Source organism: Sciurus carolinensis, chromosome 18 (assembly GCF_902686445.1).
Source record: "Sciurus carolinensis chromosome 18, mSciCar1.2, whole genome shotgun sequence".
In the NCBI taxonomy this organism is placed as follows: domain Eukaryota; kingdom Metazoa; phylum Chordata; class Mammalia; order Rodentia; family Sciuridae; genus Sciurus; species Sciurus carolinensis.
Window position 1 is genome coordinate 158 of NC_062230.1, and position 258,721 is coordinate 258,878.

A 258,721-nucleotide genomic window follows, 5' to 3' on the forward strand; every position below is an offset into this window, starting at 1 on the left:
AACACATAAACTGATGAAAAACATTTTAAATCAGGAAATACAGCACATAAGGCCAGAAGGAAGTTTTCGAAAAAGAAAAAAAAAATCTTACTTTCCAATTTTGGTAACTTAGACTCAACTTACTGAAACCTGCAAGGCATAACAGTATCACCCAATGGTACTCACAGTGCCCACAGTACAGTTTGTCTCTAGATTTTGAATCTCTTGTTCTAATATCATTTTTACAGAGTCTGACATCAAAGCACAGGGATTCCAACCAAAAGTCAATTCTGTATTATAATGAAAATTACCAAGGAATTGTTATGGGTAGAATTGATAAGGAAACAGGTTTCGCTGGGACCTCTCTCTGATATCTCCTGCCTACCATTCCACAACAGAGCCCACAGTGTCTACCGAGATGTGAGTTGTAAGTCACTCCTGCAGCCACAGCCGTGGCTGCAGTAAAGGGATCTCCTCTACCAAACCCACTCCATTTATACCGTGCACACGCTTCTTTTCTCACTCGTGAACTAGGTACTGAGTGACACGGCTCACCTAAGATGCAGCACCTACCGAGGGTTTCACATTTCAGGGGAGGAAGTGCAGAGTGAGCCAACCAGCCCTCGAGGCCAGAGCGGTACCCAGAGCTCACTGCAGGATGCTCAGCAGAGGGAACAGAGAGCAACAGAGCCCTGCACAGCCGGAATGTAAAAAAGACTACTTCTTACGCTCTTTGTCCTTCCTCATGTTGGTGCACATCGGGGTCTGCAGGTTTTCGGAGGCAGCCTTGGTTTTACAAAAGTCGATGATTTCTTCTTCCAGCTTTCTTCTCTCTCCTTCAAGCTTTATTATCTCCTCTTGTTGAAATCTTTTAAGGTGCTCAAACTTGTCCTGTAGCTGTAAAAAAATGTGCAGTTGTAAACCAAGTGTGGCAGAAAGAACAGCTGAACGAACACATTGTCTTCCTGAACATCAAACTGTATTTAAAAATTCATGATTTTTTCTTAAGTTTTCATATATATAATTCTTTTATTGATTTTAAAACTGAATGTATGTATAATCCAAAAAATGAGATTATACTCTGTGTATGATCTATCAAAATGTATAAAAGCCTTCTACTGTCATGTACAACTAATTAGAACAAATAAAATTTAAAAATAAAGAAATTACGGTGTTTTCACTGAACCAAGTGTAATAAAATCCATACTGTAGACAAAATTTCTTTAACATTTTCCTTTTTGCTAAGGAAGTACATGTTCTCACTCTTTTATTCCACATGATCTCTTTGAGTGAAGATGATAAATCCAGACTCACTGTCTGCACTGACAAAACCCTTGTCAAAATCCTAGAGCCAGCAAAACTCACTGCAGGAGAGGAAAGAGCTGGTATCAATCCAGGTTCACCTGCTGGCACACAAAAACCTCCACGTCGTACGTGAGGTGCCTCATCCACGCTGGAGAGAGCACGGGCTGCTGTGCAGACCAGAGCCAGGCCCCTGGAAAGCCAGGGACACACGCACCAGGCCAGTCAGAGAATGTCCAGGGCCACACGCACCAGGCCAGTCAGAGAAGGTCCAGGGACACAGGCGCCCAGGCCAGTCAGAGAAGGTCCAGGGACACACGTGCCCAGGCCGGTCAGAGAAGGTCCAGGGACACACGCGCCCAGGCCAGTCAGAGAATGTCCAGGGCCACACGCACCAGGCCAGACAAGAAGGTCCAGGGACACACGTGCCCAGGCCAGTCAGAGAATGTCCAGGGACACACGTGCCCAGGCCAGTCAGAGAATGTCCAGGGACACACGCGCCCAGGTCGGACAGAGAAGGTCCAGGGACACACGCGCCCAGGCCAGTCAGAGAATGTCCAGGGCCACACGCACCAGGCCAGACAGAGAATGTCCAGGGACACAGGCGCCCAGGCCAGTCAGAGAAGGTCCAGGGACACACGCGCCCAGACCAGTCAGAGAAGGTCCAGGGACACACGCGCCCAGGCCAGTCAGAGAATGTCCAGGGACACACGCGCCCAGGCCAGTCAGAGAATGTCCAGGGACACACGTGCCCAGGCCGGTCAGAGAATGTCCAGGGACACATGTGCCCAGGCCGGTCAGAGAATGTCCAGGGACACACGCGCCCAGACCAGTCAGAGAATGTCCAGGGACACACGTGCCCAGGTCAGACAGAGAATGTCCAGGGACACACGCGCCCAGTCAGACAGAGAAGGTCCAGGGACACACGTGCCTAGGTCGGACAGAGAATGTCCAGGGACACACGCGCCCAGGCCAGTCAGAGAATGTCCAGGGACACACGTGCCCAGGCCAGTCAGAGAATGTCCAGGGACACACGTGCCCAGGCCGGTCAGAGAATGTCCAGGGACACACGCGCCCAGACCAGTGAGAGAAGGTCCAGGGACACACGTGCCCAGGCCAGTCAGAGAATGTCCAGGGACACACGTGCCCAGGCCAGTCAGAGAATGTCCAGGGACACACGTGCCCAGGCCGGTCAGAGAATGTCCAGGGACACACGCGCCCAGACCAGTGAGAGAAGGTCCAGGGACACACGCGCCCAGGCCAGTCAGAGAATGTCCAGGGCCACACGCACCAGGCCAGACAGAGAATGTCCAGGGACACAGGCGCCCAGGCCAGTCAGAGAAGGTCCAGGGACACACGCGCCCAGACCAGTCAGAGAAGGTCCAGGGACACACGCGCCCAGGCCAGTCAGAGAATGTCCAGGGACACACGCGCCCAGGCCGGTCAGAGAATGTCCAGGGACACACGTGCCCAGGCCGGTCAGAGAATGTCCAGGGACACACGTGCCCAGGCCGGTCAGAGAATGTCCAGGGACACACGCGCCCAGACCAGTCAGAGAATGTCCAGGGACACACGCGCCCAGTCAGACAGAGAAGGTCCAGGGACACACGCGCCCAGTCAGACAGAGAAGGTCCAGGGACACACGTGCCCAGGTCGGACAGAGAATGTCCAGGGACACACGCGCCCAGGCCAGTCAGAGAATGTCCAGGGACACACGTGCCCAGGTCAGACAGAGAATGTCCAGGGACACACGCGCCCAGGCCAGTCAGAGAAGGTTCAGGGACACACGTGCCCAGGCCAGTCAGAGAATGTCCAGGGACACACGCACTCAGACCAGTGAGAGAAGGTCCAGGGACACACGTGCCCAGGCCGGTCAGAGAAGGTCCAGGGACACACGTGCCCAGGCCGGTCAGAGAAGGTCCAGGGACACACGTACCCAGGCCGGTCAGAGAAGGTCCAGGGACACACGTGCCCAGACCAGTGAGAGAAGGTCCAGGGACACACGTGCCCAGGCCAGTCAGAGAATGTCCAGGGACACACGTGCCCAGGCCGGTCAGAGAAGGTCCAGGGACACACGTGCCCAGGCCGGTCAGAGAATGTCCAGGGACACACGCGCCCAGACCAGTGAGAGAAGGTCCAGGGACACACGTGCCCAGGCCAGTCAGAGAATGTCCAGGGACACACGCGCCCAGACCAGACAGAGAAGGTCCAGGGACACACGTGCCCAGGCCGGTCAGAGAATGTCCAGGGACACACGCGCCCAGGCCGGTCAGAGAATGTCCAGGGACACACGCGCCCAGACCAGTGAGAGAAGGTCCAGGGACACACGTGCCCAGGCCAGTCAGAGAAGGTCCAGGGACACACGCGCCCAGACCAGACAGAGAAGGTCCAGGGCCACACGTGCCCAGGCCGGTCAGGGAATGTCCAGGGACACACGCGCCCAGACCAGACAGAGAAGGTCCAGGGACACACGTGCCCAGGTCGGACAGAGAAGGTCCAGGGCCACACGTGCCCAGGCCGGTCAGGGAATGTCCAGGGACACACGCGCCCAGACCAGACAGAGAAGGTCCAGGGACACACGTGCCCAGGCCGGTCAGAGAATGTCCAGGGACACACGCGCCCAGACCAGTGAGAGAAGGTCCAGGGACACACGCGCCCAGGCCGGTCAGAGAATGTCCAGGGACACACGCGCCCAGACCAGACAGAGAAGGTCCAGGGCCACACGTGCCCAGGCCGGTCAGGGAATGTCCAGGGACACACGCGCCCAGACCAGACAGAGAAGGTCCAGGGACACACGCGCCCAGACCAGACAGAGAAGGTCCAGGGACACACGCGCCCAGGCCAGACAGAGAAGGTCCAGGGACACACGCGCCCAGGTCAGACAGAGAAGGTCCAGGGACACACGCGCCCAGACCAGTGAGAGAATGTCCAGGGCCACACGCGCCCAGGTCAGACAGAGAAGGTCCAGGGACACACGCGCCCAGGCCAGACAGAGAAGGTCCAGGGACACACGCGCCCAGACCAGTGAGAGAATGTCCAGGGCCACACGTGCCCAGGTCGGACAGAGAAGGTCCAGGGACACACGCGCCCAGACCAGTGAGAGAATGTCCAGGGCCACACGTGCCCAGGTCGGACAGAGAAGGTCCAGGGACACACGCGCCCAGACCAGTGAGAGAATGTCCAGGGCCACACGTGCCCAGGTCAGACAGAGAAGGTCCAGGGACACACGCGCCCAGACCAGTGAGAGAATGTCCAGGGCCACACGTGCCCAGGTCGGACAGAGAAGGTCCAGGGACACACGCGCCCAGACCAGTGAGAGAATGTCCAGGGACACACGCGCCCAGGTCAGACAGAGAAGGTCCAGGGACACACGTGCCCAGGTCGGACAGAGAAGGTCCAGGGACACACGCGCCCAGGCCGGTCAGGGAATGTCCAGGGACACACGCGCCCAGGCCGGTCAGGGAATGTCCAGGGACACACGCGCCCAGGCCGGTCAGAGAATGTCCAGGGACACACGCGCCCAGGCCAGACAGAGAAGGTCCAGGGACACACGCGCCCAGGCCGGTCAGAGAAGGTCCAGGGACACACGTGCCCAGGCCGGTCAGAGAAGGTCCAGGGACACACGTGCCCAGACCAGTGAGAGAAGGTCCAGGGACACACGTGCCCAGGCCGGTCAGAGAAGGTCCAGGGACACACGCGCCCAGACCAGTGAGAGAAGGTCCAGGGACACACGTGCCCAGGCCGGTCAGAGAAGGTCCAGGGACACACGTGCCCAGGCCGGTCAGAGAAGGTCCAGGGACACACGCGCCCAGGCCGGTCAGAGAAGGTCCAGGGACACACGTGCCCAGACCAGTGAGAGAAGGTCCAGGGACACACGTGCCCAGGCCGGTCAGAGAAGGTCCAGGGACACACGCGCCCAGACCAGTGAGAGAAGGTCCAGGGACACACGTGCCCAGGCCGGTCAGAGAATGTCCAGGGACACACGTGCCCAGGCCGGTCAGAGAAGGTCCAGGGACACACGCGCCCAGGCCGGTCAGAGAAGGTCCAGGGACACACGCGCCCAGGCCGGTCAGAGAAGGTCCAGGGACACACGCGCCCAGACCAGTGAGAGAAGGTCCAGGGACACACGCGCCCAGGCCGGTCAGAGAAGGTCCAGGGACACACGTGCCCAGGCCGGTCAGAGAAGGTCCAGGGACACACGCGCCCAGGCCAGTCAGAGAAGGTCCAGGGACACACGTGCCCAGGCCGGTCAGGGAATGTCCAGGGACACACGCGCCCAGGCCAGACAGAGAAGGTTCAGGGCCACACGTGCCCAGGCCGGTCAGAGAATGTCCAGGGACACACGTGCCCAGGTCAGACAGAGAATGTCCAGGGACACACGCACTCAGACCAGTGAGAGAAGGTCCAGGGACACACGTGCCCAGGCCAGACAGAGAAGGTCCAGGGACACACGTGCCCAGGCCGGTCAGAGAATGTCCAGGGACACACGTGCCCAGGCCGGTCAGGGAATGTCCAGGGACACACGTGCCCAGGCCGGTCAGAGAATGTCCAGGGCCACCTCAGCAGCAGGAGGAGGGTGGACGGAGCCTTGCAGTGGCCCTGACCTGCCATGTGTCCACACACACCAGGAAAACCCAGAGCGCACGAGCCTGTGCCTGAACCTGAGGGACACATTGATAGGACTGAGGACAGCACTGTGCCCAGGTGGTCCACGGTCCCTCAGACCCACAGAGCGAGGCCCAGAGCCACCTGTGCGTGAGCTGGGTGAGGAGGGGCCAGGGCAGTGCCCAGATGGACAGCAGTGGCTGAGCTGATCCAGATGTGGGGACAAGCAGGCCTCTCAGGGTGGCAGTGGGGGCCTGGACTCTGGCCACCGCCTCTCAGTTGGAAGTGCCTGAGGAAGCCTCGCCGCCACTCAGGCGAGGTGTGGTCAGCCTTTCCACAGGCTCTGGCCCCATGTTCTGCGCAGGCTGTGTGGCCTCCTGTCCCACCGGCTATTTCCCAACTCCGTATCATCTTGAGTATTTTTAAATTCCATCTTTGGGATTTCTACCTTTTCCTTCCCTCTGTTTCCTTCCCTTTCTCTTCTTCCTCTCCTTCTTTTCTCGATTTTTTTCTGTCCCCTCTTCCCTGCACACACTTTCCCCTTCTCCCACTTCTCCCCCTTCCTCCTCTATTTTCTACAGGGCTTAATGTTAATTTTATTTTCTCTATTATCTGATTTTTGGCACATTCTATATAATCATTCCACTTTTCTTCTCTTTGGCTAATGGAGTGGTAGAGAAAAAAATCAAATACACCTTTCTGATATTTTTAAATAAGCATTGACATATGTCTGCTTTGAAGCTATGGCTGTTGCTGATGGTCATTCTCTCCAAGCAGAGCTGGGAACTGAACACAGACCCTGAACAAGCTGAGTGGATGTGCTGAGGTCAAGATGAACCTCTAGTGCAGGGAACATTTATGAGGAGAAAGGAGCTCACTAAAGAGACCATCGGAACAGTACTAAGATATCATCCCAAAATAAGAGCAAATATCAACATACAAACACAGACACCGTGAAAATATGGCGATAGAAAACCCCAAAAGTTCAAACTCCAAAACAACTAAATCCGATATATTAAAGTTGAGAAAAGTTTAGACAAAAAAAATTTTTTAAGTTGATTGTTTAGCTTCCATATATCAGAGAAAACGTTCGGCCTTTGGTTTTCTTGGGATTGGCTTATTTCACCTAACATGATGGCCTCCAGTTCCATCCATTTACCAGCAAATGTCATAAAGTCGTTCTTCTTTAAGGCTGGGTAATATTCCATTGTGTATATATACCATATTTTCTTTATCCATTCCTCTGTTGAAGGGCACCTAGTTTGGTTCCATAGTTTAGTTATTGTGAATTGAGCTGCTATAAACATTGATGTGGCTAATGGCAGAAGGATCAGAAGAGGAAAGGAGCAGGGGATGGGGAGCGGGGAGGAGAGGTACTAGGGACTGAATTAGAACAAGATATATTTCATGCTGTAACAATTATGTCACAAGGGATCCTACTGTCATGTATGACTAAAAAGAATCAATAAAAAATATAAATAAAGGAAAAAGTCTTAAAGGTGATTGTTTAAATCATCTATGAATTTTATAAAAGTTCAAGAATTAAACAAAGGGAGAAAAATACAGGCTATGAAAGAAATCTGAATAAAGAGATATTGTGAAGAAGAATCACAAAAAAGCTAAATAGATGGACCCATGTCAAGGACGTCTAAATACACTCTGGGCAATGTGGAGTGTGTTATTGTGATTTGAGTCTGTACATGACTTTGCATTTTCTGCCAAATTTACGAAATGGGGGGGGGGGGAGAGAAGGAAGAGGGGGAGGGGAGGAAGAGGACAGGGAAGGGGGAGGTGGGGAGGAGGACGGCCACAATGGTGAGGAGCAGGAGGGTCACCGCAGAAGAGAACACAAGTCCCTTGAGTTTCTGAAACCCACAGACCCATCCTACCACAGCCTCTTCCTGGAAGTGGCATTAGTTATCTTCAAAACTGCAGCCAACCAGGCACAGTGGCCACACCTGTGATCCCAGCCGCTCAGGAGGCTGAGGCAGGAGGATCTGGAGTTCAAAGCCAGCCTCAGCAACTTAACCAGACCCTGGGGCTGGGGATGTGGCTCAGTGGTTAAGTGCCCCTGGGTTCAATCTCTGGTGGAAGAGGGGGGGACTGTAGCCCTTGACAGTAACTCACTGGTCACCATAAACCTCAAAGTATCATTTGCTCTCTCACAGTACATGGGCTTAAAAATACATGGGCTCATTTATACAAATAGGTCAAAATAGACTCTACTGTCATGATAACTAAAAAGAACAAAAATTGTAAAAAAGAAAAAGAAGGCATGGGCTCAATGCAAAGACTAGAATATGACCCAAGAAAAACATTTAAAATCCTTGGGGCTCAATCAGGAGGACAGGGACCTCAAAAGGGATCCAGGGCACCTCTCCTGCACTCCCAGGGGACTCTGAAGTCCCCTTTGAATCCCTTTATGATCAGAAATTGTCAAAAGATAAGATTTCAGGTGTGAGTTCAATGACATAACAGGCTCGTGTTTCTGACCCAGAGTCCACAGACTCTGTGCTGGGAGCAGAGCACAGCACGTCTCCATCGGCAGAAAAGGTAAAGGACTCAGGCTGGTGGATCCAACTTGCTTTTCCCCTAGCCTTCATATAGCTTCCCACAGCTTATGCTGACTTGGATTCTCCTCAGCTTTTGGGAAACTGGCCCAGTTCAAAGTTCTGTGTCATTATCTGTCCTTCAGTGGAGTGACCCTGTCTGGTGGGGCCTGCTCTGTTCCAGCCGAGTGCTGGTGTGGCCCACCCCATGCCTGGGAAAGCCACATCTGCCTCATGCAGATTCTGCAGCACTCCCAGGACAGGGCTGTGGAGCCAGGGACCCGTCTGTAACTCAGAAGGCATGGTGGGTGGCCCAGGGCCCAGGGAGATCCTTGTCACCAAGCATGCAACTGCAGAGAGCCCCACAAGGACAATGCCTCGCAGTCTCACAGGGGAGGCCACAAAGAGAGCCCCACAGAGCAACGCTCAGGGCATCCATGCAGTGGGGTGACCCCCAGGACACAGCGGGCTACCAGCGCACAGCTCTACCATGGGAAAACTTCAGGCATGAGGAACCAACTCATGAGAGCTCCTGGGTGGATCTAGCGCAGCACAGCCAGCGGGTGGTGCTGCCTGAGACCTTAGAGTGCAAGAAATTTAAGAGAAAAATTCTCAAACTACTCCAGAAAACATAAAATTACAGGCTATAATCTCGTAAAGGCTGTATTCAGACGCTATAGTAGATAGCTGCTTGTTGAAGAACAGCAAGTTTCCCAGGTTAAACATCAGTTAATCTCCTGAGATTATCCCCAGATTAACAGCACACCTGACAATGAAGTGGATTGCTATTGGGTGGGCAGTACTTGCCTCTTTTTCAGCATCTTTCAGTGTCGTCTCTTTCTCCTTCACTCGCTGCATGAACCTGTGCTTCAACTGTTTTTCTTCCCTCTGACATTGGTCATAAAACTCTTGTCTCTTGGCTTCATATATCTCTTGAAAACTAAAAAGGAATGCTTAAGACTCATGTTAAAGTTCTCTTATAAATGAACATGTGAGCAATATATTTGCAAACTAGGTCCTATGAAATGTGATTCTTCCATGTGTAGTAACACAAAATGAAATGTTCGCATGCTGGGATGATAAGATGGAGACATAACTGTTGGTATGTGCCTGTGCTAGGCAGAGCCAGCCCGTGATCCCAGCTGCCATGGAGTCAGAAGACTGCAGCTGGAGGCCACGCTGGGCAACTCAGCGAGACCCCGCCTCAAAACAGCATGTACAGGAACATGTGGGGACGTAGCTCAGTGGTCAAGGACGTGCACAGCACATCCCAGGCACTGTTCTCGATCCTCACTGCAGAGTCTATGTAGAGTGTAAATAAAGGACAGCAGGATGCTGGAACACATCACTGATTTCTTATTTCCACCACTTTCCATTATATCATATCCTTCACATCTTTTGATAAGAAAACTTAAGAAAACCTCTAAAATATGAGGTTGTGTTCAAAACAGTTCAACTAAAGCAAGAAAGAAATCGTTTAAAATATCATCTGCTAAGGATGGTTGGGTTTTGGTTATCTCTGGGAGCCCGCCTGACACGTGATAAAGTGACTGGGTGTTCGCATAGTTCAGCTGTGCAAGGCCACTCCTCTTCAGCACCACTAAGCTCTGCCTCGGACCTCAGCTCGCAACTCACCGGTCGGTGCGCTGCTTCTCAACTCTTCTCCCCCAACTCCTCTCAATATCCTTTGCCAATTTTCAACAACATTGGAGAGTTTCCTCCCTGAATCTGTTTTACATAAGTACAAACATTCAAATACAAATTCAAAATGCAAAATAGTGGCTTTCCCTGAAGACGCACCTCAACATGCACACCGTTGGACGTGGGTTTCAACAAGCAGAGGGTCCCTTCCAGAGGCCCTCTGCCACTCCCTGCGTCTCCTGGCCTCACCTCCGGATGGCCCAGGGGGAGACGCACCACGCTTCTCCTTCCCGTTGACCCTGCTGTGTGTCGAGGGGTTTCCTAGGTCATACCTCTGCTCGGGCCGCGCCTGTGCTCACCTAACTGGCTGGTTGTCGGGACCCACGTCTGTAAAGCCCATTTCTGCAGCTTGCGGCACCGATAGCACTCGTAGTGGTGGAAGTGGGTTTGCTCCTTCAGGTCCTCCATGTTGGTGCAGAGAAGCATGTCCCGGAGCTTCACGAAGTCACAGTGGTTCTCGTTTTCCACTAGTCAGAAAGGCAGCAAATCACACCACTGTCACTCTTCGGCACTGGTAAAGCTTGTTAAATAAAGTCATGGGTGAAAGACATTTAAAGCCACAGATAAGTCACCGATCTTATTAACAAGTTACAGTGATTCGAACCATGTAACTGGTTATTCTAAATTACTAATTTGGGCATGGTTGATTTAAAGAGCGACAAATTTGCTTTAAATTTATTAGATAAGAACAAAGGGCTGGGGAGATAGCTCGGTTGGTAGACTGCTTGCCTGTCAAGCACAAGGCGCTGGGTTCAATCCCCAGCACCACAAAAAAAAAAAAAAAAAAAAAAGAATAAATAGGAAACAGTAAAATAACAAGTTGTGTTGGTATATGATATAGGTTTTCATTAATAATGGCATTCAGGGGCTGGGGAGATAGCTCAGTCAGTAGAGTGCTTGCCTTGCAAGTACAAAGCCCTGGGTTCAATCCCCAGCACCGCAAAAAAATAAATAAATAAATAAAAATAATGGCATTCGTATTCTACAAACTACCCTCAAGGTTTTTCACAGCTAATTGCTTAGGTAATAAAATTTCACTAATGTAAATAGTTTTAGAGTGAATTACTTTAAAAAAAATCATAAATTGTGCAGGCTTTTGGTATCAAACTCCAAGTATACAACATATTTATAAGACTACATGAATCAATGTTCAAAATCACTGAATAACTCCAAATCGCTCCTTTATGGTTTACTTCTCACTGATATACAGAACTGTAGAAGTGATATACATAATGGGGTGCTATGTCGCAGCAGCACGTGAACATTGTGCGGCGTTTAAATCAGGCTGAACATATCCATAGCCTCAAATATGATCATTGCTTGAAGTGGAAACTTTCACGACAGTTCCTTCTAGCGTTTTGAACTGTGTGGCACACTACAGATGTCTAAAATCACCACATTTGCAACTTCACAGTCACCTTCTTGATCCCAGATGAGAGTCAGTGCCCACTGATGAAACTGCCCTCACCCACTGCCCTGGCTCTGGTGACCACCACACCATTTGAGATTCGCATTCCAGGTGGAGTGAGGTCACATGGTATTTCTGGGCCAGACCTTTTCTCTTGGCATGAAGCTCTGCAGTTCCATCCATGTTGCTGCAGGGGGCAAGATCCCTCTTGTGTGGTCAAACACTCTTCCATCATGCATGCGTGACACTCTCTCTCCATTTGTCTGATGACAGGCACTTAGACTAGTTCCACTTCTAGGCTGTTGTTAACAGTGGGACTACAGTCAGGGAGTGCAGACATCTCTACTAGATGCTGATTTCTCTTCCATTGTGTGAAGGTACAGTAGTGGAATTGCTCTGGTCATAGTAGTTTTAATTTTTTGAGGATGTTCCATACTGCTTTACACAATGGCTTATATTTCCTTGTGGTTCTGAATTGCATTTACCTGATAGTTAGAGATCCTGAGCATTTTTGTTAACCTACTGGTCTTTGTAGCCATACCTATTCAGATCTGCTGCCCCTTTTCACTCAGGGTGCTTGTTTTTCTGCTGGTGAGTGTTTGTGGGGTCACATATTGTCGGGGTACCACGGACCCCACCCTAGTTTGGCACTGAGCCGGGGTGGCCCAGTTTGCAACATCGAGGACCTCAGTCTGGGGCCCCTGGTTTGCAACAAACAGCTAACACTGCTGACTCATGCTCGCTGTGTGCCTTCTTGTTGCCCTTATTGTATTACATTGTTATCATGCTCTCCCCACATGCTCAGTAACTCTGATTGGCTGCTGTATATGAGGTGATTCTTGTAACTGCCTAGAGACTGATCTCAGGCTGATTCTGATTGGCTTATGCTTGCTATATAACCCAGACACTTCCTCGAATAAAGAGCATTTTGTTTGTTGGGCATTGTTCGTCGTTCATTGTTCGTCGTTCTTTGGTCTTTGTCTTTTGGGCTTTTTTGTTCGTGTGAAAAGGAAGCGTACGCGTTATCATTGCCTCCGCCAGCGGAGGGCAGTGATAAGTGGTGCCGAAACCCGGGAGACTGAAAACTTTATAAAGAAAACAAGGTAAGATATTTTAAAATTTTTTAACAAGTTAAACCGGTTATAAAAAGGTCAAAAAATAAACAGGTGAAAGGCAGCCTTGAAAGGCAGCCTTGACGTTCGCGGTACGCGACTATCCAGAAGCAAAAGTAAACAGGTGAAAGGCAGCCTTGACGTTCGCAGTACGCGACTATCCGGACTAAGCGAAAGGCGGTCCATATTAAAGTGAAAGTAGCATGCGAAAGGCGGCTACCTGGACTAAGCGAAAGGCGGTCCACATTAAAGGTATTAAAGTGAAGGTAGCACGCGAAAGGCGGCTACACCCTGGGCTAGAACATTCTTAGATACAATAGAAAAGGTAGCTCCTTGGTTTTTAGATGAAGGATTATTAAATATTCCACAGTGGGAACATCTTGGAGAGGATCTTCATAGGGCAGATCGACAAGATCCACTGCCTGTTGGAACTATGGCTATATGGTCTTTAGTGAGAGGGTGTCTAGACACAAATAAGGAAAAATTTGTTGAGCCCCTTACAGAGGGAAGTCAAGTTTTGGAGGAAATAAAAGCATTAGAAAGGGCGTCAATAAGATCAGAGACAGACAAGGAAAATGAAACTGGATGTGAGGATAGTTCAGATGAAGAGGAGGATTTACTGTGTAGACTAAAGAAGAGATGGGGCAAACACACACCACACATGGTGACCCTGCACTCTCAGCTCTTAGAACCAGCCCAACCATCAGTGGCATGTCCTAGTAAGGAGTATAATATAGTAGCCCCAGTCCCCACAAATATTGGGAGATAGTTGTTTCACAATTTTCTGCGTCCAAACCTGAATTGATTACTAACCAGGAACGGCTGTATCATTTTTCCAGGACTTTTGTTCTTTTTTAATTATGTTTTTTTGAGCTCATGATTTTTTTGATTCAACTAGAGTTTTTGAACATCTGTTACATTGCAATGGAGATTCACCTATAAAGTTTCAAGGCCTTTGATTTTGTGTTATGTGTATGTTGTGCTGTCTGATGTCATGTATTGTCTGTATCAAAACTGAGTGCTCCTAAAATTAAAATTTAAAAATGGATCCAGATACTTTTAATTCACGTGATTTAAAGGTTCAATTCAAATTGGGTAAACTAAGAAAAGTAAAATGTCTTTGAAAATAACTTGCAAGTCTTTAGGTGGTCAAGCTAATAAAATATTGATGTTAATAAAATGTCTAATATCAATTGTTTCTAGGACTTTTCTTCAACAGGAAAGAGACAACAAATACTGTTCAGGACACTTGTCTGATATCTTGGTTTTTGCAGAATAAGTGAATTAGAGTTAACATGTATGGTATTACTCAAATGTTTTTGTAGAGACATCTGATTAATTTACAAAGTTAAAATGCTAATTGTTAAATAACATCGAGTACTTTTAACTCTTTAAATTACATGGGGTAACATACTTAAACATTATTGGTGTTTTCATAGGTTGGTAAATAAAAAGGCTTACAATTACTTTGTATCCTCACTACTATAAAAACAAGGTTACTAAGAGTTATGTCCTAACAAGTGCAATTCTATATACAAAGGGTCCCAAAAGTTTCAACTGTGTTTCAATTAGAGTACTATAAACAACAAAAGATTTAGTCTTATTAAAATAGAGTAATTTATCTGAATTCAGAAATTTCATAATAGTTGTTTCAGAATGTGAACAAAAAGGGGTCAATAAATAGGAAAGAGAAAATAAAAGGTTCCGGGTATGGAAATATATTTAATAAAAGGGAAAAAGAAATGTTTCTGGGTAAGAAAGTGCTTGTGTAATGCTAAGAAAGTCTATGTAAGTAAAGGGCAAGTTTCAACAAGTTTGCATGTAACTAAGATGGTTATATGTATGTGAAACATTTAAAGCTATTTAAGGTTTTTCCTAAGGTGAATTACTAATGTTCTAATATAAACCAAAGTTTAATCTATATGGTAAAATGACATGGTAAAATAACAAGGATTTCTTGGAAACACTAATTTACTCTTAACTTTGTGTCTGTTAAGTTTTATTCTTTAGAACAATTAGTCTTAAAAAATAGGGGTTTATACAATGATGGTTAAGCAACTGTTAGAGTATTGTACTACGTTATAGAGTCTAAATTTTTCTTTACTGGAGCCAAGGCTCGGTTTGTGTGTTTCCACAGGATAAAACATCGCCTATCTGGGTTCCTGAGCGATAAGCCTTGTTGGGTACCACAGTGGCCCCTCACTAAGGAAAAACTAGAGGCTGCTCATGAATTAGTACAGGAGCAACTTAATGCAGGTCATCTGCAACCCTCTACCTCTCCCTGGAATACTCCAATATTTGTCATTAAGAAAAAATCAGGAAAATGGAGGTTATTACATGATCTTCGGGCCATTAATAATCAAATGTATCCTATGGGACCTATCCAATGTGGGTTACCATTAGTCTCAGCTTTACCTAAACACTGGCCCACCATTATATTAGACTTAAAGGACTGTTTTTTCTCCGTTCCCCTCCATAAAAAGGATTGTTGGAGATTTGCTTTCACTCTGCCTGCTATAAATCATTCCCAACCTGATCAAAGATATGAATGGATAGTGTTGCCTCAGGGCATGACCAATAGCCCTACAATGTGTCAAATATATGTAGATAAAGCTTTAAAAACCACTCAAAATAACTTTCGGGAATTGCTTATCTATCATTATATGGATGACATATTAATATGTCATAAAGATAGAGACATTCTAACACAGGCATTACGGTTCATGACTGAAAAATTAAGTTTTTGGGGATTAACCATAGCACCAGAAAAATTACAAACAGGAGAACTACAACATTATCTAGGAACAAAACTGTCTGCTACTACAGTCCAACCTTTAAAGCTTACTATCAGAACAGACCAATTAAAAACCCTAAATGATTATCAAAAATTATTAGGAGATGTCAATTGGATCAGACCTTACTTAAAATTATCTACAGGAGAGTTAAAACCTTTACGTTGGGTCCGAGTGTTGAGAGCAGGGTGGTATCTGTGCTGCTAACTGTCTCAAGGACAAACAGGACTGCTGGGCCCCTGTGCTTACCAAGGTTGTTAAGAGATATTTGTCCGAGGAATGTGCAGTTGCCTAGAGACCTTATCTGTCAAGGACGAGAGCAGGGCCTAGCCCCGACTCAGCTCCTGAATAGTTCACCCCTTCCCTCCTCCCTTCTTCCTCTAGGACCGTCCAGTTCTGGCCGGACCCAATGAAAATCAAATAGATTGACCGGACCCAACCAGGGGAGGTTTAGCTGTTCGAATGTTAGCCAATTAGAAGAACACTGTAAAACTGCTTGCTTTTCCTTATAAAAACCCTGCTGACGAGGGCTCGGGGCCTCTCTCCTAGCGTCGTTGATTAAGGATGCAGAGGACCGAGTTCGAACTCGCTAATAAATGACTCTTTGCTGCTTGCATTGATCGTGGTCTCTGGTGGTCCTTGTGGGATCTCAAGCCTTTGGGCACAACATATGGGGGCTCGTCCGGGATCCCCAAGCCCACCCAGACACCTGATCATAGAGTCATAAGTGACATCTTCCACCGGTGAGTAAGGCATTGCCGTGTGTTTTCTGGTCTGAATTGCCTGCAGGCTCTGGTTCTGGGCTGGCACAGTCCTGGCGGACGCGCTATAGGACCCCAGCAGGGTCTCGGGAGACGTCCCCTCGACCCATCTGGTGACATTTGTCACATCTGAGCAGCGGGTGCTGCATTCTGGCGAGTCATCGCATCTGGTGACATTATTGTCACATCTGAGCAGCGGGTGCTGCATTCTGGCGAGTCATCGCATCTGGTGACATTATTGTCACATCTGAGCAGTGGGTGCTGCATTCTGGCGAGTCATCGCATCTGGTGACATTATTGTCACATCTGAGCAGCGGGTGCTGCATTCTGGCGAGTCATCGCATCTGGTGACATTATTGTCACATCTGAGCAGCGGGTGCTGCATTCTGGTGAGTCATCGCATCTGGTGACATTATTGTCACATCTGAGCAGCGGGTGCTGCATTCTGGCGAGTCATCGCATCTGGTGACATTATTGTCACATCTGAGCAGTGGGTACTGCATTCTGGCGAGTCATCGCATCTGGTGACATTATTGTCACATCTGAGCAGTGGGTACTGCATTCTGGCGAGTCATCGCATCTGGTGACATTATTGTCACATCTGAGCAGTGGGTACTGCATTCTGGCGAGTCATCGCATCTGGTGACATTATTGTCACATCTGAGCAGTGGGTACTGCATTCTGGCGAGTCATCGCATCTGGTGACATTATTGTCACATCTGAGCAGTTTGTGCTGCATTCTGGGTAAATTTGTCACTTCTGAGCAGCTTGTGCTGCACTCTGAGCAGTTTGTGCTGCATTCTGGGTGAATTTGTCACTTCTGAACAGCGTCTGTGCTGCTTCTGAGCAGCTTCAGTATTGCATTCGGACGACTGGCCGCATCTGGTTAACTCTTTGTCCCATTTGGGCTTTGTGTGGCACCTGGGAAACTACAAAATACCAGCTAGCCAATTTTTGATTTAGCATGCTACGTGTCTGTCTGTTTGTGTATTGTACTATATGGTCTTTACTCTTGCCTTCTATTAAATTCTTCATTGTGTTAATCCGATCTTAGGCTTAGGGATACTCATTGCAGGGTACTTTACAGTCCTTCTTGTTCCTGAGAGATTTGTTTACTCCAATCCCCCTAGGCAGAGAGCTCAGCAGCTCCATTCCTCAAAAGTAGTGAGAAATGATGTTTTGTGATCTTCTGCATTCAAACCTAACCTGATTTCTCAACCAGGAAGAAAAAGGGTTAAAAAGTCCTGGGTGATCCCCCCTCCCCTCTGCCTGGCCTTGTCAAAGCCTGCTCAGTGGGAAGGGGCGGGTAACCTGAAGAAAAGAAAAAAAAAGGTGTCCGTTTAAACTTCTGGGCTGGTACACAGAACTAACTTATTTTCTAGGATTCTTCGTTTGTTTTGTTTTTCTTTAATGCTGTATTTTTGAGCTCATAATTTTGATCTTGCATACCTAGGTTAATGATTTTTTTTGATCAGTTCTATTTTTTATTCAACTAGAGTTTTTGAACATCTGTTACATTGCAATGGAGATAAAGTTACAAGGTCTTATCAAAACTGAGCGCTCCTAAAATTAAATTTTTTAAAATGGATCCAAATACTTTTAATTCACGTGATTTAAAGGTTCAATTCAAATTGGGTAAACTAATGAAAGTAAAATGTCTTTGAAAATAACTCACAAGTCTCTAGGTGGTCAAGCAAATAAAATATTAATGTTAATAAAATGTCTAGTATCAATTGTTCCTAGGACTTTTCTTCAACAGGAAAGAGACAGCAAATACTGTTCAGGACACTTGCCTGCTTTCTTGGTTTTTACAGAATAAGTGAATTAGAGTTAACATGTATGGGATTACTCAAATGTGTTTGTTGGTGACATCTGATTAATTTGCAAAATTAAAATGCTCATTGTTAAATAACATCAAGTACTCTTAACCCCCCAAATCCCATGGAGTATCATACTTAAACATTATTGGTGTTTTCATAGGTTGGTAAATTAAGAAGAGTTTAAAATTGCTTTGTGTCATTACTAAAAACAAGGTTATTAAGAGTTATGTTCTAACAGATAAAACCTCAACTCGGAGAGTGGGTGTTCCATCTGCTCCCTTACCACTTCCCCCTGCTCCCCCTCCAGTTCTGCAAAGCTCCAAGGAGCTCTTAGACTTGGATTTAGAGCTACCATCTCCCCTTTCACTGTGTTTCAGTTACAGTTGTTTCAGAATGTGAACAAAAAGGGGTCAACAAATAGGAAAGAGAAAATAAAAGGTTCTGGGTTTAAAAATATATTTAATAAAAAAAAAAGAAAATGTTTCTGGGTAAGAAAGTGCCTGTGTGATGGAATACATGAGGGTCTAAGTAAGTGCTAAGAAAGTCTGTGTGTAACTAAGTTGGTTGTATGTATATGAAACAGCTAAAGCTATTTAAGGTTTTTCCTAAGGTGAAAATACTAATGTTCTGATATAAACCAAAGTTTAATCTACATGGTAAAATGACATGGTAAAATGGCAAGGATTTCTTAGAAACACTAATTTACTCTTAACTTTGTGTCTATTAAGTTTTATTCTTTAGAACAATTAGTCTTAAAAATTGGGGTGTATACAATTATGGTTAAACAACTGTTAAAGTATTGTACTGTGTTACAGAGTCTACATTTTTCTTAAAAAAACTAAATTTGGTAAGAAAAAAAGTGTCAAGGTAATTGTGAAATGGTTTCTAGTTGTATATTAAATGTGTTCATATTTTTCAGGTATACAAGTTTTAAAGCAGGGAATTTATCAAGCTGCTATTCTCCAGATAAACTTGTCTGTAATGGTAATCTTAAACTTATAAAGAGTAAATTTTAATTGGGGATTTATTTCTATCATTTAATGTTCTATTATAGGACCTGCTATCAATGGGGTACGTGTAAAATTTGTTACTTTTTACACTGAGATAAAGAACTTCAAATATAAATGTATTTATAAAAGTTAGAGCCTGATTTGTTTAAAGGTTCATATTGTAGAAGGTAAAAGCATTTTGCTACACAAAAAAAAAAGTTAAAAACTCTCTCAGCCTTTCTTTGATTGATTCCTGTTTTGGATATAATGTTAGACTGTGTTAACTAATGTTCATATGGACTCAGAAATCAATATATGTAAACTTCTTAAATTGACATTTAAGAAAGAGTATAATACATTATAGCAAAAATGGGACAACAATGACTGAGTTTGGGGTCCCTGACTTCATGACTGTAAAAGTTATGTAGATGGTCTAGTCTCTGTAACTCTCCTGAAAACAAAGAATAATGCTTACATAGTCTTTAACTTAATAATAAGACATGTATAAAGATTGCTAACATAACTCTTTAGGTCTACATTTCCATCAGAGAATAGAGCTCCATCTGATCTCAGCTTAATCTTCAAAATCTGTGTTTATAAACCTTTATTTTCTAAAACTCCTTTGACCCTCACTGAACTTGAAAATTTGGTCATGCTGGTCATGGCAAAAGGGGCAAAAATTAGTTGTAGGATTAGAACACTTAAGATCTATAAAGAGTCACGCCTTACCTGAGATAAGGCTCTGCCTCCCACCTTACTGCATGTTAGAGTGACTCCAAAATAAGTCAGACTTCAGCTTATTTAAAGTTATAATCAAAAGATTGGTTTTTTGTTGTAAAATTACTATGATCTCAAATAGGAAATATAATGTGGTTCTCAGTCAAAATTCAAGATAGCTATTATACAAGCAGAATATATTTTTACTCTTGATAATTTCATTTTGTAAAACTGTTACCTGTTAATGTTTTGCAGAAGTATCTGCTTCAAGAACACGCAACCTAGGTAACTTGTGATAATAAGCCATCACCTAACAGATAGTAGTAACAGATATCAGAACAGATAGTGGTAACTTCCAGAACTAATGCAGACTCCAGTTAGATAAAAGGGTAAATAACTGTAAAGTTATGGACATTAAAGTTAAAGCCCAGTACTCTTACTTTATGACTGGTGAAACTGGCTTGCTGGATGATTAAGATCAAACTTAGAGATTGAAATTAAATACAGAAGGCAAGATAGGCCAGTATTTGGATCTTTTGTCCTCAGTCAGCCTGAACCCACGAACAAGAGAACTTCTCTAAGGAGCTTTGCAACTCTGTGTCACACAACCTCCTGATCAAGGAGATTGTTGAGACTAGAGGATGAGAATCACTCAGTGCATCTGCTGCAGAGGAGGGTCATGGAAAAAAGGGAGACACCCCTAATGCTTTCAAGGAAAGCCACCTCATCAAGGAGACCCTGCCTAACCAATGGCACTGGTGGAGCTAAGAAGCTGCTCTTAAGTTCTCTACAAGTGGCCCCTGTGGGAACTCAGCTGACTCTTTAATAAGACAGGAACCAGGTCAATTTGACCAGCTTGGTCTTGGACACCCAGCAAAACAGTTAAAACCAAAATATAGCCATTCTTGGGCACTTAAAAGAAATAACAGTTAAAAGTAACTTAAGATGTACACTTGTGTTAGTCCACTAGAATAAAAACTGGAAGCTACAAATGAAAGAAAGATTCTTCAGCAAATGTGCCTGATAACTATCAAGAGAAACTGCCAGAGTCAGAAGTTTTTAGTCAGTTTAAGGCCTACAGACCTTCCTAAGCTATACAGGTAGACTTGATCTATGTTTGCTCGTATGATTACCTAGCCCTAAGTAACAGAAGTATAGAGCTCTCTACTAAACACAGGTTATACCAATAAAGGAATATTTTACAAAAATCAGATGACATTAAGTAGCTTAACTATATTTTTGGGGATATCTATGACATTAAAAGTTACATGTTGTGTTTACATTCCTGATAACCTGGACAATGTTAAAGTTCTCAAATAAAGGTCTTGTCCTTTCCAGCCTTTGCTAGGTCTAGTTATGGGAACAATTTCTCAGTTCTTCCACCTCCTGGTGAGAGATTAACTTCTATCATTTTCATGATACTCAGTGGCATGCTCCAGATGCTGCAACATTTACTTTGTACTAATTTCATTTCAGTACTCATGTCTTTTTGTTCTTCTATCATAGAAGCACCTACCCCCAGGTGAGTTTACAGCCTGCTCTTCCCCAACCAGACTTCTACCTTGGACCCCTCAGTTGACCTGATTTTAAAAAGGGGAACTCCAAACTGCTTGCCCCACGCTGCCCACTTCCAGCTCGAAGAAGTCAGATTGGTCATCGCCCATTTTCCCTACAGCAGTGAAGGAGTTCCTAGTATTAGAGGGGTAAATGAAGTCAGAATAAAAACAGGTAGTTAGTGTAGAAATAGGGAATCGGGTCAATTTGAGGAAATGAAGCCATGAAGCCATCTGCCTTTGGAAGTTGGAGACTGCCCCTGGAAGAATAAAATGTCAAGAATCTCTGGAGCTCATTAATTACCAAATTTACCTGACTTTAAAGACTGTAAGCAAGGAGGTCTATGTGCAGCTCTGGGAGAAAAATGTTGGTTTTATGCTAATCATTCTGGAGTAGTGAGGGAATCCATGGCAAAAGTCAGAGAAGGACTAACAAACAGAAAGAAAGAATGGAAAGCTAGTCAGAACTGGTTTGAATCCTGGTTCAATTTTTCCCCTTGGTTAACTACTCTGGTGTCCACTACAGTGGGACCCCTGATATTGTTGTTACTAGCTTTAACTATAGGACCTTGTATAATCAATAAGTTAATTGCTTTTGTTAAAGATAAAATAAATACAGTACAGCTAATGGTGCTAAAGGCCCAATATCAGCCCATTAAGCAGCAAGAATTAGAACAGTAGAGACCCAAGATTGGCTCTCTAAATGTTCTTGGAAAGGGGGGATGTTGAGAGCAGGGTGGTATCTGTGCTGCTAACTGTCTCAAGGACAAACAGGACTGCTGGGCCCCTGTGCTTACCAAGGTTGTTAAGAGATATTTGTCCGAGGAATGTGCAGTTGCCTAGAGACCTTATCTGTCAAGGACGAGAGCAGGGCCTAGCCCCGACTCAGCTCCTGAATAGTTCACCCCTTCCCTCCTCCCTTCTTCCTCTAGGACCGTCCAGTTCTGGCCGGACCCAATGAAAATCAAATAGATTGACCGGACCCAACCAGGGGAGGTTTAGCTGTTCGAATGTTAGCCAATTAGAAGAACACTGTAAAACTGCTTGCTTTTCCTTATAAAAACCCTGCTGACGAGGGCTCGGGGCCTCTCTCCTAGCGTCGTTGATTAAGGATGCAGAGGACCGAGTTCGAACTCGCTAATAAATGACTCTTTGCTGCTTGCATTGATCGTGGTCTCTGGTGGTCCTTGTGGGATCTCAAGCCTTTGGGCACAACACGAGGATCTGTTTGTGTCTTTCCACAGGATCAACAAACTCCGGTCTGGATTCCCGAGAGACTGACCAGAACAATACAACATGAGAGTGACAACAATAAGGATACAACTGGACAGCCAGACTCGGAACTTATGGGCTATAGTTAGAGCTTGGCCATATCCTCTGCCTTTAACTAATACCTCCTCTTTATATACTAACTTACAACCTTTCTTTGCTCTCTTAGGAGGACCAGAAATATTATGTTTCCACCTACGCCAGTTTGTGTTTTCTCCCCTTTTATGTTTCAGCTAACAAACAAAAAAGATGTTTCTCTCAATCTCTCTCAATGTTGGAATGCTTCTAGGTTCTCACAGGCAGTCTTAATGTGTGTTCCTACCTTCCTACCAGTCCCAGTCTTTGTTACAGGTACAGAGTACTATTATCAAGAAACAGGAGAGATTTTGGCATCATAACGGCCGTGATCGCCACGGTAGCAGTCACCGCACCAGCAGCATTGACGCAACCATACAGACCATACAGACAGCAACAACAATCACTTGGCCAAAAATACAGCTGCAGCCTTATAGACTAAAGAGACCCTAAACCAACATCTAACAGCAGGCATACTCCTTGTAGATCAGAGAGTGGACCTATTACAAGAACAAGTGGACATATTACAAGAACTTTTGGGACTGGGATGTGTTTACTCTTTAAGAACTGTCTGTGTTACTTCCATTGTATATGATAATTCCAGCACCATAGCTGGGTTATCTAGAAAATTGCCAGCCTACTTGATCGTCTCAATTTGATAATCTTACCTCACAGCTTAGGGCTGAAATTGTCAAAGTTAATTCTACTAGGGTACAAATTGCTTCTATGTCTGAGCCAGCTAAGTGGTTTTCTTCTGCTTTCAATTTTGTACAACAGTGGGCAAGCCTTGATACTTTGGGGTTTTTACTCCTCCTTGGTAGTTGTACAACTACGAGCCACCCAACAAAAAGACCGGATTATTTTTCATCTGGCCATGACTGCCCTAGAGGCTGGCAGTTCCCCTCAAGTTTGGCTTTCTATGCTGGACCGGTAGTCAATGACGGGTAATGAAGGAGGTGGCCATGTACCAACCTAAGACAGAAGCTGTAGCATGCTCTACAGTCTTTGATGATGGGTAAGGACATGAGCTGACCCCTCAACCTAAGACAGGCACGGTCTCAAGCCTTTTCTTTTAATAAAGGAAAGGGGGAGCTGTCGGGGTACCGCGGACCCCACCCTAGTCTGGCACTGAGCCGGGGTGGCCCAGTTTGCAACATCGAGGACCTCAGTCTGGGGCCCCTGGTTTGCAACAAACAGCTAACACTGCTGACTCATGCTCGCTGCGTGCCTTCTTGTTGCCCTTATTGTATTACATTGTTATCATGCTCTCCCCACATGCTCAGTAACTCTGATTGGCTGCTGTATATGAGGTGATTCTTGTAACTGCCTAGAGACTGATCTCAGGCTGATTCTGATTGGCTTATGCTTGCTATATAACCCAGACACTTCCTCGAATAAAGAGCATTTTGTTTGTTGGGCATTGTTCGTCGTTCATTGTTCGTCGTTCTTTGGTCTTTGTCTTTTGGGCTTTTTTGTTCGTGTGAAAAGGAAGCGTACGCGTTATCATTGCCTCTGCCGGCGGAGGGCAGTGATAACATATATTGTGACTTTCATCTCCTGGTCTGAGGTGCACATTGTGAATACTCTCTCCTACTCGGGCTTGTCTGTGCGCTCTGACAGACATCTTTTTCTGTGAAGAATTTGAGTTTTCTGTTTGTGCTTTCTGTGCTCTTGATGTCTTGTCCCTTCCAATATCCTGAAGCATCTTCCCTAATTTTCATTTAGCAGTTTCACATGTTCAGGGCATAGTCCATTTTTAGTTCCTTTTTGTAACTATTGAGAAATGGTGGTCCAGCTTCATCCTTCTGCATGTGGATATTCAATTTTCCAGCACCATTTATTGAAGACTGCCCTTTCTCCAACAGGCGTTCTTAGCAACTTTGCCAAAAGTCAGTTGGAAGTAGATGCACAGACTCAGCTCCAGACTCTCCATTCTGCCCTGTGGTCATGAGTCTGTTTCCATGCCAGCAATGCTCTGACTCCATTGCTGCATGCATGCAGCCGTGTGGGGCATTTTGAAGTCACATAGGGTAACGCCTCCTGCTTTGTTCTTTGGTTCAAGATTGCTTTGGCTATTTGGGCTTTTTCTTTTTGTGGTTTCATGTGGTTTAGAATTTTTTCTAGTTTCACGAAGAAGGCCATTGGTATTTTGATAGGGATTGAATTAAATCTGCAAATCACTTTGGGTATTGCAGACATTTCAATAGTACTGATTCTTCCAGTCCATGAACATGGAATGTCATTCCACTTCCTGTGTCTTCTTCGATTTCTTTCATTCACCTTTTATAATTTTTGCTGTAGACACCATTCAGCTCTTTGATTAAATTTAGTCCTAGGTATTTTTATCTGTTTTAAATGGGACTGCTTTCTTGATTTCTTTTTCAGAAGATTCTTTTTTTTTTTTTTTTTTTTTTTTTTTTTTGCAGTCCTGGGGATTGAACCCAGGGCCTTGTGCTTGCGAAGCAAGCACTCTACCAGCTGAGCTATCTCCCCAGCCCTCAGACGACTCACTCTTGACATACATCAATGATACTGTTTTTTATGTTGATTCTGTATCCTGAAACTGTGCTGAATTTATTTATTAGTTCTCTGTTCTGATGTTTTTGAGGTTTTCTATACATAGGAAAATGTCCTCTGCAAAAAGCAACAATTAACTTCTTTTCCAATTTTCATGCCCTTTATTTCTTTCTCTGAGCAGGATTTCCAGCATCCTGGTGACTAAAAGTGGTGAAAGGGGGCATTCATGTCTTGCTCCAGGCATCATGGAGAAAGCCTTCTGCTCTTCCCATTCAGTAACTGTCAGTTGTTGACTTTTATAAATGCCTCTGTTATGTCGAGGTGTGTTCCTCTGTGGCTACTTGGCTCGGTGTTTTCACCATTAACAAGCGTTGGATTTATCCACAGGCTTTCTGCACCTAGGAAGACAACCCTTCAGTTCTGCCCTCCCCCTTGTTGCCCCAGTACAGCATGTTTAGTGATTTGAACGTACAGAAACATCCTTGCAACCCTGGTATAAATCCAAGCTAATAATCTTTTTAATGTGCTGTTGGATTTTATTTGCTAGTATTTGGATGAGGATTTTTACATATATGTTCATTAAAGATATGGATTCTTTGTTTAGTCGGTTCTTATCTGGTTTTGGTATGAGGGTAATGATCACTTTTAAATGCTTTATAAATTAGGCGGTATTTGAGTTAACATAATTAAATACTAGGATTTATGCTTCTGAGTGATTTCCAGCATTCTGAAAGGGGTGATTTATGCAGAGCGAGAGAAGATAGTATGCGTGGGGTAAACATCAGGGTGAACGAGAAGATTGTGTCCATCTCTATAGCGTCTGGCCTAAAGCATCATCTAGCAAATTTCTATGAGAATGAGTCACAGTCACAATGAGCATCAGCTTAAATGAAGTAGAACATGTTTTCCTGGTAGTGGCCATTCATCCACGGTCAGCGAGTTGCCAAGGCTAGTCCACGTGCAAAGGCCGGCTGGGACGCAGCGCACTGTGCCTGTGACAGCCTCCAGACCCGTCCTCCCTCCTGGGGCTCACCTTGCAGAACTCCCCAGGGGTAATGACGGCCCCTCACCATCCTCTTTCCGACCTTCACCTCGTCTATGCTCCCCACCACGGCAAACGGCAGCACCCCCTGGAAAAGGAAGACAGACTGAATTCCCTTGTCACAGCCCTACTCATGGTACCACGGCTGGGCTGTGAGGGAAACAGCAAAGACCAACCACCAAAGAAATCAACCCAGCGAGGGGTATGCCCTGCATCCAGTACGAGCACTTGGCAGAAAATGTTTGCTGACTGATTTCTGCAAGACTCCATTTCAGGACGTGCAGATGACTGGAGACCATCTACTTGTCCTTGCCTAAAGCAAGAGAGCCTGCCACGGGCAATAGACACTAGGTATGAGCCCCAAATGCAAAGCACAGCTTAGAGCACAGGAGCTCCTTGTGGTCCTGGGACTCAGAGGGAGCTTGAAAATAAAGTGCAACGCAAGGAACTTCTGAGATGGTGGTAGGCAGAGTCAGGAGGACGTATACAGGCCGCAATCCGGGCCGTGTGCAGGGTGGTCCCTGAGATGTTAGGTGGACAGACGTCTGCATGAGAACTCTGATATAAGGGAAATGCCTATGGTTAAAATCATTGAACACTGCATTAAAGATTTAATATTTAGCAGTAGTCTGCTAATTGGTCATGATAAAAACCATTCCACATAGGATTTCCTGTAGTTGGGCTCTCAGAGGTAGAACACAGGAGAGACCGAAATTTTTGAGATGCAACATAAATAAAAAGTAACATAAAAATAAGGGGAAATTTTTACATTACTCAGCTTTTCAATTGAGAAATATGGTTAGCTTAAGTGTTTTTAAATTAATAGGGTATGAAACATAAGAAAGGAGAAATGGAAGAAAAAGAATTAACATCTATCCATCCCCTTATAGTCGAGACCCTGTCAGTCAGGTTCTTCACAATTCTGACCCTGTAAAGGACAAGTTCACAGTTTTGGGAAGACAGATGAATTGTGTGGGAAGCTAAGTCTGTTTGTCTTCAAAGTTTGCCTTTCAAATATTAAATGGCATTTCAGATATTCACTCACATTAGTAAATTGACACAAAGAATCAGTACCCTCAGTGCTGTCCTGATACTAGCAACAGTACCTCCTTCTCTACCCAGACCTGCTCCTTCCCAGTCTCCTCCTGCCACGAAGTCCCTGCGTTGAGGAGTGGAAGCTCTCGATCCCTATTGGTGGACGAGGTGGTCTTGTTTGTATGCAGCAGACAGAAAGGACTGGGGCTGATCACCCTGGCCCAGCTCACAGGCAGTGGGCAGACCAAAGGTGCTCAGTCTGCCGACCCTACCCTCTGAGTTCCTGTGGCGACACTCAGATAAAAGCTTAATATCCAACCCAAAACTCCAGAGCCTGCCTCAGCCACATTGCCAGGGTGGAGAACCGAGCCATGAAGCAGACAGCATCTAATGTTTCCCCAAAACTGACCTCAACAGCAGTAGGAGGTGTAGAAAAAGAATTCAAAGGCACTCTCAAGAGCAGTGAAGATAAACTTTCATTTTCTCTTCCAGCATCTCAAGATCATGAAAGTAATCAGTCCTGTCCACACACCCCAGGAAAGAGCTAAACAAACTAGAATCAACCAAAAATCAACAACAGGGGAAACTGAAAAATACACAAATATGTGGTGCCAAATGCACTCATGAACAATTAATGGGTCAAAGAAGAAATCTTGAAAGAAACTAGAGAGCAACTTGAGACAAGTGGAGATTTAAATGGCAACCAGAACTTATGGGATGAGACAGCAGAGCTGAGAGCTAAGGTCAGGGGAGGTGAGAGGAGAGGAGGGTGTGTTTCCTGGTAGCCCCAGGACCTAAGGTCCAACAGCAGAGCTGAGAGGTAAGGTCAGGGGAGGTTAGAGGAGAGGAAGTGTGTTTCCTGGTAGCCCCAGGACCTAAGGTCCAACAGCAGAGTTGAAAGGTAAGGTCAGGGGAGGTGAGAGGAGAGGAGGGTGTGTTTCCTGGTAGCCCCAGGACCTGAGGTCCAACAGCAGAGCTGAGAGGTAAGGTCAGGGGAGGTGAGAGGAGAGGAGGGTGTGTTTCCTGGTAGCCTCAGGGCCCCAGATTCAGCAGCAAGAGTGCTACTTCCAGCAAGATAGTGTGGAGGGCATCCACTCAAGTTCAGCAATGAGCCCAGAAAGAGTCCTAGAGACACCAAGGTTCTGGAGCTCCGAAAGATTCCCTGCAGAGGGAGAGGGAGGAGCCAGAGAGAGAACAGCTCTACACCTACATTTGGCACAAGAGAACCTGTGGCCCAAGAGGCAGTCAGCCTAACAGATGCAGAGGCATGCAGTCAGGGGTGACTGAAGCATCCGTCTCCTGGCTTGCAGGGGGGCTAAGACAGTGGCCATCCTGAAGTGACTGTGCCACAGCCCTCTGTGCTGGATCCTGGGGGTCCACGGAAAGCAGAAATATTTGAGAATAAATCTAACCAAGGAGGTGAGACCTCTACAGTAAAAATTATACAATACTGAAGAAAGAAATTGAAGAAGACCTTAGAAGAGGGGAGGACATCCCATATTCTTGAATAGACAGAATCGATATTGTTTAAATGGCCACACTACCAAAAGTAATGTACAGATTCAATGTGATCTCATGAAAATACCAACAATATTCCTTACAGAAGTGGGGAAAGCAGTCCTAAAATTCATGTGGAAGACCTTTCCAGAATGGTTAAAGTAACACTGAAAATAAGAGCAATTCTACAGACATCACAATACATAATCTCTAATTACAGTACAGAACTCTAGTAACAAAAACAACCTGGCGTTGGCATGAACACAGACATAAAGACCAACAAGCCAGAATAGAAGACACAGAGACAAACCCACATAGATGTAGGCACGTCATCCTTGACAAAGGTGCCAAAAACATGATGAAGAACAGACAGCCTTTGTAACAAATGGTGCTGGAGAAGCTGAACATTCAAATATAGAAGAATGAAGTCAGATCCCTATTTCTCACCCTGCACGAAAGTCCCATCAAAGTGGACAGAAGCTGAGGGATTACACCAGAAAGCCTGCAACTGCTGGAAGAAAAGAGGGTCAACGCTGCATCATATTGGCACAGGCACCAACTTCCTGAACAAAACCCATAAAGCCCAAGAAATAAAACTAAGAGTCAATAAGTGGAGCCACCAAAGTAAAAAGCTTCTGCACAGCCAGGGAAGAATTAAAAATGTGAAGAGAGAGCCAACCAAATGGGAGAAAATCTTTGCCAGTTACTCTTCTAATGGATTAAAAACTAGAACACAGAAAGAACCCAAAATTCTTAAAACCAAAAAGAAAAAAACCTGTTCAAAAAAATGGGCAATGATTTTAACATACATTCCTCTAAAGAAGAAATGCAAATGGTCAACAAATACATTTAAAATGTACAACATCCTTAGCAATGAGGGAAATGCAAATCTAAACTACACTGAGATTTCATCTTACTCCAATCAGAATGGCAATCATCAAGAACACAAATAACAGATGCTGGCAAGACTGTGGGGTAAAGGTCCACAGGTACACTGGTGGTGGGACTGCAAATCAGTACAACCTCTCTGGAAAGCAGGTTGGAGATTCCTTAAAACACTAGGAATGGAACCACCATAAGACCCAGCTGTCCCACTCCTTGGTATTATCAAAAAGAACTAACAGCGTGCCCTCGCACGCCAATGTTCACAGCAGCACAATGCACAGTGGCTGAGCTAGGAATCATCCCAGGCCTGTCGACACATGAATGGATGAGGCATTTGCTGGTAAATGAATGGAACTGGAGAATATTATGCTGACCTAAATAAACCAGACTCCGAGGTCAAAGATCAAATGTTTTCTCTCATATGCAGAAGCTGGGGGGAGGGAGTAAAAAAGGATGGTCTCACAAAAATTGAAAAGAAACCCATAAAGTAAAGGAGTGGGACTGAGAGGGATGAGGATGGAGGGCGTGGGGAGGTACTAAGGATCACAATCTACCAGACTTCATATGTTCACTCTTAATATGCCCCAATGAACCCCACTTATATACAAAATTCTAATGCACTAAGTTTGATAACAACCACAACAATGATAATAATAAACAGCAAGGTGGAGGAAACAGATCAGGGAAGGAGGGAGGGAGGGAGACCGACCGTATTGGCGTGCACATGCATGATGCGGCATGCGGGATCCCACTCTTAGGTAGACCTCCAATGCACCGATAACACACAGTCACAGAAAATATATCAAACCCACCTGGCTGTGCACTGATAGATGGAAGCATAAAGAAAGAATGGTATATATCCTTAATAAAATACTGTTCAGTCATAATAAAAACTAAGATTCTGCCATTTGCAGCAAAATGGGTGGGACTGGAAAAGACTACCTAAAGTGAAATCATGAAGCCACAGAACAACAAGTACTATGTGTTCTCTCTCAAACTGGAGGCAAATGGTGATTCCCAGAACCCAAGAGGGGTGGAACAGATTTAAAGGTGTTCAATAATGGCTACCAAAATCCAGTTAGACAGGAGGAATAATTTATGATGTTACATATCACAATGGAAAAAAGAATGATGTAAAAAGATAAAGTATTATTACAATTTACCATAAAAAGAAAAATTCAATCCAAAAATGAGCAAAGGATCTGAATAGACTTTTCTCCCAGAAAGATTCACAAATATCCATGAGCCTATGAAAAGATGTCTGCATCTCTATCTTTAGGAAAATGCAAATTAAAGCCACAAATGATATCCACTTCATTCCTAATGGCATAGCTATACTAAAATCAGACAGTGTCAATCAGGCAAGGGAAGGAAGGGACCAGAACTCCTGGTGGGATTATAAGTGGTACAGATACTTTTTAAATCAATCTAGCAATTCTTCAAATGACTGAACAGTTCCAACAATTCTGTTACTAGCAAAACATAGACCCAAGATAAATAAAAACATTCCCACACAAATACCTGTACACTGATGTCTATAGCGACATCTTTTTAATAGCCAAAATGTAGAATAAAGTCAAATATCCATTCAACTTGTGAATGGGTAAAAAAATGTGCTGTATTCATACAACGATGTTTGGCCACTAAAAAGGAATGAATTAGTGATATGTGCTACAACATTGGTAAACCTTCAAAACATCATCCTAAGTGAAAGAAGGCAGATACAAAATGACATGTGATTCCACCCATAAAATGTCCAAGCAGAGGAATCTGCCAATGGAAATACAATGTCAGTCAGTAGTTGCTCAGAAGTGGGCAGGAAAGGTCAGCATCGGGGAGCAGGTAGAAGAGGTGACAGATGGGATTTCTTCTTACAACCATGAAAATGCCCTAATCTGTCAAGATGGCTGCAGATATCTGCGAGCAAACTAAATGTCTCTGAATTGTAGACTTTAAATGGGTGAACTGTGTGGTATTGAACTAAAATTAAATAAAGATGTGAAAAATTGATTGATTCTTGGCAAACTTTTTCAAATTCAAGAAAATAAAACACATCCCCACAATGGATTTTAGAAAAAAAATATATGATTTTTCATGTATATATGACACATGATTCATTGTCTGTATCGGCTACAGGTAAAAATGTATTTCTATTAGCATAACAGAAATCATACTTCATTTAACACAGAATTAATATTCAACAACTAGGAACTTACAGTCAAGTTTGCTTGGACGGTAGGTTCTTCGTCTATTGGGAACTGATAGATCTGGATGTCATTGCTAATCAATTCATTCATTATCTTACTCTTAAACTTCTGTAAGTCATTTTTAGAAATTGTATCTGCTTTAGCAATCAATGGTACGATGTTCACCTATAAAGAAGGAAGACAGAATTCAACCTTGAATATCTGTTGTTCGTCCTGTATTTTTTCACAGTCCAAATCTCACAGGCTCTGGAAACAAATCTGTGTAACTAGGTAATCACTGGCTGTCAATTCTTCCTTACATAATTGTTTCCCAAAGTCTCAATTTTACTTCTCTTCTAAACTCTTTTACACTCCCAACATATTTGAAGTTAGTGAAATTTAAGCAATAGAATGAGATGGAATGCTTATTTCATTATCAATTTTATTTCTTATTAAACAGAGTTAAAAAAGAGCAAGAGACTTTTCATCAAATTTGAGGAAAAGATGGAATTTTCCTTTAGCTGTCAATCATGCAATCACCTACCCCCTACATATAAATTGATCAATCTCCCATTTTTTACACACCCTTGTCCTACCTAGATGCCCCTGAAGATAGATTTGCTTATATTTTCTAAAGACCACCTAAAAATAAAATAGATTCTTTTAAAATATATTTTGGTTATTGATGGACCTTTATTTTTATTTATTCATATGTGGTGCTGAGAATTGAAACCAAAGACTCACATATGCTAGGCGAGTGCTCTACCACGAGCCACAACCCCAGCCCATGAATATTTTTTGGTTACCAAACTTCAATGGCTAACTTGTGTGTGTGTGTGTGTGTGTGTGTGTGTGAGAGAGAGAGAGAGAGAGAGAGAGAGAGAGAGAGAGAAAAGACCTAACAAACATGTATATTTGCAATTTGCATAAAGAAATTATTTCCACATTTGAAGTTAAATATTTGCATATTTGAGTTTGAATTTTTACTAAAAGCATTTTTCCTAGTTCTACAAAATGATCACAACTTACTTCCTGCATTTACATTTAAATAAATTTTGCAGAAAATAGCAATATGAAAAATTCAAAAATATATTTTATTACTATTAAAGTGTCTTGTTAAATTACATCTGCATATGGTACAATCTATATAGTATAAATGAACGAATATCAGTTTTAGGTAGATTGTTTGTTTTGGATTTCTCAAAGCACTTCATTTTTAATTCCGGGGAAAATCCAAGCTTTTAATATTATAACATAGATGTTCAAATTTTTGTATGATTTCAATATCCACAAAGAAGATCCTCCAGAGTAAATAGTAGATAATTGGTAAGGTAGATTCAGGTGTAAAGTTCTGGAATTATATTGATAAGGAAACTTGGAAAAGACATTTTGTTGTGACAGTAAAAGATCCACATATAAAAATGGAACTTTCTGTGTCAGCAATTCCCAGGTGTTTATATTTGGTGAAGAAAACACATGATGGCACAGAGAATTTTTGTTAAACATTTTTAGTTGTAGATGGACACAATACCTTTATTTTGTTTATTTTTATATGGTGCTGAGAATTTAATCCAGTGCCTCACACATGCTAGGCAAGTACTCCACCACTGAGCTACAACCACAGAAACTGGCACAGAGAATTTAAAAACTGGAAGGAAACACCAGAGATACACAGACATCTTTTCCCGTCTGTTTATGCAACCATCCCTGGAACAGCTAGGGATTTGCCGTACCTGTAAAACAGCCTGACATAACAGATTACACTACAAGGTTAAAAAGAAAATGGTGTCCTAGACTACGAATGTACTATTCATCAATACAAGGAGGAAGATCTTAATTTAAGCAAAAATTTAATTTCTTTGAACTTGATGTGGTATTACATACAAATCCAGACTGAACAATACTTAATAAAAGTTAAGAATTTTTTGATAAAAAGGAACCCAAATTTAGGGACTTTTCTCTGATCAGGTGGATAAAATGGAAGACGCCACGTTTTACCAGAGCTGAGTGAAGAAGAAAACCTGATAATGTGGCAGCTTCGTTCAGATGTATACTGGCTCTCCATTAAAGAAAAAAAAAAAAAGTACAGACATACCTTTAAACTTAATACTGTCACACGAGAATTATATAAATAGTGCAGAGGAAGACTTGAAGCCACACCTGCTACCAAGACAGGGTCAGGTATTGAAATGGAATGGCTTTTAATTACCACCCATGATTTAACCCCAGCCACTCAAGACAAGGTCACAGGAAGTTAACAGAGTAAAACCTGTGTTTAAACCCGCACTGAGGGCAAACCCTGTGGGATCTATCACTTATTCATCCATTTGCCATACTTGGGGTTGAGCCCAGGGGTGCTTTTCCACTAAGCTTTGTCAACAGCCCATTTGTATTTACTTTAACTTTGTCTGAGACAGGGTCTTGCTAGGTTGCCCATGCTGGCCTCAAATATGCCTTCCCGTCTCCACCTCCAGAATCACTGGGATTCCTGGTGCACTGTAATGTATAAAGCTGCTCCCCCGCCCATCAGGTGCAGTCATTTTCCCCACCTCTCAACCACTTGTCAATCTGTGAACATCCTAGCTAGCTATTGGTTTATCAGTCAGCTTGCACGTATCCTTCTCCGATACTGGTCCCCTGTTAGCCCGGTGAAATTCAGCTGTTTTACTGTAGCTTCCCCGTCATCTTTTCCATTCTTCTTCTGTCTCTCCTACTCACTTTTCTGTATCCTCCTGGCTTTCCACTCTCTCTAGCGCACACCCTTTCTTTTCCTTTCTCTTTTCCTCTCATTTTCTCTCTTACCCTGCAGGGAGACACTCTGTTTGCTTAATAAACTCCCTTATGTGATTTCCCGTGTCCAGCGTGGTTCCGTGGAAATTTCCTTACACGCACCACCAAACCCTGCAGTGTTCTTGGCATGTACGTTACATGTCTTCCGTAAGACTACAAAGTTGTATGCTGTGGGTTTTATATTCATTTGATAAAATGATTTTCCATGCTTTTAAACTAAACTATGAAAAACTAATAAATTGTCAGAAAATGTAATCAAATAAAAAGAGTTTATAAATGTCCTCAACACTTTTCAGACTGTCAGCATGAAGTTCACACGTGCCCCAAGCTCTTGCTAGAAAGAATCATGCCTTTTGGTTCTTTACCTCCTTTCTGAGGTCCACGTTCCTGCATTCTGAATCCTCTCTGTAAGTGCTTGAGTCCAGAATCACAAAGCTGCATGCTTCACACAAGCAGTGGTACCAATCAAAGACTGCAGGACTGTTTTATACCACCACACTGTGAACTCAATTTCAAAAATGTGGCAAGCAGACAGGATCCAAACTAGCATTTAATCACAGGAAAATATGAACTAAAGCTTCGTTTTGTGTTTTTATATGCATCTCCCCTTCGGTTTACGATTTTGGTGGGTTTTTTTTGTTTTGTTTTTGTTTTTTGTTTTTTGTTTGTTTTTTTTGTTTGTTTGTTTGTTTTTTTGCGGTACTGGGGGTTGAACCCAGGGCCTTAGGGCTTGTGAGGCACCGTTTACGATTTTTAATTAAATGTACCTTGAATGTAAGCTAAGGTGGCGATCTATCAAATGTGGAATTTTCTCTCCCCACTACATGCACATTCTGCAGCCCCGACACTGATTCTCAGAATGTGACAGTAAATCATAGATAAAGCTTTAAAGAGGTGATGAAATTAAAGAGGCTGTTATGACCCAGTGTGACTGATGTCCTTCTAAGAAGAAACTTGGACATATAGACACCAGCAGAAAGAGCGTGTGATAATCAAGAGGCGGCCACTTGCCAGCCAAGAAGAGGAGTTTCAGAGGAAGCAGGGTTGGCTGACATCCTGGTGGGTGGTGGGTGACCTCCAGGATGGTGAGAAAATGACCCTTCATGGCTTAAACCAGCCTGCAGTGTTTTGATACAGAAGCCCAACGAAACCGACACACATGCTTTAAAAGAAACAAGATGCTTGCCTCCATGTGTCAAGCTCTGGGTAGGATTCTCACCACCACTTACAAATCAACGAATAAAATAAAGGTCCATCAACAACAAGAAAATATTTTTAAAAGTAATAAAACGTTATTAAAATACTTTCACATGTTACAAAACAGCATGCATTTACATGTCAATGCTTCAAAAGGTTCTTATCTCAAAATAAACGTTAACCCTGGAAAGCCCGACGGAGCTGCAACACACCTTGCTGTCGATGCTCTTCATGGTCAGCAAGTCCAGAGACTTGAGCGAGTGTCCCGTGGGGGATATGAAGTACAGGCACACGTGCACGCGAGTGTCGTGGTACTCGAAGAAGGAGCGCTTGATCCTCAGCTCCTCCTGGAGAAAGGCCTCAAACTGGGCGTCGATGTAGTCCACCACCGGCTGGTAGCTGAAACACAGTAATGCAGGCACAGGATTGTCGGGGTTTCCGGAGCCTCGGGCATAGTCAAGATGGCGCCTGGCGCTGGGCAAAAGCGGCTAGCTATACAGTAAACAACCAGCAAATTCTGATGAGTGGCTAATTGATTAGAGCATGCCTCCCTCGCTTAACTGTTCTATGCCTGCAGCTGTCCGCGCGTTTACCTCGTGTACTCTCCCCTGATTGGTTGAAGTGTATATAAGCTTGGCGTCTTCCTGGGGGAGGGGGTTATGCAGAAGAGAGTGCAAGAGAGAGGTGGAAGGCGGTCGCAGAAGCGGATGAAAGCAGGAGAGTGCAGAAGCAGCCGAAGCAGGCGAGAGCAGAGTGAGAGAAGGAGAGGAACGGCTAAGTAAGAGGGAGAGAGGAGAGCGCAGGAGGGGGAAAGTGAGAGAGAGAGAGTAAAAGAGAGAGGGACAGAAAGGAAGGAAAGGAAGGAAGACCGTGCACAATAAACTTCTGAAGCTTCAGACGTATGTCGTGTCTTTCTGCGGCCAGAAAGGGACGCGGTGGGACGCGATACAGGATGACGGAGAGGCAGGGGCCAGGTCCACCTTCCACCACGGACCAACAGCTACGGTGATTCTAAATCTACCCCACGGTGATGAGAACAGGGGTGTGCATCCACAAGAAGGGAGTCCACTGCGGGTGGACCCAGGGGCGTGGCTCCATGGCCGAGGGCAGGGCAGGGTGGGCTCTGAGTTCCATCCCCAGCTTCAGAAGGTGAAGCAAAAAGATCACAACTCCACACCAGACAGGGGCCCCGTGCTTTCCCCTGTTTAAACTGAAAAACGATCTGTCCATTCAGTGCAATCCCAAACAAACCAAATGTTTACGTCTTTACGTATCTAGAAATACCAAGAATGCCAAGACACGCTGAAGAAAACCAAGACAGTCTTCAGAAAGCAGGTCTTCCTTGGAAGCCAAAATGTTGGCTCAGTGTGGTACCAGAGGAGCATGAGCTGGGGGCCAAAGCAAAGGGCAGCTTGGGCGGACAGAATGGCGCACCCCAACCGAAAGGCGGTTCACGCTGAGGGAAATACCTGGAGGAGTCGCACTTGCTTGGTGTGGAACTTAAAAGGGCAAGCACAGTAAATAAACCAGGGTGACCCAGTCAGAAGGGAGTGAGGGAAGGCTTCCCCACAGACCAGGAGTTCGGAGACACTTAGGAAATGAAGCAGGTGCCAGTTTGGAAATGGACCGGACCCACATCCACAGTTCTTCCCTGAGGAAGATGAGAAGGCCTGACCACCCTGACCGGGAAGATGCAGGGGAATTATCTTCAACCCTCCTGCTGAAATGGGAGAAAATGCCAGGCTACTTTTTATAGTTTTGTGTTTGGGCATCTACCTCTGATGAAATATGCTATTACGAAATAAATAAAATCCCAGAAATGTTATAACTGGGGTGAAAATAAAAATAAAATGAAATTTACATTCTCTTTTAATATATCAACCAGATTGTGGGAGAAATAGAAAATGGGCTACAAAATACAAAAATAAACCTATTTTATCAAATACATGATAAAAATGCAGAGGAAGGTATTGGGACGGAAAACATAGCAAAGATGTAAGACAGCTTCGTCTGAACACAGTGTAAAAATAAAAAGAAGTGTAAATGAATACCATATTCAGGATCTTCACATCTCACAGGAAAGGACTAATGATTTTAACACTAATTTATATGCATGTTAGAGTTCAATGAATAAGTAAATACATCAGTTTTAATTTTGCCATATAAACGAGTCTGGCTATCTACCTACCACATAGCATGAGGACCCTGGGAGACAGTATTTCATGATGCACTTGGAGTTGGCTGACAGCAGCTCCTAGGGTTTCCTCACGCACACACTAACTATGTGAGATGACTGATTGCATTGACTCTTTCAAATGTGTGCATATATCAATCACCAATGTGTTTGATTTAGCTATAAATTAGTTAAACTCTGTTGAAGGATCTGCTGGAGGCTGCAAAACCCAGCAGCCTTCTTCCTACAAAAGGAGCCAAGACTACCCCAGCCCAGTAGTGGGAACTATGCTACTGCAAAACCCCTCACACCAGAGCCACCACTGCTGTGGCCCCACTAACCCATCCATCCCTTTGCCTTGCTTACCACAGAACCCCTCTCAACCAGTGTACCCCACACCAAGGAAAGTCACCACCATGCCATCCACCCTGGCTCAGAGCTGCGAAGAGCCTCTCCACACCCCAGGATCCCAATCAGTGCTAATCCTTGTCCCTCAGAGCCTGTGTTGGTGTGATAACCCAACTCCCTAGAAACAGGTCTTTGAGATACACAGTGTCCCTCCTGAGACCAGATGTGACCCCTCATCCTCAAGAATCAGAATTGGGACCTTTCAAAGCAGCACATGTGAACCTCAGATTCTGAGCTACTAATATACATTACCTCCCCCAAAACTGAGGTCCTCTCAGTGTCTCACCTTACATTCCAAGGACTAACAGAGGCACCCTGTGTTCTCAAGGACGATGTTATCACCACACTTGCTTCTTATCCTCAAGACATGAGGCCCAGATATTATCACAGATGCTGGATATTGACAATCATCCCTGTGATCTGCCTGGAGACTACAAAACTGAGACGACAGTAGCTGCATACAGACCACACCTGCACTCAGCCCGGAGACTAGAACACTGAGACCACAGTAGCTGGATCCAGGCCACACCTGCACTCTGCCTGAGACTAGAACACTGAGACCACAGTAGCTGGATCCAGGCCACACCTGCACTCTGCCCAGAGACTAGAGCACTCAGACCACAGTAGCTGGATCCAGGCCACACCTGCACTCTGCCCGGAGACTAGAGCACTCAGACCACAGTAGCTGGATCCAGGCCACACCTGCACTCTGCCCGGAGACTAGAGCACTCAGACCACAGTAGCTGGATCCAGGCCACACCTGCACTCTGCCCGGAGACTAGAGCACTCAGACCACAGTAGCTGGATCCAGGCCACACCTGCACTCTGCCTGGACAGTAGAAATCGAAGCCCACCATAGCTGATTCCAGCAATGCCATATGCAGATGGAGCAGGGATGGGAAGGACCCAGCAGAAGCGGAGAGGGTGGACACCTGAGCTGGACAATGCAGAGAAAAACTTGCCCTGCCCACAGGTGAAACCTGCCCTGATTGGGGCCTCTGGACTCCAGAACTGTGGGAAATGGGTTTTTGTCTTGAGCCTCTTATGTGCGAAACTGGATGCAGTGCTCAGGCGACTCCCCCAGGATGTAGTGAGTCTTACTGCAGCAGACCCACAATGGTAAATCAAAATGCTCTCAGAAAACCTAACCACTGCACTGACACTCCTTCTCCAGATACCAACGGCTAGTAAGGCAGCAGCCACCTGCTTTAACCTGCCTCTCATGTTCACCTGCTCTGAAGCCTCACCCAAGCCATTGTCCCAGGTAAGTTACAATTTGAGTATCTGTTCAAAAACAGCCTTCGACCCATGGAGTGCTGGTGAACATGCGACCCTGGAGAGAAAGATGCAGATTGGCAGAACTCGCCGACTCTGCTGCGTGATGATTTCAAGCCCCTGACTTGTGCCACGGAGGGCAGAGGAGGGAGGGCCCACTGCACTCACCAAGAGCACACCTTGGCCTGGCACAGCCGGGCTACGGCCAGCACACAAGCCAGTGGGAAGCAAGGCTTTGTCTAAAACTAACTGGTACTAACTCACATATAAGCATTAATGAAAAGACATATCAGAGGGAGTAGGAATCTACAATTCTATGCTATGCCGCAAGGTATTTCCTCCTATAGGATCTCCTATAACAGACATTAAAATCTGGAACAACACTCATACATTGATGGTGGGACTGCAAATTGGTGCAACCACTCTGGAAAACAGTACAGAGATTCCTCAAAAACCTAGGCATTGAGCCACCATTTGACCCAGCTATCCCACTCCTTGGCATATACCCAAAGGGCTTAAAATGAGCATACTACAGTGATGCAGCCACATCAATGTTTATATCAGCTCAATTCACAATAGCTAAGCTATGGAACCAACCTAGGTGCCCTTCAATAGATAAATGGATAAAGAAAATGTGGTAAAATAAAAAATAAAAAATTTTTTTAAATCTTTAAATAAAAAAAGAAAATGTGGTATATATACACAATGGAGTATCACTCAGCCATTAAGAATGACTTTATGACATTTTCCAGTAAATGGATGGAGACTATTATGCTAAGTGAAATAAGTCAGTCCCAAAAAGCCAAAAGTCCAATGTTTTCTCTGATATGTGGAAGTTAACCCACAATAAGGTTGGAGGGGTGGAGAATAGAAGCCCAGAAGGTTCGACAAAGGGGAATGAAGGGAAGGGAGGGGGACGGGAAAGGAAAGACGGTGAATGGATCTGACACAGCTCTCCTATGAACATACATGAATACAGCACAGTGAATCTCACCATCTCATCCCCAAGAAGGGGTCCTAATTAGAATAAGATGCTTTCCAAGCTGTGTATCAACTGGATTCTGTTGTCATCTATGACTAAAAGCAAGTTGTAAAAAATAAAGTAAAATCTGGTACAAGTATAAGAAGTCTCTATAATGCCAAAGGAGAAAAAGGAAAGACGTAAAACTTGTAGAAACTACACAAACAAATTTTTGCTATCATCAATTCAAAAACCTTATAAAAATCAGACAACCAGACATATAAACATATCCATTCCATAATTTTCCTAATTGGGAAAGAGTCAGTGCCCTGAAGGACACTGCAATGCAGTCCAGACGAAGAGAAGCCCCCGTACCCCAGGTCCACCCACCTGGCCTCCTTGTTGATCTGGTCCCCGTAGCCCACTGTCTTCACCACCGTCAGTTTCAGCTGCACCTTGCTCTCCTGAAGCTCATACGTCTGAATTTTGAGTCCAACGTTCGAGTAAAAATGTGAGGATTTTTTGTCTTTCAAATTCGTATTAAACAACGTGTTAATCAGTGTTGATTTTCCAATTCCAGTTTCTCCTATAACCAACAGAGAGAGGTCATCACAGTGGCACAGGATGGGTCAGTAGAGACCCTGAACCCCCAGCAGCTGGAAGGGTCCCCAAGCCCCAAGAAGTCAGCCTCAGAGCCAAGCAGGGACGGTGGCCAAGCTGGGAAGGTGGCCAGGTGGGAGAGGGTGGGAGGGGGTCAGGAGATGGGTGGGAGGGGGAGGGAAGGGGGTCAGGAGATGGGGTGGGAGGGGGAGGGAAGGGGGTCAGGAGATGGGGTGGGAGGGGGAGGGAAAGGGGTCAGGAGATGGGGTGGGAGGGGGAGGGAAAGGGGTCAGGAGATGGGGTGGGAGGGGGAGGGAAGGGGGTCAGGAGATGGGTGGGAGGGGGAAGGAAGGGGGTCAGGAGATGGGGTGGGAGGGGGAGGGAAAGGGGTCAGGAGATGGGGTGGGAGGGGGAGGGAAGGGGGTCAGGAGATGGGTGGGAGGGGGAAGGAAGGGGGTCATGAGATGGGGTGGGAGGGGGAGGGAAAGGGGTCAGGAGATGGGGTGGGAGGGGGAGGGAAGGGGGTCAGGAGATGGGTGGGAGGGGGAGGGAAGGGGGTCAGGAGATGGGTGGGAGGGGGAGGGAAGGGGGTCAGGAGATGGGGTGGGAGGGGGAGGGAAAGGGGTCAGGAGATGGGGTGGGAGGGGAAGGGAAAGGGTGGGAAGGGCTGAAACAGGGGGAAGGGGTGGGAGAGGGTTGGGAGTATTCTACATTGTATTCACATATCAAATCACAACATTATATCTATAAATGTATATAATTTGTTAATCAAAAATAATACTAATCTTAAATAAATAAAGGGTCCCAAATACTCGAACGACGAATGCCCCTGGAAGCAGACATGCTAGTCGTGACTCCTTCATCATTGACACAGTAGAGGAAGAAAATAGACCAGGCCTATTGCAAGATTTTGAAAAATTCTGAAACATTTAAATAAAAAAGTCTAACATAGGCCAAGAAGCAGGAAACTGATTCAAAAATATCGGAATGTTCCTAAGATGATGTCTGAGTTGAAATGAGATGAGAAAAGCAGAGCTGGGTCAGACGTGGGACCAGCACTCACCCACACACAGGATGTTGAAGGAGAAGCCCTGCTGGATGGACCTGTTCACCAGCTGGTAGGGCAGACACTCAAATCCAAAGTGCCCGATGGTGGTCAGGCAACGGATGTTCTCTTTTTGCTTTAAGAAAGGAAAGATTTTAAAGTTGCAAATTAGAAGAGGAAACAAAGCCATCTGGAAGAACAATAATAACAATAAGTAAAGGACACTAGAATTATCACTTGATTGTCATGCCTCAGACAAGATGCAAATGTATTCAGCAAGTTTGTGCAAAAGGAAGTCTGTGCAGAAACACCGATATCCCACGATTGTTACAAATAAACTAAATCTATCTCCAATTACAAGGAGGGCATCTTTCTAAATTTAAAAAGAAATAGGGAAAGAAGCAAATGCCACAAGAAACCCCAATCTGTTATTCTAAAATAATTTCATTCTATTTAAAAGGAAAACTTTAAAATTCTTTTTTTTACTTTCAGTGTGTTGATATGTTAGGAAAACTTAACATGCTAATACATGCTAAGTAACCAAAATCAATTTGAAATTTAAATAAAACAAATCAAATAACTTTTGCTTCAAATGGCCAGCAAGGCAACTCAGTGCCTTAGCCACCCAGGAGTGCGCCTGTCTCTGACCACCAGGCTTCCTTTCCTGCAGATATGCTCAGGAGTGGACAGCGGGGTCCTGTGGCAGCTCCGGCTCCAGCTTTTGGGGCATCCATTGGGGACTGTTCCAGTTCCCACCCTCCCCAGTCTTGGAGGCTTTGTGGGCTTTTGATAGCCACTATTCTGGCTGGGTGAGATGGCGTCTCCTGGAGGTATTGCTTTGCATCTCCGCGACACCTACCAATACTGGGTATTTTTCAGATATTTATTGGCCATTTGTACTTCTTTGCTAAACTATTAAGATCATTTGCCTTTTTAAAATTGGATTATTTTGGGGAGATCCAAGATGGCGGACTAGAGGGAGGCTGCGTTCCTTGTCGCTCCGTAACACCAGTTTCAAGCAGAGGATATCTGTTTCTCGGTGAGGCAGTTTTTGCTGCTTATCGATCCCCGGGTGTTTACCCATTTGTCTGCTGTGATCACCTGCAGTCTGCCAGCAAATCTACGCCTTTTTTGAGAGCAGATTGCTCACTGTCAGGCATCTATCATCTGCCATTTGCCTGCCTCTCACCTGTCCATTGCCTGCCTTACTCCTATCCATCACCCAATGCACGAGGTTCACCTCCCGATCGTCTGACAACAGTCAGCAAACTGATCTCCGACCGCCAGGGGAGCACCAGCTGCCTGCTACTGCCTGGAAGTTCACAGTTACAGTACCTGCAGGTTGGATTACACGTGGCTGCCGCCATTTTGAGACAACAGCCAGGCCCCGTAGGACCCCTGGCCAGACTGACTGAGCCCCGTCTCCAGGATCCCTCAGCTTGACCGATCACTCCCTGCCTCTGGGGCCCTCACATCGACTGACTGCTCCCTGCCGCCAGGACCTCCAGACCAACTGACTGCGCCCTATCACCGGGATCCCAGACCAACTGATTGCACCCGACCAGGATCCCACAACCACACCAAACACACCGGACCTCCAGGACCCCTGCCTGACCAACCGCATCCCACCTCCAGGACCTCCAGCTGACCACGTCCACCCCTGAGCTGCAGCTCCCGATTTGCCAACACATTTTGAAGCCAGAGCGGCCATCTTGAATAATCCTGGAAGCAGTAGCTCCAATCTTTGGGTGGGGCAAATCCCATCCTGAGACGCCTGCTGGAGGCTTGAAGCTCATTGTCAGGTACCTCTCATGCATGAGGCTACTGAACACTGGGAGGTTTCATTACTATATGACTGTTATACTGTAGATTTTCTTTTTTCTCCTTATTGAAAATTGGATTATTTGTTTTTTGTTAAGTTTTTGAGCTATTTTTGTGTTATTGACATTAACTCTCTTTTTTACCTTTTTTAATTTGTAGTGGACGCAATACTTTTATTTATTTTTATGTGGTGCTAAGGCTTGAACCCAGTGCCTCACGCATGCTAGGCAAGTACTCTGCCACTGAGCCACAACCCCAGCCCAGACAGTAACTCTCTTGGATGATTATCTGGAACTACCTTCTCCCATTGGTTGTGCAGAAATTTTAATTTTTTTTTTTTTTTTTTTTTTTTTTTGGAGTGGGGATGGAATAATTCAAGGCGCTTAACCACTAAGCCACATCCCAGCCTGAATGAACATCTTGAAGTGTTTCCCCCGTGTTTACCTCCAGTAACTACCTCCAGTAGTTTCAAAGTTTCAGGTCTTAAATTAAGGCCTTTGATCCATTTTGAGTTAATTTTTCTTCAGGGTGACAGGGGCCAAGCTTCAAATCCACCTTTCCCAGAAACGTGTCCTTCCCAGTCTTGTGGCCTCTCTGAGACTGAGTTGTTCTGGGTGCACAGGTTGATTTTGGGATTCCCTAATCTGGGAATTCATTGGGCTCTGGGCCTGTTTTTATGCCAATACTGCACTGTTCTCATCCTGTGCTGCCTGGGCTGGGTACCACCACTGTGATGGACAGTGGCCACCACAGAGGGGCATCAAGCTTTGACAACCACAACCGGCCCTGTAAGGGCCCATGTCACTTCCAGGCCTGAGGCAAGGGTGTCAAGTTGGATGAATTTCCTGTCTCACAACCATTTGGAAGTACAAAAGATCCTGGATAACTAAAGTAATCTTCCACAAAAAGAACAATACATTATTTCAATATACACAGCAGAGGCCCAGTAACCAAAAGAGCAGGATGGTGGCATAAAAACAGACACACAGCGCAAAGAATACAGAAATGAACCGTGCATCTGCCCTGACCCTTTACAAAAGTGCCAAAAGCATACACTGAAGAAAGCACAAACTGTTCACCAAATGGATATCCACATACAGAGGATGGAAACTTGACCCCCATCTCTCCTTGTGCAGAACTCAAAACGAGTCAGACATAATGAGATGCAAAATGCTCGAAGTCCTGTAGGAAGACAGAATGAAGATTTTCGAAACATGGTACAAGCACTGCTTTTCTGCATAGGACAGTCAAATCACAGAAGCAAAAACTGACAGAGTTATGTTAAACAAAAAGCTTCTGCAGAGCAAAGAAAACAAGGAGGGCAGAAACAATCTACAAAATGGGAGGAAATATTTGCCAACTCTTTATCTGACACAGAGTTAATATCTAAAGTATACAAAGAACACAAAAAATTAACAAAAAAATCAACAATCTAACCAGAAACAAGCAAATGATATTGGCCAAATTATACGTCACACTGAGTATTGCATGCATGTGCAAATATGCAATAACGAATCCCATCGTATGTACAACCATAATGCACCAATAAAAATGCAAGGGAAAAAGAAATAAAGTGATTAGAAAAAATAAATAAAAATGGGCAAATGTTCTGAGCAGACACTTCTCAAAGGAAGAAATACAAATGACCAATAAATATATGGACAAGTACTCAACATCATTAGCCATTGGGACAATGCAAATCAACTCTACAATGAGATTATCATCACATCCTAGCAAAAAGGGCTATTATCAAAATACAGCAAATGCTGGTGAGGATGTGGAGGAAAAGCAGCATTCACACTCCACTGGTGGGGATGTAAGTTGGGTCAGACACCATGGAGAACGGCTCCTCAAAAAGCCCTTCCACCTGATTCAGCTGTCCCATTCCTGGCTTATACTTAAGGAACTGAAGTCAGCAGACCAAAGAGATTTCATTACATTACTATTCACAACAGCTGAAATATGGAATCAGCCAGGGTGCTCACCTACAAATATGTATGGATGCAGGAAATACAGCATACATACACAATGGAAGATTATTTGGTCATAAAGAAAGAAATCGTACCATATGTAGCAAAATGGATTGAACTGGTGGACATCATGTTAAATGAAATAAGCCAGACACCGAAAGATAAGTATCACATGTTCTCACTTATATGTGCAAACTAAAAAAAAAAAAAAAAAATCAACGTGAAAGTACAATAGTCATTACTAGGGCCTGGGAAGCATGTCAGAGGGGGCAGCTGAGGATGAAAGAGGGCAGATGGATATGATCAGTTCAAGTGTGCATTCATAGAAATATCACAGTGAATGCCACTAATAGGTACATTCATGACATTGGTATGGGCAATGACTCTCTGGCAAGGGCCCCAAAAGTATAAGAAGAAAAAGCATAAATGGGACTATATAAATTAAAAACCTGCACAGCAAAAAAAAAAAAAAAAAGAGAGAGAGAGAGAGAGAGAGAGAGAGAGAGAGAGAGAGACAACCTGCAGCAGGATGGGATAAAATATTTAGAAACTACCCACCTGACAAAGGATTAATATGCACAATATATAAAGAACTCAAAACAATAATCAAGTAACTCAATTAAAATGTGCAAAGGTATAAGTAGATATTTCCCTCCCCCAAAAAAAAAAAAAAAAGAAATACAATGACCAACAAATACATGAGAAAATGCTCAATTTCATTAACCATCAGGGAAATGCAAATCAAAACTGAGATATCCCACCCTAGTTAGAAGGACTATCACAAAAACAAAATGCTGGTGGGCAACCTGCTGTCAGGTCTTGTCTTGCTCCCACAAGAGCTCTGCTTCTATTCTTCACCCTTGAATAAATCCTACTCCTTTCACTCTTAAAAAAGTGCTGGAGAGGAAGTGGAGACAAAGGAAGTCTCACACGCTGACGGTGGGAACGTGGATCTGCGCAGCCATGATGGAGAACAACATGGATGTTTCTCAAAAAAAATAAGAACAAATCTGCATGTGATTCATCTCTCCCGCCACCAGGTCACTACCCACAGGAGCTGTGGTTACACCCCAGAGAGCTGCACATCCATGTCTGCCAGGGCACCATCCACACAAGCTAAGCTGCCGAATCATATCAACAAACAAGTGATAAAGGAAATGTATATCTGCACAGTGGAATCTTCCACCCCAGAAAATGGAATGTTGTCATTCAGAGAAGAATGGATGGAACTAGAGGACCTTATGTTAGAGAAATAATCTAGACACTGAAATACAAGTAGCACATTCTTTCACATGTGATAGCTAAAAAAGAAAAAAAGAAAAAAAGAAAAAAAAAAGTCAAACCTGAACATGTAACAGTGGTCCCTACAGGTTGCAAATGACAAAGGAGAGGTCAACAGAGAAAGGCTCAATCAGATGAAATATCACAGAGAACACAGACCATAAGCAGGGGGGCCGCCATGGGCTGAACCTCTGAAACTGAGCCAAATAACCCTTTCATCTTGTAAGCTGCTGTTTTTAGGTGTTTTTTCACAGTCACATAAAGCTGACTGGCACACCTGTTGGTAGGTTCTGGAATTTTAATTTGTTTTTCTTTGATTTTAATTAGGAATGGTTGTTTGTACTAATAAGGTCAACATATATGAATATACCATTGTGTACACTCACAAGAAATTAATTTTTAAAAAATCACTAAGGGTAAATGGCAGAGAGATCAGTACAGAGAAGGGAGGGGCAGTGGGAGAGGGAAGGGGGAGGAGAGGTGCTGGAGACTGAATTAGAACAAGAGATAGTCCATGCTTTTATAATTATATCAAGATGGATTCTACTGTCACGTATAACTAAACAGAACCAATAAAAAATGAAAAACAGTGTGATAAATATTTAAACCATCATTGAAGGTCTAGTCAATATAAAAGCCAATTCATCACCACACATAAAGCCTTTCTTGTCTAGAAGAGAACCAGACTACTCGGTCAGCACTTTACACCATCTTGTTGAAGGACAAGGGCAGAGTTGCACTGGAAAGATATACTTAACTATATCTTCATCGTTCGGTATTCGCGAGGGTACGCGCCTGGGTTTTTCTGCCATGCCGGGCGGAAAGAACTGAAATGAAAAGACAAGACATTTCCAAGTTTGCTCACCAAGGTGGCACGCCTAGTACCCGAGAACAAGGGCGCCAAGACGGCAGAGCAACTGACGACTTGGCTCCAGTGAGGCTGTCTTGCTGGACAGGCTTGCACTTAACAAACACCAGAGCAGCCAGCGCGTGCCTGGAGGAGAACGTTCAGGCACGACCAGAAGCACGCCAGGAACGCCTGGCGCACTTTTGAACTCAAGAGGACAAGGACCGTGCTTTTCAACGGACTCTGGTGATGAGAAAGGAAGATGGAGAACCTTGCTTTACCATGTCTGGAGTGCTGGGACCTCTTAGGATTGCTTCTCCTTCCGACTCCCCGGCGGCCAGGGTGTCAGAGCGGCCACAGCCGGAGACTCAGAGCACAGAGCTTGCAAAGGCCCAGGTGACCAAAGCTGCCTCACCACTGGGAAGCACCTGAGTCACCCACGCTGAGTCACCCGTGCTGTGCTGGGGGCCGCGTCCTCACCCCTCTTAGTGCTGACATGTTCGCCTTGGTCCTTGTCCTGTGGCAGGCGAAAACGCCACATGCAGAAGCACCAAATGACTTACCTGCCCAGAGCTCCGGGTGTGCAGTGCAGCAGACACTGACTCCACAGCCGACAATCTTCCTTCTGCCCGCAAAAGTGACCAGGCTGATGCTGCCTGTGTTCGCAACAGTTGGGAACAAGGAGGGGAGAGACAAGGACAGGCTGTGCCAGTCTGCACAGCCTCCCTGAGAACGCTGTGCTACCCTACTCCCCAGCGGCACAAAGATACTCACTGTGAGATACATTTTAACAAATGTGGGTGAAACAAAAAGAAAAGCAAACTGAAGAGCCCTGGACCACAGCCTCCTGCCCAAGCAAGGATCATCCACTTCAGTTTAGAAACCGGCCCCACTTTTCCTGCCGCTCAGTAGGGTTCTCTAGTTACAGCACTCTCTTCTGCCTCGTGGTTTGCTCTAATCTAGTGTCAGAAACTTACTGCTAGGCAGTGCAGTGATCGCCAGTCCTTGCCTGGAATGGACAATTAATAGATATGGAAAATGAAAATATCCCCAAGATAGTGAGGCCTGGGAAGAGGGAGTGAGAAAGGCCAGGCACTGACAGCCTGCATCTCCCAGGACAGGGGCCGGCTGCAGACGGGGAGGTGTTTTGTCACCCCTAAAGTAACGTCTCTAGGAGACCTTCCTCTCCTTCAAAGTAAATCCTCTCCCGACGCTGCCCACAGACCCCCGGCCCCAAAAGTCCAAATTCCTGAGTGCCCAAGGAAACAGATATGCTCACTAGACCACCCCTCAAAATGACCCAAATAAACCCAGTCCCTTTCTTTGTTCAGGGGTTCATTTCCCACCAGGAAGGTGGGTCCACTGGTCCATTTCATCCCTGTACCCCCGTTCCAGTGTGAAACTGTTCTTGAATAAACAGCTGAGACGACTCGAGGTTTGCATACTTTCTGGTCTTTTGCGGTAAAATCAACAAACTCTGAAACCACGAGAGAGAGGTCAGAGGTTGCTTCTTAATTTCTTTTATTTATCCTCTTGCAGAGTTTGAAGTAACTGCAAATCTGAAAGCCTCTATCTCTGTATAACTGCTGATTTGGGGACACGTCTAAAAAAGTTTGAAGTAACTGCAAATCTGAAAGCCTCTATCTCTGTATAACTGCTGATTTGGGGACACGTCTGCTAAAAATGGCTTGAAAAGTAGAAATGCAAATTATCTTGTTTGAAAGTGCAATTACCAGTGCATTAGAGAATAGAGGTGTTCTCTCACATACTTCTAGGGAAGTTCTCCAAGCATGGTCCCCGGGCACCAGGGAATCCCTACGATCCTGTCAGGGTGCCCATGAGGCCAAGGTTTCTCCTAGGAAGACGAGGATGTGGCGGGCCTTCTCCACTGGGCTGAAGTGTCACAGCTGGTTCAAAGACAAGGATGGATGAAATCACACTCACCACCCCTTGTCACTCACAGCACACCCAAGAGCAGGAGAATGCCAATCACCCATGAAGCATGCACATCAGGCTAAGTGTGACTGACTCTGAGAAATAGTGACACCTTTCTCACGGACCATTCTAATCACAGAAACAGCAGACAAGCACTGGTTATGCGGGCTCAGGTATTTCTAAGACGGTTTCTTGAAAATTCGTTGTTGATTTGTAACATCAAGGAGAAAAGCTGCTGGGCTGGGCTGGGGCTCAGAGGTAGTGCTTGCCTGGCACGCGTGAGGCCCTGGGTGTGATCCTCAGCACCTCATAAAAATAAAATGAAGGTATCGTGTCCACCTACAACTAAAAAAAAAAAAAAAAAAACCACAGCACCTGCCCCCACCCCACCCTGACCTTGCCCTGAAAAATGAAAAGGAAGTCTCCACTGTGATCCAGGATGGTGGAACGCAGGCACCCAGAGTTGGCCTCTGCCTCCACAGAGAATAAACCAAGTAACAAATGAACTGACACATTTTGAGGTTAGTGACCGGTGGGAGGACAGGGAAATCAGCAAGGGGGAGACTGGAACCTTGAAAGACTCAGGAACAACATCAGAGAAAGAGAAACAAAATGTCCGGCCTCTGATACCCAGCTCACAGCCAGAAAGAGGAGGCCCCCCTTTGCAGGGGTGCGAGTGAAGGAGAGGGTCCCTGTGAACTTCCCAGTCACTGGAAATGCCACGGTTTTCACAGTGGCAGCTCACTAAAGCAAGTCACCTGAAATCTTACTTGGGAAAAATAGCTGACATCCCGTCCTACGAAACGCCAGGGCTCTGTAGCCAGAAGTCACGTTGAGCAGAGAGAACACCTGAACGGGGACCCCACTCCTGGTCAGAAACCTCCACAAAACCCACTCCGGAAACATGCAGCCTGCCATTCTGGCAGGGCAGGTGGCTGCCACACACCCAGCCTGACAGAGGGGACTGTGACCAAAAGCACACGGTGTCCTGTGCGGTAGAGCGCCAGCCTCGTGACACACACACAGTGCGACAGAGGGCACTGCTCTAAAGGAACAGAGCTGGAGGAAAGTGCCTCCTGAGGCCCAGGGCGGCCCCCTCCATGGACTGGCACCTGTGCCCACAGCAGAGGCAGCCGTGCAGCTCCTGGGCCCTCCCCTCACTGTGCTCAGCACCTGTGGCTGACAGAGCAGGGTGAGCACCAAGCATCCCGCGGCTTCCACTCCAGGGGCTGAGGGGTCTTGAGCAATCCTGGCTCTGGCTGTTGCCCTGACCCTGGCGTGCCCAGCATCTGAAGGAGCTGGGGCGGGAGGGAAAAGCCCTGGCTCTAGCACCCACCCTTCCCAGGTACCAACGAACAAACAGGCCAAGAGGAACCCTGCCGGTGCCTGGGGCAGTCCTGCCCCTGGGCTGCCATAGCAGAGCAATCCACAGCACCTGCCCCCACCCCACCCTGACCTTGTCCTGAAAAATGAAAGGGAAGTCTCCACTGGGGTGGTCAAAGGAGTGGACAAGGACAGGTGGGCACAGGCAGTGGAGAAACAGAGCATTTCAAACACCTCCTCACAGTGCAGCCTCTGGATCAGCTAGGTCCAGGCTGCTTTTTGTTTCTTCTTGGGTGTGCCAAGCGGGAGAGCAAAGGCTGGGCTGTTAACCCTCTTTTTATGTTGCTCCTGGGCTGCCAGCGGGAGTGGCCTAAGACAGAAGCTGGTTGAAATTGCTCTCAGCTTCCCTTCTCATCATTTCAGGTAGCTGGAGTGGGAAGTGCTGTCAGCTGGGGTTCCGTCTGCACGGGCCAGATCCATGCACCCCAGAGTTCTGTGAAGGGAGTTCTGGTGGCTCAGGTCTCATCAGGGCTCAGGGGCTTTGCAGGAGGTGTCTGCTCTGGAGAGATTTGATCAACACGCCCCACAGCATGGCCACTGCTCTTCTTTGCTGGGAGTCGGCATCTCTGGAGCCTCCCAGGAATTCTACTCCCGGGCAGGGGAGCCAATCCCTCACCCCTCTGCTGCCCACCAACACAGCCTTCCCAGGCTTAGCCCCTGAGTGTGTTCATACCCGCCTGTTCAGATTCTCCACCCACCTCTGCTGGTCATGTGAGCAGCCAGACTCAAAGGGAAAGTCAGTTGGGCTCCCCTTGGCTTTTCCGACTTGAATCCCCCGGTACAGCCTTCTCTGTCATCTTTCACTCCCGTTCTTCTAGGCTCCCCCTGGGCCGCCCGGCAGCACTTGCCAGGACAGTGTGGCCGTGTCTGCTATGACATAGTTGCTCAGCAGCAGCTGCAGTGGGACGGCTCAAGATGCTCCTGCCTCAGCTCTCTGCAGCCAGGGGAGAAACAGAGCATTTCAAACACCTCCTCACAGTGCAGCCTCTGGATCAGCTAGGTCCAGGCTGCTTTTCTGACCTCAGGCTTTTCTGTACCAGATACGTCCATTGTGTCTCTCTCCATGTTCTCCCTCCCTCTGAAGACCTAGAGCAGCAGTCACAGCTGCTGCCACAGCTGGAGTTTCAGTGAAAGCCCCCTTTCACCCACCTGGCTGAGGAGCAGTACTCCTGCCTGAATCCCAAGCAAATGGACATGCCACCTTCTGCAGCCCACCATCCTGAATCCCATGTGTGGACTTGTAATGCAAGAATTAAAACAATAAGTAAATAAAAGGAGATCAGTAGAGAAGAGGAGGGTTATTATGGAGATGGAAGAGGGGTAGGAAAGGGGAAGTAGTTGGAACCAGAACAAAAAATGTGCATATGCAATATGTCACTGTGAACCCCACTGTTATGTTTAACTAAAATGCACTAACAAAAACATAATAAAGAAAGCCTCTCTGAAGGTCTGACATTGCATCAGAGACTCACAAGAATAAATCTGGCAGGTGCTGTTGGGTAGCTGGCAGAAGCTTCATCTCCAGCCCAGAACTATTTCCAGTGGTATTAGTCATGGTTTGCAGTTCTGACTAGAAAAAAGGGAAATGGAAATCTTTTTGGTGGAATTTCTAGGAAATTTTCTTCCTGTAAAATTGGACAGAAATTTTTTTAAATAAAAATAATTAAGAACATAGTTTGTAAATAAAACTTAAGTGTCAAATCTAAAATTAGTTTTGTGATAATTTGAATCCACCATAATCACCTCAACAATTTCCAAACACTTAAAAACATTCCAAAAAAATGGTGATTATATTTAAAAATACAAATTTTTATAATGTATAATAAAATGTGTCAACATTAAATAGATTAGGATTTCCCAACTACTGACACTTTGATCTGTGCAGCTGTTTCTCTTGTGGGACTCTCCTGAGGCTTTTGGATGTTTAGCTGCACCTCTGAACTTCATCCACAAGGTGTCAGGAGTAACCACCAACCATGACAAGCAAATCCATCTCCAGAAGTTGCCAAACATTTCCTAGAGCGCAAATTAGCCCGTGAAGAACAGCTAAAATAGATAATTCCGTAAACAAATGTTTTCCCAATGACTCATGCGTGACATCACAAGTCAGTGTGAGTTAAACAAGCATATTTTAATGTGAATGAATATAATTTTAGATTTCACATTGCAACTAATCTTGTCATGTTTTGATGGAGTATCAAAGAATATTCACTATTATGTGGGAAGACTATTAAAGGATTTCTTTTTCCAATTACAGACTGTCCCCCAATTTAAGATGGTTCAACCTATGGTTTTTCCACTTAATCATGGTACAAAGGTGATATACATTCAGTAAAACTATAATTAAGTTTTGATTGATTTCTGGTGCTATGTGGTTGGTACTTTCTTGTGAAGCTGGGCAGTAGGTTCAGTCAGCCACATCTCCCAGTCAGTGAGAGATGACAGGAAATCCCCCAAGCAGTTACGCATCATGTTGACCTTTTTAAAGACCTTTTTTTTTTTTTTTTTTTTTTTTCAGGGCATCCCAGGGCCTCAAGCATGCTGGGTCATTTTAAAAGCCTTTTATTGTTTTTTTGTGACTGTGTTATTTCAAATAATCTGTCTTAAACTTCATGCATTCTTTCTTCTGCTATTGAAATTCTCCATGGGTAATATGGACTTAATTTTAATAATGTTAATCCTTACAACCCATAAAGATGTGATAACTTTTCATTTATTTGTCCTCTACAATGCCTTTTCTTCAATGGTTTACAGTTTTCATTGCAGAAATCGTTTTCTACATTGAATAAGTTTCTAAGCATTTTAGGTTTTGTAAATGCAATTGTTTCTTTGATTGATTTTTCAGAATTCACTGTTAATGTTTTAAATGATACTGGTTTTTGAAATCTGATTCTGTGCTTTGCAACTTTGCTAAATGCATTTATTGTTCTAGTCACTTTTTGATGCAGCTGTTAAGGGCTTCTTTCCTCTCTCATTAACATGTGCTACTTGTATAGGTCTATGTGGTTCAGCGTGATATTTCAATACATGCATAGAGCAGTCAATGGTCAAATCCAATCACCAAGTAAATAACTAAAAATAGACTGCCATATGACGCAGCAATCCCATTCTGGGTGCCAAAGGAAGATAAATCAGTGTATCCAAGAGACAGTTGCTCTCCTGTGTTTGAAAGGATATTTTCAAAATAGCTGAGAAATGGATACACCCCAAGTGTCCATCAATTAATGAATGGATAAAGAAAATGAGGTGCATATAAGCAGTGGGGTGCTATTCAGCCACAGAAAATAGAAAGACATCACGTTATTCATGACAACATGGAGGGAACTAGAGGACATTAGGTGAAAGTTTTCCCCCCAAAGAAATGACAAATGTGTGACGAAATAAATGTGCTTGATCTGATTTAAGCATTATACAATGTGTATATGTGTCAAAATATAACATAGCATTCCATTAATATGTACAATTTTAATGTTTTAATGTATCAATTAACAAATAGTGTTTCTAATTTTTAAATTTTTTAGCCCAGAGATGAGATTAAATTTTTTCCAAATGAGAAGAACACTCTCAACCACTTAGCAAACCCTGGGTGACTTAGGAAATCAGCTTTGCCCCAGGTGTGATTATGTTTCTTTTCTTTTCCTTTCTTACCATTCCCCACCCTGAGCTGGGGTTGATACTGTTTCTTCATGAATTCAACCTAAAATTACAAGACAAAACAGCCCTTGTAACGTTCGACTTTCGCTACAATAAGGTTATGTCGATGACAACTAGTTGAATCACAGTATCAAGCTGCTTTATGTATTCCCAGTGTTGTCACAAGCTAAAACAAGATGTGAGATCCTCATCCCCATGCAAACTAGCAGTGGCTGTATTTTCCAAGCTCAAACGATAGCTCTGGTAGCATTTTTGGACCTCCCTGCCATTGCACAGGGCATTTCCATATTTCAAAATCCACTTAACTATTCCTTCAAGGAACTTTCGCCTAACCTTCCATTGGAAGTGATTAATCTGCCACATAAAGAAATGCTAAAAAGCAATATCAAGAGAATAATGGAATTCTATAAACGGTATGAGCGATGCATATGCTCAAGTTGAATTATACGGGGGCTGGGAAGATAGCTCAGTCGGTCGGTAGAGTGCTCGCTTTGTAAGCACAAGGCCCTGGGTTCCATCTCCAGCACACACACACACACACCCCAAAAAAGTTGAATTATATGCTGTGGGAGGATATCAGTGTTTGGCAGCACTTAGCTATCTGAAGAAGTCATCAAAAATTAAATATGTAAAATCTCATAACTAGCATGAATAGGTGAGCTCTTCTTTGCAATCGATGTTGGTGATAAAGAACATGCATTGAGCCCCGGCTAAGCAAAAACGTTATCTCCTTGTAAAAAGCTCCACTCTTCTCAGCAGCAGCCCGTAACAGTTCAATCACTATACTTTGAGATTCGCCAAAGTAAACCTAGGAGCAGAGGGTGATTTGTGCCTCGAACCTGGAGAAGCAGCGATGGTGCAGCTCGCATCAGAGCCCGGCAGCCTCAGTGTGATTGGCAGGGATGAAAGTCTGCATTTTCCCTCGGGCCCACTGTTAATGGGAAAGGACATACTGGAAGAGGTTTGCTGTTTGGCTAAAGCCCCCGCCCCCGAGCCACACCGTCGCTGCGTTTTTCTTGGGGGCTGTCTTGCAGGAATATGTCTTTCCATAACCCTCAGTCCGGGTGTGCTTAGCGGGGTGCCTCCACCTGCACCTGGGGCGGCCTCCGCGTGATTGGCAGGGTGCGGGGCCTCCACCTGCACCTCGGTGCGCTGCGCTGGCAGAGGGCTGCCGGAGGCCGGGCGGGTCGAGGTCTGCGGAGGCGGCTGGCGGGGTGGGCGGCCAACCGAGCCACCGCCCACTCCGGGGCGCCGCGCATGCGCCCCCCGAGCCCGCGGCGCCATTGCGCAGGCCGCGGTGGGCCGGCGGCGCCCTTCGCTCCCGGGCAGGCGGCGGCGTCGGGGCGAGGGCCCCGTCCGCGGAGCTGGTGAGTGCGCCCGGAGAGGCCCGGGCCGCCGGGGCGAGGAGCCTGCGCTGCCCCGGGCCCGCGTCCCTTCGCCCTCCGTTTCGCCGTGGACGCGGTGGGTTGGCCTCGCGGCGCGGCCGCCGGCACCCCGCGCACCCCGGGCAGTCGGCCGGGCAGACGGGTTCCGCCAGCGCCGCCTCTGCTGCGCCCGGGATGGCCGCTGTCACTGCGCGCGAGGGAAGGGCAGCCGGCCGCGCGCGGTTCTGCCGAGGTCCGCGGGGCGCGCCTGAGGACGTCGGATGCCGAGCCTGGTGCGCGCTCGGTGAGGCGCCGCGCGGCCGCGCCAGTGGCCCCTCTCCCAAGGCCCTGGCCAATGCACTGCCCCTCTGCCGCCCGTCCTCGGGCGCCGTTCCGCACTGGGCCCTGTCCCTGAGCAGCGTGAGGACAGGTCTCACCTGCCCCACTGTCGGGTGGAATTGGTGGGGTGAGTCCAGAGGCCTTTCCTGCAGAGATCGCTGGGTGACCCGCAGCAGCCAGCGTTCGCTGTCCGCTAGAGGCACGTTATGTCACCAGGTGCCTTTAAACCTTCAGAAAGAACAGACAAAAGAGCGCGCCAGGCCCGTGAAAGACAGGAAGCCTGGAAAAGGTACAGACTGGAAGAGACTAAGGAAGAATAGCTGCGTGAAATTCAGGATCCTAGATCAGAGAAAGATCGTTACTGAAGAAATGCGAGATGTGACTGATTTGGGTTAATCGTGTTGTATCGATGTTCATCTCCTGTTTTTGATCATTGTACCGTGGTTATATGAAATGTTAACAGGGAAAGCAGTGTGAATGGTATACAGGAGTCACTTGCGTATACCATTCACATTGCTTATTACAGGAGTTACATGCGTAACTCCTTTTCAACTTTCCTATAATTCTAAAATTGGTGCGAATTAAAGTGTTTTCTAAAATAGAAAAGCAAACACTATGAACCTTTAATTTACTCATTTATTAAGTATTTATTTAGTTCCTACTACCTGCTTAGCCCTGGGTACTGAAAATAGAATGGTACAAAAACAGACTGGATTCCTGGCTTCATGGAGAAGTGGATAATTACAGTGATAAAAACTGCCACTTGAAAAAGTGGTGATTGAGGGATCTCACCTGGTCTGTGATATCAGAATCTTTCCTGATTTAATCTGAGACTTGAAAAACAAGGGTAGATGGCATAAAATATTTTCAAACTAAACATATTTGGAAAACAATACATATAATATATAACATACTGAACATGCTCTCTAGCCCCTGGGGGTTTTTTCTGGGATTCACAACAGACATTAAAAATCTTCCTACCAACGACTGAGGTTGTGACTCAGTGGTAGAAGTATTTATCCGGCATGCGAGAGGCACTGGGTTCACTCCTCAGCACCAAAAAAAAAAATCAATAAACAAAATAAAGTTATTGTGTCCATCTACGACTAAAAAAAAATTTTTTTTAAATCTTCCTACCAAGATTTGTAGCAAAAAAAACTAATTTAACTTTGTTGAAGCCAACATTTTCCAAATTTGATTTGACCCCTTTTTGTAACAGGCAGTGACATACCATTTAGCACACTTCAGGGAAACATCACCCAAGTAATCTCGGGAGTCTTTTTCATATATATAAAGGAGACATCCTGTTCTGCCAACTTGGGAAATGTGTTTTTTGTTATGAGATACGTGTCTTTGAGGTGACTGGGTTTGAAACTTAAGGGTATTTTCATGAACTTCTATATGACTTTTCTGACAGTGGGATTTTCCCATAGTAGTGAAATTTTAATCTAGCCCCTAAAGTGCTTTTAAATTACTCCTGGAAGTTCTGCATCATGGCAAATTGATAAGATTAATGTCATGTCTTGGGCAGTGAAGCTACCTTACCTAACAGAGCCAGTCTACTAGAATTGCAGTTTTCTCTCATGAAAAAAAAAAAAATGACTTCTTGGAGAAGCATTTTCTTTATTTCCATCACTACTTTTTGAGAGCAATTTCTCAGGGCAACCTTTGTAAACAACAACAACAACAAAACTGTTTTCTTCCTGATTAGTAGCAAATGAGTGCATTTCACTCTGTGATTGCAATGCCTGTTTTTCCCTCTTTGTGAAAGAGCCAGGCAAGGACCACTGTGTTTTCTATTCTGGGAAGAGGGAGGAAAAGGACTGAGGCCAAATTTCGTATAGTTGGATACATCTCTACATCCTGCTTATTATAATGTACAAATCAGAAATTCTGAGAGTGCTTCTGATTATTTTAAAGAATGCCACACCTTGCCGTGCTCTGTCTTCATGAATGGTTTGTACTTCTCTTTTCAGATTCTTTAGGTCCCCGGCTGACTCAGACTTCTGAATTTCTTCTGTGACTCTGATGCACGTCATACGGAGGTGCCTGACCTGCAGCTGTAGCTGACAAGATCCTACCAGGGGATGAATATGAGTATCATAGCAGAGTCCCCACAGAGATGGCTGAGTAACAGGGTGACAGCCGCCTTCAGGAGCCCCTGCATCTCAACTCCGCATGAACAAGGCAAGATTCCAAGGGTGGGTATCGCTGAGAGGCAAACACCACTGGCCTCCAACGCCTCGGAGTGGCATTACTTATAAGGCACTAAAGCCACTTTTAGGGACAGGTCAGGATACTGAAGCTGCTGGCTCTGGTGAACCTCCTGACCGGAGAGGCGGTACCAGAAGAGTCAGCACCCAGACCCTGCAAAGAGGTGCGGTGACCCTGTTGGGGAGGAGAACACAGGTGCCCCGAGGGAAGGAGGCAGTCTTCCTCGTGTACTCAGGGGATCTCTTGAGAGCAGAGGTGCAGGTCTCCGCAGTCTTAAGTTTGGGCTGAATTTAACCCCATGGGGATCAAGATAAGAACAGGCCCTGGCGTGTTTTCTGCATTGCCTCATCTGTTTCATCCACAGTTAGGATCACTTGGAGATTTAGAATTTTAAATGCTGTTGCCCATCATCAAGGATGCAAATAAAAGTAATCACTGGCAAGGATGTGGGGAAAAGGGCCCAGAAGAGAGGGAAGGGAAGGTACTAGGAGTGAGACTGATCAAATTATGCATTATACACATGCACAAATATGACATAATAAATCCCACTAGTTTGTATAATTATAATGCATCAGTAAGCATACACTTTTTTAAAAGCTGCTGCCCAGGCCTCCTGCAGACCAATGGGTTTCGGATCTGTGAGAGCAGGGACTGAGCGTTGGCATCCTGTTAAACGTCACCAAGTGTGCAGACAGGGCTGAGGACTGCCGAGCGCCCCACATGCCACACAAGAACCTCGGCGGCAGTCCTTTCCCTCCCGCTTCCTGTGTCTGTGCTCCAGAGGAAGGAAGTCCTGCACTGCATTCCTCAGGGTCAAAGAGGAGCAGGGACACCAGGGTCCAGCCATCCAACAGCCTGTGTGTCAGGTCCTCTATGAGCTGTCTGCCATCCCAACACAAAGGCCCCAACGTTTACGTTTAGCCCTAACGTTGCGTATTAACAGAACGGTTCTGCTCTTTTCCCAGTGATGCCCTCTCTGAAGGCTGTGCTTTCCCAGCAGGGGACCAGGGAGGAGGAAGAAGTGAATTATGGATCACAGACAGTCAGGTCCCAGGTACATTCAGTTTCCTCTCCTCTCAAATAGGGAGAAGTTAGAGGTGGGTACTGACCCCACCAGCCACAAAGCCCCTGCTGTGGATGTTGGAGGATGGTGAGCCAAGAGCGTAGCTCAGGGTGAGCTCAGCAGGCCAGAGGCCCTGGGCCCAAACTCCAGCACAAAAAATAAAAATACAGAGTGTAAGTGGTGGTCCAGATTTCCTCTCCCTTGTGGACACAGCTTCTGGAGCTGCCCCTGGAAGCTGGAGAGATGGAAGGCAGGCCAAGGGAACACCCAGAAGCAGAGAAGGTGTCTGCGTGGTGTAACCAGAGCACAAGCTCTGGACAGGAGCCAAGGAGGAACCCCATTGCAATCTGCTAATTTATGTCCTTGGATGAATTCTTCAGTTTCTTCTATCCTCAGTGACTTCTCTCTAAATTGCAAAAGTCATTGAACTGAAATACATTTTGGAAAGATGAATTATCAAGGCATGAAAATTAAATAAAATCACAGCCTATAGCTAATGTGGGAGGAGCACTTGTTTGTACCCGTGAGGCGGGGAGCATTGCGGGTGGAAGGAGGAAGAGAGCTGTGTGTTAGGAGTGGGTGCCAGTGTCAAACAAAGGTCACTTACAAGGCACCAGGGATGGAAGAATTGGGGGGTCACCCTTTGTATGTGAAATCCCTGCCTGAAATGAGGCAGTTCCTCTTACTAACCCAACGTGGGTCATGTGGCTTCTACTCCCCAGCGCTGCCTTTGCTGTTTTTTTGTTTTTTGTTCTTTAACCTACCAAATAGCCTCTCTCCTTTCCTGTCCAATCCATAAGAATCTGTTACGTAAGATCTATCTGTGTGATACCTAATTTCAGTTTCAAAACATCCTCAATTCTTTAATTTCTGAAATCAGTTTCTCTTATAGTCTTTTGATTCCGTGGATGAGATGAGAATCTTTACCCCGCAACAAATTTCAAATGCTTAAAAGCAAAGAATGTGTCGTGCTTTTTTGTGTTTTGTTTTCTGAGACGGGGTCTTGCTGTTTGGCCTGAGCTATCCTCCAACTCAAAACCTTCCTTCCTCCGCCTCCCAGGTGTCTGCCGTTGCAGACCCGCCACACCAGCACCCAGCTCACGCATTTTTACGTCTTAAAAGATGATAGAAAGACAGGCACTTGTGGTCTGGGAGGTTTCGACCTGGATCACTCCCAGGAGAATGCTGACAGGCTCCCTCTTCCCGGCACTGTTTTTACCCTTCCCGAGGGCCTCTGCCTGAGCAGGGCTACGCTTGGTGTTTCAGGAATCCCTGACATTCCAGGACGTGGCCGTGGACTTCACCAGAGAGGAGTGGGAGCGGCTGTACCCTGCTCAGAAGGACCTCTACCGGGACGTGATGCTGGAGAACTACAGGAACCTGGTGGCCCTGGGTAAAGGCGGCCGACTTTCCTTCCTCTGTGACGACAATCCGCAGAGCTTTTGTAAGGCAGGTCAGGCCAGCAAGGGTGCCGGCAGGTCCTGGCTCAGGGGCCTCTGTTCCTGCCCTTCTCTGTTGAGTGTGAGAGAAGTGCATTTGGCTGCCTCTGAAGCCTCCCTTCCCCAAGCCCAGAGACCCTAGAGACGGAGGTCAGAGGTGGTTCCCAGCACGAACTCCTAAGACATCCTTTTTTCCATGAATAGGGCATCAGCTTTATAAGCCAGAGGTAATCACTCAGCTGGAGCAAGAGGAGCTGTGGGTGACAAGAACAGACGGCCCCCTGGACACCCCTCCAGGTGAGAAGTGAGCATGCGGGCCCCTATACCCCAGGGGAAAGCCTCACTTTTAAAATACATGTTCACTGGGGTGTGTGCTGGTCTCCCCCAGGATTTAAAGAATACTGAGGCCTTTGAAAAATTCAGGTCAAATTGTATTTCCAAAATGGAAATGGCTGTTTTTGTTTTTTTTTTTTTTAAGTCAACAACATATATATTTATTATTTAAATATGGAATACAAAAGTAATTTTGCAAGTCTTAGTGTGAACACCCATAAGTGGCCTTAATGCTATGGATCTCCACAAAGAATTCTCTCTGTATTTCCTACTGAGATGTCCTCCCAGGGTTCTTCAAATCCTTCTTCTCCATATCAAAACTGCTCTGTATTTTTGCCCATTTTTCATTTTTTCTTTTATCAAACTCTTTAAGCTTAGTTGAACCTTCAGCCTCATTCCTAAGTCCCTTGTGCACCTATGTGCTGTGACCCCTGTTCTACCTGTGCTACTGAAGCTATTTTCTTGGGGACTGTTACTGACTTCTTTCCCATCAAATCTAGTGGCCAGAAAGCCACCTGTGTCCTGCTGGTCTGATTGTGTTGATCTCACCTTCTTGAGGCTGCCTGCCCTATGGCTGCCGTGGGCTCCTCTAGTCTGCTGTGGCAGCTCTGTCCCTCCCTCCTCTCTCGCCTTCTCCTCCTCCTGGAGCTGCTGAAGGCACCACCTTATAAATATGGCGCTCTGCTTTTCAGTTGCCCTTCCAAGTTATTTTCCCACAAGGGACCCACAAGCTCCCTCCAGATTTTAAATTGTATTTTTGCTGATTAATGTCATGCTGTCATTTAATCAAAGACTTCAAAACCTAGGTCTGTTGACTTTGTCCCCTCTTCTTTGAGCTTCTTATTTATGGGCTTTCTTGACCAAGCAATAATAATAGCTTCTACTGCAGGAACACACCGGCAATGTTCTGCCTGCTTGTTTCAGCAAACGCTTGCTAAGATAGGCAAATTCTGTTCTGGTGGCTTGGGCGGCTCGCCCACACCTTCCCTGTCCAGTCCCTCTGCCCTCTGATTCTGTGCCCTGGCACCTGGTTCCACTGTGTGGACCTCGTTCTCTGCCGTTTACACTGTGCTTTCTCAGGCAGGTTGGCTTCGGTTTGACTCTAGGTTTCTTAGTAAGAAACTCATTCCTGTTTCAGCCCCGCTGAGACCTCAGGAGCAGAACTCTGGCTGGCAGTGCCCCCCTTCCATGAGCAGAGTCTGGTAATTAAGACGTGCTGTGAAGAACCCTGGCGCTTCCCCCACAACCGCCGGTGGCACATTTCTACAGCCCTGCACAGCTCTGAACCTGGGAGCAGGACACTGAAGGAAGAGATTGTAAAACTCCCTGTGCAGGTGAATTGCCAAGGCAGGAACCTACGCAGAGGGCAGGGCTCATCCTTCCCCAGACTGCACATGCTACATTTGTAGGATCCACATTGACCCCTCTTGTGTCCCTGCCCACAGGCCTCACCTAGAAAAATCAATCACTAACTGCAGAACAACTTCCCAGCTTCTTCAGTCAGCTGCGCTGGATGCCCAGGGCTCACAGGGCCTCTCAAGCAGCTGATTCCCTTTCACGCCCTTCATCAGGCAGGCAACCTTGCAGTCTCTTCCAGGCAGATCCTCCATGGTTCCTCATGGCCCTGCCAGACAGCCAGTGGTCCTCATGAAGGTGCAGTGAAGCACTCCTGTTACTCAAGGGACCGAAAGGATGACCTCGCTGGGTGACCGAATTCTGGCATGTCCCTTCAGGTGCTGCAGGCCATGCCTCCTTGTTATGGACACTGGCCAGCACCAATTTACCCAAAATCTCTTCCTAGCCAAGAGGAGACCTGGAAAATCTCCAGTGATTGAGCAACAATGAGGCCGTGATTGCATCAGCGAGAGAAAAGGTGGGGTGATTGGGAGGAGTCAGTCTGTACCTGATTAGAAAACACAGCGGTGCTAGTGCGTTATTGTGGGTTTATAAGAAGCGAGGCAGGAGAGGAGGAAATGGAGAGGGTTTCCCTAGAATAAGGGAGAGAAAGATGTGTGAGGAGATGGTTCCAAGCAGGAGTGATTTCCTCCTACTCATAACTGAAGGGAGGACTCGGCGGAAGGAAGGTGGAGCAGATGTGAGCTGGGGCGGGGTCGCAGAGAGCGTGCAGTGCGTTGGCGGGAAGGAGGCAGGGCCGTGTGTGTGTGTGTGTGTGTGTGTGTGTGTGTGTGTGTGTGTGTGTGTGTGGTGAGTTTGTTGGTGGGAGGTGTCAGTGTTCCTGTATGGCGACTTCTGTTTTCTTGGAAAATCGGAGAGCAGGGTCTGCTGCTGAGCGCGATGGAGCTGGAAAGCAGGTGCAGGGTGAGAACTGGGTGGCTTAGTAGGCGGGCGGAAGCTGACCAGAGGTGCAGGAGTCTGCAGCTGTGAAGGCCCAGCGAGATTCCCCGGCGGTGGCTTCCCTGCGCACCGGTGCATGCTGTTTCCCATAGTTAGCACCCAGCAGCATCCATAGTGCCAAGTGGGGGGCCCGATGAATCAGTGACACTAAAGGAGGAAAGCTAATCAAGAACTAGTGATTTGGCAAACTCCAGGAAGTGCACAAAGCCTAAAGAGGACTGAAAACTAGAGAGCAACACAGTCAAAGAAACAGGTCTAGACGAGGTGGGAAGCAGGTAGAACTGAATGAGGCTGAGACCGCCCTTGGGAAGAGGTGGCACTGAACTGGAGATTCCTTACCCAGAGGCCGAGGCAGGAAGATCACTAACTCAGTCAGCCGGGGCAACTCAGAGGGTCTCTGTCTCAAAATCAGACTTTTCTACAGAGGGCTGGGGTGCAACTCAGGTAGAAAGCTCCGGCTCCATGTGAGAGTACCTTCCCAGCCTGCACAGTTGGGCTCTGTGCCCCTGCCTTCCAAAAGGGCTGCCGGTGATCTGGATATTTTTCCTTCCTAATCTCTGCTCTTGGCACCCCTTTTTCCCCCTAGCCTCTTCTCCCTTCCTTAACTTTCTGAGTGGTCCCATGAAGACAGATATGTAGTCCAGCCTGGGAGTCAGAAGCCTGGGCGCTCTCTTCTTCTCCTTCCCTCAGCCCTCCCGTTCTCTCAGACCCTTTCCTCTCTTCTTTCTTCTTGGTAATTCCCCCTAATTGACCTGCTGGGTATGTGAAGGCCCGCTGGCCAGGAGGTGATGGGAAGGGAGGTCCACAGAATGGCAGAGGGCACTCCTCCCAGAGGATTAGGCCAATTAGGTCAAGACTTGATCAGGAAAGAATTTCAAAGTGGGTTGAGACTAGAAGGAGCAGGGCCTGAAAAGCCCAGGGATACAGAAGGGAAGTCATGCAGAGAATTGGCTGGAGCAGAGGAAGGATGTGGCCGGAGGTCACCTGAGACTGAGAGGCAGCCAGCGCTGGCGTTCACAGATGAGCTCTGCTACCAAGAAGCCCACAAGTGGACGGGGTTGCAGAACCCTGCATTGACCTTAGTCTGAGACCAGGAAGGAGAAGAGGCAGCATTCCCCTCAGCCCATCTCAAGCTGAGCCTGCCCGGGGAAGGTAGCCACACAGTGGTGCATGCCTGTAATCCCAGCTACCAGGAGGCTGAGGCAGGAGGGTCTCAAGATCAGGGCCAGCCTGATCTGTCAAAATAAAACAGGCTGGAATGTAGCTCAGGGGTTCAACCCCAGCACCAAAAAATATTGAAAACCTAAAACTTGAGAGTAGCTTTTTAAAAATAGGATATAACCTTTAAAAAGAAGGAGGTCAGTCTATACTCAGAATATAATTCAGTGAAAAACAAAGTTACCTAGACTGTACATATACTATCATTCTGTTTTCGTTTCAAACTAAGTAAAAACTAAAAAATAAAAATAAGTAAAAACTATGTATAATTACATCCAAATATGTGTGTTAGAAGAAACTGGCAGGATCAGAGCTGACAGAAGATATCTGCCCCACCAGGGTAGGTGTGGGAAGTCCCCTACGTCATGCAGATGGAAAACAGCCATGGGACTCTAGCCCTGAGCCCACCAGATCAAGGGTATGAAGAGATCTGAGTGAGACCCTTGAGAAGATGTTTCTTAGGGGAAAACTGTTGTGAGGCCCTAACCCTCTTTTGAGGGAAGCGGTGGAAGGGAGGGGGCTGAAGGGGAGAGTCAAGTTACAGTCATGGGATTCCTCCCCCCAAGTTCCTGGTGTAATTGTTAGTGGTACCACTTTTGGTGACGAAAGCCCCAGTTGGGACAGTAATGATATGGCCACCCAGTGTGGAGGGCACACTCAGACAGCTGTGATGCATGTTCCCTGTGGTCACAAGACCAATACCAGGGCATGACTCACGTCTGAGAAAGCCAGAGCTGGCTCGCCCAGAACGTCTAGGGCCCCGGGGGCAGCTGACTGACTGGTGGTGAGCCAGCGGGGAGGGTGAGTCCACACTACCAATGTTTGTTGGACAGGGTGTTTCTTGGGGGTCAGCCAGCATGACCTTGGCTCTGGTCAAGTAGGATTCATGCCTGAGATAGAAAGATATCTGTCTAGATAATGGAAGTGACAGGAGAGGAGAGTCCTCTAAGAACTTCCCAAGAGTCATCAAAGTTCCCCAAACTGACTCAATGTCAACCATCTGCCAAGCCTAAAATTGGAGCTCTCCAGTGGTTCAGAACCTCACCTCCTGACCTCGTCATCCTCTAAACATCCCTCTCCTGCCTCCTGTGACAAGAATTAGCCCAGTTAGTGAATGAGGAGAGCGGGAAGAGAGAAGCAGTTACTGGGAGACATTGGGGAGGGGCAGGAAGAGGGCAGGGGTGGCGGGAGGCCAGGAGGAGGGACACTGCACTGACCTGGGGTGGCAGAGTAGCCATGTCCAGATGTCACGGAGACACAGAAGATGCCCCGCTCAATAGAATTCAGAGCAGTGGTGGGAAAACAATGAAATCTTGTTTTTATCATAATCCATGAGTCGTGCTTGATCAAACTGTCGTTTTCATGGATATTTGTGTAAACACAGGGAAAAAGATCAGGCAAGACAGGCTCCAGATGATTATTTTACCGGTAGACTCTTTCTTTGTGTTTCCATGATATTCAAATACAGGCAAGTATACTTCAGTACGCTTGGTACAGACAAGCACAATTTATCAGCTTAAACAAAAGATTAAACATAGGAAGACACTTCCCCAGCAGGCTTCTGGCCTCACAGCAGGAGAACCCACAGGCGAGGCTGCAGGGCCGCCGGGCCCGCCTTCCCCAAGAAGCCACTGCGAGCCCTGGTGCTTCTGGCCACCCATCTCCTTCCACCCTGGCACTCCTGGTGAGCAGCTCTCTTGACTACACCAGGTTTCTGATCCCCTCTCACTGTTCTGTCTCTCCCTCCTCATCTTCCCGTGGCCTTGTTTGGAAACTGAATGCCACGGGTACTGCCAGTTTCACTTGGCAGTTCTTTACGCCTTAAGTTCTTTTTCAAAGCATAAAGAGTATTTATGTTTGTATGAGAATGTATTTATACATTCTGAATTTCTTTTAGATGGGGAGAACATCCCTGAAGTAAAAAAGTCAGCTCTAAACCAGAGTATTTCCGATGAAAACCAAACCCAGGACATGATAATGCAAAGACTAACAGGAGACCGTTTCTGGTACTCCATCTTAGGAGGACTCTGGGATCTTGATTGTCAATTAGAGTGGAACCAAGAAAACCAGCAGAGACATTTGGGACCAGTATCTCTCATCCACCAAAAGCTCACACAGGAGAGAAGCAGCGAATGTAGGAGGTCAGGGGACAACTATGGTCAGGGAATTCCTTCCATTCAGATTCCCCCTTGTTATGGCACACAAGGAAATAGCCTCAGGCATAGCTCAGACTTGATCTGCTTTCGGGAAAACCCTGTGAGAGAGAACCCCTGTGAATTTAATGAGTGTGGAAGAACCTTCGGTCAACATATTCTTCTTCCCAATAGTGCACATGCAACAGAGAACCCTCTGGAATGTGGAAAGGCCTTCAGCCATAACTCCTCTCTCAGCCAGCCTCAGCCAGGGCTTAAGGGAGAGAAGCCCTATAAGTGTGATGAATGTGGGAAGAGATTCAGCCAGAGAATACATCTCATTCAACATCAGAGAATTCACACAGGGGAAAAACCTTTTATATGCAACGAGTGTGGGAAAGCCTTCCGCCAGCATTCCTCCTTCACCCAGCATCTGAGGATCCACACCGGGGAGAAGCCCTATAAGTGCAGTCAGTGTGGCAAGGCCTTCAGCCGTATCACGTCTCTTACTGAGCATCATAGACTGCACACGGGAGAGAAACCCTATGAATGCAGCTTCTGTGAGAAAGCCTTCAGTCAGAGGACACACCTGAACCAGCACGAGAGGACCCACACCGGAGAGAGGCCTTACAAATGTCCCGAGTGTGGGAAAGCCTTCAGCCAGAGTGCACACCTGAACCAGCACAGGAAAACCCACACCCGGGGGAAGGTGCATGAGTGTAAGTGTGGGAAAGCCTTCAGCCACGGTCCTCCACTTAGCAGCACACGATTCATCCACAAGTGAAATGTGGGAAATTGTTTTCCTTCGATGATCCAGTAACTCAGATTATTCACAGCAGATGGAAAGCTTATAAACTTTTAATGCATAAAAACCAAATAAATAAACTGTTAGCCTATTACATTCCCAGGAGGAGGAGTAGACTGGGAAAATTATTTTATTTTACACAAACATTGAGTCATGTTTCAAGTTGATTTAACACTTTTCAAAGAAATGAACAGAAATCCTGTAAGTGATAAGCTATCATTAGTCACCTCTAAGTTTTATACTACAAAACCTGTTGACCAAGGCAGTGCTGTAGTATACATTATTAAACAAATAAACAAAAGGAGTGTTTCTCAGAATGGCTTCGGTCATTTTGTGCTTCCTTTACAGCTTTTGCTATATCTAATCATAATATTTTTTAAAGGGCATAGAATTTTTAGTTTGACCTAGGAACTTTTATTTATGGAAATCATGTGTTTGCTATGCTAATGACAGTCTAACTTCTATAAGAATAAATATCAACTTTTGGATTCAGAAGTGTCCATTGATGTGCCGCAGAAGGCCTCATTGTTTGATGGACATCATGGTAGGATTTCTGTTATTACCTTATTATTTTATAACAGTCTGCATTGTCGTCTTCCGACAAATCCTGGGGTCATTTTGAAAGAGTCTTGAGGAACACTGAGGGTCATGTTGATGACCTTTGAAAAATTGATTTAGAGAAGCCTGCTACACTAGTTTTAAGTTCACCCATGGAAAACGTGGGCTTCGTTTTTCTTTGTTTATGGCTGACGTGTATCAGCTGCGTCATTTGTGGAACCCAGCATACTTTCCTGCATGTACAGGGGTGCCCGGTAGAACGCAGCCGCCCTGTGTCTGTGCTCCCTGCCCAACATACACCTCCCAGCTTCTAGCGGTTACCTGAGGTCAGCCTTTTTCCTTCCACATGAAAGAACATGCGGTGCTCGTCTTTCTGTGCCTGACCTATTTCATTCAGCATAATGTCCTCCAGTTCCTCCCATTTTCCTGCAAGTGACCGGATTTCATCCTCTGTAGCTGAATAATATTCCAAGGTGTGTATGCACCACATTTTCTTTGTCCACTCATCTGTCCATGGGCACCTAAGCTGGTTCCATATCTTGGCTGTTGTGCATAGTGCTGCAGTAAACAAGGGTGTGCAGGTGTCTCTGAGTATGCTGGTTCACTTCCTTTGGATATATTCCCAGAAGTGGGATGGCTGGATCATGTGGCAGATCTGTTTGGCTTTGAGGGATCTCCAGACTCTGCAAGGGCTGTGTCAATTTACATTTCCACAAACACTATAGAAGTGTTCTTTTTTTTCCACATCTTCACCTGCATTTGGTATTTTTTTTTTTTTTAATAATAGCAATTCTAACTGGAGTGAGAGAACACTTATTTGTAGTTCTTATTTGGATTTTCCTAACAGTTAATGATATTGAGCCATTTTCATGTATTTATTGGTCATTTGCATTTTTCAAGAAGATTCTATTCAGATAACTTGCCTATATTTTAATTGGAGCATCTAGGGGTTTCTGTATGGATTCCTCCTCTATTCTGGATACTGATCCTTTGCCAGATCAATAGTTGGCAGATATGTCCTTATCTTCTGTAGGTGCCTTCTCCACTCTGCTGTTTCCTTTGCTGTGCAGAAGCTTCATAGTGAGATATAATCCTGTTTGTCATTTTGTTTTGGGGGTCTCGTCCAAATAAATTCATACCTGTGACAAGTCTTGAAGTATTTGCATTTTCTTCTAGTAGTTTCAGAGTTTAAGGTCTTACATTAAGATCTTGGATCCATCTCAAGTTAACCTTGGTAACAGTGTGAGAGATACGGGTCAAGTTGCAATCTTCTGCATGTGGATAACCGGTTTTCCCAGCACCATTTTGAAGAGGCTGACCCTCCTCCACATTATCTCTGGCACCTTTGGCAGGAGCCTGTGGGCTGTAGCTGTGTGGGTTCATTTCTAGAACTGTGTGTGTTTTTACATCAGTCCCATGCTGCTTGGTTACTGTGGCTCTGCAGCATGTCCTGAGATCAGGTATTGTAGCTTGGTCCTTTTTAATTTCATATTTCTTTCTATATTTGAGGTCTTTTTCACTTCCATATGAATTTTAGGACTTACAGTTCTATGAAGAATGTCATTGGTATTTTGATGGGTATTGTATAGTCTGTGTATTGCTTTTGTTACATTTCACAATACTGATTATGCCTATCCACAAACACGGGAGGTCTTTCCATCCTCCTGTGTCTTCTTCAGTTTCTTTCTTCAGTGTTCTGTAGTTTTAATTGTATAGGTCTTTCACCTCCTTGGTAAGATTTTTTCCTAGATAGTTTATTCTTTTTTGAGGCTACTGTGAATGGGATTATTTTCCTGGTTTCTTTCTGAGTGGATTCATTGTTGGTATATAGGAAAACTTGATTTTTTAAAAATGTTTTTTAGTTGTCAATGAATCTTTTTTATTTTATTCATTTATTTGTATGTGGTGCTGAGAAGTGAACCCAGGGCCTCACACATACCAGGCAAGCACTCTACCTCTGAGCCATAACTCCAGCTCCGGAAAGCTACTGATTTTTATATGTTGATTTTGTAACCTGCTACTTTGCTGAATTTGTTTATTAGCTCTATCAGTTTTCTGGTGGAATATTGTGGATTGTGTGAGTATATCATATCATCTGCAAACAGTGATAATTTGACTTCTTCCTTTCTTATTTTTATCCCTTTTATTTCCTTCTCTTGCCTAATAGCTCTGACTAGAATTTATAACACTATATTAAATAAGAGTGGTGAGAGTGGACATCCTTGTCTTTTTCCAAATTTTAAAGGAAATGCTTTCAGTTTTTGCCCATTTACTATAAGGTTAGCTTTGGGTTTTTCATATACAGCTTTGTGATTTTTAGTAGGTTCCTTCTGTCCCTAGTCTCTTCAGTATTTTTATGATGAATGGGTGCTGAATTTTGTCAAAGGCTTGCTCTACATCTATCAAGATAACTTAAGTGATTTTTGTCTAAATTCTATTTATGTGATTAATAACTTTTATTGATTTACACATGTTAAACCATCCTTGCATCACCAGAATAAAACCAACTTGGTCATGGTGTACATTCTTCTTAATATGTTGTTGAACACAATTTGCTAATATTTTATTAAGTATTTTTGCATGTAAGTTCATCGGGGATATTGGTCTGTAGTCTTCTTACTTCAATGTGTTCTTATTGGGTTTTGGTATAAGTGTGATACTGGCTTCATAGAATGAATTTGGAAGTGCTCCATTCCTTTCTATTTCATGGAAAAATTTGAGAAGCATTCGCATTAGTTCTTCTTTAAAGGTCTGGTAGAATTTGGCTGAGAATCCAGCTGGTCCTGGGCTCTTCTTTATTGGAAGACTTTATTATTCCTTCCATCTCATTACTAGTTGTTGGTCTGTTTGGGTTTTCTATGTCCTTTTGATTCAGTTTTGGCAGATTATATTTGTCCAGAAACATGTCCATTTCTTCTAGATTTTCTTAACTTATTGGAATATAAGTTTTCAAAATAGTCCCTAATGATCCACTGGACTTCTGTGATGTCTGTGGTGATTTCTCCTTTCTCACCTCTAATTTTATTAATTTGGGTCTCCTCTCATTTTCTTTTGGTTATCAATCTTATTTATCTTTTCAAAGAACCAACTCTTTTTTTCATTGAGCCTTTGTATTTTTTTATTCACAGTTTCATTCATTTTGGCTCTGATTTTAATTACTTCCTGTCTTCTACAGATTTTGGAGTTGGTTTGTTCTTTTTCACAGGCTTTGAGAGGCATCCTTAGGTTTATTTTGGATCTTTCTGATTTTCTATGTAGGCACTCATAGCTATAAACTCTCCTCTTAAATGTACCTTCATAGAGTCCCAGAGGTTCTGGTATGTTGTATCACTATTCTTGTTTGAGTCTAAAAATTTTTAAATTTCTCCCTTGATTTCTTCTATCACCCATTCATCATTCAAGAGTATTGTTCAATATCCATGTATTTTTATAGTTTCTGTAGGGTTTTGTCATGTCACTTTCTGATTTCACTCCATTATGGTCTAATAAGATGCAAGGAATCATATCAGATTTTGTATTGCTAACAGTTGCTCTTTGCCCAATGTAGATGAGAAACTCTTGAGTATTTACCCATGACTATATAACTAGGAGTGTGTAATGAGGGATTATGACCCTTAGGCTACGATGCTGGGATCACCCCTCTGATCTTCACTTGGGAGTTTATAAGAAAAGCACATTCCTAACTGGGCATAGTGTTGCCCACTAGCAATCCCAACTACTCAGGAGGCCAAGACAGGAGGATCACAAATTTGAGGCCAGCCTGGGCAACTTAGTGAGACCATATCTCAAAATAAAAAGGGCCAGGGCCAGGTGTGATAGCATGTGCCTGTAATCCCAGCAACTTGGGAGGCTGAAGCAGAAGGATCACAAGTTCACGACCAACCAAGGCAACTTAGTAAGATACTATCTCAAAAATTAAAAAAAAAAAAAGATCTAGGGATATAGATCAGTGGTAAAGAACTCCTGGAAGAATACCAAGTACAGAAAAAAATGCTGCATTTAGAGTTAGAGATAGAAATTTGGGGAGATAGAAGGGAGAACATACATATTGAGACTCACAAAAGAAGCGCCCATGAACCATTGAGAGTAGTGAATGTCCATGGAACATCAGAACTAGGACCCCAGAGCCACTGAAGCACAAGCTAGCTGCTGTGAGCAGCCCAGTCTGCACCCTGGCCCCACCTCACTGAGCTGGCCTGGGAGACTGCGGTCAGCCCTGACTCGGCCGGGCTGTGCTTCCCACTCCTGGCACTGCATGGCCCAGGTTCCTGCTGGCCCACAGCCGCTCGCTAGTGAGAGGCACCCTCTCTCCCTTGAATGTGTCTGCTTTCCCCAAAAATGTGTGCCTCTGGCTGAGGAGTCCTTAAGTTCCTTTCTGTGGTGCATTGTCAAGAATGCACTCATCCTGGGCTGGGGAGATAGCTCAGCTGGTAGAGTGCTTGCCTTGCAAGCACAAGGCCCTGAGTTTGATCCCCAGTACTGCAAAAAAAAAAAAAGAATGCACTCATCCTGAGTTGAGGTCCCTGTCAGCGGCACCTCCCACCACACCCACTGTGGAGCTACTGAGTGCCAAAGTCGGCAAGTTCACCAAAGGCTTTTCTTCCACTCAGCCCGAACTCCTATGCTTCTGATCTCTCCCTGCCTCCCTCTCTTCCCTCTGGCCACATCCCTCCCTCCCTCTTCCCTCTCGCTATGCCTCCCTCTCCATCTCCCTCTCTCCCTCTCTCCCTCTCTCTCCCTCCCTCCCTCCCCCCTCTCTCTCTCCCTCCCTCCCTCCCTCTCTCTCTCTCTCTCTCTCTCTCTCTCTCTCTCTCTCTCTCTCTTGCACTGAGCTGCTTCCTCAGCCCTTTTTATTTCTTCTTATCTTGAGAATGGGCATTGGTAAGTTGCCCAGGCGGACCTTGAACATGGGGTCCTGCCTCAGCCTCCTGAGTTTCTGGGATTACAGGCCTGTGCCACCACACCCTGCTCAGCTTTTTTCAAAGATCAAAGAACGTAAACTCAGTCTGCCTGTTGACCATGGCTGCCCTTCCTGGGTGGCTGGGGATTCCCATGCTATGCCAATTCGGGGGCAGTAACGTGAAGACTGGGGCCATCCTTGAGATCTACGGGGAGCTGTGAAGGAACTCCCCAGTCTTTCTCTTCAGAGTCTTCCCTTCTCTTCTCTCACATCGCAGCTGCAGGGTTAGCCAAGGGCGTTCTGAGCTCTCCGCCTTCCTGATGTCTGCCTTTGCTAAGGTCTGTCGCCTTAGGCCAGAGCTGGCATGTGGGCCACCTCCCAGTTCACCTGACAGGAGGAGAAGGTGCCTCTTAGGTTCCAGCTGCTCTGAGTTTTAGGTGATCTTCATTTGTTACTTGGAGCAAGACATCAGCCATAAATTGATCTCCTATGGAAGTTTACCTGACTTCATTCTATCCCAGAATGGGTTCGGATCCCCATAAAACCTCACAAGGTCTGTGTCCTCACTGCTTGTAAACTTGTAAGTTCTCATGAGCACCGAGATTATTGGAGATCTCAGGAATATTATTTTCATCAGGAACTAAGACCTCTTTTCTCCTGAGGACCCTGAAAACATAGTTCAGTTGATCGTGGGATTTCCAGGAATGCTTGGAAGCAGAAAAACGCAAGGATTTGCAGAAGGCAGGATCTAGTGCTGTTCATGCTGAATCTAGCCTGCCTCCCCAATGCAGGGACACCAGCTGCCGGTAGGTGGCAGTATAGGACAGACTACCCCATGCTGCCACCCAGCCACCCATCTCGGGGCTCCTAGAGCACCCTGAGGATACAGAAGGGACAGGCTCAAAGTCTCTGGAAACTTCCTAGGACTCCCAATAAAACTAGAGTGCAGGAGAGGCACGTGTCCCCTCCTCTCTGAGAGGACCCACTCTCCCTTAAGAGTGTCCCCTTTCCCATTACCTGTCTGAAATCTTTCTGATTTGATTGCAAGAATCGGGGTTTAAAAGAGGGTCTTTGCACCGCCTCAGTTTCCCAGAAAGCCCCAGCTCTGTGACAGTCTTACTTCATGGATTTGACTACTACGATGACGCGCTAAAGATTCAAGGCCACGCTTGTCCCTCACTAACCAGTTCTACTTGGAACTTGTTCCTACAGATTTTATGGTGGGGGCTTTGCTTCTACCTACCCCATCTCTCCTGGAGTCCTGGAACCTGCTCTGTGTAAAGGTCACAGGAGTCCCCTGCGGGAAGACTCTGTTCTTATCAGCATGGAAGAGTCTGGGTCTGCATTTCTCCTGCACATAGCCGGTTGTTTGCTGAGGAATGTGGCAGATCCTCTTGGCTTCACAGAGTGTCTCTGTAAATGCTTTTTAAAAGAACGCATATGGGGTGCTCAGCAGGAACCCGGTCTGGAGACTTGCCCTCTCAACCTCGCTCAGGTCTGCCTAGCACTACTCTCCACAAGCTCCTCCCAGCCCTCCTTCCACCCTGTTCCAACCCAGTGCAGACACACAATAGCCTTTGAGGGGAATCACAGGCTTACACTACCACTCCTGGCTCCCACTTAACACCATCACATTGGGTTTTAGGTGCCAACATAGGAATTCTGGAGAGACAGACATTCTAGTCACAGCTGAATCTAACCTCCTAGGGAAAAAAGCCTTGTCCTTCAATTCTATCTGCAATTCTGGCAATAAAATAGGAACTTAAACCTTTGACTCATTAGTAGCGAGGAGGCAGACGAGAGTGGTCAGGCAGCCAAAGCTCAAGTTCCCGTTCTTCCATTGGTGGCTGTGAGACTCAGCTCTCTGACCATCTGTTTCCTCATCTGTAACATGGAACCAATAGTTTTTTTCTGCCTAATAAATTTGTGGTAGGTAGGAGAGGAAAGCATATAAATTTTCATAGTGTCTAGTACCTAGAAAATATCCTATAAATGTTAGGTGATACTATCTATTCATTTAATAAGAATTTCTTAAATTTCTACAGTGAGACATTCAGATTATAAATGAGATGCAAGCAAACTAACATTTATTGAGTATATAACCTGTACCTTATAGTTTATATAACCATCCTGAAAGCAGAGAAATTAAGTCATTTACCCCAGTGATAAAGCCTTGACTCAGAAACTCTGCATAGATGATGTTAGAGCAATGACAGTATAAAGGAGGATCTGGCCTGAGGCCTGAGAGCCAGACCTGGCTCCTCTTGCAGGCGTGTCTCTCTGCTCTGCACAGCCCTTCCTGTTCTCCTTCCTGCTTCCCGCTACTCCGCGTGCCCAGAGAGGAAAGGCCATGTGAAGACTGTTCAGGAAACACCATCTGTGACACTTTTTAAAGCTGGCAAGTGAGACTTGTGGGGGACCACCAAAACACAGGGACCACTGCAGTGTCTTGAAGTGAGGAGAGAGGCCAGTTGGACACTGGGCAGCAGGACAGTGGAGTACAGCCAAGGAGAAGGATGTGAATGACAAATGTCACGGGTAAGAGGGCTCTTGCTGAAGGAGGCAGGGCCACGCCATACTGAGGACAGGGGAGGACCACCACCCCGGGTGGAATGAGAGGTGCCCAGCTGACCTCGCAGGATCCTTGCTCAAACTGGACTCTTCAAGGTCAGGGCCTCTAAGTTAGAAGACTCAGAGGAGCCTGACTAAAAGTTTTGTCAGAGGAGGGACAGTGACAAAGCAAAGTCGAAAGTGGGTAAGAAACTGGATTGGCAAGACCTTCATCCTGGACTTCCAGGCTCCAGAGTGGGGGGCAGATAGGTCCGTACTGTTCACACACGCAGCCTGTGGCGCCACGGCAGCCTGGGCGTGCCAACACATGGGTCCTGTCCGTTGCCCTCTGGCGCAGCCCACCACCTGGCTCAGGCCCTTGTCTGAGCTCAGCCTCCGAGACGGCTCCCATCCTTCCTCTTTCATTCCCACTGCCCCAGCTCAGGTCCTCACCGTCCCGAGAATCCACCAGCCTCCAGTTTCTCCCAACTCTCTTTTGCCTTTGACTCACTACCAGGGTGATTCTGAAAACCAGAAAAAAACAGCTTAGTTTTTCAAAGGCTCCCCATTCCTTAGAGGACAAAGGCAGGTCCTTCACCGGAAATGCCTCACGGGCCACACACAGCCCAGCCCACCCAGCCTCCACTCCTGCCGCTCTTCCTCCTACTCCGGTTCAGGCAGCATCAGACCCTTGCTGAGCACACGTCCTCTCACTCCCAGCACCCTCCACGTGCCCTCCTGGCTGCCTCGAGTGTCTTCTGGGTCCCCTCCTTTCCTTCTGCATCCTGACTAAAACCAGAGAGGCTGGATGACTGACCCACTCAGCTTTTGATGTTCTCAGCAAGCCGAAGCACCTATACTCAATGTTCTAGCTCCAACAGTCCCAGGTGCTGATGAAGGTGGCAGGCTGTTGCATCAAAATGCTGAAAGAAACTGGCCCCAGCCTTGAGTCAGAATTCCTTAAGCCTCCCCATGAACTTCTTACCCTAACACTCGCTGCACACACACCTAGGCGGAACACGACTTTTCTCTTCACGGTGACGCATCAGTGAGTGCACCACTGCAGGCTCCCTGTCACCCTGCATTTAGAGTGTCTTCAGAGTTCCACCCGCCCAGTTCAGGTCAGCTTAGGGCACGTCCACATGGGAACTCCCTTGCCACCACATTGGGGGCAACCAGCCTGAGTTGGCCTCCAGGTGGTGGTAGTGGGGTGGAGTGCTGTATTTATTTATGTCCTCTCTCTCCCAGTTAGGCACTCCTTTCTCAGGGCTTTAACTTACCTGTGCCTATTTATAATTGTTTTTCCTCGCCTGCCCCTATTGGACTGTGGGCCTTTCGAGGGTGAGGGTCCCCCTTGACTCTGTGTGTCTGTGTGTGCGTGTGTGTGTGTGTGTGTGTGTGTGTGTGTGTGCACGCGCTTTACCACATCCCCAGCCTTCCTTTATTTTTTTTGTTTTGAAACAGGGTCTTGCTAAGTCGATGAGGCTGGGTCATCAACTAAGGGTCACACTAAGTTGCAGAGGCTGGCCTCAAGTTTGTAGTCCTCCTGCTTCAGCCTCCCAAGTTGCTGGGATTACACACATATGAACCAATATACCCAGCAAGCGTCCACTTTTATTGACCTTTTTGTCCCCAGCATCTAAGAAACTGACACAGAGCTAAGAAAGTATTCCATAAATGTTTCTACAAAATGAGTGTCGGGCATTTGGATGAAGTCTCATTTTCCCAGTCTTTCCTCACCAGTTAAGATGTCCCAGAAGTCAAAGACTGACCACACCTCCATGTTGGTCCTCAAACTGTCTGTTCCAGTTTGTTGTTCCTCTTAGCAATTTCCAAACAGGAACCTAATATACTCCCAGTCTTCCCTCTAGCTGAGAAGGCATGTCAGGAAGCCTGCTCAGGCCCTCCAGCTTCTCCATAACTCTACGTGAACACCTGTTGGCACACCAGACTTCCTTCTGGCTCACAGACATTGAGAACATCTAAAGTTACACTGGACATAAAAACCTACAAAAGTTTATCTTAAAAAGCAGTAGAGTGGGTAGAAACAATTATGTCAATCCCAGGATTTACAAACTTCAGATGCTTCGATGTTTTATTTATTTAGAGACATGGTCTTGCTAAATTGCCCAGGCTGGCCTCGAACTTGCAATCCTCCTGCCTCAGTCTTCCCGAGTAGCTGAGATGACAGGCATTCACCAGAAATATTTGTATTTCTAGCCGACACATAATAGTTGCACACATTATGAGGTACACTGTGATAATCCAATCCATGAATACATGCGTAATGATCAGAATATCAGGTGTGTCCATCATCTCAAACATTCACCCCTCTTTGCCTTGAGAACATTCTGACATAGGCAATTAAATGCGTCCAACTACCCTACTGTGCAAACAAAGCACTAGAAGTAGTCCTCCTATGTAACAGCATCCCTGAATTTCAACATTTGATGAATCACAGTCCCTCTGGGCCCAAGCACTGCGCACGCCTATACTCCCAGTTCTTGGGAGGCTGAGGCAGGAAGGTCCCAGGTTCCAGGTCAGCATGGACAACTAAGGGAAGCCTTGTCTCAGAATGAAAAAAAAAAAAAAAAAAAAAAAAAAAACATTTAAAGAGTGCTGGCGACGTTGCCAGCGGTCCTGCTTTTGCCCAGCCGGCGCGAGGCCCTGGGTTCATTCCGGGTACGGAAAGAGGAGAGGAGCGGAAAGAATTAAGTTCCTTGGATTTGGAAAGCCTTGCCCGACGCCGGAGGGACGAGTAAGCTAAATACAAGAGAAAAGGCTGGGACCTCCCGCGCGCCTGTCACACCGGGAACACCACCAGCCCGCGCGACTCCGGCCAGGCCCCTTTAAGGGTGGAGCCCTGCCTTGCTAAGAGGACCGGCCAATGAGAGGAGCGGCCAATGAGAGGACCCGCCCGAGGCGGGCCTGCATGAGCGACCTGGGCGGGGCTGCGTGCGCGGGCCTGGGGCGGGGCCTGCGTGCGCGACCTGGGCGGGGCCTGCGTGCACAACCTGGGCGGGGCCTGCTGCGCGGCCTGGGGCGGGGCCTGCGTGCGCGGCCTGGGGCGGGGCCTGCGTGCGCGGCCTGAGGCGGGGCCTGCGTGCGGCGTGACGCCCCACCCCCGGGTGCGAGGTGTTGGAGGTGAGCGCGGCGTGCGTGCTCTGACGCGTGAGAAGTGGCGGGGCGGGTGCAGGCGCCCCGCCTTCGGGGCTCCGCGCCGGGGCTTGTGAGCACCCCACCCTTCCCAGACCTGGCGCGACGGCCTGAGCTGCCCCAGGCAGGCCCAGGTCAGGGTTCCCGCCCCCCACCCAGAGGCCGCGGGCGCGGGCGGTGAGGCGGGGAGTCGTGGAGACCCACGAGGGCGCGGGTGGCGCGGCCCGTAGGAGGCCGGGGCGAGCGAGCTTGGAGTGATGGGAGGTTGGGGTGAAGGGAGAGTGGGACAAGTAAGTGTGTCCGATTCCGGGGGGACCACAAAAGCTGTTTTGAACCTGGGCGGTTCTCGCGGCGAAGGTCATTCGGCGAGTCAAACTCCGGAAGGTTACATTTGATTTGAAATGTTTTTCAGGTGATCAGGACCACATAATGTCAATAGCTCGGTCGACCGTCCATGCCAAATGGATCGTGGGGAAGGTGATTGGGACGGCAATGCAGAAAACCGCTAAAGTGAGGGTGACCAGGCTTGTTCTGGACCCCTACTTGCTAAAGGTGAGGCACATACCAGTTTTTAGGTGGCATTGAGAGATCATTGCCATTTTATGGGTTCTAAGTAGGAAAACAATTCCCTGTAAGTAGAATGCGATGAGCCTCCATCGCAAGCCAGGGACTGTCGATATGACATGGTTGTCACTCACATCCAGGAGCATACAGTTAATCTTAATTCAGTGTACCTGCTGTAGTCACTTTATATGCAAAGCACTTTGGGAGCAGAAAAGGGGATCCCTCATTCTTTCTTCTCAGATTGCCATGAGAGCATCCTCAATTTTTTTTGGTGGTGCTGGGAATTGAACCCAGGACCTTGTGCATGCAAGGCAAGCACTCTACCAAGTGAGCTGTGTCCCCAGCCCCACATGAGATTTTTATACCAAGGATCAGGTGGCGGGAGTCATTCCAGCCACACCATGATAGGCATGACATTCAAAAGAACAGCAAGTGGCTTGGCAAGATGGAGCCCAGAACTTGGCACTTAGTGGGCACTCTTGTTGAATGAATGGCAAAAACACTTGGAACTGAACTGCAAAGGGTCTTCTGTGGTTTGGATTTCATCCATTAATTAAATGAAAGGCAAACTTGGAGACATAGGGATGGAGATGAGGACTGGAGGTAAGGGAATGGACACAGAGGCCATTGGAAGTCTAGGATGGAAAGGATAAGGACCTGAACTAAAACTGGAGAAGTGTGCATGCAGGGGGACAAGCAGATTTCAGGAAGAAGGGACAGAGCCATGGACTCGTTAGATGTACACAGAGAGGCACCAAGGATGATTTCTGCATTCAGAGTTGGACTCACAAGTAGTCAGGAATACTGTTCATTTGGGAACCAAAGCACAGTCGCGAACCAAAGAGTGATGTGTGGTATGGTCATTGGCCTTGGAAGACCTTGGCTTGAATGCTGATCCTTGTCAACTGTGCATATCACTTGACTGCTCTCAGTCTTCTTTTCTCATCTATAAAATGGGAATTTTGCTAGTTAGATTGTTATGAAAAATAGGTGATTCCAGTGTAATGTTTAATTCTCTTGATAATTTTAGAGCCTTTTTTTTTTTCCTTGGTAATAGGGTCCTGCTGAGTTGATGAGGCTGGGCTGAACTTTAATCCTTCTACCTCTGCCTCACAAGTAGCTAGGATTACAGGTGGGCCTTGCCACTTCCAGCTTAGAGCCTCTTTTTATGGTGAAAACATCAAGTTTGAAGTGGTTAAGTGACTCGCAGCTATTGGAGAGAGTAGCGTATTTATAGACTGAAGAGAGGCTTCAGGAGAAGGAAGCGTTCAGTGCAGGGAGAGATGATAATTGATAGAGCAAGGGAATGAACTGGAGAGCCAAGGACAAAACCAACTCTGGAAAATTCATTGCAGCTTTCCAGGAATTAGACAGCTAGTTTCTGTAGTCAGTCCTTAAGCATCCTGCCTTGTCCCAAGTCCCGGGTTGTTCTGTGCTTTAGTTTTTCATATTCTACACTGCATTGCCAGGACGTGGAGGGGAGCCACTGATTTGTTCCTCTCCTCCTCTCAACAGTATTTTAATAAGCGCAAAACATACTTTGCTCACGATGCCCTTCAGCAGTGCACTGTTGGGGATATTGTGCTTCTCAAAGCTTTACCTGTTCCACGAGCAAAGCATGTGAAACATGAACTGGCTGAGATCGTTTTCAAAGTTGGCAAAGTCATAGATCCAGTGACAGGAAAACCCTGCGCAGGAACCACCTACCTGGAGAGCCCCATTGGTTTGGAAACCACTCCCCTAACCAGAACTCCAGAAGAACTCGGTATTTCTTCATCACCGTGAAGGATTGGAAGAAGGAGCCAAAGGGAAAGATTTATGAAAAAAAAAAAAAAAAATTAAAGTTTCATTGCATACTGTGTCCAATTTTTCTTATATTTATTTTTCATTCAAAAGAAAGAGTTTATAATATATACTGATAAGGTTCTATTCAGTGAATATTCTTTTTTTTTTTTACTAGTTTTTTTTTTTTTTCAGTGAATATTCTTTGAATGTATATATTAAAAAAATTTTTTTTTCTCTGATTTCACCCACAAGGGAAACAGTCAACATGTTTGTGGTCAAATTTATCAGATAGAGCTGTATTAATAAGAATTTGACACAGAAAATAAGATTTTAGAGCATTGTGCCATTTATATCTGAGGCTAGATGAAGTAAGCATGAATTCTTAACATCTGACACATTAAGTTGTGGGACTTCATGCATTTAAGTTGGAGGTTTCCGGATTTTGTGGCAATGTGTTAATAAAGTGTTAACTTAGATTTTTGACCTGAGGAAATACTGAATATGTATTTCAGTTTTCAGATTCCTAGAAAGAGACTTAGGATATATTTCAACCTCAACAAGTAAGTGTTTTGTATAATAGGGTTTCAACGATAGCCACAGGCATTGGTCATAGGGCCTCAACAGGGCAGAAAGGTATGCATAAGTGCCCTCATAAAACAGGCCCTCTTGGTTAGGGGAAAGGTGGTTTTGTTGTTTTGTTACAGGGATTTAACCCAGGGGTTCTTTATCACTGAGCCACATCCCTAGCCTTTTTTTTTTTTTTTTTTTTAATTTTTTATTTTGAGACAGGGTCTCACCAAGTTGTTTAGGCCTTGCTAAGTTGCTGAGGTTGCTCTCATTCCTCCTTAGCCTTCCTAGTTGCTGGGATTCCTGGTGTGTGCCACCATGCCCAGCTGTTTGTTTTTGAGGTGCTAGGGATTGAACACAGGACCTTGCACGTGCTAGACAAGCATTCTACCACCAATCCCTAGGGGAGAGTTTAGAGCAATTTCCCAGGAAAAATGAGGCAGTGTTAAAGTCTTCTGGGTCCGTGGGGCAGGGAGGGGAGCTGGCAATTTAACCCAGAGACACTTAACCAACAAGGTATATTCCCAGCCCTTTTTTCTATTTTTCAAGACAGGGTCTTGCCAAGTTGCCCAAGGTCTCCTTGGTAAGTTCCTAACCAGCCTTGAACTTGAGATCCTCCTGCCTCACTGCCTCAGCCTCCAAGGCACTGGGATTACTAGCATGCACCAGCACACTGGGGTCTGCAGGTAGTAGGTGAGGGTTATGGAAAGGGCATTTCAGGCAGAATGAAGGGCATGTAAAGTCAAGTCCTTGGAGTAAGAGAACGGAGGGGCTGGAAAGAGAAAGGACCATAAGTAGGGATTCTAAAAGTAGGAGACAGTTGTTGGGACATTCCAAACACAGGCAGCAAGAGGTAAAGTTACATTTTTCATTTTAATAAAAGTTAAAGAGCACCAATGTAGAAAATGCACAGGAAGGAGAAAGATAAGCTGAGATCTTAAGACCTAAACTGGATAGCTAATGTTGCAAAGTGGAATTCTTGGCTTAGTGCCAGGGTAGGTGAGCAAAGGGAAACAGTATCCTAGTCTCTGCTGGTGGAGCTTTGTGGTACTAGTTAGCTGGGAAGGGTTCATGCCGAAAGGACATCTGTACCATCCGCTCTGGGTCAGAGTTCAAGCCGTCTCCAAGTTATTTTAAAGGTTTATGTATACTCTTGAATGTATTTTTATTTAAACAATTTTTTCATGGATTGGGGTGTAACTCAGGTAAAGTACTTGCCTAGAGCAGAAGACTGGGGTTTGATCCCCAGCACTGAAAAAAATTATCATTGTATATATGTGTGTGTGCATGTGAAGGCACTGGCTCATCCGCACCTGCTCTGCAAGCGTGGGACAAACCCTTTCTGTTCCAGGGAGAGCTCAGGTCTCCTTCCTTTGGGTCTACATAATCTCACTAAGCTGATACTAGTTGAGGCAGAGAATCCCCTTGGCCACTCAGCCCCTTCCCACTGGCCGCCAAGGGCCTCTCTGCAGTTGGGCAAATTGTTACCACGCCTCCTCCACCCACAGGACCCATCCCTGTCCTCCCAAATGGTACCTTGCCATATGCTCACGTTCTGCCCCAATCAGAAAGCTTCACCCCTTGCTCCCCGATAGTCCGAGCTTCAGAGAACTCAGACAAGAAGCTCCGTTCCTGCCTCCACTGCTCCTACAGAGACCTCCAAACCGCTCAGTCTGGTCTCCCGGGAAGGCTCCCTTTTGACAGCTGGGGCCTGCTCTACCCGGCCGCCCCGTTTCTCCCGCTTTATGACTGCCTCTTTCTGCTCGCCTGCCTTGGTTGAAGTGTTCATGGTTACATCAGCGCCTCTTTTAACTTCCGACGAATAGTTTTCCCTATACAGTGCCACAGCACCCGCGCCTTTTCCTTAAGTTCCTTCCACTGGTAGTGCTCTGCCTTCCTCCCGTGATGGAGTCCGCTGGGATGGAGCGGCCCAGCCTGCCTCTCCAGGAGCCCTCCGTCGGTGCCGACCTCGCGTCGTGTGAACACCTGGCACCCACCGGACCGGACGGCTTCGGGAGGGTACCCGGGCTGCCGGTGACCAGCACCCAATGGAGCCAAAGTGCATGGGCAGTGCAGTCTCTAGACCGCCAGAGCCAGGCGCGTGTCCCCGGGTGCTTGGAGTAGCTGTGGCTTTCTGCAACAGCAGCGTCCCTTGGTGCAGCTTTCGCAAGCGGTCTGGGAGTGCGCGGCTCTGAGCAAGCCTGCGCGCCCTGCCCCGACCCGGAGCTCCCGGCCCGCGCCTGCGCTGCTCCCCAGGCCTCCGGCGGCGGCTCCCCCTGGCGGCGGCGGCGCGCACTGCGGCGGCCGCGGGGCCGGCCGCGGGGGAGGGGGGGTCGTGGCGGTGGCGGCGGCGGCGGCTCCCGAGCAAGATGGCGGCGCGAGTGCTGCGCGCGCGCGCGGCGGCGGGGGCCGGGGGCCTGCTGCGGGCCGCGCCCTGCGGGCTCCGGTGAGCGGCGCCGACCTTCCGGGAGCGGCCGGGGTGGGGCCGGCGGCGGGCCGGGGTCGGGGCGGCGGGGCGGCGGGGCGGCCGCGCCAAGGTCAGGAGGAGGCCCGCGGGCCGCGGGGTGACATGACGGCGGCGCTCGCGGCCGCGCGGGAGCGACCGGTGGCTGCCCAGCCTGTGCTCGCGGACCCGCGCGGCGCGCTCGCTGCGGCTGTCAGTCAGGGCGCGGCGGGAGCGCGGGCCTCCGCCGTCTGTCCCCGCGCGGAGGGTCGCGGCGGGCCCCTTCGCGTCGCCTGGCGGGTCTGCCCGAATGCGGGGAGCGACCTCAAGTGAGGAGCGCGGCGGCGCCGGGAGGAGGCAGACAGGTGTTTGCACCGCCAGGCTGCAGGCCCAGGGCCCGTGCTGGCCTGGAGTTCGGCCTTAGGCCCCGTGGTTTGAATTTGACGTTTAGGTTTGCAGGTGGTCCACAGAACAGCATCCTTTTATTTTTATCGTCATCGAGCATCTACCATGTGGCTTTTTGCTTTTTATTTTTTTTTTTTTTCCTCCCCCGCACAGGTAATATGAGCCCATAGTTTTTAATATTTCGTTCTTTGAAAAAGAGGCAGCTGAAACTGAAGGCGTGCACCCAACAGGTTTGCCTGAGCCCCAAGGTCACAAAGCTACCACACTGGGGATTTGGGTCTGCCCAGCACCCTGCTTTTCTGGGCCAAGATCTGCTGGTTCTTTGATGACTCCCACGTCCCCCTGTACTTTTTGACCACTTCTTCCTGACCTCTAGTTGGCCTTCACTGAAGGTATTTCCAGGAATGCACCTAGACCCAGTTACTTTACTCAGTCATGAGTTGAATGTGTCTGATGTAGGTGAAGCCCCGTGGGACTGGCATGATAGCCAGGGCCGCTGTACCCAGGAAGGTGCATTGGAGGTAAAACACAACCTATAGACCACAGCTAAGGCTTGTGCAGTGAGAGAAAACCAGGGAGACATGCACAGTCATGTAAGGCCTCACCAAGAGGTGACATTGAGCTGAGACCTGTGGGAGAGAGACTTGATTGAGAAGAAATCAGACTTATGGGGAAACCCAAGAAAAGTCCCGGAGGCTGCAGTACAGCAGTGAAAGGAAGACTGGCGAGAGAAGAGGCGGCAAAGAACGGGGGCCAGGCAACTCCCGGCCTTGTAGGCTTGGATTTTATTCTGAGATCTATGTAAATATAAACTCTAGTGTGACATGGTATGTTTTTTAAAAATTAGTCTTATTTTGGAGAGGGGAAAGAATCAAGGTTAATGGGCAAGTGAGTGAATGCTGGTGCCATTTACCAGAGTCATTTGTTACCTAACTATGGAAGTGCCCGCCCTGTGCCAGGCACTGTTGGCTGTTGGGAACATCAGGAGTAGCGAGCACAAGGCTATGTGGGAGCTTGCTGGTGTTACAGAGAGGAGGAAGGGGGAGCAGTTGAGAACTTTGTCAAGTTTGAGATGACGGCATGCTTTTTAGATGGAAAAACCAATAGCCAGTTGGCTGTATGACTCCGCAGAGGGGATGTCTAGGCTGCAGGCAATGTGTGGGAGTTACCAGCATATAGGAAGCCAAATGCTGACAGATATATGGTTTTGTTTGTTTCTGTTGTTTTTTTTTCAGTGCTGGGAGATGAACCCAGGTCCTCAAGCATGCTAGGCAAGTACTCTACCCCAGCCCCACATGGGTTCCATTATACTGTTTTATATTTGATTGAAAGTTTTCATAATAAAATATATTTTAAAGCCAAAGGAATGGATGAGATTGCTTGAGAGAGTGGATATGGATACTGAAAAGAGCTGAGAAACAAGCTCTGGTATGTGCCAACTTTTACGGGCTGGATAGGGAGAGAGGGCAGCAAGGGAGACTGGGAAAGAGCAGCCAGCAGGTCCTTGTTGCCTGACAGCTGCCGGAGGGAGGCGTTTCATGGAGGGAGTGGATCCACTGTGCCAGATAGTGCTAGAAGGTTAAGCTAGATGACAGAAGAAAATGGAATTTGCCAACAGGGGTGTTATGGGTGACCTTAAAGATCAGTTTCACAGAGGAGGTTGTCCTGGGAGACTCAGCCAACACATCTTTAGCTCTGCTCAGCACCAGGCCCAGCATTCTCAGCTGCTTCCTGCACATGCACTGGTGTCCCACAGGTGCTGGAAAGGCTTACATACCTGGGATTTAACTCCTGCTCTTCCAACAAAGCCTGAAGCTCATGAGTCCTCTCCCCAGTAGTGGAATACCTTCACTCAGTGGCCCAGGCTGGAAACCAAAAGGTCTTCCCAAGCCCATCTGCTCCTCCACCAGATCTGTCGGTTCTGCCTCTCATGTACCTTGGCTCCCCCTCCTCCATCCCCTCTGCCCTCAGAGTGACTGTCAGCAACAGGTGTGCAATGCTGTGAAGAATGTGGACTTGAACACTATCAAAGAATTCTAAGACACAGGGCCTGTGGAGCACACCTATAACACCAACTGCTTCAAGGCTGAGGCAGGAGGATCACAAGTTCAAGGCCAACCTGGACAACAGTGAGACCTGTCTCCAAATACAATTTAAAATGGGGCTGTAACTCAGTGATAGGGCTCTTGTCTAGTACATGTGAGGCCCTAGGTTCAAACCCCAGGCCTGGAAGAAAAGAAAGAATTCTAAGAATTCTCTTTTTTTTCTGGGGGTGGGGAGGTGGTTCTGGGGTTTGAACATTAATCCAGGGGTGCTTTACCACTTAGCCACATCCCCAATCCTTTTTATATTTTATTTTGAGACAAGGTCTAACTAAGCTGCCCAGGCTGGCCTCAAACTTGACCCTCCTGCCTCAGCCTCCTTACTGGGGTTACGGGTATGCACCTCCATACCTGGCTCATTTTTTATGATTAAGATCTCTATTATACAAATCTTTTTTTTTCTTTTGTCAGATGATCCTTTATTAGATATTAAAATATCTTCTCATGTATTTCTTAACTCGCTGGGCACTCCACTGCCCCACTGTTGATATTGTCTATGATGTCATGAGGGCGGCAGCCATCAGCATTACAGCCCACAGACTGGGCAGTCCCCAGAATCTCCTTAATGGTTCCAGAAAGTTCTCTAGCTAAAGATCTATGACGCCTCTGTCGGGCAGTGTTGACTATTTCATCGAAAGTGATGTTTCCACTGTGTTTAACGTTCTTCTGTTTCTTTCTGCCTCTTGGTGGCTCCTTGAGGACTTTTATGATCAGGGCAGAGGCAGAAGGTACCACCTCAAAGCTTCAGGCTTTGTTGGAAGAGCAGGAGTTAAATCTCAATCTGGGCTGTCTGGTCTGAATGGTCAGTTTCACTGTAATCCTCAGACCCTCCCAGTCTCCAGTTGCTTTGGCAATGTCATCACCAACCTTTTTTGGAGACAGACCCAGGGGGCCGATCTTGGGGGCCTGGGCAGACGTGGCGCCGACCTCGCCGCCGGTGCACCTCAGGCACACCTAAGGCAGGCGGGCTGCAAGGCCGCCAATGGTTGTCAGGTCCTCCCTCCGCATCTACGAGTGGGAAGCTGAGGCCCAGAAAGGACCTCACTGCACCATAAGATCCAGAGCCCCGCGCGGGAAAGGCACGCGGTGCGCAGGGCCAGGGCCCAGGGGAGGAGAGAGGCTCCATTCGCACCCCAGGCCAGGGCCAGGGCCAGGGGAGGAGAGAGGCTCCATTCGCACCCCAGGCCGCGGCCAGGGCCAGGGGAGGAGAGAGGCTCCATTCGCACCCCAGACCGCGGCCAGGGCCAGGGGAGGAGAGAGGCTCCATTCGCACCCCAGACCGCGGCCAGGGCCAGGGGAGGAGAGAGGCTCCATTCGCACCCCAGGCCACGGCCAGGACACTTACCGACTTTGATCTCATTGGGGTCGAACTTGGGCGGCATGGCGGAGGCGGCTGGTGTCGGATGAACCCGGATTCGGGATGACCCAAGAGAGTTGCACCTTGACCTTCTCGGAGCCGAAAGGTCTATTATACAAATCTTGACTGTATCCTAATCTTTCTTTTTCCTCCCTCACCTTTGCCAAGAAAAGCATAAAAGACATTTGGGGAACAATTAGGGACATTTTAATGGGGAGTAGATACTAGATATTATGGAATTATCTTTATTAGATAGGCTTGTGGATTTCTTTGTTCTTTGGAGGTACACACTGAAGTATTTCGAGGTGAAGTATTATATCTACATTATTTTCAAATAGTTCTGTAAAAATTTAAAAAAACAAATGTAGAACTGAGGAGACAGATACGAGGTAATAGGGAGGGTGAATACAGTCAGAGTGGGTGGTGTGCAGGTGCGGAAATGTCACACGGAAGCTCATTGTTTTGTATAGTTAGTTTGTGTTGATAATTACACATTTTTGAAGTTAGAGAACAATCTGGGGGAAGCAAGTAAAATGTGGCGTGCTGGGGATGTAGCACAATACAAAACAGAAAAGGTAACATGTTACCATTGGATCTAGAGGCGGGCACAGGTTATTTTACTTCAATTTCTCTGTGTGTGATGTTCTTCCGCCTCTGTTGGGTTCCTGGGGTGGGCGGGGATTGGGGTGCAGTCGCTGCTCTCTCCATGCCAGACCAGGACAGGCCCTTGAGCCTGCTCCCCATCTGGCCTGTGCTTCCGGGTCTGCAGTACTTGCACACTCCTGGCTTCTGCAGCCGCTGGTTTTTCCTAGTGTCCTTCCACCTGAGGGATTGCTCTTCCCCTCTCAGGTGTGCACTTAAGGAGTGCTGCCTCAGGGAACCAGGCTCCACCTGTGCTGGTCCCAGCTCCTGCCTGTCTCCACCAGGGCCTCTCTCCCAGTGGGGTGGGAGCATGTTTGTCTCCTCCCAACAGCACTCTGTGTTCTGTGGAGTCGGGCCCACTGTGTGTGGGCCCAGCCAGTGCCAGGCCCGTGTGCACAGAGAGCGTTTGAGGGTCAGGTGAGTGATGCCCAGGGGTCACTGCTCCTCTGCCCAGGGTCTGCATGCAAACGGACTTCTCTTTCCCAATTGGCTCTCCACACCTGACCAGAACCTGTTTCAGCCGTTTCACTCTGGCATGTAGTTTCTTTCCCTTCCTTGCTATTCTGTCACCTTGACCCTGGGCCATTCCTGGGTCCATGCAGTGTGTGTGTTGAATGTCTTCTTTGAGCTGGTGCTGTTGGGCATGGCCACCAGTAGGAGCCCAGAACCAGGAGCCCTGCCTTTATCAATACTTCCGTCTGCCTCACCACTGCCAGGCTGCTGCTTACAGTTGGTGGAGACACAGGCAGGAGTCGGGGCTAGCGCAGGTGGAGCCTGGTTACCCGAGGCAGCACTCCTTAAGTGCAAACCTGAGGGGAAGAGCAGTCCCTTTCTAGCATAGCACTGGGTTCAGGATGAAACCCAGCTGATGGCCCTGGTGCAGAGAGCTGCACCCCTGTCCTCCCGTCACCCTCTCCATCCTCCTGCTCCCTGTTTTTCTGCCTTTCCAAACTCTTTGCTAATCTAGAAACATGCCATTTAATTCCATGACCCCATGCCCTTGTACACGTTGCTCCCTTTGGAATCATCACCTTCCTTGCCCACCTGACTTGCCTGTCCTCCGGCACAGCTGGGAAGTCTCTGGCTGGAGTCCCTCTGGCTCCTCTGAGTGCAGCCAGTGACTCGTTCCCTTCAGCTCCAGCCACGAGTCTCTCTATGGTGCCTGAGATCTTGGAGGCCCTGACACTGAACAGGCTCATCTGGTCCGACCTGACATCCACAGAGCCTGGCCAGGGGTGCTCCTTCATCTGAAGTCTGGTGTCCTGCAGAACGTGCTGCTCCCTGCCCTGTGTGGGTGCCACCCACATATGTGGCAATGTCACTGTCACAGAGAACCCAGGCCTTGCCTAGCCATCACTGGCACAGCTGCCACCTCCTTCCAGGGTTTGGCCTAGACAGCTGGATGACAGGGCACATCAAGGCAGTGTTGGACACCTGACATCCAAAGGATCTCAAAACATGGCAGCCAATGGAGAGTGCAGCTGCACAGAATGTTTTCATTTGTCCAGAGTTGCTACCCGCTCACAAGCATTCGCATCAGATTCTTGTGTGTTCACTTGACTATTTCTTAGTCTCATCTCCTGCTCTACTATTTAGTTTACAAAGTATTTCCACATCCCTTACCTCACCTAAGGTGAATCCCCTTTACTAAAATATAGGAACAAACACCATCTGCTGGGTTTTGCTCAGCTAGGGAGGTTTCTAATTGGGAGCAGTCCCTGAGGAGCAAGAACATTTTGAGCTTTATAGTTATATCTGGATTGCCGTTTTTATTTTCCACTTCTTGGCTCAGGTTGTTGTGCCTCTCTGAGCCAGTCTTTAAAATGCAACACCTACCTTGTAGAGTGTTTTGAGGATACTGAGAGTGGGGTTGTTGCTGTGACTAACCTTGTTTCAGGAAACAAACTGGTCAAGAAGCAACAAGCAGCACTCAGAGAGGAGGAGAACTCCAAACTTTAGTTTACAACAGCAGGCCCAGAGAAAACAAAATTCCAGCAAAATTCTGAGCTCTGATCCACAGTTTCTCACAACATATATTGGTTATTTGTCATCATCTTAGACCCATCCTATCATTGGGATTTTTTTTCCCTCTTTTTAAAAAAGTTACTAATCTATGCACCTGAAGGCCTTGTACAGGCTCTCTAACATAAAGCATGCTCACAGAAACAGGTCTTTTCACAGGTATCTGTTACATATCAAGAGGGAGTAATCAGACTCCTAGAGCAGTTATTTATAATCTAAAAGGTAGGGACCCATAGTTAATTAGGCTTCCTGGAGAAAGACTGATAGAGGGAAGGGAACTGATCTCCCCAGTTATTGGTTTCTTACCATAACATTTTTATTATTTCATTTCACAATCAGGTCTGGTTTTGCCATCATAACCTGACCCTGTGGTTCAGAAGCTTTTGGAACTTTTTGGAAATTGTGAGAGGAATTTTGGAAAATTTAGCAAAGCTGGAAAAGCTTTAGAATATTGTAAGTGGACCATAATGAGCTATTCCGGTGGGAACTCAGCAGGTCAGAATACCTGTAGGACTGTGGACAGTAAAGACAGGGCTCAAGAGGTTTCAGAGGAGGAGGACTCTTGGAAATTAGAGACTATTGTGTTAAATTCTGGCTAAGTTGTCTGCATTTTCCTTGTGTGCTGAGACTTTCTATGAGACTGAATTTAACGGTGATGAACTTAATCTGGCAGAAGAAATTTCTAGGCAGCATAGCATTCAGGCTGTGGCATGGGTAGTGCTATCAGCTTTTAACCAAGTTTATTGTGATAATCAGGAGCAGAAAGCAGAGCAGAAAGATCTGAATACCTTGAGATTTGGCCAGAAAACTGTAAGTAAAACTGGGGTTAAGGAACTTGTGTTGTTAAAGACATTATAGTCACTAAGGAAACACTAAAAACTTTACCCAGAGACAATGAGAAAGGTGGCAGAGGGCATCCCAGGAATTGGCAAGGACACCCCATCTCAGGCTCAAAGGAGTAAGAGTAAAACTTCTCAAGACCAGTGGGCACCCTACTTGCACAGGGGGGCCTAGGAAGTTGTTTTGCCATGCTCAGCTACCTAGGCACTTAGAGGCTGCTGATGCCTGGGTCCCTGGAGGCTTGGCTACTACTCAAGATGGTAGCAGTCCCTGGGGTCAACCTTGTGATGCTGGTTCTGCAGGAATGCAGAATGCTGGAGTTGGGGTGTCATGGAGGCTTCCACCCAGATTTTAAAGGAAGGCCTGGAAGGCCAGACAAAGTGCAGAAGGGTGAGAGTCCATTCAGGCAGCCCCTGAGAGTGCGACGCATGGAGATGTAAAATGAAAGCCAAAGCTGCTGTGGAGACCCCTGAGATTAAGAAATGCCAGTAATGTGGAATGTCTACCCAGGAAAACTGCAGGAATCAAGCAGAGACAATCCAACAGAAAGGCCACTTGGGCTACAACCAACAAGGCCATAGGGGTGGAGCTACACAAGCCTTTTAGACAGAACAGCATCATGATGTGTTCCAGATGCCCATGGAACTACTGGACTTGTTTGCCCAGCTGGATATTTCGGTCCTGCTTTGGTCCCATCCCTTCTTTCTATGCCCCTGTTTTTCTGAATGGAAATGTTTACTCTGTGCCTTTATATATTGGTTACATATAACTTGCTTTTGATTTTTACAGGAGCTCATGATGTGAGCTTGAGTCTCAGTGGAGATTTTGGACTTGGACTTTTGGGCAATCTCGGAACTTGGACTAAATGTATTTTGCATTGTTAGATGGGCATGAGCTTTTAGGGGCCAGGGGCAGAATGTTATGGTTTAGACATGAAGTGTCCCCCAAGAGCTCAAGTGTGAGACTACATAAGAAAGTTCCAAGGTGAAATGATCAGGTCACGAGAGCCTTGACCTAATCAGTGCATTGACCCCCTGATGGGGGTTTAACTGGGTGGTGGCTGTAGGCAGGTGGAATGTGGCTGAAGGAAGTCGACATTAGGGATGTGCCTTCGGGTTTTATATTTTGTCCCTGCTGAGGGAAGTGGCTCTCTCTCTGCTTCCTGGTGCCAAGTCCTGGCTGCTTTCCTCCATCACACCCTCTGCCATGATGTTCTACCTCGCCCCGGGCCCCAAGAGTGGAGTTGGCTGTCTGTGGGCTGAGATCTCTGAAACTGTGAGCCCCACATGAACTTTTCCTCCTCTAATTGTTCTTGTCAGGTGTTTTAGTCATGGCAGTAAAAAGCCTGACTAAAACAATCCCCAACACCAAAAGGAAGAGCATTGATAGCAATTATCATGGTATTTCTTATTTTAAATTAAACTCCCTAGTGCAGTATTTTGGGACCCTTTTATTGTACTCCTTTCTTAAGTGTTTATAATTGTTCATCCTAAAGTCTTACAAGTTATTTAACCAAAAAAAAATTTTTTGGTACCTAAACCCAGGGGCACTTAACCTCTGAGCCACACCCCCAGCCCTTTTTATTTTTTATTTTGAGACAGGGTCTCACTGAGTTGATTAGGGCCTTGGCAAGTTGCTGAGACTGGCTTTGAACTTGTAATCCTCCAGCCTTGGCCTCCTGAGTCGCTGGGATTACAAGTGTGGGTCACCATGCATGGCCTCCCCCACAAAAAATTTTTAACACAACCTTTGTTTAAATGAATTTAAATCTGAAATAAAACACAAGAAACATACAGAATTCCATAAACAAACCTTGAAGCTTTATCACCAATCTTATGTGCTTGCCATTTTGCTTCATGGTATTATTAAATATCCCAAAATGTAGTGTGTTTTAAATACCTGAAATAAATTAGCAAACTTTTTATTTTTATTGAAGTAAATTTTACTGCGATTCATTTGGAAGATTACCTTCTTCTGAATGAGTTTATTTTTTGTAATCAAAGAAAGAATCAAAAGCAGAAACAGGGCAGGGATGTGGCTCAGTGGTAGAGTGCTCACCTGGCATGCACAAGGCCCTGGGTTCCATCCCCACACCGAAGCAGGGGAAATAAAAGGCAGAAGCAAACACCACATGATGTTGGTTTTTACTAAAGAACTAATAGTTTTAATTTTAGAAAAGTTCTGTCGAAAAATAGTGTTAGAAACTTAATTTTGTAAGCCTTTGCACATGTCGGTGCTGCCCCAAGTGCTTGAGCGTTCTCTGCAGGCGCACACGTTTTTGTACTTACAAGTGTGCAGCAGTAAGACCATTGGTGAACTTGGGGAGCGAGCCTCTCCCCTTCCAGCTGTCCCTCGACGAGCTTCCTGGACGAGCTTCCTCCGTCTGAGGCAGGACCTCCAGTAAGGGCAGAGGGGAACCCGCAGGCTTCCTCCACAGATGCCGTGGCGTTAGCTTGTCATTTTATTGGTTCAGTGTGAGTTTGCTGCTTTGGAAGAGTTGAAAAAATGCTTTTATGTTTCTCAATCATATTTATAGAAAACATTTTACTGTTAATTTTTATTTGTATTTGTTGTTAGTAGTTTTGGAAGTACACGTCATTCAAAAGAATCTTTTCATGTGATTTCTAGCTCTCTGAGATAATCTCTTATGAATTGTTTCTTAAATCAAAAGAACATTTTATGGGGAGAAAATCACTATAGCGTTTGTTCAGTAAAACAGCTTGCTGAATTTTAAGCCAAAAAGAAAAAGGCTGCCAGTGCGATGTGAAGTCTAGAGCAGATGCATCGCTGAGTAAGAGCCGGAGTCTGTGGAGTCCAGATGTGCGCCTCCGAGGCAGTGGAGAAGTGCTGCTCCGGGGCTCTGTCCTTGTTTAAACTCCCAACCCTCTCCTTCGAACCTGGTGGGAACTCTTGTCCTCCTACTCTGCCCGTTGGTAAGTCTGCTAAGCAGACTAGAAATAATCTTGGAAATCATGCAGTACCTACAGCAGGGTTATACTGGCCGGTCCACCTCCCACCTCCTTCTGAAGTACCAAGACCCTTTATGGTGGCCTCTTGGCACCCCAGCACATTTCTGCACCTGGTGTGATCCAGGAAGGGGTAGGACAGTGCATCAAATATCAGAATAAAAGAGTGTGCAGTAAGACTCTAGACAGAGGTGATGTCTCCAGCCCAGAAGAGGAGCAGTGTGCAGGAAGCAGGGCAGATCCAGAAGCCTGCTCTGGGCGTGAGGAGGCTTTCTGGAGAGGCAGAGGTTGCTGGAGGGGAAGGGGTCCTCAGGAGGAGCTGCAGCAGTGAGATGCTCCTTGTCTGAACGGTACCGGGAGGTGACTGCATTTGCCAAAACACAGAGAACTGTTAATCCGGACAAAAATGAAGACAGTGAAGGGCACGATTTGTCATTCGATGCTGGTTTTGTGAAGTTAGGAAGAGGATGAGTCTCAGCCAGGTTCTAATATCTTGCTTTGCTCTGTTTCGCCTTTTTTAAAAAATTGATATTAGGAATTGAACTCAGGGGCACTTAACCACTGAACCACATCCCCAGCATTTTTATGTTTTATTTGGAAATGGGGTCTCACTAAGTTGCTCAGGACCTCGCTAATTTGCACGCTGTGAACTTGTCCTCCTGCCTCAGCCTCCTGAGCTGCTGCACCACAGGTGTGCCTAATGAACACTGTGTGGAATTCCTGCACTTAGCTACCTGTTGGACATGGCTGCAAGTATACTTATTGGGCCAGGGGTCGCACAGAGTTTCAATTTCAATGTAAATAATGTCACACTGCCCTTGAGGTCACACAAATCTGTGTTCTCCCCGGTGGGCCTGTGGAGTTAGACATGCACTAGAAAATTCACGGCGCAAGTGTGGTTTGTGGTTCAGCCAGATTTACTTGTGCACTTACTCATTTACTTCTCATGGTGCTGGGGATCAAACCCGGGCCTCCTGCATGCGAGGCAGGCGCCCTACCACCTGCAGACCCCCGGGCCCCCGACCAGCCGTTTCTAAGGGTGCGACTCAGGGGCATGGATCACGTTCAGTGTTGCACAGCCACGCCGCCATTTCCAGGCCGGATGCCTTTATAAATGGTGGTGAGACGACCTACGGACAGGGTGCTAGTCACTCGCCATTCCTGACCACAGCCCCGTGGTGTAAGAACCTTCACGTCCTGGGCACGTCACCACACCCAACCTGGGGGCCTTCCTCCTCCCACCCTGGAACTCTGTCCATTCAGCAATGAGCCGGTCACCCACCACCTCGCTCCGCTCATGTCTAACACTGACTGCTCTAGGTATCCACGTGCCTGTTTTCTATGTCAGAATGGCTTTGGCATCGCTGCTCACAGGTGCCAAGTTCTGGAACAAGCCTAGGTGTCCGTCAGCAGGTGAATGCATAAAGAACATGTGGTGTAGGTACACAGTGGCATTTTACTCAGCCATGAAGAATGAAATCATGCCATTTAGGGAAACGAATGGATCTTGAAAGCATTACCTTAAGTGAAATAAACTAGAATCAGAACATCAAGATTCATGTTTTCTCTTACACGTGAAAGCTAGAGGAAAAAGGAAAAAACTAAGAGGGAGATTTATCTCATGAAATTAAAAGGGAGAAGAGGAGAGTGAAGGAAGAGGAAGGGCTAGGGGATAGGAGGTACTGGGGAGTGCAATTGACCAGATTGTTTTGTGTGCATGTACAAATATGTCACAGTGTGTCTGTTATGTATAATTATAATGCATTAATTAAAAAGAACTGGGCATAGTGGTACACGCCTGTAATCCCAGCAACTCAGGAGGCTGAGGCAGGAGGACCTCAATGTTGAGGCCAGCCTAAGCAACTTTGTGAAACCCTTAGCAACTTAACAAGACCCTGTCTCAAATTAAAAGGGCTGGGGATGTGGCTTGGTGGTAAAGTGCCCCTGGGTTCAGTCCCTGGTACCAAAAAAATAAATAAGAAAAAGAAAAATGGCTTTGGAGGAGGGGGAAGTGCAGATTGCAAAGGAAACGTGGAAACTGCTTTGGAGTGCGGGCGTCACCTCTCCGTGTCTGTCCTCGCTCAGTGGCGCTGGCAAGCTGGAGAGCACATGTTCTGTGCACCGTGCTCAGCGCCTCTGGTGGAAGCCATGCTACTTGAAGACACCAGCGTCTTTGCACTTCGGTTAGACTCAGATCAGTGTTTGTCGTTCCACAGGAGATTGACGTCTTCTAATAACAGACCTCGAGAAGACAGCTGGTTGAAATCCTTGTTTGTCCGGAAAGTTGATCCAAGAAAAGATGCTCACTCTAACCTCCTAGCCAAAAAGGAAACCAGCAGTCTGTACAAATTACAGTGTGAGTGACAGGTTCACTGTCTCCACAGCTGCCTTTTATCTGTGTGTTTGTCTGTTTGTTCATAAGCTTATCACTGAATTTTCTTTTGTTTCAGTTCACAATGTTAAACCGGAATGCCTGGAAGCATACAACAAAATTTGGTGTGTATCCCAAACTCTCTTTTTCTTGGGGGAAAGTAATGATGTGGATGTCTGCCATTCAGCTAGCACTTGATGACAGAGACTGGGGTTGTCCCTCCTAAAGCTGAATGTGGAGAGGGTATTACACCAGACCCTGTGGGACGACCAGGGCATTTTATCTTAAGCACACACACAGCTAAACCCTCACTTCAACCATCAGACTTCAGAATGGGGTGGGTGCAAGGTCAGAAGAACCCTTGCAGGGCAGACGAGCCCATTGCTTGCCCCCTGCACCAGGCCTTCTGCAGAGCTCCGAGGCCTTGCTGCAGTCAGCCCTCTGCAGCTCTGGGTGTCAGAGTTAGAGCTGGCTCCTGGGACCCTGCTGTCTGCAGTCTTCCTCTTAAGAAACCGCCACCTGAAAATGAACGTAGCTGCCATTCCCTCCAGCTGGTCCCCTCTCCAGTACCCAGGGCCCTTGCTGAGTGTCACCAGATGTCAGGCCACACCCTCTGATACAGCTTGTGCACTGCGAGATGGAGAATTAGCTCAGCACTTCTTAACAACAGATAGTACTTTAATGATCAGTTCTGAGCAAACATAATGAAAAAGTGTTTTCTAACCTTTAATATCTGTTATTTTCAAGAGAAAGTAAATGATTTTGTCTCTAGAATCAGTAGAATTTCCAGAAGCAAAACCCCTTGTTTTGTGGGTTTACTTCTGGAGGGTTAGGGTTTCTGCCCACCTCAGCACATTTCCCTTTGTTTGAAAATGAACTAAAATGAAGCAGGTGTGTATTTCTAAGTCTTTTTCTCCTGAAGCGAAATGCTTTCTGGTGCTCCATTCGACCCTCATCCTGTCTTTGATGGCTTCATCTCCTCCTCGACCTTCCGCCCTCTGGCCACTGCTCCTATTTGTATTTGAAGGCCTCCTCTCAGTCCTCCAGGCTCACGGTGGGAGGCACCTTCCAGCCACCCTGTCTGGCCAGGTTGGACAGCTTCTCTGCATTTCCTTGTGGTCAGCCAGCCCCTGAGGCCCTGCTTGTCCACCTGGGTGGTTGAGCCCTCTGCTGGCTTCCTCTCCTCCTCCGGCTGCCCCTCTGGGCCTGAAGCTGTGCCTAGCTCCACCCGCCCTGCAGTGTCAGATTGATCTGCTTGAGTTCTCTTTTCTCCTCATTATGTTTTTTTTCTTTTCTTTGAAATTTTGAGCAGCTCCTTGTTTCCAGAGCATAAAAACTTAACTCCCGTCTGGTTTTTAGGACCCCATAGTGAGAATCTACCCACCCCCCCAGTTCTGGGTACAAGCACTGCCTGCCTTACATTCTCCATTCAGGTAAGGCCAGAGCTTGGGAGAGCAGGTCGAGCCCCCAAAACGAAGGACTGACCAGACCCCAGTCCCGCCATCCGGGCCTCCTGCCACCCTAGACCACACCTGGGTGGCCTGTGCTGACTCCTGCCTCTCATGGCTCTACTTCCAGCTATATCGTATGACAAAAAGGAAACTCATTTTCATTTTCCAAACTTGATCTTTCTTTTCCCACCCCTGATTTTTATCAGTCCTATTGTTTCTGAACATTCATGGTTATTGCATCAGATATATTTAACACTGAGATCTAAATTTTAAAAATAAATACCATCCTTAAAAATACACATGGCACCAATGTGGTGATGCGCACCTGTGATCCCAGCTGTTCAGGAGACTGAGGCAGGAGGATCTCAGGTCCAAGGCCAGCCTAAGCAGCTTAGTGAGCACCAGAGTAAAAGCAGCACACAGGTGTGATCACTGTACTGGGCCACAGCAACACGTGCCTTGTCCTGGTGCCCAGGGTCTGCTGCTGGTCACTAGCTTCATGGGGTCAACCAAGGACATGAGCAGGTTCCATTTCCAACCTGGACAGCCTTCTGATCTATAATCCATACTGTGTTTCGTTAATCATCGTTTTTCTATTCGCTTGTGTGGGCTTGAGCTCTCCTTGCTGCTGTGGAAACAGTCCTGCTCTTCCCTTTGCCTTGGCAGGTGCTCTAGGCTCCAAGCGTGAGGCTCTCCCACACCTGAGCTCCATCTGGCACTTGCTGCACATTGCAGTGCCCTGACTGCCCTGGCTCTGCTGCTGCCCTGTACTCACAGTACTGAACCGCATGCTGCTCACGGCGTGAGACCTCAGGACACCTCTGCAGTCCCCACAGAACACGCCCCTTGCATCAATCACACTGCACCTCTGCAGTCCCCGCAGAACCCGACCCTTGCGTCAATCACACTGCACCTCTGCAGTCCCCGCAGAACCCGACCCTTGCGTCGCGCTGTCTTGGTTTTGAGTTGTCCACACTGGTGGTGCTGTGGGACTCTGGGTCTGTGCTCCTGCTTCCTCCTCAGGTCCACTGTCCCCTCCTGCCTGTGGGTGCTGCTGCTGTCATCTGCCTCTACCTTACACGTCCTTTCTTCCCTTTGTATTTCTTCCATGTTCTTTTTTGCTATTCCCACATCTCTCGCCCTTCTTATCTTTGGAACAGCAGAACCTGGCTTTTGTAAACATCACATTCCTAAGTAGTTCTCCCCCTGACATGGGAAAAGTAGACCCGAAGCTCCTGGAACCTTGGGACCTTGGCTTTTCCGTAGCGATCACTACACTTGAGTTGCTCACGCCTCTAGATAGTTGGGGTAGAAACCTAAGTGTGGACACCTGGGGTGTCAGAGTGAGCAGAATCCAGCTAAGAAGTTGGCTTAGCGTGTTCTGAGGGCAGTGGCCAGAACTTGGAGTAGGCGATCTTCTTCGTGTTACTGCCTAGTGCTGCCCACTGGAGATGTTCCGTGACTGTTGAATCACTGTTGCTATTTCTTCTCTTTAAGCCAAGAGGTGCTGCCAAAGATTCACGAAGATGCACACTACCCCTGCGCACTGGTGGGCACCTGGAACACGTGGTACGGGGAGCAGGATCAAGCTGGTAGGAAGCAGGGGTCGGTTCGCTCTTCACATCAGGCCTTTCTGTGGTCACTCAGTCAAATTTCTAATTTAATGCTTGTTTTATATGTAGTCAGAATTGTCCAAGACAGTCTAGTTCTGTGGTTAGTTTCTTCAGTGATTCACTCTAAAGACTAATGATCATGTTGTTCTTAATGTTTGACTCTGTTGTGAAACTTCATGATGTCACTCGCGGGCCAGTGGCAGCGGGCTTCCTGCTGTGCTGACTGCGTACCTACGTGTTTTCAAGTGCATGCTCTCAGTGTGTCCTCTCTTCAATGCATTTCAGTCCACCTCTGGAGGTATGAAGGTGGCTACCCAGCCCTCACGGAGGTCATGAATAAACTCAGAGAAAATCAGGTAATGACTTTGAAAATGTGTTCTTTTTCAGTTCAGTGACAGCCCAGGACAAAACCAAATGACTCTTCTGTCATCAGTTCCTGTTAGTGAACTGCTCAGCTTTTTAGTAGACATTTTGACATTTGGAGTCTCGCGTTGTATTTAAATGTATTAAACGTATTAAATGTAACCCGTGCAGTGCTGGTGAGCTAACAGTTCTTGCTGTAAAGTCAGCAAGGCAGGAACAGCCAGCCCTCCTCCTCAGGCCTCTGCTCTGAGTGCTGGGACCTCGTGCATCTTCATCTGGCTGGCCTGCCACTCTGCCTCTGCCTTCACTAGCAGGTGCTTGTCGGTAGAGAGGTCGACAGCCACACATCACCAGGTCCCCAGACAATCGTAATCACCTCTGAACCATCTGCTGTTTGTAGGCACCGTGTTGTCCCCATCACAGACCAGCTAAGGAAATCTAAGGACCCGGGGAGCGAACCTCCTCTGCATGCTTGCTCAGGTGCTGAGGACGCCCACCTAGCTCGTCCTCACACCTGGAGCTCTAGGGAAGGGAGCGCCCGGCCATCCAGCAGATGTGACCGGGTTGTCCCAGGCTGACTGCAACCTGCAGTCATGTTCTGTGGGAATGCATGGTTACTAGAGTGTCCTAGAGTGTGTCCGTGCATGGGTGCTACAAACTTCATGAGCGCATTTCCTCCCCAAAGGAATTCGTGAACTTCCGAAAGGCAAGGAGTGACATGCTGCTCTCTAGGAAGAATCAGCTGCTGCTGGAGTTCAGCTTCTGGAACGAGCCTGTCCCGCGGCCCGGGCCTAACATCTATGAGCTCAGATCCTACCAGCTCCGGGTAAGTCCTCAGGCAGGTTGGACACCCTGTTCCAGGAAGGAGGGGCACCATTCTGCCAGTCATGCTGGTTCTCCCTGTTCATTCTTCTCCTGCTCCCTCTCTCCCTCACTTCTCTTTGCTAAGCTCTTTTGTCTTTGTGATCTTGTATATGTTCATTATTTGATTTTTTCCCAAAAATTTACAGTTTTATTCCTTAAGTAGAAAGATCTCAAGTGCAGGACTAGGTGTAATATGTGGCATCTACCAGAGTTGAACTAGAGCAGCTAATAAACATTAATCATTGTGGCCATCAAGCAACTTCTTCAGCACTAAAGTGAAGGGAATTGTGTGTGTGGAGGGGTATGGTGCTGGGGAGACCCAGGACCTCATGCATGCTGGCCAGTGTCCACCACTGAGCTGCACCTACCCCAGAAGTGACCTCTTATGGTGCCCTATAGTTGTTCTGCACCTACTAGTAAGGAGCCTCAGACAGCAGCATTGATTCTGTTGACAAAGAGCGAGTGTGTGTACCGCGTGCCTATGAGAGAGCAGAGCATCTCAGCAGCTCTCGGTGTCTGATGACCACGTCCAAGCTAGGAGAGGTGAAGGGTGACCTTTAGTGCGAGTGCAGGACGGACTCGCAGTGGCCTTGACGCAAGCGCATGTCCTCCTCTGACGTCATGTACGTGATGTCTACCTGCATGAAGCCGCGCGCACAAAGTCTGCCTGTTGCCACTGGGGGTGGGGACGTGGGGAGCAAGCACGTTTTCACTCCTATTTCTATATCTCTTTTCACAGAAAAACTAACAAACCAAAATCCAAATCTCTTTTCAGCCAGGAACCATGATTGAGTGGGGGAATTACTGGTGAGTATATTATCAACGTTGAGTTTGTAAGTCATATTAGTGTCTTATTAGATTTTTTAAGCCACAGTATTAATACTAAGAAAAAGATCTGAGACTAATGCCATGACTTGACTCTAGACTTTTAAAACCTCGGGAGAGGCCCCAGGTCTCTCTGTGTTGCCAGGATGCCTTCCAGCTCCTGGCCTGAGCAGTGCCCCTGCCCCAGCCTCGCAGGTGGGGGACAAGGGCATGTCCTTACGCCCAGCTTAGATACTCGTTTTGCTTCACGTTTTCATTATGAAATGTCCAAAACATGTATAAAACTAGAGATGATACTACCATGGATCTCCCTTTCCATACATGTTCTAAGCCTCAAAAATCATCTACCTACTACCAATCTTGTTTGCCTGACTCCTCCAGTCCAGACTATTTGGAATTACCCACACTGCCTCAAACTTGTGATCCCCCCTCTCAGCTTCCCAGGTTTCTGGGATTGCAGGCCTGAGACATCACACCCAGCAGAACTCTTTATTTTTAAACAAAAACATTTGAGGTCATTCCACGTACAAAGATGTCCAGTCAAGGGTGGTAACCACGCTTGTGATCCCAGTGACTCAGGAGGCTGAGGCAGGAGGATCACAAGTTAGAAGCCAGTCTCAGCAACTCAGCAAAACCAGGTCTCAAAATAAAAAGGAAAAAGGGCTGGGAATGTTACCCAGTGGCAGAGGCCCTCTGGGCTCAATCTCCAATACTAAAAAACAAAAATACAAGTAACCCAATTAAAAACTGAGTCAGGCAATTCTCCAAGGAGACAGAGATTTGGCTTGGTTTGGCTTTTTACCGGTGCTGGGATTGAATCCATAGTTTTGTGTCTACCAGGCACAAGAAGATATAAAAGTGACTAACAGCATATGAAAAAACAGTCAGCATCAACATCATAAAAGAAGTGCAAACCAAACTAGAAGGGATGTCACTCAACACCCATCAGGACGCCACTGTCACCGTACTCACCAGAACAGAAGACGGCACGTGTGGGCAGGAAGCAGAGATGTGTCCCCGGGAGTGCCAAGTCTCGAGCCTCGGTGGAAAGCAAGTGGAGGATCCCCAAAGGAAAACGGACTCGGAGCAGGGTCTAGGTGATCCACTGCTGGGCGAGCACCAAGGAGGATCCGGAGCAGGACCCGCAGAGCCGCACGCCCACCGTGTCCTTGCATGTGGCATCATCCAAGCAGCAGGGTGGAGGCAGCTCGGTGTCCACCAGCGGGTGTGCGCGTGAGGTGCACAGAGCAGATCACGCAGCCCTGGGAAGTGGGTTGTCACTGCTGTGGCGGGACAAGACCAGTCTCAGGAGGACGGGCAGGCGTGACACTCATAGGACCTGCGTCCAGCGCAGGCAGAGTCGCAGACCAGAGGGCCAGCACTAGAGGGGGCAGGGAGGTGTGGGGGGGGTTGGCCTCATGGCAGGAGCGGCAGTGAGGTTCTGCCGAGTGTGAGGCCCGGATGCCCGTGTAAGGCATGGCCCACTGAGCTGCTCCTTAAACAGTCAGGGGGTCAGTTAACTTTTTTTTTTTGGTACTGGGGATTGAACCCAGGGGCACTTAACCACTGAACCACATCCCCAGCCCTTTTTATTTTTATTTTATTTTGAGACGGTGTCTCACTAAGTTGCTTAGAGCCTTGCTAAGTTGCTGAGGCCGGCTTTGAACTTGCGACCCTTCTGCCTCAGCCTCCCAAGCTGCTGGGATTACAGGCATACGCCATCATGCCTGGCACTTTTAATTTTTTTTTAACTACAATAAAAAAGGAATGAATTTTTTAAAAATAAAATGAATTTTAAAACTTTTTTTTAATGGGCAAAGGATTTGAATAGGCATTTCAGAGAAGACATAGGAATGCCTAACACATAAAAGATGTTCAAGACCCGCAGTCATCATAAAATACAGATCGAGACCTCAGGGAAAAGCCACATGGTACCCACCACGATGGCTGAAACGGAGACAGACGCAAGCTTCGTCCGAAATTGGAAGCTGTGCACACTGCCGATGGGAACATAAAGTGATGCAGCCACGGGGGGAGGCAGCCAGTCTGCTCTTCAAAATGCTGCGTGGCTGACGCACGTCCAGCCTTTGTGCTTCCAGGAGCACTCCAGAAAGGGAAGCTCGCGCTCGCAGATGCTGCGCACAGCCACTTCATAAGAGCCTTGTCACGAAGCGGCACAGATGCCCACGAGCAGGACTGCAGCTCAGCAGGAGGGGAAGGACTGGGGCCGCAGCTGTGGGCAGGCCGCAGGGGCACTCCTGTGGAGAAGGAGGGCGGAGGACGCTGCCTCTCGTTGGTAGGACACTCGGGTGCTGCACCCCGAGCGACAGCCCCGGGTCCCTTTGGGTTTTGCTTCCACTTGAGTTTCTGAGACAGGGTCTTGCTGAGTCGCCCAGCTAGCCTGTGAGTACCTGGGTTCCAGGCCTGCACCACCCCGCCCTACTGCAAGACTCCATTGGTGTGAAACGTCCAGAAGCCAGCTCCGAGCAGACGCAGAGTAGGCGAATGGTCCTGGCAGCCTTGGGAGTGGAAATGAGGCCCGGTGGGCATGAGGGGCCTTGAACACAGCTGGACTGTGATCGCCGCACAAGCCTGTGGACTTAATAAGAACCTCAGGATGGGACACCAGTGCGTCTCGGAAAGTGTCAAATGTAATCCACAGAGCGACTAAGACACACCTCATTTAGTGTGATCATGCCTCAGATCCAAGGATGATGCTGAGTCAGAGAGTGAGGCGGTATGAAAACCAGTGGACTGAGACATCATGACCCTTGTGCATGTGTGGTTACACGAGTGGTGTGAACCCACATCGTGCACAACCATAGAAACGAAATGATGTACCCCATTTGGATACAGTGAATCAAAATGCAGTCTGTAAAAATTAATAATTAGAGAAATGCAAATTAAAACCACCTAAGATTTCATCTAACTCCAATTAGAATGGCTATTATCAAGAACACAAGCAATAATAAGTGTTGGCATGGATGTTAGGAAAAAGGCACACTCACGCATTGCTGGTGGAGTTGCAAATTGGTGCAGCCACTCTGGAAAGCAGTATGGAGATTCCTCAGAAAGCTTGGAACAGACCCACCATTTAACCCAGCTATCCCACTCCTCGGTTTATACCCAAAGGACTTAAAATCAGCATACTACAGTGATGCAGCCACATCAGTGTTCATAGCACCTCAATTCACAATTGCTAGATTGTGGAACCAATTATGAGATGCCCTTTAATTGATGAATGGATAAAGAAACTGTAGTATATATACACAATGGAATATTACTCAGCCACAAAGAAGAATGAAATTATGGCATTTGCTGGTAAATGGATGAAATTGGAAAATATCATGCTAAGTGAAATAGGCCAAGCCCAAAACACCAAAGGCCGAATGTTTTCTCTGATAAGTGGATGACGATATGTATCAAGGGTGTGGGGGGGGGGGAAGAATGAAGGAATTTTGGATGGTGTAGAGGAAAATGGGGTGGAAGAGGGTGGAGGACGGAAAGATAGTAGAATGAAACAGACAGTATTACCCTATGTATATGTATCATTATATGAAGGGTGTGAATCTACATGGTCTACAACCATAGAAATGAGAAGTTGTACTCCATTTGTGTACAATGAATCAAAATGCAGTCTGTAAAAATTTTAAAAATTTAATAAAAAAAGAAAAAAATTTAAAAACAAATAAATAAGTAAAAAAGAAAGTGAGGCATGCACAACAGAGGCTGGAGCCGGCATCCCTGCATGTCCTCTGGAGGTGCCCATGCAGCTGCTCCATGTCCCTGCCAGGGGCCGTCCTGCAACTCTCTGCCCCGCCTGGTACGTCCTCGGTGGTCAGTGAATGCTGAGTGGTGGACACGTGGTGGCAGAAGCTGTGATTAGAGAAGAAATGGATCCGCTGTACCTGCCCAATTGTGAGCTACCGGAACCCAGGGAGAGAGATAACAGTAGAGTCACGCGTGGAAATTTTCCAGAGTGGTGTAAATAAGCCAGATCTGCAGCTGATAGCGTGGTGAGCCTGGAGAACTCCACGCCTGGAGGGAGAACTAAAGGTGCGTGAGGCCCATGCTCTGCTCCCTGCACCACCCACCACAGCATTGTCTTCCACAGAAGAGGCCATGCAGTGCTTGGGAAAATCCCAGGGCGTGAGCAACTCGGTGGTGCTGGTTCTCCATGCCTTTTTTAAACCGGAACCGGTGGCTGTTACTTACTTTCCATTTGTATGTTCTGTTACGATCGTGAGATTTCTTGCTTTGCGTTACATCACTAAAGATCTCTTCCTGCTCTAGCACGTGGTCCTGGGATCTTATTCCTAACAGTTCTTTCCTCAGACCGTCACTGGCTAAGTAACACAAGCCACAGTTCTTGTGACTTAAGGCTGAGAAGTACACTTGATGAAACCCCGCTGCCGGTGCCGTCGACTCCAGGGATTCTCCTTTTTTCTTGTGTGTTTTGTTTTTGACCTATAACTGTAATAATTTAGATGTTCGATTTAATTTGTGAATATTGCTAATTAATTTAGTAGGGAATCCACGAGGATGTATTGAGGTTATTTAGTTACTTGTGAAAACTTTTGGGAAGCCAGTTCAACACTGGATTTGTATTTCAGCACATAGGTAACTATTTGAGGTGGTGGTCTCCTTTCAATGCACGTTCTGGTCATTACCGGGCTCAGGCAGGTATGTTTCCTTTCCCTTCCATGAATGAATTAGAAAAATTCGGAATGAAAAGAATAATCCAGAACACTTATCACTCAATGAAATAGTTTTTTCCTTCTGAGCAGAGTTAGAGTGCACGTTAAATTGATTTGCTTAATTTCAATAATTTACCAATCGGATGTATAATTTTCATGAAGTCATTGATCACTTACTTCCAAACGTAAAGGTAAAAGAGTCTGATACCATTTACGGCTAAACCAGGAGCCAGGAGCTTGGGCCTAGCCAGGCTGCTGGTGTCCTGCACCTGGTGGACGAGAAGAGGTGTGCAGAGTGGCCCCAGGCAGACTGGCTTCCTCACTCCCAGGTTGTTCTCCTTCAGACTCTGCGTCCCTGTGAGGTGGCGTGGTTCGGCTCCTGTAAGAGAATGTGGTGTCCGGCCAGCCTAGAGTCTCTGCCCCGGGGGGTTGCGCCTGCCCCGTAGGCCTTGGCCATGGGCCTCCAGCCCATTGGAAAATGAGTCACACCAAGTCTGCCTCCCCGAGTCCTGTCACTCAGGACAAGGCAGGCTGGCGGCAGGCCAGAGCCTAGGCCAGAGCCAGTGTCCTGGGTGCTCCCTGGCAGACCTCTGACAACCCCGCTTTGCTTCTGGTGGCATCCCTGCGTCTTCTGCTGTGCCTGCCTTCGTCTTCACCTTTGATTCTAAGAGAGTACCCGTTACAAGTCTGGAGGAAGGTGCTCAAGTTGAAGAGCTGACACTTTTGGCAGCAGATTTTTGAGGGTTTTTTCACCCAGCAATCAAACAGTCTTCAGCCAATTCAATCCTACCTTGATGAGGCGTGCAGACGCACGTTCTTGCCTATGTGGAACATGCTGAGTGCCTAGTGCTCACTCTCCAGTGGCTCGCTCTGGTAAGAAAGGGACCACCCGCAGCTCACAGTGCCAGTGACGGCGTGGTGGTGCCTGCCCAGAAGCTGCGCCCAGCTCTCTCGCCGCTTCCTTCGGGAGGCTGCAGACCCTCTCGGAGGCAGTACGCCTGCTTCTCGGGCTTGCCATCGGGCTGCTGTGAAAGCACGCTGCTCTCCTCTGGGCTCTGCCCTCCCCTGGCACGGGCTCTGTCTCCTTGGAGACAGTTCCCTCTGGCATCCTGGGTGTCTAGTGCCCCACACTCTCCTAAAGATATCCTTGGAGAAGTGATTCTTTTTAAGTCCCCAGGTCATCTCTGCCAGCTTTCCTGACTGTGTCAGGAATTCCTGCAGCCACACACATACCATTAAGTCACTGCTGTGTGAATGCTCATTAAATCCTGTCCAGTTCTCACAAAAGTGGTGTGGCTACAGAGTGGGGCATTTGCCCCTTGCTTGCATTAAAGTGACTTCTGATTGTGTTGATAGCCTGTAGAATCTATGACCTAAAGGGCGGCCGTCTCGGTTCTGGACTGGCCCGTGTGGGAGGGTCGCCCCCCGGCTCTTCTAACTCCTGCTTGCTTTTCCCTTCCAGGGCTCGGGCCATCCGCTTCAGACAGGACAGCAACGAGGCAGTGGGTGGGTTCTTCTCGCAGATTGGGCAGCTGTACATGGTGCACCACCTTTGGGGTAGGTGTGCTCCTCTCTGCTGAGTGGCCTGTTCGTGAGTCCATTCCTAGTCTAGTCGTGCTGGGCAGCAGTGCACATCCACAGCCTGAGCACACCCAACCCCAGCACAGCAAGTGCAGGCCTGTCCCAGGGCACAGAGGCGAAGGCCAGGGGTCTGCTGGAGACCAAGGGGCCCAGGTGAAGGGACCGGGAAGCAGGAAGCTGCAGAGAGGTGTGAGGCGTGTCTTGCCAGCCCTGGGCTGTGCCCCTGCACCCTCAGCCACCCCAGAGCTTCCAGGCGCCCTCTCCAGCCTCCTTGGTGAGGGAGTGCCCTGTCCCAGGGACCTGCCTCCCTCTCCTTCCACCCTGCCCACCCACTTCCGTTTGGCACGTGCTTTGGTATCCTCAGAGCCTGATTCAGATGTGACCCACCCCTGGGAATGAGTGTCACCATCCTGAGGAGTGCCACTGTCCCCTGGGCCCCGCGCCCTGCATGATGCTGGCTGCCACACTGGTTGCATTGTGCCTCCCTCCCTGCTAGAGCAGGAGCAGGGCTCCACACCATGCTGGACATGCCTCCTGGACACGGCCAAGAGGTTCCTAAGGACTCTGCCTGGATCCACCCCAGGAGTATCAGCTTTCAAATGCAGTAGGTTAGAAACACCTCTAACTGCATTCTGCCTTTCTCAACCTTCTGAGATTAAGGTGCCCGTAGTTTAACCTTTAGGGGTAGGAAGTAAGTGTGGAGTCATTTTAATTATTATTTCAAAAACAGCACCTGACTAGGATACAAACTGAAAAGTCTGACCCCGCCCAGCCTCCCTATGTCTGCCTGTGGAGGCCTCGAGGCTGGCCAGGGTCACACGAGGGAGGTCCTCTGGCACCGCGTGCTTTGCCTCCCGGGGGGATCAAGCCAGCACGCATGGCTTCCCTCAGCACCTGTCGCCTGTCTGGATGGGACTCCCTGGCAAAGAGCCTGGTGTTGCAACAGGCAGGTGCCAGGTGGGGAGCGGGGCAGGCCCCTCATGCTGCCTCGAGGCCTCCTGGAGCCGCAGACAGACCAGGAGTTGCAGGTGCGCCTCATGCAGATGCCCAGGCCTCTTCTCCACCTTCTTACCCTGCCAGGGCGTCCACCTTCGCCTGAGTCCCTGTCCCACATGCCCCTGCCCACTTGCTGCTTATGGGAGGAGAACTGGGTGTGCAGACGTGGACGCCCAGGGGCCTGGCCACGGGCTGTGTTTAGAGCAGAGAGCACTCATCAGCCCTCCAACACCGGGCAGTCCTCCTCCCTTCACCCCTGATGCTTGACTCTCCGCTGCAAACGGGTCCCAGACCACACTGTTCAGTGGCTGAGCCAGGCGGGCTCAGCACCCCTGGCTTCAGAGTCTCTGCCTCCCTCAGCCTGTAGGTGCCACCCTCTCCCACCCTCCCGGAGCCTCCTCCACCACCCCTGGGCTCCTTCCAGTGTGCTGACCTCCTAAGGGCAGTCTCTGAAATCACCCCACAGCCGGGTGCAGCAGCCACATCTGTAATCCCAGCTACTTGAGAGGCTGAGGCAGGCGGATCATGAGTTCAAAGCCAGCCTCAGAAACTTAGTGAGACCCTGTCTCTAAATAAAAAATTTAAAGGGGTAGGGGTGTGGCTCATTGTTTAAGCATTCCTGGGTTCAATCCCCAGTACCAAAAAAAAAGAGAGAGATAAAAATGTCACCCCACTCCCCAAAAAAGAGAAAGGCAGATAACAGATAAGCAAATCTGGAATAAACACAGAATTGAACACTATTCAGCCATAAAACAGAATAAACTCTGATCCTTTTCACACACAGAAGAACTTTGCAGACATTAGGCCAAGTGAAGTAAGGCAGGGGAGGAACACCTGCTATGTGCTTCCCCTTAGATGTGGCAGACAGGACCGGAGAGCAGTGGCCAGCGGCTTCTGGGCAGCAGGCGGAGCTGCAGGGAAACCCTAGTGGGCAGGTCGTGTGGATGGAGTGTTCATGCCAGAACCCGGGCTCACCTGGTTACAGTGGGTCTGTTTTACCACAATAAAAGCAAATTCAGGGCTGGGGAGACAGCTCAGCTGGTAGAGTGCTCGCCTCGCAAGCACAAGGCCCTGAGTTCGATCCCCAGTACCGCAAAAAAAAAAAAAAAAAGCAAATTCAGAAAATGGGGAAAGCCCCCCAGCCTTGTCCTGGGGGAAACCCTGTCTCCGGGTGGTCCAGCTGACAGGCTTCCCAGCCAGGCGGCCCTGCAGCCCCGTCTGGGACTGGACAGGAGGGAAGAGCCGAGGAAGCCTGCGTGGAGGTGCCCGCGGGCATCACTGAGCAAGCAGTCCAAGCAGTGGGAAGGCCTTGCCAGGGCCTGGGGGTCGCCCCGCAGGCTGGCTGCGGGCCTCGGGGCCCCTGCGGGCAGCTCCCCGGAACTCCCTGTCTGCACTGCCCTCAAGGGCCTCTGGCCTGCAGTGAGGTTCCTTTTGTTTGGTTTTTGCGGAGCTGGGACGTCACCGGCTGGGCAGGCGCTCTCCGCGCCCTGGGCCGGTGCTGCTGTCCGTGCCCCACGGTGCCTGGTGCTGAGTTGGGTGCGTGAGGAGGGCCCTGCCCCACCGGGCCGCAGGCTGCCCTGCTTCTCCCCTGGGCCCAGCCTGAGTGTGCTCAGAGAGCGAGCCGTTTTCCCGGCTGGGTACCAAGGGCCGAGCCAGTCTGAGAAAACCCACGACCTGCCGGCGGGCGCACTCTGCAGAGGCGTCGCGTTGAGGTCGTCTTTTTCTGCGTGGTTGTTTTCAAGCTTACAAGGATCTTCAGACCAGGGAAGATATACGGAACGCAGCCTGGCACAAACACGGCTGGGAAGAGCTGGTGTACTACACAGGTAACTCGTGTGCGGGTGTGTGCTGTGCTGGCGACTGGACACGCGTGTGCTGTGCTGGCGTGGTTCTCGCCGTGCTGGCGACTGGACACGCGGCCCTGTGGGTGCTGGTGGTATTAAAATACCCAGGTAGTATTTTAACAGTCTCAAATATTTGATTCCTCGCATCTTAGGGCTTGGGTTCGTTCTTTCGCCCTACAGCTAATGTGTGTTCTGTAAAACATAGTGTGCTGCTTGGAGATGCCATTACAGGGTTGGAGAGAGTGAGATGCAGAGATTTTCTGTGACACTTACTTGACTTTGTTTTTGTAAAGAACATTGAAGTTGGGTATGATGGCGCACGCCTGTAATCCCAGTGGCTTGGGAGGCTGAGGCAGGAGGACTGTGAGCAACTTAGTGAGGCCCTAAGTAACTCGGTGAGACCCTGTCTCTAAATAAAATACAAAAAAAAAAGGGTTGGGGATGTGGCTCAGTTGTTAAGTGTCCCTGGATTCACTCCTGGATACCAAAAAAAGAAAGAAGAACAACATTGATTCTCTCACATAGGTATATTGCCTGGCAGTTTTCAGTCCCTTGGTGTTGTGAACTTTATGATATTACCTCTTGTTATTATTTTTTATAGATTTCTATATTCTTTGAAATTTTATTACACAAGTTTTTTTCTAAGCTTCCTCTTTCTTATCAAAATTATCAGTTCCAAAAAAACTTAGCATAGTAAGTCAATTGAGAAGAGTAGTTTTGCCAGACACAGTGGCACATGCCTGTAATCCCAGCTACTTGAGTGACTGAGGCAGGAGGATTGCAAGTTCAAGGCCAGCCTCAGCAACTTAGCAAGACCGAAAGCAACTTAGTGAGACTGTCTCAGAATAAAACATAAAAACGGGCTGGGGATGTGACTCAGTGGTAAAGCACCCCTGGGTTCAATCCTAGTACCAAAAAGAAATTAAGTTTGATAAATCAGACTTTTCATATAATACATATAATACATATACATGCACACATATACACGTGTGTACACACATAAATCACAAAACCCTCTTTGATTTATGTAACTGCAGAATCAGGCTGAGTACACCACAGTGGTGCCGACAGACACGCTGAATGCCAATCATGTTGTATGTCAGGTATTTTTAAGACCATATATTACCAAGAAAATGCAAGAGTGATTTATTCACCTTGTCTTTTAGTTTAAAAGATCATGTGATTCTGGCTACTCTTACACTCCATCAGCTCCCAAAGCTGTGTTTACTCTGAAGAGCAGTTTTACAGGCACAACATCTCTGTGCAGCATACATGCAGATGTAGTATTACTTCATTTTATTTTAGTTCAAAGAACCTTTTGAGAAATCACCTTTTTTCCCACAATATGGACTTTCCTAATTTCCCGCACAGGAAACACTTTTCCAGTTTTGCTAACATCTTTCAGGAGGCCAGCTGGCCCGGGCTCGTCCTCTGAGCAGCCTGCTTGTTAATGTGTGTCCACTGCAGTGTGCTTGGAGAGACCAGCACACTGACCTTGCTGCCGTTTTCAGTCCCTCTCATTCAGGAAATGGAATCCAGAATCATGATCCCACTGAAGACCTCACCCCTGCAGTAGAGCAGAGAATCTGGGGTGCCTGCGCAAGTCACAGGACAGGACTGTCGTAGATTAACCGTGCGCTGACGAGAGAGAAACACTGACGTGTACGCTGCTGTACATAGCTCCTGAGAGACCTCCTCTTTAAATCCACACCATCGTGAACAAGACCACTGCCTCTGACTGGCCAGCAGTGCTGTTCTGTGCCCGTCAAACCCGCCCGAGGATACTGGCCGCCTCCCTCACCCTCCAGGAGCCAGTCCAGATTAAAATCTGAATCATCTCTGAATAAGATCCCAACCATGAAAACACCCAGCCATTGCTTTCTAAACAGCAAATCTGGTTTATGATCACAGATTTTGGCAAATTTCTTGTATCAGGAAGAAATACAGATTTCGTCACGTTTCGGAGCATTTTTTCTGAGTCTCAAACTAGGAACAAATGATGAGTGTCCTCGACACTGAAGATGCCACTCACCCTCACGTTGAATGGGCACAGTCAGCAGTGTGAGCACCGAGCTGAGGGCCGGGGCTTCCTTGGCAGCTCAGTCTCACATAGGGTGTGGTGATGTCTGTGGGGCGTGGCTTGACCTCTGTCATGACCTTGAAATGAACACCTCGAATAGCACTAATTTTTATTTGTAATATTTTTCTATAAAACAAGCAGCACTTGGAAAAGAGGTTTTATTTTGTGAACAATCACTTGTGACCTGAGACGCTGGGTTGGTGTTTCAGTAAGTTCACAGCAGGACTTCCAAGGCCCAGGGGGAAGGCCCTACCAAGGTTTGAATCAGCGTCTAGCTCACACTTCGTCCTGCCTGTTTGGTTCAGTTTTTAAAATAGTGTGCCAATTTTGTGACTGTAATCATGTGAAAGTCCTGTTGAACTGAAAAATCATGTCTTCCCCACAAATTAAGGAATTTATGTATAAAACAAAGTGTGAATAAATCTCATCCAATGTCAAACTTTTACATGTCAATGGTTTTCTCCAAGAACATATAAAAGTCAATAAAATCCTCTTAGTTTTCTCATATTACGTGTATGTGATCTTTTTTGGGTGGACTTGTGCCAAGAATGACTTGTGCCGCCACCGTGGGCGGTGGCTGGGGAAAGCGATCCGGCACAGAACACTGCACTGGGACCGCGCTTTCGCAACCCGCCCAGAGCCGCTCAGCGGGCTGCTCACGCTGGGAGCCTGGGCCCTAGTCTTCAGACTGAGGAAAGAGCCCCTGCTCAGACTTGCTCGTGGATGTTCGTGAAAATGACAGTCCTTTGCCCATTTGAGTCCTTACCAGCTCCTCCAGGACCTGCACGGTCCTCCACTCCCCTCCCGCCTGGGCAGGGCCAGGCAGGGACCTGAAACCGAGCTCACCTTTGCAGGGCTACTTGGAGTAGCAGTGGAGCTGCCTTCTCTATGAAAAATGAGGCACTGCTAGTGGAGTGGGAGACTGCTGCACACAGAGAGTCCCGTAGAGACCACGGGGCCTGGCCAGGCATTGAGGCCAACGGATCATGAGTTTGAGGCCGATCTGGGCAACAGAGCAAGACCCTGTCTCAAACGCTTAAACTTGGGCTGGGGAGAGAGCTCAGTTGGTAGAGTGCTGGCCTCGCAAGCACAAGGCCCTGGGTTCAATCCCCAGCACCACACACACACACAAAAAAAAAAAAAACCTAAAAATTAAGTTTAAAAAATTGTGGATCTGTAATAAGTACCCTACAGGGGTCAGGACCCCCTGCCATCCTCCATGTTCCCTCATCCCGATCCCACCCAGACTACCAAGTGCCTGGTGAGCACCCCTCTCCAGGTGCCAGGGGGGAACATGCAAAAGCCACATTTTCTCTAGGGAATAGTTTTCTCTATCTCTTTATTTCACTTCTGTAAAGGATCATTCTGCCCAGAAAATCAGGAAACAGTGGCCCTCTGAAACGGAATCCCTCCAGGATGCACCCTTCCCTTGGAGTGGTCATCCTGCCCTGTTCACAGGACCTCACAGGCCAGCCCGGCGCCTGGGTTTAGTCTTCATTCTGTTCAGTAGAGACCAAGCTTACATGCTGAGCACCAGGCCCTTGAGCACCTCGAGAACAAACACGCCTGCTGCTCTTGTGAAGGAGGAGACCCTTGAGGGGAGGCTGGCGGTTAAGGTTTAACAGCACTGTAAATCATTTACATGGTGGCCGAAGCTGATCGATGCTGTGGGGGAAGGCAGGGTGATGAGGTGAAGTCTGGGGTGGGCTGGCAGCAGGACTTGGGACCAAGACGACGTCACGGCGCTCTCCTAAAAGCTGAGGTCAAGGATGGAGCTGTGAAGAGGCTGGCTGACGTTGGGACATGCTGCCTCTGTGCTGAGGGACAACCACAGCCTAGCCATAGGCAGGCCATGCCTGGTGTGTGCTGAGCACAGTGGAGACCACTGCAGTGCAGCAGCGGAGAGGGAGGCCTAGGGAGCAAGCTCAGGCCAGTGGGGCACTGGGACCTCAGCAGGACCTTGACTTTTACCCTGAACCAGATGAGAGGCGCTGGAAGCTCCCGAGAAGAGCTGGGGCTTGATCCCACTTACATTTTAATTGGTAGCATGGGTTAGGGAGAAAACTCAGATTCTAAATACACTCTGAAGGCAGAGGCACACAATCTCCTAAAGAACTGACTGTGGAGTGCAAATGAAAGAGAAAAGTCAAAAGTGCAAGAGCAGAAATTCTGTTTCTGTCTCACAGAGTCTGAAATCCCAGCTCTGTGCCCACATGGAGATGCCAGGCGGGCAGTTGGCTGAGTCTGGAACTCAGGAGTGCGGTCCAGCCTGGAGGCCACTCTTGCCAATTGTCTGAACACAGAACTTTGGGTGCGAGGGATGCGCTCACCAAGGGAGTGAGTGCAGATGGGGAGCCCATGTGAGGAACCAGCAGGGGAGGCCAAGAAAGCAGCAGGGCAGAGGAGAAGACTGGAGAAGGCTACCTGAGGACAGCTCCCCAGGCATGGGTTCCACAGCTTACTGGAAACCACCCACAGCCTGGGTTGGGCAGGCCTGAAAACTCACCACTAACTTATCAGCATGGCGGTCACTAGTAACCTTCCACCCAAACACTATTATTAAACTGATTTACGAAACTGTCACTATCATAGCAATTCCCAGCCAGAGTGTAAAATCGTTATTAAACCTATTCCACTGCTACCCAAACTCATCTGCTCACTGGGCGTAAGTCTGGCGGTTATTGCGTGAGCCAAGGAATTCCCATGTACCACGCAGGTGGATGCCTGGTCTGCTTCATAAAGCAAGGGTCCCTTCCGGCGGGCATCGTTGCCACTGCCAAAGCCCTGGTCCTGAGTTCTGCTTTCCTTTCCTCTAGGCTACCCCTTGGTAGAACCTGCTCCCCCACCCCTTTTTTTTCACAACTGCCAATGAAAGATCTTTTTTTAAATCATCTCCACACTATAATTTATTAAATTTGTATTATTGGAATATTAGAGATGTTCCTTCGAAAACATGCTAATGACTCTGGAAGGAAGGGAAAGAGAAAGTATGGAGACTGGCTGTTCTTGGGGAGCTTTTTCCATGGTGGTGCTGGGTGGGAACCCAGGCCTCAGGGCTCTCCACTGACCCACACCCCGCCCGCCGTCAATTCACTTGGAAAAGCACTGGGACTTAGAAGGTGGGCAGTGTTTTTGTTCACACCACTAGCAAAACAAGTCCTAAAATGCTGATAAGTTAGTGATATACCTAGGTAAGCTCAATAAAAGCAATTCAAAGAGAATTAACATATAGAAATATGTTCAGATTTGGGAAATGTGATCAGCAAAGTACCGAACAGCCCTCCATTTCTTGCACTTCCTTCAGAGTTTAGTGATCTTAAAAAAAAAAAAAAAAAAAAAAAAAAAAAAATCTGGGGCTGGGGTGTCGCTCAGGGGTAGAGAGCTTGTCGAGCACAGGCTGAGGCCCAGGGCTCAACTCCCAGCACCACAAAAGAGAAAAGAAAAAGAAAGCCGCGTGGCCTTTGCTTCACTGTGCGGCCTGCGGAGGCCTGCTGGGGACAGGGCTGTGGCAGGCGGGCCTCTGGAACGGAAGAGAGCCCACAGCTCTCCCTGGGTACAGGTGTCAGCCCCCAAAAGGAGACTCACTCACGTGAATGCACAAGGAGCAGCACGGAGACTCCCAGCAGCAAACTGAGCACCGCCAGACCAGCCGGGAAAGCGACTGGCTGGCGTCCTGCGGCAGCAGCAGGGTCCAAAGCAGCTTCCCGCTAAAACCACTGCACAAAGTCTACGCGCTGCCTCACCTAAGGACCTAAGCTGGTGAAAGGTAAATGGAAGTGAATCTGTGTTTCTGTGTTTGTTTTAGAAAATGAAAACCACTCGGCTTTTCCGCAAAACAGGCCTTCCATCCAGGCAGTAAGGTTTCACCTGCAGCAGTTTTAACGTGTCCGTGCTGTGGTCAGGGCTAAGTGTTCGCTTGGGCTGGAGACTTCCAACCCAGTAAATCTTTAACTCTCCAGTAGGCTCAGGATGGAGGAGGTCATGAAACCCACTGGCCTGGGCCCCAGCTCTGGATGCGACCTTAAAGCAGCCTTTGACTCTGGTGAGCACATTTCCCAGCTGCTAGGGGACAGCAGGAGCCACTGCTGACTTCGGGGCTGTGGGCACTGCGTGAGGGAGCACATGACACCTTAGGTGGGCCATGATCTGTGGTTCACAGGCAGTGTCCCTGAGGTTTCTGATCACAAAGATCCCGTTTGTGTGGCACAGGAGGCCACCACTGAGCCTTGAATCCACCCACCTGCCCCTGCTCTGGGGAGGCAGCAGGGAGGGCAGCCAGGACCTCCGCACTGGCCACCCAGACACTTGCCTCCAGGCAGGAGGATGCCTGTTGGAGGCCAGTCTCAGCAATAAAGTAAAGGGCTGGGAGGTAGCTTAGCTCCCCGTTCAATTCCCAGCATCAAAAACAAAATCCACTTGCCTCCAGTGGGAGAGAGACAATCAAAGCAGCCCTTAACCAGGGGAGGACAGAGCTGGGATGGGGTGAAGGCGCTGGGTCCTTCCTACAGTTTAGTGCCGGGACAAATTCCCCTGCCTTAACTTCTGTTCCAGTTCACTAGAGTGGAAAAACGGTGTCACATGGACAAGAGGCCACAGGACACTGCCACCACTTCCTGGTTCCATCCAGCACAGCCGCCTACCCAACGCCGGGGAACCCGTGCAGCTGCTCCCAGGAGTCCAGAATCAGAGGCGGGAAGAGGGTGCCACAGTTCTTGCCCTGTTTCAAACGCAACCTCCCACACGACAAAGACGGGACTGTCCAGGCTGCCTTTGGCTTTGCTCAGGCTAGCGCCCATGAGGGAGGAGGGGCTCCATGCGGGACAAAAGGCTGCATGCGCAGGGCCTGCGGTCCCGCTGCGGCTGAGGCCACTTCCCCAGGGCAGGCAGCCCACGCAGGCCGCTCCGCACGCCGCGTGACCACAGAGGTGGAGGACGCAACGGAGGCCGAAGCGCGGCAGCCCCACAGGCCTGCAGGCCTGGTCCTGACCAGAGCCCCGCCGCTGGAGCGCAGATGCCGGAACAGCCCAGGCCAGGTGCCTGGGAGCGCGCCTGTGGTCGCTGGGGCTGGCTTTGAAGGCAGTGCTCCCGTCTGACTAATCTGGCTAATTATTTGATTATCTAGCCACACTGAATTATTGGCCAAATTCTTCAAATGATTTCCAATGCTCAAACCCGATTGGGGCTGGGGATGCAGCGAGGAGTACAGCGACAGGTGCAGACTCTGGGGATCCCTCCCCCTCGCCCGTGCAGACCCCGAACTGCCACCAGCTCGCGCGCAGGACTCTGGATTGCCCGCAGGGGCCACTGCTCTCTTCCTAAGCTGCCTCTGCCCTTCCCTGTGTTCCAGCCAGGGAGGGCACATAATCTCATACTTTCAAAACATTTTCTGCAATGACCCTCTTGTGGTACAGCTCGGAACAAACGTGAGCTGACTTCCAGGTCTTTCTTCCCAAGCCACCTGTGAACCAAGGGTTCGGCTCTGCCTTAGCAGCTTCCTGGCGACTGGCAGAACTCGTTTTATTCTTTTCCTTGATGTAATTTCCCACAATCTATATTCCAAGATCACTACTTTTGTTTAAGGCTCCATCGTTACATTTTTAAGCCTTTTTAGCACTCCACCTATAACCAGTTCTAAGGACTTTGGCAGGGTGGCACGCGGGACCAGGACGCTGACCAGCACTCCCTGCTTCCTGGCCTGCAGACTCCTGTGCACCCACAGTCCCTGAGGCTGGGTACAGGAATACGCAAGAGGCAGAACTAGAGTCCACACTGGTCCTGGTGAGTGGATAGATCTTTATTTGTTTACTTGAGGCTGCCAAATCCACGCTCCCTGGAGGAAGGTGCTTACTTTACTATATACCCTTAAAAGGCGTCAAGTAAAATACAGCCAGCAGTGTATACAGGAATTCAGGTAATAAAACTCTCCAGGTAATTGACCATCGTACCAATGCCAGAACTACAGGTTAAAAAACAAAAAACAAAACAAAAAAAACCCATCTTCCAGGAGACCTAACTATAATTTATTTGAACATACAGAAAATCAGTACTGACTTTATATATTAAGTTGTCATAGGCAACTGTAAGCAAATAGTGTCAATCTGTGTAACTTTAAAAAATTAATCTGAAGTTGTCACCAGTGGTGTAAAAATGAGGATTATTCTTCCAGTTCACCCAAGAGCTCCACAAAATCAGTGATGTACCATCTGGCATTGTCCTTCACCTGCTGCCTGATCACGTTTCCTCCAAATCCAATGAAAACATCCTACAAAGAAGGAAGGGGGTCACTGTTGAAGCCAATAGGGCATCATGCAGGGTGATGTTTGCCTGGAAGAATAAGCTGAGCATCCTCATCCAGGGATGCCCCAAGTCTGCCAGCCTGGGGCTTGAGAGGAGGAGACCTGGTCCTCGCCCTCCTCAGCCCAGGCAGACACAGAGGAAGCCACATGGAGAGACCCCAACCTGAATGTCCACCCCACAGGAACCCTGGGGAAACGCTGGCTCCTCAGCACTGCTTCCTGCTCAGGTCTAATTCCTCAGAATTAAGACCTGCTAGTCTCGGAGCACAGCATCCATTCAGCAGAACGAAACGCTGCGATTCAGGCCGATGACCTGACCCTGGCAGCCTCAGTTCCTCCAGCCGTAAGAGGAAGGCCCTTCCCTCCCAGGGCTGCGGGAGGAAAGGCGCAGACGGCGACGGGCTCAGGTTCCTGAAGGCCGCAGGCCCACGCCCAGGTCCTCCCGGTCTGCAAAGCCAGCCAACGGGAGAGACTGCATGTGCTCTGGCCACTGTGGTCCATTGCTTGGTGGTAGCTGGCTGTAGTACTGAGTCAGCTGTCTAGAACAAAACTACACCTTGGGGGGAAGAAAAGTGATCCCGATACATACGGCAGGAGGACAGGCTTCCATGTCTGTGGCTCCGTCTCCAATCATGATTATTTTCTTAAAGTGATATTTTTCCTTTAGAAATTTAATAACTTTTCCTTTCCCACCAGACTCGGCTGTTGGCTGTGTCTCATCAAAACCTGCATATTCACCTGAAGAGAGCAGTGAGAACAGGTTAAGTCCCAGAGGCGTGTTACTAGACCCGCCTTCTGCACAGACCACGTCCTCACCTCTGTGTCCCTGAAAGGCTAAAAGGTCCCCCCGTAAGTCACAGCCCAGGCTCCAGGGCTGCTCCTCAGGATAGGCAAGCTCTGCCCCTAAGTTACGCCACCTCCATGGAGGTGGCTCTGTGAGGTAGTAGACACCTTGGGTGGATCAGTCTCACCACCCAGGGTTCCGGTGCAGTAATGAGCTTAGCTGAGACGGCAGAACCTAAAGCAGTGATATTTTAAACCAACAATGCTGATATTTAATTTCCCCTGAGAGGAAACTCTAACCTGTTAATTTTCAAGTATTACTATTCTTACAGAAGTTACCACGCTCATCTCCTGCCTTTTCCAATGATCCGTCTCTATCTAGTGAGCCTGCAAAAACGTTGTGTTAACACATTTGAACATGATTTGGTTTTAAGACTCTCCGCTGCCTCTTGCCCAACTGGAATGATTAAACCACAGCCGTGACTCTGAGAGGATCCAGAGAGGGGCCAGGAGGCGTCTGTCCCCAGGGGCCACTGCGCTGCACTAACCCAGTTAACGGAAGTCTCCTTCCAGAGGCCACATGGCTTCCAGTGCACAAGAGCACACACAAAATCAAAAGGTGACAAAGTCAGTCCCCGGCCACCCAGGAGTCGAGAGCTTACTGGACACAGAGTCCACGCGGACAAGTGGGCACTGGAGCTGGGCAGACGATGGCCTAAGCTGCCGCAGAGCAGAGGACATCAGTCGAGAGAGCCGCTGGTCTCCCGCCCAGGCCTGCCCAGGTTCCGCCCCACGGGCCCTCAGCAACAGAGCTTTGGGGACGGAACACCGTCCCAGGCGGCTCACCATTGAAGTAGAATTTCAGCCTGTTGGCAAAGACATTGGCTGCGGGGATGTTGAGCTTGGCAGCCACATGCTCCACAATGCTCCGGAAGCCACCGGATATGAGGAAGACCTGCACATTGCGCTCCTGCAGGCGACTGACCAGCTCCCTGCAGACAGAATACAAAACACAAGCATGCTCACCACACAAGGGCAAAAAGGAGACATGAAAGGAAGCTGACTTACTTTCTTCTCCCGAGTGCATTTGGCCAAGGTATATCTGACAAGGTATTTTGAAGAGGAATTTAATGCTTGTGTACATTTTTCTAAATGCATGTAGAAATTAATGGGTGAGGCTTTTCTGCTGTTGGAAACCATTCCACAACTCTATTCTGTCCACGGACCCAGAAAAACACAAGATAAGGAGACACAAGGCGAGCCCGGGCTCTCCCTGGGGACGGAGGGAGGGAGGGAGGGCAGGCGTCACCCAGACAAGATACCTCAGGCCCCAGCAGGGCCCCCAGTGAGCGCCACACTCGGGAGGCGTGCCGACAGTGCCCGGGGCAGCGCACCAGCACCAAGGCCACACTCACCTGATGCCGGGGGTCAGGTGTGGGGGGCGCTCCGCCAGGAGCCTCTGCACCTGCTCCCTGGAGGGCTGGATCAGCGCCAGGCGCTCAGTGAGCGCAGCTCTGAAAGGCAGGGCCCCACCCATGGCTCGCCGTGTCCTGGAGGAAGAACGAGTCAGGCCAGTCACACCAGGGTCCTGGGACCCACAGCCCAGGCCTCACGGAGCCCGTGGGGGCCAAGGTGCTGGCACGAGCCCGCTGGACCACGGCGATGCCGTTGCTAGGGGATAACCACTGGCATCGACTGAGCGTCGTTAGACCATCCTCTGTGCATCCACAAACACCCTCAGGGGCCTGAGAAAAGCACCGCCCTACCCACAGGTACCTTCCCTGGAAGCCCTGAGCTTCTGTAAACCAGGAAGGAAACCAAGACCGGACAGCAGGACCTGGTGAGGCTGTGGCAGGTGCAGCGCTGCTGCAGGGCAGGGAGGGGTCCCGCCCCCCAGGAGCTCACCAGATGGGCCTCCTGTGACCCACCAAGGCCACACTTACTTGCTTGCGTATTTATTTATTTATTCATAGTACTGGGATCTGAACCTGGGGGAACTTAACCACTGAGCCGCATCCCCAGCCCTTTCTCCTTATTATTTTGAGACAGGGTCTTGCTGAGTTGCTTAGGGCCTCACTGAGTGCTGAGGCTGGCCTGGAACTTTCAATCCTCCTGCCGCAGCCTCCTGAGCTGCTGGGATTACAGGTGTGTGCACCCTGTCCAGCTCATGCTTTACTTTGAGACGGGGCCTTGCTCACTTGTCCCGCTGGCCTGAAACCTGCGACCCTCCTGCCTGGGCCTTCTGAGTCACTGGGATGACATGTGGGCCGCCTCCCTGGGCTGAGGCCACACTTTCAGCCATGACACAAGGCGCTGGACCCGAGACCCAGGTGACCGCTCTCCCGCCCCGCTCAGGCGAGGCTGCGTGGGTCTGCCGGACACAGCCGTTGTCCCTGTGGTGCCTTGATGCCTGTCACCATCACTGCCGCAGGCAGGTGGATGGACCCGCACACCAGCAGTCAGCCCGGGGCGGTGGCGAAGGCCCAGTGCCTGTCCAGCTCCAGCCACCGCCAGACCCACAAGTGGTGGCTCTGCCTGGCATTGCTCCCCAAAGGGTCGCGTGTTAGACCTGCTCATCATGCAGACAGTGAGTGAAGACCGTTCCTACATTTCTGACACAGCATCCTCCACGCCACAGAACCTGGCCAGCTCATCGATTCCCTCCTCTCTGATCACCGTGCTGTCCACGTCAAAACACACCGCATCGGCCGCACAGAAAAGTTGCTTCAGCTCTGAGTGGGAGACCATCCTCGGAAAAGCCTCCTCCTGGAAGAGGACAGGCAAATGTGTGTGAGGAGAGCCGCACGAGAAGCTGCAGCTGCGCCCACGAAGCCGTCCCGTCTGGTCCCAGTCAACATGGCCCAGGTCAGGCATGCATGCCGCACGTGCGCCTCAGGAGAGCATCTTCTCAACGCCAGCTCTAGGGTCACGGAAACGAGCAAAAGCCAAATTCCAACTCTGGGAGCCCAGGTTAGTGAAGGGACTGACCTGCAAATATATCCGATGTACCAACGTCCAGCTCTTTTCTTCCTTCCAGTACCGGGGATCGAAGGCGCTGCGGGCACATGGAGAAGCGGCTTAGCTGTCTGTGGAGCAGGGCTGCAGGGAGGCCCATGTCTGAGCCCATCCTGACGGGTACAGGGCGGGCGTCAACTCCGTGTGTTGGGAGCAGAGGGAGATGGAGACGGAGACAGAGACGGAGGGAGTCAGGACAGCAGAGGGCAGACACTGCTGGAAGCCACCAAGGTCGACCAGCCGAGCAGCCCACAAGGAGCTCAGGCCTTGAGGGCCTTGGGAGAAACCAGGGGGTTTAGACTGAAATCCTGGGATGGTGTGAAAGGTTTTAAGCCTCAGGACAAAGGCTACAGGAAACGGTAGTCGCTGAGGCAGAGGTGGCAGTCAAAGATGGCTGATTAAACTCAGTGGAGAAAGGAGGAGGGGCAAGGGGGAAGGACGAGGGCCAGTTGGGCAGGTTGTGAATATCTGTGATCCCAGAGACTCTGGAGGCCCAGGCAGGAGGGGTGCAAGTTCAAGGTCAGCCTGAGAAACTTAGCTAGACCCTGTCTCAAAATAAAAATTAAAAAGGGCTGGGGGTGTGGCTCAGTGGTTAAACACCATGGGTACAATCCCCAGTGCCAACAAAACAGATGGTGAGCCTGGAGGGAGAATGGAGGGGAGGGTGCAAGGGAGAAGGCGCGGGAGGCCACTGCAAGGGGCACAGGCAGAATCTCAGAAGGAAGTCTCTCTTAATGGAAAATTACTGAACTAGAACGGGAGGAGAGGGATCCTAAAGGTCATGTAGGCCAACCTCCCATCAGAGAGGGGATGTTGTGCGTAAGGCCAACAGATGCAGCCAGAGACCTGCGCTCAGAGCAGACAGCCGGTCCTCACGGTCCAGGACCCGGCATCGACAGGCCGGACTTCCCAAACACCAAGTGCCAACCTTGTATAAGCAGAAGTGTGATTAAATTCTGAGTACTGAATGGGAAAAGCGATAAAACTGTAAATAGCATACACATCCACACTAACCATTTCTAAATTTTCACTGTGGAAAATTCAACTTCATAGAAAAATAGAGTGGATACACGAACTCCCACGTACGCATCACCTGCTGGAATAGCAGAGCTGCTCTAGCTTCGCTAACTGCCCCACGTGCTCCCTTCTTCCCTCATTACCTCAAAGCAACTCATTTCATCCAAAAATATTTCAGTATATTCCTGAAAGGCACAAACTTGTTTTAAGACTTTTTAAATTAATATATATTGATTGGGGGCTTCCAAGATGGCGGACTAGAGGGAGGCTGCGTTCCTTGTTGCTCCATAACTCCGGTTTCAAGCAGAGGATATCTGTTTCTTGGTGAGGCAGTTTCTGCAGCTAATCGATCCCCTGCTGTTTACCCCATTTGTCTACTGAGATCACCTGCAGTCTGCCAGCATATCGACTAGTTTTTGAGTGCAGATTGCTCACTGTCTGGTGCCTACCATCCAACATTTGCCTGCCGCTTGCCTGTCCATCACCTGCTTTTCACCTATCCATCATCCACCACCCGAGGTTCACCTCCCGATGGTCCAACAGCAGTCAGCAGACTGACCACAGACCACCAACAAAGCACCAGCTGCCTGCTGTTGCCTGGAAGTTCACTGTTACAGTACTTGCAGGTTTGGATACACATGGCTGCCAACATTTTGAGACAACAGTCAGGCCCTGTAGGACCCCTGACTGGACTGACTGAGCCCCGTCTCCAGGATCCCTCAGCACGACCAATCACTCCCTGCCTCCAGGGCCCTCACATTCGCTGACGGCTCCCCACCAACAGGACCCCCAGACTGACTGACTGCGCCCTATCACCGGGACCCCAAGACCGACTGATAGCACCCCACCTCCAGGACCCCTGCCTGACCAACCACACCCCGCCTCCAGCCAACCACACCCATACCCCAAGCTGCAGCTCCTCATTTGCTAACACATTTGGAAGCCAGAACAGTCATCTTGGATAATTCTGGAAGCTATAGCTCCGATCTTTAGGTGGGGCAACTCCCATCCTGAGATGCCTGCTGGAGACTTGAAGCTCATTGTCAGGTACCTCTCATGTATCAGGCTACTGAACACTGGAAGGTTTGAATACTATATGACTGTTATAATGTAGATTTTCTTTTTTCTCCTTATTGAAAATTTTCAAGTTTTTATTTCTTTACTTTTCTCACTCTCTTTTCCTTTTGTTTACCTGTTCCCTCAGAGTCTCTTTCTCTCCTTTTGCATGCTAAAAACCAACTTCTTTTGATAATACTCACACTCTTTCTATGACCTAGAACTTCTATATATTCTTTTCTTATCCCATTAAGAGCTACATCCTACACCCCTCCGCATCCTCTTTGTCCTGCATTAGAAACTGTAGACCTTATTGCAAATCTATTTGTTATACTATAGATAATAATTAAACTCATTCTGTTTATTATAACAATATTGTTAACATCCTCATAGGAGCTATTTGGTTTTGGGCTATTTGCATACTGTCTGAACTGGACACTGCCAATATTGATCTCCCCCTTAAAGAAAAGGTTTTAGAAACCTATATGGCCACTATCAGCCTATAGTGGGAAAACTGCAATACCCCGGATCTTCACTGCTAGAGGGGAAGATACATGAACAACATGAAAACCCAAAGGAAGAAAATGATCCAAACGAATCTAGATTCTATATTAATAGAATCCAATGACAGTATGGTAGAAGAAATGTCAGAAAAGGACTTCAGATTGTACATGATTAGGATGATTCCTGAAGCAAAGGATGAGATAAGAGAGCAAATGCAGGCAATGGATGATCACACCAATAAGCAGTTGAAAGAGCAACTGCAGGAAGCAAAAGATCACTTCAACGAAGAGATAGAGATTCTCAAAAATAAACAAACAAACAAATGGAAATACTTGAAATGAAGGTAACAATGAACCAAATAAAAAACTCAATGGAAAGCATCACCAAAAGACTAGACCACTTGGAAGACAGAACCTCAGACAACAAAGACAAAATATTTAATCTTGAAAATAAAAGTTGCCCAAACAGAGAAGATGGTAAGAAATTGGGAACAGAATCTCCAAGAACTATGGGACATCATGAAAAGACCAAATTTAAGAATTATCAGGATTGAGGAAGGCACAGAGATACAAATCAAAGGAATGAACAACCTATGCAATGAAATAATATCAGAAAATTTCCCAAGCCTGAAGAATGAAATGGAAAATCAACTACAAGAGGCTTACAGAACACCAAATGCACAAAATAACAACAGATCCACACCAAGGCACATTATAATGAAAATGCCTCACATACAAAATAAAGATAGGATTTTGAAGGCTGTGAGAGAAAAGCATCAGATTACATATAGGGGGAAACCAATACAGATACCAACAGATTTCTCATCCCAGACTCTAAAAGCTAGAAGGACCAGGAACAACATATTTCAAGCTCTGAAAGAACATGGTTGCCAACCAAGAATCCTATACCCAGCAAAACTAACCTTCAGATTAGAAGATGAAATAAAATCCTTCCATGATAAACAAAAGTTAAAAGAATTTACAAATAGCAAGACTGCACTACAGAATATTCTCAACAAAATATTCCATGAGGAGGAAATGAAAAACAACAATGTAGGTCAGCAAAGGGAGGAACTATATAAAGGCAAATCCATTCAAAGGAGAATTAAAGTTAAGTTAAAAAAAAAACAAAAATAAGCCCAAGTGACTGGGAATACAAATCACATCTCAATAATAACCCTGAATGTTAATGGCCTAAACTCATCAATCAAAAGACATAGAATGGCAGAATGGATTTTAAAGAAAGACCCAACAATATGCTGCCTTCAAGAGACTCATCTCATAGAAAAAGACATCCACAGACTAAAGGTGAAAGGATGGGAAAAAAACCTACCACGCTCATGGATTCAGTAAAAAAGCGGGGCTTTCCATCCTTATATCAGGTAAAGTGGACTTCAAGCCAAAGTTAGTCAGAAGGGATAAAGAAGGACATTTCATACTGCTTAAGGGAACCATAAATCAGGAAAATATAACAGTAGTAAATATTTATGCCCCAAACAACAGTGCATCCATGTACATCAAACAAATCCTTCTCAATGCCAAGAATCAAATAGACCACAACACAATAATTCTGGGTGACTTTAACATATCGCTGTCACCACTGCATAGATCTTCCAAACAAAAACTAAACAAAGAAAACACAGAACTCAATAACACAATCAATAACTTAGACTTAACAGACATATATAGAATATTCCATCCATAAACGAGTGAATTCACTTTCTTCTTAGCAGCACATGGAACCTTCTTGAAAATAGATCATATGTTATGCCACAAAGCAGCCCTTAGTAAATGCAAAAAAAAAAGAGATATTGCCTTGTGATATATCAGATTATAATGGAATGAAATTAGAAATCAATGACAAAATAACAAACAGAAATTACTCCAACACCTGGAGACTAAATAATATGCCTTTGAAACATGAATAACAGAAAAATCAGGGAGGAGATTAAAAAATTCTTTAGGTAAATAAGAATGAGGATACAACATAACAAAATCTCTGGGACATGGGCTGGGGATATAGCTCAGTTGGTAGAGTGCTGGCCTAGCAAGCACAAGGCCCTGGGTTCAATCCCCAGCACCACACACACAAAAAAAAAGATGTTTAAAAAAAAATCTCTGGGACACTATGAAAGCGGTACTAAGAGGAAAATTCATTGCATGGAGTGCATTCAAGAAAAGAATAAAAAGTCAACAACTAAATGACCTAACATTACAGCTCAAAGCCCTAGAAAAAGAAGAACAGAACAACACCAAAAGTAGTAGAAGACAGGGAATAATTAAAATCAGAGATGAAATCAATGAAACAAAAGTTGGTTCTTTGAAAAAGTAAACAAAATAGACAAACCCTTAGCCACACTAACAAAGAGGAAGGAGAGAGAAAACTCAAATTACTAAAATTCAAGATGAAAAAGGAAATATCACGACAGACACCACTGAAATACAGAACATAATGAGAAGTAACTTTGAAAATCTATATTCCAACAAAATAGAAAATACCAAAGACATCCACAAATTTCTAGAGACATATGCTCCTCCCAAACTGAACCAGGGGGACATATACAATTAAACAGATCAATATCAAGCAATGAAATAGAGGAAGCCATTAAAAGCCTACCAACCAAGAAAAGCCCAGGATCAGACAGATTCGCAGCCGAGTTCTAGAAGACCTTCAAAGAAGAACTCATTCCAATACTTCTGAAAGTATTCCAGAAAATAGAAAAGGAGGGAACCCTACCAAACTCATTCTATGAAGCTAATATACCCAAACCAGGCAAAGACACGTCAGTCAAGGAAAGAATTTTTAGACCAATATCCTTGATGAATATAGACGCAAAGATCCTTAACAAAATACTGGCAAACTGTATCCAAAAACATATTAAGAAGATAGTGCACCACGATCAAGTGGGGTTCATCCTAGGAATGCAAGGTAGGTTCAACATCCATAAATCAATAAACGTAATCCATCATGTCAATAGACTTAAGTATAAGAATCATATGGTTATTTCAATTGACACAGAAAAAGTGTTCAACAAAATACAACACCCCTTCATGCTTAAAACACTAGAAAAAATAGGGATAGTAGGAACATTCCTGAATATTGTAAAGGCTATTTATGCTAAGCCCATGGTCAACATCATTCTTAATGGAGAAAAACTGAAACCATTCCCTTTAAAAACGGGAACAAGACAGGGATGTCCTCTTTCACCACTTCTATTCAACACTGTCCTTGAAATACTAGCCAGGGCAACTAGACAGACTAAAGAAATTAAAGGGATACAAATAGGAAAAGAGGAACTCAAACTGTCACTATTTGCTGATGACATTATTCTCTATTTAGAGGATCCAAAAAACACCTCCAGAAAACTTCTAGACCTCATCAATGAATTCAGCAAAATAGGTTATAAAATCAACATGCATAAATCTAAAGCATTTTTATACATAAGCGATGAAACATGTGAAAGGGAAATGAGGAAAACAACTCCATTCCCAATAGCCTCAAAAAAAAAAAAAAAATACTTGGGAATCAATCTAACCAAAGAGGTGAAAGATCTCTACAATGACAACTACAAAACACTGAAGAAAGACATTGAGGAAGACCTTAGAAGATGGAAAGATCTCCCATGTTCTTGGATAGGCAGAATTAATATTATCAAAATGGCCCATACTTCCAAAGGTGCTATACAGATTTAACGCAATTCCAATTAAAATCCCTATGACATTACTCATAGAAACAGAAAAAGCAATCATGAAATTCATCTGGAACAACAAAAGACCCAGAATAGTCAAAGCAATCCTGCAGGAAGAGTGAAGCAGGAGATAACACAATACCAGACCTTAAACTCTGTATAGAGCAATAGTAACCAAAATAGCAGGGTACTGGCACCAAAATAGACAGGTAGACCAATGGTACAGAATAAAGACAGGGAGACATACCACATAAGTACAGTAACCTCATACTAGACCAAGGTGCCAAAAACTTACAATGGAGAAAAGATAGCCTCTTCAACAAATGGTGGTGGGAAAACTGGAAATTCATATGCAGTAAAATGAAACTAAACCCCTATCTCCCACCCTGTACAAAACTAAACTTGAAATGGATCGAGCATTTAGGAATTAGTCCCGAGACCCTTCACCAAACAGAAGAAAAAGTAGGCCCAAATCTCCATCATGTTGGCTTAGGACCAGACTTCCTTAACAAGAGCCCCATAGCATAAGAAATAAAAGTAAGAATCAAGAAATGGGATAGAGTCAAACTAAAAAGTTTTTTCTCAGTACAGGAAACAATAATGTGAAAAGAGAGCCTACAGAGTGGGAGAAAATCTTTTCCACACACACTTCAGACAGAGTACTCATCTCCAAAGTTTATAAAGAACTTAAAAAACTTTACACCCAAAATACAAAGAACCCAGTCAATAAATGGACTAAGGAAATGGGCAGATACTTCACAGAAGAAGATATACAGGTGATCAACAAATATATGAAAAAGTGCTTGTCATCCCTAGTAATCAGAGAAATGCAAATTAAAACCACCCTAAGATTTCATCTAACTCCAATTAGCATGGCTATTATCAAGAACACAAGCAATAATAAGTGTTGGTGTGGCTGTGGGGAAAAAGGCACACTCATACATTGCTGGTGGAGTTACAAATTGGTGCAACCACTCTGGAAAGCAGTATGGAGATTCCTCAGAAAGCTTGGAACAGACCCACCATTTGACCCAGCTATCCCACTCCTCGGTTTATACCCAAAGGACTTAAAATCAGCATACTACAGTGATGCAGTCACATCAGTGTTCATAGCAGCTCAATTCACAATAGCTAGATTGTGGAACCAACCGAGATGCCCTTCAATTGACAAATGGATAAAGAAACTGTGGTGTATATATACAATGGAATATTACTCTGCCATAAAGAAGAGTACATTTATGGCATTTATTGGTAAATGGAAGAAGTTGGAAAATCTCATGCTAAGTGAAATAGGCCAAGCCCAAAAAACCAAAGGCCGAATGTTCTCTCTGATAAGTGTATGACAATATATAACGATGGGAGGTGTCGGGGGGGAAGAGAAGAATGTAGGAACTTTGGAGAGTGTAGAGGAAAAAGGGGTTGGAGGGGGTGTGGATGGAAAGACAGTAGAATGAAACAGACAATATTACCCTTGTATATGTATGATTACATGAATGGCGTGAATATACATTGTGTACAAACATAGAAAGGAAAAGTTGTACCCCATTTGTATACAATGAATCAAAATGTATCTGTAAAAATAAAAAAAACTTTAATAAAAATAAATAAATAAATAAATATAGGATCATATCATTGGCAAAAAATAAAAATAAAAAAAATATATATATGTAAAACAATTGTTCAATGCAACACTTCCACACGTGCACACGGCCCACCCTGATCAGACTCAGCTTCTCCGTCCACTGTTCCTGTATGCACACCTCCATTCCCAGCCTCCAGTAGTTGTGGTCCTACGTGAGGTCAGCTTTCTCAGCTTCCACAGGCGAGGGAACATGCAGGGCTCGTCTTTCTGTTTCTGGCTTATTGCTCTTAGTGGGATATCCTCTAGCTCCATCTACTTTGCTGCTCAGGACTTCACTCCTCATGGCTAAATAATGGTCCCTAGTACAGGCACCATTCTCTCCACGCTCATCTGTTGACGGGCACCTGGGCCAGGCCCACGTCTCAGCTGCTGTGGACACGGAAGCAGTAAACACGGTGCCGGTATTTCTTTGGCACATCAGTTTCTTTTCCTCTGCATGGACACCCAGGAGTGGGACAGATGGATCATGTGGCAAATCTGTTTTCAGTGGATTTTTAAAAATCATTTTTTTTGCAGTACTGGAAATTAAACTGAGGGGCACTTGATCACTGAGCTACATTCCCATCTCTTTTTATTTTACTTTGAGACAAGGTCTCGCTAAAGAACCTGCTCTCCTGCCTCCACTTCCCAGTGGCTGAGACTCTGGAGTGACCATGCTTGGGACCAGCACTCACTGTCGTCATTATCTATAACAGCAGGGACGACTGGAGTGATAGGGCACCTCAGCGTGGCTGTGACGTGCCTCCCGACATCCTACGACAGCGTGTTTCACGTACCTGTTCCTTTTGAGAAGTGTCTATACTCATCATTTGCCCACTCTCAGCTGGATTACTTGAACGATCCTTTCTTGGGCGTTTGAACAAGGCTACTGTACAAGCCTGAAGTAAGGTCCCTTGCTCCCCAGAGTCAAGCCAGGTGAGACTCGCCACAGCCAGCCCCGCGAGCCCACTGCCCATCGCTCTCCTCCGATCCACGCCCCACTCGGCTCTTCTCCCCACAACACACACACAATCTGTGCCCCATAAATAAAAGGGGCTTGTTCCTTAAAACACTATCTGTTTCATTCTCTATACCCCTGTGAATGCTGCTCCCTCTGCCCAGAACCACCACATTCCCTAAATTCTGACTTATTATTCAAGGTGAAGACCAAACGACCTTCCCTATACCGTACCACATTCCCCTTCCCCACCGAAGAATTCATATTCCCATTAATCCCTTAAAGCATGAGGTTCTGTGGGGCAGTGTGCTCAACTTTCCATCTTGTACCCAATGTTAGGTAAATGGCCAATGTTAGGTAAATGCTTCGCAAGTTAGATGCAGTTGAATCTAAACAGTTATTGGGAACTCAACAAGGAACTGAATCGATGATTGTTCTCAAAAAAAAAAATTCCAAGTCAGTGAGCTATTAGCCTAAAATTTAAATCTTTGACCAGCAATGCTGCCTGTACCCATGAGGCAGAATCAGCACCATTGCATTTCGAAGCTGGAGGAAACCTGGAAACTGTCATCCAGGTCTGGTCCTGGGCCTTTCCACAGGAGCCAGGTCAGTACATCCAGGCAAGGAGTTCTAACTTCCTCTTACCTGCTGAACTGTACCCAAGGTCACTGAGTAACCAGGTTATAACTAAAGAAACTAAAATTTGATCTTGAATGCACAGAGAGAGCACAGAAAAGCACATATAAGCAGAGCTAAATGGGGCTAAGCACTGTAAGAACCTAACTGGACCCAGGGAACCCTGGAATTCAGGCCAGAGCTCCGAGACTGGACAACACAATGGCTCATGATTCACCACAGGAGAAAAAAGAAGGCTGTACATTCCTTGGGAGACCAGCAGCTAGAAGAGATTTCACAGATGATCAGTTTCCACTGAGCCAAAGATCCACATCCTACTCTCTGTGGCTCAAAGCCTCGCTTGGCTCTGGCCTGGAAGCATCAACCCCATTCATAAGACATGGCCAGCAGGCTCCCTGTAAGCGCCCAGTGAACAGTCTATCAGCAGAGACGCAGGACGATTCCACTGAGATGGACAGTGGGCCACAGGTGAGGGAAGAGGAAGCCAGGAAGCTGTGAGCTAGGTCAGGCAGGCCAAAGGACACCTAAGGAACCTGCATGAAGCAACACAATATACTTCAGACGGGCAAGGCCACCGAGGATGACTGGCAGACACCTGAGCCTCAAGGCAGGGGAAGACAGAGCCAGACCTAGCCAGGCCCCGGGGCCTCGCACGAGAATTAAGAGAGGTCAAAGGACAAATAACCACAGAGTACGTTCAGAAAACCAAGTACTTGAGCTTCTTTCCAACCACTAACACCATGCCCAGCTTCAACAAGATAACCATCCTTCAGTAATCCCAGTTCCTTGGCAGGCTGAGGCAGGAGGATCACAAGTTCCAAGCCATCCTGGACAACTTAGAGAGATCCTGTCTCAAAATAAAAAATAAAAAGGGCTGGGGACGTGGCTCAGTGGTAGACACCCCTGGGTTCAATCCCCAGTACAAAAAAAAAAAAAAAAAAAGGGATGGGGTGCAGCATTCTACACACAGGGCTTCCGTCCCCATCACTGAGGGAAAAAGAACATCGGCCGTGGCTATGAAAGGACACATACATCCCAATAACGCAAGGGCCGACTCCCACCTCCCCAGCTGAACACTGGTCCTGATGTTGTTGACACCTGCCTTCGGGTGCAGCGAGGTCCCAAGGAAGAGAACACTGGGCGTCTGAGGAGCCTAAGGCAGATCCTTCCCCACGCCCGCTCCAGAAGCCCAAGCTGCATTATGTGCCCACGACTCTGCTCAGGCAACGCTCCTCTACGTTGGGGCACCAGGCTTTCAGCTCCCTCCCTGCTTGATTGGCCAGCACAGAAAACTTGGTCCCAGATTCCTTTAGTTCTTCCAAACCTGCTCTGTAAAATGCTCTGCCTCCTTGTTCACTCCCAATTCCATTTTTCCTTGTCTCCACCAGGAATGACTCACAACTCATGCATATTCAAAAGTCTATAGGGGAGAAATCTGCTGAGTAAGTTCAGTTGCTTCAAAGTAAATTGTGTACATTAGAATTTCACACAAAAGGAAATCGTTGCTGGGAATGAACTCTGGATTCTCCACATCTGGCCCTTGGGGGAAGGGAGAGGACAGGACTGGGGTGAAAAAAAAATCCTGGAGGGTGTGGGAAGTGCTGGGGAGTTGCACTGGCTGGATGATATTGTTATACTGTGCATCTACAAATATGTGACAACAGATCCACCAACAAAAAATGTGGAAAAAATCCTGGTGGAAGAGTCTATGGTTCAGGCACAGGCCCAGTCCCAACCACCAGGACGCCAGCGTGGCCCAACAGATTAGTAACAAAACATAACAGAAAACATGCTGACAGGCCCTTCTTATGCCTAGCTCCAAAGTACAAAAACAGGTTTTCCTTCAGGGTTGGCCTTAGGAGGCCTGATTTTAGATAAGAGGGAAAAATCTCCTATCCCAAACAAACTCTCCAACTTTTCCATCAAGTATCTTGCAAAAGGCAACTAGGATTACTCCACCTCCTGCACCTTCCAAGGATCAACTTCTGACCTTCACCTGGGGAAGAACAGATAGGAGCCAGCACAGTGGTTAGGAGGTGAACACCATCTGGAAGCAGAGCTGTATCTGGGTAAGCCCAACAGCACACAGGGGATTCTGGAAGCTTTCAAGTCAGAGGAGGGAAGAACCTTCCTGCAAGCAGGACAAACGCCTGGGCAGTGCACCTGGAGCAGGTGGGCACTAGAAACAGGCACTCTTCTGGCAGTCCAGATATTGTGCAAGCATGCATCCGGGGCCACAGCAGACAGCTGTCTATGCAGGCAGTAGCACCTGCTAACTGAAGACACACCACAGCAACTGGACGCATACAGACACAGGGACTCACGCCTCTCCAGTGCTGGATTCCCTTTCTGAGTGAAACTGCAAACTTCTTCAGGAAGGGTCTGTGGGTTCTGTGAGGACCTAGAAAGAAAGAAGACATGTACGTAAAGGTCCAGACATGTGACAAGAAAAAGCCTGTCGGTCCACGCGCTCTCCTGGGTAGGACGGTTACAGAAACAGCTCAGATGCCAAGATCCCTAAGATTGCTCCCCTGGGAAATGCTTTGCTTCTGCCTTCTTCAAGCTCTTTGGAGGAGCAAACGCACGCTCCTCCATGGCTTTGATTCTGCAAAAGTTTCAATTCTAGCAGGAAATTACTTATTCCTGTTTAGCAGGAAACAGAAGTGAAGTAAAGGGGAAAAGGATCTGTTGGAAGAAAATGCAAGTACACCAAGAAACAGACTTGAGTACATTACAGACTAGATGCTGTCTTGAAAACAAGAAGTCAGGGCCAGGGGTGGGGTACACACCTGTAATCCCAGCTACTCAGGAGGCTAAGGCAGGAGGATTGCAAGTTAGAGGCCAGCCTCCACTGTCTCATAATAAAAAATAACAAGGGCTGGGGGTATGGCTCAGTGGTTAAGCACCCTGGGTTCAATGCCTGCTACCAAAAACAGAAAAAAGAAGAAAGAAAAGCCACAGAATGTAATTTCTTATCATTTATATATATATAAATAATATATAATAAATCTATGTCAGATAAATATATATACATATATATATATATATATATCTAACATAGAATTCTATTCAGAATATATAAGGGATTCCTGCAACTCAATAAGACAAACAACCTACTAAAAAATGAGCAAAAGACTTTAACTAGACATTTCAAAAAGAAGAAATGTAAATAAACTCAAAAGAAGAATGAATTGGGCTGGGGATACAGCTCAGTTGATAGAGTGCTTGCTTTGCATGCTCAAGGCCCTGGGTTCAATCCCTAGCACTACCAAAAAAAAAAAAAAAAAAAAAAAAAAATAGATAAAATTTAAGAGACAATACCAAGTATTGATGAAGATACGGAGCATCAACACTTGAATTGCTGGTGAGTTTGGCAATTTCTGATAAAATCACAGACTTACCAAGTCCCAGCAATTCCACTCTTGGAGATGTATCTAAGAGAAATGAAAACATATTCACAAAAAGCTTTATGTGGAATCACCCCAGGCTAGAAACAACCCATGTGTCCACCAACAGATGAATGGATAAACAAATTGGTATATCCTTAGAGCACTACTCAGTACTAAAAGGACTGAATGGCTAGGTACATGCTACAGCACAGATGGATATTTAAAAACTTTATAGTGAATGAAAGAAGTCAGACACAAGTGAGTACATGCTGTATTATTCCACTTACATGAAACTCTGGAAAATACAAATGCTATAATGACAAAGATCAGAGCAGTAGGAATGAGCCAGATGGGAAGGAGACCCTTGGAAGCATTTAGAGGAAATGTTCTGGTGTAGTGATAAGTGTGTATAAATTTGTCAAAACTCATCAAAACGTGCACTTAACCTGGGTGCGTTTCACTGCATTAAATTATACATTAATAAAACATTGACTTTTAAAAAGCTATTAGGTGTGTGTCAAATTATTTTAAATTGTTTCAAGTCCAGACTGGTTCGTTTCACCACCTCAGGTGAAAGTAACAGGACTATACAGAAAACCTACCTGGTCGTTGTAATAAAATGTAGAAATCTTAAGATTTTGTTATTTTTTGCCCTGACTCTACCAATACCAGCCGTCAAACATTCAACAAGTAACTAAAATAGCAAATCATGTATTAAAATAAACAAATCTAATGAATGGAAAGTCATCTAACTCCCACGCCAACGTATCTGGTAGGTATCCCTTTAAGATCCTACTTCTTATGGCAAGGTGACAAACGGACCCTTGGGGTTTGGGGAATCTTGCCGATCTCGTGCTGATGGTGCTCCAAGGCGGGATTGCATCATTCATTCACACGGTTTGGTAATATAATCATGGAATAAAACAAGGGAAGCCACCCAAAATCAAGCAATGAAGAGCAAGCCTTGGGATCCCAGGAGTCAATTTACCTACCCCGAGGAAGAGCAGTCAGAGGCCCGGGGGAGGGTCGGACGGCCGGCACGGCGCGGCGGCTCCCAGGTCCGGGCGCAGAGAGCGGCCGCTGCCGGGACGCGGGGCCCGGACCCAGCCTCGCAGACCTGCCGACTCGTGGGGCGGCGCAGAGCAGCTCGGCATGTGCTCCCCAGACCGCGGGCGGCAGACCTCAGTTCCCACCGCCCGGCAGGCCCAGGCCCCGGCCCCGCCCCGGGGAGGGGCTCCCGGTCGCCCCTCCTCCCTCCCGGTGGCCTTCCTCCGGGCCCCGCCCTCCTCCCTCCCGGGGCCCCGCCTCTCCTCGGGCCCCGGGCCTGCGGTGCGGACGTGCAGTACTCAGGGGGGGCTTCCCCGCAGAGCCCTGCCACCTGCGGCACCTGCCCCCCCCCCCCGCTCCCCACTGCCACGCCACCCGGGACAAGGGCATGCAAAAGAGGCGAGGGAACGATTTTGCAACTAATGAAGTCCCCTCGGGCCTTTTTCTTGAAAGCCACCTTTGGCATTACGTTTGCTCCCTTAGGTCCAAAGAATTTTTTCTTCTTGGTACTGGGATGCACCCTAGCCCTTTTCGTTTTGAGACAAGTTCTCTCCTAACTTGCCCAGGATGGTCTTGAACTTGCAATCCTCCTGCCTTAGCCTCTTCAACAACTACTCTTTAGAGCTAGGGGAACTCAGCGGTAGAATGCTTGCCGAGCATGCACAAGGCCTTGAGTTTGACCCCTAGGACTGCAAGGGGGAAAAAACCCACAAAATTCCATGAGTGACAGAATGAGGCTTCAGCAGCAGCGGTCTGGAGCTAACACTGTGTACCCTAGGACAAAGCCTGAAACGTCTGGTGCTGACCATCTGGGCTCCAGGCTCCCTCTAAGCAGAGAGGATGCAAGCTCAGGCAGGTACTTGGTTGCAGCATCCCTGCCCTTAGCCATGGAACCCCCGCAAAATACAGTCCTGTTGAGTAACAAGAGTCCTGATGCTTTTGATCAGCTGTGCTTTTGAAGTTCTATATTCCCAGAGTTCAGTAGTAAAAGAATGCCTGCCTATTTGGGGTACACTCACTTTAATTTCTCCCAATTCTAGAGGAGACGGTTCTGATGAAGGATGGCGAGGAAGAATTCTGACTTCTGTTGTTTTGGTTTTGGTGCTGGGGATTGAACACAGGACCTCAGGCTTGTACCACCTGCTACACCCCCAGCCTAATGCTTTGAAATAATGAGATAAAAATATGATCCAGTTAATATGGGGGAGAGTAAAAGGAGGACTGAAATAACAAGCTAGTCAAGAGCCTGCGTATATTTTGTACTAATTTTCAAAGAAGTGTAGTAAAGGATACAAGGTGGTAAACTCCAATTTTTTTTTTTTTTTTTTGGGGTGCTGGGGATCGAACCCAGGGCAAGCACTCTACCGACTGAGCTATCTCGCCAACCCCTCCAAATATTTTTATTTAAGTTTAAATGCTAATCAAGAATTCAGGTGGAAAAGAAACTGAAGTACAAGAGTATGAATGACCAGAAGTTGATTGGAGCTGTTATCTCTATTTTGTAGATTTTATCTTATTTGTTTTTGTGGTACTGGGGATTGAACCCAGGGCTTTGTGCATGCTAGGCAAATGCCCTACCACTGAGCTTGATCACCAGCCCAGCTGTCCAGGTTGGCCTCAAACTTGGGATCCTCCTGCCTCAGCCTCCAGAGTAGCTGGAGCTACAGGTGTGCCCTACCATGCCTGGCTTCACAGATTGTCGTATTCAATAGATTTCAGATAAAATATTTATTTTTGAACAAAACAAATTGAAAATTTAAAAGAAAATAGCTGGGGCTGAGGATGAAGCTGTGGTTGAGCACTTGCCTGGCATGCATGAGGCCCTGGGTCTAGCCCCAGCCCTGTGTGTTGGGAGTTGGCCAGAAGCAGCTAAGGAGTGGTCACATACATGTACCAGCTCAGCTAGACCAGGCATAACTGTAAAACATGACTAAATCTGCTCTGTTGCTGTTCTGACTGGATAATGTCAATGAGCACACACAAACCAAATAAAATATAGTAGAATGAGGCCATAAAAATAATATCAGTATATTCTTCTATAAAGTTTTACTCACAATTGGTTAATAAAAATATGACAGGAAGCATTACTTTCCTGAAGGACCTTCTATACATTACATTTTTATAACAACAAATTTTCTGATGAGTATGTTAGAATCATGTACTTTTAAAAAGTCATGCAGTGTTAATAAAATATCCTTCTAAAACACAGCTAATTGGAACAATCACTCTAGAAACCACCAGGATGTGCGTCTCCATACAGAAACGGAGATTTGTTTTTAAAAAACTTGTTCACAAACATAGAGGTGTGATAATCTCAGCTCTGCAGGGTAGGCCAACAGGCTGGAGACCCAGGGAAGCACTGCAGCTTGAATCCAGAGGAATTATGCTGGCAAAGTTCCTTCTGGCTAGGAGGTCAGTCTTTGTTGCATTATGGGCTTCAACTGATTACATGAGACTCACCCACATTATGGCAATCTGCTTTACTCCTAGTCTAGTGACTTAAATATTAATATCATCCAAACAAGACCGCCACAGAAACATCCAGGACAATCTTTGGCCAAATAGTGGTGCACTGTGACCTAGCCAAGCTAACATAAAATTAGCTATCATAAGCCCACCCCTCATCTGCTTGGCACCCATGTAGACCTTCTTAAATGCAATCTCCAAGTAAAGATAATAAGATATATGATACAGTGGTTCTGTGGGCAACCCAAAATACTAACCCTTTCATCACATGAGGATGCAAAGTCCTTGGTGACATTTACTCTTGGTATCTCATGACTGAAGCTCCATTATGGAAGGCCAACACTAGTAAACACTTTGACACAAAACCAACACATCCTATGCAACATGGTAAAGAGATAAGAAACAAAAGTATCTGCTTAATACACACTGCTACAGTTTCAATCTCAAATGTCCACCAAAAGCCCATGTGTTAGGCTTGGTTGCTTGCCTGTGCTGCAGGCAACCTTTGGGAGGTGAGGCCTAATGGAAGGAAGTTAGGTCATTGGGCCTTGAAGGAGATATTGAGGCCCCAGACCTTTCTTCTTTCACTTCCCAGCCATCAGGAGGTAAGCACCCTTCTCTGCTACTTGCTCCTGGTGCCAGCACAGGTTCAAAACAGCCATAGTCTAAAACCCCTGAATTCAAAAAACTTTTCCTCTTTTATAAGTTGTTGTTCTCAGATGTTGGGTCACAGTGATGGAAAGTTTACTAACAGAAAAAACTGGCAACAAGAAGAGGAATTGTTCCTGTGACCACAGCTAACTATGTGGCTCAAAAGCATTTGAAATTCATTTTCAGGAGAAATTTGGAGAATTTTGGAGGAGCAGAGTAGACAAAGCCTAGAAATCTGTAGGCAAAGCTTAAATGGGCAATTCTAGTAAGAGTTCAAAAGACCAGAATGGTGACAGTAATGTGGATAGTAAAGGTTATACTCATGAGGTTTCAGATGGAAATAAGGACTATAGGAGGAATTTGGGAATGTCACCCATGTTACATTCTGGCAAAGAGCTTGTCTATACTTGGTCCATACCCTGAGACTTTGTGGGAGTTTAAAAATGACAGACTAGTTTATCTGTCAGAGGAAATATTAAGGCAGTGCAGCATTCAGGCTGTGGAATGGGTATTACTGGATGCTTTTAGCAGGATTCAAAGTGAGAATTGGGAGACAAAAGTCAAGCAGAAAATTCTAGAAAACTTGTAGTTTGGTTAAAAAAAATTGTGCGTCTAGTTGTGGTCAAAGAGGATGGAATTGCTAAAGAGATTAGCATGATTAAAAAGAAGTCAAGTACTTTTCACTGTATAACAGGAAAGATGCCTTGAGGGCATCTCAGGAATAGGCAAAACCAGACTCACTGCAGAGTCACAGGAGTAGAAGTGTAATCCATCCAAAGGAGAGCCCCAGGACTTGACTCATACAGGGTGGTCTAGCAAATTGCTTCCACATGATTGTTTCCTATGATCAGCTTTCAAGGCACTCGGGCTGCTGCTGCCATGGTTCAAGGGGTGTCTGGTATGAGTCAGGTCAGCAGCAGACCTTGGCTTTGTCCACATGATGCTGGAAGCATCCACCAAGACTTCAAAGGAAAGCCTGATCGACCAGGTAGTGTGAGGCAGGATCAGAGTTTCTGCAAGCAGTCCATGAAGGGGCAATGTGTGAAGCCATGAGTGAAGCTGGAGCTGCAATGGAGATCCCAGCGGGTTAGGGATTCCAAAAAGACGGAATGCCTGCCAAGAGAAGCTGAGACAGTGAGCAGGGCCAGTGCAAGATATGGCCATGTTTGCTGGAATTAGCAAGACCTTAGGGACAGAGTTGCCCAAATCCTTTGGAGCTCACATCACATCATGTGCTCCAGATGCCAAACATGGAGCTATAGAAATTAATGTTTGTCCTGCTGGGTTTTAGTCTTGCTTTGGTCTGACCTGTCCCCTCTTTGCCTAATCCCTCCTTTTGGGAATGGAAATGTCTACCCTGTACCTGTCCTATCATTGAATCTTGGAAGTATGTAAGCTGCATTTTGATTTTTACAGGGATTCACAGTGAAGAGTATGCCTCAAGTCTCAAGTTTGATTTTTACAGGGATTCACAGTGAAGAGTATGCCTCAAGTCTAAGAGGATACTTTGGACTTGGACTCTGGAGCAATGCTGGGATGTTAAGATTTTGAAGACTCTTGGAGATGAACTAAATTCATTTTGTATTGTGAGATGGATACAAGCCTTAGGAAGTGAGGGGATGATGCTACAGTTTGGATCTTAAATCCAAACCATGTATTAAAGGCTTGACTGCCAGACTGTGGTGCTTTGGAAGGTGGTGGCACACAGAAGTTTGCCTGACATTTAGGAGGTGGGGCCCAGTGGAAGGAAATTAGATCACTGGCATGGGGAGGGCATTACCAGGAAGAAGATACTGGACACAACCCCTCCTCTCTTTCACTTCCTGGCTGCCCTGAGGTGATTATCTCTGCTCCACCACATACTCCCCACCATAATGTATGCCTTGCCAAAAACAATGAGTCAAACAATTGTGAACTGAAACCTCCAAACCAACCAAAATAATATTGCCTTCTTTTAGATGATTTTCTCAGCTGTATTTGTCACAGCAATGAAAAGTTAACTTGGGCTGGGGTTGTGGCTCAGTGGTGGAGCGCTTGCCTAGCATGCGTGATGTACTGGATTGAATCCTTAGCGCCACATATAAATAAATAAATAAATAAATAAATAAATAAATAAATAAATAAAAGCTATATATATAAAAGAAAAGTTAACTCACAAACATACATGTACACACACATTTTTAACAAACTAAGTGTGTTAACCTTCTGTCACTGTGACAAATACCTGAGAAAAGTAAAGATTTATTTTACCTCACAGAGGATTCCATCCGTGGTGGGCCGGCTCCATTGCTCTGGGCCTGAAGTGAGGCAGAACATCATGGCAGAGGGTGAGGTGGAGGACAGTTTCCCAGCTCATGGCAGCCTGGACGCAGAGAGAGGGGAAAGGCTTGGAACCCTTCCAGGGCACGCCTCTAGTGACCTACTTTCCACAGCTAGGTTCACCTCCCAGTAGTCCACTCAGCTCTCCATTCATCTGTGGATTAATCCATAGATGAGGTCAGAACTCACATGATCAAATCACTGCCTAAAAGTCCCAACTCTGAACTTGCTGCCTTGGGAATCATACTTTCAACACATGAGACTTTGGGAGACATTCTAGATCCACTCTAACAATAAGAAAAAATTAAACACAACAAATACAGGTATCATTTCTGTATCCAGTCATGCAGTGATAGACACATTTATAACTAATTTATTCCACTACCCATCTCATATTCTTTTTGCCCTCAACAAGCACCTCATCTGGATGTGGTTCTTCACTTGACATGGTGACCTAAAACTTTCTTCCTGTAGGGTGTGGGCCATTAGAAGTCCTGGTTGCTTTGGTTTTCCACTGACCAACCGCAGGATGTGGTAAACTGTACTGAGGGATGCCCTAAGGAACCTCCTGTTTTAGATACACCCTTGCTTACCTCCCTTGTGGAGCATCAGTCCAGTTTGCCTCAGTGAGGATACGCACCCTAGCCAGCACAGTACCTCTTTTCTTTGTCCATTGCTTTAGAGGCATGGGGCTCAAAGTGGCTAAGTGGCAGTCTTAATTTCCAGTTGAGATGGATAATTACCATATCTCCTGGTAGAATCATTCCTCCCTTTGGAACTAAGATCTCTAGTCAAAGAATGAGGTCATGGGGACAGGTGGCAAAAATTTCGCCAGTGGGCCACTAGGAGTCACTACCATTTCTACCCCTTGATTCCTGAACTACTGCATCCTATGGGAGCCCTACACATGATCATGGCCTAGATTTGAGTGGTGGAAATGGGGAGAAGGAAAAGTAGTCAGAGGCGATTTCACTAAGAAGTAAAAGTGAAAACACTCAGGGAGCATTTGGATATGGGGAACTGAGGCGAAGGGAGGAGCCAAGGGTGGAAAGTGTTTAGTTCTCCCCTAATACAACACAATGTGATCTTGAACTGGTCATTTAACCCACTTAATCATCTTTGCACTGGTTTCATAATAACTGCTCTATCAACCTCAAAGGATTCTTTTGTTTTGTTTTTGTTTTCTAGTTTGTAAGTAATAAGGTCATTTTTATTTATTTTGTTATGTGGTGTTGAGAATCGAACCCAGTGCTTCACATGTGCTAGGCAAGTGCTTTACCACTGAGCCACAACCCCAGCCCAGTAATAAGGTCATCTTATACAGGGCCAGTGAATGAATTTATAATGTAATTAAACCAGTTCCATTTTCTACTTATGATGAATTCTGTCATTTAAATCAACAGTAACACACTATTTTGTTGTAGTTTTGTTTTTTTGCAGTGCTAGTGATTGTACCCAGGGCCTTGCACATGATAGGGAAGTACTTTTATCACTGAGCTAAGCTCCCAGCCCCAATACACTACTTTTCAGTCTTTCATATTTATCACATTCTTTGATCCAAAGGGTTACAATTTCTAGAAGATCAGGAATAATTTTGTAGTTGATAGAGAATATCCTAGGAGGAATTCTGTAAATTAATATTAAAGAGCCAGGGAAATTTCTTATTTCTCAGTAAATACAATGAGAATTTAAGTAACCTTTTTCTTCCAAATGCGACTACATGTGAAGTTACTAGGAGAGGTTCATAGTTGATCACATTGCTACATAAATGCAGAAGTAGCAATTCGCTGAGTGCTTTCTATACCTGGCACAAGATAAAGCATGCTACAGAATCAATCTCACTTGTTTTTCTCCAAGATGTTACCTATACCTACTTTATAGATCAGAAAATTAAAAAGTGAAGTATGCTGGAAAAATAAAGAAATAGAATTCAAACTCAAACTGATCCTAGAATTCTTTTTACTCTAGTACACTGCCACATTAGGATTACTGCCTTAAATTTTTATTTTTCCTTGGAATCTACCCTGAATAAAATGGCTGAACACCTGTTGCAACTTCAGTCATGGACTGAAATGGATCTGTTCTCACAAGGTAGCTTAACTTTTTAGTTGAAAACTTCTAAAAGGCATTCTAAAACTCTGTATTCGGGGGCGGGCAGGGCAGCACAGAGTACTGGGATTGAACCCAGGGGTGCTTTTACCACTGAGTTATAGCCCTGACCCTTCCCCATTTCCTATTTTTTTTTTTAGACAAGGTCTCACAATGTTGCTCAGGCTGACCTAGAACTTGAGGTCCTCCTGTCTCAGCCTTCCCAATCGCTAGAATTACCCACCTGAGACACCACACTCAGTTTAAAATTCTCCATTTGTTAAAAATGTCAATATATAAGAAACAGTCCTTGCTCCTGTATTTTGCATCATGTAATGAAAATAACCAATTTAACCATAAACTTAATTTGATTGACAGTTTGACAACTGAGACTAGAATGATATAAAACACATAGTAAATGAACTTTTAAAACTCCAGAGAGCAGGTCTTTCCACCTCCCCCTTTCTCTACTTGTTAGCAGACGCCTGAAATTCCACATTCTTCATCTCCATTCACCAGCTAAGTCTGTCCTTCTGTGCATCTTCACCAGTTGATGAAGAGATGTTGGGCTGGGGAGATAGCTGAATTGGTAGAGTGCTCACCTCGCAAATACTAAGGCCCTGAGTTCAATCCCCACCACTGCAAAAAAAAAAGAAAAAAAAATGTCTGCAAAACCAATCACTAGCCTCCTACTTTGCAGCATTATTTCTCAAACTTACATAGATGCTTTTGTTATTCTAATCACAAACTCACCTAAAAGCATCACATACTGGTATATTCCTGCAGCCTATATAGCAGACGACTGGGAACAACTTAAGCCCCAGAAGAGTGGCTAATTTATGTGAGCTTGTCCCCCAACCCCCACCCTGGTTTTGGGGATCCAACCCAGACGCCCATTACCACTGAACTACATCTCCAGGGCCCCCCAACCCCCTTTTTTTTCCCCCGAGACACAATGTTGCCCACGCTGTCCTAGAAGTTGAGATCCTCCTGCCTCAGTCTTCTAAACCAGTGGGAGTACAGGCGCGCACGACCACACCCAGCTATTTGTCATTCTTGCAAAGACCACCACACTGTTACTGAGGACTTCTCTTGTAGGGTAAATGATTATATCCATTCGTATATTTATAAATTCGTAAAGCATCTGAGCAATTCAGCGATTATTTAAAGGTAAGTGCTTGTTTCCAGCAAGCTGAACTGGAGGAGGAAGACACGCTTAGGTTTCCTCATAGGCCCTTTGGCACCTTTTAAATTTGAACATTACTGAGTTCGCCAGGCACGTGGGGGTGGGCAGCACTGGAGGCTAGTAAACAACCGGGGTGTTCTTTGGAAATTTAACTTTAAAAGGAGGCTTTTCAAAGGCTCCGCGGCATCGCCTTTGGTTTTCTGGTTTGTCGCAGGGTGGTCCCGCAGCGCCCGAGCCCGGCGCTCGCTCCTCCGCCCGGGCAGCTGGGCAGCGCTCCGCCTCGATTCCCTTTCTTCACCTCCCAGCGGCGCCTAGCCCGGGCCCGAGACTGGCGGCGCCCCCAGCCCGGGGTGGGAAACGCGCCAGGCGCGGGGAGGAGGCGCGCCCGCCTCCCAGAGGTCGGGCCGCGCCTGCAGGCCCCGCCCTGCCTACGTCCTCAGGTCCCGGGTCCACTCCCACAACGGCCCGGGCGCCGGGGACCTGCTGCCCGCCTGCGCAATGGCGCCCGACCGGTGCTCGAGGGCGGGACCGCAGGAGCCGAGCGATCGCGACCAATGAGCGCACGCCTACCGGTCCCTGGACCAATGGCGGCGGTGCGTGGTACGTTGGGGGCGGGACCACGGGCGGACGGCGGCGGCGGCGCGTGCGCACGCTGGGGGCGGGCCCGGCGCGCCCGACTTTTCCAGAAACCGCTGAAAGCGCCGCCCGGCCACGCGCTGCCGGCTCCGCGTTCTCTGCGCGCCTGTCTTCCTTTCGCCGGGCAGCTATGGCGGCCGTGAAGACGCTGAACCCCAAGGCCGAGGTGGCCCGCGCGCAGGCGGCGCTGGCGGTGAACATCAGCGCGGCCCGCGGGCTGCAGGACGTGCTGCGGACCAACCTGGGGCCCAAGGGCACCATGAAGATGTAAGGCGGGCGCATGGGGTCGCGTTCCCGAGGGCGTGCCGCCCTCTCCCGCCTCCGCCCGGCCTGGGAGGACAGAGCTGCCCTCAGCCCGGCTGGAGGGCCGGCGGGGTGGGGCCGGGGCTGGGGGCTGGCAGGGGAGCCCGGCGGCTCCGTGGAAGGCGCGCTGACCTGGCGTTTCTGCCCCTGAACAGGCTGGTGTCGGGCGCCGGGGACATCAAGCTCACCAAGGACGGCAACGTGCTGCTGCACGAAATGGTGAGCTGCCGCGCCCGTCAGGGTGGTCGTCGTCTGCCCCAGCCCGTTCGCCTTGCAGGACAGGAGAAGCAAAGCTGAGCGGTGTGGTCGGGTGACGGCCCGGGCTGTGCAGGCGGGGCCCTGAGGCTGAATCCCTCCTCTTGCCACTTGCAGTCTGGGTTAAAGGATTGTAGTCGTTCATTGTTATCCGAGAAGTTAGGGGCGATTGACAACAATCAGACGGGCAGAACACAGCACGATGGTCTTCTTTAAATAAAAATCCCTTCGACTGGGTTGCTGAGTGCTGGTCTAGCATGCGCGGGGCTTGGGTTCCGTCCCCAGCACCATAAAAAAGTTAAACGGGGATTCCTTTGATACAGCTCATTCCTCCACCTTGAACTGCAGGGGAAAGAAAACTGTTTCCTTCGTTTAACGTTTTAGAGCCCGGTGAGAGGCACGGTGGTGCACACCTGTATTCCCACAGACTTGGCGGGTTGGGGCAGGAAGCCTGCCTGGGCATTTTTAGGGAGCCACTGTCTCAAAATGTTTCTTCACTTCTGTACTTCCAAAACCTAGCGGTTCATATAGATGTCTCGCCTCTTTTGTTTTGAGAATAGGGTGTAGAGTTTTGGTAGTGATATGCCATTGCCATCCATGTCCACGTTTTTAAGTATTTCCAGTGAGGACTAAACTAGGAGTTGCAGTTTTTATTTTTTTTTTTTTAATTTTATCTTATTTAACTTTACGAAATCTTGTTACTTTTATAAGCACAGGATTATGAAAATTGCTTACAGAAAGCAAAGCCTTAATTTAAGTTTGATGTCAGAAAAGCCGTATCTTTGACTTTTTATTGGTGTTTATTGTAAAATATGACAAATACAAAACAGCATATTAAACTTATAGTTAATAGTAATAATTAACAAAGGGAACACAGGAAGCACCACCTCAACTAAGAAACTGCCACCTCAGAAGTCCCCTTTGCCCACACTTCTTTAATTGCCAAACGTTCATTTTTCTTTTCTTTGAAAAATTATAAACGAACAGAAAAGTTGAGAAAACAACACTCTGCCCTTTGGAAGGTTTTTTGTTTTGTTTCTGTTTTTTTTTTACATTTTGCTTAACTGTTCCCCTTTGAATCATTTGGAAGTGGATCACAGATATGGCATCTCATTTCTGAAATGTTTTTTTATTTGGGTGCTGGGAGTTGAGCCCATTGTCCATCCTAAGAATGTACTCCCCCATTAAGCTATAGTTCCGGCCCCTAAAATGCTCTTAATGGATCCAGTGTTCTCCCACATGGTCAAAATACCATTATTGTACCTATTTGCAGCTTTTTTTCTTTCTTTCTTTTTTTTTTTTTTTTTTTTTTTTTGGTATTGGGGATGCTTAACCATATTTTATTTAGAGACACAATCTCGCTAAGTTGAGCAGGGCCTTGCTAAGTTGCTGAGGCTGGCTTTGAACTCCCAACCCTGCCTCAGCCTCCCAAGCTACTAAGATCACAGGTGTTCACCACCATGCCTGGCATTGATGCAGCTGAACATAGAGTCTGTATTTGTTTCACATTTGTCCCCTCAGTTGTCTTTCCTGGGTGGTTGCTGCTGTTCCCAAGGTGCAGTGAAAAATCTGTAATCTGACATAGGCCTATTGCTGTGGGGCTGCTTAGCATTTCTGCCAAAGCTTGGCAGCAAGTTTAGATGAGGCAGTCTGCAAGATTGTGTATGTGGGGGAACTGGAAATTGAACCTAGGGTTGCTCTACCACTGAGCTACATCCCCAGCCTGCTTTTATTTTATTTTGAGCTGGGATTACAGGTGTGTGACCACCAAGCCCAGCTGATAGTCTACAAGAGTCTTTAAAGGCCTAGATTCTTCCATCAGCCAGGTGCTGTAGCACATGCCTGGAGTCCCAGGAACTCAGGAGACTGAGGCAGGAGGATCACAAGTTCAAGACCATGTCTCAAAACAAAAAGGTCTGGGAGTGTAATTCCAGTGATGGCGTGTCCCTGGGTTCAATCCCCACTACAGAAAAAAAAAAAAAAAAAAAAATCTCTCCAAAGATAGAAAAGGCTGGGAGCTGTTCCAGGTTAAAGGATAGTAGAGAAAAACCAAAGGTAGTGCAGGAGCTTTGATTTCTCAATCTCACAAAGATTGAGAATTTGTGGAGTGACTTCAGAGGCATGGCGATTTTCCTTTTTCCAAAACCTTTCCTCACAGTGACTCCTTGGAAAAGCTTTGCTAAGAGCTTTTAAGTTTTTTGAGTAATTTTGTTTTTCCATTTTCAGCAAATTCAGCACCCAACAGCCTCCTTGATAGCAAAAGTAGCAACAGCCCAGGATGACATCACTGGTGATGGCACTACCTCCAACGTCCTCATCATTGGAGAGCTGCTCAAACAGGCAGACCTCTACATTTCTGAGGTACGCATGATTCTTATTTCTGTGGTATTGAATGTGGTGTGTAAGAAGTGTCTGGCCTTGGCAAATTGATATGTTGACAGTAGCTGAGACCACGTGGCATGTAAAGATCAGGAGGTTTAAATCTGAGAACCTGGGTCTTTATCCTGGTGTAACACAAATTTGTGATTATGGATATGTTGTGAAATATCTAGGCCTGTAACAAATTATTTGAGATGTAGAGGTCTGAACTAGCCATAGTTTCAAGGAAAAGGTCAACTAAATGTTAACATTTGAGTAGGAACACTTCTACAGCCTTTTTACTCCTGAGTACTTCCAAGTTTAAAGCAAACCTCAGTGAGTACTAATCCACTTTCAGAATTCCCTGTGAAGAGAGAGAGAGAGAGAGAGAGAGCAGATGTTTAGTCTGCATTTATTTTGATTGTTAAATGATGTAAATTAATTTCAGATCACTTGTAGAAAGGATAAAATATTCCTACTAGCTGGGCATGGTGTGGTGCACAACTGTAATCCCAGCCATGTGGGATGCTGAGGCAGGAGGATTTCAAGTTTGAAGCCTGCATTGGCAATTTAGCAAGACCTTGTCTCAAAAATAAAAAAGGACTAAGGATGTAGCTCAGTGGTAGAACACTTGCCTAGCATGCTTGAGACCCTGGATTCTATCCCCTGTATGGGGGTGTGTTTGGGGGGGGGTTCCTAATGACAACAGATTTTTAGGAACCACTTCTGGGTTTGGTGTTACTCCTGGTGGTTTGCACAGCGAACACCCAAGTGTGCTTTATAGTTCCCTTGGCTTTGATGCTGTGCTAGAGCATTGTCTGTTCTTTTCCTCTGCATTGAAAGGTGTATGTTGTTCTTTCAAATGTATTCAGAAAGTCAGCACATCATACTTCTTTGGTCACATTAAAAGGTATGAGTGATCCCAAATAACCCTTCAAAAATTACCTGAACTTCCGTGAACAATTGCATCTAATCAAAGATGCCAGGGTTAGTGGTAGTTTTTTAATTGTGTGTTTATTATAGGGTCTTCATCCTAGAATAATCACTGAAGGTTTTGAAGCTGCAAAGGAAAAGGCCCTTCAGTTTTTGGAACAAATCAAAGTAAGCAGAGAGATGGACAGGGAAACACTTATAGATGTGGCCAGAACATCTCTTCGTACGAAAGTTCATGCTGAACTTGCAGATGTCCTGACAGAGGTATGTGTTAAGTTTAGTGTGTGCAGTATAGTACACATGGAAAATACCTTAGAGTAGGTGCATCAGTGTTCTTAGCAATTCCAATTAGAAGGTGCTCTCTCAAATCTTCAGTGTCCTACCATGTGAAGTAAGTAGGTTCATTTTTGTCCAGGCAGTGATACCTAATCTGTTTCTTTGAAACATGAAGTGAGAAAATACAAAGAACAACTCAACCTTACCAGGTTATAAAAAATACAACTGGAGCTTTCATTAAAATATTGAGAAAACACTCTTTTGAAAGGAATATAAAATGGAGGCTTCATTATTAGAAAGCTCCTAATTAATCAGTATTTTTAAACATGCTGCATATTTCTGGGCCATGTGATGACTTAATACTGTGTCAGTGTGTAATAGTCAAATCAGGGTAAATTAGCATTTATTTCCTTGGGTATTGACCTTTTCATGTTGGGAACCTTCAAACTCCTAGTTCTTCATGTAATTGTTGTAAACATAGTTATTAGTATTTTCATTTGAATTAAGATTTTAGAACTGTAAATGACTTGAGTCTTTTATTTCTAGTGTATTCTCCTTGTAGAAAAAGATCTTTCTATTCCCCTTACTTTTAGAAAAAGATGAGAGATTTTAAAGTAAAGAAGCTTAAAACTTCTGAAGAACAACTTCAGTGTCTTCACCTTTACAAGTTGGATTTTATATAACAGTTGTACTCCTGTTGTAGGCTGTAGTGGACTCCATTTTGGCCATTAAAAAAAAAGATGAGCCTATTGACCTATTCATGGTTGAGATCATGGAGATGAAACATAAATCGGAAACAGACACAAGGTAGGTGGTAGGTGTGTGTGTGTGTGTGTGTGTGTGTGTGTGTGTGTGTGTGTGCTGGGACTGAACCTCGTGCATACTGAGCAGCCGCGCTAGCACTGAGCCACTCTCTGACCCTGAAATACTAAGTGTGTTTAGAAATTAGGTGTCACAAAAACATATTGAGTAGATTTATTTATATCTTTGGATAAACATAATTTATACTGTATAAATTGCTGGGTGTTCCACTTATTCCTAGTGATATTTCCTTTTGAAGACGGGAAGGGTGTGCTGTTTGTAGTCTGAATGGCTCTGAGGAGTGATCTGTGTCTGTGACTTGGCCTGTATTGAAGTGCTTGGGTATGGAGCATAATAGAGAGTGCAGATTTTCTTAAAGACCTAGATTGATGGCATTTCCTTGAAGGCTGGCCACCAGAGTGTGATGTCTGCCGTTTGAGACTACCTGTAGAATTTTCCATAAAAGATGGTGTAACTTTTGTTGGAATAGCCTGTCTTGTGTTCTCTAATATTGCTTTTTCACAATTGACCATCCCTAGGTCTCACCAAAACGTCTTGTTCAGATAATTCAAGAGATAAATGTATGCTAGTGGTGTGAAAATTGTCATGTAATCTTTTGAGTGTTTCAGTTTTGTCACTGAAAGAGTCCTGTTTTGGAAATCAGCAACAATATGAATTCTTGTGTTTTCACAGCTTAATCAGAGGGCTTGTTTTGGACCATGGGGCCCGCCACCCTGACATGAAGAAGAGAGTGGAAAACGCCTACATCCTTACGTGCAATGTGTCTCTGGAATATGAGAAAACGTGAGTGATGTACCCTTCCAGGCGGGGTGGAGGAGGTTGGTGCTTGGAGCAAGTTCCTTTTGAGATTCCTTTGCCCACTGTAAAGAAGTCATGTCTCATTTTGGTTTGGGAGGCCTAGAGGAAGCTACATCTGGAAATGTCCAGGGGCCAGGATTGGGGCTCAGGGACTTCGTAAGTTTTAAGATGAATTGGATTTCTCTGGCTGCTGTCTTCTCAAAAAGTAAACATTTTCCTTTTTTCTAACAGAGAAGTGAATTCTGGCTTTTTTTACAAGAGTGCAGAAGAGCGAGAGAAACTAGTAAAAGCTGAAAGAAAATTTATTGAAGATAGAGTGAAAAAAATAGTAGAACTGAAAAAGAAAGTCTGTGGTGATTCAGATAAAGGCTTTGTCGTTATTAATCAGAAGGTGAGACTGAAAATCAGTTACAAATGAAAGTCTGTTGTCCGACTTTTTTACTTTTAAGACAATATGCTGGAAATTATTTTTTTATTTTTACAGGGAATTGACCCCTTTTCTTTGGATGCACTTGCAAAAGAAGGCATAGTAGCCCTGCGTAGAGCAAAACGGAGAAATATGGAGAGGTATGAGCAGATTATCTGAGTAATGTGAACTTCACTTAGTTTGCAAGTAAATTGGGGTTATATTCTTTTTTTCCGCTCTTTTCATTTTGGGAGCATCATAAATACCAGCACCTCCTGCGCTAAGGGTGCCTTGCAGTGGTGTTGACTGCTTCGTGCTGTCGAGCAGTCGCCCACCATGGTCCTCCAGGACGTCTCCATCATCCAAGTGGTTGCTTCCAGTTTCCGCTCTCCTCACACCTGGCAACGGCAGTGCTGCTCTCGAGCTCAGTGCTCCTGTATGTGCCGTTGCTATGTTTTTCCTCTGTACGAGGCTTGTTCTGGTGGTTCACTGGGCACAGTCTGCGGGCATACCGGGCCAGAGTCTCGTTCCTTATTCTGCATAGGTGCTGCGTGCTCTGTAATCTGTTAGTGGGCATTTGGATTGCTGCCACCTTCGGCTGTTGGAATAACTGAGCACGAGTGTGTAGTGTTTTACTTTAGACCATGACACACTGCACCTGCTTTGCCTTGTGAAGAGGTTCTGAAGAATTTCTCAAAGAGCACTTTATCCTCATTAGGTTTTCATGTCAACCTTGGCACGATATTGCACACCTGTCAATCCACCTACTGGGGAGGCTAAGGCAGGAAGATTGCAAGTTCAAGGCCACCCTGGGCAACTTACCTAGACCTTCTCTGAAAGTAAAATTTTAAAAGTCTGGGTGTAGCTCAGTGCAGCACTTCACTAGCACATGCAAGGCTCTGAGTTCAATCCCTGATACTGGGGGAGTGGGATTCATATCAGAAGTGGCATACTTGCTGATTAGGAGGTGGGTGGCTTAAATAGATTGGGAGAAGATGCATTTTCAGCTGACTGGTGATGAATGGAAAGGCTTGGGTTGGAGTACTTTCTGAGAATGCAGTTTCAGCATGTGATTCTGGAAAGATCTTCCTGACAATTGTTGGTCTTCTCTGAGCTTACACATTTCACACTTTCCCCTTTCAGGCTGACACTTGCTTGTGGTGGGGTAGCTCTGAATTCTCTTGATGACCTAAATCCTGACTGCTTGGGACATGCAGGACTTGTCTATGAGTATACATTGGTAAGTGTCTTTTCTTCCTAAAGTTAGGACTTGGTTCCTGAGTTCCTCAGTAGAAAAGTTCAGGTTCTGGATCAGATTTTTCTTTGTTTACATACATTTTGTTGTTTATGTTTATAAGCCATTGATACAGAAAAAAAAATTACAGTTTTTACTAAATTTGGCTTTAATGTGACCAGTATAGTCAGTATGATTAATATGTATTCTCTCCATACACTCTTTCCTTGTTCACTCTTTGTACATATTGTTTTTGAAAATCTCTCTTACACTTAGGGAGAAGAGAAGTTTACCTTTATTGAAAAGTGTAACAATCCCCGTTCTGTCACATTATTAGTCAAAGGACCAAATAAGCACACACTCACTCAGATCAAAGATGCAATACGAGATGGCCTGAGGGCAGTCAAAAACGCCATCGACGATGGTAAGTGCTCCTTGCATTTCAGCTGTACTCTGCTAGTCTAAAAGGCATGGCTGAATACTGTGTTCTTTAATCAGTATTTTACACAGCCAGACACCATGCAAAAGTAAAGTCTTCCTTTTACAGTCCTATGGTGGTGTGCTAAGGTTTTTCATAGTATGCCACTAATAAAAGTGAATGCAACACATGGACTAATGCGCGCTCATCAGAGCTGCCGAGTGCCAGCTAACTTGACCTGTCTTGCTTTTAGGTAGTGGGCTGGGTGTGTGGCTGGGTGGTGGGGAGCTTGTCTGGCACGCAAAGGCCTGCTCAGTCCCCAACACTGTGAAGCAGACAGCTGCAGTGCTGTTCTTAAACCATTAGGGAAGCAGTGAGAAGTGAACGGCTTTCGTGAGTGTTTTTCTATGTGTATTTTTTTTTTTCTTGTCATTGGTCCTGCAGTTTTCTCGAGCTTACTAGCATTTCCCCTCTTCCCCACCCACCAGGCTGTGTGGTTCCAGGAGCTGGTGCAGTGGAAGTGGCCATGGCAGAAGCCCTGATTAAATACAAGCCCAGTGTAAAGGGCAGGGCACAACTTGGAGTCCAGGCGTTTGCTGATGCGTTACTCATTATCCCCAAGGTGTGAAAACTTGAACAGTTCACTAAACTACATCAAAACAATTCAGCTGATCAGACTTTTTGATAATGTAGGTTTTCTTCATGTTTTCTTAATGTGGATTTCCAGTGAGCAGGTTGAATCTACTTGACTCTTGCACCCCATTATCTCTCTTTTTTGTTTTTTTACTGGAGATTGAACCCAGTGGTGCTTAACCACTAAGCCACATCCTCAGCCCTTTTTATTTTTTCAGACAGGCTCTTGCTAAGTTGCTGAGAATGGCCTTGAACTTGTGATCCTCCTGCTTCGGCATCCTGCTGAGCCCCTGGAATTATAGGCATGGGCCACCTAACCCTAACCCTAGCTACTACCCCCATCATCTCAAAGCTTTTTGTTCTTCTGGGAGACTTGACTGCACTTGAGGTTTCAGGTGGCAAGACAGAACTATTTAAGAATGTTTGCAGTAAAGGGGTTATGTTTAAGTACAAGCTTGCTTTTTGTTTTAAACTGAAGAATACCATCATTTTCTGTTTTGTACTCATGAAGGGTATACTTCATGGCCAGTGTACTGCTGGGTTTGGGGTGCATTCAAGAGTTAGATAACCTGTGGATCTTCTGCAAAGGGAACATAATGGTTCTGCTGGACATGGTGGCGCACGCCTGTAATCCCAGTGACTTGAGAGACTGAGGCAGAAGGATTTCGAGTTCAAAGCCAGCCTTAGCAAAAGCGTGGTGCTAAGCAACTAAATAAAATAGGGCTGGGGATGTGGCTCAGTGACTGAGTGCCCCTGAGTTCAATCCCTAGTCCCCACCCCCCAAAAGAGAAGTTCTAATGGTTCAGTCTTCATTCATTGTGAGGTTTTGTGGTTTTGTTTCTATTTTTTTAAATTGGAAATAGTGTTCATTTGTTGTAGAATTTACTCACTTCTTAGTTCCTGCTTTTCAAGAATTAAATGTGTTTACTTTAGGTACTTGCTCAAAACTCTGGTTTTGACCTTCAAGAAACATTAGTTAAGATTCAAGCAGAACATTCAGAATCGGGTCAGCTTGTAGGCGTGGACTTGAACACAGGTAAGAGAAGGCATCTCTGTAGGGAGAGAGCAAGACGGGCATATGAGGTAACTCTAGGAGGGTTAGAAAGAGGACAGAGGGTCTTGGCCAGTGGCTCTGCAACTTGATGCCAGTGCTGTTAAGAACTGGACTCTGTTGGGGTAAAACATTGCACAGAGGGGAGTGACCGGATACAGAATCAGGGCATGCAGTGGATGCCTGAGTAACTTCACAGACAGAGTTGTTGGAGATGTTGTTGAGTGGTAGGTAGCATGTGGCTTTTAGGTCGGTGCTGAAAGTTTTTCGTATTAACCCAGTTTTTAAATTAGGAACTGATTAAAAGCATATATTAGGTGATCATATTGTCAAGTGAAAATAGAGTAAATAATGTCAGAAAAGGGGATGAAATCTAGTGAAATGATCTGTCCCTGGCTTTAGTTGTACATAAACTGTACACATAGAAAGGAAAGGCAGATATGTGTGAGACCAACTGTGGATTTATCAATAATTTTAATAGAAATGGTTCCTGGAATGAGCAAAATGGAAGTCTTATTGGACCCAAATTGTAGTTCAAGTGCTATGTTCATGTAGGCAAGTGGGGATGTGTCCAGAAGAACAGAGTGATGACCAGACCCTTGGTGGCCCAGGAGAGCACCCTGTCACTGGAATACATCTCAGCAGAGGTGTTGTGGAGGATTCAGCTCTAGTTACAGAGGAGGGAATGAGTGATGAGCTGGTCAGCACCACATACTGTCTTGATACTTTAAACATCTTCAGTGGCTTTGTTTTCTGTTTTAGAATTGGCAACACTTCATTCATAAGATAGGATAAGTATTCCCGGGGCTTTTTAGACTGTTTGAGATGATGACATACTGTGTTGTGATGATGTGCTATATTTTAAGAAGACTTGTTACCTTTCAGGTGAGCCGATGGTTGCTGCAGAAGTGGGCGTGTGGGATAACTATTGTGTGAAGAAACAGCTGCTTCACTCCTGGTAAGTTTGGGGAAATCAAAATTAAAACAGCTTTCAGGGGGCTGAGCATGTGTTGGCCCTAGGTACAGTCCCCAGCACTGCATGGACAGACAGGATAAGACATGACCAAGACACACGGACGTATTAGGTAGATGGGCAGCTCGCTTGCCTTTCAGGAATCATCATAGTCTTTGTGTGGTTCCTTCTGGGTCCCTCGTCCCCTGAAAGATGTAAGCAAAACTTGACTGTAAGCACGGAGACTCAGCCCTGTGTAGAGGGAGAGAGGACATCAGCTGGACAATGGAATGCAGTCTAGTAGGGAACAGCAGGTTGAGTTAAGGGTTCCTGCCTGAGCTGCCTGATGGTTTCTCTTTCAGCACTGTGATTGCCACCAACATTCTTCTGGTTGATGAGATCATGCGAGCTGGAATGTCCTCTCTAAAAGGCTGAATTGAAGCCTCCCTTTGTCATCTGAATCTTGAAGACTATGGAACGACACTGAAGGATACAGCAGTGGATTTTTGTTCAAGGAATTTTCTTCTCCCATATGAAAAAAAAAAAAAAAAGATTGGGCATATATTGAAATTATGGTGTGAAATTATAATTACAGTATTTTTTTAATTGCACTGAGTGTACATGCATAAAGCAGGTCCTTTTTACCCAGTGAACAGGATGTTTTGTTTTACTTAGTGACATAAAATTACATTAGGTAAGCACGTTATCTGCCTTATTAAATATTCCTTGAAAAACACATTTTAAGGAGTCAATAATTTCTCTCTGGGTTTACCTTAATGAACAGTTTCCTGTTAGACGTTTAAGTTTTATGCTAGTGTGAGATAACTTGATGCTGAGAACATAGCTCAGTGGTACAGTGCTTGCCTAGCACACCTGAGTCTCTGGATTTGTTTCCCAGTACCACAAAAAAAAAACATGAATAAGTTTGGATCTTGAAAGAATTTATTTTTGTGGTATAAATTTCTGAGTAAAATTAACTGGGTCAGTTGAACTTTCTGTGTGTTTGAAATAACTTTGCTGAAATGCTCCCTCAGAAAAGTTACTCTGACAGGTGTGGTGGACACACTTATAATTCCAGCAACTCGGGTGCAAGTTCATGGCCAGCCTGTATGATTTAGCAAGACCCTGTCTCAAAATTGAAAGTGTAGCTGGGGATTTAGCCCAGTGGTAGAACCTACTGGATTCAATCCCCAGTGCCACCAGAAGGGGGAAAACGGGGCTGGGAATACAACTCAGTTGGTACAGTGCCTGCCTCACACGCCCTGGGTTCAATCCCCAGCACCACAAAAAGGGGGCGGGGGGGGGGCGGCTGTGGACATTTCTTTGTAGTAGATAAGAAAGACCAGTGAACTGTAGGCAAGGACACAGCGCAAATGCAAAGTGGTAAAAAGGAAGTCTGAAAGGCATGGCTGGGGGCTAGAGAAACTGGATGAAATTAAGACTCAGGCTGACAATGATTTTGCAAAATGCCCACCCCAAGCCCCCTGTAGTCACCTCCCCAAGTTCCCGTGGTCCCCGGTTCCCTGGAATTGTGCATGCAGGTGGCAGTGGCACAGCCCACCGGGTGTAGCTGCTGCAGGGCTTGCATACTGAGCTTGACAGCGAGACGCAAGGGCCTGCCAGTCACCCGGCCCAGGTTTACGTTCTCGGCGCGAGGACGCTCAGGTCGTGCGCAAGCGCGGGTGGCCGCCGGCGTGCGTGCGCATGCGCAGAGGCCGCGTGGCGTGTGCGCCTCGCTCATCCTCGGCATGGGGCTCTTGGCTCGGGTGCTGTGGCTCCTGTCCGTGCCTTGGCTCGGGCTAGGTGGGTGTCGTGGCGCCGGGGCTCGGGGCGGGACTCGCTGCTTCACCTTCTTTCGGGGGTGTCTGCTGTGCACGAGAAGCTCAATTCGGGCCCCGCTTCAGAGCGGGCGGGCGGTGCGGGTCGTGCCCTCCTGCGGGCCGAGCTCACCCTGCTGCACCTCCGTGCGGCCAGTGCCTGGCCCTCGTGCCCTCCTGCAAGCCGAGCGCATCGGCACTGCACCCTCCGTGCCGGCGGTGCCCCTGCAGCCCAGCCGCACCTGCACTGCACCCTGCTGTGGCGAGACCAGCCGAACAGTCGACAGGAGGGACATGGCAAACTGGTGCCCAGCCCAAACACTGGCATTGCTCTGCAGGGCCTCCCTCTGTCCAGAGGCACCTCGGTCACACGCGCTTTCCCTGTTATAGCTTGTTTGCTGAGTTAGGGTAGAATAGCTACCAGCACTGCAACTCTATGTTCTTTAATTCCCTTTTAATTTGAGTTACCATCCCACTTCTTTTTTCCACGAAAAATATTTCTTGAGGAAACAAAGTGGATGAAGTTAGTGTGTCAGAATGAGAGGACTCTGGGGAAATGCACAGTGCTTAGATATCCTTTGTGGACATCCTGAAGGCGTGTGCTCCTCTTGGGAGCCACACTGAAGTGGAGGTAAAGACCTGGATCTAGTCCCGTCTTCTGCTAGCCAGCCATCTCCCACCTGATTACTCAGCTCACACTTGGCCCTTGAGCTACACACCCAGCCCTGGACCAGTGCTTCAGGTCACCTCTTTTTTGGGTCTTGGGTTCTTCCTGTGAAATGTTTTTATTTGTTTGTTTGTTTCTTACAATACCTTTATTGTATTTACTTCATTTTTATGTGGTGCTGAGGATTGAACCCAGTGCCTCACACATGCTACACAAGCGTTCTGCCACTAAGCCACAACCCCAGCCCCTGTGAAATAAGTTTTAAGATCCTTTTTATTATATGATTTTCTTCTAAGGCATTCAAACAGCAAGTTTTTAAAGGAGCTCAATTTTTTGATGATAATTTTACATTTGTGCCAACTGCTAGGGGTACACTAGCAAAATAAATGTCATCCCCTCCCTTTCCTCCTGGAACAAAAGATAACAGATGATGTAATGATGAAGAGACTGAGCATTCAAGCCAGGCACGGGGGCTTGCCCCTGTAGTCCAGCACGTGGGAGGTGGAGACACTGAGATACTAGAGCCCAGGAATTGGAGACCAGTCAGGTGACATAATAAGACGGTCTCACAAAAAAAAAAAAAAGTTGATGGGTGTTCAGAATGGAGAGGAAGAGGCAGCATACGCAGGGTAGAAAGTGCTGTTTGACTTAGGGTGTAGTTCCTGAGTGTGCCTGGCTGGGTGGCGATGGGTCGTGCAGAGATTGAAGAGATGACTGATAACCTACCATGTGCTCAGCATTGCAAACAGTATTTTGCCTTGGGTTTTTTTTCCCCCTCAGTTTAGTTTGTTTGTTTTTCCAGAGCCAAGGACTGAACTCAGGGCTTTGTTCATGCTAGGCAAGCTCTGCCACTGAGCCACATCCCCTCCCGCAGCACTGGACTCACTGTTTTAATCCACGTCCCTATTTTATAGATGAGGACTCTCAGATTGAGTTATTTGTCTGAGTTCTCCCAGCGAATGAAGTGGCAGAACAAGAATTTAAAGCCACATTTTTAAACCTCCTTGTTTAATCCTGTACCATTCTAAGTATTATGTACGGTCCAGCCATTACCCCTTGGCTCATGGACACGTGTGTACATGCATGTGCATGATGTGCATAACTCTCCTCTTCTGCAGGAAATGCGCAGGCAACTGGCATGGTCCAGCTGCCAGGTGGGAAATTCCTGATGGGAACAAATGCTCCGGATGGCAGAGATGGAGAAGGGCCCACCAGGGAGGTAACAGTGAAACCCTTTGCCATCGACATATTTCCTGTCACCAATCAAGATTTCAGGTACATTTTGGGGGAGTAATCATTTCTCATGTCTGAAGGGAAACTGGCTTGTTTGCTGTCATATCGTGGTGCTGAGGGCTGGTCATGCTTGTCTTTCACCTGGAAAATCTGGAGGTCCAGGAGTCCTGACCCGCCTGCTGCAGGAAGAGCTGAACTTGGCACTCAGATCCATTGACCCAAGCTGGTGCAATTTCCCCTGACAGGCTTAGCTCTGAGAAATGCCAGAGTTACACCCTCTGGGGGTGAAGGAGGGTGGGAAGGCCTGGAGAGGGTCACTCGACTGAGTCCCTTGATTGCCTCATGTTTGTGGAGGAAGCAGCACTGATCTAGGAGTCAGACATAACAGCTCTCACTCCATCTGAGAAGCCGTGATGGTTGCCTCAGTTTCCCCAAGGCCACGTTTTTGGTAAGCTAAAAGAAATGATCCAAAAGATACGTGTAACTTACCTGTGAATGTTGCAGGGGAAAGACACACAATATAGGAAATATATCAAAAAATATTTATAGCCAGGCACAGTGGCACACACCTATAATCCCAGCAGCATGGGAGGATCAAAAGTTCAAGGCCAGCCTCAGCAACTTATCAAGGCCCTAAGCAACTTAGCAAGTCTCTGTCTCAAAATAAAACAGAAGGGGCTAGGGGTGTTGCTCAGTGGTTAAGTGCCCCTGGGTTCAATCCCTGGTACCAAAAAATAAAATTAAAAAAAAAAAAAAACTGTAATATTTATAAAAAAAAAAAAAAAAACAGCCAGGCATGGTAGCACACATTTGTAATCCCAGTGACTGGGGAGGATGGGGCAGGAAGATTGCAAGTCAGAGCCCAGCCTGAACGACTTAGCAAGGCTCTGTCTCAAAATAAAAAAGAGTGGGGATGCAGCTCAGAGGTTAAAGCACCCCTGGGTTCAATCCCAATACTGAAAAAAGGAAAGAAAAATTTTATATGAGGGACTGAGGGAGGGAGCACAATAAAGGAAACATGGGAAACTTCTAGAATGTTGTAACTGGTGGCCACGTCTGTTTATGACCCAGTTGTTACTTTAAATGGGTCAGAATGTTGTCCCCTGGAAGGCAGGGACCTCGCCTGTCCTGTTCCCTTGCGGCTTCCTCCCAAGGGCTGCAGCAGGGCTCAGCTCCTCCTTGTCTCTTAGAATGTGCTTGTTGAATGGTCAGCACATCAATACTGAAAGTCTCTGGAGGCACTTCTAAGCCTGGATGTTAATATCGTTAGCAAATGTAGCGACATGGTAATGTGAATTAGGAAGAAATGTTATTTTGTGACTTTCTAACTTTGTGATTCTGTGAAGTTTATCTCATATTTATAGGAACTGGGAAGTTTTTTTTGGCAATATGACTATAAAATTCTGTTTGTTGCTGATCTTTGTCAAAAGGCTGAGTATAAGGATACTTGGAAAATTACAGAAACATTCTTTAGCCTATTTCATGCAGTGCTCTAAGGAAAGCTCTGTACCAACCCAGATCTCTGGAAACTGAAATACCAAACTGTATAATTTCTCATAGAATGCTTTCACAAGGAGACTCTCATAGGTCTTTTCTGTATGTTTGAAAGTTTGGAAAACAAAAACATATCATTAGTACTTAAGTGACTTCAGAATTAAACATAGGAAATGAAATATAACATTATGCTCTTGAAAAAAATGTCACTTTTGTAGACATACACATTTTCAAGATAAAAATAACTTGCAGGGAAGCCAGGCATGGTGCTCGTCTGTAATCCCAGCTTCTCGGGAGTTTCAGGCAGTGATGCAGAGGTTAGGCCAGCCTGAACAACTTAGTGAGACCTGTCTCAGAGTGAAAAGGGCTGAGGATGTAGCTCAGGGGTAGAGCTGGCCTGCAATGTGCAACGCCCTGGGTTCAGTTCCCAGCCCCGAGGAGGGGAGAAAATGGGCCTTGCAGGGAAGAACTGATTCAGAATTTAATCAGGCCCTTCGACCCAGCGATTCCACCTGTAGAGATTTGACCTAAGGAAAAAGAGTGAAGATCATCCACAAGTGCAAAGGTGACATCGTAGACCAATGTTTAATAATTTAAGAATCACTCAGTGTGAGACTGCTTGCCAGCCGTTAGGGTCTGTGCCCAGTGGCACGCGGTCCCTCTGTCCCCCACAGTCTGCTTGTTGAAATGCACCAGATCATTCCAACGGTGGGAAAGTCACTCTAGAGACTCATGGGCTTTCCTTCAACCTGTGTGTTAAATGCAAATGATATCCTAACTTACAAGAAGATCTGCTCAGGCGTTCTGGTGAATTATTTGGAGCTCTTGAGAACCGTGGGGTGTGACTTAGAGAACAAGGACATAGGAGGTTTCCCAGAGTGAGTAGGGATGGGCACGGAACCCAGTCGACCAGTGAAATGTCTCTCTTCAGGGAGTTTGTCAGGGAGAAGAAGTACCGGACGGAAGCTGAGATGTTCGGGTGGAGCTTTGTCTTTGAGGACTTTGTCTCCAGTGAGCTAAGACACAAAGCGACCCAGCAGATGGAGGTGAGAGAAACTGGCACACAGCTGAGGGACGGAGTGGGACCTGGTCAGAATCACTAGGCCACAGAGGGGAGCAGGAGAAGCCCACCCCAAAAGAGTCAGATGAGCAGGTGCTCCTGGGAGCTCGCCTGAGCTGGTCCTTGCGTGTAGCGAAGCTGAGAGAATCCAGGTAGACAGGGCGTGGGTGCTTCCGGAGCTGGCAGGAGGGCACCTGCAGGAACCTGCCCAGCGGGTGCGGTTAAGAGTCCAGCCACACTCCCAGGACCCCGCCTCAGCCTCTTGTGCTTCGTGGCTGTTGGGAGGTGCCTTCCTGGTAACAGCGTCTTCCACTTCTGCGTCTTCCGTGTTGCAGTCTCTTCTCTGGTGGCGTCCAGTGGAAAAGGCATTTTGGAGGCAGGTGAATGTTGGTTCCTCTACCTCATTTTCTACCCCTGCCCCTATTCTGGAGGCCGTCTTCCCTAGACCCCTTGGCCACTCGTCCAGGAACACCAGTCCTAGAGGACAACAGGGAAATGGCCACACAATCCCGTTTCCTCTGCTGGCCTCTCCCCGGTTGCCCCTCCTGTGTCTCCTGTAGTCTCCTTTTCTAACTGGACGTCCCTCACTCATCAGGTGATTCCACACCCCCCCCCCCCCCCGACTTCCTTGCTCCATCTAGTGGTAAAACTGAATTCCGCACCCTAAGCCCAGCCTTCCTCAGACTCCCAGGAGCCCCGGCGCCTGCCTCACCTGTGCTGGCTGTCAGCCCGCAGGTCCCGGCTCTGGCATCCGTGAGAGACTGGAGCTCCCCGTGGTCCACGTGAGCTGGAACGATGCCCGTGCCTACTGTGCTTGGCGGGGGAAACGGCTGCCCACTGAGGAAGAGTGGGAGTTTGCTGCCCGAGGGGGTTTGAAGGGTACAATGTCAAGGCCACGTCTCTGTTCTCCACATCCCACCCTGCCTGGGGGGCTTCCAAGGCCAGGGAGCGCAGTGCCTCTTAACCCAGGGTCCCCAGGTTGTTTCACCGCTGACCCGCCTCTGACGTACACGCCTGTGCAGTGCCGGGAAAACGGGAAATGAAAAGACCTAACCTTTTATTGCCGGAGGCTCCGCAGGTGTAGGTCGGATTTCGATAGCTCCTTCGGGAGCAGCACAGCTTGGGGGAAGCAGCGTGCCTGTCCAGGGGCGGGGCAGCACGGGACCCTTGGTCACTCGCTGCTTCATCCTGCTGCAGTCCTAGCCGTGCCGGGGTCACGAGAAGGACAGCAGCGTCCCAAGCTGAACACCTCTGCACACTCTTCAGAGGAACCCCTGGGAACGAGCAGTCGAGGTGTTCAGTGGGGCAGATGAATCCAGTGAGGCGTCTCTTAATGCGCACTCTCGATTTCCATACTCACCTGCACGGGAACCAGCAGCAGGGCTTCCAGATTGAGCCCGTCACAGAACTCACGCAGGATGCAGAGCCCTGGGGCGGGCGGTCAGCTAGTGCCCCGGGCAGGGCTGCATGGGGCAGAAGTGAACGGCCTCCCTTCTCTCCCTCACCACTCAGCTGCCCTCTGGTGCCCTCCCTGATTTTCTGTTTCTTCCCCGTCTTTTTGTTTCTCCTTTGTGGCCTGTGTCCTTGCCCTCCTGACAGGTCAGGTTTACCCGTGGGGGAACCAGTTCCAGCCAAACCGCACCAACCTGTGGCAGGTAAGACCCGCCTTCCTTCTGCAGGAGGCTGGCACCGTGTGGGGGTGTGGGACTCAGGATCTGTGTTCCAGTGGAACTGATTACTGGTGAGGCAGAGACAGAGCCCAGGGTGCTGGGTGACTTCCCCAGAGATGGTGGCACTGGAGCTGGTCAGATAGGAGGTGGCCAGGTGAGAACTTCAGGCACTCCCAGGGAAGGGACCACCGAGCACCAGCTTCACAGCATCCTAGGAGAGAGCCCTGCGTGTTCACAGGTGTGACGACCTCAGGAAGACTGAGGCACGGGAAGTGAGGGGCTGCGGGAGATGAGAGAGCCGTCGAAGGCCGATCTCGAAGGGCCCGGCGAGCCAGGCTGAGGCCTCAGACCTCACCTCCAGGCGGTGGGAGCCAGCAGGTTTGCTCGTTGTCTTGCTGAGAACGGAACCCAGGGCCTGGGCTTGCTGGGCGAGCAGAGTACAACAGGGTGTGCACTGGAGCATCCCCGTTCTGAGTGAGGAGGAAATGTCCGCTGTAGTGATTTCTGCAGGAGCAGACGTGACAGGGAGGTGTTGAGTTCCAGGCTGTGGGAATGAATGACCCAGGGGGTCATCAGTTCTGGAATTAAGCGGAAATGGGATCAAGAAGAGGAAACCAGATGGGAGAAGCAGGTGTGCGAAGGTGGCCGGGTTGGTAATTCCTCAGCGTGGAAGGGAGGCAGAGGGCGCCTCAAGCCTGCACCCAGGCTGGCATGTGGTGACAGTACTGCCTTGTCCACACAGATAGCTTGATGGGCTAGGGGCAGCCCAGGTGCTCTGGGGCCTTCCTTCGTGTGACCAGTCAAGGTTGAAGACAGGAGGGCGTGGGGGCGGCTCGCTGGAGGACACCCTGCCAGGCATGCACAGGGCCTGGCCTCACTCCCAGCAGGGAGTCGGCAGCATCCCCTGCACCGTGAGGGAAGGGTGGAGGCTGCAACCTGTCAGGGGAAGCCTGGAAGAGGGCCTGCAGTTGGAACCACCTGTTCTTGTGGTTGTGTTGATGTGTCTGTGCGGTGCTGGGGATGGAACTCAGGGCCTCGCACACGCGGGGCAGGAACTCGACCACTGAACAACACCAGCCCTTTTTATTGTTTGAGACAGGGTCTCGCTAAGTTGCCCCAGCTGGCCTCCAACTTGTGATCCTCCTGCCTCAGCCTCCTGAGCTCCCAAGAGGTTGGGGTTAGACTGTGTCACTGTGGCTGGTCACTTTGCTAGGTTTTTAAGGGAGGCAACACCTGCCAGGTAGTGTGCGAACAGTCAGGGAAGGAGAGAAGAGTAACTGATGTGGCACACGGTGGTGCTAAGCAGATCACCAGCCGTCAGCCTCCTGTGAGAGCAGCTTCCAGGCAGTGGTGCCAGCCCAGCCCCAGATGAACAAAAAGTGGCCGAGCTGCACACGTCCCGTCAGCGAGTACAGGTCACGTCTTTAAGAATCTCACTGGTAGAGAGCAGGCGAGAGGGATGGTAGGATCAGAGGGTGAGGGCATCAGGCCACTGGGGTGGGTGGGGGAGCACAGGGCGGGCACCAGTGTCCAGCAGGCCTGGAGGACCGGGAGACGCTGCTCCTTCTGGCTCCACAACACAGGGGCTGGAGACGGAGGAGGAAGTCGCTGGGCAGGAGCAGGACAGGCTGGACAGGGGAACACACTCCCGGCCCAGCTGAGGTCCTGGGGGTCAGGGGGAGTCTCACCTCCCTGGGCCAGCTCCGCCACCAGGGGACCTTGGCCTTCCCCCAGGCGGGGATCCTGCCTTGGAGTGGGCTGGTGGGTCCTCCAGGGTCGGCTTCCCCCATCAGGGACCATTCCCCAAGGGGGACCGAGCTGAGGACGGCTTCCATGGAGTCTCCCCCGTGAGCGCTTTCCCCCCACAGAACGGCTATGGTAAGCTCTCAGGTCGGCAGAGACCCACACCTTCTCCCCAGGCTCCAGGGCAAGGAGGGCCCGCTCCTCAGCCTGGCTGACGCCCGCTGTGCTGCAGGGATCTACGACCTCGTGGGCAACGTGTGGGAATGGACCGCGTCACCCTACCGGGCCACTGGCCAGGACATGCGTGTCCTGCGGGGCGCGTCCTGGATGGACACCGCTGATGGTTCTGCCAACCACCGGGCCCGGGTCACCACCAGGTGAGGGCTGGGTCCTGTGGCACACAGCTCAGCAGTGGGGCGGGGTCTGTCCCGGCCGCAGGAGCCCAGGCGGCACGGAGCTGGTACGGCGCTGCTCCTGTGCGCCTGCCTCTGGGGTTGTGGGCACAGGTCGGGAACAGGCAAGAAGGGGCCCAGGGCGACTCTGGGGACCTTTTGGCTCACTAACTGAATAGGTATCCCTCTCGTCCTCCTAGGTAGATGGGGGCAGGGGTTGTTGGGTGGAGTAGCCACATCAGGAGGTCCTTGCCAGTGGGCATGGAATTACTGACAGATCGATGGGCACATGAAAAATCATTTTTTATAATCCTTTGCTTTACAATGAAGAAAAGTCTCAGGGAGGTCCTGGGCTCCTTGCTCCACCCAGATAGTGGTGGCACCTGACCAGTGGTGCCTGAGCCCCTTCCAGGACCCTTCTACTTCATCACCTGCAGGTTCAGTTTGGTTGACACCTCTGCAGCTCCTTCCCCTGGGTTCCATAAGCACTTAGGGCCCTTGTCTGTGGCTCAGGAGACCGAGGCTGCAGAGGTTCCTTTGACACTCTGAAATCTCTGGATTTTCTTCACCTTTCTCTTCTGGACAAAGTAGAGGAGAGGCAGAGGCCTGGGAGCAGGAAGCTGGTTTCCTGCTGACCCCTCCTCCCACTGCACAAGGTCCTTCTGGCCTCTGATTCTGGGTCTAGGAAATGGGGACCTTGCAGAGCAGTGGGGAACGGGCCGTGAAGGACGGCCGTGGGGCGCCCCGTGCTGTACCTACAGGTTTGGGGGCTGTACTGCTCTAAGCTGCTCACATTTGAGGTTGTTTTAGTAAGAGCCACGCCCTGCCCTCCAGGGGCGTCTCTCAGGGCCCCTCTGTGTCCCCCATTCTGTGTCCCTCACTCTGCCCCAAGCCCAGGAGTGGGGCTCACCCAGGACCTGCCCTCACACCAGGTCTTCCCTGGCCACAGTGCCGCAGGCCTCAGGCCCACCAGACCTCAGCAAGGCCTGGGGTGGGCAGGGAGGCCGGGAGGGCCACAGGCCCTCCTTCACACACGCTCCTTGGGTCTCCTTCTCTGGTGGCAGGATGGGCAACACTCCAGATTCAGCCTCAGACAACCTGGGCTTCCGCTGTGCCTCCGGGGCAAGCCGACCACCTGGAGAGCTGTGAGCAGCCGGTGATCCAGACACAGAGAAAAGCCCCCTGGTGCCCAGGTCATTCCAGAGCGCATTCCAGACCCAGCCAGACCCACACTCCTTACTGCAGCCTCAGGGACACCCTCCGCTCTCTTCCCGACTTCCACAGAGGCCCTTCTCAGGGTGGGCTCGCCCTCCGAGGACTGTCCCATCTATCAGAAGGGGCCTGACGGCAGGCACTGGGAGCTGGGCGGCTCCTAGGAGCTAAGTGTTCACCCTCCAGGGCCAGATTTGAAAACTGGGGACAGAGGACTCCAAATGCAGTTTTCAAAACATTTGCAAATCTGTTCCCGTCCCTTTCTCCCTGATGCAGAGATCTAACTTCTCAAGGCAAAATTTCCTTAAGGCAGCTCTCCTTTCTCAGCAGACTTTTGTAGAAGGAAGATGCTTCTTATCTGCCTCATCTGTAGTGTTTCCTGCCCCTTTCAAGGAGCCCCATTTCCAGTATCTGTAAAAATGCAGTGGACTTTTTTTAAAAAAATTGTAAAATATGCTGGGGATTGAACCTAGGGGTGCTCCACCACTGGGCTACACCGCAGCCATTTTTATTTTTTATGTTGAGACAGGGTTTCCCTAAGTTACCTAGACTGGCCTTGAACTTTACAGGTGTATCAGTCTTGAATAATCTGCCAGGTGAAGCTGTGCATTGTGGGAGTCACAAAGTAGATAATCCAGACGCTTCCCTCTGGTGTTGTGTGTCTGATTGTTAATTGTGCAGGGGCTTCCCTATGCCGCTAAAAACGTCCCTAGCAATGACCTGCTCCTGTGGTGTCACCAGATGTCACCATGTCAGTAAACTTACTGCAGTTGTGTGTCGCAGACATTTCCCTTTTATTGATTCATTTTGGGTACTGGAACCAGGGTTGCTTTCCGCCTGGGCCGCAGCCCCCGCCCTCTTTACTTTTTTGAGGCGGGGGTCTTTCTAAATTGCCCGGGCTGGTCTTGACCGTGTCATCCTCCTGCCTCAACCTCAGAGTCGCAGATCACGGGTGAGCCCCCGACCTGCCGACCCTCGCCTGGGGAGGGGCTCCACCCGGCAGTGACTCTGGCTCGGCAGAAGGAAACGCGAGGCGGCAGCTGGGGTGGAGAAGCAGGAGGCGTCGTCCGAGCGCCCCGGGTGGGTTCCTCCAGGGCGGTGGAAGCGTGTCCCGCCAGGGCCCGGCCGCGCTCAGTAGTCCTCCTCGGCCAGCGAGAGGAGCACGGCCTTGGGGGTGTTCTCGAAGAGCGCGGCCCTGTTCTGCTGCTGCCCCTTCTTCACCCAGTGGCCGTAGAGGCGGAAGGCGTAGGCGTCGATGAGGCGACGCAGCGGCCGCAGCGCGTAGGGGTCGCGGATGACGATCTCGCGGGTCACCGGCTTCACGCGGCGGTACTGGTAGTAGATCCTCACGGCCGCCAGCACGGTCAGAGCGATGGCCTGCGGGGGGCCGCGCTGAGTGCCCCGCGGGCCGCAGGCCTGGCAGGCCCCGTCCCCCGTCCCCGGCAGGCGTCGCGCTCCCCTGCAGCCCCAGGTGGAGCTGGAACCCTCGGGGCGGCCAGCGCACTGGCCACCGTGGTGTGAGCCCAGGCCTGGACTCGGGAGCAGCATGGGGGGCATACCTTGAATTTGCCGCGGGGGCTGAAGTGCCGCACCTCCTCCACCACGTACTGCTGGAAGAAGGGGTGGGCCAGGGCCTCCTCTGCCGAGCAGCGGTTCTGGGGCTGCACCACCAGGAAGCGTGACACCTGAGGGGCAGGAGAGGGGAGCTGTGGGCGCCAGGGCAGCCGTCCGGGGCTGGCCGTGGCCTGGGGCCCGCTGTTGGATCCTCAGCACCACATAAAAAGAAAATAAAGCTACCGTCCACCTACAACTAAAAATCAGATCTTGAAAAATGTTGGTTTTCTTTCAAAACAGAAGACCCCGTTCCCTGTTTGTGGCTGTGCGCGGCCTCTCACCAAGTCCTTCACGGTGTCTGAGTAATCATCCCATTCCGGTGAGCCGAACTGGTAGCTGCCACTCATGATCATCCTCAGCATCAGCATCTGCTTCCGGTGCCAGAAGGGTGGGGAGCCGGCCAGCAGGGTGTACATGATGACGCCGGTGCTCCACCTGGATGGTGCCAGGGCTGCTTGTCACACGCGGCAGCTGGGCAGGGGTGCAGGAGGGCCGGCTGCAGCTCCTAGCAGCACCAGGCTGGGAAGGAGAAGAGCATCGCCCGCACCCGGGTCCTGCCCGTGGGACCCCTGCTCCCTCCCCACCTCCTCCACTCACATGTCCACCTCCTTCCCATAGCCTGGATGGTCATCGTTCATGGAGCACTCGATGATTTCGGGGGCCAGGTAACTGGGGGTCCCACAGACCTCTGCAGAAGAGCCCGCCAGCAGAGGGCACTTAGCAGAGGAAGGCCGAAGACGCAGTGGAGACAGGGAAGTCTGGCCAGCTTCAGGGCTGAGGGCAGGGGCAGGGCATACACAGGCCCAAGAGCTGCCTGTTGGTTCCCTGGTCACTTTTACCCATCCTGGCATGGAGCTCAGGCAGTGGGAACCTGGCTCGGTGCCCTTCTGGGAAGAGGGCTTAACCTGAAGGGGCACCTAAACCTTGCAATGGCTGGCGTTTCATTCTGTGGGGGAAAGTTGGGGGAGAAACCCAGGCCTCTCTAGTCCTGGGAGAACTGACCAGAGAACCAAGCCCCTGGCACGTTGCCAACCTCGAAGCTTCTCTCCTGGCTCCAGCTGACAGGAAAAGCCGAAGTCCGTGAGCTTGATGTTCATGTTGTCATCCAGGAGGATGTTCTCAGGCTTCAGGTCCCGGTGCACGATGTTGAGCTTGTGCAAGGCACTGATCACCTCCAGCAGGGCTCGCATGATCTTTCTAGAGGGGCAAACACGTTACTCCTTTCTTTTTCTTTTTTAAAGTTCTCAATTGGCTGTATTTAGTTATACATAATAGTTGGGTTCATTTTGACAAAATGATGCATGCATGGAATTTGACTTACTCCATTTCAGACCCCGCTGCCCACCCTTCCCCACCTCGTTCTGTCCTGTTCTACATGTCTTTCTTTTCATTTATTTCTGATTGGTGCTGGAAAGACACACATAAAGGTGGGATTTGCTGTTGTATCCATGCACATAGCGTGATCTTGCTTAATGCACAATTGACTGTTTTTGATTCTAGAATTGTTGACAATTTGTAAGACAGACTGCGTGCCACCACGTTATTCTTCCGCTCTGCAGTGTTGGGTGGTAGCAGGGAGACCAAAGCTCACACGCCAGCCACACTGCCAGTGCAGGGTGGAGGGCTCGGGACAGGCTGGGAAGGTCCAGACGGAGCCAGGGAGGAAGGGAACCAGACAGCAGTGCACACACTCCCAGCTGAGACGGCACACAGTACCTGCTAGACCTCACACCTGGGGCACCAGCACCTGGGGAGGGGCTGCAAAGCGGGGGCAGACACACCCTCACCTGGTTTCCTTCTCACTCAAGGTGACCTTCTCAGTGAGGTAGTCAAAGAGCTCCCCTCTCTTCATCCTGTGGGAACAGGTTTCTATCGCGCTGGTCCAAGACCACCCCCTCATCCTGCTCCCAGAGAAGTGTGTCCTGTCCTAACACCTCCAGAGACCAGCTGGGCTGCTGTCCTCATGAGGACTGAAGACTGGGGGGAGGAGCTGGGAGTGAGTGCAGCGTTTGGGAAGAACTGGAAGAGAAGGGAAGCAGGCTGGAGCGTGGGGCGCTCACAGTGTTGGGGGCCCTCTAGAAGTGCCATCGTGGACCAGATCAGAGCTAGAGGGTCAGAGGGCCCCTTGGCCATGGCCCAAGACCCCAGCGGCAGATTGAAAGGACTCAAGTGTCTGGAGTTTTCCCAGGAGACAAGTGGGAGGAATCAACAGTGAGTGTTGGGGAATTTGCCCATTTCAGGGTCAAGACCTGCCTCTCAAGCTCCTTACCTCTTGGGAGGATCTGGAGAGGGTCTCTGCTAGAAAAATCTAGTTATGCCCCAAGAGCTCCTGAGGGCAACAGTGAAAATAGCTTCCCCAAGCAACCTCTTTGAAGGTGGAAGAGTTGAGCTTCCCCCAAAGGTGATGCAGGACAGCGTGTGTGCGGCAGAGGGAGGACCGTGGAGCTGGTCAAGTCTGGAGGGGTCTTAGGAGAGTCTCAGGACTGAGAAGGAAAAGGCACATCTCTCCCCTCCAAGGGTAGCCTGGATTCCCAGGGCCAAGGGGAGGAGAGTGATGGAGGACAGATGCGTGGGAAGCTGGAGCAGAGGTAATGTTGAGGCCCATGGTCCTGATCTTTGAACATGTCCTAGATGCAGCCTCTGCCCGCCGTGCTGCGGCCCCCGTCCTCCGCTCTTCCTCAGAGCCCTGGGGAGCCCCGTCGGAAGCTGTGCGCCCAGCCCTCCAGACCCCCACCAGGCCTCAGTGCCTACAGCACCAGCTCTTCCATCCCACTTCCCCGCTGTGGGTCCTTGCAGACCCAGCACAGGCCCACAAGCTGACAGCGGGTTCCTTCCTTGGCTGGAGGTTCCTGCTCCTGGTCCTTCCCTGACTTCCCCAGGCCTCTGCTCATGTCACCTCCTGGAGACCCTGCCCTGAGGCCCTGGTCTCTGAGACCCTTGCTGGGCTCTATGTCACCTACACATCAGCGACTGCAAGTCAGGACCTGCTCTGGTCCTTCCAATGCCACATTCTCCGTGTGAATAAATAATAAATAATATAGAATAAATATGGAGCGAACCCCACATCACCATTACTGCAGTTAACAGTTACTATCACTGACATTGTGCCAAGCACAGTGCCATTATTTCTCCCACAAGAAAGACGAGAAGATCAAAAGTCAGAGAAACCTTCTGGCCCACGCGTGGTGGGCGCAGGTTTCAGAGCCTGGCAGCCGACCCAAGGGGCTGCTCAGCCACAAGCATGCGTGGTCCCGTTGGTCTCCTGGTGTGGGGCGGATGCTGGTCTGCAGGCTGCACTGGGAAGGGGCCAGAGTGGAGGTTCTCCATCAGGCGCCCAGTGCGGCTGCTGCAGGGTTGGGTACTTACAGGTCAAACACCAGGAAGAAGAAGGTGTTGGTCTCGTAAGTGTCCTTCAGCTGTACTGAAATGGAAATGCCTAGCTGGTCTCAAGTCGCAGGGGCCTGGCAGGGCAGCAGGGTGGAGACCGAAGCGGGGGGAGGTGGAGGGAGAGGACGGTGCCCAGGCCTTGGCACGCCACCCTTCCACCCACACCTACCCCAGCTCTGCCTGTGACCTGGCCCTCAGCACCAGTGAGGGGCTGGTTGGTGACTCTGAGCCTCAGGGCCCGGAGGCCACAGAGCCTCAGTGTGGGCACTCTGGAAGGTCTAGGCCAGCCATGCAGTGGGGCTTCAAAGCCCATCCTGAGCTCTCAGAGCGGGATTGTGGCAGAGCCCCCTACTGTGGCCTGGGGCCATCACTCACTGATATTGGGGTGTCCGGAGACCTTGCGCAGGATGTCCACCTCCTTCAGGGTGGCCTCTCGCAGCTCCTGCACCTCCTGGGAGCTGAAGCTGCCCCCACCCGTGATGTCGATGATCTTCACGGCATACTCCTGGCACGTGGGCTTGTGGATGCAGCGCCTGACCACACTGCTGACTCCCCTAGGGTGCAGAGGACCAGTGGCAAAAGGACCCGACCCCGGGGGAGTCCCAGGTCCAGCCGGGACAAGGAGGTTCTGCCCTTGTAATTTGCACTTTCCCCAACTCCCCATGAGCTTTGGGGTGATGGGGTGAAGAAACAAAGGCCCGGGTGATCTCCTAGAGCTGAGCAGTAGCAAGCCGGGTGTGAGGCCTCTGCTCCTAGCTCAGAGCTTGTTCTCAGCACCTAGAAAGCAGTGGTACCCTCCCAGGGCCACAGCCTTCCCTGGGGTCCCTGACCCCAGAGCCAGGTTCCGATGTGCTGAACAACAGCACCTGGGAACCAAGTTGGGAAAGACCTCTGATCGCTGTCCTCTTTCCCGTCCTGGATTGAGGAGGGCAGGACCCTAAGCTGAGGGATTCTCCAAGGGGACAGAGCTTAGGGGGTGGACAGGAGGTCAGTGTTCAGGGTCAGCAGAGATCACAACAGTCCACAGGGCCTGCTGGCGCCACGGCGTACTCCACGGGAGCTGTCTGCTCCTACCTGCCCAGGATCTCCTTGGGCTCGTAGTTCTCATAGAAGCCCTGTGCAGAATGCGAGTCTGGCAGCGCCTCGTCCCGAGTCATGCTAGCTCCTCAGGGGCGAGTCCAGGTCTCTGAGAGGAGAGCAGAAAGAAGCCATCAGCCTCCTGAGGGGCAGCGCGCTCCTTGTGGGCTGCGACAGTTTCTCATTTGTCTTTTTTCTTTGATACTGGGATTGAACTCAGGCTCGCTTAACCTGAGCCACATCCCCAGCACTTTTTCAATGATTTTTTATTTTGAGACAGGGTCTCACTAAGTCCTCAGGGGATCGCCAAGTTGCTGAGGTTGGCCTTGAACTTTCGATCCTCCTGCTTCAGCTTCCTGAGTCTCTGGGATCACAGGTGTGCATCACCGCACCTGGCTCTCATTCATTTGTACACCTTTGGGCACAGGACTGGCCACAGTGAATGTTCAAAATAAATGTTAGTGGAAAAAACCCAGCTGCCCTTGCTGCCCAGCCCTTTCTGGCTCCCCAGTGATGACCACCTTTCCTCCCTGTGACTTCTCCTCATCTCTGCCTGGAGCTTCGGAAAGAGCTGGACTTGCTTCTTCCCACTGGCTGTATGCTCCTGTGATCCCAGGACACATGAGGCTCCCTATGGTCTCAGACAGGGGAGCAGATTGTTGGCTAGGCCCAGGCTTAGCTGTGGGGCGGGAGCTCAGGCCCTGAGGTTAGCTCTAAGGAGGTCAGCACATCCTTGCTTTTTGAAAGAGCCATGGAAAACCCACAGAGGACTAATTAAAGTGCGATTTTCTCTGCTCAAAGGAGACCAGGCTGGTCCTGTTTTCCTTCTGCCTTCTCTCTGTGACTGTGGAAAAGGCGAGACCCTAGCATTCTGGTCCTATGGTCTTCCATCATGTCCTCCTTTCCTGCTCCTTCTTTGCTTTGCCCACAGTCGACTTCTGTAATCCTCCCTCGTCCCTTTATCCTGTCTTCGTTCTGCAGAAAGTAATGCCCATTCTTGGTCAAGCACAGAGCCAGGTGCTCTGAGGGATGCAGAGCTGGGTGGTAAGCCCTGGGTCCAGCCTCTGGAATCACCTGCCAGTATGTGCTGTCATGGCCCCCCTGGACTGTGACCTCCCCTAGGATGTGTCCACCATCTCTGCCCTCTGTGCTCAGGTGTGGGGAGACACTGCTTCCTAGATGTGAGTCCATGGCTGTGGTCCAGGGTCCCGCTAGCAGAATGCTCCTGGTCCTACCTAACAATGGGTAGACTGTTAAGCCGGTGTGGCCCTGCTGCAGTGTGGGGCAGCACCATCAGGAGAGCCAAACCTGGCCCAGGGAGCTGAGCAGGCCCACCTTGTTCCAGGAACAGAGGCCTCTAGCAGGGAACTGAACTCCTACCTCGGATGCAGCATTTGACGAATAGTAAGGTAGAAAATGGGCACCAGCTGCTTCTTGTCCCCCAGCCACCACCCTCGGGTCTCTCAAGGAGGCCGATTTGCTGACCAGCCAAGCAGCAGCCCTGGCTGCCTCAGGATGTGGCTGACCATTCCAGAAAGCCTGGTGTCCCTGCTACTGGGTGCCTGGTTACCAGAGGGAGGCTTAGAATAACAACAGTCTCCTTGCCAATGGCAAGTGCCTGGACTGCACAAAGGTCTCCGCTGCCCCGTCAGCAACCGACAGAGCCTGAGTGTCTATTTCCCCAAAACAAGCCCATTTTCTGGCAAGTTCCCAAGCTGGGCATTCATGCATCTCACCTCTTGAAAGTGAGCAGCACCAGGCCCCTCACTTCCCCTGGCCTCTGGGCAGAGGGTGTATCTAGACACCATTCCCGGACAGCCAGGTGGGCTGAGTCCTGGCTGCACTCACCTCTTCTGGTGTATGTGTCTGTCCCTCTGCTCGGAGGCCTGAGCAGAGCCAACTTTGTGCCTCTATCCCCTGCCCCATCAGCCTTTCACACCTTTCCCAAGACCCCTCTGGAGAGGTTCCCAAACAGGAGCGGGGGGTCAGGTCTTTTAGGAACATCGCAGCCCTACCCCAAAGCTACAGTTGGAAAGCAGTCACTGGGGCCACTGTCTACAGAAAACTCCCACAACAGTTCCAAGAGTCAGCACAGCCCCGCTCCCAGGCCCATCTGCCTGCAGAAGGGCAGAGACTGGGCCTAATGGGCCCAGGAGCTCTGACCTCTACCCTGCACCCCTCTCCCACCTGCTGCTCAGCTACTCACCTGTTAGTCTTGGCAGGCCCTTGAGTGAATGTGACAAGAATCCCAAGGTCCCAGAGTCTGAGGGAGAGGGGACAACAGAGGGCTGAAGCTGTGTCCTGAGCAGACACTTGTGGCCAAAGTAAGATATCCTGCTGCTTTTCTTTGGGGTTTTGCTTGTTGATGACGGAAAGCTGAAGTGCCAAAAATAAATCACAACTGCAAGCCTGGGATGCAGGCCAGGCTCAGCGGGGCTAGGCGTGGGGCCAAATCCTGCCAGGAGTGACCTCTGGTGGAGGGTGAAGGAGGCGCAGGTGGCCCGGGACCGCAGGACAGTGAGAGGCGAGGCCTTCCTCTGGAACTCACTTGGCTTGCAGGCCCAGAGGCAAAGACAGCTTTGTGGGGAATGTGTGCACTTCTCTGGGAGTGATTTCCCTGAATGCCAAGAACAGCTTGGTGCACAGGTGCAGCAGCGGTCACAGGGGCAGACACCAGGACGCGAGGAGTCTGTGAGGACCCCTAGGGAGGCAAGGCAGGCCTCAAGGCCTAGGGCCCTCCCCTGGGGAGCCCACCTCTGCTATCCCTTCCCCAGGATCATCTAGAACACCTGCCTTCTACTCGCCTACCTGGAAGGAATCCCACATGCCAAAAAGTGTCAGGGTGCAGGGTGCTCCTGAGACTGCTTCTGTCTTAAGGGTCGACAGATTGGGATGGCTTGCAACATGCCAGCATATAGTGGGCACCCACTTTTTTGTGGGCAGGGCATTGGGGATTGAACCCAGGAGCACTTTACCACTGAGCCACATCCCCAGTCCTTTTCTCTTTTTATTTTGAGACAGGTTCCAAGTTGCTGAGGCTGGCTTTGAACTTGCAGTCCTCCTGCCTCAGCCTGAGCCCGTGGAGTCTCTGGGATCACAAGCGTGTACCACTGTGCCAGGCAAGACACCCGTTCTCCCCATCTCCATCCTCTATCTTTTCTCAACCCCTAACATTCCAAACTGGGGAAGGATGTTGTCACACAGCACCTCACACAGCATTTACAAAGTGTTGCAGGGTTTCTGAAACCCTGGCATTAAGCACATTCTAGTGTGACTTGCTCAAGGTCACCCAGCAAGTGGTGGAGCAGCCTACACCAACCCCAGACGCAGTGGGAGCTAGGGCTCTTTCCACATCAGCGGACCAACTCCTGTTCTGAACTGCGATAAAGGAAGGAGTTGAAACTGACTTCAGGGCATGTGCTCCAAGCGAAGGTCAATTTATTGAAATTCAGCACAGACACAAAGACACAGGAAGAACACCTCACTGCTTCCTTTCACTTACTGGCAACGGGCCCATTTCCCCTGATCAAAGGCATAAACTTGAGGCACGCTGCTTTATACTTTCAAGGTCTCATACAATCCCCTCTGAGCTCCGGGCAAAAGGCCAAGGCACCTGGTGGGTTCCTGGTGTTGCTGAAAACTCGGTCCTTGTCCCCAATGCCAACCCAATAATGAGGACATGATTTCGAGAAAAAAGGAAAAAGAAGGCTTATTGCTTTGCTAGGAAAGGAGAAACGAGACTCCTGTCCCAGAGAAGAGATTCTGCCCCTCAGCAGGAACAGGGGCTTTTACAGAGGCATCGCAAGGCCACGTTCCGTGTGCTGTCTGGAGTGAAATTCGCTTGCTAATTAGGGAGATGGTCCTGTCTGAGATCTTCTGGAGCCATCCCCACAGTCTGGATGACCTCCTTCCAGGGGTGGGTGTGTGCTCAGGACAGACAACTCTGCCTCGGACGGGCAGGAAGGCGATGGTTTCCCCCTCTCCTGAGATCAGGGAGGAGCAGGGAGAGAGGAAGAGAAGCATGCCATTTTAAAATCAGCTGCAGTGGCTCAGCACTGGAGCACTTGCCTAGCATGTGTGAGGCACTGGGTTTGATTCTCAGCACCACATATAAATAAATAGTTTCATCAACTAATAAAAATATTTAAAAATATAAAAATCAGCTGCAGTGGCAGAGCAGCACGAGCCGCCTTTGAAGCATGTCACATTGGCACCTGCACCCTTCTCTGGCAGCCACGCCTCCAGCAGGACAAGGCTGGCCACTGCTGTACTCAGTGGCTGTTTCCCTGACCCTCGGGCACACCTTCACACCCTGGGTGCAAGGGGCACTGGGCATGACCACTATGGACTCGAGTCCTGAGCCTCCAGGAAAACAGGAAGAGGAGCTACTGATGAATGGGCAGGGGCATGTGGAGGCCGGCCGGGACTGAGCTGCCCGGGCCTTCAGGCCCTGAGTGGGAGTCTGGGTTCATTTGCCAGTGACCTACTGGCTTGTAGGCGTTTGAAATCTGGAGAAGAGAATCAGGCGCGGGGACCTGAAAGGTTGTAACAGTAGCCCACTTCATACTTTATTTAAATATTTTTTTAGTTGTCAATGGACCTTTATTTTATTTATTTATTTATATGTGGTGCTGAGGATTGAACCCAGGGCCTCACGCATGCCAGACAAGCACTCTACCATCACTTCATACTTAAAACAGCCCGTGCTGCTCCGCAGCTGCAGCTTATTTCTATAATGGACATGTTTCTCTTCCTCTCCCTCCCTAATCTCAGTAGAAACAGGATCACCTTTCTTCCTCATCCTAAGCAGATTTACCTCTGAGCATACACCCACCCTTAGAGTGAAGTAACTGACTTCCAGGAGGGTGCCAGATCTCAGAAATGACAATCTCCCACATGAGAAAGTGAATTACACTCCAGACAGAGAACACATGGAATGTAGCCTTTATCACCTTTTAAAAGCCCCCCTTCCGGCTGAAGGGTATAATCACAGTCTCTGGGACAGAGTCCCGTGTTTCTTTTCTTTTTTTTTTTTTTTTGTGGTGCTGGGAATCGAACCCGTGATCTTGTGCTTACAAGGCAAGCACTTTACCAACTGAGCTATCTCCCCAGCCCCCGTGTTTCTTCTTTACCAGCAAAGCAACAAACATTTTTCCTTTTTCTCAAAACTTGGTCTTCGTTATTGGATTGGCATCGGAGACGAAGATCAAGTTTTCGGCAAAAGTTTGTCTGCATGGTTCTGGGGATCAAACCCAGGACCTTGCACATGCTAGGCAGATGCTCGAGCACTGACCTACATCACTTTTATTGAAGGTACTTTTGAAATACAAACTGCAGAAAATGAGGGAAGATCAACTCCTAAAAAAATATTAAATCTTGAGTTTTCCCTGAGGGAGGTGGCTGGTTTCTCACTTTAAGATGACCTGGGGCAGGGAGGGGAGTTGAGGCAAGTGGACACACTCAGGGAGGGCAGTGCTGAGCTGGTCCAGGAAGCCCATCCAATAGGAAGCCTATTGTGACTTCTCATTGCCAGACACCTGGTGACAACAGTATTTTTAGGATTTGTTACTTTTTGTGGTGCTGGAGATCAAACCAAAGGCCTCAGGCAGGCTAGGCACCACCTGCCCTGGCCCTCACACCCCCAGCCCCAGGCAGTCTCTCAAGCAGTCTCCTGAGGCACCTCCGCAGGGAGCTGAAGATCCCCTGGCTGGGTACTAACTTAGCAAAGACTAGAGGTGACAGGGAATCAAAGACCCCGGAGACAACTGTGTTCTGTGCGAAATGCATTCTGTTCAGCATGCAGATCTAATTCATGGCTCAGTTAAGAGGGACCACCACCACACACCTCAGGAGAAAATCACTTTATTCTAATAAACTCAAAGGACATCAGAACAGCTGGCTTAAGGAGGGCACACAAACATCTGACCAGCCCCAAATCTGAACCAACTCACTGAACTTCCACACAATTAGAACTCTCTTTTGCTGCCATTCAGAAACACTGAAGCTATTAGGTGAGGGTTTACACTGCAGTCTTACATTTCATACTTTCACTATCGATTACATTTGTATGCTAAAGTTACTTGGTCATCAGAGCCGATTTTCCATTTCTTCAATTTGAGCCTCTCAATTAGACTAATCCTGCAAACAGAAAATGTAAGTTAGAAGAGCATTAGCTGCAGATACTCAACAAAACAAATGTCTGAGGTAAGCTACTGAAGACTTCAATCAACAAGAATTCAACCCTCCAGCTGCCTCAACTGAGAAGATAGGGTTCATGAAAGTCTAGGAAAAAAGTTCTGAGGAAGAAACTGGGCTACTCTGGTACTACATGTAATGCCACCAACTCTTCTGATTTAACTTCTCACCTACTTCCTATCGAACTGAAGGAGGAAAATAAAAACAATTGTAATAGATGTTAAATTCTTAACATGGACAGGAGAAACAAACACAAAATCAAGTCAAATGCAAATTTTAGAGAGTCTAAATCAAGAGTCTGAGGGACTTAATGTAATTTTATACTCAGCCTAAGGCTAAGAGGCCACTCACATGTAGTAAATCACAAGATCTGAAATTTATACTTGCTTAAGAAAAAGTCACAGTTAGAACACAGCGGTGAAAGCACAGAGAAATTTAAACAATACTTCTTAAATTAACTTGTTGGTTTATCAGACTCCCTAAGTTCTACAGGGTTCAGGAATAACACAATGAACCGAGCAGAGGTAAGCTTGACCAGTCACCTACCGTTAGCAATTCTGCACTGCTTCAGCACCTCATTGAAACCCTCACAGAGCTTAACATCAGCCTGGTTCTGGGCACACTCCAAAAATTGTTTTATTTCATAAAAGCAAGGGTCACCAAGTTGCTGCTGCTGCGCTGGCTGGGTTCCTTGAGGCTCCTGTAAAGGTAAGGCAAAACATTTGGTACTACTGAGAAAGGAAATCACATAAAGACCTAGACAGGCAGTACTGACTGCCTTTGCAGTTAACTGGGGAAGCAGCTAGAATCAAGCACAAGTCAGTTTCCACCTAATACAACTAAGAGTGGAAAACATCAAAGAGAGAAATCAAGTGAACTTTAACAAAACTTCAGTTGCAATAAGAAAGATTCATGAATATGGATGCAAATAAGGGGGAATGGTTATCTGGGCAGTTCAAGATTAAATGAGTGTGGGGTGGGGGGGTATAGTTCAGTGGCAGAACACCTGCCTACCATGTGTGGGGCCCTGCACTGCAAAATGAACAGTAAATAAAGAAAATGCAACAGCGAGGTAGCATAGCACCACACACACACAGACACACACACACACGCACACAGGCAGAAAAAAGATTCAGTGAAGCTCGATGCAGGAAAAACGGGACTACTATGGAAAAACAGAGGGGTGGGCTTCAAGAACACGAGAAATACAGGCTTACGTTCATTAGTAAAGAAAATTCACATACTTCAGAGGCAAGGGATCACAAAGCAACCAGATATTTGATTACTTGAGACTGGATCAGTAAGAATCATCAACATAAAATATTCTTGGGGGGTGCTGGGGCTGTAGTTCAGTGGTAGAGCACTTGCCTTGAACATGTGAGGTACTGGGCTTGTTCCTCAGCACCACATAAAAAACAAATAAGCAAATAAAGGTATTGTGTCCATCTACAACTAAACAACAACAAAAAAAAATTCACAGGGAAAGTGGCTATTTTACAGTGAGCCAGGCTGAACTACTGCAACTGAGCCTCAGGAAGACACACAATCTGTGCAGCAGTTGTTGGTGCTGGCCTGAATCACTGAGTCAGTGCAAATGGGCTTGTGATAACCCATTTTCCATTAGCAGTATTGTGATTCTAAAACTAAAGGCAGTCCCTAGGCATAAGGAACTTACAAACAAATATATTTTCTAACGCACCTGGTAGGTGATATCGGGCTTTGAGGGCTCCACAGTACTCCCTCCGCTGAAGCCTCCTGTGATGGCATGGCCCAGTGTATGCCCCACAGCAGAGCCCACAGCCACACCTGCCGCAGTGGTCGCCATCTGGGCCATCAGACCTGGCTGCCGGGGTGCTGCAGCAGGTGAGCCCACTGCAGCTGGTGGGGCTGCAGCTGGTGGTTGAGCTGCTGGTGCCGGCCTGGGTGCAGCTCTCATCTGAGGGGCCCGGCTGTGAAAGAAAGGAGCAAGTATGAAGCACTTCCAACTGGTTTTGTGAAATGTCAACTTAAAAATAAACTCTTCCTGCCCCCACCCCAGCAACCATTTCCAAGTATTCACATAGGTCACAGTATCTTTAAAAAACACATTTAGGGCTTGTGGCCCAGTGGTAGAGCTCTTCTTGCCTTGCATGTGTGAGTCACTGAGTTCGATCCTCAGCACCACAGAAAAAAATAAACAAAATATATTTATTCCAACATTCATAGTAAAAAAAAAAAAAGTAGAAAGGCTGGGACAGTAGCTCAGTGGTACAGCACCTGGATCAGTTCCCAGTGCCACCAAGAAAAGAAAAAGAAGGAAGAAAAAATCCCCAGAGAATTCATCTACACAAGGATCAGTATTGTTCGGGCTGGGAATATAAGAGACGAAAACCTCTGCCTTGGTGGAGCTTCCATTTTTTTGAAACTTCCAAGAATTACTTCAGATAATTTAACATGTCATGATGCCTTTTGATACGGTTGGTAAAAAATTAAAAGGTTATTATATTAAACATTAAGTGAGAAATTCCTTCTTTCTTTTTGTGTGCACGGGGGATTGAATCCGGGGGTGCTTTATTTTTTGCTTCCAGACAGGGTCTTGCTAAATCGCTGGGATTACAGGTGACCTGCCTGGAGGAAATTCCATTCGCGGAGTTAGGTTGGGGGATATCAGAATTTGGGGATCACCAAGGGCAGCCGCAGAGGGCCAGCCGCATTCGAAGGCTCTGGGGCCTGGGCTGCAGATAGAGACCACTCGCCCGGCGCGCCTGAGCCCTGGGCTGGTCCCAGGAAACCGAGGCGGGAGGGTCCCTGGGGACGAGTGCGGGACCACCTGGGCAACACCGCGGGGCCCCGTCCTCAAACCAGAAGAGACTCGTCTGGGCTGGCAGCTCGTTTTAGACTGAAGACGGCGAGCGCAAGCGACCTGCCTGGGCTGCACCAGGTCGCCAGCGCTCGTGCGGGGCGTCAGACGCCACTGCGCCCACTTTCACTCGAGCCAAGCCATCTGACCCCCGGGTCCCCTCCCCGCGAGTGCCTCCCGCGGTGCTCGCGCCAGGCGCTGGGCAGCCGCTCCGGCGTGTCCCCGCACAGCGACAGGAGGCGCTGCGCCCCGGGCCCGCCCGCCCAGCCGCTGCCCAGCCGCCGCCCCGCGTCGCGCAGCCGGGAGCCCAGGCTGGGGCCGCCGCCCCGAGGGGGCTCACCTGGCCGGGGGCGCCACGCGCGAGGTGCGGCTCCGGCTTCCACGCGGCATTCTAACTACGCTCGGCTCGGTGTCCAGGAAGCGAAAGTGCGAGGCGCGGGCGACCCACACAGCAAGCGAGCGGAAGCCGGGGGCGTGGCTGGCCGGGTCGCAGCCAATCAGCACGCAGGCAGGATCCTCCCGGCGCCGACGTCCACGGGCCCTGAAGGTCACCGGAAGAGCAAGACGTCACCGCGGCATGGCCGCGCGCGTGACGTCATGGGCAGGCGCCGGCGCTCTGGCAGACCGGAAGTTGCTGCGGGGCGTGGCGCGCGCAGGCTAGGGCCAGCGGCCCCGCGTTCTTCGCGATGCTTTCGAGGCTGGACTCAGGAGACCAGCGCGAGGAGGCGGCGAGGCGTGGGCCGCAGTGGGGGAGCCTCGGCCGTTCGTGTCGGTGGGATGCCTTGTGTCGGCCACGAGCCCCCTCGGTGCCGCCTGGGCTAACGTCCGGAGCGGACAGCGTGCGCCCGCCGCAAGCTCACCCGGCCGGCGGCAGGCAGCGCCCGCTTCCGTGCGCAGTGCCGCAGACACGAACGATGCCACATGCGTGCGTGCCCGGGGCAGCCCTCGCGGAGGTCGAGTCTCGGGGTGGGGGCCCCAAAGCCTGCCCGAGCCAGGCGGGGTGTCGCGGAGCGGGCGCAGCACGGAGACTGCGAGCGGGAGGAGGCGGGAACGTTTCCCTCCTACTCGTGACCTGCCAAGGAACCCAGCCCAATTTCTGCCTCATCCTAATCTCGCGTTTTCTTTTTTCCCTTTTCCTTCTGGTTATTGAACCTAGGGCATTCAGCCACTTGGCTGTCCCTTTTTATTTTTTAATTTGAGGCAGGGTGTCACTAAGTTGCCCAGCCTGACCTTGTAGCTGGAATTTAGGTGTGGGCCACCAGTCCAGGCTCATCTTGCAAATTTATTTTTAAGCTCCAGATGCCAGGAGGCCAGAAGCTCCTCTTCAGGTGGGCTAGCCAAAACTGACTGGATCTAAGATGGTTGCCAGAGTGACCTCTAACTTCATTATTGTCCTGTCTGCTTGCTAAATGACAACCCCAAACACCCAGCACCAAGAGTTGACAGTTCTTATGACAGCCAGTAAGAACGGTAAAATGAGTGAAAAGAGGTGGGTATTGTATAATCCTGTTAATGCTGAATCTGGTTTGCTAACTTTTTGTTGAGAATTTTTGTGTCGAGATCCATAAACATGTGCAGTGGTACCCACCTGCAATCCCAGCAGCTCAGGAGGATCACAAGTTCAAGGCCAACCTCAGCAATGGAGGGAGACACTATCTCAATAAAAACCAAAAAGGGCTGGGGATGTGGCAAAGTGCCCTGGGTCCAATCCTCAATAAACCCCCCCACCCAAATTCACTTATAGTGATCAAAATTTGAACCAAGAAACTTAAAGTTATTGTTATAGGTTAGGTGAATGCGCTCAGTGATTGCAGTAAAAATTTTGCTCAAATTATGCAATAAGCCACAAAATTTTATTTTTAGTACTATCATTTAGAGGAGATAGTTTCTATTTTTATGTTTTGAGAATGGTTCTTGCCATGTTGCTCAGGCTTCCTCAAATCCTCGGCTCAAGCTACCCTAGGACTACAGTTATGCCACTGCACAGTGGGTATCAAACCCAGGACCTTGAAAATGCTAGGCAAGTGCTTCACCACTAAACTGCATCTCCAGCCCTATCAGAAAAATTTAAATTGTGTAATGTTCAGATTGTAGAAATTAGCTGTAGGAATGTTCATTTAACAAACTTAAGATAGAGAAAGCCTGTAAACAACCTAAACATCCTATAACAATTATTTAAATGAGTTATAAGTTACATATGATGAAACTTCCATTGTCATTATAAGTTATGAGTGGGTGCTAGGGATGTAGCTCAGTGTTGTTGGTACTGGGGATTGAGCCTAAAGGTGCTTAACCATTGACCCACATTCCCCAGATCTTTTTATTTTTTAGTTTGAAATAGGGTCTTGCTAAGTTGCTGAGGCTGGCCTCAAATTTGGGATCCTCCTGCCTTAGCCCCCCAAGTTGATGGGATTACATGCATGCACCCCACCTGCCACAGCTGAGTCACAGTGCTTGCCTAGCATGAGCAAGAACCTGGGTTCAATCTCCATCATGGAAAAAAGTTGTGAAAGAACATTTGACATGAAAAGTATCATCTGTCTGTATACACACGTCTGCCTATATGATACATTCCATCCCCAGTCTTTTTTTATTTTTTGAGACAGGGTCTCCCTAAGTTGCCTAGGCCAGCCTCAAACCATAAGTTCCTCTTGCTTCAGCTTAGTGAGTCACCAGGACTACAGGTGTGCACCGTTGTCCCTGGAGTCTTTACAATATATTAAGTACAAGAGCAGGTTACAAAGTAGTATTCATAGTAGGTTTATTTTTGAAAAAGTTCATATATATTTTGAAAACTAAAATACACTCAAGTAGTGATCCATTGGGTACTGAAGTTACAATTTTTCTGCAATAAACACAATAAAACATACTATAGTAGTTTAAAATGCATCCACATATCCTTAAACATTCCCTCGTTTCTTTGAATGTGGGCAGGATTTAGTGACTCCCTCCTGACAGGAAAATCCAAGTTAAGGTCTGTAGCTTTGGAAACAAGCTCATAAGAGGTTATGCAGCTGCCTCTTTACTCTCTGGAGTTACTCACTCTGGGGAAAGCCAGTTGTCATGCATGAAACCCAAGCAGCCTGTAGATAGAGGCTTTCGTGGCAAAGAACTGAGGGCTTTCCCAGTCATCAGAGTAGGCGATCTTAGAAAGGGCCTTCAGAGGACTGTGAGCTGATAGCTTGACTGCGACCCCAAGGGACACCTGAGGCAGGATGACCCAGAAAGACCTGAGGTGAGAACAGTCAAGAAGACTGCACTGTCAAGTGGCATTTGCCATCTCTGTTTCTGAAAGTGCACTATGGGGTTCACACAACAAGGAAATTGGTGCATTTCCTGGAACACATCCCATGGTTAAGCAGCATTTGATTTACTTGTTTTAAGCCACTATGTCTAAAGTAATTGGTTACACAGCAGTAGATGATACACATATTTTCTACAGCAACCATGTTTTAAATTGAAAAAGTTCTAGCATCTGAAATGAGCAAAATCTGTTAAGCAGAACATTTTACCGAGTGTTGGTCTGACATGGCCACTGTCTGGGCATACCGTACTTGACAGTCGGAACCGTGGAAGAACTGAAATGGTAAGACCTGATTCTTACTACTTGTCTTTTCTTTGGGTAACTGAGACATATGAATATAGTCTCATATCTTGTTTCACAAAGTAGTAGTCATAGTATGTTTATTTTGAGAAAATATAAAAAAATGATCAAGTTTCACATATTTTGACAAAAAATTAACTATCGATCTGAAAGTACTATGAACTATTCAAACAAGTCATAAAGTGGAGTTTGTACGAAGTTAAACTCTAATATATGATTTTCAGGACAATATAAGGAATCCAGCTTCTTATCCTATAAGGTTAAAGAAGCCATTGAGGGTTTTTATACAATTAAAATTGTCTTCAGGAATATTAATCTGGACATGGCATTTGAACAGCTACTGCAGGTTTGGTTAGAAGTCCAATACTCTATCCATTGCACCACAGAACCATTTTGGATGGTTTGAGAGGCAGAAGAGGGGGGATCAAAGGAAGCAATTTTTTTTTCCCCCCTTTGGTGCTGGGGATCGAACCCAGGGCCTTGTGCTTGCAAGGCAAGCACTCTACCGACTGAGCTATCTCCCCAGCCCCAAAGGAAGCAATTTTTAAAGGATAAGATAGCAGCAGTGGGAACATTATTTTTTTTTTTTTTCTTTTTTTTGAGTCCCTACTGTGTGCCAGGGACTGTGGATGTCGATTCAGCGTCTGTGAGGACGATCTTACTACTTACTGACTGAGAGGGAACATTATTAAAAATTACTTTAGGCTAGGTATGGGGCACATGCCTGTAATCCCAGCTACTCAGGAGGCTGAGGCAGGAGAATTTCAAGTTGGCCATCCTGGGCAATTTAGCAAGACCTTGTCTCAAAATAAAAATTAAAAAAGGGTTGGGAATGTAGCTGAGTTGTATAGTGAGCTTGCCTAGTGTATGTTTTAGATGTGAGGTGTCCCCCCCTAGAGTTCACATATGAGACGATGCAAGAAGGTTCAGAGGAAAAAATGATTGGGTTGTAAGAGTCTTAACCCAGTCAGTCATTTAATCTCCTGATAGGGATTAACTGAGTGAGAACTGAAGTGCTATGGCTGGAGGAGGTGGGAATTGAGGTGTGGCTATGGGGTAGATATTTTGTATCCGGAGAGTGGAGACTGCTTTCTGATCACCTTGTTAACTGCTTCCCTCCTCTGCCACACTCTTCTGCCAAGATGTCCTGCCTCACTTTGACCCCAAGGAATGGAGCCAGCCATCTGTGGACTAAGGCCTCCGAAACCTTGAGCCCTTCAACTTTTTTTCCTCTACAGTTGTTCTGGTTGGGTCCTTTTAGTCACAGCAATGAAAAAGCTGACTAAAACCTCTAGCTTGTATGAGTTGGGTTCAATCCCTAGTACTGCAACAACAACAAAAAAGAAATTACTTGGGTGCCTGCTGTGTGTGTGTGTATATATGGTACTAAGAGCTTCATGCTCACTATTTCATTTACACTTAACAAGAGCTCTCAAAAAAGACACCATAGTTTACTATTATAGGTAAGGGAAAGATGCTTAGAGATTTTAAATAACTTGCCCAAGTATATACAGGTGCTTACCTCCAAAGCCAGACTACTACTATACCACACTGCCTGAATGTTGGAGACATTTTAGTAAAAGAATTAATATAGTAGGTGAAAAAAATTAAGATTCCATTACTCAAGAGGAACAAGTAGAAGAAAGATGGTATTCTATAAACTTAAAATTAGCTACCACTCATTGAGTACCTATCATGTGCTGGCTCCTTACTGTGTTAGATGCTTTCTACGTCCTGTCTGTAATGCTCACAGTTTTGCAAGGTAATCCAATATTTCCACTTTACAAATGAGAAAACAAGCTTGGTGGAACTTGATGTTAGTTACCACTCAGAAGTTTGCTGGATGCCAGAGTGGTGGATTATCAAAACCAGGATTCACGTGAGCTCTTCCTTTCAATGGATCATCTTCTCTCCTGATCAAGGAAGCACTGCTAGGTGTAGAAGGTCAGACTGAATGCAGACTAAAGAGAAAGAGGAAAGTCAGCCTGCCAAATTCTGCATACTTTTATAACTAACTCAACTCTTGTCCTTAGCCGTGGAGTTTGTGAGTTGTTCTGAAACATAACAACAACTTAACAACTTAACTACATAACAGTTAAGGAAAACTGATGCTGGAAAAGTGAATGCTTTATCTGCTGGTTTGAGGCACTTATAACTTATGGTATTGGGGATGGAACCTAGGAGGCCTTAACCACTGAGCTACATTCCCCAGCCCTTTTTATTTTTTATTTTGAGATATGGCCTCATGCTGAGTGGTTTAACGCCTCGCTGAGTGGCCCAGGCTGTCCTCGAAATTGCTATCCTCTTGCCACAGCCTCTGGAGTTGCTAGGATTACAGGGATGCATCACCAAACTTGGCTAAAATGCTTCCTATATCTTAGGAAAATCTTAAAATTTGAAAAAAACTGCTTTTTTTTTTTTTTTTTTTTTTTGGTACTGGAGATTGAACCCAGGTGCAATGTACTACTGAGCTACATCCCCTTTTACTTATTTTGCTTATTTTGGTACTGGGGATTGAACCCAGGGGCAATGTACTACTGAGCTACATCCCCTTTTACTTATTTTGCTTATTTTGGTACTGGGGATTGAACCCAGGGGCACTTTCTCACTCAGCCATATCTCCATCCCTTCTTCTTTTTTGTTTTGAGATAGGGTCTCACTAAGTTGCTTAGGGCCTCACTAAATTGCTGAACTTTCAATCTGCCTGCCTCAGCCTCCCAAATCATGGAATTATAGGTGTGCACCACTGTACCTGGCCCATTTTTATTTTTTGAAACAGGGCCTAATTAATTTGTTGGCGCTGACTCAAACTTGTGATCCTCTTACCTTGACCTCCAGAGTCACTAGAATTACATGCCTTCACCTCTGTACCCAGCTCTTTATTTCTTGGAAAGTGAGCCTCCTATAAATTTTTCCATTTTCTTTCCTTTTTTTGCAGGGGCGATGTACTGGGAATTCAGTCCAGGGCTTCACCAATGCTAAGCAAGGGCTCTATCACTGAGCTACATCCAAGGCCTTTTTTATTTTGACAGTGTCTGGCTGTTGCCCAAGCTGGCCTCCAATTTGTGATCTTCTAATCTCAGTCTCCAGAGGAGATGGGATTACAGTTATCTGCCACGATACAAAATTTTCCATTTTCAAAAAAGTTTTCAAATATGGCATGGTTTGCATATATGTGTTCACCATACCCCGCAGAATAATTCTGGTTAAAACAATGAAATATTTACTGCTATACTAAACAAGGTCTACTGCCTAATTAGCTGTGTGATCTCTGGAAAGTTACTTTAACTGTGTGCCTTAGAATTCCTTCTCTAAGGTGGGGATAGCTGCATCTACCTCAAAGGAGTGTTATGACATCAGTAAGTCCAGAGAACCTAGCAACTGTTCAGCGTGCCCTATTGTAACACAAATATTAAACCTTCAAATGTCTATGACATTTGGTTAGAAATCTTGTACAAATTCCTCTTTGGTCTCCCCCAACCGTCTTTATGACCTCTTTACATTAGGAACCCGAGTATTTGTGGACTAGGTACGAGTTACTATAGTAACTAGAAGGGGTGAAAAAAGCCCAGAAGAGTTAAAAATGCCATTCTTGCTGTTCTGTTTTAATTAAAAACTCTAAAAAGGCATACCTACTTGAACGTTACTTAATTAACAATTAGTAAGGAAAAGATTGCAGCAAACTTAAGGATGTCGAAAAGTTCTGTTGACCAACATGGAGGACCAGAGTTACAGTTGGACTCAGTGAAAATACTTTTATCGGGTCCTTTGGGCATCCTGTAGAAAATCAGACAGAAAAAAAATCAGTTATTCTCTAATGTGAACATGAGCGCTCAGTCTTCCGAGCTGTTCCTTCGCTTCCTGGCGGCTTTGGGCCCAGCTGCAGTATTGCGGAAAGCGGTTTTGCACCTGCAGAGACAGCCAGGCGGTGAGCTGGGATGCGTGCGCACAGCTGCGTGGCCGGCAGCCTCAGAAGTGCCTAGCGCGCGGGCGGGGGCCCCGGCGGGAAGATGGCCCCGGGTCGCCGTCTGCACCTACCGGCGCTTAGGCAAGGCGAGTGCGCGGCCGGGGCTGCAGCTGGCACTGGCGACGCTTTCGCTGGCCGTTGAGGAGCCTCTGCGCGACCTTGCGCTCGTGACCGCCGGGAACCTGCCGGTTAGTGCGCAGTTCTTGCTCGCGCCGCGTCCGGCCCTTGCTGTGCCCCGCCCCAGAGGCCGGGAAGTCGCGCAGGTAGTAGTAGTCGAGGCAGTCGTACAGCTCCTCCTCGTAGCTCACCGGCCGCTTCGCCTCAGCGGGCGGCGGCCGGGCCGGGTGGACGCGGGGGGCAGCAGGCTCGGGGCCCGGGTCCATCGCGCCCCGCCAGGGAGCAGCCGGCCCGCGCGGGCTCGGAGAGCGGAGCGGCCCCGCCCTCCTATTGGCTCCGCCCTAGGGGCGGGGCGAAGGGCCAAGTGGGCCGCCCCCCACTCCCATTGGCTCCGCCGGAATGGGCGGGGCTAGGGCGGAGCCTCGCCGAGGTCACAGAGCCGCGAAGCTTCCTGGACTCGCTTCTGCAGTGCTGGCAGCGGGTGGTGACAGCCGCTGCGAGCTGGAGAAGGCCGGCTGGCGAACTCCTGCCAGCATGGTTCGTGCTGCCACAGGCGAGAACCATCCAGGCTGCAGCAACAGCGGGGGTCTGTTGAGGGCACAGCGGGACGTGTGCTCCTGCGAGGACGTCTGTCGGCCGCAGACGTTTGGTTCACCTGTTAAATGGCGTGAGGATTGCTGTGTAAAGATGCCAAGCGAAAGACGCGCCTTCTGGAGCGGTGTTCGTCACCTCGGGAGCGTGCTTTAAAGACAACCTGCCTCTGTGCAAGAAGTCGTCAAGGGCTGGAAGCTCCTGCGGCTGGCGTGGCCGCACCTTGTTTACGTTGGCCCTCTCCCCTTGCGCCGTTGGGAGGGCAGTGGAGACTTGAAGGAGCCCTGCACCGCGAGGCTGAGCTCCCGCAGGCCCGCAATCCGGGGCGCCTCGCCCCGCGTCGACCCCCGGTTCTCATTGCCTAGTCCTGCCTTTCTAAACCCCCTTCTTGGGAATTGGCGGGAAGGCCTACCTTTGGTTCTTTTTGACTAGCACGGACAATGTTTATCCTGCGAAAATTGCAGCTACCCCTTAGGATGGATCTGAATTCCCTACTTAAAAAGGAAAAAGAAAGGATAAAAACCATTTTGTCTTGCTGAGTTTCTACCTGTGAAGTTGTTGATTTGAACTTTTTCCTGTGCATTCTGGGGCCAGAACTCTGGTGGGCACGTGGCCTGCATAGGTTTCTTAAATGAACGAACCCCAGAGTGTTTTATTTATTTATTTTTGTTTTTAATTTCCAGAGTGTTTTAAATAAAACACTGAGGGGGCTTCAGCTTCTACCCACATATCTTACATCTGTGTGGTGGGGGAAAAGAACTAATGCTTATTCACTACACCACTTAACTATACAAGTTTTTGTTTTTTGTTTTTTTTGTTTTTTTTTGTTTTTTTTATGAAAATGCTCATTCGCAAAAGAAAGAGAACAGAACAATGAACTCCCATATCCCATCACAAGCTTTCAACAGATACCAAGATGGTCAAACTTCATGTATTCCTGTTTTCTTCTACTGCAGCATTTAGAACAAACTACAAACATGTCATTTCACTTTGTATATCTCAGTATACAACTCTGAAAAAGTCGATCTGTGTTGACCTGACAATTAGCTAATCCTGGTATTATACCCAGTCCAAAATAAAATTCTTGATAGTCTAACATGTATTGTTTTATAATCGGTTTGACTCAGATTACATACAAAATCTGCATATGAAATTTGCTTCTGTGATTTTTATGTGTGGTATATTCTAGAGCCTTCCCTTTCCCACCCTTCTATTTTCTCCCTCATTGCCTTTTAGGAACTGGGTCATTGGTCATGTATAGTGTTCCACTTCGTGAATTTGACTACTTCCTTCCAGTGCCATTTAAATTGTTCCTCTCCCACATTTCCTGTAAATTGAAGGTTGATATAGAGACTTGGTGCTCAGATTCAATGTAGTGGGGTGGGCAAGAAAACTTCCCAGGAAATTATGTGCTTTGACAACACACAATGCTTCATTGTTCCAGTTTCAATGATGCTGGGCTTAGAGACAGCCTGCTTCTGTGATGTTCTTCATTAGCTTCTATCTTATGGTTTTGCCCAAAGTTCATTGCTTAACTTGCTGTTTTCATTTGCTATTATTTCATTAGGGATTGTGGTAATTTTTTTCTTTCTCTCCTTTTTATGTAGCACTGAGGTTCAAACCCATGGCCTTGTGCATGTTAGATAAATACTCTGTCAAGAGCTACTCACCCAGTCCAGTTAACTTTCTAATTCAATTATTCTTTCTACATTTATTAGCTAGAATTCTTTCCCTCAAGAACTAAGGCTACTATTTGGTTACCCTTAAATATACTTTGATAGCAAAGGCGGGATATATGTTTAATTCTTCATTTTTAAAGTGGATTTTTTTTAATCCTTCGAGAATCATTATGAAGCGCTGGATCTTTTTGCAATATAATCAATGTGTTTCAATCAATTTCATATATTTTTATGCTCAAATTGCCTCATATTTGGCCAAGGAGAACTGCTTCTTGTGATCCTTCATTTCTCTGGCCTTAATCTAATCTTGGAGAATATTGCTTTCTGACACACCAAAGTGTCCATGCTCATCCTATACATTTCTGCCCTACACCCAGAACCAGCCATTTCTCCAAGAATGCTGAATCCTTTTAGTGTGGAGAATGGCCTTTAGAGACAACTATCTTGGTACTTAGTAGATCACACCCTTTGTTCTTCAACCCAATCTATAGGATTGGTTTGGACTAAGCTTCTGAACTAGGCCCAGCAGATCAAACCAAAGTGGAGTTTGTTGAAGTTCCACGCCACCAAGCCAAAACTAAATTGTTTATCCGACTTTCCAAGAAATTGAGAGGCCAGTTTTAGACACATGATAAGGAAATTCCCTTAGTTTCAACTTTTATCATGAAAGTAGCTCTGAAACAACAATCTGCTTTTTATTCTCTGCGACTGCTTCAGTCCTTTTCTGCGCAAAAACCCAACTTCCTCTGCCCTCTGCTTAGCAATAACCTACTGGTCTTGGAAAATTTGTTGCCTTATTCTATAATTGCAAAAGAAAGTCAATTAGATCTTTAAATTTGTTATAACTTTGTCTTTTGACAATTTTGCTAAAGACTTGGTTGCTAGCTTAGCCTTCAGGAGGCAGAGCCTATTTGGAGGCAGCAAGTCACTGGAGGGAGGCCTTTGAAGGGTGTGTTTTGTCCCTGGCCCCTTCCTCCCTCTCTGCTTCTTGGCCACCATTAGGGTGAGCAGCTGTGCCCCATCACACACTCCTTAGCATCATATTCTGCCTCATGACAGGCCCAGACACAAGGAAGCTGGCTAACCAGGGACCGACACCTCTGAAACTGAGCCAAAATGAATCTTTTGTACTTTGAGTTGTTTTTCCTCAGCTATTTTGTCACAGGGATGGAAAGTTGACTAATACAATCTTCATAAGAACCCTGTGAGATATTGCTGTCTTGTTTTTTTCTAATGAGGAAATAACTTCCCCAAGGTTATATAACGAATGAAAGCAGACTGAGAGTAGGATTGAAATCTTCTGGTCCCAGCATTGTTACTTCTTCCTTTACTGTGCTTTTTCATATGAACTCATTGTGTTTCAGTTCACAGATTGCTAAATATCCCTGCCCTGCTAGCTTCTGAGATGATATTTGAAAGCAGGTGCCACCATCTCTCCTTCTCCTGCCTGAGGACTCTTACCATACGCTGATTACATCATTGGGAAGCATTCCCCCCAGTGCTGGGGATTGAACCCAGGGCCTTATCTGTGCTAGGCAAGCACTCTACTGTTGAGGTATACCCCAGACTCTGTAATAAGATTTAAAAGTACCTTTTGTGCTGGGTGCAGTGGCACACACCTGTAATTCCAGCAGCCCTGGAGGCTGAGGAAGAAGAATTGCAAGTTCAAGGCCAACCTCAGCAACTTAGCCAGACCTTGTCTCTAAATTTAAAAAGAAAAAAAAAAAAAAAAACTAGGGCTAAGCATCCCTGGTAAACCTCCCCCACAAAGAAAGTGGCTTCTGTACATTGTTTAGTGGTTTGACCCCATACTCAGTGAGCCAGACAAGCATGCTCATCCTCTGGGGGTAGCCTTTAATTCCTTATATTAGCTACATGTGTACAGATTATAAAGCTTTGTCTCTTTCATTAGAATTCTCAATAAATCATTGCAGCAACCCTGTGAGTAGTAGAAAAAGAAATGAAGATTCAGTTTATTCATCTGGCTTGGCCAGGGTCCATGGCAGGGTTCACAGCAGGGTCCATGGCAGGGCCAATGGCAGGGTACACAACTGAGTGACACTGCACCCCGTGTTTGCTTTTGGACCTAAACAGTTTGCTTCTGTCCTGAGGTCCCTCAGGCAGGACCTAAGTGGCACTGGGTATACCTCACATCCAAAACCTGGGTTCTCCACTCACTTATGCCTTACCATGTTCTTGTGGTTGCCTGGCACCCCGTCAGGATTGCCCCTTGCTCAGGTACAGGTGTAAAATAAAGTCCATTCATTAAACATATATGTAAGTACATATATGTGAATAAACCACCCACAGTATTAAAAAGTATTAATGAAACAAGCAAAATTCAGGTTGCTATTTAAGCCTGTTCATTCATTCAAAATATATTGATTAATTATCTACTGTGTGCCAGGTACTGCTTTAGACTTCCAGGATAAAGTTTCCTGTTCACATGCAGTTTATGTTGTAGTATGAGACCATGAGACCAACAATTTTTTAAAAGATGCATGACATATCTCCATTGGTGATGAGTGCAATTAGGAAATATGTACTTTTGTGCTAGAGTCAGTAAAAATATATTTAACAAGAAGAGATAGAAACACGGGCATTGTGGATGTGATATTTCGGAGGGATTGGAATGCCTTTTGGGGAGGTGACAATTGAGCAAAATAAAATAAAGGGGGTGGAGGGATGTAACTAATTGGTAGAGCATGTGCCTAGCCCGCAAGGCCTGGGTTCAATCCCCAGCATCACCAAATAAATAAAATAGAGCCAGGCACAGTGGCGCATGTCTGTAATCCCAGTGGCTCAGGAAGTTGAGGCAGGAAGATTGCAAGTTCAAAGTCAGCCTCTGCAGCTTAGCGAGTTCCTAAACAACTAACAAGACCCTGTCTCAAAATAAAAAATAAGGCTGGAGTTGTGGCTCAGTGGTGGAGTGTTTGCCTAGCAGTTATGAGGCACTGGGTTCGATCCTCACCACCACATAAAAATAAATAAATAAATAAAGGTATTGTGTCCATCTGCAACTAAAAAAAAAAAAAAAAATTAAAAATTAAATTTAAAAAGGGCTGGAGGTGTGGCTCAGTGGTTAAGCATCCCTGGGTTCAATTCCTGGTACCAAAATTAATTAATTAATAAATTTAATCAAGCAGAGAAAGAGAAAGTGGCATCTGCAAAATAGCAGGTCTCGGTGTTTCAAGCTCTGGAGGGAATAATTTTAAGTGTTTTAGTGGGTGCACAATGATACCAATAACATTGGGGGGCAGCAAACCATGTGCAAGCAGTCTTTTTATGTGATTCGAGTCTAATTTGTATAAATTCAAAACAGATTCCCACAAGTAGGATGTCACCTGGAATCCCCACGGTAACCACAAAGAAAATATCTATAGATTACTCATGAAAGAAAATGAAAAGGGAAAACAAAGACATCAACTAAACATGGAGGAAACCTAGTAGTGGAGGAGATGAGGGAGAGAAAAGATAAAACACATGGAAAACTAGTAACAAAACAGCAGAGTATTTCTGTGTTTCCACTCACATGTTTCTGACCAAACCAACCAACTCTCCAAGTCTCTGGAGACCACTGGGTATCCTGTGGTCCAGTTCTGAGCCTACCTGGATTAGTGTAGACCCCACAGGCTAGGAACTCTGCCCACAAGACTACCCACTTCTGAGGCTGGGTGCAAGTCCCAGATCTCCCCCTGAGTTTGGGACTGCCAGCTGTCATCCCGGGCTCCGTTCTCAGGTAAACCCTTTGCTAAAAGGACTCACAGAACTCAGGAGAAGTCTACTTACTGTACAGGCTCATCGCAAAAATCATCCTTTCAGGCTGCAAGGAAGAGCCGGCCGCCGCAGCCCTGGAGACTGGGTAGAGCTCTACTCTCCAGCCTCCTCTTCTGCTGTGAGGTCTCGCTGGGGGTCTTCATCTCCGTTCCCACCATCACCCTTTCTTTGAATTTTCTTGGCTCCACTAGTCAGCCCCCAACACAGAAGACTTACTGTGATGGAGAAAGACCCCCCACTCCACATGGAAGCTCCAACCACGGGTACAGGCTCTGTTCCAATAAAGTCGGTTCAGCCAGGTTGATTTTTTCACAACCCCAGAAGGACCAAGCCCTTCTTTTTTGAGGAGTGTAGTAGGGGTCAGTGTGAGTGGTTTCTACCTGTACGATGATCTATGAACCTGCTCAGGTGTTGATCTAGATACTCACAGTGGCCACTAGGAGCTGCCCACGTGTGACGTGCCCACCAGGGTGCAGCCACCTTTACACAGTTCCTCAGTTTATCCTCACAGCAGCCCAAGGAGGGCAGGGATGACTGCACGTCAGATGAAATAACTGAGCTGTTTGTCTCAGAACCAGGGTGTGATGGAGTGAGGCCTGCTGGGGTCCCACGCTCTTCTCCTATCACAGGGGCTTTTCTCCCCAGGACCCAAACGGAGGGTTTCCTAAGTGCAGTGGCAGCCCTATTTACATGTGAGCTTAAGGGTATAAGTTAGCAGTTTACTATGTACAGTTCTGGAGATCACAGACCAGGTGTTGGTAGGGCATGGCTCCTGTCTGGAGCTCTCGGAGGTTCCTTCCCTATGCAGTTCCTAAGGCTGCTTGCAGTCTTGCCTGTTGCTCACAGTGGCTGGCCGAGCTTTTCTCGCGACGCTCCTCTGGTCCTGCCCCTTCTGCCTCCCTCTCCCCATTTATAATTACATTGGGCCAGCACCAAGCCCCGCAGAGCGTGATGGTTAGCAGCACCTAGTGGCTAGGGCTTTCCTGGTGTCCTGCCGGGTAATCTTGTTAGGCTCAGCTGATGAACAACCTTAATTCCACATGTACCCTTGGTTCCTGCAACAGGCTTTTCCGGTAGTGCAGCATAATTGCATGGGATTGGGCCATGGACATCTTCGGGGCTGCTGCTTTCCTCCCACTGTGACTATTTCATGCCAGGTGCTGAGCTAAGCCCTGGAGAATTAACCTGGGTAACACACACTCCCTAATCTCCACGGTTCATGGAGGAGAATCCCCAGAGTCTGGGGAGCCAAGAAGGGCTTCCGGGAGGAGGCAGTGTCAAAGGGGACAAGTGACAGGTGAGCCAACTGGAAGGCACTGTTTAAGAGAAGAGTCCCAGGCAGCGAGAATGGCATGCCCAGAGGTTCCCTGAAGAGACATCCTGGACGTTCAGGGGCAGAAGAGTTTCAGTGGGACTGGGAGCAGGTAAAATGGAGAGGGGCTAACGGCGAGGCTACTTGTGGAGGCAGGACAGGTGTGGGCCGTCAGGGGGCTTGGAGCCGACCCAGAAGGCCAGAGAGAGCTGTTTAAAGTGGGGCGACATGAGCAGATTCATGGAATAGAGCTGTCCCCCCAGCCTCCCGCGCAGAGCTCCGTGGGAGCAGAGCACTCAGCAGGTGTGCTGCAGACCTAAATGGGAACTCACTGAGGTCACCAAGGACTTTTTAAAATGGAAGAAACATGAGTAGTTTAAGTGCTGATGAGGAAGACCTGAAGGAGGGAGCAGCTTAGAGAGGGGGAGTGGGAGAGAACATGGGAAGTGTGACCACAGAGAAGAGGAGCTCCCCTAGGGGTTAGCAGCTCCCAACAGGAGGGAGGAAGGAAAACAGAATGGAGAATGGTGTGCAGATTAGGGGTAAAGCGTTCAGGGGGTTTGGTCTGGTGTTTTCTGAGTCTTTATGACTCAGAAGATGGGGTCGTGGATTATAAAGGAGAGGCAGCGGCTGAGGGTTAGTGACAGGAGGAGCACAAAAGCTCCTGGGGAACGTGGCATTCTCCTCCCAGAGAAACCAGGGGCCTGGGGAGGGTGCAGTCATGAAGCTAGGACGGCCTGTGGTCACTGGGCTCTTCCTCCTGTTCTTCTCAGGCTCTCTGCAGTCCTGGAAGAGCCAACAGCCCCCACCCTTCCCTTCTCTTCCCAGTGGTGGACATGTGTCCTGCACCAGTTACCAGTTGATGTTCTCAGCTCCAAATCCACCTTCACTGTTGGCTCAGAATGGTGGGGGTGTCCCGCTGACACGTCGTTGGTCGTGGTCAGCAGAGGGCGCTGGCGGAGAGCCCTTGTTAGAGAAGGGTTCTCTGGTCCACCACCCAGGAGGGGTCCCTTCCTCAGGCACTCTATCCCACCTAGGAATAATAGTAGCTCCTTATATTGACATTAATTTAGTTGCAGTATTACACTCTTTAAAGTTCACTTTGCTTTTTACTAGCCAACCTCTTGTTATGTTGGTCACCTACTGTAATTAATAATCCTCCATATTAAACTTCATCCATTTAAACTTCTGTGATTTATGTCTCCTCACCGGACCCTGTGAGATAGTTGCCACCAGGAGACAAGAGGCGGGGTCTGGGCTCAGGTTTGCCTTTTGCCTTAAGAGCAGAGCCCAGCTCCTTGGAAATGGGGTGTTGGTAGTTTATGACGTGAAGGGACCTCATAGTTAATGTGCTACCACCTGCTACTGTGATGAAACGCCCCAGGCCACTTGGGGCAGTCCCTAGAATCTGCGTAGTGACTGCTGCAGACGGACCCTGACCGGGCAGAGGAAAACCCGCCATGCTCAAGTTTGACTCTCAGCCTGAGTCATGGCCTAAGAACCAGAGAGCTCTCCGAGAGCTCGGAAAGAACCTCAGCTTTCTTGCATCTCCAGGGCTTGAAGATCAGCTCAGACATCAGTGTGCAGTTGCAGAACTGCAGCAGCTGGTTCCACAGCGTCACCAAGCTTCTCCTGTGAGAGTGAGGGCATCAGTAGGTAAAAATGAGACCCTAAAACTTGCAGTGAAACACGGTTTAGCCTCATGAAAACTGAGACACCAAAAGGGTGGATTATGCCAGTTATTAATTAGTTGCTTCTCAGCTCCAACCTGTCCTTTCCTGCTCTGCAGAAATAAAGATGGATCCTTTACTGTGTTCTTTGCCTGCTGGCATGGTGTCAGACTTGGTCAGTCGGCTGGTGAGACATCACAGGAGGAAAGAGTTATTCCTTTGTTTCTGACGTGCTCCTTTTGGCAGACCCTGAAACGGCCGCTTCCCCATACCCAGATCTTGCTTCACGGGTGGCTTCTCCAGCGCCTGGCTGCTGGGCGGGTCATCTCAGGGCCCCCAGCAACCCCCAGCAGCCCGCACCTTCCCTGGCGCTACTTGGGTGGTTTCAAGCGTAGTACCTCCAGCGAAACATCTCCCTCTGAACAAGTTTCCTCAGAACTAGGATTTCTAGAGGGTGGATTTCCGGGAAGTTCTCCAGCATGCCTTAGGCTGACTTTTCTATCCAGTGACCCACAGGACTGCCCGTCCCGAGAGCTCTGGTCTTGGCTCCAGGGAGGAGGAGGTGCTTTGTCTCAGCCCTGTAGATGGCGATGCTTGTGTCTGCGGTTACTGTTTTGCTGCCGGGCACTCACAACTGAGCCACCTTACAGCCCTTTCTGTTTTTATTTTGAGAAAGGGTTTTGAGGCTGGTTTTGAACTTGCAATACTCCTGTCTTAGCCTTCGGAGTCACTGGGATTACAGACTTGTGCCTCTGTGCGGCTGCTACTGTATTCTTTAAAGTTGTTTTTACTACTCGCTTGCTAATCCCTTGTTGTTACAATCTCTTGTTGCAGTTGACTACATTTAAAATTTTCCATTTTCAAGTTACTGTGCAGTTTCCGTCTCCTGCATGGACCCTGACTGATGCAGAGCAGGGATTCAGAAAAGAAGATCAGATTTGGAGATTTAGACATTTTTTTTAAAAAGCATAATGTGTCTAATAACCTGTTCCTTATTCCTTACACTGAATAGTGATTCCACTCAACCACACAGGCAGAACCGGAGAACCTGGAACATCTGCTTCCCTGTCGTCCTGGGTACTGATCCCCAACTCAGGTGGGTTCTGTCCGCTGGCCGTTTCTCTCCTCTTCCCACCATTCCCACTCACACTGTTGCAACTCCAGTCCATGCTCAGAGAACCCGACAGCCTCCAAACTCTGCCTGGATCTTCACCCCACTTGATTCATTCTCCAAGCCTCAGGCCGAGGATCTTACCAAAATAAGATCTGATCTTGTTTTTCCCCAGTATAGACTCTTCAGCGGGGACCCATTGTCTTAAACAGCAACCTCCAACCATGAACCTGCACTCCCATGAGTGAAAAGGTTTTGAACATACATCCATAATACACACACATTACATTACACACGTGTTACTCTACTTAGAATTAATCATGATAAAATACACAAAAAATTAAAATGGGCAAGATTTAAAAACATAAATAGAAGTTCTAGTGTTTTCTTTTCACATCTTGATGGTTATTTTTAGTTATTCCTGGGAAGCACTTGCCTACTTTGGAGACCACTAAATAACTGGACAAAAGAACTGCTTAGCAAAGCCCTCATGATGATCCTTGTCTGACTTTATTTATTATTATTACTACTACTACTACTACTTCTACTACTATTATTATTTTGTGGTACTTGGGATTGAACCTACAAGCACTTAACCACTGAGCTAGATGCCCCCTGACATTTTTATTTTTTATTTTGAGACAGGGTCTTCTTAAATTGCCCATGCTGGCCTCAAACTTGTGACCCTCCTGCCTCAGCTTCCTAAGAAGCTGGAATTAAAGGCAGGCACCACCACAACTGGATCTTATTTGAATTTAGACTTGGCTTAGCTGTCGGGGTTCCCGGGACCCCCAGCCTTGGGCACGGTCATGATGGCGCCTGGCACTGAGCCAAAAGTGGCCAGCTATACAGTAAACAACCAGCGAATTCCAATGATTGGCCAGTTAATGATGTGATTAGAGCATGCCCCCCTCGTGTACCTATTCTATGCCTGCAGCTGTCCGCGCGTTTACCTCGTGTGCTCTCCCCTGATTGGTTGAAGTGTATATAAGCTTGGTGGGTGGGGGAGTAAGGCGCGGAAGCTGGGAGTAAGAAGAAGCTGAGAGAAGAAGAAGCTGAGAGTAGGAGTAGAAGCGAGGAAGAAGAGTGCGAGCGAGGACGTGAGCCGAGCGGGAGAAGCGGAGCGGCCGAAGCAGGTGTGAGCCGAGCGGGAGGAGCGGAGCGACCGGAGCAGGCGAGAGTTAAGCAGAGGGAAAGAGAGCGAGAGAAAGAAAAGAGAGAAAGGGATTAGAAAAGAGGGAAAGAAAGGAAGACTGTGCACAATAAACTTCCAAAGCTTCAGACGTTTGTCGTGTCTCTCTCTGCGGCCAGAGGGAACGCGATAACTGGTGCCGAGACCCGGGAAGATGAAAATTTTATAAAGAAAACAAGGTAAGATATCTAAAAAAATTTTTTTAATAAGTTAAACCGGTTATAAAAAAGTTAAAGGGTATCAGGATACGCCATCAGCAGTCCTGGGGATACGTGGAATGCGGTCCAGTTAAAGGGTATCAGGATACGCCATCAGCGGTCCTGGGGATACGCGGAATGCGGTCCAGTTAAAGGGTATCAGGATACGCCATCAGCGGTCCTGGGGACACGCGGGATGCGGTCCGGTTAAAATAAAAACAAGGACACACGGAAGGTGGTCCAGTATCGGGATACGCCAGCAGCGGTCCTGATGCGTGGAACGCGGTCCAATTAAAAGTGAAAGTAGAAACATGCTTGAAGTGGTCCTATTAGGGTATAGGTAGCATGTGAAAAGCCGCTATAAAAATTTTAATGCACACTTGATAGATAGTTTTCCTTTCAGTAATCTCGTTGCTCCTGGCAGCTTGGCCACTGTTTGTTATTGTAACTGCCATAACTGAAGCTATTCAAATTAGTAACAATGGGGTCTGAAACGTCTAAATTCAGAATGCAGCAACCCCTCAGGGAGCTATTAAAAAACCATGGGACGCCATTAAAGGAAAAAACAGCTAAAGTATTTCTCGATACTGTGGAAAGGGTTTCCCCTTGGTTTTTGGATGAGGGCCTTTTGAATACCCTACAGTGGGAACAGCTGGGGGAGGACCTTCGTATAGCGGATAGGCAAAACCCTTTGCCAGTAGGCACTATGGCTATTTGGTCTCTTATTAAATCCTGTCTGCAAGATAAAAACAAAAAACCTTCACTCACCGAGCCTTTAGCTGAGGGAAGACAGGTTTTGGAAGAAATAAAAGAGGAACGCTCATATCTTTCTCAAAATTCAGAAAAAGGAACTAATTCAGATGAGGAACTATCAGAAGGGGAATTATCAGGAGAGGAACTGGAAAAAAGAGTACAAAAATTAAGACTAGATGAAAAGCCCCCTCTAGTGCCCGTGTTGCCTAGTGCACCTCCCATAAATAGGGAACCCCCTCATGAAGCGTCCGGTTTCGGATTACGCTCAGAATGGAGTCATCTTGGATCTGTAGCGTATCCTGTTTTTGAGGATGCTCAAAATCAAAGATTCCACCAACCCTTAGACTTCAAAATAGTGAAACAGTTAAAAGAAGCAGTTAGCACATATGGTCCTCAGTCAGCTTTTACTATAGCCTTAGTAGATACCTTGACATCATTAAACTTAGTGCCCCAGGACTGGACTAATCTTGCTAGGGCCGCTCTGTCTGGGGGACAGTACCTTATGTGGAAAACATCATGGCAAGAAATATCTACGGATACCGCCCGCCGAAATGCGGCAGTGGGGAATCCCCAAGTCGATAGGGACATGCTTATGGGCGTAGGACCTTATGAAACCCTTCAGGCACAGCTTAATTATCATCCAGCAGTCTATGCGCAAATTGCCGTGGCTGCAACCAAGGCCTGGAAAACATTACAAGGAGCAGGAGATTTGCAGGGCCAGTTGTCAAAGGTAACTCAAGGGAGTAGTGAGCCCTACACGGACTTCGTCGATAGGCTAATTCAGACAGCATCACGCATCTTCGGAGATGCAGAGCAAGCCATGCCCCTAGTAAAACAATTGGCTTACGAACAAGCCAACAAATGGTGTAGGGAGGCCATAAGACCATGGAGAAACAAAGACTTGTCCACCTACTTAAAAGTGTGTAGAGATGTAAATGATACTTCGGCGCAGAGCAGTGCCTTTGTAGCAGCCATAGACAGACAAACCACCTTGTTGTCTGCCGCACTTGCACAAGCCCAGGGGAGGTTCCCTTCAAGAACTAATAAAGAGTCTTTAGGATCATGTTTTGTGTGCGGACAGAAGGGACATCTAAAAGCCACTTGTCCAAACAAAAGGCCACCCTTTGCCCAAGGTGGGAACATCTATACAAAGAATAACTTGGGAACCGGACCTGGGCTATGTCCAAGATGCAGAAGAGGAAGTCATTGGAATAGTGCCTGTCAGTCTATTAGAGATAGGGAGGATAATTTCCTAGGGTTGAATCCTAAACTTCAAAAAAACGGGAGACAGGGCCCTCCCCGGGGCCCACAACAAATATACGGGGTAATTCAACAAGTTCCCCGACGGTGGTATCCTCCCACAGAGAAGGGGAGCGCAGAGCCACCTCAGGAAGTGCCGGATTGGACATCTGTGCCACCTCCAGACTCATACTAACCCCAGATATGGGGGTGCAGGTGATTGATACTGATTGGCATGAAAAAATCCCACAGAACAGTGTAGGACTATTACTAGGTAGAGGTTCCTCAACACTAAAAGGACTTATAGTACACCCAGGGGTTATTGATCCTGATTTCACTGGACAAATAAAAGCCTTGGTCTCTTCACCAAAAGGAATTACGGTCATCTCTCCAGGGGATCGCATTGCACAAATGCTTATATTACCCAGTCGACATTCTTTGTGGCCCAGTAAAAATACAAATAAAAGACAAGGAGGTTTTGGATCAACAGGAACCACTTTAATAAACCTTACTATGGATATGGGACAGAGGCCCCTCCTAAAATTAAAAGTGGGAAATATGGAATTTACAGGTTTATTAGATACGGGAGCAGACAAAAGTATTATTAGCGCAATGGTCTGGCCAAAGCACTGGCCATTGATCACAGCAGCTCAGAGCTTGAGAGGCTTAGGAGTAGCAGAAAGCCCCAATCAAAGTGCTTCCTCATTATCGTGGAAAGATACAGAGGGACACACAGGAATATTTCAGCCATATGTCTGTAATGTTCCTATTAGTCTATGGGGACGAGACGCCCTGCAGCAAATGGATATGAAACTCACCACTGATCAGACTTACCAAGGGACTCCTGTAAGAAATATGTTACAAAATATGAATTATGATGATAAAAAAGGATTAGGAAGACATAGTCAAGGATCTACCCAACCACTGCCTTTACTTCCACCAAAAAATGATTCTCATGGATTGGGTTTTTCCTAGGGGCCACTGATAAACCATCAATCCCTATAATATGGAAAGATGATAAGCCTCGCTGGATTCCACAGTGGCCCCTAACAAAAGAGAAGCTAGAGGCAGCTCATAAGTTAGTACAAGAGCAGGTACAAGCAGGTCATTTACAACATTCTACTTCTCCTTGGAATACTCCAATATTCTTAACAAAGAAAAAATCAGGAAAATGGAGGTTATTACATGATTTAAGAGCCATAAACGAACAAATGTACCCTATGGGACCCGTCCAATGTGGACTCCCTCTTGTCACTGCACTACCAAAAAATTGGCCTACTATTATTCTGGATTTAAAAGATTGCTTTTTCTCTATACCCTTACACAAAAATGATTGTTGGAGATTTGCCTTTACTTTGCCCTCTCTTAATCACACTCAGCCTGACCAGAGATTCGAATGGACCATGTTGCCTCAAGGTATGGCTAACAGTCCTACTATATGTCAAATATACGTAGATAAAGTGTTAACAACTACTAGACAAAAGTTTAAGAGATTGTTGATTTATCATTATATGGATGACATACTTATTTGCCATCCAGGAAAAGAAGTTTTGTTAGAAGCATTACAATTTATAACTCAAGCATTAGAAAAAAGAGGACTAACGATAGCCCCTGAAAAATTATAATTAGAGGAGATCCAAGAATATCTGGGTACAAGGCTCACTGCTACTACAGTCAGACCATCAAGGTTGACCATCAGGACAGATCAACTGAATACCTTGAACGATTTTCAGAAACTCTTAGGTGACATTAACTGGATCAGATCCTATTTAAAATTATCCACAGGGGAATTAAAACCTTTATTCGATATATTAAAAGGTAATCCTGACTTGAATTCCCCTAGGAAACTTACTCCTGAAGCACGGATATCCTTACAGCTAGTAGAGAATAGACTTCAGCAGTGTTACGTTGATCATTGTGATCCTACTCAACCATTAAGTTTAATCATAATCTCAGAGAAATATACCCCTTTTGGCATAGTTTGGCAAGGAGGACCTCTGCAAAGTATAAATCTCCCTAGCTCTCCGGCTAAAACATTACAATCATATCCCCAAGCTATTGTTCAGGTAATATTCAAGGGAATAGAATCTTGCATTACTGTTTTTGGAATCCATCCGTCTATTATTATAACTCCTTATTCCACTCAGCAAATTAAATGGCTAATTAATAATGATGATGATTGGTCAGTATTATATTGTTCCACTTCAGCTCAGTTCGATAACCATTATCCCCAACATCCCTGGATTCAATTCTGTAAAAATACTCCCATAGTTTTTCCAAAAGTGACTAGTGTCCAGCCTCTTAAAGACTGTGTAACCATTTTTACTGATGGCTCCAAAAATGGAGTAGGTGCAGTACTTATCAGTAAACAACTTCACACCATAATAGTTCCACCCAACTCCGCACAGGTTACTGAACTTGCAGCTGTAATATTAGCCTTTAAATTAGCAGATAATCAGCCATTCAATCTTCTATCTGATAGCTTATATATCGTTAACGCTTTACAGGTTCTTGAAACGGTACCCCATATTTCTTCCATGTCCACGGTAGCTTCTTATTTTACCACGCTACAAAACCTTATCCTACAGCGTAAACATCTATTCTATGTAGGACATATTAGAGCTCATTCTAATTTACCAGGACCTTTGGCCAATGCTAATGACTTGGTAGATATGGCCACCAAATCAATTTTTGTTTTTTCCATAGAGGAACAAGCAAAACTCTTTCATGAAAAATTCCATGTAAATTCCACTACTTTGAGCAGAAAATTTCCTATATCTAAATGTATGGCTCGACAAATAGTAAAAAATTGTCAACATTGTGCTCCTTTAATCCCAGTACAATCCTTTGGAGTTAACCCCAGGGGACTGCTGCCTGGTCATATTTGGCAGATGGATGTAACCCATATTTCTGAATTTGGTACTGTTAAGTATGTACATGTGTCAGTAGACACTGCTTCAGGGGTCATTATGGCTTCCGCTCATTCTGGAGAAAAGGTAAAAGATGTCATTCAACACTGCCTACAAGCGTTTGCTGGCTGGGGCATACCTAAAGTTATTAAAACAGATAATGGTCCTGTTTATACTTCCAAAAGCTTCCGGTTGTTTTTACAAACATTTAACATCCAATTAGTCACTGGCATCCCCTATAATCCTCAGGGACAGGGCATTGTGGAAAGAGCACATCTTACTTTAAAAAATTGTCTAAATAAACAAAAAGGGGGAATAGGAGCCTCCTACAAGTCTCCTAAAGATAAACTTAATTTAGTTCTTTTCATTCTAAATTTCTTAACTCTGGATAGGGACGGCCACTCTGCAGCTGATCGACATTGTAATCCCCATGATACTCCTCAAGTATGGGCAAAATGGAAAGATATCCTGACAGGTTGTTGGAAAGGACCGGATCCAGTCCTTCGTTGGGTCCGAGGGTCTGTTTGTATTTTCCCACAGGATCAACAGACTCCAGTCTGGATTCCAGAAAGGCTAATCAGAGTTTTACAGCATGCAAGTGATGCTGCTCCTCCTCGCAATGGCGAGCCTGAGCCTTCCTCCAATAACAAAAACTCAGATGGAAAGGCAAACCCGGAACCTATGGGCCATTGTTAGCCTGGCCATATTTTTTACTTCTAACTAACACATTTTTTATCCTTCCTTTTCTTGTTTTTCACCAATTCCTCTACAAGCCTGTCAATTCTACTGATGATTTTTCAGGTCGTGCTGCTTTTGGTGACAAGGATATCTCTAGCCTTTCTTTGCTTTAACAGGAGGAATTTCTGCACTTTGCCGTTGGAATCATACTACAAATCAGACCCAGAGTAGAGCAACTCGTTCTGCTGACCCTAGCTGTAATATTGCTTCTCCTCCCACGTCAGCTTGTGTATTTCCTCCCTTTTATGTTTCTACCAACTAACATTTCTAATAACACCTCTTAACTGTTCACTAACCGTGTGCTATCTCTCACAATGCTGGAATGGTTCTTTTGCCACCCGTGCAATTTGATGCACATTTCTATCTTCCTACCAGTCCTAGTTTCTGTTGCAGATATAGAATTGCCAGTGCTATTATCAAGAAACAGGAGAGGCTTTGACATTGCAACAGCCGTGATCATTGCCATCACAGTCCTTGCAGTAGCAGCATTGACACAACCATAACAACGATCATTTGGCCGAAAATACAGCTGCAGCCTTACAGACCATAGAGACTCTATCAGAGAGTGGACTTACTATAAGAACAAGTGGATACCTTGCAAGAACTTTTGGGACTGGGATGTGTTTATTCCCTGAGAGCTGTTTGTGTTGCCCATATTGTAACTCTACTGGGATGTATATTGTTTCTGTATTTAATATGGCTATATGGTTTTTCTTCTGTCTATAGATCTGTCAAACAGTGGGCAGGCTTAGGAGCTATGGTGGTACTCCTCTGCCTTGGCCTCCTTCTCTTCATTCATTCTGGCATGCATCTACGAGCTAGCCAATAGAGAGATCAGATTATCTTTCATCAGGCCATGACTGCCCTAAAGGCCAACAGCCCCCCATTAGTATGGCTCTTGATGCTGGACCGGTAGTCAAAGATGGGTAATGAAGGAGGTGGCTGTGTACCAACCTAAGACAGGAGCTGCAGCATGCTCTGCAGGCTCTGATGACGGGTAAGGACATATGCTGACCACTCAGCCTAAGACAGACACGGTCCCGAGCCTTAGTTTAATAATAAAGAAGGGGGATATGTCGGGGTTCCCGGGACCCCCAGCCTTGGGCACGGTCATGATGGCGCCTGGCACTGAGCCAAAAGCGGCCAGCTATACAGTAAACAACCAGCGAATTCCAATGATTGGCCAGTTAACGATGTGATTAGAGCATGCCCCCCTCGTGTACCTATTCTATGCCTGCAGCTGTCCGCGCGTTTATCTCGTGTACTCTCCCCTGATTGGTTGAAGTGTATATAAACTTGGTGGGTGGGGGAGTAAGGCGCGGAAGCTGGGAGTAAGAAGAAGCTGAGAGAAGAAGAAACTGAGAGTAGGAGTAGAAGCGAGGAAGAAGAGTGCGAGCGAGGACGTGAGCCGAGCGGGAGAAGCGGAGCGGCCGAAGTAGGCGTGAGCCGAGCGGGAGAAGCGGAGCGGCCGAAGCAGGTGTGAGCCGAGCGGGAGGAGCGGAGCGACCGGAGCAGGCGAGAGTTAAGCAGAGAGAAAGAGAGCGAGAGAAAGAAAAGAGAGAAAGGGATTAGAAAAGAGGGAAAGAAAGGAAGACTGTGCACAATAAACTTCCAAAGCTTCAGACGTTTGTCGTGTCTCTCTCTGCGGCCAGAGGGAACGCGATACTTAGCTACTGTTTTAGTTAGCTTTTGCATCTCTATGACCAGTTGCCAAACAAGAACAACTTAAAGGAGGAAATGTTTACTTTGGCCCATGGTTTCAGAGGTTCAGTCCATAGTCAGCTGACTCCATAGCTCTGGGCCTAAGGTGAGGCAGAACATCATGGTAGAAGGGTTTGATGGAGGACAGCAGCTCAGGACAGGGCACCAGGAAGCAGAGAAAGCTGCACTCACCAGGGACAAAACATAAATCCCAAGGGCACCCCCCAGGGACCCACTTCCTGCAGCCATGCCCCACCTGCCTGCAGGGGCCATCCTGGTGATCCTTCTGTGGATTAACACACTGATTAGGTCCAGGCTCACCTCTGTCTCACACACGAGCTGGGGATGCCTCCTACCTGAACCACGGCAACTGCTCCCTTGCACCTCCACCTCTTGCTTCCCCAGTGGCAGCAAAATCCCATAGTTCTTTCTCATGTTTTTGCCATAGCGGTTTTCTTGGTGGCACCTCTGGACTCTCCACCTCTGAAGACTTATAACCCAAAGTTTGGTTGGGGTATTTGCATTTGGAGCAATTGTAACTCCTAGACTTGTCCCAGGGCTGCAGACACTTACCTGGATGGTGGAGACTCAGTGTGACATTAGTGGAGGATGTCCACTTGATGGCCACATGGAGGTGTCCCACACGACCCATGGTTGTTGGCCCATCTGTTGATGGGTCAGTCTTGGGAGATCTGGAGGTTGGTGCAGAGGCCTGTTGGGGTTTGTCTCCTCTTGATCAAGAGGAAAGAGTCGCAAGGTGTGGATCAGAGTAAGAGACTAGGGCCATCGGAAGAGCTCTGTGGCTGGTTCAAGCTGTTCTCACCCAACTCCAGCCCAAGTCTGTTTTAAGGTGACATTAGAGGGAGAGTAGTTCAAACCCTACAGGATTCACAGGTCATGGTGAACCACTCAGGGGTGTGGTGGCTTTGGAGCCAGGAGATTATATGGTCTGGTTCACGTTGTACACACCTCACCCTGGCTGCCTTGAAGAACCAGTTTGTGTGGGACAAGGGCAGCAGGGTCATCTCTGGGTGGGTCCTACGGCAGCTATGGTGGGCCCTGTCCCTGGCAGTTGTTGCTACTCTGAGCCCCAGTAATACCAGGAGACAGGATTAAGGATGTGCTGCATGGGTGGAAGGAAGATCAGTGGGGCAGCCAAGGACACGTGACTCAGGATTTTACAGGAAGTGGAGTTTGCAGGGAGCAGAGGGGGCATTGCCCTGTGACCATGATTGTGGTCTCGTTCTTCACCTAGCGATAGGAATATCCTGATCCAGGAGGCTTGGGCCACACCTTCGTCATGTCTGCTTTTTGTGAGTCATTTGGAACTTATCTTTTTTTTTTTTTTTTTTTTTTTTCCGGTACTGGGGATCGAACTCAGGGCCTTGTGCTTACGAGTCAAGCACTCTACCAGCTGAGCTATCTCCCCAGCCCCTGGAGCTTATCTTTTGACTAGTGTGAACATATTCCCTTTGCATCCTCAAGTTCTACATCCGCAGATTCAACCAACCATGGATTGGAAATATCTGGGAAAAACATTCAGTACTGAACGTGTACACATTCTTTTTTCTTGTAATTATTCCCTAAACAATATAGTATAATTTGTACTAAGTATTGCAAGTTATCTAGAAATAACTTTAAGCATATAGGAGGATATGCTTGGGTTACATCCAGATGCTGCACCAACTGACCAAGGGACCTGAACACCCAGAGATGTGGGTTCCGGGACCAGTCACGTGGACACCAATGGGCACCTGAGAATGTTCCCTGGGGAAGAGACTTCTTGGGCTTTGGGATCCACCCTTAGCACACACACTAAAGTACACAGTGTTGTCATCCACGAAGGCAAGGCGGCAGAGAGGACTGTGAGTCACCTGTCCTTTGCCCTTTAGCCACCTTCCAGGAGAGCATCCCAGAGGACTGCGTGTGCTGGGCGCCATTGCCTTCCACATGGAACAGGAGGCACTGTGAGCAGGACCCTGGTCAGGGTGGAATCAACAGCTGTGTCCCAAGTCATAGAGACACTGGACAACAGCTTGGTCAGGAGACAGAGATTGCATTTGCTTTCTCAGGGTAAATTCCTGGCCAGGAAGATATGTGCTGCAGAAGTGGTGTGGACACACGTGAGGGCCAGGTGAGCTTGAGCAGACCCCAGCGGGCAGGCTGGCGGAGGGCCCTGGCCTTGGCACAGGCGTGGTTCCCACCCCGCCCTGTGCTATCCCAGTGTTAACAGATACTTAGGAACCTCAGTCTCCTCTTCTGGAAAGCGAAGGTCATGATTCCCATTTTGATAAGTTATATGTGGGTCTAGTATGTAGTAGGTGCTGAATAAATATGGTTTCTGTAGCCTTGGAGCTCCTTCTCTCCCTGCCAGCCTCCCTGCAGTGCTGGGGATTCATCTGCATCCCTTTTTATACTTTTTATTTTGAGACAGGGTCTTACTAAGTTGCTGAGTCAGGTCTTGGACTTGTGATCCTCCTGCCTCAGCCTCCTGCTGGGATCACACGTGCACACTGGCACCTGGCTTATGGAGCTCATAGAAAGAATAAAGTAGTCAATCATGAAAGGTCCTACCACCAAAGATAACTTTTTGTTGGTGGTGTTGGTACCAGGAATTGATTCAGGGGCACTTGACCACTGAGCCACATCCCCAGGCCTTTTTTGTATTTTATTTAGAGTCAGGGTCTCACTGCGTTGCTTAGCACCTTGCTAAGTTGCTGAGGCTGGCTTTGGACTCGCGTTCCTCCTGCCTCAGCCTCCCAGGCCGCTGGGATTACAGGCATGCACCACTGTGCCGGGCTCCTAAAGATAACATTTTTTAAAATTAGGCAATGCTCATTTCATGCCACTTTATGTGCAAATAGGTGGTTAAATTAATAGGCAGAGAGACAACTGAATGGATTAGCAATAACTTTCTGTATAGCAGAAGCTAAAGAAATCATGTGCAGTGAGAGAATCTCTTTAGATAAGTGCTTGAGTACAAGCATATCCAGTCTCAAGATTCATCTAAGCCATGACAAAGATCTTAAAATACTGAGATTCTGTTGAGTCTGCAGTTTCCACGTCAGCTCGCCATTGCTGTGTTTCTGTTCCTGCGTCCTGCTTCATGTTCAGGGATGACAGCTTAGTAGAACGTTCTTGATTCACTTCTTTCTGTCAGTCCTTCTGCCAAGCTGACTCTAGTACCCTGCCCTCCTGCTGGAGCTGGCTGTGGTCATGGAAAAGCCTGTGCTGTCTGCAGGTCCTCCTGCCCTTCCTGCTGGAAGGCTGTGGATGCGCTGGCTGAGGTCCTCCTGCCCTCCTGCTGGAAGGTGTGTGCTGGCTGAGGTTCTCCTGCCCTCCTGCTGGAAGGCTGTGGATGCGCTGGCTGAGGTCCTCCTGCCCTCCTGCTGGAAGGCTGTGGATGCGCTGGCTGAGGTCTTCCTGCCCTCCTGCTGGAAGGTGTGTAGATGTGCTGGCTGGGGCCCTCCTACTCACCTGTTGGAAGGTGTGTGGCTGTGCTGGCTGCAGGTAACCTGCTCTCCTTTTGAAGGCTGTGGAGTGCTTTCTCCCTTGCAGTTTCAGCAGTTTGTTCGGGTTGGCTCTGGGCCATTCTGTTTGTTTTTGCCAGTCTGTGGTGTGCCTGTCTCAACAGGTCTCTCCTGTGTCCTCTGCTGTGTCCTCTTTACCCTCGGGGCCACCAAAGAACAACCCAGGTTCAGACTATTATTTTTGTCCAATTTTGCAATTATATTTTCCAGTTGCTTGAATCTCTTATTCTGTGACTTGACTGTGACCACGCAGAGCTCTCCTCATGTGGTGAGGTGCCATCTTGGGGGTGCTCCTGCTTTCCCAGTCACCTGGATGTCAGTGGTGGGGCTTCAGCCCCTCTGCTTCCCTGGCTCTCCAGGCCCCCTTCTCCTCATCCCATGGCGTCACTTCCTTGTCCTTGCATGCCTGACTCCTGACTCTCCTCTGGTGGAAAGCACTTTGGGGCATTTCCTTCCATCCTGGGCTATGATTTCTTCCCAAAAGGAAGACAGCATCTCCAGGGTACTCCTCTTTCCTGTCCACCTCACCTCTCTGGGTAATTTCTTCTATCCTATGACTTTAAATGTTAATTTTATGCTGACAAGTGCCATATCCTTATCTTTAGACTATACCGGATCTCAAACATTCAGCTTAAATCTTGATTCCTCCACATTTCATGTTGTGTATCTACTGTGCATCTCAAAATTCAAATGTCCTGTGTGACATTCTTGGTTTTTATCCTCTCCCTCCCAGTCATCTGTTCGTCAGTCTCCTCCATCACAGTGAGTGACACGCCTTCTCCCTGTTGCTCAAGCCAAGGGCGTCAGTCGTCCCTCTCCCCATTCCCCACATTCAAGTCAAGTCCTGCTCTCGCTCCCTTCCAAATATCTCCTAGGATTCTGCACGTCTCCTTCTAATCCACTGTTTCTTTCCCAGATACTGCAGCTGGCCGCCTCCTTCCACTGTCCCTCGCTCATTTCCTTTTCTTCTTCTTTTTTTTTTTTGTACCAGGGATTAAACCCAGGGGTGCTTTACCACCGAGTCACATCCCCAGTCTTTTAATTTTATTTTAGAGACAGGGTCTCACTAAGTTGCTTAGGACTTTGCCAAGTTGCTGAGGCTGGTCTCAATCTTGTAATCCTCCTGCTTCAGTCTTCCAAACTGCTGGGATTACAGGCATGCACCACCTTGCCTGGCAGGATGTGGTGATTTAAATCCTCAAATTCTTGGACAGGTGTGTCATCCAGAGATGGAATGTCCTTGAATATTGGCTGAGTCACATGCTTCTGCAGTGGAATGCAGTGTTTCCTGTGATGTCCAAGGATAGTTCAGAAGAGACCATTTGGTTTTCACTTGACTTCCCCTGGGGGAAGGGTTGCTCTTAGACCCATTTGTCATTCTGTCTGGATGCCCAGGCCACTGGACAGCACAGTGAGAATCCCAGCTGGCTGCCACATTCAAGACAGCTGTAGGAGCAAGGAAACCTGGGAAGTGAGTCCAACCTCAGTCCCTGCTTGAAGGCAAATGTGAGCCACCCTGGCTGAGTCCTTTTGGCCTCCAGAACTGTGACCAGCAGAAGTGTTGTCTTACTTCTTGGTGTGGTGAGTGTGGTGTGTCACACAGCTGCAGATAACCACATGAAGCACTCCTGAAATATCAGTGCTGTGGCATTTCTCCTTTGAGCACATCCAGTGGTTTAGACCTGTGTCTAAAGTAAATTAAAAAGCACATCTTTCAGTGGCGGTGGGCATGCCTGTAATCCCTGTGGCTCAGGAGGCTGAGCCAGGAGGATCTCGAGTTCAAAGCCAGCCTTAGCAACTTAGTGAGACCTGTCTCTAAATAAAATATAAAAAGGACTGGAAATGTGGCTCAGTGGTAAAGAGCCCCTGGGGTCAATCCCAGAACCAAAAAACAAAACACAAAAAAACAAACAGAAAAAACCTTGCAAATCTTACACAATCTGGCCCTGCCACCCTCTGCCCTCACCTCTTCCTGTGTTCCAGCCACCGGGGCTTTGTTTCTGCCCCCGGGACCCCGGCGCGTTCCCTCTTCAGGGTCTTCATGCTCACGCTTCCCTGCCCGAGAGGACGAGAGGACGTCCCAACCTCCTGCGGTGGCCGTCTTCCTGTCTTTCAGGCCTCATTCCAGCACCACCTCTCAGAGGCCTCTTACCTCCCTCCCATGACCTCGGTTCCCCCGAGCAGAATCACATTCAGAAACAGCTCGCAGCACCTCCAGGGACCCAAAGGGTCTCAGGTGTCAGCGGAAGAAACTCCCGGAAGGACTTGGAGCCCCTCAGCCTGCCACTCAGCAGTGCTAACAGAGGACCTTAATGACTTGAGTGTCCACCTGGCACCAAATTCCCTCCCTACCTGAAGGTCCACTGCAGCAACAGGATGGAAGAGAAAGGATCTCACAGGTGATGGGAGACGGCTTTCCCTGAGAGGAGCTGGACCAGGCATTGTGGTCACGCAGAAAGAAAGGCAGGGAGACGGAGGCGCCTCTGAACAGGCTCTTCTCAGCCTGAAGGAGATCAGCAAAGCAGTGCCGGTCCTGAGGAGGCCCGAGGCGTCGAGGAGCACCCCTCAAGTGTGCCGGCAGCTGCGCAGGCATCCCATGGTCCCCGAGAACGCTAGGACTGCGTGGCACAGCGCAGTCTGAGCACGGCCTTTTTCTTACTCCGTTCCTCTGTGCAACCGGTGGTTCTGTGTAGCAGGTTGAGGAAGCTGCTCTGCCGAGATGGCCGGTCTGCACCACTTCTGAGGACCTACGCCAGGACGCCGTGATGTCTTCTTCTTGCCCCTTGCCCTTCCTGCCATGATGCCAGTCACTTACATGGAATTTGTAGTTTGAATGTATTCAAACGACTTCAGCACACCGAGTTCCACTTTGACCCAAAGAAGAATCACTAGGTCTCAACTATTTCCGTGTTTTAGAAGATAGGAGTTATGGAGCCAACGTGAAGAGCCAGGAGTATAAAGAAAGCATAGGGTACTTTGACTACAGCATAATAGTAGATAATTAGATTTTCTGGTTTTAAAATTTTTGAAATTCGACTAAGGGAAATTGATTATTTCAATTTTCAGTAGTAAATAAACATGTATAAAGGAACTGAAGTAAAAATATTAGCGTGTAACTGGGCACAGTGGCACACACCTGTAATCCCAGCTACTTGGGAGACTGAGGCAGGAGGATTGTAAGTTGGAGGCCAGCCTCAGTGACCTAAGGCTGGGGAGGTCACTCAGAGGTAGAGGACTCCTGAGATCAATCCCCAGTCCCCTCAAAAGATTAGCTTGTTGATTAATTGTACATCCTGCTCCCCGGCACGTAGCAGGAGCCTCATCCTGTCCACTCTCGCACCCTCAAACAGTACTGGATACCTAGTCAGCGCATGGTAAATGTCTTCGGAATAATGAGCCTGGGAGGCAGGTTCTGTGTTCTTCCCATGTACATCGTGCCCAGAGCGTCCTGCTGCCTGCATGTCTGCACCAGGAGGCATCTGAGCGCATCTAAAAAGAAGGTACATGGGTCCATTGTGCACTCAGCAGGCACAGATTCTGACTCCCCAGGACGGGTGAGCAAGCAGGTGGTGCTGATCCGTACTGTGAGGTCAGGATGTGACGAGCCTGTGAAGAAAAGCAGATGTGGAGAAGAGGTGATGGAGACCCTTAGGCAAGGTGGCCAGGCCTCCTCGGGGGCCTTGTGAGCCAAACCTGAAGGAAATGAAGAGGGATAATGCTGGCCGGGCGGAAGGGCTCCCGAGGCCCTCCTGAGGTCCGGGTGTCATTCCAGGGACTGAGGGAGGCTGCTGGAGCTCTGTGAGCTGAGGAGTGACCCATCCGATTTTCATGTAAAGAAAATTCCAGCTGCTGGTGCAGAGCTGGACGTGGTCTTGACTCAGCACCTTGGTTTGTTTCTGTGATGCTGAACACAGCGCGCTCTTCCCTCCTCTGCTCCACCCAGCTGCAAACAGCAGCTGCCCGTCATTTCACCCAGGAGTGTGTTCTCTCCAGAAGGCTCTCAGCCCCTGTGTCTTGGTCATGACCCCAAACAGCCCTTTGGCAGCTGCGGGTCCTAAATAACAGAAGCTCCCCAGGCACCGCTTCACCCGAGTTTGAAGGTTGAAGTTCGCACTTGGAGAGGAAGAAGACCCAGAAGAAAGAAAGCCATGAAACCAGCCAGGCTTGTCTGTAAAAACACTAAATGACTTAAATTGGTTTTACTTCTACTAATGCATGTCACTAAGCTTCTGTGTTCCTGTTTTGTTGAGTTCTGTGTTTAGAAGTTCCTAGTTGGCACGCGAATCATTTTCTCAGTAAATTTGAACATCAAGTGTCTATCCTGTCATTGAGTGAAGCAGATATTTTGTATTTGTGAAACTGCTTTTAAACGATTGTATTATATACGGGGCATGGTGGTGCACACCTATGATCCCAGCTGCTCAGAAGACAGGAGCATGTGGGAGCCTGGGTTCATCCCCAGCACCAGAAAAAGATCTTATTAAAGACATGGCTAAGACTAGGTCAAGGCAGGGGGCAGCCACCAGGGCTGTGCGCCTGCTCCTGGTCCACCTCTTCAGTTCCCTGTGCCCCCGGGCTGCTCGCTAAGGGCAGTAGTGTGTGGAATATCCAAAAGGTACCGTCTTGGCTTCATGGAGCCCAATTACTGTGAGCTAATGTGTTTACTCCAAATAAGGCACAAGCCGGAGGCCTCACTGCGCCTGGCCCTTTGCAACCTGGGTTTTTTTTTTTTTTCTTAACAGCATTGGGGGGAGCTATACTTAAGTACATCCCCATTCCCCTCCCTGCTCTTTAAAAATTTTGTGACAGGCTCTTGCTAAGTTGCTGAGGCAGTTGTCTAGGCTGGCCTTGAACTTGCGATCCTCTGCCTCGGTCTCCCAAGTTGCTGCATTGCACTGGCACCTGTGCAAGCCTTGGGCAGTGTGTGGACTGACTGTGATGGCATGCATTCCTCCACCACCACATGCCAGCTCAGGGACGGCACTGCCACACGTCCCTGGCCATCTAACCTGGAGACCTGGGTGCCTTCCTGGGTTTTCCCTTTGTCCTTGCCACCAGATGTACAGCTCTCTAACCTTTGTCTGGTTTTGCCCCTTAACTGCCTCTCCTTTATCTGTTTTCTCCCCAAGATCATTGTTCCAATCTGGCTATAATAATTTCTGGCTTAGACTACTGCAGTAGCTACTGGCATGTTAGCCACTAAGTAAAGCAGGAAACTTCAGGAGCAAACTTTGTACTAATGCACCTTCAAAGTTGTCCTTTCTTTTTATTTCTAGTGCTGTTTGGAAAAACTTGCATAGAACTGACCAGGGTCACCAAGACACTCTGGCTCATTCTTTGAGGTGACCTAGAGTAACTTGGCTCATTGTACTATTGAACTGAGCATGCCCAGAAGCATTTGGGGCCACCATCTTTACGACCTTACACTGAGTGTGCCCAGAAGGGTACACCTTGAACTCAGTGTGCTCAGGCACGTTGGCACCCTTAGTGTACTTGCCTATAGGAATACGAACTCCCCTGCTTGCTTTCCCTAGGGGGAGCTTTGCTTTGGAAAGAACCCCAATGTCCTCTCCAGCAGATGACCCAGTCTCTACGGTTTCCTGGCTGGGCTTTTTGGCTTTGCACTCACTAAGGTGGGAACCCACTGCTTTTCGTTACGAAGTTGTTGACCCCAGTTGGAACTTTCCCTTGAAGGTTCCTGGGCTTTTACCACTTGATCCCCAACAGGAGAGAGATGGAAAGCAGCCTGTCCCCAGTCAGCCGTCCTGCACTGCTGGAAATGGGTCCCGACCTGCGAAGGAGAACCCTTCTTGGGGTCTGATGGCAAGCCGCCCTCATCCGTCCCTGGGTGAACGTGACAGCCATTCCAAACTGTCATTTGGAAGATTTCCCTGTTAGATGGGTGGTGCTGGTCCCGTGAGTCAGCTGATAGAGTCTCCACAACAGAGGGGAGGATCCGGTAGCCTAGAGAAGAGGCCAGGGTCAGTGCGGGTCCAAGAGTGCCTCTCGGTGTTGGCAGCAAACCTCCATCCCGACTGACCCCAGGGATCCAGGACCCTGCCAGGCTGCTCTGTGCTGAAGGGCAGGCTGTTCAGGGGGACTAACCACAGAGGCCTCAGAGGAGGGCTGAGAGTTCCACCATGACTGGAAAACATTTCCACCTGCAGATCTTCAGCAAGGTGGAGGAGTCCCTGAAGGGATGTAAAGAAAGGAAGGGGGCCTCTCTGTTTTGTTTTGTGTATTCCAGAACCAGCGGATGTGTCATTTTATTATTTCAATGATGTGAAATTCCAGAGTCAACATTCGCACCTGCGTAAAGAATTGTGGAGTCGCCATTACCCTCTGTTTTTCTGCTGCACCGACCTCAACAGTTTGTATTTCACTTGTTTGCGGTCTATAAATTGGTGTGTCCATTTAATACAAGAAAATGGAAACTGAACAGCCAGAGGAAACCTTCCCCAACACCGAAACCAGTGATGAATTTGGTAAGTGCCCTGCAGAAGATATGGAAGAGGAGCAAGCATTTAAAAGATCTAGAAACACTGATGAGATGGTTGAATTACAAATTCTGCTTCAGAGCGAGAATGCCAGGCTGTGATTGGGAAAGGAGGCAAGCATATCAAGGCTCTCCGGACAGACAACAATGCCAGTGTTTAGTCCCAGACGGCAGTGATCCCAAGCCCACAGTGAGTATCAGTGCTGATATTGAAACAATTGGAGAAATTCTGAAAAAATCATCCCTGCCTCAGAAGAGGGCCTGCAGTTGCCATCACCCACTGCAGCCAGCCGGCTCCCGCTCAAATCCGATGCTGTGGAATGCTCCAGTTACCAACACGGTAAAGGAAGCAACTTAACTGTGAGTTGAGACGGTTGACTCATCAGAGTCTGGCAGGAAGAATTATTGGGGTCAAAGGGGCTAAAATCAAAGAACTTTGAGAGAACACTCAGACAACAATCAAGCTTTCCCAGGAACGCTGCCCTCTTTCCACTGACAGTTGTTCTTATTGGAGGGGAGCCTGATAGGGTGGCAGAGTGCACAGAGACCATCCTCGGTCTGAGTCTCCCGTCAAAGGACATGCACAGCCTTTTGATCCTAATATTTATGATGAAACATATGATTATGGTGGTTTTACAATGATGTTTGATGACCGCCGAAGACGTCCAGTGGGATTTCCCATGCAGGGTAGAGGTGGTTTCGACAGAATGCCAACTGGGAGTGCTAGGCATCCCATGCCCCCCTCTAGAAAAGATTATGATGATATGAACCCCCATTGAGGACCTCCTCCTCCTCCCGGGCGAAGTGGCCAGGGTGGGAGCAGAGCTCGGAATCTTCCTCTTCCTCCACCACCACCACCTAATGGCCTGTGACAGAAGAGGAAGACCTGGAGACTGCTCTGATGGCATGGTTGTTCTCAGTGCTGACTGAACTTGGGCCTCTGCAGTAGACACCTGGAACCACAGGGTGGCTCTGGACATGCTCATATGGTGATTTTGGTGGACCTATTATTGTAACACAAGTAACTATTCCCAAAGATTTGGCTGGATCTATTATTGGCAAAGGTGGTCAGCAGATTAAGCAAATCCATCTTGAGTCGGGCGCCTCGATCAAAATTGATGAAACTTTAGAAGGATCTGGAGATCGGATCATTACCATTACAGGAACACAGGACCAGATACAGAATGCACAGTATTTGCTGCAGAACGGTGTGAAGCAGTATGCAGATGTCGAAGGATTCTAATGCAAGATATTTTTTCTATTTAAAGTATGAAGTGGTGTTCTGGAAGGTTTTTCTAAGACTAGTGAGGAACTGAAGGAGTCCTGCATCTTTTTTTTTTTTTAAATCTGCTTCTGTTTAAAAAGTCAGCATTCCTCTGCTTCATAAGTGTTCCATATTTGAGGTGTGGTGAAATCTTTGCTGTCCACCAATCTAATGTTTTAGTTCCTTGCAAACAGGGTTGGGTGGGGGAAGGGATGCAGAAACTAACATTGAAATTTTGAAACAGTAGCAGAGTTGAGTGAATTTTATCTTTTGTTAATTGTTAGTGGTTTTTAAAAAATTCCCCCATTTAATTATTGTGAGCACCTTGCTTTGTGGTCACTGGAAACATTTTGGGAGGTGGGACAGGGAGGAAAGTAACAATAGTCCACATGTCCCTGGCATCTGTTCAGAGCAGTGTGCAGAATGTAATGCTCTTTTGTAAGAAATGTTTTATGATTTTAAAAATAAATTTAGTGAACCTAAAAAAAGAAAAGAATTATGGAATGTGTGCTTTGGCTAATCATTCTCTCTCCCAACTCAGGCAACTCACACGGGCAATCAGATGTCCATAGCAGATGACAGACTGTGAGGTGTCTCCCCATCATTGACAGGGGCTAGCTACTCAGTGACGCTCAAGAGACAGGTGGTTTTTCTCTGTAACACGGTGTGGCTATAGTATGATCATGGAGACCGGAAAACAGGCTGATGCTGGGTCTCTGTGCTAAAATACTCTCTTGCAACCAGACCATTCTGCAAGAGGGAGGAAGAAGGGGAGAAAATTCCCTGCGCAGGGTCTCATGGTCTTATATCAAACTGAGGGACTCCACAATGAAGCTTAATCCTTTGACGAGAAAAGGAAACCATTTCCCTTCCAGAGGAGGAAGACCTGCCTCATCTTCCCTGGGCCAGGAGAGGTGACTCCACGGCTCCTCAGGTCCTGCTGAGCAGATGGGTCAACCTCCTCCACACCCTCCTGATCCTGAGCCCCTTGCCAGACACTTCTCCCAGAGCCTCTGCACCCAGACCCTCCCCTCCACCTAACACCCCTTCCTCCTGAAGCACCACCAGACCTGGGGCCAATTCCCAGCCAGGAGAGAGTTTGTTCTCCAGCAACAGGTTCCAAATGGACAGCAACAGGTTCCAAATGTATACGTGCATGTGCCTTGTGTGACCTCTGATTTGCATAATTGAAAAGCACATGGCCAAGGTGTGAGGGCAGACCCAGGAGGATGTATTCATCTTAGGAGGGGTATCCACAACCCACAATCCTGCCTGGGAAAAGAGTCTGACTCTCCTTTCCATCTTCTAACCAAGGCAGTCAAATCAGCTGTGTTGGCAACGGCTAAAGCGCAGGCTGATACGCTGCATGCTAATCATGAAACCAGCCTGGCGACCTGGTAAATGGCTCCAGGGGCCCCTCCTGTTGAAGCCCCAACACAGTGGCAGGACAAACCAGTTTCTTGCATCCTCAAAGAAGGCAGGAAGTTAGCAAACCCCAAGTTAATGGGAACAAACAGGGAAGTTCACCAGAAGTCAAAGAAGGCTCCTTCAGCCTTCATGCAGAGGCTGAGAAATTATCTCCAAAAGTGTACCCCTTGGAAATCTGAGGGGAGCAGTGGCCAGAGAGCCCTAGACACCTACTTCATATCTCAGTGTGTGCCTGATGTCTGGGGAGAACTCCTAAAATTGGCCATGGGTTCAAAGACTAACCCTTCTCTGCTGGGAGAGACGGCCTTTAAGGCTTATGGCAGAGATGTGGTTGGCGAGGGAGCAGAACAAAATGAGGAAAGCAAGCGGCCCCCACGCAGTGGCACTCCTGTGCCCTCCGACAACCCGGGAGGAAGAAGGAGGCTGTCTCAGGTGAGTGCCCAGCTGCGGTGAGGGACCCACAAACCACCAGTAAGGAGGCAAATAAACCAAACCAGCGTGAGTTCTGCGAGCAGGAGGGATGTTGGAAGGAGGAAGGCACAGAGGGTCCTGGGGTGGGGACAGAAGGGGCCCAGCCCGACTCCTCCCAGGTCACTCTTGCAGAAGATGAGCAGTGACGAGGCCACATGGAAAGCCAGGTGTCCTCTGGGAGCCCTGAGTAGCCTGGCATACAGCTGGGGACAACGGCTTCACTCACGGCTGGAGCCACGAACTCCGCATCCGGAGAACGCAGCACAGGAGGCGTGTCAGGAGGAGCGTTCCTCAGGCCTGACGGGGGGGTTCCAAGGCGCCCTGTGTGTTCCTGAGCACCACACTCCCCTCCTACAAATCATTCAGCAAACTCGGGCAACTGTCAAACGTCAGCAGAATAAGAGGGAGGTACAAATTCCTAGGCGTCTGACTCTGAGTTCACGAGGACTCAGGAGGTTCACCCTGTGGTTCCTAGACCCCATATTCCTCTGCCAACCTTCCTGCACACAGCGCTAAGCAGTCCTGGGGTGGGGGGTGTACTGGGGATGGGACCCAGGGGTGTTCTACCTCTGAGCTACATCCACAGCTATTTTTAAAATGTTTTGGATTTTGAGACAGGGCCTCATAGAATGGCTGACGCTGTCCTTGAACTTAAGATCCTCCTGCCTCAGCCTCCAAAGCTGCGGGGGTCACAGGTGTGGCCACTGTGCAGTCCTGGATTTAAAGGGTGCTTGCTGTGTCTTGGGGAGTGGCCATGCTCGGGGCAACAGCTGTACCTTGGCTGCCACTGGCAGGTGGACCTCACACCAGGCCCCCGTTCTGCAGAAGACAAGCTGCCAGCTGAGAGAGCGGCTGACATCACAGTACAAGGCTCATTCCTTGACCCCCAGCACCTGGTGAGTCCCGAACCTTGCCAGATGCTCAGACCAGCCAGTGCTTGCGTCACAAGCCCCTGACACACAACTGCCCAGAAGCAGGAAGGACCCCCGCGTCCCCCTGCTGGATGCTGAAGCGTGGCTGGTAGGTGGCAGCGCGTCTCTCCAAAGACGCCACAGGACGCCACAGCCAAGAACCTCGGCTCAAAAGGATGAGAAACAGTCCTGACTCAGGCACCGAAATCAGGAAAAGGAAGGACCCTGACTGCGTGGAGACTCCAGGTATGCCTGCTCAGGGATCCGGGAAGGGAACGTGGAAAGAAGGGCCTCAGACTGCTCCAGGCAGGGAATGATACCCCAAGGGCACAGCCAGAGTCCACTGCAGAGGGCACCAGAGGGGAGACTTAGACACAGAAATGTGGGGCTTTGTCAGGAGATCCTCCAGCGGCCTTCCTCCCCTCCCTGCCTCTCGACAGGTTGGTGCCCTCCTCGTCAGAGGAAAAACAAACAGAAAGCAGAAAGGAAAAGCCTTCCAGGGTCTCCTGTCTCACGGGGTATGACGGGCATGCAGGGAACGAGCTGGTGGCCAAAAGAGGTGACCTTGGCCGCAGCCTACACGACCCCAAAGAGGAGGTGCACCGTGCGCTTCCTGGAGGCCTGGGGACCCCAGGGTTAGAGATGGCGGCCAGTCCAACAAAACACTGGTGACAAATAGTTCAAGCCAGACTGCCTGCACCCCCACTGGACAGGGCAGCGCTGGCCAGAGACTGGCTTCCTGGAAGGGCTGGTGGGTGCCTTCTACACTCCTGTCAGCCACCCCGGGAGGATTTAAGTGTCTCTCGGTTTCAGTGGATACTTTACTGGCAGGATAAAGCCTTCCGCTGCAGAACAGGAAAGCAGAAGTCATGAGAGACCCCCCGCCCAGGGTGCTCTCCTCGGGCTGCATCCCCGGTCAGTTTGCCTGGCTCTCCTTCCCTGAACTGCAGTCTTCTTGCCTCAGCCTCCTACGTGGCTGGGATTACAGGTATACAAGGTTAGTTTTCGGTCACTGTGACCAAAATATCTGATGACAACAACTTAGAGGGGAAAGTTTATATTTGTAAGACAATTTTTAGTTACAGATGGACACGTTATCTTTCTTTTTGTTTATTTCTATGTGGTGCTGAGGATCCCGGTGCTGCACACATGAGAGGCAAGCTCTCTGTTTCAGAGGCTCGGCCCCCAGTGACTGACTGCCTTGCCTCGGGGCCACCGTGAGGAGAATCTCATGGTGGAAGGACACGGCAGAGGAATTCTGCTCTACTCATGGCAGCAGAAAACAGAGGCCGGGGAGGTGCCACAGGGAAGACGAGCCTTCCAGGGCAGCCCCAGTGACCCACCTTCTCCAGCCACACCCCACCTGCCTACAGTCACCACCTAGGAAATCCATTCAAGTGAGGCTGGGCCGATTAAGTCACGGTTCTCCTGACCTAATCGTCTCACCTCTGAACATATCTGCATCGACACAGGAGTTCTGGGGGACACCTCACATGTGGACCATATCATTCTGCCCCTGGCTCCCAAGAGGTTATATCCATCTCACAATGCAAAATGCATTTAGTCCATCTCCAAGAGTCTCTATAACCTTAACAGTTCCAACACTATCCAAAAGTCCAAGTCAAAAGTCTCCTCTGAGGCTCAAGGCAAATTATTGTCTCTAAGCTCCTGTAAAATGAAAAGCAAAGTTATATATATATATATCTCCAATAAATAATGGCACAGAGTAAATATTCCCATTTCAAAAGGGAGGTGTAGGGGTATAGAAAGAAGGGATGGGACCTAAGCAGAACCAAAACCCAGCTGGGCAAACAAGTCCCGTAGCTCCAGGTCCAGAGTCAGGGACACGTGGTAGTGAGATGTGATTTATAAAAGGTCTGGGCAGGCCCATCCCTTGACCCATCTGGTTGTAGTCCACAAGGCCTCTCTGCTAGCCTGGCTCTGTCCACAGCCAGCAGCTCTCCTTGGCAGACGTTCCACATTACTGGCATCTCTTAATCCAGGGGTCTCCACTGTAGCTTTGGCTTTCTTCTCACAGGTTCATGCATGGCCCTTTCAGGAGCTGCCTGCGGAGGTCCTGACTTTTCCACACTTTGAGCAGCCGTCCAGGCCTTCCTTGGAAAAGTGGAAGACTTCATGAACCCTTAACTCCAACATCCTGCATTCCTGCAGAACCGTGTGGACCAGGCCAAGGCTCACTACCAGCTTGAGCAATACCACTCCTCCTCAGACCACGACTGCAATAACATCTGAGAGCCTGTGAGGCTAAGAACGGTGAAGCAACCTCCTAGGTCTCCCGTGCAGATGTCTCAATGGTCTCTTTTCAAAGGAATTTTTACTTTTAATTCTATACTCTTTTTTTGGGGGGGCGTACAACTTTTCATTTCTATGGTTGTACACAATGTAGATTCACACCATTCATGTAATCATACATGTACATAGGGTAATACTGTCTGTTTCATTCTACTGTTTTTCCATCCCCACCCGCTTCCACCCCTTTTTCCTCTGCACCATCCAAATTTCCTTCATTCTTCTCTTGGCCCCCGCCAACCCCCATCATTATATATTGTCATGCACTTATCAGAGAAAACATTCGGCCTTTGGTTTTTTGGGCTTGGCCTATTTCACTTAGTATGATATTTTCCAACTTCATCCATTTACCAGCAAATGCCATGATTTTATTCTTCTTTATGGTTGAGCAATATTCCATTGTGTATATATACCACAGTTTCTTTAACCATTTGTCAATCGAAGGGCATCTCGGTTGGTTCCACAATCTAGCTATTGTGAATTGAGCTGCTATGAACATTGATGTGGCTGCATCACTGTAGTATGCTGATTTTAAGTCCTTTGGGTATAAACCGAGGAGTGGGATAGCTGGGTCAAATGGTGGGTCTGTTCCAAGCTTTCTGAGGAATCTCCATACTGCTTCCCAGAGTGACTGCACCAATTTGCAACTCCACCAGCAATGTATGAGTGTGCCTTTTCCCCACATCCACGCCAACACTTATTATTGCTTGTGTTCTTGAAAATAGTCATTCTAATTGGAGTTAGATGAAATCTTAGGATGGTTTTAATTTGCATTTCTCTAATTACTAGGGATGAAGAGCACTTTTTCATATATTGCATACCTTCTTCTGTGAAGTGTCTGCCCAGTTCCTTAGCCCATTTATTGATTGGGTTCTTTGTATTTTGGGTGTAAAGTTTTTTAAGTTCTTTATAAACTTTGGAGATGAGTGCTCTGTCTGAAATGTGTGTGGAAAAGATTTTCTCCCACTCTGTAGGCTCTCTTTTCACATTATTGATTGTTTCCTGTGCTGAGAAAAAGCTTTTTAGTTTGGCTCTATCCCATTTATTGATTCTTGCTTTTATTTCTTGCACTATGGGGGTCTCGTTAAGGAAGTCTGGTCCTAAGCCAGCATGATGGAAATTCGGGCCTACTTTTTCTTCTATTTGGTGAAGGGTCTCAGGTCTAATTCCTAGATCCTTGATCCATTTTGAGTTGAGTTTTGTACAGGGTGGGAGATAGGGGTTATTTTCATTTTACTGCATATGAATTTCCAGTTTTCCCAGCACCATTTGTTGAACAGGCTATCTTTTCTCCATTGTAACTTTTTGGCACCCTTGTATAGTATGAGATAACTGTACTTATATGGGTATGTCTTCGTGTTTTCTATCCTGTACCATTGGTCTACCTGTCTATTTGGTGCCAGTACCCTGCCGTTTTTGTTAACATTGCTCTATAGTAGAATTTAAGGTCTGGTATTGTGATACCTCCTGCATCCCTCTTCCTGCCCAGGATTTCTTTGGCTATTCTGGGTTTTTTGTTCTTCTAGATGAATTTCATGATTGTATTTTCTGTTTCTATGAGAAATGTCATAGGAATTTTAATTGGAATTGCGTTAAATCTATATAGCACCTTTGGAAGTATGGCCATTTTGATAATTTTTTTTTCTTTTCTTTTTTTATTGTAAACAAAAAAAATATGGAATGCTTCACGAATTTGCGTGTCATCCTTGCGTAGGAGCTATGCTAATCTTCTCTGTATCGTTCCAATTTTAGTATTTGTGCTGCCGAAGCGAGCACTTTGATAATATTAATTCTGCCTATCCAAGAACATGGGAGATCTTTCTATCTTCTAAGGTCTTCCTCAATTTCTTTCTTCAATGTTTTGTAGTTTTCATTGTAGAGATCTTTCACCCTTTGGTTAGTTTGATTTCCAAGTATTTTATTTTTTTGAGGCTTTTGCAAATGGAGTGTTTTCCTCATTTCCCTTTCAAATATTTCATCGCTTATGTAAAAAAATGCTTTAGATTTATGCGTGTTGATTTTATAACCTGCTATTTTGCTGAATTCATTGATGAGGTCTAGAAGTTTTCTGGAGGAGTTTTTTCGATCCTCTAAATAGAGAATAATGTCATCAGCAAATAGTGACAGCTTGAGTTCCTCTTTTCCTATTCATATCCCTTTAATTTCTTTAGTCTGTCTACTTACTCTGGCTAGTATTTCAAGGACAGTGTTGAATAGAAGTGGTGAAAGAGGGCATCCCTGTCTTGTTCCAGTTTTTAAAGGGAATGCTTTCAGTTTTTCTCCATTAAGAATGATGTTGGCCATGGGCTTAGCATAAATAGCCTTTGCAATATTCATGCATTCCTACTATCCCTATTTTTCCTAGTGTTTGAGCATGAAGGGGTGTTGTATTCTGTCGAACACTTTTTCTGCGTCAATTGAAATAACCATATGATTCTTATCCTTAAGTCTATTGGCACGATGGATTATGTTTATTGATTTACAGATGCTGAACCAACCTTGCATTCCCGGAATGAACCCCACTTGATGGTGGTGCACTATCTTCTTAATATGTTTTTGGATACGGTTTGCCAGGATTTCATTAAGTATCTTTGCGTCCATATTCATCAAGGATATTGATCTAAAATTTTCTTTCCTTGATGTGTCTTTGCCTGGTTTGGGTATGAGGGTGATTTTAGCTTCATAGAATGAGTTCGGTAGGGTACCCTCCTTTTCTATTTCCTGGAATACTTTGAGAAGTATTGGAATGAGTTCTTCTTTGAAGGTCTTGTAGAACTTGGTTGAGAATCCATCTAGTCCTGGGCTTTTCTTGGTTTGTAGGCTTTTGATGACTTCATCTATTTCATTGCTTGGTATTGATCTGTTTAATTGTGTATGTCCTCCTGGTTCAGTTTGGGAGGAGCATATGTCTCTAGAAATTTGTCAATGTCTTCGGTAGTTTCTATTTTGTTGGAATAGAGATTTTCAAAGTGGCTTCTCCTTATGTTATGTATTGCAGTGGTGTCTGTCATGATATTTCATTTTTCATCACGAATTTTAGTAATTTGAGTTTTCACTCTCCTTCTCTTTGTTAGTGTGGCTAAGGGTTTGTCTATTTTGTTTAATTTTTCAAAGAAGCAACTTGTTTGTTATTTTGTCAATTTTTTGAATCGTTTCTTTTGTTTCATTGATTTCAGCTCTGATTTTCATTATTCCCTGTCTTCTACTACTTTTGGTGTTGTTCTGTTCTTTTTCTAGGGGTTTGAGCTGTAATCTTAGGTCAATTTGTTGTTGACTTTTTATTCTTTACTTGAATGCGCTCTATGCAATGAATTTTCCTCTTAGTACCACTTTCAAAGTATCCCAGAGATTTTGATATGTTGTAGCGTCATTCTCATTGACCTCTAAGAATTTTTTAATCCCCTTTCTGATGTTTTCTGTTATCCATGTTTCATTCAATAGCATATTATTTAGTCTCCAGGTGTTGGAGTAATTTGTTTTTTATTTGTTATTGATTTCTAATTTCATTCCCTTATGATCTGATAGAACACAAGGTAGTATCTCTATTTTTCTGCATTTACTAAGGGCTGCTTTGTGGCATAATATATGGTCTATTTTCGAGAAGGTTCCATGTGCTGCTGAGAAGAAAGTGAATTCGCTCGTTGATGGATGGAATATTCTATATATGTCTGTTAAGTCTAAGTTATTGATTGTGTTGTTGAGTTCTGTGTTTTCTTTGTTTAGTTTTTGTATGTAAGATCTATCCAGTGGTGACAGCGATGTGTTAAAGTTACCCAGAATTATTGTGTTGTGGTCTATTTAATTCTTGGTATTGAGAAGGATTTGTTTGATGTACATGGATGCACTGTTGTTTGGGGCATAAATATTTAGTATCATTATGTCTTCCTGATTTATGGTTCCCTTAAGCAATATGAAATGTCCTTCTTTATCCCTTCTGACTAACTTTGGTTCAAAGTCCACTTTACCTGAAATAAGGATGGAAACCCCCACTTTTTTACTGAGTCCATGAGCGTGGTAGGTTTTTTTCTCATTCTTTCACCTTTAGTCTGTGGATGTCTTTTTCTATGAGATGAGCCTCTTGAAGGCAGCATATTGTTGGGTCTTTTTTTTAATCCTTTCTGCCATTTTATGTCTTTTGATTGACGAGTTTAGGCCATTAATGTTCAGGGTTATTATTGAGATATGATTTGTATTCCAAGTCACTTGGGCTTATTTTTGGTTTTTTAACTTAACTTTAATTCTCCTTTGAATGGATTTGCCTTTATATAGTTCCTCCCTTTGCTGACCTACATTGTTGTTTTTCATTTCCTCCTCATGGAATATTTTGTTGAGAATATTCTGTAGTGCAGGCTTTCTATTTGTAAATTCTTTTAACTTTTGTTTATCATGGAAGGATTTTATTTCATCTTCAAATCTGAAGGTTAGTTTTGTTGGGTATAGCATTCTTGGTTGGCAACCATGTTCTTGCAGAGCTTGAAATATGTTGTTCCAGGTCCTTCTAGCTTTTAGAGTCTGGGCTGAGAAGTCTGCTGATATCCGTATTGGTCTCCCCCTATATGTAATCTGATGCTTTTCTTTTGCAGCCTTCAAAATCCTATCTTTATTTTGTATGTTAAGCATTTTCGTTATAATGTGCCTTGGTGTGGATCTGTTGTGATTTTGTGCATTTGGTGTTCTGTAAGCCTCTTGTATTTGATTTTCCATTTCATTCTTCAGGTTTGGGAAATTTTCTGATATTATTTCATTGAATAGTTTGTTCATTCCTTTGGTTTGTATCTCTGTGCCTTCCTCAATCCTGATAATTCTTAAATTAGGTCTTTTCATGATGTCCCATAGTTCTTGGAGATTCTGTTCCTGATTTCTTACCATCTTCTCTGTTTGGGCAACTTTACTTTCAAGATTAAATATTTTGTCATTATCTGAGATTCTGTCTTCCAAGTGGTGTAGTCTGTTGGTGATGCTTTCCATTGAGTTTTTATTTGGTTCATTGTTTCCTTCATTTCAAGGATTTCCCTTTTTTTTTTTTTTTTTCCTGGTGCTGCTGGGGATTGAACCCAGGGTCTTGTGCATGATAGGCAAGCACTCTACCAATTGAGTTATATCCCCAGTGCCACCCCCTTTTTTTTTTTTGAGAATCTCTATCTCTTTGTTGAAATGATCTTTTGCTTCCTGCAGTTGTTCTTTCAACTGCTTATTGGTGTGATCATTCATTGCCTGCATTTGCTCTCTTATCTCATCCTTTGCTTCATGAATCATTTAATCATGTATAATATGAAGTCCTTTTCTGACATTTCTTCTACCATACTGTCACTGGATTCTATTAATATACAATTTAGATTTGTTTGGATCACTTTCTTCCCTTGTTTTTTCATGTTGCTCATGTATCTTCCCCCCTAGCAGTGCAGATCTGGGGTATTGCAGTTTTCCCCCATAGGCTTATAGTGACCTTATAGGTTTCCAAAATATTTTCTTTAAGGGGGAGATCAATATTAGCAGTGCCCTAGTTCAGACAGTATGCAACCCTAAACCAAATAGCCCCTATGAAGATGTTAGCAATATTGTCACAATAAACAGAATGAGTTCAATTATTATCTTCAGTATAACAAATTGATTTGCAATAAGGTCTACAGTTTCTAATGGAGGACAAAGAGGATGCGGAGGGGTGTAGGATGTAGCTCTTAATGGGGTAAGAAAAGAATATATAGAAGTTCTAGATCATAGAAAGAATGAGAGGTAATCAAAAGAAGTCAATTGTTAGCATGGGAAAAGGGAGAAAGAGACTCTGAGGGAACAGGTAAACAAAAGGAAAAGAGAGTGAGAAATCTAAAGAAATAAAAACTTAAAATTTTTCAATAGGAGAAAAAGAAAATCTACACTATAACAGTCATATAGTATTCAAACCTCCCAGTCTTCAGTAGCCTGATGTATGAGAGTTACCTAACAATGAGCTTCAGTCTCTAGCAGGCGTCTCAGGATGGGATTTGCCCCACCTAAAGATGGGAGTATGGCTTCCAGGATTATCCAAGATGGTCACTCTGGCTTTCAAATATGTTGGCAAATTGGGAGCTGCAGCTTGGGGTCTGGGTGTGGTTGGCTGGAGGTCCTGGAGGCAGGTATGGTTGGTCCGGCAGGGGTCCTGGATGTGGGGTGTTGTCAGTCTGGTTGTGGGATCCTGGAGGTGGGGTGAAATTAGTAGGTCTGGGGGTCCTGGTGATAGGGCACAGTCAGTTGGTCTGGGGGTCCTGGTGGCAAAGAGCAGTCAGTCAATGTGAGGGCCCTGGAGGCAGGGAGTGATTGGTCAGGCTGAGGGGTCCTGGAGATGGGGCTCAGTCAGTCTGGCCAGGTGTCCTATGCAGCCTGAATGTTGTCTCAAAATGGTGGCAGCTATGTGTAATCAAACCTGCAGGTACAGTGAACTTCCAGGTAACAGCAGGCAGCTGGCATTCCACTGGTGGTCTGCGGTCAGTTTTCTGACTGTTGTCAGATGATCAGGAGCTGAATCTTGGGCAGTGGGTGATTGGTAGGTGAAAGGGAGGTGATGGACAGGCAAGAGGCAGGCAAATGGCGGATGATAGGCACCTGACAATGAGCAATCTACACTCAAAAAGGTGTTGATATGCTGGCAGACTGCAGGTGATCACAATAGACAAATGTGGTAAACAGTAGGGGATTGATAAGCAGCAAAAACTGCCTCACCAAGAAACAGATATTTCTGTTTGGAACCCAAATTATGGAGTGACAAGGAACACAGCCTCCCTCTAGTCCACCATCTTGGATCTCCAATTTTATACCCTTGATTCTGCAAGAGTGTGATCCTACCAATTCTCAAGATGCCTCAAAGCATCTTATATCTTTGCAAAGTTCTCATCTCTTTAGTGGCTGTAATCTCCTTAACAACCATACCTTCTTTGACCCCAGTTTTATACACACTTTTCTGGCCAAACTGCAAGTTTTTAAAATCCTTCCACTCTGCTTTTTTTCTCTCATTGCTTTCTTTTTCTTTTGATACTGGAGATTTAACCCACTTAAAGGATGCTTTACCACTGAGCTACATCCCCAACCCCTTTTCATTTTTTTTTTGAGACAGGGTTTCATTAAGTTGCTTAGAGCCTTGCTAAGTTGCTTAGGCTGGCCCTGAACTTGAGATCCTCCTTGTCTCAGCTTCCTGAGTAACTGGGATCACAGTTGTACATCACTGCACCTGTCTGCTTTCTGCTCTTGAATTTTCACAATAAACTTGGCTAAATGTTGCCAACAATATCCATGTCACTGCCTCTTCATTGGTACTTCCTTGAAATTCCTTCATCAGATTAATTATTCCCTTAAATTCAGCCTCATAGAAAGTCTCAGGACACAGACAAAGTGTAGACAACTTCTCTGCAATACGAATGGCCTACAGTCAAATTCCCAATAGAGTCCTCATTTCCCTGTGGAACCTCATGAGCACAGTCTTTACTGTCTGCATTCCTTCTGACATTCTGGTCTTAGGAGCTCCTGCCAGAACCACCCATTAACCTCTGCTTATAACATTCTAAGGCTTTGTCTGTCTGCAACTCCAAACTTTCCCAAAATTCTCTTGCAGACCACTTCCAAAGTCTTCTGAACCACACAGTCATGTTAGTTACGCAACGATCCCACTCCTGGTACCAATTTCTGTGTGTGTTACCTTTTCATCACTGTAGCCAAAGAGCTGACAAGTCAACTCAGTGGAAGAATAGTTTATTTTGGCTCATGGTTTCAGAGGTTCATTCCATGGTGGGCCAACTCCATTGCTCTGGGTCCAAGCTGAGGCAGAACATTATGGCAGAAGAGTGTGGCAGAGAAGCATTGCTCAGTTCCTGGCAGCCAGGAGGCAGAGGGGGCGGAGAAGGACTTTGGGGTAAGTGAGACCTTCCAGGGCACACACCCCAGTGATGCACCTCCTCCAGCCATATTCCACCTGTCTACAGTACCACCCATTTAGTCCATCCAAACTAGGAAGGGCTATTAACACAGGAGTTTTGGGGGACACCACATATCCAGACCATAACAGAATACAATTAAGATTACATATAGTTGGGGCTGGGGTTGTGGCTCAGTGGTAGAGTGCTTGCCTAGCATGTGAGAAGCATTGGATTTGATCCTCAGTACCACATACAAATAAATAAAATAAAGGTATCATATCCATCTAAACTAACTAAATAAATAAAAAAGATTACATGAAGCAAGGGGAAGAAAGGTTACATGCAGCATGGAGAACCCAGCCATCTGGCAATCTGAAAGGGTCATAGTACCCTTAACATAACCTCTATCAAACTGTGATTCTTAATTAAAAAATTGGTTAGAACATTTTCTTAAAAATTTTTTTAGCTGTCAGTGGATCTTTTTTATTTTATTTATATGTGGTGCTGAAATCGAACCTAGGGCCTTGCACATGCCAGGCAAGTGCTCTACCACTGAGCCACGACTCCAGTCCCTAGTTAGAACTTTTGTAAGCTGCTCCGACCTGCATCAGACTCCCCACAAAGTGAAGCTCAGGTTTGGTCCTTTAAAATGCTATCTAGAAGGTCCTTCCTGGGGAGAACCTGAGGTACACCCTGATATAAAATAAAACTCACAATGAATCATGTAACCAATCTAGGGAAATGACATTGACCTTTATTAAGTGTGTGAGCCTAAAACTTCCCTCTCCTACTGGGTAAGATAAACCAGAAGAATCAATGAATTCAAAACCTTGAAGTCAGGGTCCCCTCAGGAGCAGCTTAACCCAATTTGGAAAGACCCTACTTCATCTTACTAACTACCCACTCTTCCCCTAATTCACAAGGTGTAAGTCCCTAGGCTCATCATACGAGTAACTAGAGCACAGAAACCAAGACTCTCGTGAGCCTACAAATGCCTGCTCCTGTGAACCAGGCCCAGCACACCAGAGCCGAGGAAGTCAAACACTGAGCGAGGCCACACGGCAGGGGACTCTGACCCATGCTCCTCGTGGGTCTGGCCCCTTTGACAGCTTTAATCTTCTGTCTGCTTCTTCTCTTTTGTGTCCTGCCAGGAGCTTACAGTCATGTCCAGAGCAGTCATGTTACAACTAATGGGACTTGCATACACTCCTGAGTAAGACAGAACAAACGACCCTTTTGTCTTAGTCTTTTAGTTGGCCAGTTTGATTAACAGTGTCTAGGTCTGGATTCCCCCAGGACATTGAGCATATCTTTTCTAGGTTACTTAAATTGCAAATCAATTTTTCTGATTGTATTCATGATTTCTGTAATAATTTGGTGTACTTAAAATGTTGCAGTAAAACAATTGCACAAAGGCCTAGAACATGAGCTTCTTTGATGGTCCTAAGACCTGTCTCACTTCAGCATGAAGAGTTCCACTCCCCTAACAAGGAGGACACATGTCCACTCAGCAGGAAGGAGTCTCATAAGAACCAGGTCAACCCCCAAGCCCCACAAGAATGGGGAGGGAAATGTCTTGGGGAATTCTTTATCCACCAAGCAGTGCAGGCAACTTTGGGGGGCAAATTCTTGCATTAACGCACCTTCAAAGTTGTCCTTCCTTTTTGTTTTAGTTAGTGCTCTTTAGAAAACTTGCAGAGAACCAACCCGGGTCACCAAGCCACTCTGACTCATTCTTTGAGATGACCTAGAGGAAGTTGATTCATTAGAATATTAAACGAGGCATGCCCAGAAGCATTTGAATCCTGATCACTTGTGCTCAGAAACATACCTTAAACAGAAGTGCTCAGCTTAATGTGCTTTCCTATGTGAATAGACAGAACCCCTGAACAAAACCCCCATATGCCCTTTCCTCAGGGAAGGCGATGCTCTGGAGATACCTCAGGACTCTCCTTACCTGCTGCAGGTAACACATCTGTCTCCACTCTTTTATATCCTGGTTGTAGTTTTTAGCTTCGCACTCACCAAGATGTGAGCCCCCTGTATCCTGTTGCAGTTGGAGTCTTCAAAATTCCTCAGGGCACGGCAGCACACGTCTGTAATCCTAGCTACTCTAGAGGCTGAGGCAGGAGGATTACAAATTCAAGGCTAGCCTCAGCAATTTGTGAGACCATGTCTCAAAATGAAAAGGGCTGAGGAAGTGGCTCAGTGGTAAAGTGCCCCTGGGTTCGGTCCCTAGTATTGTAAAACAAACGAAACCAATTCCCCCCCTTAAGCAGAGACAGCCTCTGTAACAAACTTAGACATTTACTGTTCTTATCACACACTACCTCTTAAGTGATCCAGTAGCATTTTCTGTATTTCTAAAATGCTGAACACTTAAATTACCATGTAGTCCAAAAGGCCACAATTAAAAAACAAACAAGCAAAATACCTGCGCACCTTTTTCATTAACTTTCATCAATATTAACTTACTTCAGTTGGGATCTCATTAAGCCATATGAAAATGATCTTTGTAAGTCACTGGATTTTCTTAGACCCAAAAGCTATAGCTAATGCACTTTCCTCAATGTAGACGTGGAAAATAAAGCCCCAGTTCCACTTTGCTTAGTGGTTCCCCTGCATGTTTAGAGAAGCTTCCTTCTGGTCGTGAAGGAATCCCTGGCTGCCTGGAGGGAACACGGGCCTGGTCTGAACTTACTGTGACCTGTTTCCAGAGGGAAAGTTCCAGAGGCGGTGGGAGCAGAGTGAGTTAGCTCATGGCTTCCCTCCCTAGTTGAATACTTGAGCAACAGTGTAGATTTAGGAGTCTGAGAGATAAGCCAAAGTAAGGCCGTGATACCTCCTCGTGCTAAACACAGGATGGAAAGCCAGAGGAGGAAGCAGGAGTTGGACCTGCCCCAGCCTCCCTGGGGAGGCCCCACTCTTTCTCAAGTCCTCCTCTTCCTCCTCCTTTCCCTTGCTGTCACCCCAGGTCACACCCTCCTGGTGCCACCTGCTGCGTGTGCATGCTGGAAATGAATAATGATTTCATTGTGGAAGGACAAAGGGAAAGAAAGGTGGGGGCTCTCGTGAAAATCAAGGGCGATCTGGAGAAGAGAGGAAAGGGACCGTGGAAGGAGAAGGGGAGGGAGGGAGTGCTGGGGAGTGACTCTGGTCAAGTCGTATTGCTACGTTGTGTGCCTGCGCGAATACTAACAACACAGCCACCACCAACCACAACCATGACACACCCATTTCCACAAAATGTGGAAAATACTGATCCCCGGGGAGTTTGTCAGTGTAGGAGGGTCCAATGAACCAGCCGTCTTCCCAGTGGAACGGCTTTAAAATTAAAAATGTCCTGGGCCCAGCCATGGTCCTGCCAACCTGTCCTTAAGTCGTCACTCCATCTCAGCTCCCTGCAGGCAACCGTCTTGTGCTGAGAACAAAAAATGAGTGGAAACTGCTGCCCCAAGCCCCGGCCCCTGCTGCCAGGAGGAGGCCAGCGGGGCCCTAGAAGCCACCTCTGCAGTCCCACACAGCTGATGTTTGCATTCTTCTGCACACCCCACTTCTGTTCTTTCCTTACTTAATCCTGAACTACTGGGGTTTGGGGAAAGTTGATTAGCTGGATTCTGAGGTTGGACACATCTTGAATAAATATTCACTTTATTCAGTTTTCTTTTGGTTTATTTTTTCAATACTGGGGACTGAACGCAGGGGCACTTACCCACCGAGCTGCATTCCAGCCCTTTAATTTTGAGACAGGGCCTAAGTTGTTCAGGGTCTCTTTAAGTTGCTGAAACTGACCTTAACTTGTGATCCTCCTGCCTTAGACTCCTGAGTTGCTGGGATTGCAGGTGTGTGTCACTTGATTTCTTTCTGTATTGTTTTTATCTTATCCCCAATGCAGGTGGTCAACTGAATGCAGTCTCTTGGGAGCCTGGGAGCCGTGCCATCCCAGAACCTCCATGGTGCACTCTGAAAAAGAGACCTGCTGTAGCCAGGCGCTGGGGCCCACAGCTTGATCCCAGGGGCTCAGGATGCTGAGGCAGGAGGATCAGGAGTTCAAAGCCAGCCTCAGCAACCTAGTGAGGTCCTAAATAACTTAGTGAGACCTGTCTCAAAACAAAAAATCAAAAGGGCTGAGGATGTGGCTCAGTGGTTAAGCACCCTTGGGTTCCATCCCTGGTACCAAAACAAAAACGAAAAGCCCTGATTCACTCTTGAAATGTCGCTTTTTCAGCCTCATTTTCTCCTGTTCCTCGTCTTTTAAACTATTTTTTTTATTCCTCAAGGGACGCAACACCTTTATTTTACTCACTTACGTCTATGTGGTGCTGAGGGTGGAACCACTGCCTCCACGAGCCGGGCTGTCCACGCTGGAGGTCCGGCCTGCCCTCTGTGCTGCGTCTCCTGTGCATTTCCTGACTCTTGCTTTGCACTGGGAACTAGACGTTAGCTTTTACCCACAGAGGCCGTCAGTCCAGCGCTTCCCTGGGTGAACTGTTTCTTCACCTGCAAGTCTACTGATTTCACCTCTCCTTGATGAGCTTGGTCTCTGCTCACAGTCCGTGAAGAACACCTGCTTCCTCTGCGACTCAGGCTTCTGGGCAGGGGCTCTGGAGAGGGGCCGGCCCGCAGCCTTTGCCCGGATGGCAGCGAGTGGTGTTTCTGGGTGCAGCCCGGCTGCTGCTCAAGTCTGTGCCACTCGGAGCCAAGCCACTCCACTTCCAGCCCAGGGTGGGCCGGCTGCCTGGGGTGGGTGGCTGCATTGCCTTCCGCGGCTCTGCGGGGTTCAGGGGTGCGGGCAGCCCCAAGCCTTTCTGGCTTTCCAGCAAGGCCCCCGTGGTCACCGCTGCCTAAGAATTGCCGGCCCTGCATGGTGCGTCGCAACCACCTTGTCACCTGATGTTCTCTTTAAAATCAGGGCGAGAGGGCCCGGAGCGGTGGCACAGGCTCCTAACCCCAGTGACTCGAGTTCAAACCCAGCCTCAGCAACTTAGGGAGGCCCCAAGCAACTCAGCAAAACCCTGTCCCTAATAAAATATTAAAAAGGGCTGGGGGTGCTCGCTTCGGCTGCACATATACTAAAATTGGAACGATACAGAGAAGATTAGCATGGCGCAGGGGCGCAAGGATGACACGCAAATTCGTGAAGCGTTCCATATTTAAAAAAAAAAATGCTGTAAATTTCCATCTATGCACTAGTTTACAGCATCCCGCACATTTTGATATATTGGATTTTCATTTTCAAAGTATCTCAAAGTATTTTTTTCTTCTGAGATTTCCCCATTGATCCATGCACTGTTTTGAAATATATAAGCCAATTATTTGGAAAAAAAAAAAAAAAAAAAAAGGGCTGGGGATGTGGCTCAGCGGTTAAATGCTCCTGGGTTCAATCCCTGGTACCAAAAAAGAAAAAATCAGAGTGCGAGGGATGCGATGTCCTGTGCCTGGAGTCCCAGCTGCTTAGGATGCCGAGGCAGGAGGATCACACGAGCCTAACACAGGGCCAGCCTGAGCAACAGGCTGCAAAATAAATAAATAAATAAATAAACAAACAATAAGATAAGATAGAATTAGGAAATGAGACCACATGATCCTGAGATCCTTTTGTGAGAAACTCCGGGGTCCCTCAAGGAGTCAACCGCACCTGAAGCAGCTCGGAGGGGTGAGCTGCCAACCCTGTCTGGCCAGCCAGTACAGGCGGGCACTGCCCTGCTCTGAGAGGAGGCCATTCGGCAGGTGCACGGGTCTGGCAGATTCTGCACTGGGGAGAGCGAAGGGAATGGGCCTGGTTAAAATGGTGTGATGGGGTTTTACCTCCCAATTAAGGCTAAATACTTTGCTCCAGAAACGGACACCTGGACTTTCTGTTTCTCATTTTGGCCATTCTGTGATTGAACGAATGAGATTTTTTCCCATAAGCCCTCATCCAAGAAAGTCTGGCCCTCCAGCAGGCCCTCCACAGGCCTGGTTGGCCCGCAAGAGGTAGTACTGTGGGGGTGGGGGGGGGACTTCCTCCCTTCTTCCTGTATTTTATTGTTGTGATGGTGGTCTGTGGCGTATGTGTGTGTGTGGTGTGTGTGTGTGTGTTGGGGGTACTGAGGATTGATCCCGGGGGAACTTTACCACTTTTATTTTTTTATTTTGAGACAGGGTCTCCTAAGTCTCTGAGGCTGGCCTCAACTTGCCATCCTCTGCCTCAGCCTCCCAAGTGTCTGGGACAACAAGCATGTGCCGCCACACCTGGTCTGGACTGCTTTTTAATAACCTTAATTGCCTTCATTTGACTATCTTTAGAACGGGAATCTCTTATCTTTTGAGGCTAGAGTTGGTTTTATAAGACGTGGTTGTGAGCCAGGTCTCATGAGCTGCCTCCATTGGGCTAAGCCAGTGTGCAGACAGTGTGCTGTGAACTCTGAAACACTCTCGCCAGTCACCAGGTCACAGTTCACTCTTCTGCCAAGACAGAGTTGCAGATGAGCTGTCCGTAATACCACAGGAATAAAGTGTGAGGTCTTCCCTGTCTTTCCACCTGCCTGCTTCCTTGGTATGGAATTCTTGACTGGTGGCTTTGTGCCTCTTTTGGGCTGTCCTACACACTCCTGTGATCTTCGTCTTTAAAACATGCTGATTTTGTTCAGTTCCTTGGAAAGAGCTTTGGTGTTTTCCATGTTGAAATGTGTGGGCTAATATTTGCAAAAACATTCACCACGTTCCATGTTACTTTTAAAATTAGGCCAGATCCTTATTTACAATTTACTTTTGGCTTTCACCAAAACAGTTAACCACCACATTAAGAGAAGAGGATTCGGGCTTTTCCACAATCTCCAGAGCTCCAGGTGCCTGCATGGGCACCGTGACTGTCCAGGCAGCCTAGGTTTCTAACGGTCATGCTGACATGAACTGGAAAGCCACTAGGCTACAGTGGGACAGTAGGCATCACGTGCATGGCTGGATCTTCAACCAGAGAAGTCTGCGTTTGCAATATTCTGACCTCTTCCTTCCCTCCTCCACCCCAGCTGTGGAGGTAACGTGAAGTGGGACCAGTGTTTGCGTGCTCTGCTCCCCCATCTCCAGTGCAGATCGGACCTGCCTGCTTGCTCCTAAAGAGCAGGATCCACCAAGGGGACGGGACGTCACTTCAGTGGTCAGGTTGCCAAGGACTGGGGCTCTTCTCACTGGAACTCTACCCTCCTTTCTTCGCTTGCTCACTCAGATGAACAAGCTACCATCTGGAGAGGCCAAGATGGCAGAAGGGATAGTCTCTTGGGAGCAGCACCAGAGCCCCGAGGCCTCCAGCTGGACAGCCCCCAAGAGGCAAATCCGCCAGAACCCCACCAGGGGGCTTCAGCCAGGTGCTTCTGCAGTCAGACCCTCAGGGAGACCGCAGCCTGGGCCTGAGTGAGGCAGAGGACACAGCCTCTCGGCAGATGCTCGTGCATCCGGATTTCTGAAGAGACTTCAAGGTAGCAGACACTGTTGTTTTAAGCCACCAAAGGTTCTGGGTTTGAGGTAATTCATAAAGACTATCAAGAACACTCGGTCCCTTAACATTCTTCTTTTTCTTTTTTCTCAGGTGAGGCGCTGCCCCGTCTGGCCCTGAGCTCCTGGGCTAAAGTGATCTCTCTGCCTTAGCCTCAGCCTCCCAGGCAGCAGGAACTGTCAGGCACGTTTCACTCTCTACCCCAGGTTCTCACCCTTGTTTCTCTGCCAGAACGCCCCCGCTGTGCTGCTCTGCCTCCAGATTTGATTTCACTGAGATGTCCGTCAAAGGGGTTGGGCTCAGTCATCTGGAAAGTTTCCTTCAGTCATAAAAATCAGATTCACGTTCTTTGCACAAAAATTCACTTTTTTATCCTCATGAAAGTTTAATTTACTAGTTCTAAGAAAAGTTTTTGCTTTTGTTTGTGGAGTTTTTGTCTTTGTTTTTGCTGTGTTTGGGGCGGAGTGCTGGGGATTGAACCAGGGCCTTTGACATGCTTGGCAAATGCTCGGCCACTGAACTACACCCAGCCCTGGGAGCTTTCCTCTGCAGGACTGGCTGGCTGTACAGAGGGCTGCCGGAGTGAGTGAAGTCAGGACCCTGCATCCTCTGGAGGGGCTCAGGGTCCTCACTGGGTGGGGTCTGGCTCTACACGCCTCCAGATTGTTCTCACTAGGTTGCTACCATGCGGTATTTTTGTCTGTCTGTCTATAGTCCAGAGGACTTTTATCATTTTATACATGCATTATTCCATGAATTTATGGGAGCAATTCAGCAGCTGGGGCTCCTTCTCACGGGTACTTGTGTCCTATGCTCCCCCAGACCAGCATTTCAGCTGATCCGGGTTCTTTTCTTGGACTCCCTCTGTGGCCAATGGTTTGCTCTTGAGTGCTGGACATGCTCAGTGTGTGCCTTACTTCCCTTGGCGAGAACCTTGCCTTTGTTTATAAGGGTGCCCAGGGCACGCTGCCACAGGCCGCAGGCCCCTCCAGCTCCGCTCTGGTAGGGGCTTTTTGAACACGCCCTTGACCTTGACCTCTCCAACACCGCCTTTCCTGTGGCTTTGCTGCACTAGCCAGAAGAGCAACTCCACGCTTTCTTTCCTTTTCCTTCCTTCTTTCTTTCGGAGTTCTGGAGCTTGAACACAGGGTGCTCTACTACTGAATTTCACCCAGCCCTTTCTACTTTTATCATTTTTATTTTGAGACAGGGCCTTGCTAAGTTGCTGAGGCTGGCCTTGAACTTGCGCTCCTCCTGCCTCAGCCTCCCAAGTCACGGGACCACGGGCCTGAGGCCCACGTCGGGTGCAGCTCTGCATTCTCTGAAGCCTAGAGAACATGCACAGGGTGCCTCTCCTTCTTACCTTTGTGTTAGGCATTTTGGCAAATTTTTGGAAAACTATAGTTCCGCCAAAAGGCTCATGTACAGTTATTAAAGATTTATCTGGAATTCCTTCTTGTTTCTTTGTCAAGAATATTTGAATTTATTATTTTAAAGAATAGCCTGAGCCAGGCAGAGTGGTGCACACATGTGATCCCAGTTACTCTGGAGGCTTAGGATGCTCAAGCCAGCCTGAGTAACTGAGAGCCTGTCTCAAAACGAAAGAATTTAAAAAGGGCTGGGGCTCAGGAGCAGTCCAGTTTCCAGTGACACGTGCACATGCATGCACACACACACACACATGGCTCCAGGCTGCATACACACGCGCGCACACACACACCTCCCAGCCTGCATACACACGCGTGCACACACACAGCTCCCAGCCTGCATACACATGCGTGCACACACACACACATAGCTCCCAGCCTGCACACACACACACACACACACACAGCTCCCAACCTGCACACACAGCTCCCAGCCTGCATACACACACACACACAACTCCCAGCCCACACACACACATGCACACACACACACACACACAGCTCCCAACCTGCATACACACGCACGCACACACAGCTCCCAACCTGCATACACACGCATGCACACACAGCTCCCAGCCTGCACACACACGCGTGCACACACACAGCTCCCAGCCTGCACACACACGCGTGCACACACACAGCTCCCAGCCTGCACACACACGCGTGCACACACACAGCTCCCAGCCTGCATACACACGCGTGCACACACACAGCTCCCAGCCTGCACACAGCTCCCAGTCTGTGCACACACACACACACACACACACACACAGCTCCCAGCCTGCATACACACACACACACACACACACGCGCGCGCGCGCGCGCGCGCGCGCACCCGCCCGCCCCTGCCCGCCCCTGCCCGCCCTCCCATTCCTGCTTCCTCCTGGGCCCCTTCCTCCTGGGTCTCTTCCTCCTGGGCCCTTCCTCCTGGGCCCTTTCCTCCTGGCCGCCTCCTCCTAGGCCGCCTGTGCTTGGCCGCTTCCTCCTGGGCCCCTTCCTCCTGGGTCACTTCCTCCTGGGCCCTTCCTCCTGAGCCCCTTCCTCCTGGCCGCCTCCTCCTAGGCCGCCTGTGCTTGGCCACTTCCTCCTGGGCCACTTCCACCTGGGCCTCCTGTGCTGGGCGGCCTCCTCCTGGGCCCCTTCCCCTGGGCCCCTTCCCCTGGGCCCCTTCCTCCTGGGCCCCTTCCTCCTGGGCCCTTCCTCCTGGGCCCCTTCCTCCTGGGCCCCTTCCTCCTGGGCCCCTTCCTCCTGGGCCCTTCCTCCTGGGCCTCTTCCTCCTGGGCCCTTCCGCCTGGGCCGATTCCGCCCTGGCCAGTCACGCTGCCGCCTGAACTTGGGGGAAGGCTCACCTTGAACGCCTCCCCACTCTGCTCCGGGCTTTCCCCTGTGTTCTGCCCTCTCATTCTGCCTACCCGCTTCCTGAACCACTTGCTACAGATTTAAACACCTGGAAGAGATGTTAAGGATTCAACACCTATTAAGAATTTAAACAAATTACAAGTTCCGATGACTTCCCTGGGTCCTGGGCCTCTAGCGAGCAGGTGGCCCCTGCTTTGAGGGTCCTGGCGAACGGCTCTGGTGTGTGGTGGCGGCGTTCTCAGGCTGCAGTCAGCCTTTGGGTGTGACTAAGGCACACCATGACCAGGAGTACCGCAGGCCTCAGGGTCTCCCTGGGGCGCCGTACCTGTGCTGCCCCAGGCATCTGCATGCTCTTCCTCCCTGCTCTGGCCTTCTCGGCGAATGCCCACCCCGGGTAGGCCTTACCCCAGCTGGGCTAGCAACAGCCTGTGGACACGGGGCTCCCCGCAAAGGCACCGTGTTCTGAGACCTTCAGAGTCAAAACCACTCCGAGTGGCTGGCCACAGAGGCCACAACCACGATCCTTGCTACTCGGGAGTCAGGCAGGGGGATCCCGAATTCAAGGCCAGCCTGGCCACCTAGCAAGGCCATGTCTCAAGAGAGTCTATGACAAGGGCGGGGGCTGCGGCTCAGGGGTAGCACTGGCTTGGACCCCAGTACTCCAAAAGCTGGAAGTGCCACAGTGGCCAAGGCCTGAGAGCCAAGCCTCAGAGTCAAGCTGGCTGACCTAAAAGGGAAATCAGGGGCTTGCAACTGGGAGGTCAGGGAACCACGAGGGGATGCGTGTGGCTGACAACTAAGGCCCATGGCGTCCCTGGTGGACGCCTCCTGCTCCCGCTGACGCTGGCAGGCATTGCCCCACACTGGAGTTGTCACCCCTGGGAGCTGGAGGTGGATCTGCCTTCACACCCACTCTTCCTGACACAGGCCCAGGGACCCATCCTGCCTCCAGAAGGCGGGGAAGGGGGCGCCGGGAGGCTGCTTCCTGAGTCTCAGGAGGGTGTGGAGGCTGGAAACCAGGAGAGGGAGATGCCCGCCACTGTGGGCTCGATTCCCAAAACCCCTTGACAGCTGAGAGCCCACCCCCGAGCCCCCGGCGCAGGCGCCCGGACCGCCGGCCGTCTCTGAGGACGGCTCCTTGAGCTCTGCTCTGGCCTCCCAAGGGGGAGTCTGGTTCCCAGGCTCTGTTCAGGCCCTCCTCACCAGGGTGCAGGCCTCCCTGCCTCCCAACACTTCACATGTCAAGTGAAGCCCCCACCTCACCACAGTGGAAGTCAAGGAAACACGAAAACTGTCCCCTGAATCCGCTGGCACCTCCTCAGCAGGGAAGAGGCCCAGCGGGTCCTGGTAGGTGTGACAGAGTGCCTGGTGGGCAGGAGCCGGGATTTCAATGTGTCCTACGTGGCTTTCTCTCTCAAATACCTGTCTCCATCCACTGACCTCTATAGGGACCTGGGGAGAAATCAACTTCAACTCTGTCCACAATTTAGAAACATGCAGATTTGTAGGAAGGACTTTGTGGAACCCAGTGGAGGCAGACAAGAGGATTTGCCCTCTTTCTAAGGTCATCTGGTGTGAGAGCCAGATGTTGAAAGAGGCCCAGGTTGCAGAGGGAGGAGTGGCTTACAGAGGCAGTGCCAGGCCTGGTACCAGAACCTGTCCTGCCAGGGCCTTTGCTGCAGGGGCAGAGTGGCCATGGACACCAGTTGGAAGACAGTTTTATTGCAGCCTGTGAGCTTGGGGCTCAGATAACAGTCTTCTCGTGTCCACAACTAAGTCCAGTAATGACGGAGAGAGTTAGTAGTTTGGTTATTCCCCGCCCTGCGTTTCACTCACACCTTGCAAACACTGGTGTCTATGGGAGTAAATGGGCATCGACTGCTTGGCGTGGAGGCCGGCAGGATCCAGGGCAAGACCAGGTTGGATCAGAGCAGCTGCTCCAAGCACGGTTGGAGTGACGTAAGCAGGGTACTCAGAGGCCACGGTGGGGTGCGGCCCACTGGCCTGGAGGAGGCCTGTGTTGGGCCCCTCGCCGTCCAGCAGCCTCTGTGTCTTCACTCACTAGTCCTCACTGTGGTCACACCGGTGGACATTATTGTCATTGTCCTCCTCCTCTTGCATGGATGAGAAGCGGAGGCTTGGGTAGTTGTTATGCATTGCCTGCATTTTCCAAAGCCTTTGCCTCCGTAGCCTGACCCACCTTCGGTCCACTCCTGCTGCTGAGAGGTGGGATGTGGGAGGGGTCAGGGCCCCACGCCCCTCCATTTAACTCTGAGCAGCATTCTGGCTCTTGTAACCAGCAGAAAGCCGCAGAAGTGAGCGATGTTACTGCCAAGGTCAGGTCTTCGCCTTGTTCATTGACTACTGACCCCATATCCCAGAACCAGCAGGAAGTTGACTGTCCTGAGCTGCCATGCTGTGAGGAAACCCAAGCTAACCCACAAGGAGTCCACGCGGGAGGTCCCGGAACCACACAAAGAAGGAAGAGACACCAGGCAGCCCAGCTGCCCCATCTCCCTGCTGTTCCTGCTGTTCCACTGTCCAGTCTCAAACATGTGGGGGGTGCAGAGACAACAAAGCTATTCCCAGACACCCAGCCACAGAAACCACAGGAGGTAATAAAATGAAGGCCACTGGTTTAGGTCTGTTGGGGACTGTGCCATGTGGGCTGCGCCGGGATGGTGCCTGGCGGCCAGCAGGAGGTTGTTTTGATCACATTGGCAGTGAGGAGATTAATTAACATAAGCACACTCAGGTGATTTATCATTGGCCGTATTCAATTAAGTCCATGCACACAACACATGCACAGGTGTTCCAGAGTGCTCCTGCTTGGGCCTGCTCATTTTAACCTTTGCCGTGATAGGGCAGCTGGCTCCTTGCCTGATCTCAACTGGCGTGGCCCCGCCCTCCGCCTCCTGGAGGGAATATAAGCGGGCAGTAGGCAGAAGGCAAGAAGAAGCAGCTAGCAGAGAGGAGAAGAAGCAGCAAGCAGTAAGCAACAGGCAGCAGCAGAAGGCAGATCGTAGAGCAGAGAACTGAGAACACACCTCTAGGTCGTAGATAGATAGCACCTAGTTCACAGGATGCGGGACCTACCTCTAAGAAGCAACAGCAGAACTCTAAGAAGAAATAGATCTCTGATAAGCGTAGCAAGCCTCTCTTTCTCTAAAAACTTCCTCTAAAAGCAAAGTCTCTCTTCCTCTAAGCAAAGTCTCTCTTCCTGATAAGCAAAGTTTCTCTTCCTCTAAGCAAAGCCTCTCTTCCTCTCAAAGTCTCTCTTCTTCTATAAATTAGTGAATATAGGAAAAGTAGTTTATTCCCAGTCTGCCTCCGATAAATACCCGCGCAATTGTTGCTCCAGGCGGTAACAAATATCCACGGGATTGTTGCCGCGGGCGGCGACATAGGTCACCAAGTTTTTAGATTCATAATGAAGCAACAAGAAACAAAAGACTGTCTAAGGCTTCTAAGCTGAGATTCAAACCATCCAACAGGATAATACCTATACACACAAAGACACTTCTTTTTTGAGATTTCTAATATGCTTAGAAATCTAATAGTCTTAGTCCATTTTGTGCTACTATAACAAAATACCCAAGGCTGGGTAATTTATAAAGCAGAAATTTATTTCTCACAGTTCTGGAGGCTGGGAATTCCAAGATGTAGGCACTGCAGGTGTGACCCTCTGGTGAGAGTTGATCTGCTTCTAAGATTGTTCCCTGATGTGACATCTGCCTGAGGGGAAGAGTGCTGTGTCCTTACAAGGCAGAAGGGACAGAAGGAGGGAAGGAGACCTAATGCCTCTGGCAAGCCCTTGTACAGTGGCACTAATCCTTGCCGGCAAAACCCTCCTGAGCCAGACACCTGCCCAGAGGCCCTCACTTCCCAACCATGGGACCCTGGGGTTTAATTTCCAATGCTTGACTTGAGGGGACACATTCAGACCATGGCACTTAGAGAAGGGCACTAATTCTTGTGGGGTTCAGACTTAATAAGATTCGGGTAACGTTTTCAACATGGCCATGTTTGTACCTATAATTTGATTAGCTCTGATACATTTAAGTTACAAAGCAAAGCCAGACTTTTCTTTTTAAAAATATGTCTGTCTTCTTTTTAGCCCATGAATGACAATTAAGTCGAAGTGCCTCTCAGTGACTCTCCCTGGAGGACAAAGGGTGAGTTAGATGCAGGTCTGGAGCCAGTCTGGAGTTAGATGCAGGCCTGGAGTCCCTGCTACCTGGAGGCTGAGGCAGGAGGGTCTTGGGTTGCAGGTCAGCCTGGGCAGCATATGGAGACCCTATCCCCCAAAATACATATATATGCAGATCTGATCGTAAGGATCACTTTTTGCTAAAAATACATATTCCTAGTCTTCTCCTCTGGTTGGAGTGGTAGGAAGCCCATTAATCTGCATTTTAAATTAGCCGTCAAATGTTCTAAGTAACTACACAAATTTATGTATTTCATGTAGTTATCAGAATATAGATCAGTTAAATTTTGGATAGCGTTTACCCAATGTGATAATTCTAGTTTTTGAAGAGCAGTTTATTTTAAGTCATCGCCTCTGGAAGAATTTAGTTGCACCCAGCATAGTGTCTATTTTTCGCCCACAGAGATACAGACCACAGTAACAGTGGCTCGTGTCCATTGACGGTAACAATGGCTGGTGGCCATTGGACCCTCCAGGTGCCAGGCCCCATGTGCTCAAGTCTCCTCCACCCTCTGCCGTCCCCAGGTCAGAGACCAGACGCCACAGCAGAGGGGGGCTAGGCGCCCTGCCAGGCACACGGCTGGTGAAGGCAGAGCCCAGGTGCCGGCACACGCTCCAGCGAGGCAGTGCTGCCTCTGCCACCTGTTCAGACCAGGTCCTCTGATGCATGGAATCTTCTTTCACACAGTGTGTTTTGGGGAAATGTATTTCTTATGTCAGAGAAGTTTCCCTGTACTGCGTGTGACTCCTCTAAGAGGTCTTGTTTCTCGCACTAACAGGCCTCTAAGATTTGCTATATCAGTAAGACGAATGAAATCTGAAGAGCTCACCAACTACGTTATAAAACTCTGTAAAGCTATTGTTGATTAGTATTGATTTTGTTTGTTTTTGGTACCAGGGGTTGAACCCAGGAGTGTTTTACCACTGAATCACATCCCCAGTCCTTTTAATTTTTTAAAATTTTGAGACAGGGTCTCAGTTAAGTTGCTTAGGGCCTTGCTAAGTTGTTGAAGCTGGCCTCAGACTTGCAATCCTCCTCCCTCGGCCTCCTGAGTAACTGAGATTATAGGCATGGGCAACCATGCCCAGCTTAGATTTTTTGTTTTTTTGGTCAATGACTGAAGTTGCCCTGGGTTGGTGGGAGTAGGTGTCAATATGCTGATTATTGCGCTGACAGCTGAGCATCACTGTGCCCCTTCCCCATACCCAGGTACAATTACCCTGCCCTTGGGTGCAGCCAGAAGGCAGAGCAGGGTCTGTGGGTTAGAATGGAGGTGCGGCAGAGACCAGGGTTGGAGCCAAGTTCTCCGGGATGCTGGCATCAGGTGCAGACACCCTGGGATAGTCAGGGAAGGTGGCCAGGAATGCATCTCCCTGCTGCTCCTGTGGCTGCCATGGCGATCACTCAGTTGTCACTCCTTGGCTGCCGTTTGGACAGCTGCTGCTTAGTTGGCCTGTCCCAAGTTGTGCTTCATCCTGCAGCTCCTCAGTGAGCCCATGCTGCAGCCTTGGGACATTGGCATCCGTCGTGGCAACTGTTGTCCCTAGCGCTGCTCTTGCGCTATGAGGGGCACTGATTCCACTATTGCTGTCTGCTCCCTGGTTGAGCTGTCACTGTGACAATGACTGCTGCTCTGGAGGTCCTGATCAAGCCAGGGCTGCTTCTGCAGCTGCCACTGCAATGTCATGGTTACCATGGAGATCACCACTTCAACTGCAGCAGAATCTACCTGAAGTGTTGCAGGAGACTTCAGCTGGGCCACAGCTATTCCTGATGACTCTGCCTACCCTGCAGCTGTTGCAGGCTGGAGTATCTCCCTGATCTTTATAGCTGTGTTGCCAACTGGCCAAGGGCTCTTGCTCAATTTGGACAGAAATAACAAAAGCCAAAGTACAGATCCCTTATTGTTAACAGCTCTGATCTTTGAATGCCTTCTGCTAGCAGCTCTTGTTGCTAGCAGCTCTGAGCTCTGAATGCCAGCAGACTTATCTGTGAGGAGCACCTCCCTGAATCATGACAGTCAGGGCAGGTGGGCCCAGTGCACCTGTGTAGACTGACCTGACAATGTAGAATGTGGGTCAGCAGACGGGAGACTGTGTCATGCATAGGCCAACCCCTTTTGTCCATGTAAGCAGAACTCCTTTCACCATCATCAGGCTAGTCAAGGAACCTCTGGTTGTGCATTACATCCCTTTGTGCTCAGCACAAGCTCCAGTGAAGCCTCTTTATGATGGTTTTCTTTGGCATATTAGTGATTTCTATCTGGAGTGGAGCATGCTGATCAGGTTGTAGTATGAGCTGGTAACACCAAGGGCTGCTAACCCTAAGAATACCTGGCAGTCAGAGAGCTACTGAAGAGCTCCAGAGAATGGCTAAGAGCTGCAGGAGAGCTGCTTGAAGTTATTAGAACTGGCCATGGAAAGCCACTGGGAGAGCTGCAGAAGGGCTGCTGGGAGCCTCTAGCTCTAGCTGTTAAGAGTTGCTCGCTTGAGCTACTGAGAGTGGCAGGAGAGCTGCTAACACCAAGAACTAAGAGCAGCTGGCATTCTGAGTTCAGAGCTCTAACACTAAGAGCTGAGAGCAGCTGGCATTCAAAGTTCAGAGCTCTAACACTAAGAGCTGAGAGCAGCTGGCATTCTGAGTTCAGAGCTTTAACACTAAGAGCTGAGAGCAGCTGGCATTCTGAGTTCAGAGTTCTTAACACTAAAGGAGCTGCACTTTTCCTTTTTGTAATCTCTATTCAAAATAGAGCGAATGAACCCTTAGCCAATTGGTAACATAGTTATGAAGATCAGGGAGATAACCCAGACTGTTTCAAATTCTATGGGGAAAACTTTGGTTAAGGCACAGCAGGTGTCCAGGGAGATATGAGGTTTGATGGGTCAGAGAATCAGGGAGTTAGAAGGAAATGATAGTACTTCAACTCTTGTCCCATAAGGTATACATCTATAACTTTAGAGGCTTAAAACAATAATCTCTCTCTTTTTTCTTTTCATGGTTGTGGGAGTTGACTGGGTTTGACTTGATGGTTTTCACTAGAGCTCTGGTCTCTCATGTTGTTGCAATGGCTGGGGCTGAAGTCATCTCAGTCTTCTTCAGTCTCATGTCTGTTGACTGCTGTAGACCATTTTCTGAGACCTGAGCTGGGACCCAGTTAGAGAGAATGGGGAAGGGTTCTGGGAGCTCAGAGAGGGGTGTTTCCTGAATGAGGCAGCATTTAAACTGTCCCATTCGCTTATTCATTCACCAATAATTTTCTTTTTAAAAAATATTTTTAGGTGTAGATGGACACAACACCTTTATTTGATTTATTTATTTTCATGTGGATCGAACCCAGTGCCTCACACGTGCTAGGCAAGCACTCCACCACTGAGCCAGGGCCACAGCCTCACCAACGATTCTCGAGCACCTGCTGTTTTGCCAGGACCAACACCAACTAGTGGGAGTAAGTCAGGCCCAGTTATTGCCTTCCTGGATTCCACAGTTAACAGAGATAGACACCCAATGATGAATCAAAATGTGGAAGTTCCCCTATGCACACATTTAAAACATGATTGCTTAATGAGATACCATTCAACTGCCACGAATTCAACCTGTTAAAGTATGTGGCACAGGGATCTTTAATTTATTCATAGAGCTGTGTGTCTACCACAGTATTACCTGTCACTAAGTCTAGAACACTTTCATCATCCTGAAGAGTACCTCACTCTCTATCCTCTCCGACCCCAGCCCTTGGCAACCTACCAATCTATCTTTCTTTTAGGGATTTACCTATTCTGGACGTTTCACATAAATGAAATCATATACTATGTGACCTCTAATGTGTAATTCTGTCCTCTTTCACCCAGTGTGTTTTTAAAGGTACTATGTTGGAGTGTGTGTATTTCATTCCTTTTTATGGCTAAATAAAATTCCATTGTAAACCTATGCCACATTGTGTTTATCCATTCATCATTTGATGGGCATTTTTGGTTATTTGGAATAATGTCACTGTGAACATTCATGTACAAATTTTTGTGCTGACGGATGTTTTCAATTCTCTTGGGTATATGCTCATGAGTAGAATTACAGAATCTTATGGTATCTGTTACAGTTTGGATCTGGACTATCCCCAAAAGGATCATGTGTTGATGACTTGTTCCCCAATGGTGGCATGGTAGAAACTTTGGGTGGGGGGCTAGTTGCTGAAAGGAGGTCAAAGGAGTGTCCCTTTAGGGTAGCTCTTGTCTATGCCCCATCCTATCAATTCCTCTCCCTCTCCCTCTCCCTCTCCCTCTTCCTCTCCCCTCCTGCGTTTTCCCCTCTCCTTCCCAGCCACCAGGAGGTGAGCAGTTTTTGCTCTGCCATGAGTTCCTTGCCACAATGTTCTGCCTTACTACAAGTCCGCACAATGGAACCAAGTGACTATGGACTGAAACCTCTGAAACTGTGAACCATAGTAAATCTTTACTCTTTTAAGTTGTTTCTCTTAAGTATTTTGTCACAGCAATGGAAAACTTATTAATACAGAACACTGGTATCAAGAAGTGGGATCATTTCTATTACTATACCTGATGATGTCATTCAGAAACCTTTGGAATTGGTTTGTGGAAAGAACTTGGAAATGTTTAGATAAGCAGGCTAGAGAAAGCTAAGAACACTGGAGCTTAATGAGTGATTCTGGCAGGAGCTCAGAAGACCAGAATGCTGATAGAAATGCAGAGAGTAAAGGCTATGTTGATGAGGTTCCAGATGGAAATTAGGACTCCATAGGAAACTGGAGTACCAGACATTGTTGTACATTCTGGATAAGAGTTGTCTACATTTTGTCCATGCCCTAAGACTTTGTGTGACACTGAGACTTCGTGTGACACTGAGTTTAAAGATGATGGATTAATTAATCTAGTGGAAGAAATTTCAAGATAGCACAACATTCAGGATGTGGCATGGGGATTTCTGACTGCTTTTAGCCAGATTTACTGTGAGAATTAAAAGCAAAGAGTAGGGCTGAAAAGTTTTGAAAAATTTGCACTTTAGTAGAAAAGAAACATAAGTAAAGGTGGAAGTGAGGATAGTGTGGTTACCGAAGAGATTAGTGCCATTAAAAAGAAGCCAAGTACTTTGTACTAGGACAATAGGAAAGATGCTTAGAGGGCATCTCAGGAACTGACCAGATCCCACCCATTTCAGGTTCAATAGTATACAGGTATAATCTCATTTGAAAAACTTTAGTTTGAGAAGAGAGTGCTGGGGTGCACTGCTTACACAGGGCTGCCCAGGAGGCTACTCTCCCAGGAGTCACTTCACTCAGCCCTACTCTGAGGGACTCAGAGGCCACGATGGTATGGTCTAAGTGGGACTGGATGCTGCTCCAGCCATGGAAGGCTGGCAGCATCCACATGATGTGGGTTTTGTAGGTATGCAGAAAGTAAGAGTTGTGGGGTCACACAGAGTCTTCCACCCAGATTTCAAAGGAAAGCCTGGGAGGCAAGGTTAGAGACCCTGTAGGCAGCACCAGAGAGAGTGATGCATGAAGCTATGAGAGTTAAGCTGAAGCTGCAATGGAGACCCCAGAAGTCAAAGATGCCACCAACATGGAATGCCTGCAGGAAATGTGCAGGTAGAGAACAGAGCCATCCCCAGAGTGGTTGTGGGGACCACAGCACACAAAGCCATGGGGTGGGATGCCCAAGGCCTTTGGAGTGCACATCACACCACCAAGTACCCCAAATGTTGGGCATACAGCTACAGATTTTACTGTTTGCCCTGCTGGGTTTCCTTCTTGCTTTGGTCTGATCCTTCACAGTTTTCTTCTATTTCCCCCTTATCAAATGGGAATAATTACCTTGTGCCATTGTATATTGGAAGTATGTAACTTTGTTTTTGATTTTTACAAAGGCTCACAGTTAAGAGTTGGCTTTGAGTCTCAAAGAGGACTTTGGACTTGTACTCTGGAGCAATTCTGGAACTGTTGGACCTTTGGAGACTCTCGGAATGCATTTTGCATTGTGAGATGGGCAGGAGCCCAAAGGGGGCAACAGGTGCAATTCCATGTTCAACATTTTTTTAATTTTTAAATTTTATTTGTTCTAATTGGTTGGACAGGACAGTAGAGTGCATTTATACATTCTGATAGATCATACATAAGTAGAGTATAATCTCTCATTTTTCTGATTACACATATTGCAGGATCATATCAGTCATGCAGTCATACATGTACCTGAGGTAATAATGTCTCTTTCACTCTGCTATCCTTCCTTCCCCCATACCCCTTCCCCTACCTTCACTCTCCTCTACCTAATATAAAGTAACTCTATTCTTCCCTATCTCTGCCCCTTATTGTGAACTAGCTTCCGCCTACCAGAGAAAACATTTGGCCTTTTTTTTTTTTTTTTTTTTTTTTTTTTTTTTTTTTTTTTTTTTTTTTTGTGGTGCTGGGGATCGAACCTAGGGCCTTGTGCATGCAAGGCAAGCACTCTACCAACTGAGCTATCTCCCCAGCCCCAGCCTTTGTTTTTTTGGGTTTGGCTTATTTCACTTAGCCTAATATTCTCTAACTCCATCCATTGACCAGCAAATGCCAGAATTTCATTCATCTTTAAAGCTGAGTAATAGTCCATCATATATATAAACCATGTTTTCTTTATCCTTTCATCTGTCCATGTTCAACATTTTGAGGAACTACCAAACTATTTTCCAAGGGGCTGCACCATTTTACATTGCCAGCAGCAGAGAATGAAGTTTCCATCTACATTGTTGACAATTATACGCTTGGATTTGCACAAAGGAGCCTCCAGAAATGTGCCCACCACCCTCAGAAGGCCTTGGCTACAGTTTGGTACTGCAGAGAGGCGAATGGCCAGCCTAGTCCTCAGAAGAGTGACAGGGTTCTTCCTCGAAGCCCTCAGTGGTGACAGCCTCACCCAGCCTTCTGCTTTGTGGCTCCAGTTACCCCTCCTGGTCTGGGAATCTCACTTTCTTTGGTTTTTCTTTCTTTTTTTGGTGGTGCTGGGGATTAAACCCAGGGCTTGTGCATGTGAGGCAAGCACTTTTACCAACTGAGCTTTAGCCTCAGCCACTCTCACTTTCTTCTTGTTTTGTTTTTGATTTTTTTTTTACCAGAGAATTGAACCCATGCCCCACCATGCCTGACTCTTCACAGAATCTAGCCTGTGGATCTGTGGCCCTGCTATCCAGCATTCTCTCTCCATAATTGCAGGGACTGAAATTGGTCAATCTGTCAGAATTCTTCACCAGCATTTTTTTTTGTTGTTGTTGGAATAAGAGATGTATCGAAAGAATTTCAACAATTTCTTTTTTTCTTTTTTCTTTTTTTTTTCTTTAGATGCAATTGGCTTGTGTTAGTCAGTTTTCCATTTCTGTGACAAAATGCCTGAGATCACTAACCTTTAGGTTTTGGAGCTTTTCATCCATAGTCAATTAGCTCCGTTTCTTCTGGGCCTGTGGCAAGGAGTTCCTGGCGGAGCAAAGGGGCTCGCTTCATGGCAAATAAGAAGCAAGGGGGGGCCTTGCAGTGTCGAGGTCATGCCACCAACGATCCCGTACTTTTCCACTAGACCCACCTCCACAGGCCCACTGCCTCCCCACAGTGCCGCAGGGCCACGGGCTGGCAACCAAGCCTTTACCAAGTGGGTCTTCCAGGGGCTTTTAAGATCCAACCAGATAGTGGCTTTCATTAGTGATTCGCAAATCCCCAGCATCTTAGCTCAGCTTGAGACAGGGTACTCTGTGGGGCAGAGCAGCACAATCGGTTCTATAAGGTAGCTGGAGTAGGAAGAGCCCCGGCAGTAACTAGAGCCGGCTGTTGGGTAGCTGTTCATCTCCTGATTTCACTGAGGGTCAGAGGAACAACTTAGTTTCTGTTTGAGGACTTGAAAATTTAGCATGGCTTGGTCTGTTGGAGCCTAGTGTGGGAGATCAGTCCCAAACAATGATCTTCCACCAGTTCTGTTTAACAGATAAAAGGCAGTCATTTTCTGCTTTCGGGTGGGAGAAAACAGAGACACAAAACAGGAGAACTACTGAGGCCATTTTTCCTTCTGTATCCAAAAGCTGACATGAGGGAACAAATCAACACTTAGGGCAGAGGGAGGACATGAGGGTGAGGAAGAGAGAGCCCACATGAGGAGAGTGGGCTCTGGGCCTCCCAGTCCTGACTGTTACCACAGAGGTGGGAAAGCCCTCCAAGAACAAGAGCCGAGCAGTGGCTAAGCCACAGTTTGTGTGAAATCTCCAGAGTGAGAAGTAGTGGACTGTGGCCTTAGGTAGCAGCTAGCTGTGAGCCAGAAGCCGTGGAACACATCAGGCCACAGGTTTCCTCTACGTCACTCTTACAGTTTTCTTTAAGTTACTGCCAGGAGGATGTGTCAATTACTCGTAGCCGACAAGTAGAAGATCGTGGGTACACAGACCTTTAGAGTAAGCAAACAGAAGCAGAAGGAGCTGACTGGGGAAAGAGGTCAAGAAGGATCCCCTGAGGTGTGAGAGGCTAAGGTGTCTGCACACGTCTGGGAAGGGAGGTCTCCTTAGTAATGCAGGTGCATTGTGGTAACTTCTGACCACTGTGCCACATTAACATGGAAATGACTTATAGATGAAGCCACCCTGAACAGGGTGGCCACCATGACAGTGCTGGAGAGGGACATTAGGGTCACGAACTCCACCCAGATGAAGAAGGAGCTGCAGAAATGGAGGCAGCTCCCCTCCTACTGTAAGTCTGTATGTGTCTTTTCTCTCTGAGTGTGGGCTGGACCCAGGGACAGTCTTCAAAGTAACAGAATGTGTAAAAATGAAGGAACGTCCCTTCTGAGGTTATGTTACAAGATCATACTGTGTGTTTTAATCAAACCTAGGGCCTCACACATGCTAAGGAAACACTCTACCATGGAGCCACATTTCCAATTCTTCAATCCCTCATTTTGAGGGAAACTGCTGCTTTTTGTGGAAAGGTGCCAGAGGTGGGGAACTGATGACTCCAGTCGAAAGCCACAGCAACTCGAGGCTAGGCATCAGCCACAAAGTTGGGCTTGAAAGAGGATTCTGAAACAAGCATACACCTTGATGTAGCCAAAGAGAAAAAACTGAGTCGGAGGATCCAGCTAAACTGCACCCAAATTCTTGACTCACAGAAACTGCAAAAATGTTCACTGTTTGCTTCCAGGTACAAAGTTTGGAGTAAATTGTACCCAATATGAGATAACTAATATAAGGACATTGATTATCACCCCAAATCACTACATAAAGCCTCTGAAAATCTGAGCACTGCAG

At 47.6% G+C, this 258,721-nt stretch overlaps 10 protein-coding genes, 1 long non-coding RNA gene, 4 other non-coding genes and 2 pseudogenes across 30 annotated transcripts; 9 read left to right on the forward strand and 8 right to left on the reverse strand.

Moving 5' to 3' along the window:
* Nucleotides 1-696: 696 nt before the first annotated feature.
* Septin14 (septin 14) lies at nucleotides 697-42,517 on the reverse strand. Its single transcript, XM_047533552.1, is given in 9 exon segments — nucleotides 697-876; nucleotides 9,243-9,375; nucleotides 10,436-10,481; nucleotides 10,484-10,603; nucleotides 26,183-26,279; nucleotides 31,825-31,980; nucleotides 35,994-36,180; nucleotides 40,989-41,184; nucleotides 42,262-42,517. Coding segments are annotated over 9 exon segments (1,287 nt in total). The 5' UTR covers nucleotides 42,434-42,517.
* Nucleotides 42,518-56,330: 13,813 nt separating this feature from the next.
* Nucleotides 56,331-75,671, forward strand: Znf713 (zinc finger protein 713). Of its 10 annotated transcripts, none has more exons than XR_007106160.1 (8): nucleotides 56,338-56,501; nucleotides 58,814-59,024; nucleotides 60,017-60,105; nucleotides 61,381-61,507; nucleotides 61,758-61,850; nucleotides 63,025-63,220; nucleotides 63,332-63,759; nucleotides 67,787-67,921. XR_007106160.1 is itself a non-coding variant. In XM_047534131.1 (6 exons), the coding sequence occupies exons 2-6, from the start codon at nucleotides 58,925-58,927 to the stop codon at nucleotides 75,213-75,215; spliced, it is 558 nt and encodes a 185-aa protein (XP_047390087.1). In that variant the 5' UTR covers nucleotides 56,331-56,501; nucleotides 58,814-58,924; the 3' UTR covers nucleotides 75,216-75,671. The 10 variants fall into 10 exon arrangements, 7 of the variants coding, with proteins under 7 accessions (XP_047390087.1, XP_047390086.1, XP_047390084.1 ...); XR_007106159.1 differs by lacking the exon at nucleotides 67,787-67,921 and adding an exon at nucleotides 67,357-67,491; XR_007106161.1 differs by lacking the exon at nucleotides 63,332-63,759 and having other exon boundaries at nucleotides 67,787-67,904.
* A 3,779-nt stretch (nucleotides 75,672-79,450) lies between these two features.
* On the forward strand, nucleotides 79,451-81,985 carry Mrps17 (mitochondrial ribosomal protein S17). Of its 2 annotated transcripts, none has more exons than XM_047533208.1 (3): nucleotides 79,451-79,548; nucleotides 79,973-80,112; nucleotides 81,640-81,985. In XM_047533208.1, exons 2-3 carry the CDS (start codon nucleotides 79,990-79,992, stop codon nucleotides 81,907-81,909), a joined length of 393 nt encoding a protein of 130 aa, XP_047389164.1. In that variant the 5' UTR covers nucleotides 79,451-79,548; nucleotides 79,973-79,989; the 3' UTR covers nucleotides 81,910-81,985. The 2 variants fall into 2 exon arrangements, with proteins under 2 accessions (XP_047389164.1, XP_047389163.1); XM_047533207.1 differs by lacking the exon at nucleotides 79,451-79,548 and adding an exon at nucleotides 79,555-79,694.
* A 2,834-nt stretch (nucleotides 81,986-84,819) lies between these two features.
* On the forward strand, nucleotides 84,820-114,445 carry Nipsnap2 (nipsnap homolog 2). The gene is made up of 10 exons (XM_047533206.1): nucleotides 84,820-84,922; nucleotides 97,470-97,609; nucleotides 97,704-97,749; nucleotides 100,573-100,667; nucleotides 100,974-101,044; nucleotides 101,737-101,877; nucleotides 102,691-102,722; nucleotides 108,900-108,994; nucleotides 111,757-111,840; nucleotides 113,370-114,445. The coding sequence occupies exons 1-10, from the start codon at nucleotides 84,846-84,848 to the stop codon at nucleotides 113,432-113,434; spliced, it is 846 nt and encodes a 281-aa protein (XP_047389162.1). The 5' UTR covers nucleotides 84,820-84,845; the 3' UTR covers nucleotides 113,435-114,445.
* Nucleotides 87,864-88,808, reverse strand: LOC124970127 (60S ribosomal protein L12-like; annotated as a pseudogene).
* Nucleotides 114,446-119,714: 5,269 nt separating the features above from the next.
* Nucleotides 119,715-143,337, reverse strand: Psph (phosphoserine phosphatase). 5 transcript variants are annotated; one of them, XM_047534366.1, is made up of 9 exons: nucleotides 137,894-138,127; nucleotides 136,914-136,946; nucleotides 135,837-135,913; nucleotides 124,006-124,072; nucleotides 123,626-123,783; nucleotides 122,433-122,567; nucleotides 121,864-122,009; nucleotides 120,824-120,972; nucleotides 119,715-120,200 (listed from the first exon to the last, which is right to left on the reverse strand). In XM_047534366.1, exons 5-9 carry the CDS (start codon nucleotides 123,763-123,765, stop codon nucleotides 120,093-120,095), a joined length of 678 nt encoding a protein of 225 aa, XP_047390322.1. In that variant the 5' UTR covers nucleotides 123,766-123,783; nucleotides 124,006-124,072; nucleotides 135,837-135,913; nucleotides 136,914-136,946; nucleotides 137,894-138,127; the 3' UTR covers nucleotides 119,715-120,092. The 5 variants fall into 5 exon arrangements, with proteins under 5 accessions (XP_047390322.1, XP_047390324.1, XP_047390321.1 ...); XM_047534368.1 differs by lacking the exons at nucleotides 136,914-136,946; nucleotides 137,894-138,127 and adding an exon at nucleotides 143,316-143,337; XM_047534365.1 differs by lacking the exon at nucleotides 136,914-136,946.
* Nucleotides 143,338-147,325: 3,988 nt separating this feature from the next.
* Nucleotides 147,326-158,471, forward strand: Cct6a (chaperonin containing TCP1 subunit 6A). Its single transcript, XM_047534240.1, has 14 exons — nucleotides 147,326-147,561; nucleotides 147,753-147,816; nucleotides 150,079-150,213; nucleotides 151,234-151,407; nucleotides 152,123-152,226; nucleotides 152,914-153,024; nucleotides 153,271-153,430; nucleotides 153,524-153,606; nucleotides 154,589-154,685; nucleotides 154,956-155,103; nucleotides 155,586-155,719; nucleotides 156,664-156,766; nucleotides 157,667-157,739; nucleotides 158,096-158,471. Exons 1-14 carry the CDS (start codon nucleotides 147,425-147,427, stop codon nucleotides 158,166-158,168), a joined length of 1,596 nt encoding a protein of 531 aa, XP_047390196.1. The 5' UTR covers nucleotides 147,326-147,424; the 3' UTR covers nucleotides 158,169-158,471.
* LOC124970844 (small nucleolar RNA SNORA22) lies at nucleotides 150,963-151,097 on the forward strand. The gene has a single exon (XR_007106216.1). It is a non-coding gene; the product is annotated as a small nucleolar RNA SNORA22 (small nucleolar RNA).
* LOC124970839 (small nucleolar RNA SNORA15) lies at nucleotides 155,148-155,285 on the forward strand. Its single transcript, XR_007106212.1, has one exon. It is a non-coding gene; the product is annotated as a small nucleolar RNA SNORA15 (small nucleolar RNA).
* Nucleotides 158,472-159,438: 967 nt separating the features above from the next.
* Sumf2 (sulfatase modifying factor 2) lies at nucleotides 159,439-169,803 on the forward strand. Of its 2 annotated transcripts, XM_047533408.1 has the most exons (9): nucleotides 159,439-159,536; nucleotides 161,336-161,492; nucleotides 163,876-163,990; nucleotides 164,340-164,384; nucleotides 164,733-164,883; nucleotides 165,604-165,659; nucleotides 167,468-167,552; nucleotides 167,650-167,794; nucleotides 168,874-169,093. In XM_047533408.1, exons 1-9 carry the CDS (start codon nucleotides 159,482-159,484, stop codon nucleotides 168,956-168,958), a joined length of 894 nt encoding a protein of 297 aa, XP_047389364.1. In that variant the 5' UTR covers nucleotides 159,439-159,481; the 3' UTR covers nucleotides 168,959-169,093. The 2 variants fall into 2 exon arrangements, with proteins under 2 accessions (XP_047389364.1, XP_047389363.1); XM_047533407.1 differs by lacking the exon at nucleotides 167,468-167,552 and having other exon boundaries at nucleotides 168,874-169,803.
* LOC124970214 (uncharacterized) lies at nucleotides 163,545-165,846 on the reverse strand. The gene is made up of 3 exons (XR_007106089.1): nucleotides 165,365-165,846; nucleotides 164,717-165,278; nucleotides 163,545-164,481 (listed from the first exon to the last, which is right to left on the reverse strand). It is a non-coding gene; the product is annotated as an uncharacterized LOC124970214 (long non-coding RNA).
* On the reverse strand, nucleotides 169,780-177,467 carry Phkg1 (phosphorylase kinase catalytic subunit gamma 1). The gene is made up of 10 exons (XM_047533406.1): nucleotides 177,306-177,467; nucleotides 175,097-175,208; nucleotides 174,398-174,576; nucleotides 174,002-174,056; nucleotides 172,423-172,488; nucleotides 171,669-171,832; nucleotides 171,233-171,323; nucleotides 170,917-171,070; nucleotides 170,581-170,706; nucleotides 169,780-170,398 (listed from the first exon to the last, which is right to left on the reverse strand). Exons 2-10 carry the CDS (start codon nucleotides 175,177-175,179, stop codon nucleotides 170,153-170,155), a joined length of 1,164 nt encoding a protein of 387 aa, XP_047389362.1. The 5' UTR covers nucleotides 175,180-175,208; nucleotides 177,306-177,467; the 3' UTR covers nucleotides 169,780-170,152.
* Nucleotides 177,468-180,945: 3,478 nt separating this feature from the next.
* Chchd2 (coiled-coil-helix-coiled-coil-helix domain containing 2) lies at nucleotides 180,946-184,627 on the reverse strand. The gene is made up of 4 exons (XM_047533645.1): nucleotides 184,474-184,627; nucleotides 182,994-183,243; nucleotides 181,841-181,994; nucleotides 180,946-181,237 (listed from the first exon to the last, which is right to left on the reverse strand). Exons 1-4 carry the CDS (start codon nucleotides 184,521-184,523, stop codon nucleotides 181,227-181,229), a joined length of 465 nt encoding a protein of 154 aa, XP_047389601.1. The 5' UTR covers nucleotides 184,524-184,627; the 3' UTR covers nucleotides 180,946-181,226.
* A 6,694-nt stretch (nucleotides 184,628-191,321) lies between these two features.
* Nucleotides 191,322-192,162, reverse strand: Nupr2 (nuclear protein 2, transcriptional regulator). Its single transcript, XM_047533646.1, has 2 exons — nucleotides 191,776-192,162; nucleotides 191,322-191,514 (listed from the first exon to the last, which is right to left on the reverse strand). Exon 1 carries the CDS (start codon nucleotides 192,085-192,087, stop codon nucleotides 191,782-191,784), a length of 306 nt encoding a protein of 101 aa, XP_047389602.1. The 5' UTR covers nucleotides 192,088-192,162; the 3' UTR covers nucleotides 191,322-191,514; nucleotides 191,776-191,781.
* Nucleotides 192,163-220,599: 28,437 nt separating this feature from the next.
* Nucleotides 220,600-221,959, forward strand: LOC124970723 (heterogeneous nuclear ribonucleoprotein K-like; annotated as a pseudogene).
* A 6,810-nt stretch (nucleotides 221,960-228,769) lies between these two features.
* Nucleotides 228,770-228,876, reverse strand: LOC124970821 (U6 spliceosomal RNA). Its single transcript, XR_007106196.1, has one exon. It is a non-coding gene; the product is annotated as a U6 spliceosomal RNA (small nuclear RNA).
* Nucleotides 228,877-240,031: 11,155 nt separating this feature from the next.
* LOC124970826 (U6 spliceosomal RNA) lies at nucleotides 240,032-240,140 on the forward strand. Its single transcript, XR_007106201.1, has one exon. It is a non-coding gene; the product is annotated as a U6 spliceosomal RNA (small nuclear RNA).
* Nucleotides 240,141-258,721: the final 18,581 nt, after the last annotated feature.

What these genes read in the sequence shown, in the direction of transcription:
- Znf713 (XM_047534124.1), top strand. Translation starts at nt 58,925, where the DNA reads ATGAATATGAGTATCATAGCAGAGTCCCCACAGAGATGGCTGAGTAAC. An exon ending in CTCAACTCCGCATGAACAAG is followed by an intron (nt 59,025 to 60,016) that starts GCAAGATTCCAA and finishes CTCTTTTCCCAG; the next exon opens with TGATGCCCTCTCTGAAGGCT. An exon ending in CACAGACAGTCAGGTCCCAG is followed by an intron (nt 60,106 to 61,380) that starts GTACATTCAGTT and finishes TTGGTGTTTCAG; the next exon opens with GAATCCCTGACATTCCAGGA.
- Mrps17 (XM_047533208.1), top strand. Translation starts at nt 79,990, where the DNA reads ATGTCAATAGCTCGGTCGACCGTCCATGCCAAATGGATCGTGGGGAAG. An exon ending in TGGACCCCTACTTGCTAAAG is followed by an intron (nt 80,113 to 81,639) that starts GTGAGGCACATA and finishes TCCTCTCAACAG; the next exon opens with TATTTTAATAAGCGCAAAAC.
- Nipsnap2 (XM_047533206.1), top strand. Translation starts at nt 84,846, where the DNA reads ATGGCGGCGCGAGTGCTGCGCGCGCGCGCGGCGGCGGGGGCCGGGGGC. An exon ending in GAAGCATACAACAAAATTTG is followed by an intron (nt 97,750 to 100,572) that starts GTGTGTATCCCA and finishes CTTCTCTTTAAG; the next exon opens with CCAAGAGGTGCTGCCAAAGA. An exon ending in ATAAACTCAGAGAAAATCAG is followed by an intron (nt 101,045 to 101,736) that starts GTAATGACTTTG and finishes TCCTCCCCAAAG; the next exon opens with GAATTCGTGAACTTCCGAAA.
- Psph (XM_047534368.1), bottom strand. Translation starts at nt 123,765, where the DNA reads ATGGTCTCCCACTCAGAGCTGAAGCAACTTTTCTGTGCGGCCGATGCG. An exon ending in GCTGAAATTCTACTTCAATG is followed by an intron (nt 120,973 to 121,863) that starts GTGAGCCGCCTG and finishes TGCTCTCTTCAG; the next exon opens with GTGAATATGCAGGTTTTGAT. An exon ending in TGGAAGCCTGTCCTCCTGCC is followed by an intron (nt 120,201 to 120,823) that starts GTATGTATCGGG and finishes CCTTCTTTGTAG; the next exon opens with GATGTTTTCATTGGATTTGG.
- Cct6a (XM_047534240.1), top strand. Translation starts at nt 147,425, where the DNA reads ATGGCGGCCGTGAAGACGCTGAACCCCAAGGCCGAGGTGGCCCGCGCG. An exon ending in CAGACCTCTACATTTCTGAG is followed by an intron (nt 150,214 to 151,233) that starts GTACGCATGATT and finishes TGTTTATTATAG; the next exon opens with GGTCTTCATCCTAGAATAAT. An exon ending in AAATCGGAAACAGACACAAG is followed by an intron (nt 152,227 to 152,913) that starts GTAGGTGGTAGG and finishes GTGTTTTCACAG; the next exon opens with CTTAATCAGAGGGCTTGTTT.
- Sumf2 (XM_047533407.1), top strand. Translation starts at nt 159,482, where the DNA reads ATGGGGCTCTTGGCTCGGGTGCTGTGGCTCCTGTCCGTGCCTTGGCTC. An exon ending in AAGCGACCCAGCAGATGGAG is followed by an intron (nt 163,991 to 164,339) that starts GTGAGAGAAACT and finishes TCCGTGTTGCAG; the next exon opens with TCTCTTCTCTGGTGGCGTCC. An exon ending in CGGGCCCGGGTCACCACCAG is followed by an intron (nt 167,795 to 168,873) that starts GTGAGGGCTGGG and finishes CTCTGGTGGCAG; the next exon opens with GATGGGCAACACTCCAGATT.
- Phkg1 (XM_047533406.1), bottom strand. Translation starts at nt 175,179, where the DNA reads ATGACTCGGGACGAGGCGCTGCCAGACTCGCATTCTGCACAGGGCTTC. An exon ending in CCCAAGGAGATCCTGGGCAG is followed by an intron (nt 174,577 to 175,096) that starts GTAGGAGCAGAC and finishes TCTGCACCCTAG; the next exon opens with GGGAGTCAGCAGTGTGGTCA. An exon ending in TATGGGAAGGAGGTGGACAT is followed by an intron (nt 171,071 to 171,232) that starts GTGAGTGGAGGA and finishes GGCACCATCCAG; the next exon opens with GTGGAGCACCGGCGTCATCA.
- Chchd2 (XM_047533645.1), bottom strand. Translation starts at nt 184,523, where the DNA reads ATGCCGCGTGGAAGCCGGAGCCGCACCTCGCGCGTGGCGCCCCCGGCC. An exon ending in CGCGTGGCGCCCCCGGCCAG is followed by an intron (nt 183,244 to 184,473) that starts GTGAGCCCCCTC and finishes TTTCTTTCACAG; the next exon opens with CCGGGCCCCTCAGATGAGAG. An exon ending in AGCCCGATATCACCTACCAG is followed by an intron (nt 181,995 to 182,993) that starts GTGCGTTAGAAA and finishes TTACCTTTACAG; the next exon opens with GAGCCTCAAGGAACCCAGCC.
- Nupr2 (XM_047533646.1), bottom strand. Translation starts at nt 192,087, where the DNA reads ATGGACCCGGGCCCCGAGCCTGCTGCCCCCCGCGTCCACCCGGCCCGG.